This window comes from Salmo salar, chromosome ssa16 (assembly GCF_905237065.1).
Source record: "Salmo salar chromosome ssa16, Ssal_v3.1, whole genome shotgun sequence".
Classification (NCBI taxonomy): domain Eukaryota; kingdom Metazoa; phylum Chordata; class Actinopteri; order Salmoniformes; family Salmonidae; genus Salmo; species Salmo salar.
In genome coordinates, this window is record NC_059457.1 from 5,316,193 (window position 1) to 5,573,855 (window position 257,663).

The 257,663-nt window shown below is 42.9% G+C and overlaps 1 protein-coding gene across 1 annotated transcript; it reads left to right on the top strand.

Annotated features, from left to right (window-relative positions):
• Positions 1-42,699: 42,699 nt before the first annotated feature.
• On the top strand, positions 42,700-174,531 carry LOC106573087 (PDZ domain-containing RING finger protein 4). Its single transcript, XM_014147779.2, has 8 exons — positions 42,700-43,187; positions 94,140-94,408; positions 103,640-103,721; positions 127,935-128,033; positions 153,463-153,525; positions 155,782-155,883; positions 170,122-170,244; positions 171,239-174,531. The coding sequence occupies exons 1-8, from the start codon at positions 43,119-43,121 to the stop codon at positions 172,802-172,804; spliced, it is 2,373 nt and encodes a 790-aa protein (XP_014003254.2). The 5' UTR covers positions 42,700-43,118; the 3' UTR covers positions 172,805-174,531.
• Positions 174,532-257,663: the final 83,132 nt, after the last annotated feature.

The window sequence follows — 257,663 nt, forward strand, 5'->3', positions numbered from 1 at the left end:
TTGAGAGCTCTCAACCTACAGTCCTGTTATAAACTATGGCGTGGAAACCTTGCAAGAGTGATATTCAAATCAGAACCTCTCTGAATGTTGTGTTTAAATTAAGACTAGAGTTATTGAGAGACATTGTAACTCTCTCACTTAAGGTGCTAGCCATTCAAATTCATGTAGATAGTGGCCAGGTTATCAGATAATGTATACGTTTATTCATGATTATGAACAGTCACTCCTCACAGGTTTATTAATGAGAGAGTATTCATTTGCTATTGCAATAGTGCGCCATCCACTTTAGATTCTGTACTTCACAGGTATTGTCACGTCTACCCCTGCTCCACCTCTCTGGCGCTCGTTGTCGCCAGTTTATTCATTATTACGCACACCTGCCACCATCGTTACGCGCACCTGCGCTTCATGAGACTCACCTGGACTCCATCACCTTCCTGATGACCTCCCCTATCTGTCACTCCCTTTGGTTCTTTCCCCAGACGTTATTGTTTCTGTTTATACCTTTCATGTCTGTTACTCTACTAGTGGTTCTTGTTTTGTTCCATGTTCGTTTATTTATTAAATTCACTCCCTGTACTTGGTTCCCGATTATTAGCGTACACGTTATAGGTATGTACTATATGCACTGAATGATTGAAATCATTGTGTTTGTTTTGTGTTGTCGGGGTTTTTGGGGTATTGTGGTATGTTTTGTATTTCTATGTTCGTATTTCTAGTATTTGTATTTCTATGTTAGTTTTGGGAACGACCTCCAATTAGAAGCAGCTGGTTGTCGTTGCTTCTAATTGGAGGCCATATTTATATGGGTTTATTTTCTCTTGTGTTTGTGGGTGATTGTTCCATGTATAGGCAAGGTTACCTTACAGGACTGTCGTGTGGTTTCTTGTTTTGTTTCAGGGTTCACGTATGAATAAAAATATAAGTATGGACACTTACCACGCTGCGTATTGGTCCGATATTTCTTACTCTTCATCAGAAGATGAAACGTACGACAAATATCTTATCATTGATGTTTTGCATTAAAGGCACTAGTAGTGTGCCTAATATAATTGTTCAATTCAGCAATATTTATCACACTTGCGGTACTCAAGCATGTTGGTAACTAATTACATTTTCGGTTTGAAGTATAGCCTATTATATTTAATAGTTTTCCGTCAAATGTCTCTACCTCTATTTTAGCCTTTACATGGTCCTTTGTTCCTTGAAACATGTGGGTTAACAGGCTTTAAATAAGGCCATTGACCAGCAATAAAACCTTGAAATGCCTCAAAAAACAAGATGGATGGCAATCCAATGGCAATGTATTTATTTGAGACTTTTACATGCCTCAATGGGTGGAGTGGCTGGCAATTGATAGATTATTGTACGAATGAAGTCTCTCAGAATTGCCCCACCAAAATACATAGTTTCATTCAATAAATCCAATCAGTCCATTCAAGTTTTAAAGAAAGCAGTGCAGCAAACTGAAGAAAAAATCTCCTTTAGAGTAAAATGTCAGCTGAAAGGTGGGAACGACAGGAGGAGAAAAGGAAGTTTGTCTATGAGTACTGCATGTGCCATTTGAGTCGTTTACGTCTGTGTGTCTCTGGCCGGGGTCATGTGACATGCACACAGGCACGCACACAGTGGGACCGGGTTAAGCGTCACTAGCCTGACGGGGTCATGTGTAGTTTAAGGTAACCCTGTGGAGAGTGTTCCCTATGGAATGTTCTGCCCCCTCCCTGTGTCAATTAGCTGTTATTAACAGTCCAATGACCTAACCAATCAGGATAAGGAACCAATGACGGATGCTTGGCGTTAACGTCCCTCATGGTTCCTCACGGCAAGACCTCCATCCTCTCTAGTCACATGCACAGAAATATAATTGCCCAACATGGAACATTGACTTGAATGCGGATGTCCACTCTAGAAATGATGTCTCTATGGTCACACATGAGGCAATCTGCTGCATGATTCTTCTTCAACAAATACTTGGAGAGGATGTCTTTATGTAAAGATGCTGAAGATATTTTGATTCTTGAGAAGATAGTGTGGTTTATTCAAATCCCCATAGTGAAGATTGAACCACACAGCACATTTGGACCACGGGGCATATCCTTTGTTTCTGGAATTGTTCACTCACTCCCACCTCTTATGGCCATCCCAAAGAGACAGTCATGCAATACATTTGCAGTTACTGCATGGTAAATGTATAATAAGAGCTATTGCTTTTCAGTGACGGGGGGGGGTCACCAATATCAAGCCCACGTCGAGACGTCATCAATAGTAAAAAAAGGCCCTTCAAACCACCTACACGTACCCACCTTATGACCCGTACATCTTTATTGAGTCTACAAATATTATTTACAGTGACAATACACAGCTACACAGTGCTGGCTTTAAACAATATTGATCGGGGGCGTGACAGAAAGGGCCTAGAAAATGACCGTCAAGAGAGGAACCAATCACTGGTAGAAGAAAGAAAAATGGTTCTGGCTTGCGTCCCAAATGGCACCCTATTCCCTACATAGTGCACTACTTTCGACCAGGGCCCATAAGAATAAGGTGCCATTTGGGACACAACCTCAGAATGGGCAGACAACTGTAATCATCTATATTAATCCCTCATAGCTGTGGCTGTTCCCAGAGAAAAAAACACATCTGTCCATGTTGACTTATTGATCTCATAACACCACCACCGCCAGTATAGCAGGAGCTGGTAGAAGCTAGGAGCATTGAGCATGGTTGTAAAAGATCAACCAGGAGCAGCCAGTCTGGTAGGGTTGCATCTCAAATGGCACCCCATTCCCTATATGGTGCGCTACTCTTGACCAGGGCCCATAGGGCTCTGGTCATGGTCCCTGGTCAAAAGTAGTGCATTATACAGGGAATAGGGTGCCATTTGGGACTCAGGCTAGGCCTCTGTCTCGTGACCAAGGCAGTGCATCAAGAAGGATGGGACCTAGGGAGGGAGTGTGAAACCTCTCAACGATTCTCAATCCCCTAATGCGCACGGGAAATCCAATTTCACATGGACGTAATCGAAATGTACTGTATTTTGGCACCACAATGACGAGTCGGCATAATTTATCGACCTCTCTGTCCCTCACACCTTTGCGGTCTCGTTCTTAACTTGTGTTAATAAATGAATATTTGGGGAAAAAGGGTGTTTTATGTCTTGCCATGAAATCAGTTGTTGAATATGCATTCGAGCTATGGATATTTTAATCACTGTTCACATGGTATGTCTAGTATTTTTCATGCAAAAAACTTTGGAGTATGATACAAATGAGTTTCAATTTCAATGAAAGGAATGACTTTCTATTTTATGGATGGAATCAGCATTGGGGGAAACAGCACAACTGTCCGCCCCCGCACCTTTGTTTCTTGTTTTTGTTTTGTGGACGAAACTGAGGTGGGGTGCGTCGAGCAGTGTGTAAAAAATGAATTGCAGTTGTAACATCCCAAACGAACGTGTCAGTTTCACCATTTTGGATTCCAGCTTTAATTACATCCAACATTTGTGGTTTATGTATTTTTGCCAATTGATATGATATGAATGTTTGGGATATTACAGTGCCTTCAGAAATAATTAATACCCCTTGACCTATTCCACGTTTTGTTGTCTTACAGCCTGAATTCAAAATGGATTTAAAAAAAAATGCTCACCCATCTAAACACAATACCCCATAATGACAAAGTGAAAACATGTTTTTAGAAGTATTCAAACCCCTGAGTCAATACTTTGTAGAAGCGCCTTTGTCTCTAAGATCTTTCTACACCTGGATTGTGCAACATTTGTTCATTATTCTTTTCAAAATTCTTAAAGCTCTGTCAAATTGTTTGTTGATCATTGCTAGACAACCATTTTCAGGTCTTGTTGGTAAGCAACTCCTGCGTACATTTGGCCAATAGGATATTGTCCTGCTGAAATTGAATTAATCTCCCAATATCTTGTAGGAAGCAGACTGATTCAGGCTTTCCTATAGGATTTTGCCTGTGCTTAACTCCATTCCGTACGTTTTTTATCCTGAAAAACTCCCCAGTCCTTAACGACCACAAGCATACCCATAACATGATGCAGCCGCTGGAAAATATGGAGAGTGGTAATGTGTTATATTGGATTTGCCCCAAACATAACACTTTGCATTCAGGACAAAAAGTGAATTTTGCAGTACTACTTTGGTGGATTTTTGCCAACAGGATGCATGTATTAGAATATTTTTTATTCTGTACAGTCTTCCTTCGTTTCACTCTGTCAATTCGGTTAGTATTGTGGAGTAACTACAATGTTTTTGATTCATCCTCAGTTTTCTCCTATCACAGCCATTAAACTCTGTAATTGTTTTAAAATCACCATTAGGCTCATGATGAAATCCCTGATCGGTTTCCTTGCTCTCCAGCAACTGAGTTAGGAAGGAAGCCTGTGTCTTTGTAGTCACTGTGTGTATTGATACGCCATCCAAAGTGTAATTAATAACTTCACCATGCTCAAAGGGATATTCAACATAGATCTACATAGATCATCTGTTGAGCTAAATCTCCATGGATCATAAGTTAAATGTAAAGGCAGCCGTAGGATCACCATTCACTCATTTCAACCGTATACATGCTATAGGAGCATACAGTGCATTCGGAAAGTATTCAGACTTTTTCCACATTTTGTTACGTTACTGCCATATTCTAAAATGGATTAAATACATTTTTATCCTCATCAATCTACACACAATACCCCATAATTACAAAGCGAAAACAGGTTTTTAGAATTTTTTGTAGAAAACAGAAATACCATTTTATATAAGTATTCGGACCCTTTGCTATGAGAATCGAAATTGAGCTCATGTGCATCCTGTTTCCATTGATCGTCCTTGAGATGTTTCTACAATTTGATTGGAGTCCACCTGTGGTAAATTCAATTGATTGGACATGGTTTGGAAAGGCACACACCTGTGTATATGAGCCAAGCCATGAGGTCGAAGGAATTGTCCGTAGAGCTCAGAGACAGGATTGTGTCGAGGCACAAATCTGGGGAAGGGTACCAAAACATGTATGTAGGTTTGACGGTCCCCAAGAACACAGGGCCTCCATCATTCTTAAATGGAAGAAGTTTGGAACCACCAATATTCTTCCAAGAGCTGGCCGCTTGGCCAAACTGAGCAGTCAGGGGAGAAGTGCCTTGGTCAGGGAGGTGACCAAGAATGCAATGGTCACTCTGACAGAGCTCCAGAGTTCCTCTGTGGAGATGGGAGAAACTTCCAGAAGGACAACCATCTCTGCAGCACTCCACCTGTAACGCGTGTCATGTGTGGAGGACCAAGACGCAACAGGGAAGTGTATACTCATCTTCTCTTTTTAATATATAAGAAGGAGAAACAAAATAAACACGTATACAATTAACAGAAATGACACTAACAGTTCTGTCAGGTGACAAGCACAAAACAGAATACAACTACCCACAATCCACAATACAAACACACCCCTAATTATAGGACCTTCAATCAGAGGCAACGATAGACAGCTGCCTCCAACTGAAGGCCCCAACACCAATTAACTAAACAAAGAAATACAAATGACTAGACAGAACATAGAAATAAACTAACATAGAACAATAACCAAAACTCTGGACTAATAAATCAAATGCCCCTCTCTACATGGGCACATACACACAACCACCCTGAACCACATAAAACAAATACCCCCTGCCACGTCCTGACCAAACGAAACACTAACAAATAACACCTTAACAGGTCAGAACGCGACACCATCAATCAGGCCTTTATGGTAGAGTGGCCAGCCACTCCTCAGTAAAAGGTACATGACAGCCCGCTTGGAGTTTGCCAAAAGGCACCTAAAGGATTCAGACCATGAGACACAAGATTCTCTGGTCTGATGAAACCAAGATTGAACTCTTTGGGCTGAAAGCCAAGCATCACGTCTGGAGGAAACCTGGCACCATCCCTACAGTGAAGCATGGTGGTGGCAGCATCATGCTGTGGGGAATTTCTTCAGCGACAGGGACTGGGAGACTAGTCATGCATTTTTTTTTTGTACTGGTAGACATGGTAGAGTGGCAGAAACCACTCCTCAGTGAAAGGCACATGACCGCCCGCTTGGAGTTTGCCAAAAGGCACCTAAAGACTCTCAGACCATGAGAAACAAGATTGTCTGGTCTGATGAAACTATTTGTCCTGAATGCCATCCCTACGGAGAAGCATGATGGTGGCAGCATCATGCTGTGGTGATGTTTTCAGAGGCAGGGACTGGGAGACGAGTGAGGATCGAGGCAAAGATGAACGGAGCAAAGTACAGAGAGATCCTCGATGAAAACCTGCTCCAGAGCGCTCAGGACCTCAGACTGGAGCGAAGGTTCACCTTCCAACAGGACAACGACCCCAAGCAAACAGCCAAAACAATGCAGGACAAGTCTCTGAATGTCCTTGAGTGGCCCGGCCAGAGCCCGGATTTGAACCCGATCAAACATCTCTAGAGAGACCTGAAAGTAACTGTGCAGCGATGATCCCCATCCAACCTGACAGAGCTTGAGATGATCTGCAGAGAAGAATGGGAGAAACTCCCCAAATACAGGTGTGCCAAGCTTGTAGGTCATACCCAAGAAGACTCAATGCTGTAATCGCTGCCGAAGGTGCTTCAACAAAGTACTGAGTAAAGGGTCTGAATAGTTATGTAAATGTAATATTTCCGTTTTTATTTTTTATATACATTTGAGGAATTTTCTAAAAACCTGTTTTTGCTTTGACATTATAGAGTATTGTGGGTAGATTGATCAAGGGAAAAAAAAATGTTTAATCCATTTTACCTTTATTGAACTAGACAAGTCAGTTAAAGAACAAATTCTTATTTTCAATGACTGCCTAGGAACAGTGGGTTAACTGCCTTGGTCAGGGGCAGAACAACAGATTTTTTTACCTTGTCGGCTCAGGGATTAGATCTGGCGACCTTTCGGTTACTGGTCCAATGCTCTAACCACTAGGCTACCTGCTGCCCCAGAATAAGGCTGTAACGTAATACAATTTTGAAAATGTCAAGGGGTCTGAATACTTTCCGAATGCACTGTATAAATGCACTGCATTTTCTCCCCAATCCCCTCACTACAGCCCACTGACACAGTTCAGATTTACAACTGCAAAAAATAATATGGATTTTGGGAAACTAGTGCTCCATGACAGCCCTGGTTTGATTCCATTTGTAACAGGGAGGAACAGTACAGTACATTACTGCAACACTTCTTTCTGAATCCTACTAGATTAACGAGTCAATGAAACATATTCCAAGAGCATGGTCGTTAAACTGTGATCAATCAAATTAGAGGTTGAGAGGCTTCAACAGGGTTATTATATATTCTAATACGGCCATTTCCACCGCATAATTGGACAGCTTAGTTAAGAAATATAGCACAACGAAAACCACTTATAAAACCACTTGATGTGTGTGTGTGTGTGTGTGTGTGTGTGTGTGTGTGTGTGTGTGTGTGGCTTGTGTTTCTGCTTGTGCTTGTGTGTGTTCGTGAAGAAATTTGCCTGTGATGTGTGTGAAGGCAGACCTTGTTTATTAAAAAATTGTTGAGCTTTATTCCAGCACTTGAACCTCATCGATGTTTTCACATTTTAACATTTGTATGTCTGATCTATTCGCATCCTTGTGATTAATTAGTGCTAAGCATGCGCTTATCAAGTATTACAACATTAGCTCTCCTTCTTCCTCAAACGAATGGAGAACCATCAACCCAGCGCATGTTTATTGAGGGAAGAGGAACAGGACAGTCTGACAGGCTGGTCCACGATGATGCTTAATCCTTAGGGTATGAAGGACCCAATGTGGTTGGTGCTGTATTTACTCAGGCAGTGAGCTGGCCATCCCTGTCTTTGATGACTACACCTGAGGGTATAAAGGACCAGAGGAGGTGGTGCTGTTTTTACTCAGGCAGTGAGCTGGCCACCTATGTTGCTTGCTCTCAGTGTCCTCAAGACAGAGGGGAGCAGGGACTATCATTAACCTGACGATGAGGCCATTCTATTGTGTGTGATATGATGGTACGTTGCCTTGCTTTATTGGGTGGGGTGAGGTCACTTTACTGGGCTGGGCATTTGATGTGTAAGAACAATAGCTTGCTTTGGTGTGTTTTTGTGTGTGTGTGCCTCTGGATATCCAGAGAGTGGGTAGGTGAGTGCACATAAAGGACAACAATGGCACACAGCTGACCTGGGCAGAAAATTGTTGTATTTTGTCATTTGAAAATTCCAACTTCTGAAATACTAGTTTATATAGAGTTTCAATAAAAAGGCAACTAATTTCATTGATTTTCAAACACAGGTTTCAGAAAACAAAATAATATTTGAAAGTATCTTGAATACCTCACAGAAATAATATTTGAAGGGATTTGAATATATGCAAGTTATTTGAAACTAAACCAAAATAGTTATTTGATGGCTGCCAAATATTGGATGAAGAACCAAAAACTACAACAGTTAGTCGAATTAGTCTAAATATATGACCATTAGTATTATTTGGAGGGCTCTCAAATATCAAATCAAATCAAAGTTTATTTGTCACGTGCGCCGAATACAACAGTGAAATGCTTACTAACCGACAGTGCAATTTTTAAGTAAAATAATTGGTATTAGGTGAACAATAGATAAGTAAATATATATATATTTTTAAAACAGTACAAAGACAGTGAAAAAGAACAGTGGCGAGGCTTTATACAGTAGCGAGGCTATAACAGTGGCAAGGCTATATACAGTAGCGAGGCTATATACAGTAGTGAGGCTATAACAGTGGCGAGGCTATAACAGTGGCGAGGCTATATACAGTAGCGAGGCTATATACAGTAGCAAGGCTATAACAGTGGCAAGGCTATATACAGTAGTGGGGCTATATACAGTAGCGAGGCTATAACAGTGGCGAGGCTATATACAGTAGCGAGGCTATATACAGTAGCGAGGCTATAACAGTGGCGAGGCTATAACAGTGGCGAGGCAATATACAGTAGCGAGGCTATATACAGTAGCGAGGCAATATACAGTAGCGAGGCTATAACAGTGGCAAGGCTATATACAGTAGAGAGGCTATATACAGGCACTGGTTAGTCAGGCTTATTGAGGTAGTATGTAAAGTTACTATCAATATTAGCCAATAGCCAAGAATTAAATACATGAGGGGCATGGACTCGCCTCAACATAAGACTAGACCACTTTTGCAGCTTAAAATGACAAAAATATATATTTTCATAATGAGTGAGACATAAGGTAATTAACACTTGACATGAAGTTCTTATACATGTGTAGTAACTGTGATTATTACAATAGCAATATTGTTGTTACATAGGACTTTGGAAATTGCTTTATAATTGCATAATAATGGAGTTATTACATAAGTGATATAAGGAACAGTCACTATTCTTCTTGTGTACAGTAGTTACACAGTGCTATGCAATTCAAATGCAATTGCCAAAGTATTTTGGGGCAACATGCTAATGAAATGTTGCTCCAAAAGTAATGACAGTTTTCCTACACAGGCACAAGAACAATTTAATGTTAAGTGTTACTGAGAATGCTAACAGTAACAAAACATGGCTATTAAGTCTCGAATGGAAACTAATATCCCAAAATATACCTTGAATAAACTACAGCCCAGGTAGGTGGAAAATCGTGTTAGTTTGTATTTTTGAGTAAACTATCCCTTTAAATATGTCATAGTGTGTGTGTTGGAAACAAGAACATTTACCCTCAGAAGAGCTACTACCCAAATATGATTTTCTATTTCGTTTTCAGCCCACAGCAAGAAGACACCAGAGCCTGGTGGATTGTAGCTCACCACCGCCAAGACTTGGTCTGGAATGTAATTACATGCTAGCATGGCTAGTGGCTAACGTTAGCCAACTTGAGATAGCTACCGAGCTAACATACGAACTTGGTAGCACAGAGTAGATTCTACATATGACAAAGAGAAATAGTGCATTGTGGGTAGTTTAGAAGATATCCGGAAATAAGTTAATAAATATGTAAAAACCCTAAAACATAACTATTTTTGTAGTTATAGGTAACCAGAATGTGACTACAACTAAGTCTTTGACCACACTGTGTTGTTACTTTGGTGAGTAAAAACTCATGCTTCCTATCCTTTAATCGGGGTCAACTATTTGCCATTAACTCAATTAATTATTTTAACCGTTTGACAGCCCTAAATACAATACAATACATTAAAAACAATTACAATAGTTAGTGACATTTTCTTCGATCAGAGATTTAAACTCAGACAGCGATGATCTCTCCTCCAGTTTGAAAGTCTTTTGTAGTTCGTTCCAGGAACAAGGAGCATTATAGGAGAAGGATTGTTTCCCCGTTTCAGTCCTAGGAACTGTGAAAGACAGCCCTGACTGAGAGCGGAGGCTGTAGGATTGTGAAGTTGTTGTTAGTTGAGAGCAAAGAAATTAAAATAAAATAAAAATATATATTAAAAAAAGATACAGTATGTAGGGAGGAGTCCAAGCGCTGCCTTGTACAAAAATATGTACCAATGCTTAAACCTTCTGGTGGAAAGGGAGGACCACTTCACCATGTTGTATACTGTAGTTAACAGTGATGGGTATGTGTGTGTGCACACGTGTGTGTGTGTGTGTGTGTGTGTGTGCATGCATCCGAGCGTGCGTGCACGCATGTGTGTGCGTGTCTGTGTGTGTGTTGCTGCTGCGATGGTAACATCTGGCACTGATGCTGATGGTGTGGTAAACCTTTAGGCCAGTTTCAGGTGATAGATGGCACCTCTCACTACCTACCTTTCAGCAGAGGCCCAGTTAGCCAACCAGCACAGACCTGCGGTACACTCCTTTATAAAGACTACCAAAGTTTTACTGGGGATAGGGAAGGGAGAAAGGGAGGGAAGGAGGGTGGAGGGTGTGGTGGGGGGGGGGGGGAGTGGGAGAGCTAAAGGGAGGGAGCAGAGATGGACTCACTCACTCCCTTTTCATAAATATGAACATGTATGCTTATCCCTCATGTGTTGATATGAAGATATGACACCCCTGCTGTACTGAATGGACATTGATTTATGTGATGTTGTCAAATATAACACTGAATATGAGTATAAGACACACTTAAAGGAAAATTCCACCCAAAAACTATCTTTTGGTATTTGTTTCATTTGTCCATTGTTGACATAGTCCCAAATTGATTAGTGTGTCAGCACTCAAGTTTTCAAGATATGTAACTTTAAAAAATGCAGAAATCATCCCTTTATCATGAATTGTGCATCATATGATGAGTGGCGCAGGGGTCTAAGGCACTGCATCGCACTGCTAGAGGCGTCACTACGGACCCAGGTTTGATCCCAGGCTGTATCACAACCGGCCGTGATCGGGAGTCCCATAGGTTGGCGCACAACTGGCCCAGTGTCATCCGGCTTAGCGGAGGGTTTGGCCGGGGTTTTTTTGTTACTTGGCTCATCGTGCTCTAGCGACTCCTCTCTGCAAGCCGGGCGTCTGCAAATCAAATCAAATGTTATTGGTCACATACACATGGTTAGCAGATGTTAATGCAAGTGTAGCGAAATGCTTGTGCTTCTAGTTCTGACAGTGCAGTAATATCTAACAATTAAGTAATCTAACAATTGTAATCTAAGTAAGTAAGATTACAAGTAATCTAACAATTCCACAACAATTACCTAATACACACAAATGTAAGTAAAGGGATGGAATAAGAATATATACATATAAATATGTCGATGAGCGATGACAGAGCGGCATAGGCAGGATGCAATAGATGGTATAGAATACAGTATATACATATAGAATACAGTAAAAACATGAGATGAGTAATGCAAGATATGTAAACATTATTAATGTGGCCAATGATTTCAACTCTGTATGTAGACAGCAGCCTCTCTGTGTCAGTGATGGCTGTTTAACAGTCTGATGGCCTTGAGATAAAATCTGTTTTTCAGTCTCTCTCAGCTTTAATGCACCTGCACTGACCTCGCCTTCTGGATGATAGCGGGGTGAACAGGCAGTGGCTCGGGTGGTTGTTGTCCTTGATGATCTTTTTGGCCTTCCTGTGACATCGGGTGCTGTAGTTGTCCTGGAGGGCAGGTAGTTTGCCCCCGGTGATGTGTTGTGCAGACCTCACTACCCTCTGGAGAGCCTTGCGGTTGTGAGCGATGCAGTTGCTGTACCAGGCGGCGATACAGCCCGACAGGATGCTCTCAATTGTGCAGAAAGTCCAGGACCCAATTGCACAGAGCGGGGTTCAGACCCAGGGCCTCAAGCTTAATGATAGGCTTGGAGGGTACTATGGTGTTGAATACTGAGCTGTAGTCGATGAACAGCATTCTTACATAGGTATTCCTCTTGTCCAGATGGGATAGGGCTGTATGAAGGCCTCCTAGTAGCCTACCCTGTAGCTTAGTTGGTAGAGCATTGTCACGTCCTGGCCAGTATAAGGGTTAATTGTTATTGTAGTTTGGTCAGGACGTGGCAGAGGGTATTTGTTTTATGTGGTTCAGGGTGGTGTGTTAGTTAGGAGGGCGTTTGATTTATTATTTCCGGGTTTTGAGTTATGGTCTATGTTTATGTATTTCTATGTGTAGTCTAGTGAGTGTGTTTCTATGTTGAGTTAATTGGGGTGGACTTCCAATTGAAGGCAGCTGTTTGGTGTTGCCTTTGATTGGAAGTCCTATATTAGTTGGGTGTGTTTGTCTTGTATTTGTGGGAGATTGTTCTTGGATTGCTGTGTTGCCTTCAAGACTGTATTTTGGAGTTCATCGTTTTGTTTAGTTTTTTGTATACGTGTTTGTTTGGTTTTTTCCTTCTTTTCCCATAAATAAACAAGATGAGTATACACATACCTGCTGCGTTTTGGTCCTCCATTTCTAACGACAAGCGTGACAAGCATGGTGTTTGCAACGCCAGGGTTGTGGGTTCGATTCCCACGGGGGGCCAGCACAGAAAAAAAATGTATGAAATTGTATGAAATGTATGCATTCACTACTGTAAGTCACTCTGGATAAGAGTGTCTGCTAAATGACTAAAATGTAAAAATGGGTGTGTAGGAATCAGGAGAGCAGAGAAGTTCCAGTGTAACACAACGTTAATCAGGCGGTTCCGAAGGCACAATACAAACACATGGGAAAACTGCACAAACGTAGTCGCCACCCACAGGGAATAAATTGCACACACGGAGGAGAAACCTCGACTCCACAAACAAAAGCGCGTAAGCACATGGTAAACATATACCGAATAAATAAATAAACGAAACCCCGTGGTGCAGGCACGCACCCCTTACAAGCAAATCCACAACAAATAATCCTGCACAAAGCCTAGCCTGCAGCGGGGTGTATATAAACCCACCGAAATCAACTAAACTGAACACAGGTGTGAAAAACCAGACAGACACAAAAGGAAAATGGGATCGGTGGCAGCTAGTAGGCCGGCGACAACGACCGCTGAGCACCGCTCGAACAGGGAGAGGAGCCACCTTCGGTGGAAGTCGTGACAAGGGCAGTGTGATGGCGATTGCATCGTCTGTGGACCTATTGGGGCAGTATGCAAATTAAAGTGGGTCTAGGGTGGAGACTGGCCTCGGTCGTTAGGTGAATGGTGTTTCCTCCGCCACATTGGCGCGGCTTGCTTCTGGGTTAAGCGAGCGGTTTTGGGGGACGCATGACTCGACCTTCGCCTCCCAAGCCCGTTGGGGAGTTGCAGCGATGAGACAAGATCGAAATTGGGGAGAAAAAGGAAGAAAAAAAATCTAAATAACAGTATATGGGTGAACTATAGCATCAAACAGTTGCTGCCTTTCAAATGGTGCCTATGTAGTACTGAGTGCCTTTTCCAGACACTAAACCAACAACGACGTGCATGTGAATGAAGGCTCTAGATAAACAACCATCACTCATTGCCAGATGAGTTATTTTAATTTGTGTACAGAAACGAGGCTGTGTTTTAGCTGACAGTTTTAGAAGGCTGCCAACCAGCTTATTGGCTGATTGATTCTATCGCCTTCAGATTCAGAACAACACAAACAAAACAATAATCATAAAGCCATCTAATGTGGATGAAAGGGCATTTCTGATGTAGTCGAAATAAAGGAGAGCCAATCTGTGGGTGGGTGGGTGACTGGCAGATGGTAGCCGGTAGCCATAGAGACAAAGGAGGAAAAGTAGTCCCTGAGTCCAAAGAATAGAACACGTTAGTTTTGTGTTCCATCTCTCAGAGAGGTCTGATGGTGGGATTTTCTGAGCTATGACTGCTGTACACACCCACCCACCCATCCGCATGCACACACACCCACCCACCCACACAGACACACACGCACATTTTAATGGATGAAGCAGGATACTAGGAGGCTGGAATGGGGCTTGACAGAGTGCCTTGCTAAGGGCCGTGGTCGCTCTCCCAGTGCCTGATCATAATTGATGGATGACTGTGGAACCCGGCACTGACAGGCTGGTTGCCTGGCCTTTACCCTCTGCCAGCTCAACCCTTACATGTGTGAAATAGCCAATTACTGACACGCCTATTGATAGTAATAGGCCAATGAGCAAATGGCTACTGTGGGACATCGGTTGCAGAAGTTGTAGCTATATGGAGGAGGCCTAAGATAAAGTTCTGCTTGAAACAGCTGCTGCCCTACCCACACATCCCCGACCTGGCTGAATACTATTGGGGAGGAAGAGAGCGAGGGTCTGCGTCGCAAATGGCACCCTATTCCCTTTATTGCGCACTACTTTTGACAAGAGCTTTAGAAGGCCCTGGTCAAAAGTAGTGCACTATATATATAGGAAATAGGGTGCCATTTGGGATGCAGGGTCAGGGATTTCTCTTTTTCCATAACCACAATGTCTCTCCTATCCGCCCGTCCTGTATTGACTTAAAGTTTATGATCCATGATACAATCACGTTATACAGGAGCTAATTTAAAGGAATAAATTCTCCTTTTAGAGCCTGCTAAATGGATAATGGAAACAGCAGCGCTCGTAGATTCTTGGGCAAGCATTAAATAGTTATTTCTGCCAGGAATGGAGAGTCATACAGCCCGGCCCGCCATGGAGAGCGGGAGAGTGGGTCTGCGTTCAAAATGGCACCCTGTTCACTATATATTGCATTACTTTTGACCAGAGCCCCTATGGGCCCTGATCAAAAGTAGTGCACTATATAGGGAATAGGGTGTCATTTGGTAAATGACTGGGAGAGCTCATGCTAGCCAGCACATAGGATATTGGCATAACGATCTATCTTTATAAGGGACAGTAGGACTGGGAATTGCCAGGGACCTCAAGATACGATATTATCATGATACTTAGGTGCCGATACGATATGTATTGCGATTTGATGTTCCAAACATATTGCTCACTATATGTCTGCTGCAGAGAGACAAGAGAGAGAACGAGAAAATGTGTTTTGATCAATTAGGGAAATAAGTGCTTAAAACTTGTTTGCTAACTATTTAAAAAGAAGATGAAGAACAAGCTATAGTATGAAAAATACTACAGTTTATTTTATAATTTTTCAGAAGCAGGAATCAGAGAAGGAGAGCGAGATGGGGGAGAGAGTGAGATGAGTGAGTGAGTGAGTGAGTGAGTGAGTGAGTGAGTGAGTGAGTGAGTGAGTGAGTGAGTGAGTGAGTGAGTGAGTGAGTGAGTGAGTGAGTGAGTGAGTGAGTGAGTGAGTGAGTGAGTGAGTGAGTGAGTGAGTGAGAGACAGAGAGAGAGAGGGGGGTAGAGTGAAATGGAGAGAGAAGGGAAAATAGGGACAAGGAGAGAGAGGCGAGAGAGAGAGAGATAAAGAGGGGGGAGAGAGAAAGAGGAAGAGTGAGCGAGAGAGAGAGAGAGAGGTTCTAATGAGTAGGTTGTGTTGTAAAGTATGGTGGACAGGGATGGGGAATGGGGGCCACTGACTCTGCCTCTGTAATTGGACATGTTATTTTTACACAATGCAGGCGTCCCATACTGCTCAAAACAGTGAAAAAAGTACAGTATTCATACCCCTTGACTTATTCCATATTTTGTTGTGCTACAGCCTGAGTTCAAAATTGATTAAATTGATTGTTTTTCTCACCCATCTACACACAATACCCCATAATGACAAAGTGAAAACAGGTTTTTAGAATTATTTGCAAATGTATTGAAAATAAAATAACGCTTTGTATTTAGGACAGTTATTTTCTTCAAAATGTTTGCAGTTTTAACTTTAGTGCCTTATTGCAAAAAGCATGCATGTTTTAGAATATTTGTATTCTGTACAGGCTTCCTTCTTTTCACTCTGTCACTTAAGTTAGTATTGTGGAGTAACTACAATGTTATTGATCTGATCCATCCTCAGTTTTCTCCTATCACAAACATTAAACTCAATAACTAATTTAAAGTCACTATTGGCCTCATGGTGAAATCCCTGAGTGGTTTCTTTCCTCTCCAGCAACTGAGTTAGGAAGGACACCTGTATCTTTGTAGTAACTGTGTGTATTGATATACCATCCAAAGTGTAATTAACTTTTTAGGTGCCCTTCTTTGCAAGGCATTGGAAAAACTCCCTGGTTTTTGTTCTTGAATCTGTGTTTTAAATGCACTGCTCGACTGAGGGACCTTACATATAATTGTATGTGTGGGTTAGAGAGATGAAGAAGTCATTCCAAAATCAATGTTTAGCACTCTTATTAAACACAGAGTGAGCTCATGAAAATTATTATGTGACTTGTTAAGCACATTTTTACTCCTGAATGTATTTAGGCATGCCTTAACAAAGAGGTTGAATATTTATTGACTCAAGACATTTCAGCTTTTAATTTGTAATTATTTAGTACAAATGTTTGAAAACATAATTCTCCTTTGACATTATGGGGTATTGTGTGAAGGGCAGTGATACAAAATCTCAGTTTTAATCCATTTTAAATTCAGGCTGTAACACAACAAAATGTTGAAAAAGTAAAGGGGTGTGAATACTTTCTGAAGGGACTCTCTCTCTCAACTCTCTCTCTCTCTCAACTCCTCTCAACTCTCTCTCAACTCTCTTCAGCCAGCTTCCCTAATCTCATTCCGATACTATTTTAATTACATGACTGATGCAGTGAAGCTTCTTATTTGGAAAGAATACATTGATTTGGCACAGCCTGCTCTTGATGTAGCCGGCGCCAAATCATTCCTTTCTAATTTAATTTTAGGTTGGCTCTCCACTCAAATTGGTGTGTCTATTGGATGCAAAGTGTACTCGGCATAGTGTGATGATGTGCACATTGTAGGTTTGCTAATTAACATCGTTCATTTAATAAAGGGAATTCATGAAATACCAAATGAATATCAACTTTGGTCACAGATTGGACACAGATCCTTGGACACAGATTGTACACTGTATTTTTCTCACAAGTTCATTCTTTGAACTCAGCTCTTAAAAATATGACTTCAGATAACAGAAAATATTTGTGTTAAATTGTTCTGCTTTTGCACATCATAGTCATCTGCACCCGTAGTCACTCATTCTTATTAAGCCAATCATCATCTTCCAACTCAACCGAATGGTGAGTGAGTGAGTGATATCTGTGGCTGGGTAGTGTTGTGTCAGTGTGTGGTCAGTCAGTGGACCTCAGACACTGTTGTGTCAGTGTGTGGTCAGTCAGTGGACCTCAGACACTGTTGGGATCTACTTTAGATCCATCATGCAGGGTTTTGATTGGCAGGGGAAATGGGGCATGGGATTGGACAATGTCAGTGATGTGTGAGTGTGGGGGAGGGGTTGTGCATGGTGTGTCTGTACTTGCTTGTGCGCATGTGTGTGTCCCGACCTGCCTGCATGTGTGTGCGTGCATGAGTTTGTGCATCCACAATGTTCGTGCTTGTGTGTGTGTGTGTGTTCTGCTCCGTTCATTAGACAGGGGCAGAGCTGGCAAAATGCCCGCCTGACCTTCCCCTGACCCCTCCAACACAATTACACCTAAAGGCCTCCACTTTGGTTATTGATGCCTGTCCTCACTGACAGACCACAGCGGAGCAGCTCCACCCTCACCCGGTTACCTTACTTGCATCCCAAATGGCACCCTAATCCCTATGTAGTGCACAACTTTTGACCAGGGCTCATAAGGATGGAAGAATGGGAGTTATATGGATTGGCGCCATGGAGAGTGATTGACTGTCAATAGTTGATTGCACCGGGTTGATTGGGTTATAAATAGGTTTTAGAATAGGGTGGAGGGATAAAACTGATACAGTAACAAACTGCATGTTATTGTACTTTCTTGTCAAATTGTCCAGAAATGTGCTTTGCATCGGTCAACTCAAATAGAACAACAGATGCAGTAGCCAACTACACATTATGATGTATAATACACACTCTGGAAATGTCTGAACCTCTTTCTCACTGTCTGAAACTCAAAAATGGGAGTGTGAGTGAAATGAACACCTGCGTGTTATACTGAAGCAGTTTCTCTCTCTATACCAGTGAAGGGGAGAAGGGAGAGTAACGTGCTTAAGGGGTGTCATTTAGTGAACCTTACATTTCTAGTTAGATGGGCCTTTCCTCTACCTCTACCTACATTAATTGCGTACCTGCTGTGTGTGCATGTGTGTGTGTGTGTGTGTGTGTGTGTGTGTGTGTGTGTGTGTGTGTGTGTGTGTGTGTGTGTGTGTGTGTGTGTGTGTGTGTGTGTGTGTGTGTGTGTGTGTTGGCTTGGCACATTGAATCACCCTGCTGTGTTGCAGCAGTTGGGATGTAATCCAGAGTTAGGACTAGGACTCAGAAGTTTGTCCTAAATTGCACCCTTTTCTCTATATAGCGCACTACTTTTGACTAGTACCAAATTGGATTTTGGTCAAAAGTAGTTCACTATGTAGGGAATAGGGTGCAATTTGGAACCCAGAGATCTGGGGAAGAAAACCTGCTGCTTTTTATTATCTTCTTATATTTTTCATTTTTTCCCACAGCAGGCTGGCAATAAGCCCACGTTCAGCCTATTGATTTTTTCCACCTCCTCTTGTAAAATGAAACCTGCAATTGTTTTTTCCTCCTCTCACTTTGGAGGTTACAGCTTTCGGCAAACTTTATATAGTGTGATTTATATAACACTTCTATTCTCCTGTAGTCCAAAGGCCACCCATCAAAAATCTGTTGTTCCGTGAAACAAAACTGCAAAATTCAACAATATTGTGTATATAATGTTATGAACATGAACACTGTCTGATTCAAAACTTGTATCAAAGTTACAATATTTAGTATTTTTGCCAAGCAACGTTCCGACGTTGCTATCTTTCACCTTGGTTACTTTTGTTGCATGCTGCCGCACAGACCACAATAGCTAATTGTGCATCCGGTGTTTGTCCTTGCATAAGCTCAAGCAACACATGTTACTGGTCCTTCACTGATCCAGATGAACTCCGAAATGAGGAAATATTCAGTCCTGTCAGCTACGTACTGTAAAGCGCTGTTCTGGCGTCTGAGAAAAATCTATTTAGCGCGTTTCAATAATAATGAGAAAATGGCGCCGGAGGTGATGAATGCCATTTTACGGGCTCCTAATTAACTGTGCTATTTTGTGTTTTTTTTTAACGGATTGTTTGTAACTTTGTAATGTTGCTGCTACCGTCTCTAATGACCGAAAAGAGCTTCTGGATATAAGAATAACCATATTTTTACCACCACAAACTGATGCTGACACTGAGACCGCATTCAACGAGCTGTATAAGTCCTAAGCAAAGAAGAAAATACTCATCCCGAAGCGGCGCTCCTGGTGGCCAGAGACTTTAATTCAGGTAAATTTAAATCCGTTTTATCTCATTTCTACCAGCATGTTACATGTGCAACCAGAGGGGAAAAAAACTCTTTACTCCACACACAGAGACAAATACAAAGCTCTCCCTTGCCCTCCATTTGGCAAATCTGACCATAATTCTATCCTCCTGATTCCTGCTTATAAGCAAAAACTAAAGCAGGAAGTACCAGTGACTTGCTCAATATGGAAGTGGTCAGATGACGCGGATGCTACGCTACAGGACTTTTTGCTAGCACAGACTGGAATATGTTCCCGGGATTCATCCAATAGCATTGATGAGTATACCCCTTTAGTCACCGGCTTCATTAATAAGTACATCGATGACGTCATCCCCACAGTGACAGTACTATGCCCTCAGACGAACCATCAAACAGGCATAGCGTCAATACAGGACTAAGATTGAATCCTACTACACCGGCTCTGATGCTCGTCAGATGTAGCAGGGCTTGCAAACTATTATGGACTACAAATCTTCCCAGATGGGCTAAATGTCTTTTATGCTCGCTTTGAGGCAAGAAACACGCTCTCCATAGCCGATTTGAGCAAGACCTTTAAACAGGTCAACATTCACAAGGCCGCGGGGCCAGACAGATTACCAGGATGTGTACTCAGAGCAAGTGGCAAGTGTCTTCACTGACATTTTCAACCTCTCCCTGACCGAATCTGTAATACCTACATGTTTCAAGCCGACCACCATAGTCCCTGTGCCCAAGAAAGCGAAGGTAGCCTGCCTAAATGACTACCGCCCTGTAGTACTTAAGTCGGTAGCCATGAAGTGCCTTGAAAGGCTGGTCATGGCTCACATCAACACCATCATCCCAGAAACCCCAGACCCACTTCAATTTGCATACCGCCCCAACAGATCCACAGATGACGCAATCTCAATCGCACTCCACACTGCCCTGTCCCACCTGGACAAAAGGAACATCGATGTGAGAAAGATGTTCATTGACTACAGCTCAGCGTTTAACACCAACGTACCCACAAAGTTCACCACTAAGCTAAGGACCCTGGAACTAAACACCTCCCTCTGCAACTGGATCCTGGACTTCCTGACGGGCCGCACCCAGGTGGTAAAGGTAGGCAACAACACATCTTCCACCCTGATCCTCAACATGGGGGCCCATCAGGGGTGCGTGCTTAGTCCCCTCCTGTACTCCCTGTTCACCCACGACTGCGTGGCCAAGCATGACTCCAACACCATCATTAAATTTGCGGATGACACAACAATGGTAGGCCTGATCACCGGCAACGATGAGAGCCTTTAGGGAGGAGGTCAGAGACCTGTGTGGTGCCAGGACAACAACCTCTCCCTCAACGTGAGCAAGACAAAGGAGCTGATTGTGGATGAGAGGAAAAGGAGGGCCTAACACGCCCCATTCACATCGATGGGACTGTAGTGGAATGAGTTGAGAGTTTCAAGTTCCTTGGTGTCCACATCACCAACAAACTATCATGGTCCAAACACACCAAGACAGTTGTGAAGAGAGCAAGACAACGCCTTTTCCCCACAAAGAAGACTGAAAAGATTTGACATGGGTCCCCAGATCCTCAGAAAGTTTGAGAGCATCCTGACCGGTTCCATCACTGCCTGGTATGGCAACTGCTCAGCCTGCGACCGCAAGTTACTACAGAGGGTCGTGCGAACAGCCCAGTATATCACTGGGGCCAAGCTTCCTGCCATCGAGGGCCTGTGTCAGAGGAAGGCCCAAAAAATTGTCAAAGACTCTAGTCACCCAAATCATAGACTGTTCTCTCCGCTACCAAATGGATAACGGTACCGGAGCGCCAAGTCTAGGTCCAAAAGGCTCCTTAACAGCTTCTACCCCCAAGCCATAAGACTGCTGAACAATTAACCAAATGGCCACCCGGACTACATTGACACACCCCCCCTTTGTTTTTACACTGCTGCTACTCGCTGTTTATTATCTATGCATAGTCACTTTACCCCTACCTACATGTACAAATGACCTTGACTAACCTGTACCCCTGCACATTAACTCGACCGGTACCCCCTGTATATAGCCTCATTGTTATTTTATTGTGTTACTTTTATTTTATTTGTAGTTTATTTAGTAAATATTTTCTTAACTCTATTTCTGGAACTGCATTGTTAGTTAAGGGCTTGTAATTAAGCATTTCACGGTAAGGTCTACACCTTTGTATTCGGCGAATCATACAAATAACATTTGATTTGACTGATTTGATTTCAACAGCTTCTTTCGTTACGGTCCGGAACGTGTGTAACGATTGTAACCACGATGTAACATGGCAACAAAATGTTGCTTGGGAAAATTACCTAAAATACGCTATGATTTCGAAATGAATGTGCAACTTTTACGTTTTGAACCACACAGAGTTTATTCATAAAATTATCTCCATATTGATAGAGACTTTGCAGTTTTATTTCCTGGGTCACGGAATTCCTTTTCTGGTGGGTGCATGACCACAAACACACACACTCACACTACACAAACGCCACTACAAACCCAGCAACTCTGGGCTAACAAGTGGGAGATCCCTGTTAATGGGCTATTGTCCCTGATCACTGATAGAAGATCATACTGACTGGACACACTGAGACACACACACACACACACTTACGTTGTCCCTGCTTACTGATGTAGGGCTTTACAGCCATTGGAAAGTACTTCCGCCATGTGATTACTAAATTGTGGCTAATTACCTCGATGGAAGAGGTCACTGGCAATGACAAAGTCAAGGGAGACACTGAATGATGAGAGTGTCAGCTGGTACCCATAAAGTACGTGCTGGGAGGAAGCCCAGAGTAGCTGGGTTTGTAATGGCCTTTAAAGGGGCAATCTGCAATATTTACAGCTGTTCAATGGTCATTTCAATGAACAATTCCATCCTTGATTTCATAGCTCTATGAATTTGTCAGTAGTCATATACTGTACCTCCAGCCCGATCCCTCAGATGTTATGTAGCAAACAAAGTGGTGGGGATGCCGTTTGTTTGAAAAATGTATTACGGATTGTGCCTTTATTGGAGAGCTATTAAGAGCTATTAACAAGGACCAGACACAGGCAGAAATGCGCTAACTAGGAAAAAAGTTTGTTGACTTGTGGCTTGATTGAATCATATTTTGCGGCAAATGTGCAGTGATTGGTTGAAATTTTGAGCCCTATTTAGGTACAGCGGTTATTGGTCAGTTTTATGCAATATTGCGACGATTTGACCATTTTATGTGGAAATAGTACGAGTGGTTGCTCAAATTTGCAAGCCCTTGCATAATATGTGTGGAATTGTTGATTTTGCGGAATCCTGGAGGGACTGGGATGATAATATCATGAATCAGCAATATGATACAATATGATCCAAGCAGAACTGATTAGATTCATATCATATCAGGAGACACGGAGACATGCTCTTCTGGATCACCACTATCAAACATCTGCTCGCTGCTTATCTAGCTGAGTTTGATTTATGTTCTACTAAAGATACAGTGCAGCAGAAAAATCGGAGAACAACGCACTGTGTTGCATCTAACCGAGCATAACCAAGAAACAAGGAGGCTTAATATGTACTTGCTTACGTACAGAATTTGCCCTCTGTGTGAGGTACACGTGTTTATCTGCAAACAATGGGCTACATACAGTGTTGTATCAAAATAACCAATAAGGCGTATGTAGAAGATAGGAAAGTACAACGTTTAGGAGCTTGTACAGTAATGGCCTTCTCTTAGAACTCTCTGCCTTAAACAGTACTGCAAATAATGTTGTAGCCTATCTGACACAGCCTATTCAAAAGAACCAAGAATACTCCTGTGTACTTTGTTATTTGCAGAGTTCACCCTTTGTGTGAGGTTTCTTGTACAGGAACAGCCGTACTCCCCTAGCGGGAGTACGGCTGTCGTCGGACACGGCTGACCTCTCTACACCAGAGCCGGGCAATTAGTCGAGAAAATGGCCGACACTAAATCTGCTTCGGGGAGAGCTTGGCAGGGCCACCTCGAGGTGAGCTCCACAACAAGGAATTAAACACACAGTATTAGCTGGCAGCAGTTTTATGATGTCAGGTGAATGGCCTCCGGGGTGTGGAAGGGACAAGGGTGCTGCTGTACAGTCTGCATACTGCAAAGGGATTGTAGTGGGTTATGTCGTAGCTATGTTGTTGTCTATATGATAAACAAATGCATTTTATAACTATTTTTTAAATGACTTGTCTTGAATGTCTGTTGCAACTGAAAGATTGGTCTGGGAGATTTTCATTGTATTCATTGGCAGCCCACCACTATTTGCAGCCTTCAATTCTACAGTGCCAAACTTTCTTTCTTACTCGTCAAATGTAGCAGGAGGCTGAGAGACAGATTGCTGACACCAGTCCATAACTTCCCAATAAAAGTAATAAAAAAGCTTCACTTTGACACTACTGTTTGGAATATTGCCAAACTTAATATAGTAAAGCTAACTGTACGCTTGGTATTCACCACAGGTCTCTACTGTCAATGAAGTGAGTGTAGAACAGACAGTAGCAGCACACAATAGAGGCCATTGTAAAATGCCGGACTGAATAATAATAATTGAGTATTGTTGTTGGGCCAAGGCAAATAAACACAAATCACAGCTTTACAAAATGGTGGACTGGAGAGACTATTGTGGCAGTGCACAGCACAGTGATATAAAAAGCTATGCAAATGTAGCTTGCCTGGTGCACTTTGTATACAGCCTCTATTTATGGTTTCATCATATCAGACCCAAATCAGACTTAAGGAGCTTTGTTTATTTAGTCATTTATTTTGTATATCTTCCATTAATGTATAAAAATATTGGTTTTACTATTGGTTTTACTATCAGAGCTCACTGGGTGGTTGGCTCAATGAGGTGGTTTGTGAGGACACTGTGTGGTTTGTGAGGACAGCGTGTGGTTTGTGAGGACAGCGTGTGGTTTGTGAGGACAGCGTGTGGTTTGTGAGGACAGCGTGTGTTTCGTGAGGACAGCGTGTGTTTCGTGAGGACAGCGTGTGTTTCGTGAGGACAGTGTGTGGACAGTGTGTGGTTTGTGAGGACCGGGAAGCAGAGGAAGCCCTCCAGCGAGCATAACGTCGCTACAGTGGAGGAGAGGTCCTTAACGCATTGCCCCTTCCCTCATAACCATTGGCTGATTTCAAAATGATTGCTCACCTTTGGTTTAATCTGCCCTGTGCTCTGAGGCACAACCCATTCTCAGAAAGCCACTGGGTGATGGGGTGGTGGGGGTGTTCATTTATCTCTTGTGTAGCAGGGGAGGGGGCAGTGTCAGCGCCACCCTCTCACAGCAAGCACAGGAAAGCAAACAGGAAATACACACAACAGTGACCTGCACTGACCCTAAACCTTAAAAAAGATGGACTGCGGGATCTCTTCGGTGTTTTATGGTTTACCCCACAGACCTAAAGGACATCCATCGAGCCGGACATACAGTAACTGTTACCTTTGGTGTTCTGCCACAGTGCTCATTGTCAGATCCTCTGTAAGGTCGCCCTTGTGTGTTCGATTCACTGCGACGTATGATTAACAAAAGGTCTGGTTGATGGTTGAGGGTATTTGACCAGACAAAATACATATAGCGGTGGACGTGTGAGGACCTATGGTGGCCTTGTTCAGGGTCACACTAGAATGGTTCCCAGGACATCTAAGTGGTGTGTGTGTGTGTGTGTGTGTGTGTGTGTGTGTGTGTGTGTGTGTGTGTGTGTGTGTGTGTGTGTGTGTGTGTGTGTGTGTGTGTGTGTGTGTGTGTCCATCATCGCAGTTTGTGCCCACTTAGCAGCAGTATGGTGGCTTACTGGGCTACCATTAACCACTTATATATGGTGTTGCCTGGTCGGGCCTGCACTGTGCCTCGAGCAGAACGAACAGGGAACTCATTTTGTAGATTGGTGCTGCAGAAACTAACGCTGTGTCAACAGTGCGGTTGCCTTGGCGACAGCGGAGGGGCAAGATAACCCATTTGAGAGAAATACTTGTAGACCCAAACGCTCCATCATCTGACATATAATAATTTGGTGTGGATAATAACTGGAAAATCAATGTTGTGTGTGTGTGTGTGTGTGTGTGTGTGCGTTGGAGGGACAGATAGTGGCGGCGAGGGGTTTTGCTTATTTGTTTCCGTTTTTGGTGTCAAGGAACACACATCAGAGGCATGCTGGCTCTACAGCGGCACTTGCCTCTTTAACGAGCTGTGTTACACTCCACACTGTGCCTGTATGTGGATGCACTGTGGATGCGCTGTACCCATATGAATGTTCTAACCCTAACCACAACCCTAACCCTAGCTTCATGTCCACATCCCGGTTTAACCCACCCTTAGACTCAACCAGAACCCTAACCATAACACTAGCTTAATGTCCACATCCTGGTTCAACGTCAACCCTAGCCACAACCCTAACCCTAGCTTCATGTCCACATCCTGGTTTCACCCACCCTTAGACTCAACCAGAACCCTAACCATAACACTAGCTTAATGTCCACATCCTGGTTCAACGTCAACCCTAGCCACAACCCTAACCCTAGCTTCATGTCCACATCCTGGTTTAACCCACCCTTAGACTCAACCAGAACCCTAACCATAACACTAGCTTAATGTCCACATCCTGGTTCAACGTCAACCCTAGCCACAACCCTAACCCTAGCTTCATGTCCACATCCTGGTTTCACCCACCCTTAGACTCAACCAGAACCCTAACCATAACACTAGCTTAATGTCCACATCCTGTTTCAACGTCAACCCTAGCCACAACCTTAACCCTAGCTTCATGTCCACATCCTGGTTTAACCCACCCTTAGACTCAACCAGAACCCTAACCATAACACTAGCTTAATGTCCACATCCTGGTTCAACGTCAACTCTTGCCACAACCCTAACCCTAGCTTCATGTCCACATCCTGGTTTAACCCACCCTTAGACTCAACCAGAACCCTAACCATAACACTAGCTTAATGTCCACATCCTGGTTCAACGTCAACCCTAGCCACAACCCTAACCCTAGCTTCATGTCCACATCCTGGTTTAACCCACCCTTAGACTCAACCAGAACCCTAACCATAACACTAGCTTAATGTCCACATCCTGGTTCAACATCAACCCTAGCCACAACCCTAACCCTAGCCCTAACCTGAGCTCCAAATCTATTCCCTCCCCACCCCCATTGTTGAAGACTGTAAAAAACATAAATGTGATGTAGGCCTTATATAAGCATGGCAATCATTTGCTCTCTGTAAAAAGTTGCTTTCTATGTTACTACAAAATCTTGCATTCCATTATGTTATGCAATTGGTGCATGTGAAATATTAAACAAACCTTATTCTTTGATCAAGAAAGATCAGAATCTCCAAGATAGGCATGGCTGAGATGGCTTTGCTTTCATTTTGATTATAACAGTGAGCAAACCTATTCTTTGTTTGCAATCAAATGTTCCAATGGGTTGTAAGAAATGTTTTGCTGGACATTTATTTCAAGTTGATCTGAGAACCGTGTTTGTCTTTCTTAACAACTCACCAAAGAAACACATCGATCAATTTGTTCAGAGCACAAACAATGGGAAGGAGGGAGGAGAGAAGGGATGGAAGAGTGTGTGCATTTGTGAAATTGGATACTTGGAGTCAGTATTAGCATATTAAAGCGATGGGATCATTTCAGCCCCCTTTCTCGCTGACCCCTGTGTCAAACAGCAATGCGGTTGTTTTGTGCTCAACATCAGACAATACTCTGACCTGTGAGTCTCATTCAATAACCTGATTCCTTATTCCTTATATAGCCATCGACCTACTCATACATGCTATCCACTTTCTCTCCAGTTCCCCACCACTTGTGTGATATTCACATAAAGAGCCCTTGAAATACCACCACTTAATTAAATGCAATTAAGTGCAAATTGATCCACAGTCTGTGTACAGCACCACTTGGAAATGCTGCCTGCTGATGTTGTATTTGTTATGCCTGTTTCGATTGAAACATTACACACCAGACTCTAGCTATCTACTCCAGTCTCTTAAATTGGAACGCCAACAACAGTAACATCCGACACAGCGTGCTAAATCACACATCTCTCTCTCCCTCTCTCTCTCTCTCGCTCTCTCTTGCACCCTCTCTCTCTCGCTCTCTTTGTCTCTCTCTCTCTCTTTGTCACAATACAAAAGGTGTCGTAGACCTTACCGTGAAATGCTTACAAGCCCTTAACCGACAATGCAGTTCAAGAAATAGAGTTAAGAAAATAAACTAAAGTAAAAATAATTAAAATAATAATATATATATATATATATATATATATATAATATATATATACAGGGGGTATACGGTACCAAGTCAATGTGCGGGGTTTCAGGTTGGTCTAGGTAATTTGTACATGTAGGTAGGGGTAAAGTGACTATACACAGATAATAAACAGCGAGTAACAGCAGTGTAAAAACATGCTCTGAGTACACGTCCTGGTAATCCGTCTGGTCCCGCGGTCTTGTGAATGTCGACCTGTTTAAAGGTCTTGCCCACCTCGGCTATGGAGAGCATGTTTCTTGCCTCGAAGCGAGCATAAAAGACATTTAGCCCATCTGGGGAGATCGCGGCTGGGTTTCCATTTGCTCAAATTGGCTACTGAGAGCGTGATCACACAGTCGTCTGGAACAGCAGGTGCTCACATGCATGCTTTAGTGTTTCTTGCCTCGAAGCGAGTATAAAAGGCATTTAGCCGTCTGGTAGGCCCGCGTCACTGGGCAGCTCGCGGCTGGGCTGCCCTTTGTAGTCCGTAATAGTTTGCAAGCCCTGCCACATCCGACAAGCGTCAGAGCCGGTGTAGTAGGATTCAATTTAAGTCCTGTAATTACTCTTTACCTGTTGGATGGTTCTTCTGAGGGCATAGAGGGATTTCTTATAAGCGTTCGGATGAGTGTCCCGCTCCTTGAAAGCGGCAGCTCTAGCCTTTAGCTCGGTGCGGATGCTGCCTGAAATCCATGGCTTCTGGTTGGGATATGTACGTACTGTCACTGTGGGGATGACGTCATCGATGCACTTATTGATGAAGCCAGTGACTGAGGTGGTATACTCCTGAATGTCATTGGATGAATCCCGGAACATATTCCAGTCTATGCTAGCAAAACAGTCCTGTAGCATAGCATCCGCATCATCTGACTACTTCTGTATTGAGCGAGTCACTGGTACTTCCTGCTTTCATTTTTTGCTTCGAAGCAGGAATCAGGGGTATTGAATTATGGTTAGATTTGCCAATTGGAGGGTGAGGGAGAGCTTTGTATGCGTCTCTGTGTGTGGGGTAAAGGTGGTCTAGAGTTTAGTTTTTTCTCTGGTTGTACATGTGACATGCTGGTAGAAATTAGGTAAAACGGATTTAAGCTTTGCTCTGGATGAGCATTTTCTTGTTTGCTTATGGCCTTATACTGCTCGTTAAGTGCGGTCTCAGTGCCAGCATCGCATTGTGGTGGTAGATAAATGGCTACGAAAAATATAGACCAGACCTTCGTAGATCTTTTCATGAGGTACTTTTCATGAGGTACTCTAACTCAGGCGAGCAGTACCTCGAGTCTTCCTTAATATTAGACATCACGCACCAGCTGTTATTGACAAATAGACACACACCACCACCCCTCGTCTTACCGGACATAGTTGTTCTGTCCTGCCGATGCACGAAAAATCCAGCCAACTGTATATTATCCGTGTCATTGTTCAGCCACGATTCTGTGAAACATAAGATATTACAGTTTTTAAATGTCCCGTTGGTAGGATAGACTCGAATGGAGCTTATCCAGTTTATTCTCCGGTGATTGCACATTGGCCAATAGAACAGATGGTAGAGGCGGGTTACCCACTCGCCAACGAATTCTCACAATGCACCCCAATCTCCGCCCCCTGTACCTCCGTCTTTTCTTCACGATAATGATGGGGATTTGGGCCTGGTCTCAGAGAAACAGTATATCCTTCGCACCGGACTCCTTTAAGAAATAATCTTCAACCAGTACGAGGTGAGTAATCTCTGTTCTGATGTCCAGAAGCTATTTTCGGTCATAAGTGACGGTGGCATTATTATGTACAAAATAAGTTACAAACAATGCGAAAAAACACAAAATAGCACAGTTGGTTAGGAGCCCGTAATACGTCAGCCATCCCCTTCAGCGCCACTCTTTAGTTTTTTTCTGCTTTTGTTTTCATATCAGGGAGACAGTGAAAATAAGATTCCTGCCTCCTGAGTATGTGGGTATCATCATAATTCCCAACTAATCTCTATATGGTGAAAACAAGGCGAGCCGATCCATCTACACTGCTGTTATTACTACCAGCAGATCTGGACCGCTTTCCTTCTGGAGCGATGTATTTTAGGTTGGAGGTTTTTGAAGCTTATCCTCATGCTTTCGCTGATGGCTTTTTCCCACCCTGCATCATAGCAAGGAGCAGTGAAGGGAAATTAATTTGTGTGTGTGTGTGTGTGTGTGTGTGTGTGTGTGTGTGTGTGTGTGTGTGTGTGTGTGTGTGTGTGTGTGTGTGTGTGTGTGTGTGTGTGTGTGTGTGTGTGTGTGTGTGTGTGTGTGTGTCTGTGTGTGTGTGTGTACTTGTCTGGCTCAAATAGTTTGGAAGAGCACAATGAACTATTCCATCACAACAGAAATTACGGAGTACACAAAAGTGGCCTGTTTCAGCACAGATGGGGAGAGAGACACAAATTGCTACCGCTGCCAACATCTGTCTAGACCCAAGGTTTTACATTTTCAATTTATCTTGGGTTCTGTGGAGACTTGTCTTGAGGAAGTGAAGTCTGTTCACTTTTTCATTTTGAAGTCCTCAGAATCAAGGTCATATAATATCGCCATAGGGATAGGTACTCCACAATGCATTTCAGCTGATATTAGCACCTTAAAACTACTATCTCTTTCTCTATAAATTTAAGTACAAATGTATATGTCAAACTTTTATTGAATTTATTCCATGGACATGTAACTTTTATGAGTCAATCTTGCTACCTCAGGCTTGGAGAGGATACATAACAGGGTTTTCAAATTGTTTCCCACCCCAAGATCAGGGAGAAATGCCCCCTCTGTTGAAATCAATCTGGAGAGCTATTGAGATGACAGACATGCAGGCCGCTACTCCTCTCGGTTCTGCTGCCTGTGAAAATGAAGCCATACAAGTTCACTACATCTCATCTCAGCTGGCTGATTGGAGTTTTGGTGGTTTGTCTTGGCATAGTCCCCTAGTAAACAATATAAAGTGATATATTTGTTTTGTTTTAACGTTGCCATGTTTCTATATTTCAACTAATGATCTGGGCCCCTATTCACAAAGGGTAGTGGAGTCTCAGAGTAGGAGTATTGATATGAGATCAGTTTTGTCTTTTAGATTCTATAATGATATGGACTGGGACAACTTGATCCTAGATCAGCATGCTTTATGAAAACAGGCCCTGCTTTAAGTTGTAAAATGTTCCCTAAGTTCCAACACCAATGACATCCAGCTAGAGTCTCCTTTGTTTTGTGGTCAGCTACTGTACATTGATGACATTGGGACCAGACACGTTTGTCATTGAGGTCTCTCTGGTTGTATAGGTGATATTGCCCAAAAGGCCTTATGCGGGATATTTCTGTGGTTGTCTATGTGTTTGCTATCTGTAGTGCTATAATCAACATAACACTGAATGGTCGGACCTTTTCAGTGACCTCATTCTTTTTCCGTTCGTCCTTGTACACACGCACGCACACACGCACACACACACACACCCACCCCCACTTCCATCGTCCTCTGCGCTGATTGTTCTCCAATAGATCTGCTCTGCCTTTCTCTCTTCAGGAGGAGCAAAACTCACCATCTGGACTTTATTGACTGTATTGACGGCCGCTCAGCCGGGAGCGGACAGAGAGTGTGAAATCGATTTCTGGCCTGTTGTTGTACATGTTCTTTGTCTGACTGCCTGATGCTAGTTGTCAGTGAGACATTAACCTAATGTAGCAGGCATAAAATAAACGCCTGAGCGGGGTCCCCACATCTGGTTTTCAGGGGAAAAAAGGAAGCTAGGTTGAAGATACTGTATCCCTGAAAACCAGATGTTCCTACTGTCCCCCTGAGGGTTGTGAGACTTAGCCACCTTGAGCTTCACTTACCCCCAAAGGGAGCAGAGCGGTGTGTTTACTCACTGTGTTCTCTGTATGTTTGGGGCTCTTCATGGTTCACGAGGAAATGTTGACCCATGGACAAACTGTAATACAAAATCATGTGAAGTGGAGAAATTAGTTTTAACCAAATGATGTTGGAATTCTTGCCTGACATGTTGCTATTTATTTATATGTTGTCTTTCTATCGATACATTCTTAATGGCATGAAATAACATGACAAGATGACTGTTTAATCAGATCATTTACTTGAATTCAAGCTGGTATCAAATCATTGTCCATCCATTGAAATAGTAGAAAGACATTATAATTCAATGCATACTATTCTGTTCAAATGCTTAATGACAGTCAGATACATATAATCAGTGGTTTAACCCTTTTTGGTTCCAGGTAGAACGCTTTCCACAGATGATTCTGCACTACCTGATACCAAAAAGGGGTTCTACCTGATACCAAAAAGGGGTTCTACCTGATACCAAAAAGGGTTCTCCTATGGAGATAGCGGAATAACCCTTTTTTCTAAGAGTGTACAGGGTATGAATTAGATGGCCATTATGTTGACTGCCTGAAATACAAAATTATAAATGTTAACATGCAAGGCTGTGTATCCATGAGCTATTTATATCCATGGCCACGTTCCCACATAAATTAATGATTCAAGGCTTTTTAATTATTTATTGTCATTGAGAAACATGTTTTGGTTGGCTTCCCATGCACGATCTGGACACACACTGGCTTTGAAGCACCCACCTGTGTGTGTGTGTGTGTGTGTGTGTGTGTGTTTGGAAGGAATACCATCAGGACTGTCACAGCTGGTAGTTGGTAGGGCTGTGTTGATGATTCATTCATAAATGAGAGTGCCATTTAATTAATCGTAAATCAGACCACGGTATGCCCCAGAAGAGAGACTGGTACACTGCTGTGACATCTGAGCCACACATATTACGTCTGAGGGCTCTCTGACACACACACACACACACACACACACACACACACACACACACAGGTCACATTTGCGTCACATCTGAAAGCTCCATGGGATATTCAATTCATGTAAATTGAATTCCGTTCTTCAAAGCCAATACACCAAAGAGAAATACCTTCCACACAACTGATACATCAATGTCTTGTATAATAAACATGTTTTTTTTGTCGCAAGTCACTGGAGTATAGAGCAGACGCGGCTTCTCAGAGGAACAAGGGGAGGACCATCCAACTCAGTAACTCAGTTTTTATCAAACGATACTAAATATATTCACATCACCAAATAACTGATTAAAACACACTGTTTTGCAATGAAGGCCTACAGTAGCCTCAACAGCAATCTCTAGGGTAACAACATGGTGTAGCCTGGAGGACAGCTATTTTCCGTCCTCCTCCGTGTACATTGACTTCCTTACAAAACCTAGGAGGCTCATGGTTCTCACCCCTTCCATAGACTTACACAGTAATTATGACAACTTCCAGAGGACATCCTCTAACCTATCAGAGCTCTTGCAGCATGAACTGACATGTTGTCCACCCAATCAAAGGATCAGAGAATGAATCTAGAACTAGCACTGCAGTGCATAAAATGTGGTGAGTAGTTGACTCAGAGAGACAATATTTCATTAGTTAATTAATTAATTTATACATTTATAAAAAATTAAGGAGAAGCAGCAGAGAGAGAGAGAGATTGAGCAATTCTTTTGGTATTTTGTTTTCTTAGTTTACCTTTCACATTCTTAGCTAATGCAGCTGATTTAAGCTTTCAGTTTTATTAATTTATTGCCACCGGGGCCTGCCAGTGTAACTGCGAAACTGACAGTTGGTTCCCCAACTGGTGGCCTGCGAGCCGAATTTGGCCCGGGGTGGTTTTATTTGTCACTCCATGTTTTCTGAGCATTGTCGGACAGCTCAAACTGATTTTAATTTGGAAAATCTGTTCCCAAGTATTCCCACACATAATAAAGAAATGTGATTGTATACAAATGTAAGCAAGGTTTGAAATTATGTTTTAGTCAAATATTAGAAACTCAGCAAAAAAAGAAACAGGACTCTGTCAGGACCCTGTCTTTCAAAGATAATTCGTAAAAATCCAAATAACTTCACAGATCTTCATTGTAAAGGGTTTAAACACTGTTTCCCATGCTTGTTCAATGAACCATAAACAATTAATGAACATGCACCTGTGGAACGGTCGTTAAGACACTAACAGCTTACAGATAGTAGGCAATTAAGGTCACAGTTTTGAAAACTTAGAACACTAAAGAGGCCTTTCTACTGACTCTGAAAAACACCAAACGGAAGATGCCCAGGGTCCCTGCTCATCTGCGTGAACGTGCCTTAGGCATGCTGTAAGGAGGCATGAGGACTGCAGATGTGGCCAGGGCAATACATTTGCAATGTCCATACTGTGAGACGCCTAAGACAGCGCTACAGGGATGCAGGACGGACATATGATCGTCCTCGTAGTGGCAGACCACGTGTAACAACACCTGCACAGGATCGGTACATCCGAACATCACACCTGCGGGACAGGTACAGGATGGCAACAACAACTGCCCGAGGTACACCAGGAATGCACAATCCCTCCATCAGTGCACTTTGCCTATGGGCACAAACCCAGCATCGCTGGACCAGACAGGACTGGCAAAAAGTGCTATTCACTGACGAGTCGCGGTTTTGTCTCACCAGGGGTGATGGTTGGATTTGCGTTTATTGTCGAAGGAATGAGCGTTACACCAAGGCCTGTACTCTGGAGCGGGATCGATTTGGAGGTGGCGGGTCCATCGTGATCTGGGGCGGTGTGTCACAGCATCATCGGATTAGCTTGCTTTCATTGCAGGCAATCTCAACGCTGTGCATTACAGGGAAGACATCCTTCTCCCTCATGTGGTACCCTTCCTGCAGGCTCATCCTGATATGACCCTCCAGGATGACAATGCCACCAGCCATACTGCTCGTTCTGTGCGTGATTTCCTGCAAGACAGGAATGTCAGTGTTCTGCCATGGCCAGCGAAGAGCCTGAATTTCAATCCCATTGAGCACGTCTGGGACCTGTTGGATCGGAGGGTGAGGGCTAGTGCCATTCCCCCCAGAAATGTCTGGGAACTTGCAGGTGCTTTGGTGGAAGAGTGGGGTAACATCTTACAGCAAGAACTGGCAAATCTGGTGCAGTCCATGAGGAGGAGATGCACTGCAGTACTTAATGCAACTGGTGGCCACACCAGATACTGACTGTTACTTTTCATTTTGGCCCCCAGTTGTTAAGGGACACATTATTCCATTTCTGTTAGTCACATGTCTGTGGAACTTGTTCAGTTTATGTCTCAGTTGTTGAATCTTTGTGTTCATACAAATATTTACACTTGTTAAGTTTGCTGAAAATAAACGCAGTTGACAGTGAGAGGACGTTTCTTTTTTTGCTGTTTATCTGTTTGGGATTCTTGCTGTAAATTTACAGTCTACAATTGATCTGTAATTATGTTCTGGCCCCCCGACCAGCCCCAAAAATTGGCCCACGGCTCCATCTAGTTGATCTACTGCGTGATTGTATACATGGATTGGATTGTGGGTTTACTAATGCGTTAGTTCTAGTTTGTTGACTATAATGTTAATATGGTTAGCAGTTATGGTATGAAGGTTTGGCTTGGAAAGGTTATTGCGCCTGGTTACAGACAGCTGTTGTGTTGTGCACTGAATTCCACAAGCTAAAGGAAGCTGCTATGAAAGTGAACTGTGTGTGCGGGTGATCAGGGGTGTATTCATTCCGCCGATTCTGTTGCAAAACATTTCTTAACCTTTCTGGCGCAGGCGTTCCGCTAGCGACCCACCTCAACATCTTCCGGTGAAATTGCAGAGCGCCAAATTCAAAATACAGAAATAGTCATAATAAACATTCATAAAAAATACAAGTGTTATACTGAGGACAGCGCCCCGCTTACAAAAGCATACAAACATTTTACAACCAAGTAAAGGAATTACAAAAGTCCGAAATAATGATAAAATTAATCACTTACCTTTGAAGATCTTCATATGGTTGCAGTCACAAGAGTCCCAGCTACACAATAAATGTTTTTTTTTGTTCGATAAAGTCCCTCTTTATATCCCAAAAACTCAGTTTTGTTGGCATGTTTTGTTCAGTAATCCAGTGGCTCAAAGGCGGTCACGACATGCAGACAAATACATCCTAATAGAACTGGTAACGTTTGTCGAAACATGTCAAACGATGTTTTTAATTAATCCTCAGGTTGTCAATTGTCTATATAATCGATAATATTTAAACTGGACAATAGCGTATTCAATAGAAAGGAAAAACAACGAAGGGCGTGCAATCGGTCACGCACGCAAACCAGCACTGCATGATTCTACAGTCCACTTACAGAAAGGTCTCCTTCTTAATTTTTCAGAAAACAAGCCTGAAACAATTTCTAAAGACTGCTGACATCTAGTGGAAGTCATAGGAACTGCAATCTGGGTCCTAACCCATTAGATACTCTATAGGCATTCAATTGAAAATACCCTCATCATAAAAATCCCACTTCCTGGAAGGATTTTCCTCAGGTTTTCGCCTGCCATATCAGGTCTGTTATATTCACAGACATTATTTTAACAGTTTTGGAAACTTTAGAGTGTTTTCTATCCAAATCTACTAATTATATGCATATCCTAGCTTCTGGGCCTGAGTAACAGGCAGTTTACTTTGGGCACACTTCTCATCCAGATGTCAAAATACTGCCCCCAAGCCATAAGAAGTTAGCAAACGGAATGAAATGGGGGAGGGACCGACTGGAATTTGTCCAACAGAAACTCTTGTTTTAGATGCAAAACGAATGATTACACCCCAGATCAGCTAGATGCAGGCAAGAGTGTGCAAGGCGGTATTGAAGGGCACCTTCTGTCACCTTGATAACTCCAATTTGTCTCTCGACTTGTGCACCTATGTTATAAACTTTAATTCGTATGAGTTGTAGCAACCTCATGATGGGTATAAGGCAAATTTCCAGTATCATGTATTAGCCTAAACCTATCGATGTTACATTGAGCTAAGTGAATGGAATATAAATGACCATCATCCAATATTCTGTAATAGAAATGAGTCCATGCTCATAAAATCTTCCCTAATCTTAAACAGCACCGACCGCCACTGGCATAGAGATACTTGATATTCCTCACAGTAAGTGGCATAGAGAGACAGTACCAACCGTACGACCACTGTTCCTTATGAAATCTTCTCCTGCGATCACATAACACACTACTCATGTGTGTGTGTGTGTGTGTGTGTGTGTGTGTTTGTTTTGTTGTCAAGGTTACCAAAATCTTGAAGTGTTGTTTGGAAACAAACAAACGTCTACGTCTATGTTGCATCTGCATGGAGTGCTCTTAGCAAGTGTGTGTGTGAGCGCATGCGGCGTGCATATGTATGTGTGCGTGCATGAGGCGCACGTACGTATGCAAGTGTATGTGCCTTGCGTAATCCTCACATGTACGTGTGGCTCTCAGATCCTCCTCCCACTGCCCTTCTGACCCTGGTAATTACATGTTTTTAACATATTTAACCTGCGTACTGTCACAGCTGTGCTAAGTGTTGAGTTTAATCAAACTAATCTTATTGATCTCTGCATGTTGGAGTAGGACATTGTCCGGAAACTCAAGAGCTTTGGCTGTTTCTGGAGCTGAGAAGAGGAGAGGCCAAAATGGAGCCTCATATTGAGTAGCTTAGTCACTGAAAAATGTCAGGACATGCGTATCAGAAACGTGAGTGTGGGCGTTTGGTGTGTGTGTGTGTGTGTGTGTGTGTGTGTGTGTGTGTGTGTGTGTGTGTGTGTGTGTGTGTGTGTGTGTGTGTGTGTGTGTGTGTGTGTGTGTGTGTGTGTGTGTTTGCCTGTCTGCCTGTGTGTGTCCTGTAAATGTGTGTGAGAGTTTACACCTCACCCATATGCCTGAATTATACACTTGGCTGAAGGTTGTACCTCAAGGTGTAAGGTGAGGCTCAAATAGCAGTTTGTCAGAAATGGAATTGAAGAAACCTCGAAATAGAAATAGGCCCATCACAGGAAAACGAATGGCTTTCCCATGCCCATGCAGGCATGCCCTATTAACTGGGACTGGGAACACGATGAAAGACCCTTTTTTCTAGTCGGGCAGGCAAAGTGCAGCCCTGTGATAAATGACTACTGGACAGTGGACTGAGAGAAAGGACAAGGATGGAAACCAGACGGAAATACTGTTGTAAATCACTATCATGAGTAACTGCATACTAGATAATTACAAAATGCAGATCCTAATTGTTATTTAGACATTGTAATGAAGATACACACAATTGTATTCACGTATGCAGACGATTTCTCGTAATTTATATTGTTTTAAGCAACACAAACACATATGGGACCATTCACCCCAGGACAGAAATACACTTTTGTGAGAATGTGTTTTAGCTAATGGTTTTTACTAAATGTTAGTATAATGTGCTGAACCTATCCGTAGGCAACACTTGAAATGCCATCTAATGTAGATTCAAAGTGCCAGAATGTAAAACCCAAAGCCATTAAACTAACACTGGAGAACTTGTATCATTCTTAATGTGCTCAATGCACATAATGCGCTCTTTATGGACGTCATCCTTCACTCGACACGTCCCATTGAGAGGTGGCCCGCTGACTGGTTGACCGCAGGCAGAGGTTACTGTATCGGCCTTGGGTTCAGGGCTACTGAGAAGGACCATTAGGCTGACCGATGTGCATCTTAACCTTAACGGGTCACTGACCACAGCATCAAAAAGTGTTGGACAACCAGAACTGGTTGTTTGAAAATACGATTTTGGCCGTTTAAAACTAAACATTTGTGTTAGTACGGTTGTTATGTCAGCACAGTCTGAATGTAATGGAATCCTTCTAAGAGAGGAGACATACCAAACGTACTGGACGATAGTCAACCACTGATGGGTTTTGGGCAAGTCTGTTGATTTGAATTTTCCCTAAAAGACACGCTGGAACACTCTGACCATACTACAGCCGACAGCTTATTTCATGTAGGGAAAGCGCTGACCTTTGGCAGAGGTTACTGTACCGGCCTGGGTTCAGGGTTGATGAGAGAGACCATTAGGCTGACCGATGGGTATCTTATCCTTAACAGGGATGCTGACCAAAACCCCCTTTTCTTCCCAATTTCGTGATATCCAGTCTTGTCCCATCGCTGCAACTCCCGTACTGACTCGGGAGAGGCGAAGATTGAGAGCCGTGTGTGCCGCACTGCTTCTTGACACAATGCCCACTTAACCCGGAAGCCAGCCGTACCAATGTGTCGGAGGAAACACTGTTACACCTGGCGACCGTGTCAGTGTGCATTGCGCCCGGCCCGCCACAGGTGTCGCAAGTGCACGATGGGACACGAACATCCCTGCCAGCCAAACCCTCCCCTAACCCAGACGATCCTGGGACAATTGTGCGCCGCCCCATGGGTCTCCCGGTGGCAGCTGGCTGGACTCGAACCAGGATGGACTCGAACCAGTGGCACAGCTAGCTCTGCGATGCAGTGCCTTAGACCACTGCACTACTCGGGATGCCCGCAAAAAAAAAAAAATGAAAATATGTAAATCATTGTTTGAATATGTTGATAATCCGTTGTATAAAAGTGATAATGGCCTCGAAGCCGGTGTTTGGAGGATATATTGGCATGGTTAGCCAGCCCTCAATTTTGTCCCGTGCCTAACAACACCGTGCCAATATGTCTTCCAAACACCGGTTTCTCGTGCATTATCACTTAAATATCCCAGCCTCTCTTCCTGTGCCTTTCACATCCTCCTTACATCTCATTGTAACAGCTAGTGCACCCAGTCGCCGGTCCTCTCCTCCAAACGCAATATCATTGTATCCCCCTGCTCTGCTCTGCTCTCTCTCACTCTCTGGTCTTTCTTTTTCACAACAAGCCCTTTTGATGTCAAATTGACACTTTAGTGAACAGGTTTTCATGGATTTGGTATTGCCAGGCAACTGCAAAAAGGCTGATGCTTGCACTGTCTATCTCTCTCTCTCTCTCTCTGCCTCTCGGTGTCTTCAGAATGAGGAGGGGATGGTATTGCTGGATTTCTGGATTGTGTAGTGGAGTTTGTGTGTGGGTGTGTGTGTGTGCATGAGCATGTGTGTGTGTTTGGGGGGTGATTTGGAGGAACAAGGGCGATGGTTTGGTAGTATAGTATTAAGCGTGTATCCTAATGGTTATGCATGGTGATACAAACACAACATGCAACAATTTCAAAGATTTGACTGAGTTACAGTTCATACAAGGAAATTAGTCAATTTAAATAAATTCAATAGACCCTAATTTATGGATTTCAAATGATTGGGAATACAGATGCATCTGTTGGTCACAGATACCTTAAAAAAAGTAGGGAGTGGATCAGAAAACCAGTCAGTATCTGGTATGACCACCATTTGCTTCATACAGTGCAACATCTCCTTCACATAAAGTTGATCAGGCTGTTGATTGTGGCCTGTGGAATGATGTCCCACTCCTCTTCAATGACTGTGCGAAGTTTCTGGATATTGGCGAGAACTGGAACACGTTGTTGTACACGTCGATCCAAAGCATCCCAAACATGCTCAATGGGTGACATGCCTGGTGAGTATGCAGGCCATGGAAGAACTGGGACATTTTCAGATTCCAGGAATTGTGTATAGATCCTTGCGACATGGGGCCGTGCATTATCATGCTGAAACATGAGGTGATGGCGGCGGATGAATGGCACAACAATGGGACTCAGGATCTCGTCACGGTATCTTGGTGCATTCAAATTGACATCGATATACATTGTCAGTAGCTTATGCCTACCCATACCATAACCCCACATCCACCATGGGGCATTCTGTTCACAACGTTGACATCAGCAAACCGCTCGCCCACACGACGCATTGTGTTGTGTGACAAAACTGCACATTTTAGAGTGGCTTTTTATTGTCCCCAGCACAAGGTGCACCTGTGTACTGATCATGCTGTTTAATCAGCTTCTTGATATCCCACACCTGTCAGGTAGATGGATTATCTTGGCTAAGGAGAAATGTTCACTAACAGGGATTTTTTATTTTTTATTGTGCGTATGGAACATTTCTGGGATTTTTTATTTCAGCTCATGAAACATGGGACCAACACCAGCTTATGAAACATGTTACATTTATATATTTTTTCAGTGTAGGTAGCTATTTGGCAAGCATATTTGGCAAGCCTCCAGACAAAATTAAAGCCCAGAAAATCGCATTAGGGAGTCCCAGTGGGTGGGATGCACGGTAGCCAACAGATGATGAGCACTACTCATCTACTCTTATAGCCACACAAACACACACGCACTCACACACACCGACGGCTCCGAGGCCCAATTTATTAACAATTACTGCTCGTTAGCTGAGCTTCCTGATAGCGGCAGGGCTACCGTGGCTGATACCCGCGCTAAGGTCTTTTGTCTTGTAATTATCGCAGTTTGAGAGAAACCAGCGATTTATCCATCTTCTTCTTTAAGTCTCCCCGGCCTCCCTTACTGACAATATGTTTTGGGGGTATTTTTCCGCCGGTAGCTATACCATACTATTTATTTGCTCAAGCATCCTATTGTGATATGTATCTAAAACAATAACATAATTTGATATTATTGTCATGTATTTACCCGCTTGTATACCATATAATTGATTTGTTCAATCCGGCTGTTTCTCCATTCCTTTTTATTGCAAAACAATCAGTGCCATCTATAACTGTTTCTGAGACCTGTGATCTATCATTTGGCATATATATACATACTGTAACATGCAATTTATTTTATCACACAACCTTTTAATATATGCTGTTTATTTTTCGTAAAACAACGAGTGCCATCCACAACTGTTTCAGCGGCCTATAATCTGTCATTCATTGTGACTATAATCTGTCATTTAGTGTGACTATAATCTGTCATTTAGTGTGACTATAATCTGTCATTTAGTGTGACTATAATCTGTCATTTAGTGTGGCTCTGTGATGTCAGATGGTCGTGGCTTGTGTGATTTAGGTAAATATGCTGTGTGTTTTATGATGGCTGAGAAATATCCATTACACTGTTGACTGTCTTATCTCCACATTAGGCTCTGCTAACATTGAAATACACACTATTTTCACCCACACGGTGTGTGTACAGTACATATTGATCACATAGTGTCCAGAGCTCCATGAAGTCATTAAAGTTGTTAGCATTTAATTTGGAGTTTTGACCTTTCCTTTTATTACTGGGTTGTTGAAATAGGAAGCTTGTGGTCGAGCATTACACGGGCTACTCTGTGATCAGTTCAGTGGCTCTCCTCTTTCTCTCTCTCTCTGTCTATCCTCGTCGTCATCCTCCACTCTCTGTGTTCTAAGCGGCTCTCCCCCTCTCAATCACTCTCTCCCCTTCTCTCTCTCTCCATGTCTCTCTTTCACCCTCTCACTCTCTCTCTTCCTTTCTCTCTATATATCCTTCTCTCTCTCTCTCCTCCTTTCTGCCTCCCTCTCTCCTCCGCTCTCTCTCTGTTGATGAGGCTACTCTCTGTGATCATTTCGTGAGAGCTCTCCTCTCACTCTCTCTGTATAATTCAGCAGGAATGCAGTGTTGCTCAGCCTCCTCCGAGGTGCTGCTCACACAAAGGAACCTCATTGTGTAAGTGTTCTTCGATCTTAATGAGCCAACACGCTGGGCACCACACGACCCTCCTACCTCACCAGATCCCTCCCCCTGACCACACCCCCTCATGAATATGAGCCCAGGCTACCTCCTTATTCATGAGCAGCTATCTGTGTAGACATGTGCACCAAGGCTAAGTGAACTGATAAGGAAAAGGGGGAGTGTCTTTCTCGGTGAGCGGGAGAGCGGGAGTCACAACTCCAGCGTGTAGTGTGTGAATGTGTGAGACACAGAGAGAGAGACAGAGAGAGAGAGAGAGAGAGAGAGAGAGAGAGAGAGAGAGAGAGAGAGAAAGGCACCGGCTGATGCTGAAACCGCTACCATTACTATCACAGCTGCTCCCTCTGCTGTATCCGTTACAGTGCTTTACATTAGAGCTTGCTTCTGTTCGACCACGCTGGAGCTTTGCATATCCTTGGCTCGGTGTGTATGAGGGTGTGCGTTTGCAAAGTGTGTCAATGTGTGGTGTGTGTGAGATGCCCACTACGGAGTGACTGATGAGAACGGGTGCACCGGTCTGGAGGGTGACCCCCTGTCCGTACGGTTCCACTGCTGCTGCTGTCGCTCGGGGACGATTGGACGCCCGGCGTTGCCACGACGATTAGAATGGGCTGCAATCTGTGCACTTTACAGAAACGAGAGGAACACTATAAGCTGCTGTATGAGATCGCACAGGTGAGTGGAGGATACCGACACCGCTGAGTCTCACTGTCACGGTGCTGCCATTCAGTCAGTGTGTTTGTGTGTACGGTGTGTGTTCTGTGATGGTGTGTGATGTGCGCTGTCTATGATGAGCAGGGCCGGCCCTAGGCGTAAGCGACCGCTTAGGGCCCCTTGCTTTAAAATTGCTACATTTTCTCTATGTCCCATCGCAAGATGTGTCTATTTCAGGAAATTAACTCTAAAACTTCCCCCATCAAGATGGAGGCACATAAAATGTTTTGGGCCCCCAAAAGGCTAGGGCCAGCCCTGATGGTGTTGCTGTGTGCAAAGCATCTCTGTGTATTGAAAAGAGGCATGGAGAGCTTCCTTCGAGCTTACCTGTTAGGAGAACAGGAGATATTTTAGCTGAGACAAATAATAATAATATGAATAACTTTATTTGTATAGCGATTTTCAATACACGTAACAAAGTGCTTCACATCATGAAAGAGAGTGAGAGATAAATACAGAGAGAGAAGAGAGACAGACTTGTGTGTTTCCAGCTATGGAGAGCTTTGACGATGAGTTCAGCACCTCGTCATAAGAGCGCTTTAGATGTGTCAGAGTGGAGTGGAATCCATTCATTCAGTCAGAGAGGCTGAGAGCAGGTAGAACAGTCAGTCGTACTAAAAGCACACTTGAAGTGTTCAGACTGTTGCGATTAAACAGTTTGGTTATATTTATTGTCCAGTCTGTTTTGGGTTGTTAACAATTTGGTGTTGTGTCACACATTGAGGGGTGAAAAGCTGTTTGTTTGGGTACATGTTATTTGGGGTTTGAACAATTTGTGACTGGCTTGTACAAAGTGAGTCGTCTGTCTTTGTGTGATCGGTAGCAGATTGTTTAGGATTTAAGGGACTGTTTGAGTCTTGTGTGTTCATGCTAGGTTGTTTGGGGTTGGGAATGTTTAGAATTGTCCTTGTGTGGGAGTGCTTTGAGCATGTTTGAGTTTATAGTCAATTGGAAAACTGAATCTCATTTTGGAAGACACCTATGTGTTTTCGTTCTCTTCAAGTTGTCTCAATCTCACTGAAGTTCAGCGCCTTAGGCAATTTACACTAGTACTTTACTCTTTCAGCTTTGGTCTTCAAGAAACAATGACTTGTTTACACTTTTTAACTCAGGCATGAAGCAGAAACAAGGAAGTATGTCTCACACCAAAGAGTTGATGGTCTAACTACCCAGTGGATTACTACTAAGCTTTAGTAAGCATGACTCACATACTGTAACATTTTGATTACCGGTATGTGGATCTCGATATTTAAGCAGCTTTTAATTATGTGGCTCAGTGGTAAACGTGTGGTGTTAGTCTCCCTAATCTCCCTCAAACTCCCCCATTCTCCCCTTATTTCCCGCCCAAGTCTCCCCCTCCAGCCCTCATCTCACGACAGGCTAATAAAGGAGGAGCTCAGCCTCTCCTGGAGCTCAACCATTGAACTCCACCAACCCCCCCTCCAACATGCTGTGTCTTCACACAGCCCTCATTAGCTGATTTATAAAACCTTTCTGTGCATCAATTAGATGTGAAATGTCTCTCTTTACCCTTGCGGAGATAGGAGCGGAGAGTGAGGCGAGAGAGTAAGAGGATAAGGAGGTCGGTTAGGGGGAAGGCTGTGTTAACCGCTGCCTGTCGTTTCTCAGCTCGTCCTGTGCAACTGGAGTCTGTGTCATATACTCAAGTGAGGGGCGTTGTCATAGTAATTGGCGTTGTATGAATGAATGAAGGTGATGCTTGCGTCAGATAGTTTTAAGTGTCAGGCAGTTTCTGTACTAGCACGAGTAATGCAGGAGCTATTTGGTAAATAATCTTTGTCTTTAAAGCAAACCTAGTTGAAACTTTCAGAGGAAGGGGAAGACGGAGAAGGAGGGAGGAGAGAGGAAAGGAGAGAACGAGAGAGAAAGAGGCAGAGAGAGAAAATGAAAGAAAGAAAAACAGAGGAAGATTGTTGAAAAAATGGGAACGAGAATCATGGAAACAGCTGAAGAGACAGGAAGGTATTGAGCAAGAAGAGTGTCAGAAGGAACAGCGTGAGAAGGAATGGAGGACTAGGTTAGCTGTTGCAGTGTGTGAGCTCTGTACGCAAGCCTCCCCTGTCATAACAAACGTATCCTCCTGACCACAAAGACACACTGACACACTTCCAACCCGCTGTGTTTGTCTGTGAGAGCTCCGCTGCACAGAGGACACACTCCCCCTCTCTCTGTCTCACGCTCTCTCTTGTTCTCTCTCTGGTTGGAGTGGCAACGCTTCATCTTCACATTCACACTACCTTTCTTGCTCTCTCACTTTCACTCCCCCCCACACACACCCTCTCTCTCACACACTCTCACTCTCTCTCTCTTTCTCTCTCTCTACATGCCACACAGAGAGCTGGAATCCTTTGTTATTATGCAGAGCATCTTCCCGGCGTGAGAGAGACCAGTCTTGCAGCAGGCTGATTTCAGGAGCAGGAGTCAGTCACAGTGGTTGGTCACCCTCACACCTCCCCTCTCCTCTCTTCACATTCAGAAACAATTGTGACACTATCCCTGCTGCACTGACCCCATGAGCTGTGGGAGCTGTATTCACTCTTACCTCTCTTTCACGCTCTCTGTTTGCTGCCCCTCTCGCACTCCAGTTGCTATCTCTCTCCCTCTCCATTCTCTGCCCTCACTCTCTCTCCTCTCAGGGCTGCAGGTGTTTGACATGAGAATGCTCACCTCTCTCAGCTGACCTGAAAATATACTGTCTCTCATTGTGCTTAGGTAAAAATAATGTCTCATTTGGAACAAAAATGTTTTTTATTGGTTTTGCTCAATCTAATTGGGTGGGCCTGGCTCCCCGGGATGAAATGTTTTATTTATTATCGGCTCTGAAGCTGAGCGAAAGGCCACATCATTTATTTTATATTTCTTGTTCGTTCTTGCTCTCGCTTTCTCTCTTTTATTCTCTCTCTCTCTCTCTCTTCATCCTTTCTTTCTCTCCTCCACTGTAGTTAACCTCCCAGTGATTGTCCTGTTGGTGAAGACAGTGTTTCACTGACAAGGATGAAACACATGTGAACCCTATTGGCATGCTTAACAGCTCTTACTTTCCTTCAAATGACACAGTAGGCTACCCAAACCTCCAAAAATACATTCTCCTAGACAATAGCATAGTTTCTTCGCTCTGTGAGCTCGTATAGATTTTTGAAAATCTCATTGTGTCATGTCTGCCCGCTGCTCAGACCCACTGATGTGTGGCTTTTTAGGGCTAATTAGCAGCACCACAGATGTTGATGAGTGGAGCAGCACATGGAGCAGAGTGGAGCTCAGAGACTAATGGCTATGATGGGATTCCAGCAGTCTGCTATAGTAGTTTACAGTAAGCTTCCATTAGCTTAGATGAAAGTGTTCTCCATTGTGCTTTCTTGTTATGGTATATCCATGATTGGAGTGTACAAACTGAATTACCTTAGGATCAAAGTAAAGCACTAGTGTAGTAGTTTGGTCTCGGGGGATTGTGATTCCAATAGCTTGAGTGAATTGAGTGTAAAGTAATGTTAATATGTCACCACTAGGCTACACTAACAGACAGCTGTCACTGTTACTGACGGAATGACCAAAGTTATGAACGCCAGAGCTGAAATGTGTCTCTACCATTATAAACACCTTCTCCGAGTTGATTGTTTGTCATTTTCCAATGACCATTTCTTCCTGCTTTCCAACGAATCCATTTAGAAGAAAGCAGAGCATGATGATGAGTTCTGAAAGATGTGAGTAGATGGGAGCAGAGTCGAGGTCTGCTGCGTTTGGGAATGAAATGGAAAACAGCTTTAAGTCAATGAGGCACAACACCTCCTGATAACTGACCCTGATACAGTACATATGAAAAAAAAGATGTTCACTCTACCCCAAATGCTTAAGGAAATAAATTGATTGTACGAGATTGTTCTTTGCATCCAGAAATTGTATCATGAAAAATACATTATGGATATGGTGTGTCGAGATGTTTGATGAGGAGCTGCTTAAGCAATGGGTTGTAATGCTGCAGTTGTCTTCTTTAGATTTCTGAATGTCGAAATGAAGAACTTTTCAACCAATGTGTTGTAATGTTTAAGCTGTCTTGGCATTTAGGTGTCTGTGGTGCTTAGCGAGCGATTGAGTGGTGTCTCTGGGTGACAGAGCCGAAATGAGGCAGATCCGGAAACCATCTGAGCCTGGGTGAAAAAGTTGATTCCAAAGAGTTCTATGATGTATGGAGTACAGGTTCTCTTCTGGGAAGAGGCAGGAGCGCTACTCGAGGACCACATGTGCTGCAGCCTGTGGACCAGGGTGACATTTCCCCATGACCCTGATCTGGGGTCAGTTTTGCATTTTCCCCACAAATGGTTAAGATCCTGTACCTAGGGGAAACTTTACCTCATAGCGTCCAGTGTTGCAGGATGCTCTATCGCTGCTCTGCTGCTGCTGTACAGCACCACCTCATATCATTTGCTTCATGAATGGTTGGTGGCTCACACAATGCAGGTCAAGAAGTCAAACATAAAAATGGAGTCTGGTATTTATTAGGATCCCCAATAGCCGCTGCAAAAGCATCAGCTACTCTTCTTGGGGTCCACATAAACATGACACAATACATAGTGCAGAACATTATTAGTCAAGGACGGATCTACATACATTTAAAAACGGCACACATAGCCTACATATCAGTACATACACAAAATATCTAATACATAGTGTTGTGTTCAGCAATATTGTGTCGTAGCTCAGTCGAGTATTGAATACTGTTGCTTTAAGGATGTATCAAGCACGTTGTGCGCAAACAGAGGTGTGAGGGTTGGATGAGTGAGTTGTGTAAGAGTTGCTAACATGTTGAAGTAAAGATGTTCAGTGTAACTGCACAACAAGCCTCCGTGCATTTGTAACACCTAATACAGTGCAAATCACAATACAAGATACATAAAATGGCTGTGTCTCTTCACAGTCCCCTTTGTGCAGTAAGGTGTTCTTTTATCTGTTTTTATTACTAGCTTGGGGTGGCAGAGAGTTATGTAGTCATGGCTCTATTTAATACTGTGCACTTCCCAGCCTCTGTTTTGGACCTGGGGACTGTGAAGAGACCTCTGGTTGCTTGTGTTGTGTTGTCTGGATGAGTGTCATAACTGTGTGCCAACTGCTTGAACAGACATTTCGGTAGCTTCAACACGTCAATATATATAAGTCAGTTAGGAACACAATGACGGCCTAGCCCGGCCAAACCCTCCCCTAACCCGGACGACGCTGGGCCAATTGTGCGCCGCCCTATGGGACTCCCGAACACAGCTGGTTGGGATACAGCCTGGGATCGAACCAGGGTCTGTAGTGATGCCTATAGCACTGAGATGCAGTGCCTTAGACTGCTGCGCCACTCGGAAGCCCGAATATCTCACACAAAAACCAATAGTGATGCAGTGTTATCAGTGTGTCTTGTGAGGGACTATTAGATGAAGAGAACCCCCTTTAAAAAGGGATCAGACAGTGTGGGGAAATACTGTAGTTGGTGTGTTTGTGATGGTTTTCACTGGCACTATAAGGACTCTCCGTCCCCCCTCCTCCCTCCCTCCCTCTATCTGAAAACTGTTAGCTACAAATGTTCTCATCCATCTTCTTGTCCCATTACATTTTTTTTGAATGATGTCCCTCAACCATTAAAATTGATAGGAGAGAACAAAAGAGGGGGGGGGAGAAATGTGCAGCTTGATTGATCTTGTGTCCACCAGCCAGAGATTACACTGAAATATAATCTGGCCCTCCTTTTCTTTGTCCACCCATTTACCTGAGAATAACCCAGGCCCATATTTCTATCCCGTATATCCCGTCACCAGCCTAATGCTCCAAATGCAGTTCATCCTCCTGGTTTTAATCAGAATCCTGGTCTATCATTATCCACCTCCACCATGTTTGATTGGCGGCACAAATGGATGTCTCTTCACATCGGAAGGAGTCTCTCTAATTCCCCCACAGGAAATGAGATGTAATACATATGCTGTGTTGCGGAGTTGATCTTTATCCACAGTACCAGTATCGCAATACTCGTTAGTATCGTGGCAAGGAAATCCGGTTCTTTAGGATAACAGCCCTAATGTTGGAAACAAACATCATTATGTTGTCATCCAGAGTCACATTTATTTATTTTCCAAGCTGTCGCACAAATATTTTACATACAGCAGGTTTGTAAAGGACCGACAAGTTTGGTCTGCTTTGTGTTTTCATTTTTGGCAATGGAAAAATATTGAGATAAGTCTAGAGTTGAACATTTTCACGGTATTTTACGAATGTTTCATCCCTAGAATAAGTCACTTTTCTGCCCGGTAACCCAGCATTTCCCGCCAAAACCAGAAGTGTCATTCAAAAGCGTTATAAAGCATTATAAATGTCTGGATTTGATTAGAGCTTTGATCAGCATGACAATTCAAACCCGATGCTACCTGAGCCTGATGAGACATATTAAATAAATGTTATGAGCCCTTCATGAACGACATTTAATGAACCCATCCCCCCAAAGAAACCAAATGATTTTGCCGTTATCCAATACATATATCGGCTACTGCACATAACGCATGACAGAAAAACATAGAAGTTGTATTGTAGCTAGCTACAGTGGGGCAAAAAAGTATTTAGTCAGTCACCAATTGTGCAAGTTCTCCCACTTAAAAAGATGAGAGAGGCCTGTAATTTTCATCATAGGTACACGTCAACTATGACAGACAAAATGAAAAAAAAATCCTGAAAATCACATTGTAGGATTTTTAATGAATTTATTTGCAAATTATGGTGGAAAATAAGTATTTGGTCACCTACAAACAAGCAAGATTTCTGGCTCTCACAGACCTGTAACTTCTTCTTTAAGAGGCTCCTCTGTCCTCCACTCGTTAACTGTATTAATGGCACCTGTTTGAACTTGTTTGAACTTGTTATCAGTATAAAAGACACCTGTCCACAACCTCAAACAGTCACACTCCAAACTCCACTATGGCCAAGACCAAAGAGCTGTCAAAGGACACCAGAAACAAAATTGTAGACCTGCACCAGGCTGGGAAGACTGAATCTGCAATAGGTAAGCAGCTTGGTTTGAAGAAATCAACTGTGGGAGCAATTATTAGGAAATGGAAGACATACAAGACCACTGATAATCTCCCTCGATCTGGGGCTCCACGCAAGATCTTCACCCCGTGGGGTCAAAATGATCACAAGAACCGTGAGCAAAAATCCCAGAACCACACGGGGGGACCTAGTGAATGACCTGCAGAGAGCTGGGACCAAAGTAACAAAGCCTACCATCAGTAACACACTACACTGCCAGGGACTCAAATCCTGCAGTGCCAGACGTGTCCCCCTGCTTAAGCCAGTACATGTCCAGGCCCGTCTCAAGTTTGCAAGAGAGCATTTGGATGATCCAGAAGAGGATTGGGAGAATGTCATATGGTCAGATGAAACCAAAATAGAACATTTTGGTAAAAACTCAACTTGTCGTGTTTGGAGGACAAAGAATGCTGAGTTGCATCCAAAGAACACCATACCTACTGTGAAGCATGGGGGTGGCAACATCATGCTTTGGGGCTGTTTTTCTGCAAAGGGACCAGGACGACTGATCCGTGTAAAGGAAAGAATGAATGGGGCCATGTATCGTGAGATTTTCCATCAGCAAGGGCATTGAAGATGAAACGTGGCTGGGTCTTTCAGCATGACAATGATCCCAAACACACCGCCCGGGCAACGAAGGAGTGGCTTCGTAAGAAGCATTTCAAGGTCCTGGAGTGGCCTAGCCAGTCTTCAGATCTCAACCCCATAGAAAATCTTTGGAGGGAGTTGAAAGTCCGTGTTGCCCAGCGACAGCCCCAAAACATCACTGCTCTAGAGGAGATCTGCATGGAGGAATGGGCCAAAATACCAGCAACAGTGTGTGAAAACCTTGTGAAGACTTACAGAAAACATTTGACCTGTGTCATTGCCAACAAAGGGTGTATAACAAAGTATTGAGATAAACTTTGGTTATTGACCAAATACTTTTTTTCCACCATAATTTGCAAATTAATTCATAAAAAATCCTACAATGTGATTTTCTGGAATTTTTTTTCTATTTTTGTCTGTCATAGTTGAAGTGTACATATGATGAAACTTACAGGCCTCTCATCTTTTTAAGTGGGAGAACTTGCACAATTGGTGGCTGACTAAATACTTTTTTGCCCCACTGTATATGCTCTCTCAGGTAAACAAATGAAACAAGCTCCAGTAGGCTATTTGTTTTTTAACAAAGTTACAAGTATAGGCTAGCGAATTTGGTTTTAATTTTGAAATATAATAGGGTCAATTTGTATAATTAGTAGGCTGACGCATAAATACCTTTCATGATATTTCTCTCTTGTTGCTTCATTCCTTCCTCGCTTTCAACAGTTAAATGAAAAACGTTTCGTTGTCCTTATCATTGTAATGATATACTTGAATGATATAGGACTAGAATTAGATGCAGAAGGCTTTCACTTCTCTTCACGAAGATTGAATGGTTATGGGTCTGAAAAAATAACTGCTATAGCTTACCACCATCACGTGTCCACTCTTCTTTCAAACTACCTGTGAGTTCTGTTGGCTGCTGTATTTAACATTCAGCAAAAAAGAGCTTGCATCCCTCTTCGAATAGTCTATTGGTATAAGAAATGCTAAAACAATTATGTCCAGCAAGCTATTCTAGTCTAGCTTTTCCTGCATGGGACTCCAAGAGAAAGGCCAGTGGGGGGGCACAGGTGTTTGCATATTGCACAAGAGACAGAGGATATCAATGGAGTTGATGGAGAAGGAGAGAAAGACTGCGAGAGAGTGCGCTCGCGTGCACTGATTTAAAGCAATGATATTCGAATGATAGGCTGCTTTAAAACTCTGCAGCTGCAATTAAAACTATTATAATCTTTACAATTAAAAAACAAGGTGACCCCCGAAAGCCAGATGGAGATAAATTAGTAAATTAGATGCACATTCGGTCCTCATATTACTGTAGCATAGACTATGCTGCAGGAAATGTAGGCCTACCTGTCACCAGAAAACAAGTGACCATGATGAGATGATATGTCTACATGCATAGTGAACTGCGGTCCATACTGAGATGGTCTGCCTGTCCATACTGAGATGGTCTGCCTGTCCCCACCCTGAGCGTTGATTCATCATGCAGAGGCCGTAGAGAAGCCATATTTAGACATTGCATATCATTTAACAGTTCCATATCACGCAAATGCTGTTCATATAAATAATGTATTATGATTTATCGGTTTCTCTCAGATATTTATGCCGGAAAAGGGAATGGTTTTGGGCGGTAAATCCCGGTAAATCTCAGTAATCGGGTTCCCACCATTCAACCGTAGTTGCACAGTTGTTTACAAACTAGGAATATTTACCTCTCCCTGTTCCCTGTCTCAGCCTGAAGCGTGTGGTATTATTCACACAGTAGTTCTCTGGTCTCTGCTAGAGGAGAGACTACTGCAGTGGATTACATAACCAAAGAGCTCACACTGAATACAGAACCACAGAGCTCATACAGCATTCCCTTTAAAGTATTTGACATATATTTCACACAGCATTTGTAAATATACAGTGAATGTTCACCGAATGCAGTGGCAGAGCCATTCGTAGGATGATAATACAAATGATACTGTAGTACAATAGCTATACTAGATACAGTAGTTGTCTATAGCAGAAACAATATTTGTTTGTTGTCTACAATAAGCATGGGACATTGAAACAATGCCAAGTTATTTGATATCAGTGATCTCGCCATGAAGGCCTCCAGTCCCCCTCTATATCGATCACAGTTTCAGGACATTCAGAGACAATGATCAGCAATACAATGCTGTTTCTATTCAACACTTTTAGAAATCATGAAACCCGCTTCTCTACTTCGACTCGCACTCTCTCCCTCCCTCTGCATGACCATCTGTCCAGTGAAATATATACACTACCACTCAAAACTTAGAAATGTCCTTGTTTTTTGAAAGAAAAAGTTTGTTGCCAATTTCTTGCATGGAATAGCCTTCATTTCTCAGAACAAGAATAGACTGACGAGTTTTAGAAGAATTCTGAGCCTGTAATCGAACCCACAAAATGCTGATACTTCAGATACTCAAATAGTCTAAAGAAGGCCAGTATTATTGCTTCTTTAATCAGATCAACAGGTTTCAGCTGTGCTAACATAATTAAAATGATAAACTTGGATTAGCTAACACAACGTGTCATTGGAACACAGGAGTGATGGTTGCAGATAATGGGCCTTTGTACACCTATTAGATATTCCATAAACAAAAATCAGCCGTTTCCAGCTACAATAGTCTTTTACAACATTAACAATGTCTGCACTTTATTTCTGATCAATTTTATGTTATTTTAAATGGACCCCAAAAAATTGCTGTTCTTTCAAAAACAAAGACATTTCTAAGTGACCCTAAACTTTTGAATGGTAGTATATATATATATTTCAATTTATGCTCCGATGTGCCAAGTAATAGGCTACAACAACTGACCTATTACCAGTGTTATCATATAGCCTGAGACTCGAGTTTTGAAATGTAAGGGTCTCTACATTATTTATAGTAAGGGGTAGGTCTACATGGAGAAAATTGGACCTCTCTTATTGTATATGAAAAAAGGCAAATGTATGAAACAATATTGATTTCCAGTCAATGTAAATAGCCTATCATTTTGGGGAATTTTATTGAATTGGAAATATAACTTTGCCCTGTGCTTCTCCGCCCATGCGCTATAGTTAGGCCATATAGGTTATTTGTCATTTAACTGATATCACACAATACATTGTAGGTGCACTTGATCTCCCGCACCTAGCAGAGAATTGCACTCGGCTTGCATTTTGACTCATGAAGTGATCTCGACTAAGAAAAGTCTGGTGACCACTGTTCTAGCTTATATAGGCTATGGGCTATTATGTGTATTAGCATATTGTTAGGCTATCATTTAAGTTCCTTTGTTGTTGGTGTTTAATATGTAGCATGTAACCTAATGCAAACCTAACATGCTTTGATTGGCTTCCGTGACAGTGATTAACACTAGAAAAGCCTGGCCTTGTTGAACCCCCTTGAGGCTAATGACGTGTCGTTTGAAAGTCAAAGTCTTATTAATACACGTCATATAGTTGAAGTCGGAGGTTTACACCTTAGCCAAATACATTTCAACTCAGTTTTTCACAATTCCTGACATTTAATCCTAGTAATAATTCCCTGTCTTAGGTCAGTTAGGATCACTAATTTATTTTAAGAATGTGAAATGTCAGAATAATAGTAGAGAGAATGATTTATTTCAGCCTTTTTTTCTTTCATCACATTCCCAATGGCTCAGAAGTTTACATACAGTCAATTAGTATTTGGTAGCATTTCCTTTAAATTGTTTACCTCGGGTCAAACGTTTTGAGTAGCCTTCCACAAGCTTCCCACAATAAGTTGGGTGAATTTTTCTTGACAGAGCTGGTGTAACTGAGTCAGGTTTGTAGACCTCGGTGCTCGCACACACTTTTTCAGTTCTGCCCACAAATTTTCTATAGGATTGAGGTCAGGGCTTTGTGATGGCCACTCCAATACCTTAACTTTGTTGTCCTTAAGCCATTTTGTCACAACTTTGGAAGTATGCTTGGGGTCATTGTCCATTTGGAAGACCCATTTGCGACCAAGCTTTAACTTCCTGACTGATGTCTTGAGATGTTGCTTCAATATATCCACATAATTTTCCTCACAACATGATGCTGCCACCACTGTGCTTCACGGTTGGGAGGGTGTTCTTCGGCTTGCAAGCCTCCCCCTTTTTCCTCCAAACATAACGATGGTCATCATTGCCAAACAGTTCTATTTTTGTTTCATCAGACCAGAGGACATTTCTCCAAAATGTACAATCTTTGTCCCCAAGTGCAGTTGCAAACCGTAGTCTGGCTTTTTTATGGTGGTTTTGGAGCAATGGCTTCTTCCTTGCTGGGCGGCCTTTCAGGTTATGTCGATATAGGACTAGTTTTACTGTGGATATATATAATTTGGTACCCGTTTCCTCCAGCATCTTCGCAGGGTCCTTTGCTGTTGTTCTGGGATTGATTTGCACTTTTCACACCAAAGTACGTTCATCTCTAGGAGACAGAACGCGTCTCCTTCCTGAGCGGTATGACGGCTGCGTGGTCCCATGGTGTTTATACTTGCGTACTATTGTTTGTACAGATGAACGTGGTACCTTCATGCATTTGGAAATTGCTCCCAAGGATGAACCAGACTTGTGAAGGTCTAGAATTTTGGGGGGCTGATTTGGCTGATTTCTTTTGATTTTCCCATGATGTCAAGCAAAGAGGCACTGAGTTTGAAGGTAGGCCTTGAAATACATCCACAGGTACACCTCCAATTGACTCAAATTATGTCAATTAGCCTATCAGTAGCTTCTAAAACCATGGCATAATTTTGGGGAATTTTCCAAGCTGTTTAAAGGCACAGTCAACTTAGTGTATGTAAACTTCTGACCCACTGGAATTGTGATACAGTGAATTATAAGTGAAATAATTTGTCTGTAAACAATTGTTGGAAAAATTACTTCTGTCATGCACAAAGTAGATGTCCTAAACGACTTACCAAAACTATAGTTTGTTAACAAGACATTTGTGGAGTGGTTGAAACTAAGTGTATATGCCATTGGAAGAATAATATTTTTTTTGTATTTCTTCGGTAACATTCAAAAAGAAGATGTATTTCAAACAACACAATTGCATTTTTTTATTAGGGCCTTTATCTACTTCCCCTGAGTCAGATGAACTTGTGGACCCCATTTGTATGTCTCTAGCTGTGTTAGAATACTCATACTAACCACACTAACCATACTATGTGTGATGTAAATTGAGTATATAGTATTATTATTGGTCATAGTATGGATATAGTTAGTATGCCAAAAGTTCCCGGATGTCGTACTACATTCAGTAAATGAGGGTGAATGAACTGTTTCGCTGCCAGACAAGGCTCCGCTGATAGCCAGGTGTAGCAGTGGTAAGGATTCACTCCATGGTGATGTAAAGAAAGCTCTGCTGTTTGTACAGCTTTATGTAGGCCCTAACAGTTTGTGGGCACCGTTTGTCACCGTTACAGTGCAATTAATGTATAATTTAGTGTTGTGTAGTGGCTTTCCTGGCATGCATCCCACCTTCCCCCCCCACCAAGAAGTACATGCTAAAATCGCCACTGAGCATGGTAGCTGTTAATAGCTCAAACAGCTCATATGTTTGTTGTCTAGGATGAGCCTCTCCCCACTGATAATGTAACTATAGATAACATGACTGTCTTATTTTGTCCTGCAACATGGCAAGGATTTCCTCTCTCCCCACTGACGTTGGTCCTGGCAAATTTACGGGGAGATATCAAGTCAATGGGGTTTATCAGTCACTCTACTAAATCTCATTCAGGAGGCGCGGGCAGGAGAGGAGGATTTAAGAGGGAGTTGATGAATTGACCTTTTCCTTTTCTGTCGCTTTCTTATCCCAATAAGAGCGGCGTTGACCTTTTCAGCCGTATATCAAATCCCCGAACCGCCCCTTCCACCATCTTCTCAGCCCCGCTGACCGAACGCGAGGGCTCTTCAAAATGAGTTGTATCCCCTCCACTCACTCGCCCTTCTCTCTCTCTCTCATCTATCTCTATGTGCAGGTAGCTTCAGTGTGTGGGCGTGTGTTGTGACATGTTTATCCGACCTGAGCTTTGATGAGGTCCAGGCCTGCTTGGGTGTTAAATGAACTGTTACAGTGCCTCCCGTCAATGGCAAATAGACTACTGGAACAGTAGCACACCTGGTAATTTGAATGCATACAAAACACAAGACAAAACAAACAAATCTTGATTTGAAACACCTGGCACGGATGTTTGAGGAGTGATTTCAGCACTACACATTATCTGATTAATCATTCAGGTGCCTCTCAAAGTTTCTATAGAACATTTTGTTGAAGTAAATAGCAAGGAGCACGTCGCAAACACTTTAGAGCAATGTTCATTTGTCTGGAAGTATCTTGACTTTACAAGGATGTACACAGCCGAATATGTCCAGGGATGTAGCGAGGCAGTTTGGGTTGTCATGGGAACCTGCAGTGAGTGGGTCTCATGTGGCTGTAGGTTCAATACTATTAAAAACATTTTAAGCACTTTGAGATTGCTTGTTTAAGCATTTGCTTGTGCCAACCTTGAGCGCCATATGGGTGTTGTTTGCACTTTGGGGGCTATCACATTGCTTCCTTTTTTCAAGCCAAGCTCAATAATATAGCACAGATACAAATATTTGAAGACTTAAAATCTGGTGTCTATTGGCTGGTGTGGCTATTGTTCAGTGTTCCCTTTCATCAGGCTCTGGTTCGTCTGTCTAATGGCCATAATGAAGGATTGTTGTTAGTGTGAGACAAGGGTCCGCTCGTTTATTCTCATTCCTGGGAGAGTGTGCTGAGATGCTGTAGCAATCAGCCTCTACTCACTGCCTGTTAATTCCCAGGCACAATTACAACCTGACTGGGTAATAGATGCTGCCTAGCGTGTGTGTGTGTGTGTGTGTGTGTGTGTGTGTGTGTGTGTGTGTGTGTGTGTGTGTGTGTGTGTGTGTGTGTGTGTGTGTGTGTGTGTGTATCGTTAGAATCCCCCCTAGAATGTTAGAATCCCACATTAATCTTTAATCAGCAATTAACCAATCAAGGCCACATTGCCGTGGAGAGATGTATACTGCAGTAAAAGTGTCCCACTCTGATGTACACAGCGAGGCTATATACTGTATCTTGATAAGGCAAACAGAGTGTCAGACATCAGACCCAGATTTGTCATTGAGAGAGAAGGAGAGGAGGTCAATGCTGGCTGTGGATAGATAAGACAGGGGCCTCTGGCCACGCAAGGTGACAGCTGCTCTTGTCTCCTCTCAGGCCCAGGGAGGGTGTGGGGGGAACTGAGCAAGGGCCTGGACACGAGGAGGTGTCCATTGGAGGTGATCTAGTCAGGGTGGGGTCAGTGAAAATAATCCCTTAAGAGCCCTTTTTCTTTCTCGTCATCTCTCTCTTCTTCACTAGCAGACGTTTAATGGTGGCCCCAGACACTGGAGTCATTAACTGGTAGTTTGGGTACCTCTTAAGGAGTTACACTCGTGCCCTTTTGCTCTCAAGAAGCATCTTCTCTCTCTCTCTCTCTCTCTCTAAGTCCCCACGCGAGGAAGACTGTTGTTCTGAGACAGACGACAGGCCAGGTAGTGACAGAACACTGGATCTGATATACGTGGAGCCTGGAGCTCTATGGTTCTTGCCAGGCTGACGGGTGACAGCGGGTGATGGCAGGGGGAGGGAGTGCTGGAGGGGTTGAAAGCGATTAGGTTCATTTATACCATGGCAGCGCTTGGCATGGATGGTAGCACGTTCCACGCTGATCCAATGTAACACTAGAATGAGACCAAATGGCTTCCACGATTAGAAAGCAGAGGGAGGCAGGGGGAGACAGGGTTGGGGGGGTGAGAGGAGGGCATCTGCTCCACATTCACCCAGTGTCTTATAATTAGGTGATCCCAATTGGGAGCAAAGTATCTGTTCCACTGTGATTTTCAGGATAACAATTCTGTGTGTTTGGAAACACGGAAGCAGGTGGAGGGTATGGGCACGCCCGCCCAGCGATGCTAGACAATTAGTGAACTCAATAAAACATAAGCCATATTGAGACAGAAAAGAAAGCTGTGTTTAAAAACATAAAAAGACATCAGCCTCAGTGGAAAGTCACCATGACAATTGCGAATTGTCCCAAAACAGCGGTCAGCCAACCTGTTAACCTCTATGGGCTAGGTGGGACGCAAGCGTCCCACCCGTGGTGCACTCCATCAACAGCAGGTGCATTTCAAGAGCGGCAAATTTGAATCCAAATAAATGTCAAAATTCAAATTTTTCAAACATACAACTATTTTACACCCTTTGAAAGATAAACATCTCCTTAATCTAACCACGTTTTACGATTTCAAAAAGGTTTTACGGCGAAAGCATAAATTTAGAGTATGTTAGGACAGTACATTTACAAGAGTTGTGTGTAATGTTTTGTCAATTCAAAGACAGGGTCACCAAAACCATAAAACCAGCTAAAATGATGCACTAACCTTTTACAATCTCCATCAGATGACACTCCTAGGACATTATGTTAGACAATGCATGCATTTTTAGTTCTATCAAGTTCATATTTATATCCAAAAACAGCGTTTTACTATGGCATTGATGTTGAGGAAATCGTTTCCCTCCAATAACCGGCAGTCAAGTCAGCACCACAAATTAAATAATTAAAATTAGAAAACATTGGTAAAATATTATATTGTCATTTAAAGAATTATAGATTTACATCTCTTGAACGCAATCAACTTGCCAGATTTAAAAATAACCTTACTGGGAAATCACACTTTGCAATAATCTGAGCACTGCGCCCAGAAAAATACGCGTTGCGATACAGACTAGCCGTCATGTTGGGGAGATCGAAAATCGAAAATACTATGTAAATAATCCATTACCTTTGATTCTCTTCATCAGATGTCACTTCCAGGTATCACAGGTCCATAACGAATGTAGTTTTGTTCAAAAAAGCTCATCATTTATGTCCAAAAATCTCCGTCTTGTTAGCACATGATCTAAGCCCGCCGGACTTCACTTCATGAACGAGGGGAAAAAATATATTTACGTTCGTTCAAACATGTCAAACGTTGTATAGCATAAATCATTAGGGCCTTTTTAACCAGAACATGAATAATATTCAAGGTGGACGAATGCATTCTCTTTTATAACGTATTGGAACGAGGGTACCCAACATGAACTCGCGCGCCAGGTGTCTAATGGGCCATCATCGTTCCATGGCTCTTGTTCGGTCAGATCTCCCTCCAGAAGACTCAAAACACTTTGTAAAGGCTGGTGACATCTAGTGGAAGCAATAGGAAGTGCCAAAATATTCCTCAGCCCCTGTGTTTTTCAATGGCATAGGTTTAAAGGTAATACAACACATCAGGTATCCACTTCCTGTCAGAAAATGTCTCAGGGTTTTGCCTGCCAAATGAGTTCTGTTATACTCACAGACACCATTCAAACAGTTTTAGAAACTTTAGGGTGTTTTCTATCCATATATAATAAGTATATGCATATTCTAGTTACTGGGTAGGATTAGTAACCAGATTAAATCGGGTACATTTTTTTATCCAGCCGTGCAAATACTGCCCCCTAGCCCTAACAGGTTAAAAGACTTGCTGCATCTTTTACAGTATATTGGGTTCTCTCTCTTTATCTCAGTCATATTCCCCTGTCCTCATATAGCATCAACATGTCACCACAGAACAGAGGTTCCCAAAACCAGGGTTGGTCGGCCCTCTGGGGGTCCGCAAGACACCCCGTAGTGGTCTGCTGGGAGGCTTTCAACTTAAATCATGGTCTCATAATCCATCATGTCCACATTCATTTTGAAGTGCTACTGGTCCAACAATAGGTAAGAGTGCAATACAGTGAACGCGAGCATTTGCCCTCCTCATTTGCCCTCCTTTGCGAATGCAGATGGGCTGCGTACTGTACTGTGTTACTGTGTTCACCCACTAACGGAGCACGGTAATGCCCTCCCAGTCTAGTTAATGGATTTAGAGACCAGTCTAGCTAAAAGGGACTGAAACACCATGTTGATTTTAATCGAATGTGAAATGAGCCCACCTGTTCACCCAGCAGGTCACACAGCAGTGGTTAATATACACGTGTGGTATACTGCTTTAGGGGTTCAGCAGGCAGACGCTACCCAGGGTTACTCATATTGAAGATAATAAGTTGCATAAGCATCTAGTTCCAAGAATCTCACCTCAAGGTTTACACGTACTGGGGACAACGTGTTACTTTGTGTTCATCTAGAAGTATTTTTCTTTAACTTTACAATTAGCTGCAGTACCTCAGTTTCTTGGCCCTCTGCTAGCTAGACATACAAACAAGCTCTTGTAGCTAAACATAATGCCACATACTCCCAGTCAATGGGTCTGGTGTGAGAGAGGATAGCTCAGATGCTGTGGCTGTGGGGTATAGACAGTAAGCAGTATCTATCTCTCTGCCATAAGCTGACCTATATAACATTCACCTGGAGCTATCACTGAGGTGATGCCTCAAATATTGAGTGTCAGACACAAGGGGAACACATAACTCCCTTAGTTATGGGACAGGAGCTCACTTCTAAACAAAGAACAGAAAACATTGATTTCTCTAAGCAGACTGAATATATTTCAGTGTTCAGGGCCTAAAATACAAATGTCTCCCTGGAGCTGGGGGGTTTCTGGTAGACAGCTGGAAAGGCATGATGTGATGGACTGGTAGGGTCTTCCTCTCTCTTTCTTTTTATATTGTTTCCTCTCTCTCGTTCTCTCTCTCTCACTCCCTCCCTCTGGCTTTCCTTTTCTCTCTCTCTCTTTTTTTTTGTCTCTCGAAAACACACGTGCTGGTTCTTGAGGGAGCTATTTGTTTGCTCCTCTTACAGCTTTTACACAGATCTGCCAGTGCTCTGAAGTATCTCAGCCCTCAGGTGAATGGACAAGTCCAAATCTAAGCCCCCATGCCTTGCTAAAAACAGATTCTCCTATTGAATAAACACAGACTCAAACATCCACACAGACTCTAAAAACAGACTTTCTCATATTGATTATCTCTCTCTGCGTCTCCCTCGGGCTGTACTAGATTTGTACTAGTCCCACAGCAGCCTTCGAGGAAAGCCCTTCTTCAAAATCCACACACCTCTCCCAGCACACAGCAACTGACATATAGACAGACATATATAACAATGGGGATACTCTCTAACTTGTAGCCTGGGACTCCCAAGTGGCGGAGCGGTCTAAGGCTCTGCATCTCAGTGCTAGAGGCATCACTACAGACTCCGGTTTGGTTCCAGGCTGTATCACATCTGGCCGTGATTGGGAGTCCCATAGGGCAGCACATAATTGGCCCAGCGTTGTCCGGGTTTGGCCAGGATATGCCGTTATTGTAAATACGAATGTGTTCTTAACTGACGTGCCTAGTTAAATAAAGGTTGGTTATAATAGCCTCTCTCAATCCACCTCAGTGTTGGAGAACACAAATTCAGTTGTTCTGTCATGAAACACAAACCTGCTCTTGAATCTGCTCTCAATGGACATAGCCCTGCTGGACGAAGCTCCTTACGAGCCGATAGGTCGGTCCAGAGTGTGTGAGTGGCGCCTTAAACCCCCCCCTCCCTAAATGTGCCTGTGCTACCACTACCACCATGGCAGACGATCCCCCTGGTGTTTGACAGGCAGCCCCGGGCGGTGGAGGGGAACTGACATGAGTGATGACACTCAGAGTGTTCGTGATGAGCTGGGAGACACAGCAGTGACACTAATGGACTCCCACTCAGTGTTCTCCTGGCACTGCACATGCTCTCTTTCCAACACACACACACACACACACACACACACACATCTGCTGGTCAGAGCATTGGAACTGACCACAGAGAGAGATTCAAATTAAAAAACAACACGAACTACTGTATGGCACATGTAAACCTAGGATTGTAGCATCTCTATCAGTATAACCAGCGAGTATAAGAGAGATACTTTGGATGAATACTGTATGTGGAAGCGGTATGTGGAAGAGGCATTCAGCTAGGTGAAATATGAAGCATGTCAGCTAGTGTTTCTCCCTGTGTTGAGTCTACGAGGGCTATGAATGCTGAGAAGGCTGAAAGGCACGGTTGTGTGTGAGAGGAGCTCTGGTGTGTAGGAGGAGGTGCTGGCTGGTATACTGCAGCACTATGCTGCCTGCGGGGGAGAGAACAGAACATAGCCACGAGTTAGTTACCCCCCTGAAGTAGTAACTTTTACACACACTCCAGTTACCCCCTGAGGTGCATCACTTCTCGACTGTGAGCTCCTTCTGACAGTGATTCTACTGCTAGAGGAATGTGCGCAGTGGGCTTGTGGAATGGCTTATCTCTAGATTAGAGGACTTCAAAACGGGATACATCTTAAATATTGATATTAATAAGATGATAGTTATGTCTAAGATTGAACGATTTAACAGAAACCTGTTTAACATTTTTGACTAATATACTTTCGGTACATCCAACATAATGAATCATTTACACTACTGATGACCATTTGGCTTATATTACTCTTTTTACGCATTGTCATCTGACTGAAAGTGACATTTCTTTAAAGATTTGCAGTTCAATTAGCTCGTAGGAAGCGTCTCTCGCTCCAGGTACTAACGCTACTGGATTTTCAAATAGATTTTACAGTTGGAATAAATTATCCTTACACTCTATGTGTGTCGACTTGCGACTCCACTGCATTGACGAGGAATTGATTTCATCTGACAAAGACGTGGAGTTTTATAAAAACTTTTGTGGCGATCTCGTTGGCAAATTGACTTGTTAAAAACGCCCGTGGAACTGTGTCAGTGTGTCAGTGTGACTAGAGCCCAAATAATAAACACGCGCCATATCGAGCTAGCTAGCCTCACTGAAATCCAAACAATAAACACCGCACAGCCTCAAGCGCTAGCCAACCACAAACTTCCCACTCACATCAGCTATTATTAGCTGCAATACAATATCTAGTTACCAGTGTCCTGCTAGTCTCTCCGGTCTAGACTCTATTGTGGCAAGGACGGGGACTTTAGCGGTGACTGCTAGAATGCTAATGTGATGCTGTGAGGCTGTATTCATGAAGCTTCTTATCGCTGCCTGCCTCCCTCGGGCCCGGCCATGCGAGCCGCCATGTGTGTGTGTCAGCCACCCCATCAACCGCCTGCTCCTTATCAGAGGAGCTCCAGGGGGTGCCCAGTGACCTGTAGAGTGACACCGAGCACGCTGACTCACCCCTGGGCCTTTGAGTCCGCCTTCCCAGATGATCCCCCTGATCCCATGGGTTTCCTCCCTCAGCAACTCTCACTCTCACGCTCACTCTCTCACACACATATATATATGCCCACCCTCCTCCCCACCCCACACATCGCTAACAGAGCCAGTGCAAAGGTGAGTGTATGCACTGAGGATGGGGATAGAGAAGGATGGAGCCTCCACAGGAAGGCCACGCTGCATCCCAAATGGCACCCTATTCCCTGTATAGTGCACTGCCTTTACCCAGGGCTCAAAAGTAGTGCACCATGTAGGGAATAGGATGCCATTTGGGACACAACCCTTATGACTTTGGTACCACTATCGACTAGTGATCAGATTGGCAGCAGGAGGCTCTGTTCTGTTGACTCTGGCCTATTTCTCAAAATGTCACAAGCGATTGTTGAAACTGATATGTTAAAAGGTAGGTGTGAGGGAAAACAGGACGCTGGCTAGTCTTGTTGTATGTAGTGATAGGGGAAAAATGGATACAGTTGCATATTATTTTGGGACAATATTATATCAATATTTGACTCTAAGTATCGACTTGTAAAAACTGTAGGTAGCGTTAGCTAGCGCCAGTCGGCTGTACCAGCGGCAAGTTTTAGATTTTTGTTATAGTGAGCCAAAATGTTTTCAGCACTTTTATTCCCAAACTAGTTTTCTCATGCTTTCTCTCGTGTCGCTCTGCAGCAGATATACACAGATGTAGGATCTTCAGCATAAGAACACAAACAAAAGTAAACCGTCCCTTTGGATAAAGACCAAAAACACAAGTTGTGTGCCATTATCTTTTGAGCTGTGCTAAAATAAACACAGCTTAGTGCACATCCATAAGGTCACGTAGTCAAATGGTTGCAAAGGTGTTTGTGCGACATATGCAATAGAATAAGCAGTGCAAGTGGCATTGTTTGTAAGTGATATATTTGCTTGAGGCTACTAGTGGCTTAACAGAACCCACTTACAGAAGTCACAACATACAGTTGAAGTCGGGAAGTTTACATACATCTTAGCCAAATACATTTAAACTCAGTTTTTCACAATTCCTGACATTTAATCCTAGTAAAAATACCCTGTCTTAGGTCAGTTAGGATCACCTCTTGATTTTAAGAAATGTCAAAATAATAGTAGAAAGAATGATTTATTTCCACTTTTATTACTTTCATCACATTCCCAGTGGGTCAGAAGTGTACATACACTCAATCAGTATTTGGTAGCATTGCCTTTAAATTGTTTAACTTTGGTCAAACGTTTTGAGTAGCCTTCCACAAGCTTCCCACAAAAGTGAATTTTGGCCCATTTCTCCTGACAGAGCTGGGGTAACTGAGTCAGGTTTGTAGGCCTCCTTGCTCACACATGCTTTTTCAGTTCTGCCCACAAATTGTCTATAGGATTGAGGTCAGGGCTTTGTGATGGCCACTCCAATACCTTGACTTTGTTGTCCTTAAGCCATTTTGCCAGAACTTTGGAAGTATGTTTGGGGTCATTGTCCATTTGGAAGACCCATTTGCGACCAAGCTTTAACTTCCTGACTGATGTCTTGATGTTGCTTCAATATATCCACATCATTTTCCTACCTCATGATGCCATCTATTTTGTGAAGTGCACCAGTCCTTCCTGCAACAAAGCACGCCCACAACATGATGCTGCCATCCCTGTGCTTCATGGTTGGGATGGTGTTCTTTGGCTTGCAAGCCTCAACCTTTTTCCTCCAAATATAGCGATGGTCATTATGGCAAAAAAGTTATATTTTTGTTTCATTAGACCAGAGGACATTTCTCCAAAAAGTACGATCTTTGTCCCCAGGTGCAATTGCAAACCGTAGTCTGGCTTTGGAGCAGTGGCTTCTTCCTTGCTGAGCGGCCTTTCAGGTTATGTCAGTATAGGACTCGTTTTACTGTGGATATAGATACATTTGTACCTGTTTCTTCCAGCATCTTCACAAGGGCCTTTGCTGTTGTTCTGGGATTGATTTGCACTTTTCGCACCAAACTACATTCATCTCTAGGAGACAGAACGCGTCTCCTTCCTGAGCGGTATGATGGCTCCCATGGTGTTTATACTTGCGTACTATTGTTTGTACAGATGAACGTGGTACCTTCAGGCGTTTGGAAATTGCTTCCAAGGATGAACCAGACTTGTGGAGGTCTACAATTTTTTGGGGCTGATTTGGCTGATTTCTTTTGATTTTCCCATGATGTCAAGCAAAGAGGCACTGAGTTTGAAAGTAGGCTTGAAATACATTGAAATTTGTGAAGTGGTTGAAAAATGAGTTTTAGTGACTCCAACCTCAGTGTATGTAAACTTCTGACTTCAACTGTAGATACTAGGTAGAAATAGAATAAGGGTGAGACTTATTGTATGGTAAGTGTGAGGGTCAGGAAGCTCCATCCCCTCTCAGTGAGGTGCGAAAAATAGGTTCCGCTCTCCTCACAAACACTCTGTTTAATTGGTCTGGAAGACGTCTCCTTGAGAATATGCTAATGAATGAATGAGGGTCCTTCTGTCTTGCCAAACACAGCTAATCAACTGAGGGAGCTGTGGATGCAGACTCACAACCTCCTGGGTGTGTCCCAGTCCCATGGCTCTTTGTTTTAGATCACGTTCAAAATAGAAAGCCCAAGCTGTTGGGTCTGGTGTCATTCCATACACCCAAACATGCACATACACCCACAAAAACACACAGTCATGCACAAACAATACACTCAGGCTGGATTTATGCTGCAGTATAAAAGAACGGCGATAGCCGTTTTGAAAGGATAAGTTGTACAGGCTCATGGCCACTGCTATTGATAATGAGTCTCTACCTGATTCAAAGGAGCAGAAAGGTGTTTCTAAAGCCCTTTGATTCGTGCTCATTTGAAGAGATGGATACTAACTACAAAGCAGTCTGCTTCCAGACATGGTATCTATCTTTTCACAACCATACCATGTCATTGTCCAGGTTTCCATATGCACCGACTTATGAGTCATCTTTAAATGCCCAGTGCAGTCAAAAACATATATTTCCACAGAATGAGGTTTGAATAAAACTGTGAAATTGTGGCTCTTTGCTAAGAAGCAATTTTTGTTTGTTTTAAATTAAAATGGTAAAAAAAGAATCACAGTAAGGTACTTAGTTGTTACCCAGAAATGATATGATATTGAGATAGTTTAGTCATGGAAAAAGCCAGCAACCTTCCCCCTTGCTATGATTGGCTGAGATAATGAGTGGACTGGACATGCCGAGAGATGATTTTGGATTGGTCTGCCATGAAGCACGCTTGAAATCAGTGGAATTAGAGCATGATAGCTAAGGAGATGGATAACATTCTGATTTGATTGCAAATATGCAGACAGAGTCGAATAGAGAACACAGAAGGCTCTGTATTACATCTTCAAACTAAGGGAAACCATGGCATCCATGACAAAGAGGGAGACGTGTCCATCCATGTATACAGGTAAGAGAGTCTAGCTAGCAACATTTTCAGATATTACTCATTTCTAATGTTGTCAAAAAGTCATTTTCATTTCAAGTTAAAGTGTACTGTTAGCTAGCTAGCTAGCTAACGCTGGCTAGCTAGCTAACGTTACATGTATGATCTGTGTAGTAATATTATTCGTATCTCAGAGCCATTTGCATTGCTGGTTATAGCCTAATGTTAGGTAGCCAACATTGAACCTGGTTGGTTAGCAACCTACAGATTCATGCAGGGTAGTAATGTTATGAGTTGGGATTATGGTTCATTGCTGAGCTAACTAGCTACATGTCTTAACAAAAGACTCCACTATGCAAGTAACTATTTCAGTAGAATGTTTATGATGTCACTGCGACAATTGTCGATAGACGTAGCTGGTAAATTCACTCTGGCTATCTACTCCGATTTCAGAGCACAGAATAACTGACAAATGTACAAATGCTCAACACCCGTCGAATATGGCTGGTGTCAGTAAACATTGGCAAAAAAGCACACTTAAAAATTGTTGCCAGCAGCACAGTTGCAGTTACCAACACTCTGGATAACATAAGAACAGCCTAACCAGCTCTGCTAGGGCGAGTAAAATGGTCAGAGTGAGATTCTCTCCTTTGTGTCTAGAAGTAGCGAGCAAGCTAGCCAACATTAGCCAGTTAGCTTGGGTGCTTGACTGCTGTTGTTAGGGTCAGAACGCTCAGATCAACCCTACTTTTTGGCCAGAGTGTCCAATGTGGGCTCTGCATGCTCCGAGAGTGAAGCGCTCTGAATTTACGAATGGCCAATCTGACAACTCTCTGAGTTTACAAACGCCCAGAGCATACTCTGGCACTCCAGATTAAATTTCCGAACATACGCGTAGTATAAGCCAGCCTTTAGTCTTGAAATCTTTAGTTGTTTAGTACATAGCCTCACATGTGAATCCTTAAAGAGATGAGTGGGGCTAAAGCTTAAAAGGGTGTGAACGATGCTGAATGGGTGTAGACAAAGAAGAGCTCTCCAGTAGGTACCAAAACATTGAAGGGCCATTTCCAAAAGTGAGGTTGCAAGTTTATCAACTTTCAAAGCAGAATTACTTTCCCATTGATCTTCAATTGTAGTGTATGTTATACCATTTTCTAGCTCCGAGTCTCTACTTTTATCCAATGTAAAAAACACAATTTCAAATTTTGCTACATAAGACCGAATCGAGCCGGTTTGTCACATATGTCAGAAACATTTATTCTAGTGCAGTGGTTCTTAACCTGGGTTCGATCGAACCCCAGGGGTTCGGTGAGTCAGTCTCAGGGGTTCGGCGGAGGTCAAGACACACACCCGACTCATATGATTCGTGATGACACGCCCCGCTTGGCCATCATTGGCTGCAGGTGATCACGCAACATCGCTTGGCCTATCTGTGCTGCAGGGAATTTGGCGCGCTCAGTAGTCGAATTGTGACTGTCGTGATGGTACGTCGTGTGATTTCTTTCTTAATATTTTAATCCCTTCATACTAACTATGTCGAGCAAAAAAAGAAAGTGGTCGGACGAATATGTACAATATGGATTCACATGTATAACGGAACGTGATGAGAGTCAGCGTCCTAACTGCATGATTTGCAATGCCAAGTTGAGCAATTCTAGTCTAGCACCGGCAAAACTAAGAGAACACTTCCTTAAGCTGCATGGAGATGGACAATACAAGAACACAACGCTCGCTGAATTCAAGGTGAAGAGAGCCAGATTCGATGAAAAGGCTACTCTGCCTGTTCTCGGCTTTGTACCCATCAACAAACCGATCCTCACAGCATCGTACGAAGTTGCTTACCTGATCGCAAAGCAGGGCAAACCACACACCATTGGTGAAACACTCATAAAACCAGCTGTGTTGAAGATGGCGAATATCATGCTGGGAAAAGCGGCTGAAGTTAAGTTATCCCAAATTCCTCTTTCAAATGACACCATTAGCGACAGAATAGAGGACATGAGCAAAGACATCTTGGCTCAAGTAGTTGCAGATCTGATTTCAAGCCCGGCAAAATTCAGCCTTCAACTCGACGAGACCACAGACGTTTCCAATCTAAGCCAGCTTGCTGTATTTGTGCACTATGTGAAAGACGACGTGATAAAGGAAGATTTTTTATTTTGTAAACCTCTTACGACAACAACTAAGGCAGCCGATGTGAAGAAACTTGTGGATGACTTCTTCAAAGACAACAATCTTTCGTTGGATATGGTTTCTGCAGTTTGTTCGGACGGAGCTCCAGTCATGATTTTTTATTTTGTAAGCCTCTTACGACAACAACTAAGGCAGCCGATGTGAAGAAACTTGTGGATGACTTCTTCAAAGACAACAATCTTTCGTGGGATATGGTTTCTGCAGTTTGTTCGGACGGAGCTCCAGTCATGCTGGGAAGAAAGTCTGGTTTTGCACCAGTAAAATATATACCTATGTTTTGAATTTTATTTTTCCAATGAATGCGCATATGAAACTGGTGGGGGTCAGTACCTCCAACAAGGTTAAGAACCACTGTTCTAGTGTCAAAATTGACTACAAAGTGCAAATAGGATAATGATGGTCATAAAGTCAGTCTCATCCAATACTGAGATTTGTGAGATGATAGGAAAAACATTTATGTCATGAAATGAAGGGTACCATAACAGTTTTCCTTGGGTTGGGTTTATTGCAATCCTGCCCACAGCTGGCAGCACCCATGGTCGATTTGGTTTGACATTCGATATCCCTATGGGGCTAGTTAAGGACCATCAGTACAATGTACATGGGACAATAAAAGGTTAATAAGGCCAAATTTCAATGACTTAAAAACCTCAAACCAACTATAAATTGTAAACATTAATATACAAATATTGAAAGCATTTAATGAGACAACTAAAAGATTTCTAATTTATTGACCGTCCTTAACTAGCCCCATAGATAGGCTATCCAATGTCAAACCAAATTTGAACTAGCTAGCTAGCACTAGCTAGCCTAGGCGACTTCAAGACACAAGACCTAGAAGGGTGAGTAACTGTAACTGTGCACTGTTTTGACATAGTGAATACACAAATGCTTGCCACGTGCGAACACACACACAAGAGACACCATCATTAAACCACGCCCCCAAGACAACTCTTGTTTGGCTTTAGTCATGAACCCTGAATTTCTTAATGACCAAGCCGAAATATCAAATCAGGAAGTTCAGCCCCCCTTTAACTAACCAGGTTCATTAGATAGATACACTCACCGTCCATTTTTTTTTTTTAGGTACACCACCCTGTTCATGAAAATAGATTGCTCCTACAGACAGTGATTCACGTGGCCATGGCTTGCTATATAAAGCAGGCAGACAGGCATCGACGCATTCAGTTACTGGGCAAAACGAGTGACCTGAGTGACTTTGAGCATGGTATGATCATCAGTGCCAGGCGTGCCAGATCCAGTATCTCAGAAATGGCCGCCCTCCTGGGATTCTTTTGCACGACAGTGTCTACGATTTACCGAGAATGGTGTGACAAACAAAAAACATCCAGTCAGCAGCAGGCCTGTGGTCAAAAATAGCTCATTGATGAGAGGTCGAAGGAGAATGGCAAGAATCGTGCAAGCTAACAGGCGGGCCACATACAGACAAATAAAGACAAATAACAGACAAATAACAGCAGTGGGCACGAGATTACTAAACTGGACAATTGAGGAGTGGAAAAACATTGCGTGGTCCGACGAATCCCGGTTACTCTTGCGTCATGCTGATGGCAGAGTCAGGATTTGGCGTAAGCAGCATGAGTCCATGGACCAGTCCTGCCTTGTGTCAACGATACAAGCTAGTGGCGGTGGTGTACCTCCGTACAATCTGCAGCAACTGCATTATACCATCGCGTCCACATGGACCAACGTTCCTGTGGAACATTTTCGACTTGTAGAATCCATTCCCCAGAGAATTCAGGCTGTTCTGGAGGCAAAGGGGGTGGGGGGTCTGACCTAGTACTAAATGGGTGTACCTAATAAACTGGCCAGTGAGTATAGATACTTAGATAGGTGCTCCCCTCCAATTTGTCAGGGACTGTCTGCTATTGAAAACCGTCACTTGTAGGTATAGACGATCTTCTTTGTGGCTCCTCCACTGTGATTGAATTTGAGGGGCTTTGATCTTGAGGTGCGTATGGAGCCAACATAAGCGTGAAGAGAAGCAGCTGTATTACTCACTCCTACGAATGAATGATGCAATGGTAATGTCATCCATATCAACTGGGGCAAAAATAGTCTTCACACCAGAATATACTGTATACTGACCAAAAATCTAAACATGCAACAATTTCAATGGTGTTACTGAGTTACAGTTCATATAAGGAAATCAGTCAATTGAAATAAATTCATTAGGCCCTAATCTATGGATTTCACATGACTGGGCAGGGGGCGCAGCCAGGCCCAGCTAATCAGAATGATTTTTTTCCCACAAAAGGGCTTTATTACAGACATAAATACTCCTCAGCTGTCCGGGTTGCTGGTCTCAGACGATCCCGCAGGTGAAGAAGTAATGGTTATGAGGCCGGTTGGGTGTACTGCCAAATTCTCTAAAATTACGTTGGAGGCGGCTTATGGTAGAGAAATTAACATTCAATTCTCTGGCAACAGCTCTGGTGGACATTCCTGCAGTCAGCATGTCAATTGCACGCTCCCTCAACTTGAGACATCTGTGGCATTGTGTTGTGTGACAAAACTGCACATTTTAGTGGTCTTTTATTGTCCCTACCACAAGATGCACCTTTGTAATGATCATGCAGATTAATCAGCTTCTTGATATGTCACACCTGTCAGGTGGATGGATTAGCAAAGGAGAAATGCTCACTAACAGGGATGTAAACAAATGTGTGCACAAAATTTGAGAGAAATAAGCTTTTTGTGTATATGGAACATTTCTGGGATATTTTGCCTTTTGGTAGGCCGTCATTGTAAATAAAAATGTGTTCTTAACTCACTTGCCTAGTTAAATGAAGGTAAAAAATAAAAAAACATTAAATATATATTTCAGCTCATGAAACAATGGACCAACACTTTACATGTTGCGTTTATATTTTTGTTCAGTATATTAATGAAGTGATATCATTAGAGGGAAGAGATATGTAAAGGTTGTGATTAGGGTTGAATGGCAGGATCCGTTTGCCGAGATTTACAGCCCAAAACCACTCCCTTTTCCCAGGATAAATAACTAAACCGGAAAATTATAATACATTATTTACATCAACAGCATGACGTGAAATGGAACTGTTAAGTTATATGCAATGTCTAGATCTTGCTTCTCTGTAGTCTTCTCACTGCTCTCTGCATGATCAATCGTCAATGCTCATGTTGGGGACAGGCAGACCATCTCAGTATGGAGCGCAGTTCACTATGCATGTAGACATATCATCTCATCATGGTAACTTGTTTTCTGGTGACAGGTAGGCCTACATTTGCTGCAGCATAGCCTATGCTACAGTAATATGAAGACCGAATGGGCGTCTAATTTACTCCATCTGGCTTTCGGGGGTCACCTTATTCTTTTATTGTAAAGATATACACTACCGGTCAAAGGTTTTAGAACACCTACTCATTCAAGGGTTTTTCTTAATTTTTTATATTTTCTACATTGTAGAATAATAGTGAAGACATCAAAACTATGAAATAACACATTTAGATTCATGTAGTAACCAAAAAGTGTTAAACAAATCAAAATATATTTTATATTTGAGATTCTTCAAATAGCCACCCTTTGCCTTGATGACATCTTTGCACACTCTTGGCATTCTCTCAACCAGCTATACCTGGAATGTTTTCCCAACAGTCTTGAAGGAGTTCCCACATATGCTGAGCACTTGTTGGCTGCTTTTCCTTCACTCTGCGGTCCAACTCATCCCACTCTCCTTGGTCGAACAGCCCTTACACAGCCTGGAGGTGTGTTGGGTCATTGTCCTGTTGAAAAACAAATGATAGTCCCACTAAGCGCAAACCACATTGGATGGCGTATCACTGCACAATGCTGTGGTAGCCATGCTGGTTAAGTGTGCATTGAATTCTAAATAAATCACTTACAGTGTCACCAGCAAAGCACCCCCACACCATCACACCTCCTCCTCCATGCTTCACGGTGGGAACCACACATGCGGAGATCATCCGTTCACCTACTCTGCGTCTCACAAAGACATGGCAGTTGGAACCAAAAATCTCACATTTGGACTCATTAGACCAAAGGACAGATTTCCACCAGTCTAATGTCCATTGCTCGTGTTTCTTGGCCCAAGCAAGTCTCTTCTTCTTATTGGTGTCCTTTAGTAGTGGTTTCTTTGCAGCAATTCGACCATGAAGGCCTGATTCACGCAGTCTCCTCTGAACAGTTGATGTTGAGATATGTCTGTTACTTAAACTCTGTGAAGCATTTATTTGGGCTGCAATCTGAGGTGCGGTTAACTCGAATGAACGTATCCTCTGCAGCAGAGGTAACTCTGGGTCTTCCTTTCTTGTGGCGGTCCTCATGAGAACCAGTTTCATCATAGCGCTTGATGGTTTTTGCGACTGTACTTGAAGCAACTTTCAAAGTTCTTGACATTTTCCGGATTGACTGACCTTCATGTCTTAAAGTAATGATGGACTATCGTTTCTCTTTGCTTATTTGAGCTGTTCTTGCCATAATATGGACTTGGTCTTTTACCAAATAGGGCTATCTTCTGTATACCACCCCTACCTTGTCACAACACAACTGATTGGCTCAAACACATTAAGAAGTACAGAAATTCCACTTTTTTAACAAGGTTAATTGAATGCATTCCAGTTGACAACCTCATGAAGCTGGTTGAGAGAATGCCAAGAGTGTGAAAAAATGTCATCAAGGCAAAGGGTGGCTACGTTGAAGAATCTCAAATATAAAATATATTTTGATTTGTTTAACACTTTTTTGGTTACTACATGATTCCATATGTGTTATTTCATAGTTTTGATGTTTAACTATTATTCTACAATGTAGAAAATAGCAACAAAAAAAAGAAAAGCTTTGGAATGAGTATGTGTATCCCAAATTTTGACTAGTACTGTCTATATATTTTATTATGCTTGACAAAAAAAATGTTGGTTGACCAACAGCCTATCTACCAAAAATTCTTTATGTAGGACTCACAAAAATGTAATGTAACATTTTGATCTAATCAAATCCAGATATAAACCAATTGATATGCTTTATATGCTTCTGGATGACACTTCCGGTTTTATCTGGAAATACCGGGTTACCCGGGAGAAAAGTGATGTATTCTCAGGATGGAACATTTGTAAAATACCGTGGAAATATTCAGCCCTAGGTGTGACCTCAAGGAGTGTCTGCTTTTATCGTGTTGTAGATATGGATCTTAATTTGATCACTCTTTTGTTACTGGGAATGTTCCTGCAGAGCAGGAAATGGCAATTTTTTGAGTTTTAAAAAGGATTCTAAAGTTTGTAATTTCATTACACTTAGAATGAACCTGGTGACATCAGTTTGCTATTCATTTATTTGTGGCTAATTCCATTAACTGCGGATACATACAATGCCTTCAGAAAGTATTCACATCCCTTGACATTTTCCACATTTTGCTGTGTTACAGCCTGAATTTAAAATGTATTAAATTGAGAATTAGTGTGACTGGCCTACACACAATGCCCCATAATGTTAAAGTGGAATTATGTTTTTCAAAATGTTTACAAATGAATAAAAAATGTAAAGCTGAAATGTCTTGAGTCAATATGTATTCAACCACTTTGTTATGGTAAGCCTAAATAAGTTCAGGAGTAAAACTGTGCTTAACAAGTCACATAAGGTGCATTGCATCTCCGAGCCTGTGAATCATATTCAATCTTCTCTTCACTTACTTTGTTTAATTGACTGAATAACCTGAAGAGGACAGCAGTGAGATGAGGGTAGGAGGAGAAAAGAGAAGATGTGAGTGGGGAGGAGAGGAGAGAGGGATGAGGAAAGGAAAAGGGGATTAGACTCCAGAGAAAGACAGATTTTGCCTGGCTCCATCTCCACCCTAACTCTCTTCACTATGCAGAGAACGAATAAAAGCAAAGGGAATCTGCCTGTGAAGAAGATTGATTACATTTGTGATCATTCTTCAGAGATAATGTCCCCTCTTTTTAATCGTGTTTATTGCAATGTGTTCCCCAGTCTGTGCATGTTAAAGATTATCACAGGGGACTCCGTCATTGTCTCATTGTAAATGCCGTCCTAATTGTGAACAGCTCGACTATTCATTGGGAGTTGGACGCTTGATCATTGATCTTGTTCACTCCTTTGATTCCGTCGTTTGGAAGTAAATTGGCCCTGCAACATGCTGTTTTCTTCACATCAAGTTTAAAGGGCTTCATTAACTACATTTTAAAATTATAATCAGAATACCAAATACAGGTATCGGCCATCCCCGACTCACTGTTGACATTCTGGGACTCTTTCAACTCCCCATTGCATCTATTGAAAAGTGGAGGAAGATGCGTTTGGACCAGCACAGTAGTTCAGTCCCTATATCCCCCTCAGCCTTTGCTCTGGAGCAGTTGTGATTTTAGCATGTAAATCTTGTTGGGGCAAACCCCCCCCAACATTTTTTTTAGATGCATGCCAGCAAAGCCACTACACAACACAACACAACACATTAATTGCACTATAACGGTGACAAACGGTGCCCACAAAACGTTAGGGCCTACATAAAGCTGTCACAACAGCAGAGCTTTCTTTACATCACCATGGAGTGAATCCTTACCACTGCTACACCTGGCTATCAGTGGAGCCTTGTCTGGCAGCATAACAGTTCATTCTGCCTCATTTACTGCCTTTTAAAAAAACATAGCTGATATGACTGATTTGCTTAAACAAATGTGGTTTCTACTGACAATTGAGATGTACAAACTATGGCATAAGGGGACGACAAGAGGCAATCCATAATTTCGATTAAGATATTAATGAGCGAGCTAGGACGGACGTAGTCAATATAACTATTTGTTCAGCACTTTTGAAATGTACAGCGACAGAATTCAGAACATGGGCCGTTCTTACAGTATTCTCCCTGTACACCAATTCAGAACCCTGAATGATGGGTCGCCACTGCTCTGTAGTGTCTAACTTGTTATTTACACATTGAACAAGTGCGCTGGCACTCTGACACGAAATCAGACCAAGACGATTTTCCTGTCACACACTCCACTTCCGCTCCCTCCCTCCTTCAGTCATTACCTGGACCTGAATTAAGATCAGGAGATGAGTTTTGAGCGCTGGGTCACACACACATACACACAGGGTCATGCCTGGACTGCCTGTGAATGAGGTATCAGAACCCTCTAGCCACTCTCTACCATCAGTATCATGGCCTATTGTTCTCTGTGGCTTGGGCAGGTTGGACCAGGGCTGTTGGCTGTCCGTTGGCTATCAGTTACTGATCTTTCCTCTTGTCATGTCTATGGTGGTTGTTGACATTGGCATTGTGAGGTGGCACTAACTGCACTTGGTGGATGTGTATAAAAGGGGTTAACCCTTTAGACCCCAATTGAATTCTAGAATGCTGCTGTAAATTACTGCGAATTTTCAAGATATAGCACATTTTTGCAGACATTTCAAACATACAGACATAGCTCAAAAACAAAGAACAAATGACAATTACAAGTTAACTTAGTTTTAGAGCACAACCACAAATATCCAAAATGTGACCCGAGGACAATATTCAGAAAGTATTCATTGAATGCAACAAGTATTAGATAGAGACAGATAAAGAAGATATAAAACACAACTGTTGATACAATAAAAGATTTGTCGGACAAATTCATATTTCACACTGTCACTTTAGTGCAAAGTGGCAGAGAAAATGTAGAGCAACCAAAGGAGGTTTCTACACATCTCCCACTCCGGATGCACCCCACACACCCTCTCTTGCACCCTTCAAACTTCACCTACTTTCAAATGAGTTACAACTCGGTCCACACTCCCTGGTGCCACACTCTTGGCTCCCCTCTTCCTGCCATTGTAGATATATCACAAAGTGAATGCACAAGCTGCATTTTGAATGCCTTCAGGGACCAGAGCCTGCAGTTTCTGGGGAGGGGCCTTTGCAGGGTCCCCTCACGCAATGTACGCATTTATGATGGAATTGTTGAGCATTCCCCAAAACACATACTTCCACCATTTTCTGCCTGTGTGTCCAATATTTGAATAGCTCCTCAGCTGGTCAAGATGGCCAACCCTGCCCATTTTCTTGTTGTAATCCATTACAACCTCTGGAACAGATATAAGTTCCTACCACTTTTCAAAACAACTCCAAAACCCCTGCCACTGTAACTTTAGGTCCAGGCTGTGTGGTACAAGGGTGAATGGTGGGACTTAGGGCAGACACATGCCATGGAAACGTAGGCTCCCCTCTCGGGTGTGCTCTCCCTCTTCCCCTCTCTCTCTTCATCCTCCTCTTTCTCTGCTTCCTCTTCTCCCTCTGCTTCCTCCTCCTCTCCTTCTACATGTTCCTCTCCCTCCACTCTCCTCCTCTTCACTCTCCTCTTCCCCTCTACTCTCCTCTCATTCACTCTCCTCTTCCTCTCTCCCTCCTCCTCACTCTCCTCTTCCTCTCTCCCTCCACTTTCCTCTCGCTCCACTCCTCCCTCCTCATCTTTATCCCTCCAATCATCTCTAACTCATCTTCCTCCCTGCCTTTTGCTGCTGAGCCCTGACTCTCCACATCACTCCCTTCACTTTCCCTGACCGAGAGGAACAGAGTAACAGAGTGAGAGGAGCAACAAATAGGATACAAGGAACATAATCTCTCTCTCTCCCTTTCACACTGTCTCTCTCTTCCTTCCTCTCTTTCTTTTTCTCAACCATACAATACTCTCTTCATAATAACGGGTTTCCATAATACATTGTGTGATACAGTTACATGCCTCCCAAATGTATCGCTACACACACATTTTCTTGCCTGACAGACTAGCTAGTTAGCTAGCTAGCTATAGCAAGAAGCTTGGGCCGTTTCCATATAAATTATATCGGTAGAAATAAGACAAAACAACCAACTACTTTGCTGACTACATACAGCTAAACACTGCAACTATTTCTATGAGACAGAGAGCAATCATTCGAGCTCCACCGCTGATGTGCTCACCTGTACCAACCAAGTTATCATGACATGACAGGACTTGCTAATCTGTGAGCTATTCCCCAAGTGTTACAGCGTCAAACATCGACAACCCCAAACATATATCTGCTGTTTACTTATTTCACTCACCTAAACTTCATCGCTTTTCAAAGTGCAAGGACTTGTGCGAATCCGTATCACCAACCAACATAGATAAAGCCTCTTCACAGTGAAACGTCATGTTTGCTTCGGTGCTGTCCTTTTGAGTAATGAAGTTAAAACAACTTTGAAAAGTTAAGTGACAGCATACCCTGTTTCCGGCTTCTGCTTGATGACAACAGCCACCCGAATATCACAACAGGTTGTTAGCAAGTTAATTTTGCGATATTGACACAGATATTATTAATAAAAACAAGGCCGTTCACGGCCACTATAGTAATTTAAAGAAAAGCCATTGACAGCCACTATGGGTTCTAAAGGGTGTTAAAACAGCAGCCTGAAGCACAAGACAACCACAATTGCATGCTGTATGTATATCGTGACGTAAAGAGATCGGTATCGTGAGAATACTTATTTTTTCAAGTTTCAGCAGGTGGACGAGGATTGGAATCAAAGTTGATGTCTCCTTTCTTCCCCGAGACGGTTTCTGACAGTTTGTGCAATAATTCAGTTGTGCAAACCCACAGTTTCGTCAGTTGTCCGGTGGCTGGTCTCAGGCGATTCCGCAGGTAAAGAAGCCAGATGTGGAGGTCCTAAGCTGGCGTGGTTACGCGTTGTCTGCGGTTGTGAGGCTGGTTGGACGTACTGCCAAATTCGCCAAAGCGATGTTGGAGGCAGCTTATGGTAGAGAAATTAACATTACATTCTCTGGCAACAGGTCTGGTGGACATTCCTGCAGTCAGCATGCCAATTGCATGCTCCCTCAAAACTTGAGACATCTGAGGCTTTGTGTTGTGTGACAAAACTGCACATTTTAGAGTGACCTTTTATTGTCCCCAGCACAAGGTGCACCTGTGTAATGATCATGCTTTTTATCAGCTTCTTGATATGCCACACCTGTCAGGTGGATGGGTTATCTTGGCAAAGGATTGTGTGTGTGAGAGTGTGTTTGTTAGGATTACGTGTGTGTGTTTGTGTGAGTCAGTGTGCATCACCTGGTCGATGGCTAGTGATGGCTGTAATAGAAGCGTTTTTTTTAGTCTCTCCGTCTTGGCACTGATGCACCGGTGCTGACTCCGTCTGCTAGATGGTTCCCGAGTAAACAGTCTGTTGCCTGGGTGACTGAGGTCCTTAATGATCTTCCTGGCTTTCCTTTGACACCGAGTGCGGTAAATGTCCTGGAGGGCAGGCAGTGTAACCCCGATGATGGGCTGACCGCACCACCCTCTGGAGAGCCATGCTGTTGAGGGCGATGCAGTTGGCGTACCAGGCGGTGATGCATCCCGATAGAATGATCTCAATAGTGCATCTGTAGAAGTTTGTAAGGGGCTTAGGGGCCATGCCGAATTTCTTCAGCCACCTAAGTTTGTAGAGGTGCTTTTGTGCCTTCTTCACTACGGTGTCGGTGTGGCGAGATCATTTAGGGTCCTCTGTGATGTGCACGCCGAGCGTTTCAAATCAAATCAAATTGTATTTGTCACATGCGCCGAACACAACAGATGTAGACCTTACAGTGAAGTGCTTACTTACAAGCCCTTAACCAACAATGCAGTTCTAAGAAAATACCCCCCCAAAAAGTAAGAGATAAGAATAACAAATAATTAAAGAGCAGCAGTAAATAACAGTAGCGGGACTATATACATGGGGTACCGGTGCAGAGTCAATGTGTGTGGGCACCGGTGTCGAGGTAATGTAGGTAATATGTACATGTAGGTAGAGTTATTAAAGTGACTATGTATAGATAATAACAGAGAGTAGCAGCAGCGTAGAAGGGGGGGGGGATGCAAATAGTCTGGGTAGCCATTTGATTAGATGTTCAGGAGTCTTATGGCTTGGGGGTAGAAGCTGTTTAGAAGCCTCTTGGACCTAGACTTGGCGCTCCGGTACCGCTTGCCGTGCGGTAGCAGAGAGAACAGTCTATGACTAGGGGTGGCTGGAGTCTTTGACAATTTTTAGGGCCTTCCTCTGACACCGCCTGGTAAAGAGGTCCTGGATGGCAGGAAGCTTGGCCCCGGTGATGTACTGGGCCGTACGCGCTACCCTCTGTAGTGACTTGCGGTCCACCCTATCCACTGCAGCCCCATTGATGAGGATGTCGGGGGGCGTGCTCCTTCTTCTGTCTCCTGTAGTCCACCATCAGCTCCTTCGGTTTGGTGACATTGAGGGAGAGGTTATTTTCCTGGCACCACTCCACCAGGGCTCTGACCTCCTCCCTGTAGGCTGTCTCATCATTGTTGGTAATCAGGCCTACCGTTGTCCTGTCATCAGCAAACTTGATGATTGAGTTGGAGTTGTGCGTGGCCACGCAGTCATGGGTGAACAGGGAGTACAGGATGGGGCTGACCACAAAGCCTTATGGGGCCCCAGTGTTGAGGATCAGTGTGAAGGAGCTATTGCATACCCTCACCACCAAATGAGGTGAAAAGGAGACTGGAGTGCCACTTTAAGTATAACAATATAGAGGAAAATGCTTGTCACTACTAGATAGTATTTCTCTTTACTCCGTAAGAACATGTCGAAAAGAGGCACGTCTGAGAAATAACTGATCCTAGTCTGGCATTCCCTTTCTCCCTCCAATACACAGGAACAGTAGTGCAGTTACAGGATTAATGTCTACCTCAGCGTCAATGAGTATTAGTTCTGTTTCCTTTGTTTCCACTATGCAATCAGCAACATTTAAACCCAGCAGGAGATGCATCTCCGAGCCCGTGAATCAGATCCAATCTTCTCTGTGCTCCCTTTGTTTCATTGACTGGGTAACCTGAAGAGGAGAGCGGTGAGGTGAGAGTAGGAGGAGAAGAGAGAAGAGGTGAGTTGGGAGGAGAGAAGAGTAGGAGAGAGGGATGAGTAGAGCAAAGGAAAGGAAAAGGGGATTAGACTCCAGAGAAAGACAGATTTTGCCTGGCTCCATCTCCACCCTAACTCTCTTCACTATGCAGAGAACGAATAAAAGCAAAGGGAATCTGCCTGTGAAGAAGATTGATTACATTTGTGATCATTCTTCAGAGATAATGTCCCCTTTTTTTAATCGTGTTCATTGCAATGTGTTCCCCAGTCTGTGCATGTTAAAGATTATCACAGGGGACTCCATCATTGTCTCATTGTAAATGCCGTCCTAATTGTGAACAGCTCGACTATTCATTGGGAGTTGGACGCTTGATCATTGATCTTGTTCACTCCTTTGATTCCGTCGTTTGGAAGTAAAGTGGCTCTGCAACATGCTGTTTTCTTCACATCAAGTTTAAAGGGCTTCATTAACTACATTTTAAAATTATAATCAGATTACCAAATACAGGTATCGGCCATCCCCGACTCACTGTTGACATTCTGGGACTCTTTCAACTCCCCATTGCATCTATTGAAAAGTGGAGGAAGATGCGTTTGGACCAGCACAGTAGTTCAGTCCCCATATCCTCTTATTTACTCATTGAACAAGTGAGAGTCTTCTTTGCTCTGGAACTCTGACACTAAATCAGACCAAGATGGTTTTCCTATCACACATTCCACCTCCTCTCCCTCCCTCCTTCAGTCATTGCCTGTCCCTGAATTAAGATCAGGAGATGAGTTTGGAGCGCTGGTACACACACATACACACAGGGTCATCAAGGAGAACAACCACCCGAGCCACTGCCTGTTCACCCCGCTATCATCCAGAAGGCAAGGTCAGGACAGGTGCATCAAAGCTGGGACTGAGAGACTGAAAAACAGCTTCTATCTCAAGGCCATCAGACTGTTAAACTGCCATCACTAACACAGAGAGGCTGCTGCCTACAGACTTCAAATCATTAAAAAAAGTTTTTACTTAAAAATTTTTCTTCACCTTTATCTAACTAGGCAAGTCAGTTAAGAACAAATTCTTATTTACAATGACGGCCTATCGGGGAACAGTGGGTTTACTGCCTTGTTCAGGGGCAGAACGACAGATTTTGACCTTCTCAGCTCGGGGATTCAAGTGGACCTTTCGGTTACTGGCCCAACACTCTAACCACTGGGCTACCTCCGACTTTAATAAATGGATCACTAGTCACTTTAATAATGCCACTTTAATAATGTTTACATATCTTGCATTACTCATCTCATATGTACAGTATATACTGTATTTTATACCATCTATTGCATCCTGCCTATGCCGCTCTGTCATCGCTCATCCATATATTTATATTTATATGTATATATTCTTATTCCATTCCTTTACTTAGATTTGTGTGGATTAGGTAGTTGTTGTGGAATTGTTTGATTACATGTTAGATATTGCTGCACTGCCGGAACTAGAAGCACAAGCATTTCGCTACACTCGCAATAACATCTGCTAACCATGTGTATGTGACCAATAACATTTGATTTGGTCATGCCTGGCTGTGAATGGGGTATCAGAACCCTCTAGCCGCTGAGCTACCATCAGTAATCATGGCCTACTGTTCTCTATGGCGTGGGCAGGATTGACCAGGGCTGTTGGCTGTCAGTCCTCAGGGCAATCTGGTTTTTACTGCTCTTTCCTCTTGTCATGTCTATCGTGGTTGTTGACATTGACATTGTAAGGGGACACTAATTGGACTATGTGTAGAAAGGGGTTAAAACAGCAGCCTGAAGCACAGGATGACCACAATTGCATGCCGTGAAGAGAGATCGGTATCGTGAGAATACTTAATTTTTCAGCAGGTGGACGAGGATTGGAAACAAAGTTGATGTCCTCTCTCTCTCTCTCTCTCTCTCTCTCTCTCTCTCTCTCTCTCTCTCTCTCTCTCTCTCTCTCTCTCTCTCTCTTTCTCTCTCCCCTTTGGTTCTACCATAAAGACAGAGTCCCTTAGCTCTCTGCTTCACACAGCTCCCAATTACCCACCTAACAGGCAGATCAATGGGCAACTGCAGGGGTCCTGAGTGACCCGTCAAACTCCCCCCGTTTATTATGTTGAATCTTAAAACTCACGTGCCACCCTTATGACCCCCTTCCTCATTACCCCCCTTCCCCCCCCCGTTCCTTGATGAGTGGTGGGCTGCAGTGGCAACCATGTGACAACAACAGAGACGAGGGGATGTGTGTGTGTGTGTGGTGGGGCTGGCGAGGAGTCGGACGAGACGTTGTTATGAGCTGCATTGCGTTGTGGCGTCTGGCATTATGTAAATAATGCTCGTCCCATGCTAATTGCCTCCAGTGTGTTGTGATGCGCTGCTTTAAGTGCCAAGAAGGAAGGAAGTGCATGTTAATAATGTTGAGGAAGGAAGCTTTAGAATCCTACCTGGTTGGTTTCTGAATGACATGCATGCGATTGGCATCCCATTGCGACAGCAGGTGCTCTCTGTCTGCTACCTGGCTGTATGCTGTCCAAATATTGTCTTCACTCAGTGTGTTGGAAAGGGGAGAGAGTTTATTGGGCAACAATACAGATTTGAATGGAAACATGTTGGTGCCAATTGTTAACTGTGCCTTATACTGTACAAACACAGCTCTGGGACTATAGCCTAAATCTCCCTTCAGTGTTGGAGAGGGAAGAGAGTTTCTGGGCAGTAGCACAGAATTGAACACAAACATGTTGGTGCCATCTTTTGCCACAGCGACATAGGACAACAACAATTTACTACGCAGGCCACTCCTTTCTTTTCTAATTTCTCCTCTCTTTTCTCCTCCCTCCTCTCTTTTCTCCTCCCTCCTCTCTTCGAAGATGCAGCATGAAGAGAAGAGGTGTTCCATGACAGTACCCTCTCCTCCTAGTTTTACACAGTCAGCAAATGGGTGCCACCATTACTTCCTTACATCTTTCTACACCAAGCTGCCTGGCTGTTTTGCTGATTTGTACAACATATAGCTACAGCCATTATCACTCATCACCAAGGAGGCTGTATAGCCATTATTTAGTCATTTAGGCAAGTGGTGTAATTCTCTGTAATTTGACATCCTCACTATCTTTTAGATTAAAACTAATTTGAAGATAGTAAGACGTGGCATTGAAAGCAGAGAAGTTAACTATGCATCTCTAAATAATTTTACACTATCTACATACTGTACGTGTGTCATTAACCTTGAAAAAGCTGACTAACATACACACCCACACACACACACACACACTCTCTCCACAGACGCACTCTTTGGAATCCACAGCAGTAGAAATTCATAACTCAGCCGAAATAGCATAAGTGTAATTATGCTCCTCGTATTTGCCGGTAATCTGTTAGTGATGAAGATTAAATAGTTTATTGATCTAATTTCATGCTAAAGTGGCAATAAGCTGCTGAACATGGGAGATATTATGGCTGCATCCCAATTGGCACCCCATTTCCTATATAGTGCACTACTTTTGACTAGGGCACTATGTAGGAAATAGGGTGCCATTTGGGATGCAGTCTTTTTGCTTCAGGTGCACCTTAGAAGCGTTAAGCCCAAGCAACAATACAATATCCAGTTACACCTATGTGGACTATAATTGAAAAAATGTGTTCAATGCTTAACGATCTTTCCTATGCATGACGTACTATTAACTCAGCTGTGTGTGCCTGCATACTGTGTGGCTACTGTATGTGTTTGATTACATGTGATTTTTCTTGGGTAGAATGCTTATCTTTCCAGACCCGGAGGCTGGTGCTCTTCAGGCTCTCTGTATTACATTAACCCAGCAGAAAATGACCCCGAAGCAGCCTGCCAGAGACTAGCAGTGGGCCTCCCTCCATCACCCCCAGCCTAGAGCAGAGGAGATATAATGGTTGGTTGTTGTGGATGGTTTCTTTATAAAGATCATTGCACAATCCATTCAAATTCAAGGGGCTGTCTTTGCCTATTGTTAAATGTAACGTCTTTGAAATTGAACATAGGTCAGGGCTGGAATAGATTGCCACGCTTTGTAATAGTTATCTTTGCATAGGAATTACTGCAACGTCTTCAAATTAGATAACACAAACCACTTGCTAAAAGACATGCTCCGGAACTTTGGCGACTAGTAAGTCTTTCTTAAACCTCTCACTTTGGGTCGAATGTGTCAATGTGTTGTTCATACATGCATAATCTAGGAGCAGAATTACTATTTTACCTCAATTAGCCACGAAATCACTAGTTTAAAAGTGACTGTTCACTGGAAGCTGTGCAGCGCCGTTTTCTCTACATTTTCCCCCACGTCGGGGGGAAACACAATGAGGTTCAGCCCCTCGCTATTTGAGTGAAAGCCAGCAAGATGCACACGCAGCCGAGCGAGAGAAAGAGAGAGCAATGAAATGGTGCACATAAGTGACACAATTTTTGGGGACCACTTTTGACCCGTTAGCGCTACTTTCAGAACTACCAGCTAAAACGTATTCAAAAGTACAGAAGAATCTATTTAAGGACGCCCATGGATCACAGTGCAAGTGGACAACAGATATGGGGATTTAGGGTGCGAGGGTGTTATGCAACAAAGTGAGCATCACTCTATCGGTTATAAGGCTGAGTTTAGAGAGAGAAAATAGGTGGAATTGATCAAATGTTTCACGGACATAAAACTCCAGACAGAAAGACCAAACGAGTAGTTATTTTAATGTGAAACACAGCCCGGGAGTCACTTATGCAGTGTATTTTGTGTTGGCTGACTCCCAAATAGAACCCTATTTCCCATATAGTGCACTACTTTTGACCAGGGCCCACTATATGGGGAATAGGGTGCACTATTTAGGGAATAGGGTGCCGTTTGGGACTTACCATAGGCGAAGGGTTAAAGGAGGGATGTTAGTTGGTTCATGTTGAGATGTTGGGGTGGATTGTCAGATTTCCCCAGTGGGCTGCTGGTCTTTTTTTACTGCAGTTCCATGTCACTGGAGCAGCAAGGATAGTGGTTAGAGATGTAGCTTGGGGAATCGCTCATAGAGTCTCTCTCTCTCTCTCTCTCTCTCTCTTTCACTTTCTCTCTCGCTTTCTCTCTTGCTTTCTCTCTCTCGCGTTCTCTCTCGCTTTCTCTCTCGCTCTCTCTCTCTCGATTATGCAGTCATAACGTCTTAACTGTAGTGAACCGCAGCTCCTGTTTTACTTATTATTGAAATGAGACATTTTGGCGTTGCGATTAGGAATCCCAACCTTGTTCTGCGTGCACACACACACACACACACACACACACACACACACACACACACACACACACACACACACACACACACACACACACACACACACACTTCTTTCTTCGCCGAGATGGGGTAGAGAGCAGGGCAGCAGTCACATTCACTTGACAATCACAGACCACAATAGGGAATTACCTCTGAGGAAACAGGAGGGGGAATTTTATGCCACTTCTCAATTGCTCAATTTTTCACCTGCATATTATAGCTCAAAGACGGCAGTTGACAGTGCATTTGCTATTCATTAATGAACTTGGAGCATCACACAGTAGCTGGCAGCACTGAGGCTGAGTACCCTCCCTCCTCATTGTGTTGTGAATCCTATTGTTGTCTAGCCCAGTTGGGGAAAACTGTGGCTGACGTAATGCTGTTCTCACACACACACACACACACACACACACACACACACACACACACACACACACACACACACACACACACACACACCATTTTTTCTATTAGCAATGCGTGACTTCAAGCCACTGTCCTGTGGTTGCAGTAGCCATATCTATGGAGCACAGCTGTACAGACCAAGGCTCCTTATCTTCCCTCTTCATCTTCTCTGGCGGGTGGGTAAACTCCTCCGTCCTCCATCCTGTACAGCTCCAGCTTTATCTGCTGTCTCCACACAGCTGGCCTTGTCCTATCGCTCTGGGGCCGTCTCACCTGTCCCCACAGGGGGTTGATGGAACAGCCGTGTAATCAACGGCTGTAAGCGCTATGCTCCAGAGGCTGAATGACCTACATGTTACTCTCTCTCTCTCTCCATCTCTTTCTCTCTCTCTCCGTCTGTCTGGGTGCCTGCATATGCTTAATAAAGCCCACAAGGCTGCCACTCAAACTGAACCAGTATGATAAAGGAGACATTTCACAGCAGAGATATGCATCTACTGCCCTGAAGAAATTAGTCTTTCCAATTCAATACACGTAATGGTAATCCTTTACCTGCATGTCAGTGATTCAAAAGACATAAAAGGGCATTTAAAGTCTCTATAATTACAAATAGCATGTGCTCTATCTACTGCAGAAGAAAGCAGTCTTTTAGAAATGGACCTGCTTGTGATCCGATATACAAGAGAACCTCATCTAAACTATCTTAAATTACAAATAAAAACACTTCATTAACACACCGTGTGGAGCGCTGAGGCAGTTCAACTATGTATGTGGTTTATTGTAAACCATAAAAAGCTAATAGTATATTAGAGTCTATGGCCCCGAGCTGCTATTGCCTTTCACAGAGCAGAAGTACATCAATCACTCCGGTCCCTGTCAGTAATCCATGCTAGCTGAGAGGAGCTTTACGCCTGCTGCCGTTACCCACTGACTGAAACACTCTGGCACACAGCAACACACACACACACACAGAGGCATCAGACACGGCTGAAGTTGACATCTTAGTGGATAAAGCCCTGTCTGCTTCCCCACCTGTCTGTCAGTAGAGTCTGCTCTGTCCCCTAGAGACTTAGCCTTTGGAGGGGGGGGTCTGCTAAGCTAACATATGGAATTGTTTTAAGATGGTCATACCATGGAACATTTAGCTGTTTGATTTTCCATTTTGGGACCCCTGTACAGTAGGTATCAAATAAATATTTGATGAAACATTGAATTTGGCCTTAGCGCTATTACCCCATAACAACACATTGAGTAAGCCATTCATACATGGCAAAACAGATAGTCCAAAAATATAAACCAAAAGGATGTATGTTTTGAAGTGTCTCTCCTATATCTGTGAGGTATAAGAAAGCTCAGGAAAGCTCTGACAAACACCGCTATAGCTCTGCCACCTTCCAGCGCAGATGCGGAAGGCCGGCATCGGCGGATGTGGTGGATTGAGATGCAGCCCATGCAGAGAAACAGAAATCTCTAGCTTAAAGAGACGTATTTTGACGGGGATTTTTTTATTATGCTAATTTTATTTCATAGTGGGCGCGGACATTGACTTTGTGAAGATAATGATGGGGAGTCTGTGAGACAAAACATTGAGAGTGAAGCAGAGCCGACTAAGGAGGCAAAGCCTCTAGTCAAAGCCTGTACTCTCCCTCCCTTGTACCTTCATCTGAGGTTTGATTCTAGATAGCTCTATGAGGGGAGATGAGATACTTTGCCTCTTCAGCTACGTTTCATAGAACCATGGGGCAAATATCTGTTTAAAGTCTTCAACAAATGGCAGTGATTTGGTCTAAATCTTGCTTCCCTAAATCGCACCTATTAAATTTTTTTATGGTTGGACAGGAAGTATTTTCGGGTTTTTTTCCGCACTCTCTGTCAATAGAGAGAGTGAGAGCGAAAACAGGTTTCATCTTGCCATTTCACTCCAGTAAGCCAGTGCATTGCGTTTGTTGTGAGAGGCGATGGTCGTCCTCTCGTGGGCTTTGAAGGAAAACACCGTTGTGTATCCATCGGCAAACACAAAACAGATCTGGCACGCTCCATACATTCAATTGTTCCAGCCCTTCATCCCTCCGTCCCTGAATACCACGGTGTCCCTTTTTTCTCTCCAAGTCCATTGATATTTCAAATTGCCATTGGCCTTGGAAGCATACAGTCATTGCTATGAACCAACAAAGTTGCTGTCTGTTGCTACAGCTTAATAATTCATATTGACTCTTTATGAATGAATGGAGCTGTTGTGGACATGTGGCGCTTCTTGGAGCTACGGTTTGAAACTATCAACACTAGAGTTCTGCTAAATAATTTGTTGCGAACAGCTTTTGTTTACCAGTGTGTGTTTTTGAATGAATATGGATTTGCATGCTTTGTATGCACGCTGGAGAGTAGAGGTTGACACGCCTAGCTATCTCAAGATGAATGCACTAACTGTAAGTCGCTCTGGATAAGAGCATCTGCTAAGTGACTCAAATGTAAATGTAGAGATTATGATAGTTGAACTGTGATGAAATCTGTGTGATGAAATCATAAAAGGCTGTATGAATATCTAACTATAGTTACAAATTGAATAGATGGACAGATCCACACTAACCAGGGCAGTGAGTATAAACAGGAGATACAACTCGTACACTGACACACTCCAATGCGCAAAAACTGGTTGAATCAACGTTGTTGCCACGTCACTTCAACAACAAATATTAAATGTGGTGATGTTGAATCATAGAGGAAAACTGTGATGAAATAAATAAAAAAAAATCACCCCACTTTTAACCTAAATCCAATGTCATGGTGAAATGTTTTGTTGATTTCATGTTGAATTCACGTTAGTTGACAACTCAACCAAATGTAAATCCTAAATTAATGTCTGTGCCCAGTGGGACAGCCTGAGTTAGTTAATATTCAGTTTGTTGATTGGAGATTAATTGTTCCATCTGGACCATCCTGGTGAAAATCTACTAAAGAGAAAATCCCTCCATTCTCCTCTCTGGTGTTGACGTGTGTGTGTGTGTGTGTGTGTGTGTGTGTGTGTGTGTGTGTGTGTGTGTGTGTGTGTGTGTGTGTGTGTGTGTGTGTGTGTGTGTGTGTGTGTGTGTGTGTGTGTGTGTGTGTGTGTGTGTGTGTGTGTGTGTATATGTTTCCTTTTCTTCGATAGGGCTCTGGTCAAAAGTATTGCACTATATAGGGAATAGTGTGCTATTTGGAACGCAGTCGAGAGCCCAGGCAGGACAGACTGGACCAGAGACCAAAGGGAGAGCTGGTTGGTTGGAAATGTGATCAGTTTTCTCCAGGACTGTCATATGCCATCGGCATCCTCATTTATCTGGCGCAACTCCTTTGTTTCATTCTTCAGGCTGTTCTGTTCCAAGATTAGTTAGCTAGGCTCCTCAGACTGATAGAGAGAGAGAGCGAGAGAGAGAGACAGAGCGAGAGAGAGAGGCAGAGAGAGAGAGACAGAGAGAGAGACAGAGAGAGAGACAGAGCGAGAGAGAGGGGCAGAGAGAGAGACTTGGTTCAGACCAAAATTAGCTACTATATGGGATAGCCTAATTATTCAAAGTCCTAGTTTTTTTAGCACACTATATGAGGTCTGTAGCAGTATATAGCAACTGCTGACTGGCCACAAAGAAAAGCACATTTTGGGGGGAAGAGAGTGTAGGAGAGAGGAGGGATGGTGGGAAGGAGGAGAGCGATCGCTACAGTCTTCTACAGTCGCCGTACTGCTCCATGGGAGCTCTATGTGTTGACCCAGTTTATCTCTCAGGTGATTAATGCATCGTCACATCACACAAAGGTCACTCCAGATAACAGAGGAACGGACCACTTCATTTATCGCCTCCGGTTGTGGCTGGAAATACGTTGTGTGTTTGTAGGACATTCTCTGATTAGAAGACCTGATCATGGAAACAAGGTGAAAGCTCCCTCGGATACACCTGTCCTTAGAGATGAGGGAATGCAGACATCGGAGACAGACGTGTCACTGACATACTGTGATTCTGTGCAGTTCAGTTGGTGCAGTAGGAGCATGGCCAAGGTCGTGGGTTCAGTTACCCACGATGCTGTAGTCACTTTGGAGAGAAGTGTCCGCTACGTGGCACATCAAGATAAACCGTTGGTAGCGAGCCTGAGGTGTGTTGTTGCGTGTTCTACTGACTTGTAATGCAGATGAGAAAGTTATCTTTTCAAACTTTCCCAGTTTATCGTTTCATTCCAACGTATTCCATGAACGGTCTGCCCTGCAGGCAAAATGCTACAACTGAATGCCATAATTTGATTACAACTGCAGGAGAATTGTGCTGCGTGTACCGTTTTGGGAGAGGCTATCTAAATTATAATCTCTGTTTTCTGCCTTATACCAAAATACATTCTCTGAGGTATTTCGGCATGCTTACCTTTCCAGTCCAATTACTGGGCTAAATGAACCGGTGATTTTCTCCATAGATGCCAGCTGCAGTGTAAACGTTTTTTCACTCTGACAGAAAACAGTTTACTCTGTTTGGTAGGTCTATTGTCTGACTCTCATGACGACGCATAGAGTCAGTGATGTAGAACTACTGGATCGTCAATGTGTATAACCGAGGGCTTTACTCAAACATTTGTTTCTCAAAGTCTTCTCTTGACTGATGTCGTCAGTTTATCCTATTGTTCTTGTACGCATTGTTTATTGAGTTTGTTTTATTAGGAATCAATAAGATGTCTGTGGTTGTGGTGATCAGCTTATTAGTCATGTTGCAATGGTCTCAGCACCGCTGCGGGGTAAAGTTTCCCCTAGGTACAGATATAGGATCAGTCTTAACCCAAACCAGTGTAGTGGGGAAATGCGTAACTGACCCAAGATCAGCCTCTATGTGCAACTTTACCCTACACCCTCAGCACCATAAGAATGTTAGTTGGGTATCTACTGTGTTTCGAGGAACATGACATCAAGCTTGTTCAAGTGAATCAGGGAGTGGCCATTGGGTACCCAGGTGCTATCCCTCTCATGTCATGTTTATGGCCACTGAACGGAACCTGCTTTAACCCACAAATCTCAACAACTCCCAAAAGATCCCCCTCAATTCCCAGCAACTCTTTGGCCCTTCTTTGGACACTGTGTTAACAAACCTCCAAATGAGCTTCAATGCCATACAACACTCCTTCCGTGGCCTCCAACTGCTCTCTTCAACCGATTGTTGCCTGCACCCGCCTGCCCGACTAGCATCACTACTCTGGACGGTTCTGACTTAGAATATATGGACAACTATAAATACCTAGGTGTCTGGCTAGACTGTAAACCCTCTTCTAGACTCATATTAAGCATCTCCAATCCAAAATTAAATCTAGAATCGGCTTCCTATTTTGCAACAAAGCCTCCTTCCCTCATGCTGCCAAACATACCCTTGTAAAACTGACTATCCTACCAATCCTTGACTTCGGCGATGTCATTTACAAAATAGCCTCCAGCAATCTACTCAGCAAATTGGATGCAGTCTGTCACAGTGCCATCCGTTATGTCACCAAATCCCCATATACTACCTACCACTACGACCTGTGTGCTCTCGTTGGCCCTCGCTACATATTTGTCGCCAAACCCACTGGCTTCAGGTCATCTATAAGTCTTTGCTAGGTAAAGCTCCGCCTTATCTCAGCTCACTGGTGCGGCAGGGTAGCTTAGTGGTTAGAGCGTTGGACTAGTAACCAGAAAGTTGCAAGATCAAATCCCTGAGCTGATGAGTTAAAAATCTGTCATTCTGCCCCTGAATAAAGCAGCACTGTTCCTAGGCTGTCATTGAAAATAAGAATTTGTTCTTTACTGACTTGCCAAGTTAAATAAAGGAAAGACTGGTCACCTTAGCAACACCCACCCGTAGCACGGACTCCAGCATGTATATTTCACTGGTCTTCCCCAAAGCCAACACCTCCTTTGGCCGCTTTTCCTTCCAGGTTAAGAATCAGCTTTCAGAGCAGTTTACCGATCGCTTCAGCTGTACACAGCCCATCTGTAAATAGCCCATCCAACCAACTACCTACCTCATCCCCATATTAGTTTTTGTTTTTCTGCTCTTTTGCATACCAGTATTTCTACTTGCACATCCTCATCTGCACATCTATCACCCCAGTGTTAATTGCTAAATTGTGATTACTTCGCCACTATGGCCTATTTATTGCCTTACCTCCTTAGATCACTTGCACACACTGTATACAGCTTTTTCTATTGTGTTATTGACGTTTGTACGTTTGTTGATCCCATGTGTAACTCTGTGTTGTTGTTTTTGTCACACTGCTTTGATTTATCCTGGCCAGGTCGCAGTCATAAATGAGAACTTGTTCTCAACTGGCCTACCTGGTTAAATAAAGGTGAAAATAAAAATAAAATCAATAAAACTCAGAGGAAAGACCTCACATACTGCAGGCAGCCCATTAACTCATAACCACTGACATCATCCATTCCTTAACAGTTTTCCTATTTCTTTCCCCTTATTGCTTATGTGAAATATTGAAATGAGATTGGCATGACGCACATAATAAACTAATAGACATAAATCCTCTTAGACATGGCTTTACACCAATGAGTCAATGGCTTTGGTCATCTAGTAATATGTTCTAATGACACACAACACTTGTAGTATAATACCGCCCTGCTTACAGTGAGGTATTATCTGATTAACCACATGACAAAACTGACAAGCCAACTGCCTAATGGTTCTGTGTCTGACAAACCTCTCCTGTCCTCTGTAGCTTTTGTCTTTACATGACTTCAGTAAACAGTGTTACAGTAACTTTAACTTCCCCTGTTTTTTTTACACGTGAGTGGGAAGGAAAAGCCCTACATCAACAGTAGTCACAAAGTACTTTACAGTAACTGTAATCTTTCAGTATCTTTACAGTAACTTTATTTCTAACTGTATTATCTCCTGTTCTGTACAGGTGAATGGAAAGGACCTCTCCAAGGCCAGTCATGACGAGGCAGTGGAGGCGTTCCGCTCTGCTAAGGACCCCATTGTGGTGCAGGTCCTCAGGAGGAACACTGCTGGCCGCGGCAGCCATGTTAGCTCCACTCAGGAAGTGGACGTGGTGGACGTGGTGGACATGTGCACGCAGACAGACATCACCTTTGAACATATCATGGCCCTGGCCAAGCTCCGAGCCACCACTCCTCCCGTGCCTGACATCTGCCCCTTTCTGCTGTCTGACAGGTAAGATCTGATCTGGGCCTTTATTCATAAAGCGTCTCAAAGTAGGAATGGTGATCTAGGATCAGGTCTCCCGTGTCCATGTTATCTTATTCTTTATGACAAAAAAGCTCAACGGATCCTAGATCAGCTCACATATGGCCCTTCTGTGTGACAGGTAGGCTAGCTCTGATCAGAGCGACTATAAATAAATAATGTACTACTTTACTAAGAAGACTACAAACATAAATCCACCTGTGATTGGGTTTCATTGTTTATTCACACAGTACAATAACATTTCAAGGCTTGAAGCTTAATATCAATGCCAAAGAGACCAACCTCTTGTTGGCTGTCAGAAAATCCAGTCTTACAACATCTATACTCGAGGTAGACCCTCACAATTTAGAGGGTTTCATGTATCAACTGGGGGTTTCCTTGAAGAAAACAAAATAAAAAGGTTTCAGTCTTTTCTCTTTCCTTTTGTTTTTCTTCATATTGTATTCATCTCTAAGGGGAGGAAAACTAAGATCAAGATAAAGTTTAGCATGAAGAATGTCTGGATTTCTTCTTTAGGGACTGAGACAGTGAAATATAAGGGGGCTTCTCTACACGAAGCTGAGAAGTTAATTGCGACTCTGTGAACGAGCGATACAGTATATTAAGTTGATCATTAATTCCAACAACATCCCATGGACAATTCATTGTCTTGGATTCAAGTATCCAATGGCTGTTAAAGGTACATTACATTAACCAAGTATCCAATGTCAGGTGGAGAGTTGGAGTTACATGTAGCGCTGTTTCGGTGACTGTATTCCCGCCACACAAGTCATGAAGGCAGTCAAATTCCACGTGACCGTTTAGTCACGGTAACTAGGGTTCTCCAAGCTCTGATCCTGGTGATGGTCATTAGTAGCCTACCAAACTTACTAACTGCCTGCTACTCAGCTCTCTATTGTCCCTTTAATCACTCTGACATCAATGCAAATGTGATGAAAAATCCAATCAAACACTTCATGAACGCCCATGAGCTGATGTTGCGCAACATTTCTATAGGCTATGCTAATGCATGAGAAAACAGAGTGATGGCCTCTACTAAATATAGGAGGATCCCATCAGCTTTCTACAGGCTAAGCCTACTATATTTATTTCTCAACATTCCTAATATTAAGCACATTGCTCATCTTTATAACAGGAGTTAGCCTAGCTGGCTGGCATGAAAAATGAATCACGGGAAAAGCGTCCTCCATTCGCTATTTAAGTGCATAGATTAAATGTATTCTTTCCCGCTGCCCCTGCGTCGCATTGGATTTTTTTAGGGTGCATTACGGCCACAAAGGGGATGCCGCCGTGAAGACAAGATTAAATCAAAAATAGGCTGATGGGTGACAATATTAGCCTATCACTTATATACACTGCTCAAAAAAATAAAGGGAACACTAACACATCTGTCACGGTTGTCGTCGGTAATGGAGGACCAAAATGCCGCAGGTATGTGTAAACTCATCTTCTTTATTATATTGAAAGAAGGAAAACCCAAAATAAACACGTATACAAACGAAACACACCGACAATAAACAGTCCTGTAGGCCTGATGCTATACACGGAACAATCTCCCACAATAAACAGACAAACACACCCAACTAATATAGGACTTCCAATCAAAGGCAACACCACACAGCTGCCTTCAATTGGAAGTCCACCCCAATTAACCAAACATAGACATACAACTAACTAGATCAACATAGAAATACGTAAACAAGGAACAGTGCCCAAAACCCCCGGAATAATAAATCAAACGCCCTCCTAACTAACACACCACCCTGAACCACCTAAATCAAATACCCTCTGCCACGTCCTGACCAAACTAAAATGAAAATTAATCCTTATACTGGCCAGGACGTGACAGTACCCCCCCCCTTAAAGGTGATAACCCCGGAAGCACCTTAAGAAAAACAACCCCAAACAACAACAAAACAAAAAAATCCCCTCTACTAAAGGGAGGGAAGGGAGGGTGGCTGCCGTCAACGACGGCACTGTGCTACACCCCCCCTCCCCAACCCACCTATATCTGGAGGTGGCTCCGGTTCTGGCCGTTCCAGGCAGTCGGGCCACTCTGGCAGCTCGGGGTAGTCATGCAGCTCGGGGCAGTCTGGCCACTCTGGCAGCTCGGGGCAGTCTGGCCACTCTGGCAGCTCCTGACTAGTGGGTGGCTCTGGCGACTCTTCACTGACGGGCGGCTCTGGAGATTCCTCACTGACGGGCAGCTCGGGCGACTCTTGACTTACGGGCAGCTCGGGCGACTCTTGACTGACGGGCAGCTCGGGCGACTCTTGACTGACGGGCAGCTCGGGCGACTCTTGACTGACGGGCAGCTCGGGCAACTCTTGACTGACGGGCAGCTCGGGCGACTCTTGACTGACGGGCAGCTCGGGCGACGTCGGACTGGGATGACACACTTGAAGCCTGGTGCGTGGTGCTGGTACTGGACGTACCAGATTGGGAACACGCACCTCCAGGCTAGTGCGGGGAGCGGGAACAGGACGAGTCGGACTGGGCTGACGCACTTCCGGGTCCGCACGAGAGACAGGAGCTGGAAACCCAGGGCTATGGAGGCGCACAGGCGGTCTTGATCTTACCTCCTGCACAACCCGTCCTGGCTGGATGGAACTAGTAGCCCTGCACGAGCGGGGTGCTTGTACAGGGCGGACTGGGTTGTGCAGGGGCCTGATGGTAGCCGTGCGTAGAGCGGGAGTTGGGTAGCCTGGTCCTCGGAGGCGTACCGGCGACCAGATGCGCTGCGCAGGCATCCTCCTACCAGGCTGGATGCCCGCTCTAGCACGGCACCTGCGAGGGGCTGGAATAACGCGCACCGGACTGTGCGTGCGTATGGGTGAGAGTGCGCTCCTCAGCGAAACATGGCGCTCTCCACCTCATACGCTCCTCCATATAACCACGGGTAGCTGACTTCCGGCTCTTCCTAGGCCTAGCCAAACTACCCGTGTGCCCCCCCCAATTTTTTTATTGGGGGTGCCTCTCGTGCTTCTCCCTCAGCGCGTCCAAGGCCTCGTACCTCCACCTCTCTGCCTTGGCTGCCTCAATTTCCTCCCGTGGGCGACGGTACTCCCCAGCCTGGTGCCAAGGTCCAGCCCCGTCCAGAACTTCCTCCCAGGTCCATCTCTCCCGCCAGTCCAACTCAAAATCCCTTTTCTTCTGCTGCTTGGTCCTTAGTTGGTGGGAGATTCTGTCACGGTTGTCGTCGGTAATGGAGGACCAAAATGCCGCAGGTATGTGTAAACTCATCTTCTTTATTATATTGAAAGAAGGAAAACCCAAAATAAACACGTATACAAACGAAACACACCGACAATAAACAGTCCTGTAGGCCTGATGCTATACACGGAACAATCTCCCACAATAAACAGCCAAACACACCCAACTAATATAGGACTTCCAATCAAAGGCAACACCACACAGCTGCCTTCAATTGGAAGTCCACCCCAATTAACCAAACATAGATACAACTAACTAGATCAACATAGAAATACGTAAACAAGGAACAGTGCCCAAAAACCCCGGAATAATAAATCAAACGCCCTCCTAACTAACACACCACCCTGAACCACCTAAAACAAATACCCTCTGCCAAGTCCTGACCAAACTAAAATGACAATTAACCCTTATACTGGCCAGGACGTGACAACATCCTAGATCTGAATGAATGAAATAATCTTATTAAATACTTTTATCTTTACATAGTTGAATGTGCTAACAACAAAATCACACAAAAATAATCAATGGAAATCCAATTTATCAACCCATGGAGGTCTGGATTTGGAGTCACACTCAAAATTAAAGTGGAAAACCACACTACAGGCTGATCCAACTTTGATGTAATGTCCTTAAAACAAGTCAATATGAGGCTCAGTAGTGTGTGTGGCCTCCACGTGCCTGTATGACCTCCCTACAACGCCTGGGCATGCTCCTGATGAGGTGGCAGATGGTCTCCTGAGGGATCTCCTTCCAGACCTGGACTAAAGCATCCGCCAACTCCTGGACAGTCTGTGGTGCAACGTGGCGTTGGTGGATGGAGCGAGACATGATGTCCCAGATGTGCTCAATTGGATTCAGGTCTGGGGAACGGGCGGGCCAGTCCATAGCATCAATGCCTTCCTCTTGCAGGAACTGCTGACACACTCCAGCCACATGAGGTCTAGCATTGTCTTGCATTAGGAGGAACCCAGGGCCAACCGCACCAGCATATGGTCTCACAAGGGGTCTGAGGATCTCATCTCGGTACCTAATGGCAGTCAGGCTACCTCTGGCGAGCACATGGAGGGCTGTGCGGCCCCCCAAAGAAATGCCACCCCACACCATGACTGACCCACCGCCAAACCGGTCATGCTGGAGGATGTTGCAGGCAGCAGAACGTTCTCCACAGCGTCTCCAGACTGTCACGTCTGTCACATGTGCTCAGTGTGAACCTGCTTTCATCTGTGAAGAGCACAGGGCGCCAGTGGCGAATTTGCCAATCTTGGTGTTCCCTGGCAAATGCCAAACGTCCTGCACGGTGTTGGGCTGTAAGCACAACCCCCACCTGTGGACGTCGGGCCCTCATACCACCCTCATGGAGTCTGTTTCTGACCGTTTGAGCAGACATATGCACATTTGTGGCCTGCTGGAGGTCATTTTGCAGGGCTTTGGCAGTGCTCCTCCTTGCACAAAGGCGGAGGTAGCGGTCCTGCTGCTGGGTTGTTGCCCTCCTACGGCCTCCTCCACGACTCCTGATGTACTGGCCTGTCTCCTTGTAGCGCCTCCATGCTCTGGACACTACGCTGACAGACACAGCAAACCTTCTTGCCACAGCTCGCATTGATGTGCCAACCTGGATGAGCTGCACTACCTGAGCCACTTCTGTGGGTTGTAGACTTCATCTCATGCTACCACTAGAGTGAAAGCACCACCAGCATTCAAAAGTGACCAAAACATCAGCCAGGAAGCATAGGAACTGAAAAGTGGTCTGTGGTTACCACCTGCAGAACCACTCCTTTATTGGGGGTGTCTTGCTAATTGCCTATAATTTCCACCTGTTGTCTATTCCATTTGCACAACAGCATGTGACATTTATTGTCAATCAGTGTTGCTTCTTAAGTGGACAGTTTGATTTCACAGAAGTGTGTTTGACTTGGAGTTACATTGTGTTGTTTAAGTGTTCCCTTAATTTTTTTGAGCAGTATATTATCGCTTGAGAATGATGCCCAGCATAAGAAACATACATTTTTTTGCGACTTTTTCGAATCATAGTCGCACACTTCATGTAGACTAGCCCATAGGCCTATATGTTTTGTTAAGGTTTGTATCACAACTAAAGTGGCCAAGAACCTTTTTAAAGTGAAGCACATTAATCCGCTTTACAAGGGATTTAGAGCCTAACAGGTACACATAAGCAGTGCATGAGTTTCAAGTTTGGGGAAGATAATTATTGCCATAAAAATGCACCTTTATAATAAAAGCATTACATGTATAATCGCAGTTGTGGTCACTTTTGATAATGGTGTTTTCCCGCTAATGGACATTCTGTAACGTTCGTCGTCGGGTGATGAGGAAGAGGACCAAAGCGCAGCTGGGAGCGAACACATGTTTATTCTTAACACTGAAATAAACACGTACACAAAACCAGGAAAATGCCGATACGTTAACTGCTCAAAACAAGGAGGCAACACCCCACAAACAGCGTGGGGGAAAAAGGAACTTAAATGTGATCCCAATCAGAGACAACTAGCGACAGCTGTCTCTGATTGGGAATCGACAGAACCCAACATAGAAATAAACCACATAGAGCTCACACAAGGCTATAACGCAAACATAGAAAACAAACCAAGGAAAAATACCCAACATGACACACCCTGACCAAAATACCCGAGTTCACCTGGTCAGGGCGTGACACATTCCCGCTTATATCCTACTGCCATGTGTGCATTGCTGTGATTATAATGTGAAGAAATGACCTAATAGTTTATCAACATTTTAAGCTAAACGTTCTGATCTGTTGTGTCAGCCACATTGCGTAAAAAATATTTTTGGGATGCTAGTGGTTGTATTAATTTCGGATTTATTGCATCCCACAACTGTCCCAGACTATGTTTGGAATATTTATTTCTCACTCCGAATAGAATAGGTCGACTTTTGTACTATGGGGGACAGTAGATTGACATAGGCTAGTGCTTTTGCTGTTCGTTAGGCCTAATCATCTTGTTGGCTGGTGAAAAGTAATTGTGGACAGTTCTTCCAATATCTTCAGTATGCATCTTGGAATTAGATAAGGACGCACGCAGTTGCATCCCCAATGTGTCTGTCTTCACTTGTAGCCTGTGATTAAGACACGATCATGTTATGTAGAGGGCGCAGCATTCAGGGAAAAGGGCACAACAAAGGCATGGATTTTTTTAATGGTGCATTATGGCCACAAAGGGGATGCCGCTGTTAAATTTGAGGCATTATCAAGCGCTTGTAAAATTGTGAATGAGAGACTAATGAAGTGTGTGCAGCCTAAGCAAAAAAAAAAAAACTGAGCTCATGCCTTTCAAGCAACTTTTTTCAAATCATCATTAGAGTCACATCATGCAGCTTGTAGAACAACAAAAGATACATTAATAACTCAAAATTAACCATATAGGAATATCTCTTTCTTTGTTAACCGCTCAACACAGAATAACCGCATGTGCGCACACCCTCAAATCGTTAGAAGAAAATATTTATATTTTATTCAGCTTTGTTCAATTGTATTCTTCCTAGTAGGAAACAATATAAAATAATGCCACGGAATTCTTAGAAAAACTTGTCTGCTACATGAACTAGTGTAGCCCACAGCCATATGGCATAGCCAAAACAGGACCTAACTTAAGGATAACTCTGAGTATGCTATTCTGTTCTTCTGAAATAGACTACATTTTCTTCAGATCATGCTTCTTTAGACCTGCCTAAAATAAATAATGGATTTATTGTGGCTATATTACACATATTTTTTTATATAAATGTAGATGTTCCAAAGGTCTGCAATAGTGTGGAAGCCAGGAGATGCTAAATGTGTTTATGTTAATTAACGGTCAATAACCGTGAGACCAACAGCTTTTTGCTTGACAATTACCGTCTGACGAAATTTTGTGACCGCCACAGCCCTAGTTACATGAAGAGCTTAGTCTTTAGAGATTACATTTTTTTTATACTAGTCTGTAATAAAAGACTATCACATGTTTCAGAAAGAAACATGGTCTGTGTCAAATTGAGACTAACCATGTTATGCTATGACCAATCTACATGTGTCACTGCTGAACATCAACCCACAACATGACCAGACCCAACCCTTTAAACCTGACGAGATCCAACCCTTTGTTCCTTCATAATATAAGATATTTTCTCCATAACTCAGTAGCACCACTACCCACAGGGCCTGCTTGTAATAATTGGTGCTGCTTGGCATAGCCATTTGGTTTCATGGAAGGTTTACAAGGTGATTAAACAGAATGGGCTAATAAAACCAGGCAATACAGTGCAACATTCATTCACAGCCTAGTTATAGCCCTGGGCTAGACTCCTAAATGTAATCAATGTGACCCATAAAAGAGACATTTTCTCATCTTCATCTGCGATCAGGTGCAGACGCCAAGATTACGGCACATTTTATAGATACAACAAATGTTTGTTTCCCTGGGTTTTAAACATGGGCAGTAAAGCTGTGTAATTGTGTTCAATGTACACACACACACACAAACAAACACACACGGCCAACAATGTTACGATGTGCTGCAATATTGTAGTGCCAGAGGATAAAACATTTTGACGTTTACAAGGCTCATTTTGTCACCAGAAGATTGTTTTGGGACAGAATAGCACGTGTTTGTATGTACTCACAGACGTAATGAAATGTCATTTATAATGGAAATAAATTCAATATGTTCAATGTTCAACAGTGTGCAAAAGTGAATGCTTCATGTCAAAAATAGTGTGTGTGGTATTTGATAGCACTTTCCATATACACTGTACAAAATTCATGGGACTTTGTCCAAAGTTTACTCAAGGAGGGAGGGAGAGAGGGAGAGAGGGAGAGAGGGGGAGAGAGAGGGAGAGAGAGAGAGAGAGAGAGAGAGATTTTGTAAGTGTAGGATAATTTAATTGAAATGCCTGGGTATGCAACAGCACGCAACATCATCCTAGACAGCACTGTCACTTCCAGTCAGTGTATGTAAGAGAGTGATTGTGTGAGAGAGAGAAACTCCCTCTCAGTAGCAGTGCATGGATAAAATCACTGGGGAAGCCAAGCCAGGAAAAAAGCCATATTAAAACCTATGTTGTGATCAATGCGTTGTTTGACCTATAACCCATTTGTTCATACGCCACCTTGATATACAATAAGGAAATGTTTTATTTACCTAGGCAAGTCAGTTAAGAACAAATTCTTATTTACAATGACGGCCAAACCCGGACCAATTGTGCGCCGCCCTATGAGACTCCCAATCACGGCCGGTTGTGATACAGCCTGGATTTGAACCAGGGTGTCTGTAGTGACACCTCTAGCACTGAGATGCAGTGCCTTAGACCACTGAACCACTCAGGAGCCAGACAACAGTCACGCAGTGAATAAATTCAACCACACATACATCTGTTTCATCACAAAACCAGAGAGAAACATTTGTCTGGTGAAGTCCACAAAGCATATATTGCGTAACAAACAGTTACATGACCTACGACATGGTTAAGCAAGTTAACGCTTTTGACAGTTTACTAAACAACTACTGATGTAGAACCACAGAGAGTTACAGCAAGTCAGCACAAAGAAAACAGGTGACTACCTCATGAAGTTGATTGAGACAATGCCAAGAGTGTGCAAAGCTGTCATCAAGGCAAAGGGTGGCTACTTTGAAGAATCTAAAATACAAAATATATTTGGATTTGATTAACACTTTCTTTATTACTACATGATTCCATATGTGTTACTATAGTTTTAATGTATTCACTATTATTGTACAATGTAGAAAATAGTTTAAAAAATAAATAAATAAATAAATAAGAAAAACCCTTGAATGACTAGGTGTGTCTAAACGTTTGACTGGTACTGTATATACACATTATTCTGGGGAAGCCTTCCCTTGGCATCCATGATACATGCAACTGCTCCCTCTTAACTAATTTCGTTCTCTCGTTCTCTTTCTGTCTCCTTCCTATTTCTCTCTCTCCTTCTCTCTTTTTTTTTCCTAACAGCTGTCACTCTCTCCACACCATGGAACAGGATTACTATGAGGGGACAGCTGACGGAGGGAGGACAGAGGAGTTTGAGTATGAGGTAAGACTTGATTACACCTCCCGTCATAGTTGTGAACAACGTTTGACAAACAACCCCCCCCTCCCCCCCAAACACACACACCACATCTCATAACGGGGCTTTATCAATAAGGGAAGGGCTCAGTTATAATTGACTCCACAGCCCTGTCCCTTGGGGAATGTGGTGACAGATAGATGATAGGTCACACTACACACTACAGACAGCTCAGGATATCTACAGGACCTTTTACAGCCACAGCCGCTGCCAATAATGATGTCCTATGAGGTCTTCATGAGGGAATATTTGTAATATGTCATTGGTTATAACTCACTGAAAGTGTAGCAACCTCACACCCTTAACTTTGTCCTATTTGAGGCATCTGAGAAAAAAAAAAGGTATCTGTCCTGTAAAATACTGAGGGCTCTATTTTTGGCTGGCGTTAAGGCGGCGCTAGTGTCAAAGGTACGGTCTTTGGCAATTTCAACTTGTAAAAGCCAGCGCTCTGATATTTTCAATTTACCTGTCTTATGCCGTCTTGTTTGCCTTGAGGTGTGGAAATATTTGACGTGTGTCCTTAAAAACATGCGACAACATGCCAATTTCAAATTTCTTAGAACGATTCAACATCCATGGGTTTATGGTAGGAACGTGCATGGCTCAAATGCAATGCAATTTTGTCTGCTATTTCTGGAGAAGTGCAAATATTATCTGTAAGATAGTTCCATGATGTTTATAAAATATTACATTTGTAAGCAGTGTAACGGTGAGTGGACATTCTACCTTTCTCTGTATATTGAATCTTTATCCAGCTCCTTTGAAAAGTGTGGATGTCCGTAAAACCCTCCATAGTCTAAAATGCCTTGTCTGTGTTATACATCAGCAGGAAGCAGTTATGGTGCCTGTAACTGTATTTACACATAGCCATGGTTGGGGAGTAATGGATTGCATGTAATCTGTTACATGTAAGGGATTACAAAACAAAACGGTAACTGTAATCCGTTACAATACCAGCAAAAATATTGTAATCAGATTATAGATACTTTTGAAAAACTAGATCATTACTTAGAGGATTATTTTAAAATTCCTAAAGGATGTTGCGAAAAAAATGTTTTACACTTCTGTTTTCTCAATGACATTCAAATCAGCATTGAAAAAAGGTGCAAGTTTAAATTGGTTCCACCTGAGCGAGTCTGACCACAAGTCAGAGACTACAATGATGACACACCAAATGTTTTTGATGGATCACAGGAAAAGAGCAGAAATAGGCTTTTGTAGGCTACAGTCCAAGCTATGTCTTCAAATGGTGCGACTGCTGTTGACATCCAAAGATTATCCAACTTGAGTAAACGCTTGGAGGTAAGGATGACAGCAGTGGTGTAGTCTACGGCCATACGGATATCACTTATTATTGATGTGAATTTCACTGCTGCTCTCTCATCACTATTTGCACCTTACAGATTGTGGTTGTTGTGGATGGCTGTTCACAAATCTAAATGTGTATTTGAACCCAATAATGGTTGAATTCAAGAAGTTTAAGCTGCCTATCAATCATTGTTTTTTAAACCAATGGACAGCCAGTGAAAAATGCACTCTTGCAACAGCTGCATAGTGCGGATCCCAGCCTCTGGAATAAAAGTGGGGCTTTTATTGCTCAATCTAATTTAAAAAATCCATAGGCCTAATGGACACATTCTCAAACTCGCACACTTTTGATAGACTTAAAAGGGGAAATCTGTAGTTGCTTGATCCATTTATATATATATATATATTTCAGACCCCTTGACTTTTTCCACATTTTGTTACATTACAGCCTTATCTAAAATTGATTAAATAAAAATAATTCCTCAGCAATCTACACCCAATACCCCATAATGACAAAGCGAAAACAGGTTTTTAGAAATTTTTGTAAAAATATTCAGACCCTTTGCTATGAGACACGAAATTGAGCATCCTGTTTCCATTGATCATCCTTGAGAATTTCTACAACTTGATTGGTGTCCACCTGTGGTAAATTCAATTGATTGGACACGATTTGGAAAGGCACACACCTGTCTATATAAGGTCCCACAGTTGACAGTGCATGTCAGAGCAAAAACCAAGCCATGAGGTCGAAAGAATTGCCTGTATACCTCCGAGACAGGATTATGTCAAGGCACAGATCTGGGGAAGGGTACCAAAACATTCCTTTAGTATTGAAGGTCCCCAAGAATGCAGTGGCTCCATCATTCTTAAATGGAAGAAGTTTGGAACCACCAAGACTCTTCCTAGAGCTGGCCGCCCAGCCAAACTGAGCAATCGGGGGAGAAGGGCCTTGGTCACTCTGACAGACCTCTATAGTTCCTCTGTGGCGATGGGAGAACCTTACAGAAGGACAACCATCTCTGCAGCATTCCACCAATCAGGCCTTTATTTACATTTACATTTTAGTCATTTAGCAGACGCTCTTATCCAGAGCGACTTACAGTAGTGAGTGCATACATTTCATTTCATGCATTTTTTTTTTTTTGTACTGGTAGACATGGTAGAGTGGCAGAAACCACTCCTCAGTAAAAGACATATGAACGCCCGCTTGTAGTTTGCCAAAAGGCACCTAAAGACTCTCAGACCATGAGAAACAAGATTGTCTGGTCTGATGAAACTTTGTCCTGAATGCCAAGCGTCATGTCTTGGGTAACCCTAGCACCATCCCTACGGAGAAGCATGATGGTGGCAGCATCATGCTGTGGTGATGTTTTCAGAGGCAGGGACTGGGAGACGAGTGAGGATCGAGGCAAAGATGAACGGAGCAAAGTACAGAGAGATTCTTGATGAAAACCTGCTCCAGATAGCTCATGACCTCAGACTGGGGGTGAAGGTTCACATTCCAACAGGACAACGATCCTTAGCACACAGCAAAGACTTCGCAGGAGTGGCTTCGGGACTAGTCCCTGAATGTCTTTGAGTGCCCCAGCTAGAGCCCGGACTTGAACCCATCAAATATCTCTGGAGAGACTTGAAAATAGCTGTGCAGCAACGCTCCCCATCCAACCTGACAGAGCTTGAGAGGATCTGCAGAGAAGAATGCGAGGAACTCCACAAATACAGGTGTGCCAAGCTTGTAGTGTCATACCCAAGAAGACTCGAGGCTGTAATCGCTGCCAAAAGGGCTTCAACAAAGTACTGAGTAAAGGGACTGAATACTTATGTAAATGTGATATTTCTGGTTTTTGTCTTAAATAAATTAGCAAAAATATCTAAAAACCTATTTTTACTTTATCATTATGGGGTATTGTGTGTAGACTGATGAGGGAAAATCATTTTTAGAATAAGGCTGTAACGTTAAAAAAAATGTGGAAAAAGTCAAGGGGTCTGAATACTTTCCGAATCCATTAATTCTTGAAGATTATAAACTGGGTGGTTCAAGCACTGAATGCTGATTGGCTGACAGCCAAGGTATATCAGACCGTAAACAACAGGTATGACAAAACATTTATTTTTACTGCTCTAATTACATTGGTAACCAGTTTATAATAGCAACAGCAATACCACACCTCCTCAGGCCTTATTGCTTAAGTATAAGTTATAAATGCCTCATGAGCTTACTGTCACACTCAACTGTCACACTCCATGAGAACCCAAAATATAAGCTATATATTTTTATATCATGGATGGTCAGTCCTTGCGTCCAAAGCTCTGTCTATTAATCTGAGAGTGGTTACATTTCTCCAGGCACATCCCTCAGCTATTACCAAAACAGAGGCGGGGTACCTGTTTTGTTATTGTTTAATCTGTAGATTTGCCCTTTAAACAACTGCATATTATCACGATATCAAAGTGTCAGCAACAAAAGGTAAACAATAGGCCTATAGCAAATGCAGCATATGGCATTCATTTTTCACATGTAAATAGTACTTTTCAGCAGTGCTCAAAGCATGCCCTTCCATGAGCGCAGGATTTATTTTCAACTTGAATCAATGAGCCCAAACAGTCCTCCATGACAACAAAATCATAAAAAATCAGGTATAACAATTTGGCTAATCTAAACTTCCATATTTCCAAGTCATATTCTTGAAGATCAAGGGGTAGTACATTTATTGGAATGACTGGAATTTGCATAGACTTTGTTTTTAATGTAAAGATATAATTTAGTCATATAATTATATGTAGTAGAAAGCGAAGCCTACATAACCAACCCATAAAGTAAAATGTAACATCCATATATGGCCAGCTATGTAAACTTTAGCATTGATTTATCCTGCAATAGATGTCGTTCAATTGGTAACATACATTTTTCGAATGCCTCTTAAAGGGAAAGTCATCTAAAAGTAACAGAATGTAATCAGATTACATTACTGAGTTTGGGAAATCCAAAATTACGTTACCGATTACAATTTTGGACAGGTAACTAGTAACTGTAACGGATTACATTTAGAAAGTAACCTACCCAACCCTGCACATAGCCTATTTAAAACAAGTTGTTGTTTTGTTTTTATTATAATTATACACTGTCTTTTTAGGCCTTATCAATAGCCTAGTGAATGTAATCTTGCTTATTGACTACGTTTGGCATGTCCATGTCCAGACTACAATTAACAGTAGGCCTAGTCCCTATATCAGTGTGAATGCTATAGCCTATGTTTAACAATGTTTTTCCATATTAAAGCAACTAGAACAATGGGAATTGTAAATATGTTAAAACATATTGAGCAAATAGGGGGCAGGCTATTTAAAGGGATACTTCAGGATTTTGGCAATGACGTTTTTAAAGGACGTTGCTAACTAGCGTCAGTGCAATTACTAACTAGCGTTAGTGCAATGACTGGAAGTGTATGTTAACTGCTAGCATGCTAGTAGATACAATAGACTTCCAGTCATTGTGCTAACGCTAGTTAGCATTGGCTCGCGAAACGACGTTTGAACTTCTGGCGTACTGAATGCAGACATAAAACATTTATCCATGAGTTCATCTGACTCTGTGGAAGTAGATAAAGGACTTCATTGCCAAAACCCTGAAGTATTCCTTTAACGAACCAGGCTATAATGGACTAACATTGTAATTGGAGTTGATGAGAACACAATATACAAAAGACCGTAAATACACAACTTGAAGCAACCACATATTTAGCCAAGGAGCACGTTCTGATTGGCCAGTGAGGGGCCAAGCCTCGACTCACCCACAACTTATTTATTCATCAAAACCCTGCCCTTTCCCGGTTGTGAAAATAGCTAAAATATTTTGGACTCACCCCTGAACCTATAACACTACCGCGAGCACTAAGATTTACCACTGCGTTAGGTTTGTTAAAATAAAGCGTAAAAAGCTTCTGTTTTTTTTTCTCCATAAATACAGCAAGGTGTCAAGTCAAACCAATCCTCCTCTTCCGTCTTTGTTTGTGCTGAACTAACCCACAGGTGCATGGGCAGATTCCTGAGTTAGTTTGACAGATGCTGATTTAAGCCTATAATTTAGACACACACACAGATACACGCACACACACGCACACAGACACTGATCTAGATGCAGATGAGACAGGAGGCGATGATAAACTGGCTTCATGTCGACACTTGGCTGTCTCAATCCACCAGGCCCCCACTCCTCCTCTCATCTTCCTCCTGTACTAATATTCTTTATTCCACATCATTGAAGACCAGGTAAACTGTGCTGCCAGTCTGGCTTTGCTTTGAGTGATGTATGATGATTACATTTTCTCTTTTGTTTCATTTGATATTGTTTCGAAAGCTTCCTTCCTTCCATTCACTAAGCTCGAGTTATTTCTCACCCTTCTTCTCTAAAGTGATTTGCTCATCCACTTGTGTCGCCTCTGCTTCAGCCTTGGCATTAGAGGCAACGCAAGTATAATATATTAAGCCTCTTTTCTTTATGCCTCATTTCTATTAACAAATCCTATTATATTGTGTGTGCTTTGCAGCCTGCCTGCACCCTTTTTTATTTGATGCTTTGGGAGCAGGTATATTCCACGCTAACCCACCTTCACTTAACGTACGTCAATAGTTCACAGCTGAATGCCTCTATTTCAGAGTGAGGTTTATTCCTTCATTTATCAAAATGAGAGAGAGATTTCTGAAATTACCTCAGTCTGATGAAAAATCATAATGTGGGCACCCTGCCATTACATCACAGCGGAAATATAATACAGATAATGAAATGTTGGCTCACCATTTCATCAAGCAAGTATGTTGATGATTTCCTTTAGGACAATGGCTTGAGTAGTGAGAGACAAGGTGTTGGGTTAGGGAGGAAAAGAGCCATCAAAAGATTCATTATTAAAAACTCTTGTGCAGTATGTCTGTCTTGTTTAGCCTCCATGTTTTCTTTACACTGTATACAATCTGTATACTGTTTATAACCCAAGATAAGGACTTAATGGGAACAGGTGATGATGCCTTCTCAGAGAGTGGACATCTTAAAATTGTGCTGCTTTTAAAATGTAATCTAAAAAGCGATTACATAGATTTTTTTTCCCCTGCCAATCTATACAACTTACTCCACATTTCAGAATGAAAGAAAAATAATAAATGAATAACTATTGGTCTGGTTCAATCCAATACAACACAACATCGAGGGAAACTCTCTGTATTTTCAAGTATTGTGGTTGCAGCATGATGTTAGAGGAAAACTCACCCTAGAAATCTGAAGCGGGACAATTACAAAAAATAAATACACCAGAGTGGCTTTCCTGTAGAGTGTTCCTGAGTGGTCCAGTCTCAATCCTGACTTAAATTTGTTTGTAAATCAGAGACAAGGTTTGAATATTGACCCAGTCTGAAATACGTATATGTTTTAAGCAGGCCCCTCATAGTCCCTGTGCCCAAGAACGCCAAGGTAACCTGTCTAAATGACTATCACCCCATAGCACTCACATCTGTAGCCACGAAATGCTCTGAAAGGCTGTTCATGGCTCACATCAACACCATCATCTCAGACACCCTGGACCCACTCCAATTCGCATACCGCCCCAACAGATCCACAAATTACGCAATCTCTGTTTCACTCCACACTGCCCTCTCCCACCTGGACAAGAGGAACACCTACATGAGAATGCTGTTCCTTGACTACAACTTAGCATTCAACGCCATAGTACCCACAAAGCTAATCACTAGGCTCAGGACCCTGGGACTGAGCACCTCCCTCTGCAACTGGATCCTAGACTTCCTGAAGAGCCGGTGGTGAGGGTAGGCAACAACACATCCACCTCGCTGACCCTCAACATGGGGGCCCCTCAGGGGTGCGTGCTTAGTACCCTCCCGTACTCCCTGTTCACCCACAACGGCATGGCCGTGCAAGACTCTAACATCATCATTAAGTTTGCTGACGACACGACGGTGGTAGGCCAGATCACCAACAACGATGAGACCGCCTATAGTGAGGAGGTCAGTGACCTGGCAGTGTGGTGAGGGGACACCAACATCTCCCTCAACGTCAGAAGGACAAAGTAGCTGATCATGGACCGCCCACATCAAGGGGGCTATAGTGGAGCGGGTCGAGAGCTTGAAGTTCCTTCGTGTCCACATCACTAAGGAATTAACATGGTCTACACACCAACACGGTAGTAAAGGCACGACAACATCTCTTCCCCCTCAGGAGTCTGAAAATATTTGGCATGGACCCTCATATCCTCCAAAGTTCTGATTGTATAGGTAGGCCTGATACAATATACACGGTAGACCATAGGGCCATTTCTTCACCAGATGTATTAGGCTATATCTTAAGCTTTTAGCAGGAAAGTGTTTTGCCGCGTTCCTCTCCAGTATGAGAGGAGCACTTCGTCATCTTCCCTCTCTTTCTCCCTGATAGGAGAGGAGCTCTCCCCTCTCTGCTCTGCCTGTACCGGTGGCAGCCATCCACAGACAACTTTTTCAATTACTGGTAATCAAAGGCAGTGATTATTATGACAGCATCCAATGCAGCCTGACGGTGGGCGGCAGTTCCTTCTAATCACGCCATCGCAGTCATTAATTTACTGTCAGGCCATCGTCCCCCGTCCCCGCTCTGCAGCCACTACATCGCAATCTCCCGCCTGAGAGGCTGAGAGCTCGCCCGGAAAATGGAAAAACGGAAAGGAAAAGAGGGAGAGACAGGGAACACAGAGTGTATGTGATGGATCAGGAGAAGGGGCCCTTTGCCTTATCAAGGATTTACACACCAGTGTGTGTGTGTGTGTAGGGGGGGGGACATATGAGAAAGGAAACAGGGCTGCCAGAACACTTCTCATTCCACACACACACTCCACAATGTTTTATCCAACTTCTTCTAATCACGTCTATCTGTTTTTCCTGTTTATTTAGCCACGGGTCCTCTCCACTCTACCACCACATAGTCATTAATTATACTAACTTGTTCAGGCTTTTTCCACTCAACGAGATGGGGAAAGACGTTAAAACATCACACACTTTCACTTGTGCCTTCGGTTTCATTTGATCAGTTGTGTGGTATATTTTTAGCGAGAATGTCTTCGAGACAACCCCATGGATCAGGCAGATATTTGACATCAAAAACTCTTCCTATTGAACATCCATCACGTCATCTAGACATTCCTCTAGATTTTCTTATACTGTTTTTCGAGGATATTTTACAGAAAAAAAAAACGTCTGTTACCAATTAATTCCTCTCATCTACATTGACACCACACAGAATCTCTATTTCCTTCATGACTCCTTTATTGCGTCATGAAACCCTCAGTAGTCTCAGTCACTGTGTCTAACGCTTCCAATGATGATGTCAAACGATATACCATTAGTAGTAGTTATAATATCACTGTTTGACTGATATTTTTATTTTCCTTTTCATATCTCTTTAGCTGTAAATCCTTTCATCCCTTTTCCTTTCATATCCTCTTTCATTCAGTGATGGGGATTTTTAAGTTGTCATAGGTTGCATCCCCAAAGGCAATAATTTCACTATATAGTGATTTGCTTTTGCCCAGGGCCTATAGGGAATAGGGTGCTATTTGGGACACATTAATTTCAATAAGAAACAGTCAGTCAGAGATCTGAGGTGTCAGCAGGTGGAGTCTGTCAAAAGAAATGAAGACCAGAGAGCTCTGACAATAGATACTGAGTATACAAAACAAGCTAAACACCTTCTTTGCGTGCTTTGAAGGTAACACAGTGCCACCGACGTGGCCCGCTCCCAAGGACTGTGGGCTCTCCTTCTCCGTGGCAGACGTGAGTAAGACATTTAAACGTGTTAACCCTCGCAAGGCTGCCGGCCCAGACGGCATCCCTAGCCGCGTCCTCAAAGCACTTGATGATGACAGAAGTGAGTGCTACGGAGCAATAGTCATTTAGTTCAAGTACCTTTGCTTTCTTGGGTACAGGAACAATTGTGGACATATTCAATCTCTCCCTATCCCAGTCTGCTGTCTCCACTTGCTTCAAGATGTCCACCATTGTTCCTGTTCCCAAGAAAGCTAAGGTAACGGAACTAAATGACTATCGCCCCGTAGCACTCTCTTCTGTCATCATCAAGTGCTTTGAGAGGCTAGTTAAATCACCTCTACCTTGCCTGACACCCTAGACCCACTTCAATTTGCTTACCCCAATAGATCCACAGACGATGCAATCACAATCGCACTGCACACTGCCCTATCCCATCTGGACAAGAGGAATACTTATGTAAGAATGCTGTTCATTGACTATAGCTCAGCATCCACCACTGAGCCCCGCCCTGTGCAACTGGGTCCTGGACTTCCTGACGGGCTAACCCCAGGTGGTGAAGGTAGGATACAACTCCTCCGCTACGTTGATCATCAACACAGGGGCCCCACAAGGGTGCGTGCTCAGCCCCCTTCTGTTCTCCCTGTACCCCCATGACTGCTTGGCCACGCACGCCTCCAACTCAATCATCAACTTTGCAGACAACACAACAGTTGTAGGCCTGATTACCAACAATGATGAGACAGCCTACAGGGAGGAGGTGAGGGCCCTTGTGGAGTGGTGCCAGGAAAATAACCTCTCCCTCAACGTCAACAAAACAAAGGAGCTGATCATGGAGAGGGCACGCAGCAGAGGGAGCACGACCCTATCCACATCGACGGGACCGCAGTGGAGAAGGTGAAAATCTTCAAGTTCCTCCGCATAGACATCATCGACGATCTGAAATGGTCCACCCACACAGACAGTGTGATGAAGAAGGCGCAACAGCGTCTCTTTAACCTCAGGAGGCTGAATAAATATATCACCGCCTGGTACATCAACTGCACTGCTCGCAACCGAAGGTTAATAATGGAACTGTGGTCACTTTAATAATGTAGACATAACACATTACTCATTTCATATGTATATACTGTATTCTATTCTACTGTATTTTAGTCAATGCCACTCCGACATTGCTTGTCCTAATATTTATATATTTCTTAACTCCATTATTTTACTTTTAGATTTGTGTGTATTGTTGTGAATTGTTAGATACTACTGCACTGTTGGAGCTAGGAACATAAACATTTCACTACACCTGCAATAACATCTGCTAAATATGTGTATGTGACCAATACATTTCCCCTAACGTTAACCCTAACCATGACCCTGACTTCAACCCTAACTAAGGCTGTGGTGGTCATGAAAATTTGTCAGCTGGTTATTGTCATGCAAAAGACTGACAGTGTCACGGTAATTGCCCACTAATTTGCATAAACATGTTTAGCATCTCCAGGCATCCACACATACTAGCCGCTGATCCGCACCTTTGGAACATCTACAGTAGAAGTCGGAAGTTTACATACACTTAGGTTGGAATCATTAATACTCGTTTTTCAACCACTCCACAAATTTCTTGCTAACAAACTATAGTTTTGGCAAGTCGGTTAGGACATCTACTTTGTGCATGACAAGTCATTTTCTCAACAATTGTTTACAGACGGATTATTTCACTTATAAATCACTGTATCCCAATTCCAGTGGGTCAGAAGTTTACATACACTAAGTTGACTGTGCCTTTAAACAGCTTGGAAAACGTTTGACCCAAGTTAAACAATTTAAAGGCAATGAAACCAAATACTAATTGAGTGTATGTAAACTTATTTTAGGTAGGTTTAAAGAAACATTATGATATGAAGAAAATGGATTTCAGAAGAACAGAATATAAATTGGCCTATTGTACGTTATCTGTCTATGCATCATACCATAGGGTGTAGGCTTAGCAGACAAGATACGCTTAAGTCCCATGCCATTATTTTATGCAACATGCAACAATTTAAACATTTTTACTGAGTTACAGTTCATATAAGGAAATCAGTCAATTGAAATACATTCATTAGGCCCTAATCTATGGATTTCAAATGACTGGGAAAACATATATGCATCTGTTGGTCACAGATACATAGGGGCGGGATCAGGAAACCAGTCAGTATCTGGTGTGACCACCATTTGCTCATGCAGCACAACACATCTCCTTCACATAGAGTTGATCAGGCTGTTGATTGTGGCCCATGGAATGTTGTCCCACTCCTCTTCAATGGCTGTGCGAATTTGCTGTATATTGGTGGGAACTGGAACACGCTGTCGTACACGTCGATCCAGAGCATCCCAAATGGGCGACGTCTGGTGAGTATGCAGGCCATGGAAGAACTGTGGCATTTTCAGCTTCCAGGAATTGTATACAGATCCTTGCGACATGGGGCAGTGCATTATTATGCTGAAACATGAGGTGATGGCGACAGATGAATGGCATGACAATAGGCCTCAGGATCTCTTCACGATATCTCAGTGCATTTAAATTTCCATCAATAAAATGAAATTGTGTTTGTTGTCCGTAGCTTATGTCTACCCATACCATAACCCCACTGCCACCATGGGGCAATTCGTTCATAACGTTGACATCAGCAAACCACTCGCCCACACGACACCATGCACGCTGTCTGCCATCTGCCCGGTACAGTTCATACTGGGATTCATCCATGAAGAATAGACTTCTCCGAACTGCAGTCAGGTCAAGACCCTGGTTAGGACGATGAGCACGCAGATGCACACGCTGGTCACTCTTTCTACCGTCATACTATTCTAAATGTAATCTCGTCTTTACGATGTAAAATTAGTTTTGCACACTGTATGCACTCGAATAGCGAATGGAAGCCACTTTCCCGCTGGTTCGTAGGTTATTCCGGTGATTTCACTCCACACATCAACCACTGTTTGAGGAGCATGCAGCCTCTAGCTGTGTGACAGATCAAAACTCTGTATGCCATAGGCTCTCCAACCCTGGTACTGTAGCTACCCAGTTCTTAATTTGGGAACCAAGTATAATCTGTTCGGGAACATAGATAGTATGTTTTCACAACTAAACATATTTCATTAAACTGTTGACAGCCCCTCTCTCTGCATGCTCGAGAAAGGAATGAAAGAGAGTCGAGGAGATGGAAAAGCATGGTGGTAAGATATGCTGTAGCTAAAAGGTAATGTGTCAGCCTATTAATTCAAAATCAAATACAAATTCACTATAATTGTAGGCTAACTCTGAATTTGTTTAATTTTGGAGTATACAGAAGGCTAGACCATTTAGGTCAGTTTTTCTGCCATGCATGATATGTGGTAGGCTATGTATTGTATAACAGCACAATCAATATTTTAATTCATGTTTATTTTGCGCTTGGCTCACATATATGTCACGTTGTGTGAAGGATCGGGAGACAGGCGCAGGATCCTTCATTTACAAAACAGCCTCCAACACTCTACTCAGCAAATTGGATGCAGTCTATCACAGTGCCATCCGTTTTGTCACCAAAGCCCCATATACTACCCACCACTGCGACCTGTATGCTCTCGTTGGCTGGCCCTCATTTCATATTCATCGCCAAATCCAATGGCTCCAGGTCATCTATAAGTCTTTGCTAGGTAAAGCCCCGCCTTATCTCAGCTCACTGGTCACCATACCAGCATCCACCCGTAGCACGCACTCCAGCGGGTATATTTCACTGGTCAACCCCAAAGCCAATTCCTCCTTCGGCCGCCTTTCCTTCCAGTTCTCTGCTGCCAATGACTGGAACGAGCTGCAAAAATCACTGAAGCTGGAGACTCATATCTCCCTCACTAACTTTAAGCACCAGCTGTACATAGCCCATCTGTAAATAGCCCATCCAACTACCCCATCCCCATACTGTTATTTATTTTTTGCTACTTTGCACCCCAGTATCTCTGCTTGCACATTAATCTTCTGCATCTATCACTCCAGTGTTTAATTGCTAAATTGTAATTATTTCGCCACTATGGCCTATTTATTTCCTTTCCTCCCTTATCTTAACTCATTTGCACACACTGAATATAGACTTTTTTTTCTATTGTGTTATTGACTGTATGTTTGTTTATTCCATGTGTAACTCTGTGTTGTTGTTTGTGTCGCACTACTTTGCTTTATCTTGGCCAGGTCGCAGTTGTAAATGAGAACTTGTTCTCAACTAGCCTACCTGGTTAAATAAATATTTTTTTAAATGTCAATGGACACCGGGTCTCTTTGATGGTCTGTCACAGTGGGAAGGCTGGGGATAAAGGGGGAGGAGGAGGGGGAGAGCCTTGGGGGAGTCAGTGGCTAGAAGGGGATGGGGGCATATACAGTATGGCCAGGGTGGAGCAGGGGAGGATGGGAAGGAGGCGGAGGGCTGTGATGGGAGAGTAAATGGGGTGGACGGGGGCTGTGGTAGATTAGGAAGCCTTAGGGAGAGAGTGTCTCAATGAGGGGATGTACAGTATTGCTGGAGTGGAGAGGCACCAGGTGGCTGTCTGTGGCAGCTCTATTTGCTCCCACTTTCCGCTCTCTCGTCTTCCAGCCTTTGGTCTCTGATCCCCCTCTTCTCCCCTCCTCCCAAAGTGTCTGACACGTGTAACCAGCCAACCTACAGATGTCACGGAGAAAATGAATCTCTCAATTTCTTTTATTTCTTCTTCCCAAACCCATTTGAGCCCCCTTTGCCCCTTTGCCCCTTTTCTACACACACACACACACACACGCACACACACACACGCACACTCACACACAACCACACACATGCAAGCACACACGCACACATACACAATGTCTAGAGGAGTCTGTGGCGCGCTAATGAAGGCCTTGTGGAGAGGCCATTTCACACTCGATTCCCTTCAACACCCCTGACGTGTTATAACATTGGGACACAACCAGCTGGACTATTTGTTGTTTTTCTAGTAGTATGTGTTGTTGGTACTGTAGCCTACCCTACTGTATGTGTGTAATGTATTTTGAAAGTGATGATTGAGATGTAATTTCCTTCCGTTATCAATGTCCTGCTGTTTATGTACATTAGGTCCAGAAAATAGCTATTAATCTAAAAGTGTATGGTATACAAGGCCAATTGTGTTTTGTTTCATATGATTATATGGTATTGATATATTTTTTTATTTTTTTTATTTCACCTTTATTTAACCAGGTAGGCAAGTTGAGAACAAGTTCTCATTTACAATTGCGACCTGGCCAAGATAAAGCAAAGCAGTTCGACAACATACAAAAACACAGAGTTACACATGGAGTAAAACAACATACAATCAATGATACAGTAGAAAAAAATAAGACTATATACAATGTGAGCAAATGATGTGAGATAAGGGAGGTAAAGGCAAAAAAGGCCATGGTGGCAAAGTAAATAAAGTATAGCAAGTAAAACACTGGAATGGTAGATTTGTTATTTGAAGAAAGTTCAAAGTTAAAATATAAATAATATGGTGCAAAGGAGCAAAATAAATAAAATAAATAAATACAGTAGGTGGAAGAGGTAGTAGTTTGGGCTAAATTATAGATGGGCTATGTACAGTGCAGTGATCTGGGAGCTGCTCTGATAGCTGGTGCTTAAAGCTAGTGAGGGAGATAAGTGTTTCCAGTTTCAGAGATTTTTGTAGTTCGTTCCAGTCATTGGCAGCAGAGAACTGGAAGGAGAGACGACCAAAGGAGGAGTTGGCTTTAGGGGTGACCAGAGAGATATACCTGCTGGAGCGCGTGCTACAGGTGGGTGCTGCTATGGTGACCAGTGAGCGGAGATAAGGGGGGACTTTACCTAGCAGGGTCTTGTAGATGACCTGGAGCCAATGTGTTTGGCGACGATTATGAAGCGAAGGCCAGCCAACGAGAGCGTACAGGTCGCAGTGGTGGGTAGTATATGGGGCTTTGGTGACAAAACGGATGGCACTGTGATAGACTGCATCCAGCTTGTTGAGTAGGGTATTGGAGGCTATTTTGTAAATGACATCGCCGAAGTCGAGGATTGGTAGGATGGTCAGTTTTACGAGGGTATGTTTGGCAGCATGAGTGAAGGATGCTTTGTTGCGAAATAGGAAGCCAATTCTAGATTTAACTTTGGATTGGAGATGATTGATGTGAGTCTGGAAGGAGAGTTTACAGTCTAACCAGACACCTAGGTATTTGTAGTTGTCCACAAATTCTAAGTCATATGATTGATATGGCTTTGGCCCCCTTTCATGCAAAAAGTTCCCAAAATGTTAGGTTGTTAGAACAGTCTAGTGGGAGCATTGTGGGGACATCACAAAATACATTTTCACAAACTCTAAAACTGTCCAGTTGTGCTGACATTCAGATAATGTTTGTATCAGGGTGCACAAAGCATTCCTTTGATGTTGCAAGAATGTTGACAGAACAGCCTTTATTAGTTCTTTAAAGGTTCCCAGAACATTTAATTAGGTTGGCCATCAATGGAATATTATGTTAAACCTAAAACAAATATCCTATGAATGTCATAAATATCACACACCCCCGTGAAGAAAATGAGAATTAAAAACAGGTTCAGCCCCTGGTTCGAGGGTGATCTTGTTGAGTTACTCCACCTCAAGAATTGCATATGGCAAAAGGCTCAGCACACGCATACTCAAGCTGACTGGCTATCGTTCAGGGAAATGAGAAACAAGTGCACTCAGGCTATCCGGAAGGCCAAAGTTAGTTACTTTAAGGAGCAGTTCTCTCTCTGTGGGTCTAACCCCAAGAAGTTCTGGAGAAACGGTTAAAGACATGGAGAATAAACCCTCCTCCTCACAGCTGCCCATGTCCCTTAATGTTGATGATGTGGTTGTTACTGACAAGAAGCACATGGCTGAGCTCTTTAATTACCACTTCATTAATTCAGGATTCCTTTTTGACTCAGCCATGCCTCCTTGCCCGTCCAACATTTCCTCATCTCCCACCCCTTCTAATACGATTATCCCTGATGCTTCTCCCTCTTTTTCCCCTGTACCGCAACAAAGTTTCTCCCTGCAGGCAGTCACTGAGTCTGAGGTGCTAAACGAGCTCCTTAAACTTGACCCCAAAACACATCTAGGTCAGATGGTTAAGACCCTTTCTTCTTTAAGGTTGCTGCCCCTATCATCGCCCAGCCTGTCTCTCCTTTCTCCGGAGGTTCCCATTGCTTGGAAGGCAGCCACAGTTCGTCCTATATTTAAAGGGGGAGATCAAGCTGATCCTAACTGTTATAGGCCTATTTCTATTTTGCCCTGTTTATCAAAAGTGTTGGAAAAACTTGTCAATAATCAACTGACTGGCTTTCTTGACGTCTATGGTATTCTCTCTGGTATGCAATCTGGTTTTCGCTCAGGTTATAGATGTGTCAATGCAACCTTAAAGGTCCTCAATGATGTCACCATTGCCCTTGATTCTAAGCAATGTTGTGCTGCTATTTTTATTTACTTGGCCAAAGCTTTTGATACGGTAGACCATTCCATTCTGGTGGGCCAGCTAAGGAGTATTGGTGTCTCTGAGGGGTCTTTGCCCTGGTTTGCTAACTACCTCTCTCAAAGAGTGCAGTGTATAAAGTCAGAAAATCTGCTGTCACAGCCACTGCCTGTCACCAAGGGAGTACCCCAAGGCTCGATCCTAGGTCCCACGCTCTTCTCAATTTACATCAACAACATAGCTCAGGCAGTAGGAAGCTCTCTCATCCATTTATTTGCAGATGGTAGTCTTATACTCAGCTGGCCCCTCCCTGGATTTTGTGTTAAATGCTCTACAACAAATCTTTCTTAGTGTCCAACAAGATTTCTCTACCCTTAACCTTGTTTTGAACACCTCCAAAACAAAGGTCATGTGGTTTGGTAAGAAGAATACCCCTCTTCCCACAGGTGTTATTACTACCTCTGAGGGTTTAGAGCTTGAAGTAGTCACCTAATACAAGTACTTTGGAGTATGGCTAGACGGTGCACTGTCCTTCTCTCAGCACATGGCTGCAGGCTAAAGTTAAATCTAGACTTGGTTTCCTCTATCGTAATCGCTCATCTTTCACCCCGGCTGCCAAACTAACCCTGATTCCGATGACCATCCTACCCATGCTAGATTATGGAGACATAATATATATAGATCGGCAGGTAAGGGTGCTCTCGAGCGGTAGATGTTCTTTACCATTCGGCCATCAGATTTGCCACCAATGCTACTTAGCCTGTTAGGGCTAGGGGGCAGTATTGACACGGTCGGATAAAAAACGTACCCGATTTAATCTGGTTACTACTCCTGCCCAGTAACTAGAATATGCATATAAATATTGGCTTTGGATAGAAAACACCCTAAAGTTTCTAAAACTGTTTGAATGGTGTCTGTGAGTATAACAGAACTCATATGGCAGGCAAAAACCTGAGAAGATTCCTTACAGGAAGTGCCCTCTCTGACAAGATCTTGTTCTTCTTGTCTCTGTTTATTGAAGACTGAGGATCTTTGCTGTAACGTGACACTTCCTACGGCTCCCATAGGCTCTCAGAGCCCGGGAAAAAGCTGAATGATATCGAGGCAGCCCCAGGCTGAAACACATTATCGCGTTTGGATAGTGGCCGGTCAGAGTACTCTGAGACTCAGACTCGTGCACGAGGGCACGAGATGTTTTTATTTTCTCTCTCTTTGTACGTATACACGCTTTCCCGGTCGGAATATTATTGCTTTTTTACAAGAAAAATTGCATAAAAATTGATTCTAAACAGCGGTTGACATGCTTCGAAGTACGGTAATGTAATATTTAGAATATTTTTGTCACGAAATGCGCCGTGCTCGTCACCCTTATTTACCCTTTCGGATAGTGTCTTGAACGCACGAACAAAACGCCGCTATTTGGATATAACAATGGATTATTTGGGACCAAACCAACATTTGTTATTGAAGTAGAAGTCCTGGGAGTGCATTCTGACGAAGAACAGCAAAGGTAATAACATTTTTCTTATAGTAAATCTGACTTTGGTGAGTGCTAAACTTGCTGGGTGTCTAAATAGCTAGCCCTGTGATGCCGGGGTATCTACTGAGAATATTGCAAAATGTGCTTTCACCAAAAAGCTATTTTAAAATCGGACATAGCGAGTGCATAGAGGAGTTCTGTATCTATAATTCTTAAAATAATTGTTATGTTTTTTGTGAACGTTTATCGTGAGTAATTTAGTAAATTCACCGGCAGTGTTCGGTGGGAATGCTAGTCACATGCTAGTCACATGCTAATGTAAAAAGCTGGTTTGTGATATAAATATGAACTTGATTGAACAAAACATGCATGTATTGTATAACATAATGTCCTAGGGTTGTCATCTGATGAAGATCATCAAAGGTTAGTGCTGCATTTAGTTGTGGTTTGGGTTTATGTGACATTATATGCTAGCGTTAAAAATGGGTGTCTGATTATTTCTGGCTGGGTACTCTGCTGACATTACATTACATTACATTTTAGTCATTTAGCAGACGCTCTTATCCAGAGCGACTTACAAATTGGTGCATTCACCTTATGATATCCAGTGGAACAACCACTTTACAATAGTGCATCTAAATCTTTTAAGGGGGGGGTTAGAAGGATTACTTTATCCTATCCTAGGTATTCCTTAAAGAGGTGGGGTTTCAGGTGTCTCCGGAAGGTGGTGATTGACTCCGCTGTCCTGGCGTCGTGAGGGAGCTTGTTCCACCATTGGGGTGCCAGAGCAGCGAACAGTTTTGACTGGGCTGAGCGGGAACTGTGCTTCCTCAGAGGTAGGGGGCCAGCAGGCCAGAGGTGGATGAACGCAGTGCCCTTGTTTGGGTGTAGGGCCTGATCAGAGCCTGAAGGTATGGAGGTGCCGTTCCCTTCACAGCTCCGTAGGCAATCACCATGGTCTTGTAGCGGATGCGAGCTTCAACTGGAAGCCAGTGGAGAGAGCGGAGGAGCGGGGTGACGTGAGAGAACTTGGGAAGGTTGAACACCAGACGGGCTGCGGCGTTCTGGATGAGTTGTAGGGGTTTAATGGCACAGGCAGGGAGCCCAGCCAACAGCGAGTTGCAGTAATCCAGACGGGAGATGACAAGTGCCTGGATTAGGACCTGCGCCGCTTCCTGTGTGAGGCAGGGTCGTACTCTGCGAATGTTGTAGAGCATGAACCTACAGGATCGGGTCACCGCCTTGATGTTAGTGGAGAACGACAGGGTGTTGTCCAGGATCACGCCAAGGTTCTTAGCACTCTGGGAGGAGGACACAAGGGAGTTGTCAACCGTGATGGCGAGATCATGGAACGGGCAGTCCTTCCCCGGGAGGAAGAGCAGCTCCGTCTTGCCGAGGTTCAGCTTGAGGTGGTGATCCGTCATCCACACTGATATGTCTGACAGACATGCAGAGATGCGATTCGCCGCCTGGTTATCAGAAGGGGGAAAGGAGAAGATTAATTGTGTGTCGTCTGCATAGCAATGATAGGAGAGACCATGTGAGGATATGACAGAGCCAAGTGACTTGGTGTATAGCGAGAATAGGAGAGGGCCTAGAACAGAGCCCTGGGGGACACCAGTGGTGAGAGCGCATGGTGCGGAGACAGATTCTCGCCACGCCACCTGGTAGGAGCGACCTGTCAGGTAGGACGCAATCCAAGCGTGGGCCGCGCTGGAGATGCCCAACTTGGAGAGGGTGGAGAGGAGGATCTGATGGTTCACAGTATCAAAGGCAGCAGATAGGTCTAGAAGGATGAGAGCAGAGGAGAGAGAGTTAGCTTTAGCAGTGCGGAGAGCCTCCGTGACACAGAGAAGAGCAGTCTCAGTTGAATGCCCAGTCTTGAAACCTGACTGATTAGGATCAAGAAGGTAATTCTGAGAGAGATAGCAGGAGAGCTGGCCAAGGACGGCACGTTCAAGAGTTTTGGAGAGAAAAGAAAGAAGGGATACTGGTCTGTAGTTGTTGACATCGGAGGGATCGAGTGTAGGTTTTTTCAGAAGGGGTGCAACTCTCGCTCTCTTGAAGACGGAAGGGACGTAGCCAGCGGTCAAGGATGAGTTGATGAGCGAGGTGAGGTAGGGGAGAAGGTCTCCGGAAATGGTCTGGAGAAGAGAGGAGGGGATAGGGTCAAGTGGGCAGGTTGTTGGGCGGCCGGCCGTCACAAGACGCGAGATTTCATCTGGAGAGAGAGGGGAGAAAGAGGTCAAAGCACAGGGTAGGGCAGTGTGAGCAGGACCAGCGGTGTCGTTTGACTTAGCAAACGAGGATCGGATATCGTCAACCTTCTTTTCAAAATGGTTGACGAAGTCATCCGCAGAGAGGGAGGAGGGGGGGAGGGGGAGGAGGATTCAGGAGGGAGGAGAAGGTAGCAAAGAGCTTCCTAGGGTTAGAGGCAGATGCTTGGAATTTAGAGTGGTAGAAAGTGGCTTTAGCAGCAGAGAGAAGAGGAGAATGTAGAGAGGAGGGAGTGAAAGGATGCCAGGTCCGCAGGGAGGCGAGTTTTCCTCCATTTCCGCTCGGCTGCCCGGAGCCCTGTTCTGTGAGCTCGTAGTGAGTCGTCGAGCCACGGAGCAGGAGGGGAGGACCGAGCCGGCCTGGAGGATAGGGGACAGAGAAAATCAAAGGATGCAGAAAGGGAGGAGAGGAGGGTTGAGGAGGCAGAATCAGGAGATAGGTTGGAGAAGGTTTGAGCAGAGGGAAGAGATGATAGGATGGAAGAGGAGAGAGTAGCGGGAGAGAGAGAGCGAAGGTTGGGACGGCGCAATACCATCCGAGTAGGGGCAGAGTGAGAAGTGTTGGATGAGAGCAAGAGGGAAAAGGATACAAGGTAGTGGTCGGAGATTTGGAGGGGAGTTGCAATGAGATTAGTGGAAGAACAGCATCTAGTAAAGATGAGGTCAAGCGTATTGCCTGCCTTGTGAGTAGGGGGGGAAGGTGACATAATCTAATGTTTTGCTTTCGTTGTAAAGCCTTTTTGAAATCGGACAGTGTGGTTAGATTAACGAGAGTCTTGTCTTTAAAATGGTGTAAAATAGTCATATGTTTGAAAAATTTATGTTTTTGCATTTTTGAGGTATTTGAATATCGCGCCACGATTTTACACTGGCTGTTGAGTAGGTGGGACACAAGCGTCCCACCTAGCCCAGAGAGGTTAAAGGACACATCCCTGCACTCTACACTCCTCTGTAAACTGCTCATCTCTGTATACCCATCGCAAGACCCACTGGTTGATGCTTATTTATAAAACCCTCTCAGGCCTCACTCCCCCTATCTGAGATATCTACTGCAGCCCTCATCTTCCACATACAACACCCATTCTGTTAGTCACATTCTGTTAAAGGTCCCCAAAGACCACACATCCCTAGGTCGCTCCTCTTTTCAGTTTGCTGCAGCTAGCGACTGGAACGAGCTGCAACAAACACTCAAACTGGACAGTTTCTCAATCTTTTCATTCAAAGACTCAATCATGGCTACTCTTGCTGACAGTTGTGGCTGCTTAGTGTGATGTTTTGTTGTCTCTTCCTTCTTGACCTTGGTGCTGTTGACTGCGCCCAATAATGTTTGTACCATGTTTTGTGCTGCTACCATGTTGTGCTGCTGCCATGTTGTGTTGCTACCATGTTGTCATGTTGTGTTGCTACCATGTGTCACGTCCTGACCAGTAAAGGGGTTATTTGTTCTTATAGTTTGTTCAGAACGTGGCAGGGGGTATTTGTTTTATGTGGTTCAGGGTGTGTTTGTGTATGTGTTCATGTAGAGGGGATATTTGGTTTATATGGTTCGGGGTGGTTGTGTATGTAGCGGGGTATTTGATTTATTAGTCCAGGGTTTTGGTTATTGTTCTATGTTAGTTTATTTCTATGTTCAGTCTGGTCATTTGTATTTCTATGTTTAGCTATTGGTGTTGGGGCCTTCAGTTGGAGGCAGCTGTCTATCGTTGCCTCTGATTGAAGGTCCTATAAATAGGAATGTGTTTGTCATGGGATTTTGTGGGAGATTGTTTATTGTTTAGCTGTGTGCCTGACGAGACTGTCTAGTTCGTTTGTTTTTGTATACGTTGTTTGTGTTTTTCCTTCTTCACTAAATAAAAAGAAGATGAGTATACATTTTCCCGCTGCGTTTTGGTCTACACCCGACGACACCCGTGACCCCATGCTGTGTTGTCATGTGTTGCTGCCTAGCTATGTTGTTGTCTTAGGTCTCGTTATGTAGTGTTGTGTTGTCTCTTTTGTTGTGATGTGTGTTTTGTCCTATATTTACATTGTATTTATGAAAATGTTTTAAATCCTGTCCCCGCAGAGGCCTTTTTGCCTTTTGGTAGGCCGTCATTGTAAATAAGAATTTGTTCTTAAATGACTTGCCTGGTTAAATAAAGGTGAAATAAATACAATTAAAACAGACTTATTTGGAAATTGTGGAACATTGTAGGAATGTTCTGTGCAAACTCTTAAAGATTTCCAGAACATTTTATTAAGTTTTGGGAGTCTGGGATGTTACAAGAATATTCTTGTCAACATTCTTACAACATTAAAGGAATGTCCTGTGCATCCTAACTTAAACATTGTATGAATGTCATGACAACTGAACATATTTAGTGCTTTTGGAACATATGTCTTGTAATGTGTCCACACGGTTACCACAACCTAATTACATGTTTTGGGAACCTTTAAATAACTCAGAAAGGCTGTTCTGTCAACATTCTTGCATCATCCAATGAATGTGTTGTGCAACATGATACAAACATTCTCTGAATGTCTGCACAACTGGACAGTTCTAGTGTTTTATGAACCTATCTCTTGTCATATCCCAACAATGTTCCCACAACCTAAAGAAATGTTTTAGGAACTTTTAAAGAACATAAAAAATGTGTTCTGGGAATGTTCTTCTAGCATCAGGTGAATGTTTTTTCATTGTAAGATATACATTGTATAATCATCTGCACAACTGGATAGTTCGTCTTTTGTGATGTCCCAACAATGATCCCACCATACTGTTTCGACAAACATTTGGGAACCTTTAAAGAACAGACAAAATGTGTTATCGGAACATTCCTACAACATCAGGCAAATGTTTTATACAATCATCAGCATGACTAGACAGTTTTTGTGTTATGAGAACATTTGCAGCAACCTAACAATTGTTCTGTGAACTTTCACCAATTTTGGTTTGCTGGAAACATTATTAAAAAAAAAAAATTTGAAAAAAACTAAAACATATTGTTATCAAAAACATTCTTTGAATGTTTTGGGGATGTTCTCATCCTAATGTTTGATAAAACCAGAACTTAATGGGAATATTAGCTAATGTTCTGGGAATGTTCCTGGTTTGTGGGTTGTCTCTCCATGAGGACTCTTCAGAGATGAGGAATACTTCAGTGGCGGGTCGTGCAACTCTGAATATATTCACTATATTAGCATAATTATATGAGTTTATTTACCAACTAATAATCTAATATTAGGCTGTAACTGCTTGGTAAAAACACTTGAGAGCTTCTGACAGTTATCAAAGACATGACTGATCAAGCCGTTCACTGAACGTTTAGAGAACAGCTTTAATCAAACACACTCAAACAGTTAAGACAAGCTCCTCTACCCAGCCAAAGTCAATATGCAGTTTGATAACAAGTAGGGTATGATGTATGTGGCTACAGCTTCAATAACTGCATTTTTTATACATTGATGTACTTGGCACACCTACAACTTAATTTTTATGTGGTCACCGTTGCTCTTTTGTATCTAATTATGCTATTGAATGTAATGGATTGCATTCATTAGGACTCATGGCACTTTATATTGCATCTGCATCTCTCAATATAAATCTCAATATACTTTTGAAGCCAAGGTCAAACTCTCAAAAGCAACATGTGGATGTTGATGTTGTCTCAAAGTAGACTAATATTCTTTACCCCAAAAAATGTGCAATCTCTCAATTTATTGCCACCGTATCTGCTCTAATGACACAACACAGGTGGTGTGTTCTTGTCCCTTCTGTGTGTATAGGTGATAGAGCTGTGTCGACTCAACAGCCAAGAGAAGCTGGTTAGTGTTGTTATCCATGTGCGGTTTGTTGACCTCCGTTCTCTGTATGTCTGCAGGAGGTGGAGCTGTGTCGACTGAACAGTCAGGAGAAGCTGGGCCTGACGTTGTGCTACAGGACAGACGAGGAGGAGGACATGGCTATCTATGTCAGTGAGGTGAGACAGCAGGAGTGGGACTGAGGGTAGCTAGGGAACTGCTGCTGTTCTTCTTCTCGTTCTTCTTCTTCTCTCTCTCCATCCTTACAGTTTTCACTTTAGAAAACGCTATTATATGCGCCACACTTATTCAGAAATCGGTATTTTTGAAGCTCTCACTTCACCTACACGTCTAATGTCACAACACTCAGCAGTGTACAAATGCTTTCCTTTCCTCAGAGTTCTTGAACAAACACCAAAATAACAGCTACTATTTATAGTTGTTGATAAAAGAAAATGTAAATCAACTTGATAAAAAATGTATGCATGCATTTCCACCAGTCCTGTGTGTTTATCGGTTCTTTGAGGTTTCATGTGCATTTTATGTAAAATAGGTTAACATAATTGTACTACCATATTACTATGGACTACAATCACTGTGGATCATAGTAAATACAGTGCATTCCCGAAAGTATTCAGAACCCATTACTTTTCCACATTTTGTTACGTTACAGCCTTTATTCTAAAAACTATTCAATTGTTTTTTCCCCTCATCAATCTACACACAATACCCCATAATGACAAAGCAAAAACAGGTTTTTAGAAAAGTTAGCAAATATATATATATATATATATATATATACATTTACATAAGTATTCAGACCCTTTACTCAGTACTTTGTTGAAGCACCTTTGGCAGTGATTACAGCCTCGATTCTTCTTGGGTATGACACTACAAGTTTGGCACACCTGTATTTGGGGAGTTTCTTCCATTCTTCTCTGCAGATCCTCTCAAGCTCTGTCAGGTTGGAGGGGAAGCGTTGCTGCACAGCTATCTTTAGGTCTCTCCAGAGATTTTCAATCAAGTTCAAGTCCGTGTTCTGCTTAGGCCACTCAAGTCATTCAGAGATTTGTGCTGAAGCCACTCCTGCATTGTCTTGGCTGTGTACTTCGGGTCGTTGTCCTGTTGGAAGGTGAACCTTCGCCCCAGTCTGAGGTCCTGAGTGCTCTGGAGCAGGTTTTCATCAAGAATCTCTCTTTACTTTGCTCTGTTCATCTTTCCCTCAAACTTGACTAGTCTCCCAGTCCCTGCTGCTGAAAAACATCCCACACAGCATGATACTGCCTCAACCGTACTTCACCATAGGGAAGATGCCAGGTTTCCTCCAGACGTGACGCTTGGCATTCAGGCCAAAGATTTCAATCTTTGTTTCATTAGACCAGAGAATCTTGTTTCTCATGGTCAGAGAGTCCTTTAGGTGCCTTTTGGCAAACTCCAAGCGGGTTGTAATGTACTGAGGAGTGGCTTCCATCTGGCCGCAACCATAAAGGCCTGATTGGTGGAGTGCTGCAAAGATGGTTGTCCTTCTGGAAGGTTCTCCCATCTCTACAGAGGACCTCTGGAGCTCTGTCAGAGTGACCATCGGGTTCTTGGTCACCTCCCTGACTAAGACCCTTCTCATCCAATTGCTCAGTTTGTCCGGGCAGCCAGCTCTAGGAAGAGTCTTGGTGGTTCCAAACTTCTTCCATTTAAAAATGGTGCAGGCCACTGTCTTCTTGGGGAACTTCGACGCTGCAGAATTTTTTCGGTAGCCTTCCCCAGATCTGTGCCTCGACACAATCCTGTGTCGGAGCTCTACAGACAATTCCTTCGACCTCATGGCTTGGTTTTTGCTCAGACATGCACTGTCAACTGTGGGACCTTTATATAGACAGGTGTGTGCCTTTCCAAGTCATGTCCAATCAATGTAATTTATCACAGGTGGACTCCAATCAAGTTGTAGAAACATTTCAGGGATGATCAATGGAAACAGGATGCACCTGAGCTTAATTTTTTCTTTATTTTTAATACATTTGTAAAGATTTCTAAAAACCTGTGGTGTATGTGTTTAGATTGATGAGGGAAAAAATTATTTAATGCATTTTAGAATAAGGCTGTAACATAACAAATTGTGGAAAAATTCAAGGGGTATGAATACTTTCCGAATGAACTGTAAATACACTGATATAACTGTGAAAAGAATACAGCATTCTAAACTTTCAGGACTAAATCAGTTGTGACGTTAATATGATTCCTCTGTGTCTTCTTTTACAGAGCTTAGTTAATATTGAATATGTAGACAGTCTGTAATTTAATATGATTACACAGACTAAAAATACATGAATCTTGGACTGGCACTTCATCATTTTTATATTTGCAATAATATAGATTAAACCAACTCATAATAAAAAGGCACTATAGTCTTTTTTTGAGTGTATATCCCTGTTCTTCAAATATAACTGACATGTTTTGCAAGCTGAGGTTACACTATTTGTGCCACAGTCAAGGCTTTTTTCTCTGTTTCTCCCACTTATTGGCAGCACTTACAAAGCACTGTTCTCTCTCTCTCTCTCTCTCTCTCTCTCTCTCTCTCTCTCTCTCTCTCTCTCTCTCTCTCTCTCTCTCTCTCTCTCTCTCTCTCTCTCTCTCTCTCTCTCTCTCTCTCTCTCTCTCTCTCTCTCTCTCTCTCTCTCATATATATATTGGTTTGAAGTTAGCTCAGACCCGCAAGGTATATGCAGCTGAACATGAGTTGAATACAGATCGCTGTAGTCATTGGGCTGCTTCTCCTCTCAAGTGTTCAGTCTATAAAAAGTCAAACCAAGGAGAGCGTGCTGCATTCAGATGAGCTTCTACTGAATGTCACTCCGTATTTCAGCTGTGTTTGAGATACTGAATTGTGTTTCTGATCTCACATAAATACCAATGAACTATACAGTATCATGCATACTATTTGGCAAAGCACAAGCTGTAGTGTATAAAAGGACATTTTATATCACGCTTTGTGTAGTATGACGTTGCTTAAAAATGGTTTGAGAATAAGCTATGTAGTGTTTATGAAGTCTTTATGAATGCTCTATAAAGCCTTTATGTTGTAGGGTCCTGCTTTAAATGGCGTGCAGCTTATAAAGGCTTCATAAAGCCTTCATAAACTCTACATAAATGTGTTATGAATCAATATAACCGAATGTCCTGCTTTATAAAAGGTTCATAAATGTGGCTTAACTGTGTGACATAACCACCAATGTCAAATCTGACATAACCCACTATGTAAAATATGACTTTTTTTTATTTAACTAGGCAAGTCAGTTAAGGACAAATTCTTATTTACAACGACGGCCTAGGAACAGTGGGTTAACTGGCTTGTTCAGGGGCAGAACAACACATTTTTATCTTGTCAGCTCGGGGATTCGATCTAGTAACCTTTCTGTTACTGGCCCAAGGCTCTAACCATTAGGCTACCTGCCGCCCCATAAACCTGGGCTTTATAAAGGGTGGCATAAGCACCTCTTAATAAAGGCCTTATAAATCATATTAAATGAAGGCTTCACAAAGCATTTATAACCCTGTCGTGCATCCAGGATATTGGGTTCGATTCCAGGGACCACCCAATATGTAAAAATGTATTCACACATGACTATAAGTCGCTTCGGATAAAATCGTTGGCAAAATTGTATATATTATATTACACTAAAACATTGCTAGAATGGCCCAACCTCTTTCCCTCCTGGGTGCATATAGTCAATATTGGACCTGACCTCAACTTCCCTTAAAATGCTGTGTTGCAGGATGACATACATTCTAAAGTTCAGTCATGCACAGCTAAAAAAACATTGGTAGAGCCTTTTAAAAATCAGTTAAATTTTTTTTCTCCCAAATTCCATTTTCTTGGTTTTTGTTTTTCCAGGTTTTGGATGTCTCCATTTGTTCTGGTTTACTCCAGTTTTTTTTACACTTTTTTTAAATAGAAAACAACTAAATTGGATTTTGAGTGTTCACAACAATGCTTAAACTAAATCAGGGGATGACGTACATTTTTTGTGTGGTTGCCCTTTAATTAATTCAGTGAGCATGCACTGTACTTTTGTTTGGTTAGCGGGTTTTCTGTAGTGCAAGGCACACGTGATGTGATTTGGCTGCCAATGGAATGGGTGGAGTAAAAGTCCAAGAATCCAAGATGGCGTAGCAGTCAGGCGTCTTTGTCCTCATCTTGTCGTGTCCCGTGTATATATATTTTTATATCTTTTTTCTTCGCATATATTTTTTTTACCTTTTTCTTAACCTCAACCTCAACATACTCCCCTGCAACCCGCCTCACTCAATGTGGTATGGATCTGCTATTTTCTTTACTTTAGAACCGGAACCCCCAACATAAGCTAGCCAGCTAACTAGCTACTAGCTAGTAGTCAGCTAGCCACTGCTAGCGGTCATCAGCTAACCTTTAGCCTGGACAACTCCTGCCAGTCTGCACAGTGTGATTCAACCCAGAGCATATCGGACTTCTTCTTCTCCATATCTCCGGATTCCTACCGCAAGCTCTGAACCTTTTCACCTGGATCATCACAGCTAGCTAGCTGCTATCCGAGTAGGAAAACTGAATGCGCACAACAGTAAACAGATAATCTCATAGATAACCTCACCTGAATACCATATTCATAATGTATCAAATATTTTAGCAAAAGCTCAGGTTGCCCAGGCCGGCGGAGATACAATCTTCGGCAAAATCATTCGCAAGGAGATTCCTGCAAAAATATTATTTGAAGATGAACTCTTAAATAATTATGAATAGATCCACCATTGAGCACAAAAACAACACTTGTTACAGAACGTCTCTGTCCCGAAGCAAGCACCAATTAGCCTGGAGCTAGCCTATGCTAGACCCATCTCCCGGCAAGCTGAAGAGGTCCATCAGCCACTCCTTGGGCTACAATACCTATTTTGCTAATTGGCCTGGACCCCTTTTACTGTCGATACAGAGCCCCGCCAATTCATCATGACTGGACTACCGACGTAACTCGCCGAGGGGGTTTTTCAACAGGCTCCTCTGTCGCGACGTCGCCTGAATGCCCATCTGCTAGCCTGATAGCCGCGGCCCGCTAGCTGTCTAGAGCATATCGGACTGTTAGCTGAAGAGGTCCATCAGCCAATTTCTTAGGCTTCTATACCTATTTTGCCAATTGGCCTGGAGCCTTTTACAACACGGAGCCCTGCTGATCCATCACGACTGGTCTGCCGACGTAACCGCACGAGGGGGCGACAACAGACTTCTTCCGTCGCGACGTCCCTCTAAGGCCCTTCTGCTAGCCTGCTAGCCCCGGCCCACTAGCTGTCTGAATCGCTGTGTCTCCAGCCCGCCTAGCTACTCACTGGACCATATGATCACTCGGCTACGCATGCCTCTCCCTAATGTCAATATGCCTTGTCCATTGCTGTTTTGGTTAGTGATTACTGTCTTATTTCACTGTAGAGCCTCCAGCCCTGCTCAATATGCCTTAACCTCTCTAGGGTCGGCGGGACGAAATTGTCCCACCTACTCAACAGCCAGTTGAATCCCGTGGCGCGTTATTCAAATACCTTAGAAATGCTATTACTTCAATTTCTCAAACATATGACTATTTTACAGCATTTTAAAGACAAGACTCTTGTTAACCTGTTAGGGCTAGGGGGCAGCATTGACACGGCTGGATAAAAAACATACCCGATTTAATCTGGTTACCACTCCTACTCAGTAACTAGAATATGCATATACTTATTACATATGGATAGAAAACACCCTACATTTTCTAAAACTGTTTGAATGGTGTCTGTGAGTATAACAGAACTCAAATGGCAGGTCAAAACCTGAGAGATTCCTTTACAGGAAGTGGCCTGTCTGACCATTTCTGGAACTTCTTTGCCATCTCTATCATTTACTAAGGATCTCTGCTCTAACGTGACACTTCCCACGTCTTCCATAGGCTCTCAGAGCCCGGGAAAAAACAGAATGTCGTCATTCCAGCCCCAGGCTGAAACACATTATCGCCTTTCTCAAGTGGCCCATCAAGAGACACTAGCTTATGCGCGTGACCCCGACCGCCCCCGCCTTTGGGATTTTTTCCTCTGTTTGCCGAAAAGGAGATTCTCTGTCGGAATATTATCGCTTTTCTACGAGAAAAATGACGTAAAAATTGATTTTAAACAGCGGTTGACATGCTTCGACGTACGGCAATGGAATACTTTGAATTTTATTGTCAGGAATTGCGCCAAGCGCGTGACACTTCTTTACTATTTCGGATAGTGTCTGGAACGCACGAACAAAACGCCGCTATTCGGATATAACGATGGATTATTTTGGACCAAACCAACATTTGTTATTGAAGTAGCTGTCCTGGGTGTGCATTCTGACGAAGACAACAAAAGGTAATGACATTTTTATAATAGTAAATATGATTATGGTGAGTGCTAAACTTGCCGGGTGTCTAAATAGCGAGCCCGTGATGCCTGGGCTATGTACTTAGAATATTGCAAAATGTGCTTTCACCAAAAAGCTATTTTAAAATTGGACATATCGAGTGCATAGAGGAGGTCTGTATCTATAATTCTTAAAATAATTGTTATGCTTTTTGTGAACGTTTATCGTGAGTAATTTAGTAAAATGTTAGCGAATTCCCCGGAAGTTTGCGGGGGTATGCTAGTTCTGAACGTCACATGCTAATGTAAAAAGCTGGTTTTTGATATAAATATGAACTTGATTGAACAAAACATGCATGTATTGTATAACATAATGTCCTAGGGTTGTCATCTGATGAAGATCATCAAAGGTGAGTGCTGCATTTAGCTGTCTTCTGGGTTTTGGTGACATTATATGCTGGCTTGAAAAATGGGTGTCTGATTATTTCTGGCTTGGTACTCTGCTGACATAATCTAATGTTTTGCTTTCGTTGTAAAGCCTTTTTGAAATCGGACAGTGTGGTTAGATTAACGAGAGTCTTATCTTTAAATGGCTGTAAAATAGTCATATGTTTGAGAAATTGAAGTAATAGGATTTTGAAGATTTTGAAAATCGCGCCACAGGCTGGCAGTGGCTGTTACGTAGGTGGGACGAATTCGTCCCGCCGGTCCCATAGAGGTTAATCGAAACACACTGTCCGATTTCAAAAAGGCTTTACAACGAAAGCAAAACATTAGATTATGTCAGCAGAGTACCCAGCCAGAAATAATCAGACACCCATTTTTCAAGCTAGCATATAATGTCACATAAACCCAAAACACAGCTAAATGCAGCACTAACCTTTGATGATCTTCATCAGATGACAACCCTAGGACATTATGTTACACAATACATGCATGTTGTTCAATCAAGTTCATATTTATATCAAAAACCAGCTTTTTACATTAGCATGTGACGTTCAGAACTAGCATACCCCCCCGCAAACTTCCGGTGAATTTACTAAATTACTCATGATAAACGTTCACAAAAAACATAACAATTATTTTAAGAATTATAGATACAGAACTCCTCTATGCACTCGCTATGTCCGATTTTAAAATAGCTTTTCGGTGAAAGCACATTTTGCAATATTCTCAGTAGATAGCCCACCATCACAGGGCTAGCTATTTAGACACCCACCAAGTTTAGCACTCACCAAAATCAGATTTACTATAAGAAACATTTTATTACCTTTGCTGTCTTCGTCAGAATGCACTCCCAGGACGTCTACTTCAATAACAAATGTTGGTTTGGTTCAAAATAATCCATAGTTATGTTAAAATATCCTCTGTTTTGTTTGTGCGTTCAAGACACTATCCGAATGGTAAAGAAGGGTGACGCGCACGACGCATTTCGTGACAAAAAAATTCTAAATATTCCATTACCGTATTTAGAAGCATGTCAACCGCTGTTTAAAATCAATTTTTATGCCATTTTTCTCGTAAAAAAGTGATAATATTCCGACCGGGAATCTGTGTTTAGGTTCAAAGACGATAGAAAATAAAAACATGGGGTCGACTCATGCACGCGCCTCAGCCCATTGTCCTCTGATAGAGCACTTGCCAAAAGCGCTAATGTGTTTCAGCCTGGGGCTGGAATTACATCATTCAGCTTTTTCCCGCCTTCTGAGAGCCTATGGGAGCCGTAGGAAGTGTCACGTTACAGCAAAGATCCTCAGTCTTCAATAAACAGAGTCAAGAAGCTCAAGGAATGGTCAGAGAGGGCACTTCCTGTAAGGAATCTTCTCAGGTTTTTGCCTGCCATATGAGTTCTGTTATACTCACAGACACCATTCAAACAGTTTTAGAAACTTTAGGGTGTTTTCTATCCAAAGCCAATAATTATATGCATATTCTAGTTACTGGGCAGTAGTAATAACCAGATTAAATCGGGTACGTGTTTTATCCGGCCGTGTAAATACTGCCCCCTACCCCCAACAGGTTAACTAACCCTTTTGTTCTACTTCCCACACATGCGGTGACCTCACCTGGTTTAAATGGTGTCTCTAGAGACAATACCTCTCTCATCGTCACTCAATGCCTAGGTTTACCTGCACTGTATTCACATCCTACCATACCTTTGTCTGTACATTATTCCTTGAATCTATTCTACCGCACCCAGAAACCTGCTCCTTTTACTCTCTGTTCCAAACGTACTAGACGACCAGTTCTTATAGCCTTTAGCTGTTCCCTTATCCTAATCCTCCTCTGTTCCTCTGGTGATGTAGAGGTTAATCCAGTGCCTAGCTCCACTCCCATTCCCCAGGCGCTCTCATTTGTTGACTTCTGTAACTGTAAAAGCCTTGGTTTCATGCATGTTAACATTAGAAGCCTCCTCCCTAAGTTTGTTTTATTCACTGCTTTAGCAGACTCTGCCAACCCGGATGTCCTAGCCGAGTCTGAATCCTGGCTTAGAAAGGCCACCAAAAACCCTGAAATTTCCATCCCTAACTATAACATTTTCCGACAAGATAGAACTGCCAAAGGGGGCGGAGTTTCAATCTGCTGCAGAGATAGCCTGCAGAGTTCTGTCTTACTATCCAGGTCTGTGCCCAAATAATTTGAGCTTCTACTTTTAAAAATCCCCCTTTCCAGAAAAAAGTCTCTCACCGTTGCCGCTTGCTATAGACCACCTTCTGCCCCCAGCTGTGCCCTGGACACCATATGTGAATTGATTGCCCCCCATCTATCTTCAGAGCTCGTGCTGTTAGGTGACCTAAACCGGGACATGCTTAACACCCCGGCCATCCTACAATCAAGCTTGATGCCCTCAATCTCACACAAATTATCAATGAACCCACCCGGTACAACCCCAAATCCGTAAACATGGGCACCCTCATAGATATCATCCTAACCAACCTGCCCTCCAAATACAGCTCTGCTGTCTTCAACCAGGATCTCAGCGACCACTGCCTCATTGCCTGCGTGTGTAATGGGTCTGTGACCACTCCTCATCACTGTCAAACGCTCCCTAAAACACTTCAGCGAGCAGGCCTTTCTAATCGACCTGGCCCGGGTATCCTGGAAGGATATTGACCTCATTCCGTAAGTAGAGGATGCCTGGTTATTCTGTAACAGTGCTTTTCTCACCATCTTAAATAAGCATGCCCCATTAAAAAAATGTTGAACTAGGAACAGATATAGCCCTTTGTTTACTCCAGACCTGACTGCCCTTGACCAGCACAAAAACATCCTGTGGCGTACTGCATTAGCATCCAATAGCCCCTGCGATATGCAACTTTTCAGGGAAGTCAGGAACCAATATACTCAGTCAGTTAGGAAAGCAAAGGCTAGCTTTTTAAAACAGAAATGTGCATCCTGTAGCACAAACTCCAAAAAGTTCTGGTACACTGTAAAGTCCATGGAGAACAAGAGCACCTCCTCCCAGCTGCCCACTGCAATGAGGCTAGGAAACACTGTCACCACTGATAAATCCACGATAATTGAGAATTTCAATAAGCATTTTTCTACGGCTGGCCATGTTTTCCACCTGGCTACCTCTACCCCGGTCAACAGCCCTGCACCCCCCACAGCAACTTGCCCAAGCCTCCCCCATTTCTCCTTCACCCAAATCCAGATAGCTGATGTTCTGAAAGAGCTGCAAAATCTGGACCCCTACAAATCAGCAGTACTAGATAATCTGGACCCTCTCTTTCTAAAATTATCACCCGAAATTGTTGCAACCCCTATTAGAGATCCCCACAGATTGGAAAGCTGCCGCGGTCATCCCCCTCTTCAAAGAGGGAGACACTCTAGACCCAAACTGCTACAGACCTATATCTATCCTACCCTGCCTTTCTAAGGTCTTCGAAAGCCAAGTTAACAAACAGATCGCTGACCATTTCGGATCCCACGGTACATTCTCCGCTATGCAATCTGGTTTCCGAGCTGGTCATGGGTGCACCTTAGCCACGCTCAAGGTCCTAAACGATATCATAACCGCCATCGATAAGAGACAATACTGTGCAGCTGTATTGATTGACCTGGCCAAGGCTTTTGACTCTGTCAATCACCACATTCTTATCGGCAGACTCAAACAGCCTTGGTTTCTCAAATGACTGAGTTCAGAGTGTCAAATCGGAGGGCCTGTTGTCCGGACCTCTGGCAGTGTCTATGGGGGTGCCACAGGGTTCAATTCTCGGGCTGACTCTTTTCTCTGTATACATTAATGATGTCGCTCTTGCTGCTGGTGATTCTCTGATCCACCTCTACGCAGACGACACCATTCTTTATACTTCTGGCCCTTCTTTGGACACTGCGTTAACTAACCTCCAGACGAGCTTCAATGCCATACAACTCTCCTTCCGTGGCCTCCAACTGCTCTTAAATGCAAGTAAAACTAAATGCATGCTCTTCAACCGATCGCTGCCTGCACCTGCCTGCCCGTCCAGCATCACTACTCTTGACGGTTCTGACTTAGAATATGTGGACAACTATACCTAGGTGTCAGGTTAGACTGTAAACTCTCCTTCCAGACTCACATTAAGCATCTCCAATCCAAAATTACATCTAGAATCGGCTTCCTATTTCGCAACAAAGCATCCTTCACTCATGCTGCCAAACATACCCTCGTAAAACTGACTATCCTGCCAATCCTTGACTTCGGCGATGTCATTTACAAAATAGCCTCCAACACTCTACTCAGCAAATTGGATGCAGTTTATCACAGTGCCATCTGTTTTGTCACCAAAGCCCCATATACTACCCACCACTGCGACCTGTATGCTCTCATTGGCTGGCCCTTGCTTCATATTCGTCGCCAAACCCAATGGCTACAGGTCATCTATAAGTCTTTGCTAGGTAAATCCCCGCCTTATCTCAGCTCACTGGTCACCATAGCAGCATCCACCCGTAGCACGCGCTCCAGCAGGTATATTTCACTGGTCACCCCCAAAGCCAATTCCTACTTTGGCCGCCTTTCCTTCCAGTTCTCTGCTGCCAATGACTGGAACGAATTGCAAAAATCACTGAAGCTATAGACTCATATCTCCCTCACTAACTTTAAGCACCAGCTGTCAGAGCAGCTCACAGATCACTGCACCTGTACATAGCCCATCTGTAAACAGCCCATCCAACTACCTCATCACCATACTGTTATTTATTTATTTTATTTTTTTGCTCCTTTGCACCCCAGTATCTCTACTTGCACATTCAACTCCCTTATCTTACCTCATTTGCACACACTGTACATAGACTTTTTCTATTGTGTTATTGACTGTATGTTTGTTTATTCCATGTGTAACTCTGTGTTGTTGTTTGTGTCGGACAGCTTTGCTTTATCTTGGCCAGGTCGCAGTTGTAAATGAGAACTTGTTCTCAACTGGCCTACCTGGTTAAATAAAGGTGAAGAGAAAAAAAAAAAGGCCAGCAACACTCCGTATTATTCAGAACGCCATGAAATGACAAAGTACTTAAGTAAAAATACTTTAAAGTACTACTTAAGTCGTTTTTTGGGGTATCTTTACTTTACTATTTACATTTTTGGCAACTTTTGCTTTTACTTCACTACATGCCTAAAGAAAATCATTTACTTCTTACTCTTACTCTTACATTTTCACAGACACCCAAAAGTACAATTTTGACACCCAAAAGTTACATTTTGACAGGAAAATAGTCCAATTCACACACTTATCAAGAGAACATCCCTGTTCATCCCTACGGCCTCTGATTTGGCAGACTAAATTATGTCTGAGTGTTGGAGCATTCCCCCAGCTATCCGTCAATAAAAACAAACAAGAAAATGTTGCCGTCTGGTTTGCTTAATATAAGGAATTTGAAACTATTTATACTTTTACTTTTGATACTTACAGTTGAAGTTGGAAGTTTACATACACTTAGGTTGGAGTCATTAAAACTCGTATTTCAACCACTCCACAAATTTCTTGTTAACAAACTATAGTTTTGGCATGTCGGTTAGGACATCTACTTTGTGCATGACTGTCACGTCCTGACCAGTATAAGGGTTATTTGTTATTCTAGTTTGGTCAGGACGTGGCAGAGGGTATTTGTTTTATGTGGTTCGGGGTGGTGGTTTTGTAGAAGGGTATTTGATTTATGTATTCCGGGGTTTTGGGGCACTGTTCTATGTTAATGTATTTCTATGTTTAGGTTAATGGGGGTTTGGACTCTTAATTGGAGGCAGGTGCTTTCTCGTTGCCTCTGATTGAGAGTCCTATATATGGGTATGTGTTTGGTTTAGTGTTTGTGGGAGATTGTCTCTTGTTTTGCGTGTCTATGCATGACAAGACTGTTGTGTTGATCGTTAGTTGTTTGTTATTTTGGTGTTCACTTTATTTTTAAATAAATCAAGATGAGCATCCACATTCCTGCTGCGTTTTGGTCCTCCATTCCAGACGACAACTGTGACAGAATCTTCCACCACAAATGGACCAAGCAGCAGAGTAAGGAGCAAAGGGATTTCGAGATGGACTGGCGGGTGAAATGGACCTGGGAGGAAATTCTGGACGGGGCTGGACCTTGGCACCAGGCTGGGGAATACCGTCGCCCACGTGAGGAAATCGAGGCAGCCAAGGCGGAGAGGCGGAGGTACGAGGCCTTGTACGCGCCGATAAAGCACGCGAGGCATCCCCAATAATTTTTTTGGGGGGGGCACACGGGTAGTTTGGCTGGGCCAATGGTGAGCCCTAAGCCAGCTACCCGTGCTTATAGGAAGGATCGTATGGAGTGGAGAGCGCCATGTTTTGCTGAAGTGCGCACAATCTCGCCCATACGCACGCATAGTCCAGTCCGAGTTATTCCAGCCCCTCGCAGATGCCGTGCTAGAGTGGGCATCCAGCCTGGTAGGAGGATGCCTGCACAGCGCGGCTGGTCGCCGGTACGCCTCCTGGGACCAGGCTACCCTACTCCCGCTCTACGCACGGCAACCATCAGGCCCCTGCTCAGCCCAGTTCACCCTGTACTAGCACCCCGCTTGTACAGGGCTGCTAGTTCCATCCAGCCAGGATGGGTTGTGCAGGAGGTGCGTTCAAGACCGCCTGTGCGCCTTCATGGCCCAGTTTTTCCAATTCCTGCCTCTCGTGCTGACCCGGAAGTTCGAACCCCTAGTCTGGCACGTCCAGTACCAGCACCACGCACCAGGCTTCCAGTGCGTCAACTCAGTCCGACTCGGCCTGTTCCCGCTCCCCGCACTAGCCCTGAGGTGCGTGTCTCCAGACTGGCACATCCAGTACCACGCATCAGGCTTCCAGTGTGTCAGCCCAGCCTCGAGAGTTCGGCAATAGTGTGCAGTCCAGAGTATCCGGCAACAGTCTGCAGTCCAGAGTATCCGGCAACAGTCTGCAGTCCAGAGTATCCGGCAACAGTCTGCAGTCCAGAGTATCCGGCAACAGTCTGCAGCCCAGAGTATCCGGCAACAGTCTGCAGCCCAGAGTATCCGGCAACAGTCTGCAGCCCAGAGTATCCGGCAACAGTCTGCAGCCCAGAGTATCCGGCACCAGGGTGCAGCCCAGAGTATCCGGCACCAGGGTGCAGCCCAGAGTATCCGGCACCTGTGTCTAGTCCGGAACCGAGGGAGACTGCCTGCGACCCGGAACAAAAGGGGTCTGCCTGCGACCCGGGACCGAGGGGGTCGGCCCGGGACCGTGCGACCCGGGACCGAGGGGGTCGGCCTGTCACCCGGAACGAAGGGGTCTGCCTGTGACCCAGAACCGGGTTAGTCTGCCTATGACCCGGAACCAAGGGAGTCTATCAGCAACCCAGAACTGAGTAAGTCTATTGATGATCCAGAACTAAATATAAGTAACTGTGTTTCAAATGAGTCTGCCTACAGTGTGGAATGGAAGAGTTCTGCCTACGATCCGGAACGAGGGGAGTCTGCCTACGGCCCGAAACTGATTAAGTCTGTCTACATTCTGGAGGACAGTAGGCCGGAGCCTGAACCACCACCTGTATAGGTGGGTTTGGGAGGGGGGGTGTAGCACAAGTGCCGTCGGTGACGGCAGCCACCCTCCCTTCCCTCCCTTTAGTTTAGGAGGATTTTTTTTTTGGGGGGGGGGTTTGTTTATTTATGAGGTGCATCCGGGGTCTGCACCTTTAGGGGGGGTACTGTCACATCCTTACCAGTATAAGGGTTATTTGTTATTGTAGTTTGGTCAGGACGTGGCAGAGGGTATTTGTTTTATGTGGTTCGGGGTGGTGGTTTTGTAGAAGGGTATTTGATTTATGTATTCCGGGGTTTTTGGGCGCAGTTCTATGTTAATGTAGTTCTATGTCTAGTTAGTTGTATTTCTATGTTTAGGTTAATGGGGGTTTGGACTCTCAATTGGAGGCAGGTGCTTTCTCGTTGCCTCTGATTGAGAGTCCTATATATGGGTATGTGTTTGGTTTAGTGTTTGTGGGAGATTGTCTCTTGTTTTGCGTGTCTATGCATGACAAGACTGTGATCGTTAGTTCTTTGTTGTTTGTTATTTTGGTGTTCACTTTATTTTAAAATAAATCAAGATGAGCATCCACATTCCTGCTGCGTTTTGGTCCTCCATTCCAGACGACAACCGTGACAATGACACAAGTAATTTTTCCAACAATTGTTTACAGACAGATTATTTCACTTATAATTCACTGTATCACAATTCCAGTGGGTCAGAAGTTCACATACACTAAGTTGACTGTGCCTTTAAACAGCTTGGAAAATTCCAGAAAATTATGTCATGGCTTTAGAAGCTTCTGATAGGCTAATTCACTTCATTTGAGTCAGTTGGATGTGTACCTGTGGATGTATTTCAAGGCCTACCTTCAAACTCAGTACCTCTTTGCTTGACATCATGGGAAAATCAAAAGAAATCAGCTTTGTGAAAGTATTGTAGGGAATACACAGTAGGGTCTGTAGAATGTTTCACGCCTGCTCCCGCTCTCCTCCCCCCCTCCCCGGTGCTCGAGGTCGACAGGCTGCCCTGCATTACGCACTCCTGCCACCATCATTTACGTACACCTGCCTTCCCTCGTCACGCGCTTCAGCGATATTGGACTCACCTGGACTCACTCAATCACCTGTTTATTACCTCCCCTATATTTGTCAGTTCCCTAGCTCTGATCCCTGCTGCTGCATTGTTTGTCATATGTCTGTGTTACCCGTGTGCTGACGCTGCTCCTGTCTTGTTCTATGTCTGTTCCCGAATAAATGTCTGACTCCCCGTACCTGCTCTCCTGTCCGGCGTTGGCTATATGCAGTGGTGTAAAAAGTACTCAATTGTCATACTTGAGTAAAAGTAAAGATACCTTAACAGAAAATGACAAGTAAAAGTGAAAGTCACCCAGTAAAATACTACTTGAGTAAAAGTATTTGGTTTTAAATAAACTTAAGTACCAAAAGTAAATGGAATTGCTGTCACGTCCTGACCCTAGTAAGATGTCATTTTCTATAGTAGAGTAGGTCAGGGTGTGACAGGGGGGTGTTTTGGGTTGTTCTATGTTTTGTATTTCTATGTTTTAGTTCTATTTTTCTGTTTCTATGTTGGGATTGTTTGGGTTGATCTCTAGTTGGAGGCAGCTGATCCTCGTTGCCTCTGATTGGAGATCATATCTAAATAGGGGTTTTTCTTCCTGGGTTTTCTGGGTGGTTGTTTTCTGTTTAGTGTATGTCACCTGACGGAACTGTTGTCGGTCGTTTTGTTAAAAAGTATATTCATAAAAGTAAATATGAGCACTCTACACGCTGCGCCTTGGTCCCCTTTATACGACCCACGTTATAATTGCTCAAATGTACTGACAGTTGAAGTCGGAAGTTTACGTACACCTTAGCCAAATACATTTAAACTCAGTTTTTCACAATTCCTGACATTTAATCCAAGTAAAAATTCCCTGTCTTAGGTCAGTTAGGATCACCACTTTATTTTAAGAATATGAAATGTCATAATAATAGAGAGAATGATTTATTTCAGCTGTTATTTCTTTCATCACATTCCCAGTGGGTCAGAAGTTTACATACACTCAATTAGTATCTGGTAGCAAATAGTTTAACTTGGGTCAAATATTTCAGGTAGCCTTGCACAAGCTTCCCATAATAATTTGGGTGAATTTTGGCCGATTCCTCCTGACAAAGCTGGTGTAACTGAGTCAGGTTTGTAGGCCTCCACACACGCTTTTTCAGTTCTGCCCACAAATGTTCTGTAGGATTGAGGTCAGGGCTTTGTGATGGCCACTCCAATACCTTGACTTTGTTGTGTTTAAGCCATTTTTCCAGAACTTTGGAAGTATGCTTGGGGTCATTGTCCATTTGGAAGATCCATTTGCGACCAAGCTTTAACTTCCTGACTGATGTCTTGAGATGTTGCTTCAATATATCCTCATATTTTCCTACCTTATGATGCCATCTATTTTGTGAAGTGCACCAGTCCCTCCTGCAGCAAAGCACCCCCACAACATGATGCTGCCACCCCCGTACTTCACGGTTGGGATGGTGTTCTTCGACTTGCAAGTATCCCCCTTTTTCCTCCAAACATAACGATGGGCATTATGACCAAAAAGTTATATTTTTGTTTCATCATACCAGAGGACATTTCTCAAAAAAGTACAATCTTTGTCCCCATGTGCAATTGCAAACCGTAGTCTGGCTTTTTTTATGGCGGTTTTGGAGAAGTGGCTTCTTCCTTGCTGAGCGGCCTTTCAGGTTATGTCATTATAGGACTCGTTTTACTGTGGATATAGATACTTTTGTACCTGTTTCCTCCAGCATCTTCACAAGGTCCTTTGTTGTTGTTCTGGGATTGATATTCACTTTTCACACCAAAGTACGTTCATCTGTAGGAGACAGAGCGCGTCTCCTGCCTGAGCGGTATGACAGCTGCGTGGTCCCATGGTGTTTATTCTTGCGTACTATTGTTTGTACAGATGAACGTGGTACCTTCAGGCGTTTGGAAATTGCTCCCAAGGATGAACCAGACTTGTGAAGGTCTACAATTATTTTTCTGAGGTTTTGGCTGATTTCTTTAGATTTTCCCATGATGTCAAGAAAAGAGGCACTGAGTTTGAAGGCAGGCCTTGAAATACATCCACAGGTACACCTCCAATTGACTCAAATTATGTCAATTAGCCTATCAGAAGCTTCTCAAGCCATTACATAATTTTCTGGAATTTTCCAAGCTGTTTAAAGGCACAGTCAACTTAGTGTACAAGCATTTCGCTACACTCGCATTAACATCTGCTAACCATGGGTATGTGACCAATAAAATTTGATTTGATTTGTAAACTTCTGACCCACTGGAATTGTGATACAGTGAATTATAAGTGAAATAATCTGTCTGTAAACAATTATTGGAACAATTACTTGTGTCATGCACAAAGTAGATGTCCTAACCGACTTGCCAAAACTATAGTTTGTTAACAAGAAATTTGTGGAGTGGTTGAAAAACGAGTTTTAATGACTCCAACCTAAGTGTATGTAAACTTCCGACTTCAACTGTATATAGGCTTGAAATCACTGGCCACTTTAATAAATGGAACACTAGTCACTTTAATAATGTTACATATCTTGCATTACTCATCTCATATGTAAATACTGTATCTGTACTATTCCACTGTATCTTAGTCTATGCTGCTCTGACATTTCTCGTCCATATATTTATACATTCTTAATTACATTCCTTTACTTAGATTTGTGTGTAATCGGTATATGTTGTGAAATTGTTAGATATTTCTTGTTAGATATTACTGCACTGTCGGAGCTAGAAACACAAGAATTTCGCTACACCCGCAATAACATCTGCTAAACACGTGTATGTGACCAATACGATTTTTTTATGTCATTTTTGACATTGGTGATTGTCACACAGTTGCCACATTTATGAACCCTTTATAAAGCATGACATACGGTTATAGATGCCTTGCAACAAATTTATGTAGTGCTTTTGAAGGCATTATGAAGGCTTTATGAAGCTTTTATATGTTGAAAGTCATTTACAGCGGGACCAGTTGTAGTGTGTTCATTGTGGGATCAATATTAGTTATCAGCGTCATTATAAAACACAATGACAACTGGAATTGTGTGATCACGCTCTCCGTAGCCGATGTCAGTAAGACCTTTAAACAGGTCAACATTCACAAGGCCGCAGGGCCAGACGGATTACCAGGACGTGTACTCCGATCATGCGCTGACCAACTGGCAAGTGTATTCACTGACATTTTCAACCTCTCCCTGTCTGAGTCTGTAATACCAACATGTTTGAAGCAGACCACCATGTCTCTGTGCCCAAGAACACTAAGGTAACCTGCCTAAATGACTACCCATCCGTAGCACCCACGTCTGTAGCCATGAAATGCTTTGAAAGGCTGGTAATGGCTCACATCAACACCATTATTCCAGAAACCCTAGACCCACTCCAATTTGCATACCACACCAACAGATCCACAGATGATGCAATCTCTAGTGCCATTTCACACCTGGACAAAAGGAACATCTATGTGAGAATGCTATTCATTGACTATAGCTCAGCGTTCAACACCTTAGTGCCCTCAAAGCTCATCACTAAGCAAAGGACCCTGGGACTAAACACCTCCCACTGCAACTGGATCCTGGACTTCCTGATGGGCCTCCCCCAGGTGGTAAGGGTAGGTAACAACAAATCCGCCACACTGATCCTCAACACGGGGGCCACTCAGGGGTGCGTGCTCAGTCCCCTCCTTTACTCCCTGTTCACTCATAACTGCACGGCTAGGCACGACACCAACACCATCATTAAGTGTGCTAATGACACAACAGTGGTACGCCAGGATCATCAACCACCGTGTGGTGCAAGTACAACAACCTCTCCCTCAACGTGATCAAAACAAAGGAGATGATTGTGGACTACAGGAAAAGGAGGACCAAGCACACCCCCATTCTCATTGACGGGGCTACAGTGGAGCAGGTTGAGAGCTTCAAGTTCCTTGGCGTCCATATCACCAACAAACTAACATGGTCCAAGCACACCAAGACAGTCGAGAAGAGGACACGACAAAACCTATTCCCCCTCAGGAGACTGAAAACATTTGGCATGGGTCCTCAGATCCTCAAAAGGTTTTACGCTGCACCATCGAGAGCATTCTGACGGGTTGCATCACTGCCTGGTATGGTAACTGCTCGGCCTCCGACCGCAAGTTACTACAGAGGGTAGTGCGTACGGCCCAGTACATCGCCGGGGCCAAGCTTCCTGCCATCCAGGACCTCTATACCCAGCAGTGTCAGAGGAAGGCTCTAAAAATTGTCAAAGACTCCAGCCACCCTATTCATAGACTGTTCTCTCTGCTACCGCACGGCAAGCGGTACCGGAGCGCCAAATCTAGGTCCAAGAGGCTCCTAAATAGCTTCTACCCCCAAGCCATAAGACTCCTGAACATCTGATCAAATGGCAACCCAGACTGTTTGCATAACATTTGATTTGAATTTATTTTCTTACTAGAATAATATGTGTTAGTTAAACACACTCTGAACACTATAAACCTACAGTTCTGTGTAATACACTATCACTATAGATTTGCCTATAGATTAGTTTCATTATATATTGCATCTATTACAACACCCTCAGGCAAAATACAAGCTAAACTTCCATGAGAGTTCAGGTTCTTCAAATCAAATTGTATTTGTCACATGCGCCGAATACAATAGGTGTATGTATACCTTATCGTGAAATGCTTACTTACAAGTTCTTAACGAACAATGCAGTTCAAGAAATAGAGTTAAGAAAATATTTACTAAATAAACTAAAGTAAAAAAATCTAAAAATAACACAACAAAATTACATAGCAATAACGGGGCTATATACAGGGGGTCCCAGTAGCGAGTCAATGTGCGGGGGTACAGTAATTTGTAAAGTGACTATGCATAGATAATAAACAGCGAGTAGCAGCAGTGTATAAACAAATTGGGGGGGGGGGCACTTGTAAATAGTTTGGGTGGCCATTTGATTAATTGTTCAGCAGTCTTTTGGCTTGGGTTGGAAGCTGTTAAGGAGCCTTTTGGTCCTAGACTTGGCACTCCGGTACCGCTTGTGGTAGCACAGAGAATAGTCTATGACATGGGTGACTGTATATAGTATATAGGTCCTGGATGTCAGGAAGCTTTGTCCCAGTGATGTAGTGGGCCATACGCACTACCCTCTGTAGCGCCTTACGGTCAGATGCCGAGCAGTTGCCATACCAGGCAGTGATGCAACCAGGCAGGATGCTCTCGATGGTGCAGCTGTCAAACTTTTTGAGGATCTGGGGACCCATGACAAATCTTTTCAGTCTCCTGAGGAAGAAAAGGTGTTGTTGTGCCCTCTTCACAACTGTCTTGGGGTGTTTTAACCATGATAGTTCGTTGGTGATGTGGACACAAAGAAACTTGAAACTCAATCCATTCCACTTCAGTCCCGTCGATGTTAATGGGAGCCTGTTCGGCCATCCTTTTCCTATAGTCCATGATCAGCTCCTTTGTCTTGCTCACATTGAGGGAGAGGTTGTTGTCCTGGCACCACACAGCCAGGTCTCTGACCTCCTCCCTATAGGCTGTCTCATTGTTGTCGGTGATCAGGCCTACCACTTTTGTGTTGTTAGCAAACTTAATGATGGTGTTGGAGTTTAAGCACACACCCCTGAGAGGCCTCAGTGTTGAGGATCAGCGTGGCAGATGTGTTGTTGCCTACCCTTACCACCTGGGGGCAGCCAGTCAGGAAGTCCAGGATTCAGTTGCAGTGGGAGGTGTTTAGTCCCAGGGTCCTTAGCTTAGTGATAAGCTTTGTGGGTACCATGGAATTGAATGCTGAGCTGTAGTCAATGAACAGCATTCTCACATACTTTAGGTGTTCCTTTTGTCCAGGTGGGAAAGGGCAGTGTGGAGTGCGATTGAGATTGCGTCATCTGTGGATCTGTTGGGGCGGTATGTCATTTGGAGCGGGTCTACGGTTTCCAGCATGATGGTGGTGATGTGAGCCATGACCAGCCTTTCAAAGCACTTCATGGCTACCAACATGAGTGCTACGGGGTGGTAATAATTTAGGCAGGTTACCTTTGCTTTCTTGGTCACAGGAAATATGGCAGTCTGTTTGAAACATGTTGGTATTACAGACTCAGTCAGGGAGGTTGAAAATATCAGTAGAAACACTTGCCCATTGGTCCGCGCATGCTTTGAGTACACGTCCTGCTAATCCGTCTGGCCACACGGCTTTGTGAACCTTTGTTGACCTGTTTAAAGGTCTTGCTCACATCGGCTACGGAGAATGTGATCACACAGTCATCTGGAACAGCTGGTGCGCTCTTGCATGTTTCAGAGTTGCTTGCCTCGAAGTGAGCATAAAAGGCATTTTGCTCGTCTGGTAGGCTCACGTCACTGGGCAGTTCGCTGCTGGGTTTCCCTTTGTAGTCCGTAATAGTTTTCAAGCGCTGTCACATCCGACGAGCGTCAGAGCCGGTGTAGTAGGATTCAATCTTTGTCCTGTATTGACCATTTGCCTGTTTGATGGTTCGTCGGAGGACACAGCAAGATTTCTTATAAGCATCCGGATTAATGTCCCGCTCCTTGAAAGCGGCAGCTCTAGGCTTTAGCTCGGTGCGGATGTTGTATGTACGTATGTTCACTGTGGGGACGACGTCGTCGATGCACTTATTAATGAAGCCGGTGACTGAGGTGGTATACTCCTCAATGCCATTGGATGAATCCCGGAACATATTCCAGTCTGTGCTAGCAAAACAGTCCTGTAGTGTAGCATCCGCATCATCTGACCACTTCCATATTGAGCGAGTCACTGGTACTTCCTGCTTTAGTTTTTGCTTGTAAGCAGGAATTAGGAGGATAGAATTCTGGTCAGATTTGCCAAATGGAGGGCGAGAGAGAGCTTTGTATGCGTCTCTGTGTGTGGTGTAAAGGTGGTCCAGAGTTTTTTTACCTCTGGTTGCACAGAAATTAGGTAAAACAGATTTAAGTTTGACTGAATTAAAGTCCCCGGCCACTAGGAGCGCCGCTTATGGATGAGTATTTTCTGGTTTACTTTTGGCCTTACACAGCTCGTTGAGTGCGGTTTTAGTGGCAGCATCGGTTTGTGGTGGTAAATAGACGGCCACGAATAATATAGACTGTGTGGCTTACAGTTTACTGCATGAGGTATTTTACCTATTCTACCTCAGGCGAGCAATACCTCGAGACTTCTTTAATATTAGACATCGCGCACCAGCAGTTATTGACAAATAGACACACAACCCTGCCCCACGTTGTCACGCCCTGACCTGAGAGAGCCGTTTTTCTCTGTTTGGTTAGGTCAGGGTGTGACGTGGGGTGGGCATTCTATGTGTTGTATGTCTATGTTGTCTTTTTCTTTGATTGGCCGAGTATGGTTTCCAATCAGAGGCAGCTGTCATTCGTTGTCTCTGATTGGGAATCATACTTAGGCAGCCCTTTTTTCCCACAGTCAGTTGTGGGATCTTGTCTTTGTGTTGCATGTGTTTGCACACCTAGCTTTTCATTCGTTGTATTGTTTATTGGTTTTGCTGGTTCACATTTAAATAAATATGATGAACCCAACTCACGCTGCGCCTTGGTCTACTCCTAACGACGAACGTCACACACATCTTACCAGACATACCTGCTCTGTCCTGCCGATGTTTGTCAGTTTGTTTTCCAATGATTGCACGTTGGCCAATTATACAGAGGGTAGTGGTGGTTGACCTACTCATCGGTGAATACTTACAAGGCACATCGGCCTCCTCCCCCTTTTTCTACGTCTTTTCTTCACACGAATGACAGGGATTTGGGCCTTGTCTCGACAAAGCAGTATATCCTTTGTGTTGGACTCAAATAAAAAAATCTTTGTCCAGTTCGAGGTGAGTAATTGCTGTTCTGATGTCCAGAAGTTCTTTTCAGTCATAAGAGACAGTAGCAGCAACATTATGTACAAAACAAGTTACAAACATTGCAAAAAAAATGAAGAAAATAGCACAGTTGGTTAAGAGCCCGTGAAACGGCAGCCATCGCCTCCGGCACCATTATCATTCTGGGTATCACTCCACATGTTGTGACAGTGGGTGAATCGCAAAAGTCCTTTCCTCCGTTCCTCGGTCCTTTCTACTCCTCTCCTTAAAACATTTTCAAGAGGGACGAAAGGAGAGAAGGCGTGACACGAGAAATCAAGGACAGGCCGGAGCTGAGAGCAGAGTCCCTCCCCATCCCCAGTAACCTCAGAGCAGCCCTTTTTAAGGAATGTTCCTTTGTGACACACATACACACACACACCGGACCATCATGAAGATGGAACATTCAGGCCGGCAGAGCCATCTCAGGAGATCCCGTCTGATTGGATAGAGTAAAACAAATGGCCCCAGACGGCAGTAATTGATTGGCCGTTGAAAGAGTGGCCTGCCCTCTTCGCTCAGTATCATTAGTCAGGGAGAATCATGGGAAGGAAGAGGCATGGATGGGCCTTGTATGGATACTATGTCTCTCTGTGTCTGGTATGTTACATCTACCAATCACAACAGGAGGGTGCAGGTTAGGCCAACAGGGAAATCAACAGATAAAGAAGCAGAGCACACACACACACACACACACACACACACACACACACACACACACACACACACACACACACACACACACACACACACACACACACACACACACACACACACACACACACACACAGTATTCCCTGATTGTGATACTTTATTGTACTTTCCCCAGACACATGTCCTGACAGGTTTGTAGCGCTGTTCATTTAGCTGCTTCAGCAGTAGGGTAAAGTGGCCTTGATATCTGGACTGGACAAATGCTATAACACATTCTGACAGCTAAGGCCTTCCTCTGGCAGCAGGTGCTTCAAACAATCACCAGATGGGGTTGAAAGAGGTCCTTTGTCTAGAACTGTTGTATAACAGTTGTTACTTCAAACCTACAGAGGTGTTCAAGACTTATATTGGGGACTAAATGATTATTGGATGTCATAAAACAATTTGACAATGCTTTTATAGGTCAGTGGTCTCTGTAAAGTTGTATAGGTACACTACATGACCAAAAGTTTGTGAACACCTGCTCGTCGAAAATCTCATTCCAAAATCACGGGCATTAATATGGAGTTGGTCACCCCTTTGCTGCTATAACAGCCTCCACTCTTCTGAGAAGGCTTTCCACTAGATGTAGGAATATTGTTGCGGGGACTTGCTTCCATTCAGCCACAAGAGCATTAGTGAGGTCGGGCACTGATGTTGGGCGATTAGGCCTGGCTCGCAGTCGGCGTTCCAATTAATCTCAAAGGTGTTCGATGGGGTTGCAGTCAGGGCTCTGTGCTGGCCAGTCAAGTTCTTCCACACAGATCTCGACAAGTGATTTCTGTATGGACCTCACTTTGTGCACGGGGGCATTGTCATGCTGAAACAGGAAAGGACCTTCCCCAAGCTGTTGCCACAAAGTTGGAAGCACAGAATCGTCTAGAATGTGATTGGGGCCTAGCTCGAACCATGAAAAACAGCCTCAGACCATTATTCCTCCTGCACCAAACTTTAGAATTGGCACTATGTATTTGGACTGGTAGTGTTCTCCTGGCATCCGCCAAACTCAAATTTGTCCGTCGGACTGCCAGATGGTGAAGCGTGACGCATTGCGTATGGTGATCTTAGGTTTGTGTGCGGCTGCTCAGCAATGAAAACCCATTTCATGAAGCTGCCGACAAACAGTTATTGTGCTGACGTTGCTTCCAGAGGCAGTTTGTAACTCGAGGATAGATTATATTTACGTGCTACGCGTTTTAGCACTCGGTGGTCCCGTTCTGTGAGCTTGTGTGGCCTACCACCTTGACGTTGCGCCGCTGTTGCTCCTAGGCGTTACCACTTCACAAGAACAGCACTTACAGTTGACCGGGGCAGCTCTAGCAGAGCAGAAATTTGACAAACTGACTTGTTAGAAAGGTGGCATCCTATGACGGTGCCACATTGAAAGTCTGTGAGCTTTTCAGTCAGGCCATTCTATTGCCAATGTTTGTCTATGGAGATTGCATGGCTATGTGATCGATTTTATACACCTGTCAGCAATGAGTGTGGTTGAAATTGCCGAATCCAATAATTTGAAGGGGTGTCCATATACTTTTGTATATATAGTGTATTTTCAAAAGGTTATATATTTTGTGATGTTGAGATATTTTGGCAAACTTCCAAAAGGCAATTTTGTGTTCCCTTTGTGCATTGATTCAAACAGTCTCTCCCCATCAGGTTGGGCCAAACAGCATCGCTGCAAGGGACGGCCGCATCAGAGAAGGAGACCACATTTTACAGGTAGGAAACTATTTATTTCTATCTTGACCCTCAGCCCCTCTTTTCTCTCTCTCGTTTTCTCTTGCTCGCTCTCTCTCTCTCCTCTCTCTCTCTCTCTTGTCTCCTCTCTCTCTCATTTCTCATCAGAGGTGACATAAACACTTTTTTATTTCACCTCCCTCTGCCATTGTCTCCCAACACGAGAACCCATTCATTTTTAATGGTGCCATAGTAAGAGAGAAACTCACCCCCTCTGTGACGGTTAGCGGGGAGGAAATGTCCCTCTGGCTGTTTTAGTTACCGACTCAGCATCCGACTGGGCTTTTTAACAGCCGTAAGAGCAGTTTAAGGATGCACCGTGCTCCAGATATACCCCCCACCTGCTTCTGTGTAACACACTCACACAGCCACAAGAATGCACACACACACACACCAGATCTCTTCCCTTTCTACACACACGCACACGCACACCCCTGAGTTAGACTGAGAGGCTCTCCATGTTATTACCCCTCAGCTCCATCTCTGGGCCAGGGAGGGTTGGTGGACCCTGGAGGCTACTAGTACTCCCTCCAAAGACAGTCTTCTGGTGGGGTTAGAGACACAAACAGCAGAGTCAGTGGAGCTGTATGGACCATTATGATGTTATTGGAGAGGGAGGGGGGTTGTGAGCTTTGCTCTCTTGTAAGGTGAAGGGTGGAAAAGGGGGATGTTTTAAGGTGTAATCGAGTGCAGGATCCTAGAGAGGTTGGTGTTTTGGGAGGTAGGGATAAAGTAAGGTCATATATTTGGGGAGAGGCAGATTGAGGGCTTCGTGGAGAGAGAGGGATAGTCATGTTTTGGGAGGTTAAGGTTGTATAGGCTTACGTTTTTTAAGTCATGTTTAAAAATCAAAATCTGAGCGGTAGATCTCAGAATGGGATCTCGGCTCGGGAAGATTGGTGATCACTGGTATTAAGTGTAAGTGTTCTGTAGAGACTGAGAGCAGTAATGGTTTTGGGAGGCAGAGGCACAAGGTTGTTACAGTAATGTGAGTGAGAGTGCTGGAGAGAGTGGAGAAATGCTTTTGAGGAGAATGGCAGTAGACGGTAATGTCTTTTAGAGAGTGGTCTGTTTTCAGTCAGAGTGAACTCTCAGAACAACAGAGTGATGTGTTTCTGAATAAGGTTTAATGAGTCCGAGAGAGAGAGCGCGAGAGAGAGCGAGAGAGAGACAGACAGACAGACAGACAGACAGACAGACAGACAGACAGACAGACAGACAGACAGACAGTGCAGTCATGAGAGGAAGAAAGCATAGGGTAAGCACAGTTTTTGTTGTTGTTGCACGGTTTGGTGAGAGATAATGTACGGCCGGGGCTAGCTGCTTCCCTAATTGTCTGCCGCATGGCGCCTTGTCCATGTGTGTGCACGTGTCTTTCGTGCGGTGCAGGTCATAATGCGTTGTGTGATTGTATTGAGCTACGAGGCAAAGCGAGGGGTTCGGGTTAGTGGTTGTGATCCATGCCTCCACCCCAAGCACCCTTTACTATTATCCCATGCTGACAAGGCCATTACTCTGGTCAGAGGAAGACGGATGCCCCCCTGGCACGGCTCAGTTAATTGTGTGGGGCGTCTGTATGTATGAATGTGTGTTGCTTTCAGGAGCAGAGCATTTCTAGTGCAGACGATCGGTCCATAGACCACTGTCCCATTCACGATCAATCCAGCCAGCCTGACCTGCTATGAAATACTGATTGGACCCATAGGGTGCAGATCCACAGGAAGGAGGAGACTGTCTTGTGTTGCAGTGCCTTTAGTTGTCTGCCAGCTGGGCTCTTTCTACAGTGTTCGACTGAGATAAAAAAAGAAAACAAAAAGGAAAGTGGCCCTTCCCTATGTGTGTGTGTGTGTGTTCTAGCGCGTGTATTTGCGCGTGCGAGTTATAACAGGACAGTGTGTGATATACTGTATATTGTGACTCCTGCCTCCACTTCAGGTTGTAACTGCTCTCTCTCTCTCTCTCTCTCTCTCTCTCTCTCTCTCTCTCTCTCTCTCTCTCTCTCTCTCTCTCTCTCTCTCTCTCTCTCTCTCTCTCTCTCTCTCTCTCTCTCTCTCTCTCTCTCTCTCTCTCTCTCTCTCTCTCTTCTCTCTCTCTCTCTCTCTCTCTCTCTCTCTCTCTCTCTCTCTCTCTCTCTCTCTCTCTCTCTCTCTCTCTCTCTCTCTCTCTCTCTCTCTCTCTCTCCGGCAGTGTCTCTCCAGTGTGTTTGTGTATGAATAACAGTGTGTGTTGTTTCCACAGATCAATGGTCAGGATGTGCAGGACAGAGAGGAGGCTGTAGCTGTGCTCTCCAGTGAAGACACAAGGAACATCGTACTGCTGGTCGCCAGGCCCGAGATACAGGTGAGCTCTCACACGTGCACACACACACACACACACACACACACACACACGCACTACTGTAGGAACATCGTGCTGGTCGCCAGACCTGAGATACAGTTGAGCTTACATCCACTGATGGGATTGTTTTCATTTTTTTTTTTTACCCCAATCCTAATAGTTTACTAATCCGGAGAAATGTATCGTAAACTATTCCTTTAACGGTAAGCACAGGTCCATACTGTAGGTCCATAGGATCAATACACCAGTCATTAGAGGTCTTTTTATTCATGACATCCTGAGTTAACATACGTAACACCCAAAAACACAGCCCTAAGGCTGAAAATATACCACTTAGGTTTCTTAGATGAAACATTGCAAGGCTGCTACATGTCCCTGTATAAACACCACCTCACATCATGTGTTATTTTTATATAGTGCCGGCCGCTGTAATTGACTTCCAACAGTACGCCATAAAAACTAATGGCATGCTAATATGCAGTGAGTTCAGGCCCAAGGCCATGGCGAATGGTGTGTGTGCGTGCACGTGCGTGCGTAGGGCTGTGGCGGTCATGAAGTTTTTGTCAGCTGGTAACTGTCAAGTGAATAACTCCAGGTCTCACAGTAATTGACCGTTACTTAACATAAACTTGTTTAGCATCTCTGGGCTTCCACGCATGGCCTACAAGCCACTGATGCGGACCTTTGAAACGTCTACATTTTAAGAAGTCGGATAAATCTATTTATATAGCCTACACCATCACTACAAATCCATTGTTTATTTGATTTGATATCTAACACATTCTAAGGCAGCATGATGTGACTCAAAGGATGATTTGAAAAAAGTTGCATGGAAGGCATGTGCTCTGCTCTGTTTCTTACGCAGGCTGCACCCGCTTCATTAGTCTGTCGTTCACAATTTGACAAGCACTTGATAATATTCTCACCCATCAGACTATTCTCAATTTAATTTGGGCTTCACGTATAGCCTACTAATATACTATATGTGTGTAATAATATTTTATTTTAAAAAACATGTTATCCGTAGCCTGCAGTCAAATAGCGAATGGAGGAAGCGCTTCCTGTGCCAGGTAGGCTACACCGGTTGTAAAGTGGATTAAAGTGCTTCATTTTTTGAATTTAGAATTAAGAATTTAAGAACAACAACATGAGAAAGCTGGGGTCCTCTTTTAAATACTGTAGTGGCCAGTCAAAACCCTGTTTTCACATGCGATTGCGCAATGACTAGGCTTGTAAGAACATATGTTTCACTAGGCTCTGCAGGCTATGGGCTCTCCAACCCTGTTCCAGGGATCCTAAGCCTATAGGCTAAGTTTAGAGTGATTTGGCCACTTTAGTTGTGCTACAAACCTTATCAAAACATATAGGCCTATGGGCTAGGCTACATGATGCTTGTGACTATGATTTAAAAAAGTCGCAAAACAATGCAAACGCTGTTTTTTGCCGTAGACAGCACATGCTGGGCATCATTCATGATAAACCCATCAGACTAGTGCTTGGCAATATGGCCAAAATATCATATCACGATATACAAATTTAAAAAATACAGTGTAGTGATATTTGACAGTATTTTATGTTTTTGATTAATAAAAGTTATATATATGCTTTATGAGTAGTTCATGACCCTAGGGTGGCAACACATAAATAAGTGATTTCAATAGGGCTTTCTACATTCTGACTGTTTTATACTGTTCAATCCAACTTCAAACAAAAATCATTTTCATAATTTTATACAATTTCTGTAGTTCTGGGAATTGTGTCATCATTTCCACACTGTGGCATGCATTCATCGACCTGGCCAAGGCTTTCGACTCTGTCAATCACCGTATTCTTATTGGCAGACTCAATAACCTTGGTTTCTCAAATGACTGCCTCGCCTGGTTCACCAACTACTTCTCAGACAGAGTTCAGTGTGTAAAATCGGAGGGCCTGTTGTCCGGACCTCTGGCCCGGACCTCTGGCAGTCTCTATGGGGGTGCCACAGGGTTCAATTCTCGGGCCGACTCTTTTCTCTGTATATATCAACGATGTCGCTCTTGCTGCGGGTGATTCCCTGATCCACCTCTACGCAGACGACACCATTCTGTATACATCTGGCCCTTCTTTGGACACTGTGTTAACTAACCTCCAAACAAGCTTCAATGCTATACAACACTCCTTCTGTGGCCTCCAACTGCTCTTAAATGCTAGCAAAACCAAATGCATGCTTTTCAACCGTTCGCTGCCCGCACCCGCCCGCCCGACTAGCATCACTACTCTTGACGGTTCTGACCTAGAATATGTGGACAACTACAAATACCTAGGTGTCTGGCTAGACTATAAACTCTCCTTCCAGACTCATATCAAACATCTCCAATCCAAAATCAAATCTAGAATTGGCTTTCTATTTCGCAACAAAGCCTCCTTCACTCATGCCGCCAAACTTATCCTAGTAAAACTGACTATCCTACCGATCCTCGACTTCGGCGATGTCATCTACAAAATAGCTTCCAATACTCTACTCAGCAAATTGGATGCAGTCTATCACAGTGCCATTGTTACCAAAGCGCCTTATACCACCCACCACTGCGACCTGTATGCTCTAGTCGGCTGGCCTTCGCTACATATTTGTCGCCAGACCCACTGGCTCCAGGTCATCTATAAGTCTATGCTAGGTGAGGCTCCACCTTATCTCAGCTCACTGGTCACGATAACAACACCCACCCATAGCACGCGCTCCAGCAGGTATATCTCACTGGTCATCCCCAAAGCCAACACCTACTTTGGCCGCCTTTCCTTCCAGTTCTCTGCTGCCAGTGACTGGAACGAATTGCAAAAATTGCTGAAGCTGGAGACTTACATTTCCCTCACTAACTTTAAACATCAGCTATCTGAGCAGCTTACCGATCGCTGCAGCTGTACATAGTCCATCTGTAAATAGCCCACCCAATCTACCTACCTCATCCCCATATTATTTTTATTTACTTTGCTGCTCTTTTGCACACCAGTATTTCTACTTGCACATCATCATCTGCTCATCATCATCTGCTCATCTATCACTCCAGTGTTAATCTGCTAAATTGTAATTACTTGCTACTATGGCCTATTTATTGCCATACCTCCTCATGCCATTTGCACACACTGTATATAGACTTTATTTTTCTTCTATTGTGTTATTGACTGTACGCATGTTTATTCCATGTGTAACTCTGTGTTGTTGTTTCTGTCACACTGCTTTGCTTTATCTTGGCCAGGTCGCAGTTGTAAATGAGAACCTACCTGGTTAAATAAAGGTGAAATAAAAAAATAATAATACTGGTCCCCCTGTGGCAGTCAAACCCACAACCCTGGCATTGGAAGCGCAATGCTCTACCAACTGAGATACACGGGACTATTCTAATTTCATAGTTGTAATATAGTGGGCAGCACCTTGAATGTTTATGACAATGAATGAAAAAGCCAAGGAGGAATTATTGACAGGGTTGGAACCAAAGTGTTGGTCAATGTTTCCAGGGGACCCTAATTAGATGTTACATCCCATGTTGTTTTCTTACCTCATGTATCTAGCCAGCTAGCAAAAATATTCATGTTTCACCTATTCCTCTCTCATTTAAGATACCGTTGCACAAACAATATGCTTATCTAGGCCTACACCAGCACTGTTACCAGGCTATATTACAGGGGTTCCCAAACCTTTTGTCCCACAAGCGCATTTTGATATCTGAAAACCCAAACCATGTGAAAAAAATTAGGATGTAATTAACAGCCAATGTTTATCTTTTAATTTGGGTCTATGGCAGTCATTGCAAATTAGTCTAACATAATGTATCTTATCTAACCAACACTAATGAGATGGGTGTGCTTGATGCATGTCGCGTCAGAGCTTCTCAAAGTCAGGGGGCTTGGTCATGCGCACCTCATCTCTGCGGTCACATCGTACCTTGATCGATATTTGGTTTTAATGTAGACAAGATCACTGAATCCAGCTTTACACAGATATGAGCTGGCGAAGGGTATGATGAATTTTATGGTGATTTCAAGACAACTGGGAAGTCTGAAAAATACAAGGTAAAATCATGACGTCAGTGGATCTTCAGGTCAGAATGTCGGAGCTCTAGAAAGAGACATGAGTTCCCCAGTCAGATCTCATTTTTTTCTCAGAGTTCCCAGTTGTCTTGAACGCACTGAAGTCGGAAGTAGGAGATTTCAGAATTCCCAGTTCCGAGTTCCCAGTTGTTTTGAACGGAGCATTAATGCTCAGAGGGAGACGGCAGGGTATTCCCTTTGAGTCTAAGAATCAAAACTCCTCCGTAGTGACCCGTGAATACATTCGTTCACATGACAGCTCAATCAGCTGTTCGATTTCACTTACCGGCATGTCAACTGAGCCAGGATCACATTCAGTAGGTCACAAAGTGCTCTTCCAAGCGTTGGAGGTGAGCAGTCATCACTGGTGTGGGACAGTTACTGATGCTGTTTTCTGTTAGAAACATGCACAGCCGAGGGATGGGGGCATGGTTCACTTTTGAAAGACTCTCTCTCCAATAACGGTTCTCTGTTATACAACGTTTTTGTATTTCCCCTGCATGCTTGAGTTCAGTTCTTTCAGTTTCCCAAATATGTCTGTTACATAGGCAAGGAGGCACATTTTCTTTTCATTACACAGAAAGTCAACCAATTCTGTCTTTTTTTACATCCATTTTACATTCAAAGTTACCTGCTGCAGTATATCTCTGTGTTCTGTGCTCAGCTCTTTTGCAGCCAGTTGGTCTCGGTGTATCATACAATGTGTCCATATGGCAGAGGGAGACACATTCATAAATAGAGTGCAGAGGCCTGCCCGCTGTCCCGCTTTAGATGGAGCCCCATCGATGCAAAAGCCCACCATTCAATCCCATGGAATCGGATTTTCTTCATTATAGCCACGCAGCGCACTGAACATCCCCTGTGCCCTTTCATGCTCGGGAATCGTGAGATTGAACAATGTGTGGCTCACCACCCGGATTCGGTCTTACGTAGCAAAATTTGAAATTGTGTTTTTTACATTGGATAAAAGTAGAGACTCAGCGCTACAAATGGTATTTCATACACTGCATTTTTTTTGGAACAATGAGAAAGTAATTCTGCTTTGAAAGTTGATAAACTTGCAACCTCACTTTTGGAAAATGGCCCTTGAATGTTTTGGTATCTAGTGAAGAGTCTACACCCATTCACCATCGTTCTTAAGCTTTAGCCCCACCAATCTCATTTCGCTCTCGGAGCATTCAGAACGCACACTTGACGCTCTGGCCGATGATTTTTTTACCTCTGGATAACAAGAAAACAGCCTAACCTGTTGGGGATAGGGGGCAGTATTGACACGGCTGGATAAAAAACGTACCCGATTTAATCTGGTTACTACTCCTGCCCAGTAACTAGAATATGCATATAATTATTGGCTTTGGATAGAAAACACCCTAAAGTTTCTAAAACTGTTTGAATGGTGTCTGTGAGTATAACAGAACTCCTATGGCAGGCCAAAACCTGAGAAGATTTCAAGCAGGAAGTGGCCTGTCTGAGAAGTAGTGTTTCATCTTGGCTCTTTTTATTGAAGACTCAGGATCTGTGCAATAACGTGACACTTCCTACGTCTTCCATAGGGTCTCAGAGCCCGGGAAAACGTTGAACGATATCGAGGCAGGCTCTGGCTGAAACACTTTATCGCTTTTGGCAAGTGGCCACTCAGAGTACTATGGGCTTAGGCGCGTGCCCGCTTCGACCGAATGCTTTGTTTTCCTTTGTCTGTTTATCTAAACGCAGATTCCCGGTCGGAATATTATCGTTTTTTTATGAGAAAAATGGCATAAAAATTGATTTTAAACAGCGGTTGACATGCTTCGAAGTACGGTAATGGAATATTTAGAATTCTTTTGTCACGAATTGCGCCATGCTCGTAACCCTGATTTAGCCTTTAGGATAGTGTCTAGAACGCATCGAACAAAACGCCGCTGTTTGGATATAACGATGGATTATTTTGGACCAAACCAACATTTGTTATTGAAGTAGAAGTCCTGGGAGTGCATACTGACGAAGACAACAAAGGTAAGAACATTTTTCTTATAGTAAATCTGACTTTGATGAGTGCTAAACCTGCTGGGTGTCTAAATAGCTAGCCCTGTGATGCCGGGCTATCTACTGAGAATATTGCAAAATGTGCTTTCACCGAAAAGCTATTTTAAAATCGGACATATCGAGTGCATAGAGGAGTTCTGTATCTATAATTCTTAAAATAATTGTTATGCTTTTTGTGAACGTTTATCGTGAGTAATTTAGTAAATTCACCGGCAGTGTTCGGTGGGAATGCTAGTCACATGCTAATGTAAAAAGCTGGTTTTTGATATAAATATGAACTTGATTGAACAAAACATGCATGTATTGTATAACATAATGTCCTAGGGTTGTCATCTGATGAAGATCATCAAAGGTTAGTGCTGCATTTAGCTGTGGTTTGGGTTTATGTGACATTATATGCTAGCTTGAAAAATGGGTGTCTGATTATTTCTGGCTCGGTACTCTGCTGACATAATCTAATGTTTTGCTTTCGTTGTAAAGCCTTTTTGAAATCGGACAGTGTGGTTAGATTAACGTGAGTCTTATCTTTAAAATGGTGTAAAATAGTCATATTTTTGAAAAATTGAAGTAATATCATATCTAAGGTATTTGAATAACGCGCCACAGGATTCAACTGGCTGTTGAGTAGGTGGGACGCAAGCGTCCCACCTAGCCCATAGAGGTTAAAATAGCTTTTCAGTGAAAGCACATTTTGCAATATTCTGAGTAGATAGCCCGGCCATCACAGGCTAGCTATTTTGACACCCACCAAGTGTGGTACTCACCAAACTCTGATTTACTATTAGAAAAGTTTGATTACCTTTGCTGTTCTTCGTCAGAATGCACTCCCAGGACTTCTACTTCAATAACAAATGTTGGTTTGGTTCAAAATAATCCATAGTTATATCCAAATAGCGGCGTTTTGTTCGTGCGTTCAAGACACTATCCGAAGGGTAAAGAAGGGTGACGCGCCCGACGTGTTTCGTGACAAAAAAATTCAAAATATTCCATTACCGTACTTCGAAGCATGTCAACCGCTGTTTAAAATCAATTTTTATGCTATTTTTCTCGTAAAAAAGCGAAAATATTCCATCCGGGAGTCGTTGTTTTCGTTCAAAGAGAGAGAAAGTAAACATGGTGTCGGCTCGTGCACGCGCCTCCAGTCTCGTTGTCCTCAGATCGACCATTATCCAAATGCGCTAATGTTTTTCAGCCAGGGCCTGCAAAGCCACCATTCATCGTTCTGGCGCCTTCTGAGAGCCTATGGGAGCATTAGAAAATGTCACGTTATGCCAGAGTTCCCCTGTTTTGGTTAGAGATGATCAAGAAGGCCATGAAATGGTCAGAGAGAGCGCTTCCTGTTTGGAATCTTCTCAGGTTTTGGCCTGCCAAATGAGTTCTGTTATACTCACAGACACCATTCAAACAGTTTTAGAAACTTTAGGGTGTTTTCTATCCAAATCAAACAATTATATGCATATTCTAGTTACTGGGCAGGAGTAGTAACCAGATTAAATTGGGTACGTTTTTTATCCGGCCGTGCAAATACTGCCCCCTATCCCCAACAGGTTAACTAGCTAACGTTAGCTGACTGGCTTGTTAGCTAACGTTACAGGACGTGTGTGATCTTACATGTTGTTTACCTAGCTAGCTAGGTACATGTCTTAAGCTAAAGTGTACAACACCTGTTGAATACGGCCAGTGTCAGTGAACGTCGTCAAAAAAGTGTAATGCAATTGTTGTCAGCAGAGCTGGTTAGCCTCTATGGGCTAGGTGGGACGCGTCCCACCTACTCAACAGCCAGTTGAATCCTGTGGCGCGTTATTCAAATCCCTAGATATGCTATTACTTCAATTTTTCAAAAATATGACTATTTTACACCATTTTAAAGATAAGACTCTCGTTAATCTAACCACACTGTCCGATTTCAAAAAGGCTTTACGATGAAAGCAAAACATTAGATTATGTCAGCAGAGTACCGAGCCAGAAATAATCATACACCCATTTTTCAAGCTAGCATATAATGTCACATAAACCCAAACCACAGCTAAATGTAGCACTAACCTTTGATGATCTTCATCAGATGACAACCCTAGGACATTATGTTATACAATACATGCATGTTTTGTTCAATCAAGTTCATATTTATATCAAAAAACAGCTTTTTACATTAGCATGTGATTAGCATGTTACTAGCATTCCCACCGAACACTGCCGGTGAATTTACTAAATTACTCACGATAAACGTTCACAAAAAGCATAACAATTATTTTAAGAATTATAGATACAGAACTCCTCTATGCACTCGATATGTCCGATTTTAAAATAGCTTTTCGGTGAAAGCACATTTTGCAATATTCTCAGTAGATAGCCCGGCATCACAGGGCTAGCTATTTAGACACCCAGCAGGTTTAGCACTCATCAAAGTCAGATTTACTATAAGAAAAATGTTCTTACCTTTGTTGTCTTTGTCAGAATGCACTCCCAGGACTTCTACTTCAATAACAAATGTTGGTTTGGTTCAAAATAATCCATCGTTATATCCAAACAGCGGCGTTTTGTTTGTGCGTTCTAGACATTATCCTAAAGGGTAAATAAGGGTGACGAGCATGGCGCAATTCGTGACAAAAGAATTCTAAATATTCCATTACCGTACTTCGAAGCATGTCAACCGCTGTTTAAAATCAATTTTTATGCCATTTTTCTCATAAAAAAAGCGATAATATTCCGACCGGGAATCTGCGTTTAGATAAACAGACAGAGGAAAAGAAAGCATTCGGTCGAAGCGGGCGCGCGCCTAAGCCCATAGTACTCTGAGTGGCCACTTGCCAAAAGCGATAAAGTGTTTCAGCCAGAGCCTGCCTCGATATCGTTCAACTTTTTCCCGGGCTCTGAGACCCTATGGAAGACGTAGGAAGTGTCACGTTATTGCACAGATCCTCACTCTTCAATAAAAAGAGCCAAGATGAAACACAACTTCTCAGACAGGCCACTTCCTGCTTGAAATCTTCTCAGGTTTTGGCCTGCCATAGGAGTTCTGTTATACTCACAGACACCATTCAAACAGTTTTAGAAACTTTAGGGTGTTTTCTATCCAAAGCCAATAATTATATGCATATTCTAGTTACTGGGCAGGAGTAGTAACCAGATTAAATCGGGTACGTTTTTTATCCAGCCGTGTCAATATTGCCCCCTAGCCCTAACAGGTTAAAATCGGACATAGCGAGTGCATAAAGGAGTTCTGTATCTATAATTCTTAAAATAATTGTTATGTTTTTTGTGAACGTTTATCGTGAGTAATTTAGTAAATTCACCGGAAGTTTGCGGGGGGGTATGCTAGTTCTGAACGTCACATGCTAATGTAAAAAGCTGGTTTTTGATATAAATATGAACTTGATTGAACAAAACATGCATGTATTGTATAACATAATGTCCTAGGGTTGTCATTTGATGAAGATCATCAAAGGTTAGTGCTGCATTTAGCTGTGGTTTGGGTTTATGTGACATTATATGCTAGCTTGAAAAATGGGTGTCTGATTATTTCTGGCTCGGTACTCTGCTGACATAATCTAATGTTTTGCTTTCGTTGTAAAGCCTTTTTTGAAATCGGACAGTGTGGTTAGATTAACGAGAGTCTTGTCTTTAAAATGCTGTAAAATAGTCATATGTTTGAGAAATTGAAGTAATAGCATTTCTAAGGTATGTGAATATCTATATTTACTTATTATATATTATATATATATATATATATATTTACTTTATATTTGCTATATTTACATTAGCATGTGACTAGCATTCCCACCGAACACTGCCGGTGAATTTACTAAATTACTCACGATAAACGTTCACAAAAAACATACCAATTATTTTAAGAATTATAGATACAGAACTCCTCTATGCACTCGATATGTCCAATTTTAAAATAGCTTTTCGGTGAAAGCACATTTTGCAATATTCTAAGTAGATAGCCCGGCATCACAGGGCTAACTATTTAGACACCCAGCAAGTTTAGCATTCACCAAAGTCAGATTTACTATAAGAAAAATGTTATTACCTTTGCTGTCTTCGTCAGAATGCACTCCCAGGACTTCTACTTCAATAACAAATGTTGGTTTGGTCCCAAATAATCCATTGTTATATCCAAATAGCGGCGTTTTGTTCGTGCGTTCAAGACACTATCCGAAAGGGTAAATAAGGGTTATGAGCACGGCGCATTTCGTGACAAAAAAATTCTAAATATTCCATTAGCGTACTTCGAAGCATGTCAACCGCTGTTTAAAATCAATTTTTAGGCCATTTTTCTCGTAAAAAAAGCGATAATATTCCGACCGGGAAATCGTTTTTTATTACAAAGAGAGTGAAAGTAAAAACATGCTATCCCCTCATGCACGAGCCTCAGTCTAATGGCCCTCTGATAGAGCACTCGCCAAACGCGCTAATGTGTTTCAGCCTGGGGATGGAATTACATCGTTCAGCTTTTTCCCGCCTTCTGAGAGCCCATGGGAGCCGTAGGAAGTGTCACGTCATGCCAGAGATCCCCTGTATTTGTTAGAGATGATCAAGGAGGGCAAGAAATGGTCAGACAGGCCACTTCCTGTAAGGAATCTTCTCAGGTTTTGGCCTGCCAAATGAGTTCTGTTATACTCACAGACACCATTCAAACAGTTTTAGAAACTTTAGGGTGTTTTCTATCCAAAGCCAATAATTATATGCATATTCTAGTTACTGGGCAGGAGTAGTAACCAGATTAAATCGGGTACGTTTTTTATCCGGCCGTGCAAATACTGCCCCCTAGCCCCAACAGGTTAAGAACTTAGGTCAAACATTTCGGGTAGCCTTCCACAAGCTTCCCATAATAAGTTGGGTGAAATTTGGCCCATTCCTCCTGACAGAGCTGGTGTAACTGAGTCAGGTTTGTAGGCCTCCTTGCTCGCACATGCTTTTTCAGTTCTGCCCACACATTTTCTGTAGGGTTGAGGTCAGGGCTTTGTGATGGCCACTCCAATACCTTGACTTTGTTGTCCTTAAGCCATTTTGCCTCAACTTTGGAAGTATGCTTGGTGTCATTGTCCTTCTGGAAGACCCATTTGCGACTAAGCTTTGACTTCCTGACTGATGTCTTGAGATGTTGCTTCAATATATCCCCATCATTTTCATACCTCATGATGCCATCTATCTTGTGAAGTGCACCAGTCCCTCCTGCAACAAAGCACCCCCACAACATGATGCTGCCACCCCCGTGCTTCACGGTTGGGATGGTGTTCTTCGGCTTGCAAGCCTCCCCCTTTTTCCTCCAAACATAACGATGGTCATTATGGACAAACAGTTCTATTTTTGTTTCATCACACGAGAGGACATTTCTCCAAAAAGTACAATCTTTGTCCCCATGCGCAAACTGTAGTCTGGCTTTTTTATGGCGGTTTTGGAGCAGTGGCTTCTTCCTTGCTGAGCGGCCTTTCAGGATATGTCGATATAGGACTCGTTTTACTGTGGATATAGATACTTTTGTACCTATTTCCTCTAGCATCTTCCCAAGGTCCTTTGCTGTTGTTCTGGGATTGATTTGCACTTTTCGCACCAAAGTACGTTCATCTCTAGGAGACAGAACGTGTCTCCTTCCTGAGCGGTATGACAGCTGCATGGTCCCATGGTGTTTATACTTACGTACTGTTGTTTGTACAGATGAACGTTGTACCTTCAGGTGTTTGGAAATTGCTCCCAAGGATGAACCAGACTTGTGGAGGTCTACAATTTCTTTTCTGAGGTCTTGGCTGATTTCTTTTGATTTCCCCATGATGTCAAGCAAAGAGGCACTGAGTTTGAAGGTAGGCCTTGAAATACATTCACAGGTACACCTCCAATTGACTCAAATTATGTCAATTAGCCTATCAGAAGCTTCTAAAGCCATGACATCATTTTCTGGAATTTTCCAAGCTGTTTAAAGGCACAGTCAACTTAGTGTATGTAAACTTCTGACCCACTGGAATTGTGATACAGTGAATTATAAGTGAAATAATCTGTCTGTAAACAATTGTTGGAAAAATTACTTGTGTCATGCACAAAGTAGATATCCTAACCGACTTGCCCAAACTATAGTTTGTTTAACTAGAAATTTGTGGAGTGGTTGAAAAACAAGTTTTACTGACTCCAACCTAAGTGTATGTAAACTTCCGACAATTTTTTTTTGTATGTATATTTTTCATTATCCAGGATTTCGGAGAGTGTCCCACGACCCCATTTCATATCAGGCGAACCCACATGGGGTCGCAACCTCTAGTATGGGAAGCGCTGCTGTATTAGCTATCTACATTTGCTATGACTCTTAGTACATTTAGCTGACAGGAAGATACACAAAACTATAGTGTAATTGTAGAACGCTTGTAGAAAGCAGCATTGTTGTTAAGGGGTGTACTGGAGGCGAAGTCAGGTGCGGGAGAGCAGAGTGTAGTAACAGGCACTTTTTATTCCTTTCCAAAAAGAAGCACTTAAACAATCAAACGTACCCAAAACACGGAACATAGCAAAAAAAAAGTAAAGCGCGTAACAACAACGACATAACAATCAAACTATTATACACAAAGACATGATGGGGAACAGAGGACTAAATACATGTAGATTGTTTGGGGAATGAAAACCAGGTGTGTATGGAACAAGACAAAACAAATGGACATATGAGAAATGGAGTGGCGATGGCTAGAAAGCCAGTGACGTCGATCACCGAACGCCGCCAGAACAAGGAGAGGAGCCGACTTCGCTGGAAGTCGTGACAATTGTATTCAACATCTTGTTGCATCCATCTGACAATGCAGACTGCAGAGTGAATGACAAGAAAGTGTTTGTGACTCCGTGGTCGAGCAACTGCTCTCTCCTTGAGTGACGGGGCAGGGCTTGGAGTTGGAAGTGGTATGCAGTAGGAGGAGGAAGAAAGGCAACTCAAGTAGCAAACAGAGTAAACTATAAAAACAAACATTACACCCGAATGAATTGCGTATCACATTTAACAAACCAAACATTGAAATACCATTATAGAAGGTGAAGTAAAAACCCAAACTGGTCCATGCGTCAACACCGGTATATACTAAAATACGTTATACTGCCCAGCCCTACATCAGACTATTCTCAATTTAATCTAGTCTTTACATAAATAATATATACTGTATGTGAAATTAGTTTTGATTTAGAATTCCATTATCATGCACCTGTCGGGAACGGGTGCAACCTGGACTCAGGGGTAGTTATAACATAGTAAAAGTAAATCAGGGACACTCCTATTATGTTACGTTTCGTAAGGTATAGTGTATTCGGAAAGTATTCAGACCCCTTCCCTTTTTCCACATTTTGTTACATTACAGGCTTATTCTAAAATGTATTAAATACAGTTGATGTCAGAATTTTACACACTTAGGTTGGAGTCATTAAAACTCATTTTTCAACCACTCCACAAATTTCTTGTTAACAAACTATAGTTTTGGCAAGTCAGTTCGGACATCTGCTTTGTGCATGTCACAAGTAATTTTTCCAACACTTGTTTACAGACAGACTATTTCACTTATAATTCACTGTATCACAATTCCAGAAGTTTACATACATCAGCGGCATCAGAGCGCAGTTCTGGAAAAGCCTAGTTACCGTGACTGCCTTGTGACTACCGGTGTGGCGATAATTCGGTCACCGTAACAGCCCTATGCGTGCGTGCACACTTATGGGTATGAGCCACTAAGTACGGCAGATGAGCAATGAGCCATAATAGACTCTCTACCTTCCCCTTTTGGTAATTTAATACGCCTCTCATAATACATCTAAAGTCTTGGCTGTGATATGGATCCCATTTGGTTTGAGACAAGCAGACAAAGAGCTGATGAATGACATTGAGGAACCAGATCAGAGGTCAAGATCCTCTGTTCATTGAAATATATTGACTTCATCTATATGTAAGGTCAGGAAGGGATACTTGATGGGGACGTTGTTAATGATCTATCAACAGTTTTATAATGCTTTCAGCTATTGCAACACAAACTCCATGACGTGTGTCTTATTGTGGATCTCGATTGGCCAGTTGGTGTAAGCCAGGGCTTCTCATATTCTGGTTTTAATCCTTCTCTCTCTTTTCTCTCCATCTTTATTTCACTCTCCCTTGCTCTATCCCCCCCATCTCTCCCTTTCTATCTCTAGCTAGAGGAGGCGTGGTTGGATGATGAACACAGTGAGTTCCTGGAGCAGTTGAAGATGGAGATGTTGGAGGAGCAGCAGAGAGAAGAGATGGAGCTGGAAGCACTACAGGAGGAACAGGAGCAGGTGAGACCCACAGGGACAGACCAAAGGGTTTATTCTCTCATTTTGTATACAGAGCTTTTACCTGAGGAACAGGTAAGGTCCCACAACCATAGGGTCAAACATAGGGTCAAACCAAAGAGTAGACCATGGTAACCAACAATCTCAGAGTGTATACTTAAGGCATAAGGCTGCTACATGACTATGAAAAGACTGACTGTATGACGGTCATTACTGGTTATAAGAGAAAGGCTGTTGTAGCTTGAGATAATCAGTAACGTTAGGTGGAGCGGATGAGATTATACCAAACTGTGTATTGAGGTTCTTTCAAATCTGATGGCAATATCTAATAATATAGTTTGAAAGCTGTATTAATAAGGAAGAGGGTGAGGAGCATTTTGAACCCCAAAGATTGGTGACCACAATTTAAAATCTTAGGTTTTGTTTTGAGATTAGCAAATATGTAAATGTGTAGATAGGGAAGTTCAAAAGACTGCAAAGCATGGGGAAGAAACAACAATTCCCAGCGTAGCAGAGTAGTGGTACAGAACTCCACAAGAATGGAGGGAATCCCAGTGGAGAACCCAAAGCACTGACTTTTTCAAAACTATTTCAGACTTCAGAAATTTCAGAAACTGCCAAATAGTTACGAATATCATTTCCTTTGTTCTAAAATTCCCAGTTTCCACAAAGTTGTACACAAGAGACCTATGCACTTCAAGTTGTTTTTTTACAGATATTTTTTTACAGACACAGTAGTATGTTAATTTTATCACACTGTTGACACAGATAGTTTTCCTGCAGTCAACTCTGGACCTCGAAGTCAGTTTCACTGCTTTTTAAAATCTAATCAAGGACCAATTTAGACCTGGCACACCAGGTGTGTACAATTAATTATCAGGTAGAACAGAAAACCAGCAGGCTTCGGACCTCGTAGGGTAAGAGTTGAATACCCCTGATGTAGACCGTCTTTTAGCTTTTTTTACTGAAAAACTTGTGATATACATTTTTCTTTCAGCCCAGAGGAACAGAAGAGGATGACATCACTGCCACCTGTTCCTCCCTAACTCAGGACAAGGACAGTGAACTGGGGATGTCTGACCACAATGCCCTTCTAACCCACATCCAGAGACGACTGTCCCAGTGCCTGAGGGATAGACAGGACACTGGACATCATCGTCTGGATGAAGAAGATGAGGAAGAGGAGTTGGAGGTGGAGGAGGGTGACCGCTTCCAGCAGCTCCTGGAGCTGAAGTGTCAAATCCGTAACAGCGGGGAGTACGACCTGTTCTACAGCAGACACAGCACCATCGAGTGTAGTCTGGGAGAGCCGGCTGGCGGTGTGCAGCATGAGCTCCGCATGCTCAACGAGGAGCTCTGCAGCATTGAGCTTGAGTGCCAGAACATCATGCAGGCCCACAAGCTCCGCAAGGGACCGGGGGGGACCCAGAGAGACCAGGTGCCGCAGGTGTCTCCCATAACCGGCCGCCCCGTGCCCAAGGACCAAAGCTTCCTCCGAGGCAGCAGGGACTCGCCCAGCAGGGGCAAGCTGGCTGACATCAACGAGCGCCAAGAGAAACCGGAGAAGTCAGACAAGGACAGCTCGAGCGCCTACAACACGGCAGAGAGCTCGCGCAGCACGCCGCTGGCCATGGACCGCTCCCCCGAGCACTCCCTCCAGAGGAGGATGGTCACCATCACCAACCAGAGGAACCTCCACAGCAGCCTGGCAAGCCTTCATGCCACAGCCAGCCCCAGTCCTAGCCCCAGCCCAACACAACGGTCACTCCACCGAGCCCCCATCCCAGGCAAGGCCAGTAGCCCCGACCACAGCCCCAACCGCTACGAGTCGGACCAGACTGCCCTGGCAGACGATGAAAGGAGTGGGAATGGGAAAGTGAAGCCTCAGCATCCTCCCAGGGCTTCCCAGATCCCTTACCTCTCCCCGTCCCGTAGCTCCCAGCATAGGCAGCCCAACACCAACATCCCGGCACACGCCCACCACTACCAGAGCTACATGCAGCTGATCCAGCAGCGCTCGGCCGTGGAGTACGCTCAGAGCCAGCTCAGCCTGCTCAGCGTGGTCAAGGAGCCCCAGTTGATCCCCGCCAACGAGCCCAAGATGGAGTGGAAGGTCAAGATCCGTTCAGATGGCACACGCTACATCACAAAGAGACCCATCAGGGACAAGATCCTGCGGGAACGCGCCCTCAAGATCAAGGAGGAGCGCAGCGGCGGGATGACCACGGACGACGACGCTATGTCTGAGATGAAGATGGGGCGGTACTGGAGTAAAGAGGAGAGGAAGCAGCATCTGGTCAGGGCTAAAGAACAGCGGAGGAGACGGGAGTTCATGCAGCGGAGCAGGCTGGAAAGCCTGAGGGAGAGTCCTCAGAGCAGCAGCGAAGGACGCAAGGAGGTCAGCATCATCGAACTGAGCCACAGGAAGATGATGAAGAAGCGCAACAAGAAGATCCTGGACAACTGGATGACCATTCAGGAACTGATGACTCATGGGGCCAAAACCCCTGATGACCCCAGGGCCAAAGTACATAACGCCTTCCTGTCGGTCACCACTGTATAATATACAACTAACACAATCTACAGCAGTGTTTCTCAACCTTATTCATACCAGGGGCCAGCAAGCTATGGTTCTTACCTTGTTGGAAGGCAGCTTACATTAAAAGTGACTAAAATGAGAACTGACTAAAATGAGTTTCAGTTATTAAACATCAAAGGGACCGGTCAGCAACATCCCAGGGACTGTTCCTGGCCCTTAGACCAGAGGTTGAGAAATACTGATCTAGCTACAGTACCCCATGTGGTATAATATACTTGCCTCGTTCAATGTGGCATTTTTATGAGGACGATAGGAATATTTTTCACAACTTTGTTACCCGAACAAATAGCATTTTGTAAAGAATTTTAACCAATGTCAATTTTGTTTATATTTTTTTCATCTGTTTTTCATGATGTCACCCTCTTCCAGATCCAGAAGCACTTTTGTATGAGATTACTGTGCAATTATCTTTCTTAGTTCCTAGTTTTCTTAGTTCACCCTGTGAAAATGTTCAATTATTTTCATATTTCTGTTCTGTTATGCAGTGATTCCAACCCATGCAGATCAGGATACTTGGACTCCCTCAGGGGAAGACATGTTGAATTGAATGTACAGTACAGAAATGTATTGTAATCCTACTTCTTGCCGGTCTAGATTTGATAAACCAGCCATTAGATTTATCGTTCAGGACTTTCTACAAATGTCACAGATACATTCAGAACTTACGGCAAATTCCACACATGCACATACGACTTCAACTACAACCACTGATTTACCAAATATAATGACACATTCCTTCAAAACAAGATGGTGAAGTGGCATTTGATAAAGATAACTTGGACTGAATGCATACATCTTCTACCTGCATATTCTAAGGGAACCAATGTTGAGATAGATCGATACATTAGCTAAGGACTGGACTACCTGACCTATACCGTTTACAGTATGGATCATCTAAGCTTTTAAAGCCAAGATTGTATCACCATTCCAAAACAAAGGACCATTTGCAGTTTCCTTTGCCATCATTTTAGTTGCAAAGGATTATTTTATTCCAAGAGGCTATGAAGACAAGCTGTGATATGTTGCAGCCAACATTTACTCTGCAATGCATCAGGAGTTCTTCCAATGTAATACTGGTAAACCCTTTTTCATAAGATTTTGCATATTTATGTTTACATAATCCTTTATTTTCCACACATTAGGTATTGTACAATGTTAACGTTTCTCAACAAAAGCCTTAAACAGTTTCCAATTAGATTCATGTAACTTTGTTGTGGCAAGAAATTTGTTATGAGCTGTCTATAGTTCTCTGTTGCAGCTCAAAATTGTTCAAACTTGAGCTCAGGCTTCATTTCATGTTTTAACAATGCCGGCTCATTTCAGTGCCCACACATACTCTGTATGCTTGTACTTAACTAGTTATGGATTGGATGATTGCCAGTGAGCAGGACTCATAACTTGGCAGTACATTTTCCAATTGTGAAATCAGGTTTTACATATGTATAACTGCATACTTTTCAGTCTGGTTCTGTGTACAGTAGAATACATACTTGTTTCAAACACATCATTTTCAGTTTAAATATTGTAAATGTGAACTTTGAAACCAACTCCTGTATTTGTTTCAAGTCAATGTCAATGGTCTTATTTCAAGTAATATGTAGTTGGCACACTTGTAGCCAGGTAAATGTGTGGTATAATTGTGATCATTGAAAAATGACATGAGAATAAATTATAGTTTTTTTTCTTCTTTATGGAACGTTTGCAGTAATGTTTTGACTGTGTCCTTCACTCTGGTTTTCTATTCACAACACATCACAGTGCTTGGAAGCCAATTATGTGTGAAATGACTGTTAAAGTATAGGGTTTCAAACAGCAACAGTATATGTGATTGAGCTCTAACAAGCAGAAAATCCAGACTTTAGACTTTAAAATTGCTTTTAGTTTTCTTGGTTAACTCAAATTGAAACGTTATGTCACATTCATAAATTAAGTTGAGAATCTTCAAGCATCATTATCTCTTGCAGTTTTACTGAGATATTCAGTTTATAATGAAAATAGAGTATCTTCATGCATCTTGCATTTCTTGGGAAGTCATTGTCAAGAGATTATTTCACATGAGAACAGTCTGACAAATTGTTTTTGGAAAAGAACAGGCTTGTTCATTGGACTCATTTACACCTCAAATTCCCCCCCTGAAATAGATCTCTCCTTTTGTTTAATATTAACAATTAAAAAAATCACCTTCCACTCAGATGGCTCAGAGTGCATTGAAATATATCAACCACTAAATCATTTCAATGGCCTGTCATGAAGTATAAGGGGAACGCATTGGGATACTCCAACATTCCTCAAATTATCTTTTTTGCCGTTTGTCGTCTGTGGTTGAAATTGAAGTGTCACGCATACCCGCCTCAAGACTTACTTTATACTCATGGGTTTTGCAGTTAATTGAAACCCTCTATCGTTTTTAGAGACTGAGCTATCCATATTGGTACAATAAAGACATAAGTCTCCCCTGAAGTTAAATGACTGTCTAGAGGAAAGGAGTTTCATTTACTCACAAGCATATAAGTCTAAACTCTCCCTTATTTCTCTACGGACATTTACCCTGACACTCGTTTTTCTTCCCTCCTTCCATTACTTTCTTCATTAGTGGCACTTGTCCTGGACATACGTCTTCCTGTTGACACTTTCTCAACACTTGTCACTAATATCGAAGACTTGAACCAAGAAGATTACCAATTAATGAACATTGCGTTCTTACAAAAAAAAGACGGCAATAGTGCACAGCCTTGTCTATCAACTCTAACAGGCTACATGTTTCTCTTTCCAGGTGATCAACAAACAAAAAGACAACACTATCCACACATAGATATTCAATAAATAAATGTGCTTCTCATAAACAGTTTTGCAAAACATTGGTCGTTTATGGTAATACGCAAGGCTTTTGATAAAGTGACGGAGGACATAGGACAACCAACACATTTTCTCGACCTTCTCGTTGACGCAAGCAGTGTGGAGGAGTAATATGTAGTTGGCACACTTGTAGCCAGGTAAACTTGTGGTTTAATTGTGATCATTGAAAAATGACATGAGAAAAAAACTTTTTTTTTTCTAAATGGAACGTTTGCAGTAATGTTTTGACTGTGTCCTTCACTCTGGTTTTCTATTCACAACACATCACAGTGCTTGGAAGCCAATTATGTGTGAAATGACTGTTCAAGTATAGGGTTTCAAACAGCAACAGTATATGTGATGGAAGTGCAGAGGAAAAGCACTTCACAGTTCTAGGTTTACCACCTTCCTTGAAGCGTAGGCTATCAAAAGTATTTAAACACAAATACAGAGGTTTTGCATCAGTATAACCTCAGGGGCGGAAATCCCGGGGGGGACGGTGGGGACACAACTCCCCCATCCTTGGAAAAATATGATTTGTCCCCCCCAATATATCACTGAAACATAACTATGTAATTTAAATAATATTAATAATACGCAATGAAAGCAATTGTGCTGATTATAGACACTTAATAGCGCGTTTTTAAGTTTCAAAAGATTGCGACCCCCCCCGCCCTTTGACTTACAATGGTTTGATCCACTGCCAGTTCCTTAGTTTGCACGTAACTGCCGTGAGGTTCATCCAGTCAATCGCGCACACACACACTAGCTGAATATGCAGAGCTAGCGCGCAAATATTAACTATTAAGCTAGCTAGTACCTATTCCATTTATGTGGCGTCGTCAAAGATGGAATCAACATGCAGATGATGTAAGTTAGTGCTTCAAAGTCCCTGTGATAAGGTTAGCAATAAACTGAAGTCCAAACTGAACAGAACTACACTCTCTTCTACCATTGTCTTAAATATATTTAATGGTCTCGTTGCAAAAGCTAAATTGTCGCAAGGGAACTTTTATTTATTTATTTTATTTCACCTTTATTTAACCCGGGTAGCAAAGATTATAGCAAACACCACTGAAACTGAATTGGTGCTCGCTAGCTTTGCAAATTCAGCTATTGTTGGAAGCCAGCCAATATGAAACAAACTATTAAAATTACAAAAGGTTGCAGCATATGTTGTGTAAATGGTGAACTCATACAGCTGTCAACTCTTGTCATTTTAATCCGTTTCACATTTGCTAGCTACCTTTTAGATCGAAGCCCAAATAGAATGATTGAAGATGATAGAAGCCCATCTCCTACTGTAAATATCCTACACACTGTGTGTGTAGCCAGCCAGGTAGAAAAATGGCAGAAAAATAAAAGACGGACATCAGAGTATTTTTCAATACACCAAAACGCATAGTAAGAACCCTAGTAGCCTAATATCTCAAAGACTAGTTGATAAAATGTTCATAAGAAAGAAATGAAATTCTAATGGAAATGTTTCACAATGATGTCATTAGGCAGAGCAGGCAACAGATGGCACACAGACAGCAGAGTTGGGGACAGATATGCAGGGACAGACTGGCAGAGACAGGGAGTCTCAGGTAAGTTTGTTGAGTCTTTGTTTGGCAACATTATGAAAGGTTCTCCATTTTTTTGACTTGTAAAATAGGAACATAATTGGAAAATGCCATGGATACCCCCACTCTCAACTTAAACTGGTGACTGAACTAAGATTTGTTAAAGGCAATGGTATTGCTGTTGTGATTAGTTGTGTAGTTTTGGGTACCGGTAGTTAGGAGTACGGCAAACACCTTATTTCTTTGGTTCCTCAATATACATTTACCATATTACAATGTAGGCTATGTGTTACAGCACTACTTTTGGTGTCCCCCTCAGGAATTTCTCTTGAGAAAATTTAATGTAATTGTCCCCTCCAAAGTGGATATCAGATTTTCGCCCCTGTATAACCTGGCTGAAGGTACTTTAATCAGCACAGGACCTTGCTGGCATTTTACCTGACCAGAGTGAAGTTGCATAGAAGTAGGCCTACACCAATAGAACACAATAATAAGCAACCTGAAACCTGAAACAAAGAATTTACAGGGTTTTCATTACCCAGAATGCAATTAACCAATAGGAAGAAGACTTGTCTATAAAGGAACAATTAACATTAAACCGGCTGGAATTCCAGTCGACAGATCTTCAGCTCATCAACATACCTCCATTACAGTACTCATATCAATAAATGTGCTTACCATGCTTTCAGCATAAATACACATAGGGCTTCCAACATGAACTTCCCCCCCGGAAATGATCAACTTTAGCTATACCCATACTACTGATTAACCCAGGCGCTTTGGAAAACGCACCCTCTGTCCATTTACCATAAAACCCAAATCAGGAAATGAACAAAACCCTCTTCGATCAACGAGGAAATAACAAGGTAAGCATGTACATTTATTTTGATTAGCATACACATTGTAATTAATTATCTTGATGACATTGTAGTTGTAACCTCTGATCGATGAAAACGTGAACATAAAGAGCTATATACTGGGCCAAGTACAACAACAGGTTTTGCATGCCCGAACTAATTGTCGGCATGCGACCACAACTCTAATAGGCTAGATGTTTATCTTTCCAGGTGATTAACAATCAAAAGGACAACGCTATCCATACATAAATATTCAATACATGTTCTTCTCTTAAACAGTTTCGTGAACATTGTGTGTTTACTATAGTAATAGGCAAGGCTTTAGATAAAGTGACGGTGGACATAGGACCACCATTATAACGCCCAATACACTGCTTCATTTTAAGTAGTACACTAGCCACAGTATGATGCTGAGCTGAGAGCACATCACACCATCACATTCAGGGTGACTTTGAGATGAAGTCTGTCCTCCCTCATAATGAATACCGGCCATTCCAACCCACACCGGTCCGTCCGGGCACACACACAAAAACCATTTACACAATGACTGAACGTTAAGCTCCAGACCCTGGGTTGAAATTTACACTCCCTCGCACCAACCCTAAAGCCCATTTCCCATTCCCCATCTCTCATTTGTTAATTCACATTGTCTATACAGACAGAGACCATTAAAATGCCATCGAAACACCACTGAAAAGCCGTGTGGGTTGCACCAACTGGCAAGGGCCGCCGAAATCGGTCCTTTGGAAACCTGCTAATTAACTTCATGGGCGAAGAAGCCTCCTGAAAGACCCGGTCCGCATTCTAAATGGCACCCTATCCCTATGAAGTGCACTACTATTGACCAAAGCTCTGGTCAAAAGGAGTGCACTATAAAGGGAATAGGGTGCCCTTTGGGACGTACTAACATTCAGGTGTAATTAAAACTTGAGTCTAGTGACAGCACTGGCATTTGTCAGAGCCCATCCAGCGGTTCAAATACCAGAAATGTCAAACAGATAGCAGCGCCACCGACACGGCCTCACTGCCATCTCCTCAGCTATAATACATACACACACGGACTGGGAATGAAATTAGGCTCTGGTATTTCAGCCAGACCGGCCCCAGCCACACTGCTTTATAGATAATGATGTCCTGAGTTCATGTTAATATTCCATGTCGTATTTGAAACTTGTGCAAATGAATGAATTCTAGTGAGTTGAATAGGCCTACATTTAGCTAATGAATGTTGCAGCCTAAATAGACACCATATAGTATTGCAAATAAGTGCCTGATATGTATTTTCTTTTCATTTTTTACTGGTCATTTTGGCAACTTCAGTAGGAATATCGGCTGGCTCACTGATGGCAGGTTTGACTTTGAACTTAACCGGGCCAGCCCATCGAGTAGGGGGGCTGTTCCCACCGCAAAGGCCCAATAGAGAAAGCTGATAGATTATGTTAACAGAGAAAAAGGTATAGCCTAGGCTACAAAAAAAACATATTAAAAAGAACAGGCCAAATAAACAATATCATTTTTTCAATTTCGACCAGCCCACTCACCTGAAAAATTGTCCAGCCCATCTGGAATCAGCCATATTTGCCAGATGGCCAATCCGTCCCTACTTGGCACACAGCCTCCTGGATCTATTATGAATGATTGCTGATAACCTTTAGGATTACCTGAACAGAAAAAACTACAAATTCCCCCTCATTATCCCATGGAGAAAGACTTGGATTTCTAGATGTTGATGCAGATCCTGACATGTGAGACAATAGGATAGACCAGAGGTATTCAACTCTTACCCTACAAGGTCCAAAGCCTGCTGGTTTTCGGTTCTAGCTGATAATGAATCAGGTAGAAGGTCTAAATCAGTCCCTGATTAGATAAGAACAATGAAAAATGCAGTGGAACTGTCTTTGAGATCCAGAGTTGAGTTTGAGGGGGATAGATCATTTGCTCTGCAGTGTTTCCCAGGCATTCCTGGGTTAAAAAAACAAACAAGCAAGTTCAGGGCATCTGATAATCCCCAGGCTAAGGACAAATCTCCTCAAATATTCAGTTTTATACAGAGCCATCACTGAATGGAATTATTTACCAACTGACATTTCTCAGGCAAAAATGAAATTCACCTTCAATAAAATATAAAAATAAATAAAAGATGAACCATGTGACTGGAACAGTCAGGTATTTTAAATGTTTGTAATGTCTTCTTGTTAAATGTTTGAAATCATTTCAAATACTTTATCTGTGCTTGATTGACCAATAGAAAGTGTCAAACTGCAAACCCCACCCATCTGGCACTCTAGGCGGGCTTTAGCAAACGCTCAAAGTGTTTGAAGGATTTCAAACAGTATTTAAACCCAGGTCTGCTTCACGCGGCCTCACTCCGGGTAAGACTATACTGGGACGAATGACGCATGTAACCAGCTGGTAATTTGTCGCAGATGATGTGCCTATTGATGTCACTTTGAAAAATGTATGGCCGGTTTGATCTGTGATATCCCAGCTGTAGTATCATTGTGTGCCAATTGCTCGATAGAGGATTTGGAATATGTGAAGTCTTGTATAATAAAGAGGTCTAATTCTACTGTATTTAAATCACAGCAGTAGGATGGTTTTATTAATCGCAGCAGCAACATTAATCATATTATGCGGTAGAATATGGGTGGTCTTTTATGGCGTTGTCACTACTTTCGCCGAAGTCGGTCCCTCTCCTAGTTCGGGCGGCGTTCGGCGGTCGACGTCACCGGTCTTCTAGCCATCGCCGATCCACTTTTCATTTTCCATTTGTTTTGTCTTTGTTTTCTACACACCTAGTTTCTATTCCCCAATTACATGTTCATTATTTAACCCTCTGTTTCCCACATGTTAGTGTGCGTGTTTATTGATTGTCCATGTCGGTACTTGTCGGCTGGTTATGTTTGCCGGGTTATGTATTTACGCCTGTTATTTTCGAGTGACCGGTATTTCTCCGCACCTTGAGTATTGTCTGTATACTGGTTCTGTCGTGGAATGAAATACCTTGTACACTCATTTCTGCTCTCCTGCGCCTGATTCACTGCACCAGTTACCCACCGCCTGACAGGCGTCTGGAAAGTCTCTCAGTGTAAGCAGAGATGGGGTATATCCAACGGTCAAGAACTAGACTGTTTCAATTGTTGGACAACAAACAGCAACACCCATCTCACCAACCTTCCTTAAGATGATCATGTTAACGCCTGTATAGAAATGTATCCCATGTCCTATATTACCTCTTTTGCTTACCTCATGTACACACACTATCCAGCTGTACACACACTGTAACCACAGGAGGTTGGTGGCACCTTAATTGGGGAGGATGGGCTCGTGGTAATGGCTGGAGCAGAATTGGTGGAATGGTATCAAATACAACAAACACATGGTTTCCATGTGTTTGCTGCCATTCCATTTACTCCGTTCCAGTCATTATTGTGAGCCATTTCCCCCTCAGCAGCCTCCACTGACTGTAACAGTTGTCAATACTGAGTATTGAACAACTACTAGCCACTAGCCAGTGTGTTGCATTAAGGTCATTCAAGAAGTTCAGTTACAGTTCTCTGGGCATTGGTTTTGTCTATTTCCGATGTGATGGTCTGGGATCCCGCCAAGAAGACTATCATAACTTTCTAAATACACAAACTGTTTCAGAAATAATTGTTCTGTTACTGTTGTTCTTATGATTCATTATTGGTAGAACGCTGTTATCCTTTTTTGTAATATTCAGCTTCTTATTTATTTTTATTTTTTTTGCTCTCAATGCTTCATGTGGCATTTGTTGTTTTGATTTCACCCTGAACGAACGAAAGCGTTAAGACTCCAATTAGGGAGAAACATGTCAATATTTTAGAATGTAATTAAGGTCGTAATTACAATGAATTATTTATAAAATGTGTTGAACCTCCATTCCAAAGTGCAGTGGTAAAAAATATCGCCCATGTATTATTTATTTGGATTTTAATTAGAATACTTAGTTACCTTGAATACGTGCATTTTGTGAAAAGTTTAAGATAGCTCCAAATGTCAATTGTATTAATGTGTCTAGAGTGTTCAAAGGATGTGAGACCAACAAGTACCAGTAAAAAGGTCCAGTATTTCATCTCCATTTACATTATTATAGAATACTAGTCAAAGCTTGGCGCATTAAGTTGCTGGACATAGTGTACCCTACTCATGACATGCCTTAATGAAGACAGCAAATATAATGTCTGCATACTGATGCAATTTAATGCTGAGAATCTGTACAATATAAACCACTGTTATTCTCACAGCGGAAATCAAATAATCAACATGCTTGGTAGCCAAGTTGTTCACGTACATACTTCTTTGCGCTCTCTGTATTTGTCTCCTATATTCATTTCACTGACATTCTTGTAAAGTTTGCTTATTTCCTTATTCATGAGATCTAGGTCAGATTCCACGAATACATCCCAAATGGCACTCTATCCCTTACATAGTGCACTACTTTTGATCAGAGGCCTGTGGGCACCTAAGAATAGGGTGCCATTTGGGACACAGTCCATGTCCAATAAGAACAAGCCGTCTCATTCCGCCTGCATCTGCCTCACTGAACACTGGAATTAATAAATTATGTCTGTCACTGACACTGATACCCTGTGTGCACATAGGGTTGGTTTTACATTTATTGCACAGTGTAAACACTGTCTACCCTTCCTCATTATATCGTTGGCAGTATCATAGTCAGTGCTGAGTGAACTGAGTGAGTTCCATTTCATTAGTCATAGCGGGTTAGTCTATAATTGTTTTATGTTGCGTCCCAGATGGCACTCTATTCCCTGCATACACAAAGGTGCTATCTAAAACCTTAAAGGGTGTAAGAGTGTAGTGAACTACTTTTTGACCAGAGCCCTATGGGGAATAGGGTGCCATTTGGGACGAAGACTTAGGGGTCTGTCCGATCTGTATCGCCGAAGCGTTACAGATTGCACAATAGAAATTGAAAGGTAATTTCCGATTGAACCGGCATATGCAGTGTTTACCGTGAATGCAGTCTCTAACGCTAACGTGGGAACATTTCAATCACACTGGATCTAGACTTGCACGGTCATAATTGCCTCGTTCATGCTTCCTAATGAAATCTAGCAAGAGCAGTGAGTCTGTGTCTGTTTGTGTGTGTGCGTGTGTGTGTGTGTGCATCTGTGTACTAAAGCTGTTGCTTTTTCAGGTGCATTGATTTTGAGCTGATGATACAAACACCTGTGCTATGTAAGGAGAATCTAGCCAGGTGTCCTGGGTTCTGAAAGCTCAGCAGCTCACATCACAGGCCTGAGATACCAAACACCGCTAGGGGATGATACTTCTGAAATTTCTAGGGTACTATAGTTCACTAAAAAGTGCTCTTGGTCACCTTGGTACACATCCTGTGTTCATTTTGTTTATTTTACATCTTTTACACTACTAAGAAGGGTAGGACCAAAATAATAGTGCATTTGTCCATGTGAAAGTTGTCCTTTCTCTGCCTGAGAGAAAAATGAACTGTGAAAGACCAAAGTTATAGTAATTTGCAATTACCGATGAAACGAAAGCTGTGAAAATGAGAACTTGGTTCAAATAATTGTTATGTCAACCTGTAGCCCTTAGGTGGTTAGTGTCACTTCAATAACCTCTCAAGTGGAAAGAATGAATTTCCTCACAATAACAGCCAAACTAAACGTTGCTTCAAGGATTCTCACAATCCTAAGGGAGCGTACGGTGATTGTATCTTGACACCATAATAGCACCGTTTTGGCTAGGTAGGTACTCATATCTCTGCACTAATGTACTATCAGTTTTTGACTTTCAGTCAATAAACATGGGATACTCATGCCCACAACCACATTTCTATTATGTCATGCACACAAATCATTCGCTTTCAAGTCCTTTCAAGTCTTGTATTAGACCAAAAGAGAACTGAATTCCTCTGATGAGCTCTTTGACTATTATCTTTCAATCCCTCTTTGTCTTTTTTCTCTTTCTCTCTCCCTCTCTTAGTTTTCTTAAAGTGAATAGACCAAGGTGAGATGTACCACACAGCCTGTACATGCAAGGATGATGGTTGAACAACAGAATGATGAACAGAATGCAGAGCTGGAAAGTAGGACGACCCAGTCCACTGAACACAGTGACTACAGAACATGGGCTGGCTGAGTCCCAAATGGCACCCTATTCTTTATGTTGTGCAATACTTCAGACCAGGGCCAAAGGTAGCAGTGGAGAAAGCAGTGCAATACATAGGGAAGAGGGTGCCATTTGGGACTCAGGCCTGGACACGTTCTCTGATGACCTTGAAGATTTTATGGCCATTATTCTTTATTAGGTGACAGATCTCTGACTCGGTTCATTTTTATGATTCATAGCCACTGGTTTCACAGGGTCCTACAGACCATTAGGGTCGATCAAGCCAGTGAAAAAATTGCCTGGTTAAACCAGACTGAATACTGTGCTCCTCATGAAACAATGTTGATCACAGCGTTCAGTCTGGTTCAACCAGGCTAGGGATATAAGGCCCAATACAGAATAGCTATACAAGTACTGTATTTGTATATAGAATAAGGCTGGCTTTTCTTTTATTCCATTGAGCTTATTTTATTATTATTTTTATTATTCGTATTATGTTGCATTGTTGACAGGGAACTTGCAAGTAAGAATTTAATTGCACCGTGTACCACAAATAAACTTGAGTTGACCCCAATTATTTAAAAAAGGAATAGTTTCACCGTATTAAAACGAGAGTTCAGTCCACAGAACAGGGTTGACCTCAAAATGAGGCCAAGTGTTTTTTTCTTCCTTAAAACGAATCACTAATCACAATTACGCACAATTTCTACTTAAAATATCAGGGACATAAAAGGGACTCATTTTGTGGAACGATCCTGTTACAAACACACGCTATAACTTTGTGTCCTTCCTTCGTATCTCGCTAATGGTGTAGAATCTATATTCAAAAAGTAGAGCAGTTAAGAATCTCCCTCTCCCTCGCAGAGAGTAGCATGCACCACAAATCTAAACACACTAAGGCCTACATCTGCACACAGGCTATACATCACTGTCATAACAATCATCCTCATTTCTGTATTTTCATACGGTACCGCCACGCGCCACCGGTCCACACGTGGTATAATGTTTGTCTCCTGCAGATTGCAATAACTGTCAGTAGACATTCATCAACGTAGACGTGTAAATGTGACTTTCCAGGTAATTGTGTTCATTTGTTAGTAAACTAGGTGAAGGAGACAAGTTCTACCGCTAACTTTGATAACTCAAGACTCTTGTTATCTGTTGTTCACCAATGCCATCATAGATACGTTTCCATTTCTGCTATGAGGAGTTGTGTTTACGTTTTTTTTGGGGACAAAATAACGTGCTCATCACAATTTGAAACTGGAAGGCATGCGTCTCGACAAACATGCAAATGAAATGGATATCATAGATGCAAAAATGTAAAATCTAATCTAGAATCTGCGGCGTTGCTTTGCAGATTTTGGTGCTGTATGTTTTATGCAGCAGAAAGATAATTAGCTTGTCTATGATACCCTTGAGCACTGTATTCCTCAGGTGTGCCCTCTGCTCCCAATCTACCTAAGGACATGAACACAGACACAGAAAGAACAAAGGAATCTCATAAAGTATGTAAAGTTATGAACATTATATTCTAGAATGAAGGGTTAGTATTGAAATCTGCTTATGGAAGCAACATAGCATTATTTACAATCCAAGCACTAAGCAGGCAGTGGATTTGTCCTACGATGACAAAAGGACAGAATAGGATTATTGTCATTAGCCTAAGTGCAAGTGATTTCATTTGGGTGAGCATTATCAGGGCAGCAATCTGATATTGAGAGGGTGGAAAGCTAGAGAGATGGAGGGATGGGAGAAGAGGCAGGAAACATCTGGAAAGGGCAGATGTTTATCTGTTTACTGGCATTCGAGGATTAGCTGTGGGTGGGCTGCTTTGCTTCGGTATGGTGGCATTATAGGGAGGTGAGTGAAGGCTTGCCTCCAGCACCCAGTGTAGTTACGCCGCAAACATGTTCACGTTAAACTGGAACGACATTCTCAGTAGCGGCTTTGAAGCTTCGAACCCTCCTTGGTTTGAATGGTGTCAGCAATTTTTGATCTTGTATTATTTTTTTACTTAACAACATGAATTGGGGTATTTGCAAACCACGCCCGCAAATCTTCGAAAGAGCCCCTTCCTGTACATTATGACATAACTGGTCTTGGTGTGGGCTAGCCCATGTTTGGCTGGTGTGGGCTTGATATGAGCTTGGTGTGGGCTAGCCATATGGATAAGGTAGCCAATGTCAATCAGCCAGACGGAGAGTATATGTTCCCAAAATGTAGCTACAGTATGTCAAATGTGTAATTCTGTCAGAACAAAAGGCCTGGTAGTCATATCAGTGAAAGAAGGAAGTGACAGATAAAAACAAAAACAATGAAGGCGCTGAGAATGTCTGGCTTTTATAAGGCTAGTGATCTCTCTTAGTTTAACATTTAGACAAACACTATAGACAACACATTTAGACATCATGTCAAAGGGCGAAGTCAAAGTGCAAGCCAGCTACAATACGTCCATTGTCCTTCTATAGTTACCACTTCCTGATAACGCACCACCTAGAACAAATGTCAAGAAGAAAGACTTGTTGTGGCATCAAGCGGAGCTTTTTACACATCTTTCAATGGCTGTCACATAAGAGAGCGCTGGAGAGACACAGCGTCCTAACAAAGCAGCGGTAGTTACCAGGCAGCATTTAAAATGTGACATTGTCTTTTTCAAGAACTTCTAAAAAGTGGATGCTCAGGTTCAACGTCAAGAAGTTAGACCATATCAAAGATGCCATCCATAACAATAGCAACAACCCCTTACATGTGTTAGTGATTCTTCTTAGACCTTGTTTCACCTTGTTTGTCAAATATATACAGCTTGTTTGCCACCAACGGTTATCTTATTCTGTGTCATGTTTGACATTGTTTGACATCAAACTATTGACTTGGTTATATGAGAGAGAGACGGGGGGGAGACGTTAAAATCCTTAGAGTAAAAATCCATGTCCATGCATTATCCTTAATGAAGTTGTATTATTTCCATCTTCTGGTCTGTCTCAGCTTTACAGAGATTATTTAACACAGAACCCCTAAGAAACAATTATATTCCAAGAGAGATGGAAGACCTTAATGCTGGTGTATATAGCCTGCAGACAAAACCCAAATGAGAGGTGCCATCGTCACAGACTTCACGACACAGTTTGTCTTTGTCTATCACTGTCATTTCTTAGAGCAGCATCCTATTATTATAGAAGGAATGATGCACTCTGCACAGAACCATCCGTATGAATGGCACTCCTCTCCAATATTCCCTCTCTCTCATCCCCCTTCTCTCTATCTCTCTCATGTGTACACACACTCCGCTTACCCACATACAAAGGGGTCCTGTAAAAGGAAAAGGCAGGCATAATGTAAATTAGATTCCATTCAACAAAGGGAGGAAGCAGAATGGGTGGGTTAATATTTCTTCTTTTAATAAGAAACGGACCGGGACCTGAATCAACTGATAGACGTTCATCCCATGCTGTGCTGCCAGGAGAAAGATGCAAATAACTGCTTCATCAAAGAAGACAATACCACATCCTTTTCCCACAGGTCAACTTCAGGGTCCTAAAACTTATATTGGGAGCAATATATCACCCATTATATTAGGCATGAACTGCCTGTTCCCTTTCAGACCTTGATAATAAATAATAATAATATACGCCATTTAGCAGATGCTTTTATCCAATATTGCCGTTGCAAGCGCCATGCTTCACCAACTGAGAGGTACATATGACGTTCTGCTGTTTAATGCCGCTGCTCATAAGATTATATGGTACTTTTTAATGAGGGCATCACTCGTAAATGGCATCAATTTACTCAAAAAGCAGGACTAGCCACCATCGTTAACTTTTCTGCAAGGGTGGGACATTTTGATCAGGATTGTTTATATTATATGGTGCTAACCATGCTGGTGCATGCAATGCCTATGTTTATTTAAAGAGTATCAACACATAACCTGGACGTTATGTAATGACCTTCATACAGTTTACAGCAGTGGTCAGCAAACCAATTGATCGCGATCGACTGGTCGATCTTCAAGGTATTCCAAATCGATCACAAAACATTTCAGCAGAAAAGCCAACGATAGAAGCTTGCGCTGTTTTTTTGATTCGTGTTACGCTGTTGTGTTAGGTGCACTTTATGCAGAAGCCATGCGGACCGGACCGGGAGATCTGTGGCTAAATCTAGTGCGGCTACTGAGCTGGCCAACCGGATACCACAAATCACCGTGCCTACAGCTTCCAAGACCTAAGCCACAGCAAAGTTTGATACTAGCCTACGTGAGATTTCATAACTTTTAAAACCATGACCAGTACGAGACTGTCAAAGAATACAGCAAAGAGCTGTTGTTTTTATGAGTGAGTTCAGTGCTTTTATTTAGCACAGTCAACAGTTTTTATTCAACACTATTAGAAAACATCAAACGCATTTCTCCCTACTTCTAATCGCGTTGCCGCTGCAATGGATGAGTAGTCATGTGTATCAATAGGCCTGCGTTTTTATTATTATTAGCAGTTCGTCGTGTATATTTTAATTTAGAGGAATATTTCACTTTCTCTGGTCACAGGAACAACATGAATTTGAGCATGACTGAGGCGGATACGGTGCGACTCCAGTTTCGCCATCAGGTGGAAGACGGTGTCCCCTCTCTCTGGTCAGTCTCAACTGAGGAAAGGAAGGAAAGAGTAGGGACCATGAGAGGCGGACCGTCTGCTGCTCTCTCCCTCTTTCCGCTTAGACTAATGCCATGTTCAAAACAACTGGGAACTCGGAAATCTCCCACTTCTGACTTCAGTGCGTTGTTGAAGACAACCGGGACTCTGAAAAAAAGTAGATCCGACTGGGAATAATAGTTTTGAACGGTCATCCAACTCGGATTTCCAAGTTAGAAACTCTGGTATCTTTCTAGACTTTCCGACCTGAAGATCACTGACGTTATGATTTGACCTAGTTTTTTTCCCAGAGTTCTTAGTTGTCTTAAAAGCACCGTGACCATCAGATGCAGGTAGCCTACAAATCAGTCCAGTAAAATAATAAAGCTACTTAGTGCATATTATTTAAATTTATGCTCAGCTATTTTTTGTTTCAATATACACTGAACAAAAATATAAACACAACATGCAACAAATTCAAAGATTTTACAGAGTCACGGTTGACATAAGAAAATCAATCAATTTAAATAAATTCATTAGGCCCTAATCTATGGGATTTCACATGACTGGGAATACAGATATGCATCTGTTGGTCACAGATATCTTACAAAAAGGTAGGGGCGTGGATCAGAAAACCAGTCAGTATCTGGTGTGACCACCATTTGCCTCATGCAGTGCAACACATCTCCTTCACATAGAGTTGATTAGGCTGCTGATTGTGCTTGTGGAATATTGTCCCACTCCTCTTCAATGGCTATACAAAGTTGCTAGATATTGGTGGTAACTGGAACACGCTGTCATACATGTCGATCCAGAGCATTCCAAACATGCTCAATCTGTACCATGTCTGGTGAGTGAGTATGCAGGCCATGAAACTACTGTGACATTTTCAGCCCCGGGAATTGTGTACAGATACTTGTGACATAGGGCTGTGCATTATCCTGCTGAAACATGAGGTGATGGCGGCGGATGAATGGCACGACAATGGGCCTCAGGATCTCGTCACGGTATCTCTGTGCTTTCAAATGGACATTGATAAAATGCAATTGCGTTCGTTGTCCGTAGCTTATGCCTGCCCATAAGATAACCCCACCGCCATCATGGTGCTCTCTGTTCACAACGTTGACATCAGCAAACCCCTCGCCGACACAACACCATACATGCTGTCTGCTATCTGCACGCTACAGTTGAAACCAGGATTCATCAGTTAAGAGCACACTTCTCCAGCATTCCAGTGGCCATCGAAGGTAAGCATTTGCCCACTGAAGTTGGTTACGACGCCAAACTGCAGTCAGGTCAAGACCCTGGTTAGGATGACGAGCAAGCAGATGAGCTTCCCGGTTTCTAACAGTTTGTGAAGAAATTCTTTGGCTGTGCAAACCCACAGTTTCATCAGCTGGCCAGGTGGCTTGTCTCAGACGATCCCGCAGGTGAAGAAGCCGGATGTGGTGGTCCTGGGCTGGTGTGGTTACAAGTGGTCTACGGTTGTGAGGCAAGATGGACGAACTGCCAAATTCTCTAAAACGACATTGGAGGCAGCTTATGGTAAAGAAATTAACATTAAATGATCTGGCAACAGCTCCTGCAGATAGCATGTCAATTGCACGTTTCCTCAAAACTTGAGACATCTGTGGCATTGTGTTCTGTGACAAAACTGCACATTTTAAAATGACCTTTTATTGTCCCCCACACAAGGTGCACCTGTGTAATGATCATGCTGTTTAATCCGCTTCTTGATATACCCCACCTGTCAGGTGGATGGATTATCTTGGAAAATGAGAAATGCTCACTAACAGGGATGTAAACACATTTGTGCAGAACATTTGAAGGAAATAAGCTTTTTGTGCGTATGGAACATTTCTGGGATCTTTCATTTCAGCTCATGAAAGATGGGACCAACACTTTACATGTTGCATTTATAGTTTTTGTTCAGTGTAATATGGTCTGAGAAGAACGATATTGGCAGGCCAGGCATATAGCCAATATGCTGTGATAATGTATTAGTCCTACTGCACAAACCTCATTCCTACGTAACTGTTTTTATTAGGTTAATGTTTAAAATAAAATATGAGCTGTAGATCTAGGCATGCTTTTTGACTGCGAAGTGATCACCACTCAGAAAAGGTTGGTGACCACTGCCTTACACTGTCAAGTGTAAATACATTTGTTTCAAACATCAAAGTATCAAATATACCAATATACTAATATAACCTCTGTTATACCTTTCATATCTATAATACAGCTCGTGTTATCATTATCTTTCCAGAGATGTTTGAATCATTCTCATCCTGTTAATGTAAAAGTTTTTCTGAGCCGCCGCTCTGCCTGAAACTTGCCCTCTCTTTCTCTCTGCTCCCTCTCTTTATCTCTTTGCCCTCTCTCTCTCTCTCTCTCTGACCCATTTGATGCCAGTCAATCTGTACTCTCTTAAACTCCCTCCTCTGGGCTCCTCTGGGCTCACTGCTAACTCGTTTTGTCCGCGAGACCTTGATCAAATCTCCAGCCATTTAGTTTCCTCATTAAATATGACGGCTCCTCTTGATCCTCAGCTTTCTGAAGAGATAAAAGGAGGGGTTCTTTTTCGGCAAGCTGCCTCTGATCTTCACACACACAGGTAGAGAGAGGGAAACCTTTCCGACATGTTGATAAGAATAAACGTAAATCGGTGTCAGCGGTAAACTTCCTGGAATTCTTCCAAGAGAAGTATTCCTCGACCAGCTTAGATAAAGGTAATTTAGCAGGAAAACTGTTATGTTTGTTGTCGATTGCATTGCTTTATCTTAGTAACGTGTAAACATACCTCTCGTTGCAGTTTGATGTCATTATAGTGGAGATTTCTGTGCCCTCTTTGTTAAAGTTTCGTTCACATTCAGTCACAAGTGTCAGTATCCATTCCATAGACTTCCATACAGAACCAATTCCTCATGCCTCGATGGCAATTGGATGTCAAATTTGAATAATCCAAATATGTAAACTGTCAAAAACATATTGTGGACAAGGCATGACAGATTGATAACACATTGGTTGGAATCATCCAAACCAGGTCATGAAAAAATACTGAATTTGAATGTAAATGTATGTAAATAGGTAATAACACTTCAAGAACTATCGGAGTGAAACGGATATAATAAGATGGACAATAAAAGGTGTGATAAGATCTATGGAGAAGGAAGGAGACATTATGTTATTGAGGCTCTCTGGGGGAACCCAAGCGTATACAAGCAGTTGACTCCCACCTCTCAACCAGTCTTTTCTAGCATAAATGTTGGCAATTGGGGCTCCATCCATGAAGCGAAAGTCCACTCATGGATGACATGAATCTGCCTTGATGTGTGCACTCCAGATTACCATACATACTATCATATTTTAAGATGTTACAATTAGAAATCTGTATTTTCTCTCATTGTGTTAGATATTAATTCACGGAATCAAAAAGCATCACGATCAGCCTCATCTAAGACCAGGAAGTCCATCCAGGTTTTCCCTATTTTCAGAGTCAACGGGGACAAACATAGACATACATTCAAATATATATTCATACATATATTCATTCAGTGCTTGTATACATTAGGGACAACAGCTGTATAATCTTAGTTGAGATCTAATGAAGAACTCATATTATATTGGACTGTTCCTATTAAACATTGATGCTCCCTGTGCGGTATTATAATACTTCTAAACCTCCTACACCATTCCCATCTGCGGTATGTTGTATTGCTGCCCAGGATGCCACAACACCGTGTGGGGGTTAGTCTAGGCTAATGAAATGCATCCAGCAAAATAAAAGTAATGAATCCTATTTCCCAGTGTGACAATCTGAACATGAGGGGTGATATAGGACAGCCCTGGCCTATCTCCATATCTGCATCCCAAATGGCACCTTAATCCCTATGTAGTGCACTACTTTCGAATGGCACCCTATGGTCCGTGGTCAAAAGAAGTGCGCTCAAATAGAGAATAGGGTGCCATTTGGGACACAGGCCTCACTGCACGGTGACCTTCTGCTACACTGAGGTTGTGTATGACATGGCTATACATCACGAAGCAGTCAGGAGCTATTTGCATGTGGCCTCTCCGCTACTCCAACACATGGGTATGCATCCCAAATTGCATCCCCTGGTCAAAAGTAGTGCACTATATAGAGGATAGGGTGCCATTTGGGCTGCAGATATGGTGATGTGTTAACTGCAACCGCTAACTCAAAAAAATGGCTTACACATTTCAGCTGGCTGTCGCGTACTATTAACATTACCACCACAGCCTCAGAGAATGGAGCGTTTATTTATTTATTTTTTTCAGCCGTGGTGTCTATTTCCACTGGTTAGGATAGGGATGGGGTTGTCAAACACAGCTCATCCCCCAAGGGAGCAGAAAACAAACATGTTAACACTGCTCCTCCTGTCCTCTGTGACACCTTTTGGGGTTTCTCTTAAACACTGGCGTGCTATGTTTGTCTGCGAGAGACATTCTTCAAGATTAAACAGGGTCAGATACTCTCAGCTGGAGCTCCCCGTCTGTTTTGGGGACGCAGGGGAGACAGCGAGTGCTGTCATGTCGCTCCGAAAATCAAAACACATTTGGAGCTAAACGAGCAAAGCTTGCAAATGATATTCACCTGCCCATCCAGTTGTGTTTGATCCTATGTCACTGTCAACCTGAATAACAGTGCTTGTCATAATAATTAGGGTCCTGCTGTTTTTGGTGTATCTCGGGAGGCTGGCTACTGTGTTTGAGTTGTGCCCTTAGCTTTTTACCGATACTAGTAATGTATTTATTTATTGCCTTTATTTAACCAGGTAAGTTACAATAATGAGCTTACCAGAAGGGATGATGGTGAACTATCATTTTGGGTTAAAAGCCAAATCCGTGGCTCAGTATTCTCATTTGGCCCACTTGTACTTGGGAAGTCAATCAAGCATACTGAAGTCAAATCATTGAAAACATAAAAGTCTCCTCATCGACTGTCCTTTACACACAGAATACCACGAAGAGCCATTCTCAACCTTCAATTACTGTACGGTGTTCCCCTGGCTTCTTGGCTTCTCGCGTGATAGGCTATCATCTTTCCATGTCTGGAAAATGAAAGGAACAGAGTTTCGGTGACAAACACGGTTCAGCGTTTGGTTCAAAATATAGAAAAATCGGTTCAGATGGGGAAGAACGTCAAATGCAGAAAGTAATATAGGTCATTGTATCTCCACATCAATAGTTATGTTTCCCCTCTCTCCATAGGGGGTTTTCTCGCTCATTATCTGGTGAAATAGATCCTGGCACATGCCTACCATACACAACACAGTTTTGTCTATACTTTATAAAGTCAAGCACGTCATGAAAAGAAAAGATTCCTTCTTGTGGCTCTTTGATGGAAGGACATAAAATATGAATTTCACAACAGCTGCCTGCATTGGCCCTCTTTGGTATTTGGCGTGGGTTGCTTCCCTGTCTGTCTGCCGGTCTTCTAATAATCTTCCTGGGTTGGTCTCATTTGTGACACACACGCACACTCACACACATCCCTGTCGAGGTGTCTGTGTAATCTCCTTCATTATTAATCTCACACAGCGGAAATGTCATGTCGTCGTCTCGGCTCCGGCAGCCTCCTCCACGGCATCATTTAATTCTTGTTTACCATCTTCCTCTTTTGGCCTGGTTAAGCTGCCGCACAGCACACGCTTTCCCCTAAAGAATAGTATTTTCATTCTGTCAGGAGATAGAGGAAAATTTGCATTGAGATCTACAGGCTTCCCTCTACCAGACATTCCTCTCATCATTCCCCTAATGGATCACAACACGCTTTGTGTATGTGTGTGTGTGTGTGTGTGTGTGTGTGTGTGTGTGTGTGTGTGTACAGTACAGTACAGTACAGTACAGTACAGTACAGTACAGTACAGTACAAAGCAGCCCTTGAGAAAATCCACTAAGCTGATTTTTCTCTCTTGCCCTACTTCCCTACTGACCCTCTGTATCTGTGTTTTGTCCTGTCAATCAGGCCCTTTAATGTGATATCACAGGGATTTCAAATAAAAATGTAATGACATTTTATTTTTCACATGGTTCGCAAACAGTGAAATGCTTACTTATGGGCCCTTCCCAACAATGCAGAGAGAAACAAATAGAAATAATAGAAAAATAATAACACAAGGCATAAATACACAATGAGTAAAGATAACATGGCTATATACAGTAAACAGGGAACCAATATAGAGTCGATGTGCAGGGTTACGAGGTAATTGAGTTAGATATGTATGTACATATAGGTAGGGATAAAGTGACGAGGCAACAGGATAGATAATAAACAGTAACAGCAGCGTATGTGATGACTCAAAAGAGTTAGTACAAAAAAGGTCAATGCAGATACAGTGCATTCGGAAATTATTCAGACCCCTTGACTTTTTCAACAACAAAAAAATACTTTACAGCCTTATTCTAAAATGGATTAAAGTGTTTCTTCCCCCCTCATCAAACTACACACAATATCCCGTAATAACAAATCAAAAACACGTTTTTAGAAATGTTAGCAAAAAAAACTGGCAATATAACATTTACATAAGTATTCAGACCCTTTACTCAGTATTTAGTTGAAGCACCTTTGGCAGCGATTCCAGCCTCGAGTCTTCTTGGGTATGATGCTTGGCACACCTGTATTTTGGGAGTTTCTCCCATTCTTCTCTGAAGATCCTCTAAAGCTCTGTCAGGTTGGATGGGGAGCGTCACTGCACATTGTTTTTTTTTAGGTCTCTCCAGAGATGTTCGATCGGGTTCAAGTCCGAGCTCTGGCTGGGCCCCTAAAGGACAATACTCCTGCATTGTATTGGCTGTGTGCTTAGGGTCATTGTCCTGTTGGAAGGTGAACCTTCACCCCAGTCTGAGGTCCTGAGCACTCTGGGGCAGATTTTCATCAAGGATCTCTCTGTACTTTACTCCATTCATCTTTCCCTCGATCCTGACTAGTCTCCCAGTCCCTGCCACTGAAAAAAATCCCCACAGCATGATGCTGCTACCACCATGCTTCACCATAGGGATGGTGTCAGGTTTCCTCCAGACATGACACTTGGCATTCAGACCAAGAGTTCAATCTTGGTTTCATCAGACCAGAGAATCTTGTCTCTCACGATCTGAGAGTCCTTACCTTTTTGCAACTCCAAGCGGGCTGTCGTGCCTTTTACTGAGGAGTGGCATCCATCTGGCGACGCTATCATAAAGGCCTGATTGGTGGAGTGCTGAAGTAATGGTTGTCCTTCTGGAAGGTTCTCAAATCTCCACAGAGGAACTCTGGAGCTCTGTTAGAGTGATCATCGGGTTCTTGGTCACCTCCCTGACCAAGGCCCTTCTCCCCCGATTGCTCAGTTTGGACAGGCGGCCAGCTTAAAGAAGAGTCTTGGTGGTTCCAAACTTCTCCCATTTAAGAATGATGGAGGCCACTGTGTTCTTGGGGACCTTCAATGCTGCAGACATTTTTTGGTACCTTTCCTCAGATCTGTGCCTCGACAAAATCCTGTCTCAGAGCTCTACTGACAATTCCTTTGACCTCATGGCTTGATTTTTGCTCTGACATGCACTGTCAACTGTGAGGCATTATATGAACAGGTGTGTGCCTATCCAAATCATGTCCAATCAATTGAATTTACCACAGCCGGCTCCAATCAAGTTGTAGAAACATCTCAAGGATGATCAATGGAAACAGGATGCACCTGAGCTCAATTTCAAGTCTCATAGCAAAGGATCTCAATACTTATGTAAATGCGGTTTTTATTTTTAATACACTGCTCAAAAAAATAAAGGGAACACTTAAACAACACAATGTAACTCCAAGTCAATCACACTTCTGTGAAATCAAACTGTCCACTTAGGAAGCAACACTGATTGACAATAAATTTCACATGCTGTTGTGCAAATGGAATGGACAACAGGTGGAAATTATAGGCAATTAGCAAGACACCCCCAATAAAGGAGTGGTTCTACAGGTGGGACCACAGACCACTTCTCAGTTCCTATGCTTCCTGGCTGATGTTTTGGTCACTTTTGAATGCTGGCGGGCGGGGCTTTCATTCTAGTGGTAGCATGAGACGGAGTCTACAACCCACACAAGTGGCTCAGGTAGTGCAGCTCATCCAGGATGGCACATCAATGCGAGCTGTGGCAAGAAGGTTTTCTGTGTCTGTCAGCGTAGTGTCCAGAGCATGGAGGCGCTACCAGGAGACAGGCCAGTACATCAGGAGACGTGGAGGAGGCCGTAGGAGGGCAACAACCCAGCAGCAGAACTGCTACCTCCGCCTTTGTGCAAGGAGGAGCAGGAAGATCACTGCCAGAGCCCTGTAAAATGACCTCCAGCAGGCCACAAATGTGCATGTGTCTGCTCAAACGGTCAGAAACAGACTCCATGAGGGTGGTATGAGGGCCCGACGTCCACAGGTGTGCTTATAGCCCAACACCGTGCAGGACGTTTGGCATTTGCCAGAGAACACCAAGATTGGCAAATTCGCCACTGGTGCCCTGTGCTCTTCACAGATGAAAGCAGGTTCACACTGAGCACGTGACAGACATGACAGAGTCTGGAGACGCCGTGGAGAACGTTCTGCTGCCTGCAACATCCTCCAGCATGACCGGTTTGGCGGTGGGTCAGTCATGGTGTGGGGTGGCATTTCTTTGGGGGGCCGCACAGCCCTCCATGTGCTCGCCAGAGGTAGCCTGACTGCCATTAGGTACCGAGATGAGATCCTCAGACCCCTTGTGAGACCATATGCTGGTGCGGTTGGCCCTGGGTTCCTCCTAATGCAAGACAATGCTAGACCACATGTGGCTGGAGTGTGTCAGCAGTTCCTGCAAGAGGAAGGCGTTGTAGGGACGTCCTACAGGCACGTGGAGGCCACACACACACTACTGAGCCTCATTTTGACTTGTTTTAAGGACATTACATCAAAGTTGGATCAGCCTGTAGTGTGGTTTTCCACTTTAATTTTGAGTGTGACTCCAAATCCAGACCTCCATGGGTTGATAAATTGGATTTCCATTGATTATTTTTGTGTGATTTTGTTGTCAGCACATTCAACTATGTAAAGAAAAAAGTATTTAATAAGATTATTTCATTCATTCAGATCTAGGATGTGTTATTTTAGTGTTCCCTTTATTTTTTTGAGCAGTATACATTTGCAAAAATGTCTAAAAACAGTTTTTGATTTGTCAATATGCGGTATTATGTGTAGATTGCTGAGGAAAAATAATAATGCAATCCATTTTAGAATAAGGCTGTAATGTAACAAAATGTGGAAAAAGGGAAGGGGTCTGAATACTTTCCAAATGCATTGTAGTCCAGTTAGCTATTTGGTTAATTATTTAACTAACTATTTAGCAGTCTTATGGCTTGGGGGTATAAGCTGTTCAGGGTCCTGTTGGTTCCAGACTTGGTGCATCGGTACTGCTTGCCATGTGACAGCAGATAGAACAGTCTATGACTTGGGTGCCTGAAGTCTGACAGGTTTTAGGGCCTTCCTCTGTCACAGCCTGGTATAGAGGTCCTGGATTGCAGGGAGCTCGGCCCCAGTGATGTGTTGGCCCGTGCGCACTACCATCTGTAGCCGCCATGCAGTCGGATGTCAAGCAGTTGCCATACCAAGCGGTGATGCAGCCAGTCAAGATGCTCTCAGTCAAGATACTCTCAACGGTGCAGCTGTAAAACTTTCTGAGGATCTGAGGGCCCATGACAAATCTTTTCAACCTCCCGAGGGGGAAGAAGCATTGTTGTGCCCTCTTCACGACTGTGTTTGTGTGTGTGGACCATGATACATTCTTAGTGATGTGGACACCGAGGAACTTGAAGCTCTCGACCTGCTGCACTACAGCCCCGTCGATGTGGATGGGGGCATGCTTGGCCCTCCATTTCCTGTAGTCTACGATCAGCTCCTTTGTCTTGCTGATATTAAGGGAGAGGTTGTTGCCCTGGCACCACACTGCCAGGTATCTGACCTCCTCCCTGTAGGCGTTCTCATTGTCATTGATGATCAGGCCTATCACCGTCGTGTAGTCGGCAACGTTAATGATGTTGTTGGAGTCGTGCACAGCCTCACAATCGTGGGTGAACAAGTAGTATAGGAGTGGACTAAGCACGCACACCTGAAGGGCCCCCATGTTGAGGGTCAGCATGGCGGATGTGTTGTTGCCTACCCTCACCACCTGGGGTTGTTTTTTCAAAGCATTTAATGGCTACAGATGTGAGTGCTACAGGGCTATAGTCATTTAGACAGGTTACCTTGGTGTTCTTGGGCACAGGGTGTCACGATCGTCGTATGAAGGAGACCAAGGCGCAGCGTGCGTATCGTTCCACATCTTTATTATTATGTGAAACTAGACATACAAATAAACTATAAACAAAAACAACAAACCGTGACGAAGAGGTGCAACATACACTAACTCAAAATAATCTCCCACAAACACTAGTGGGAAAAACAACTACTTAAATATGATCCCCAATTAGAGACAACGATGACCAGCTGCCTCTAATTGGGAATCATACGAAAACCCCAACATAGAAAAAAGAACCTAGAACACAACATAGAAAAATTAAACTAGACACAACCCGGACTGTGGGCCTTCTCATGAGGTTCCGGACTGTGGGCCTTCTCAGGAGGTTCCGGACTGTGGGCCTTCTCAGGAGGTTCCGGACTGTGGGCCTTCTCAGGAGGTTCCGGACTGTGGGCTTTCTCAGGAGGTTCCGGACTGTGGGCCTTCTCAGGAGGTTCCAGACTGTGGGCCTTCTCAGGAGGTTCCGGTCTGTGGGCCTTCTCAGGAGGTTCCGGACTGTGGGCCTTCTCAGGAGGTTCCGGACTGTGGGCTTTCTCAGGAGGTTCCGGACTGTGGGCCTTCTCAGGAGGTTCCGGACTGTGGGCCATCTCATGAGGTTCCGGACTGTGGGCCTTCTCAGGAGGTTCCGGACTGTGGGCTTTCTCAGGAGGTTCCGGACTGTGGGCTTTCTCAGGAGGTTCCAGACTGTGGACCGTCTCAGGAGGCTCTGGGCTACAGACCATCTCAGGAGGTTCTGGACTGTGGACCGTCGTTGGAGGTTCCGGACTGTGGACCGTCGTTGGAGGTTCCGGACTGTGAAATGTCGCCGGAAGCTCTGGACTGGGAACTGTCGCCGGAAGCTCTGGACTGGGAACTGTCGCCGGAAGCTCTGGACTGGGAACTGTCGCCAGAAGCTCTGGACTGGGAACTGTCGCCGGAAGCTCTGGACTGGGGACTGTCGACGGAAGCTCTGGACTGGAGTCCAGAGTCTCCAGTGAAACTAGACCCAACCCCCCAGTCACGCCCTGACCTACTCTACCATAGAAAAATACGAGGTCTCTATGGTCAGGACGTGACACAGGGACTATGGCGGTCTGCTTGAAACATCTAGGTATTAACAACTGAGCCAGGGAGAGGTTGAAAATGTAATTGAAGACATGCTCTGTGCATGCGTCCTGGTAATACTTCTGGCCCTGTGGCCTTGTGAATGTTAATCTGTTTAAAGGTCTTACTCACATCGGCCATGGAGAGTGTGATCACAGTCGTTTGGACAGCTGATGCTCTCATGCATGGTTCAGTGTTGGTGGCCTCGAAACGAGCCTAGAAGGTATTTAGCTCGTCTGGTAGGCTTGTGTCATTGTACAGCATACAGCTGGGTTTCCCTTTGTAATCCGTGGTAGTTTGCATCCCTACCACATCCGACCAGCGTCAGAGCTGGTGTAGTAGGATTCGATCTTAATCCTGTATTGATGCTTTGCCTGTTTGATGGTTTGACAGAGGGCATAGCAGGATTTCTTTTAAGCATCCAGATGAAAGCGACAGCTGTAGCCTTTACCTCAGTGCAGATATTGCCTGTAATCCATGGCTTCTGGTTGGGATATGTACGTATTGTCGCCGTAGGGACGATGACGTCAATGCACTTATAAATGAAGCAGGTGACAGATGTGGTACACTCCTCAATGTCATCTGATGAATCCCGGAACATATTCCAGTCTGTCTTAGTGAAATAGTCCTGCAGCTTAGCATCCGCTTCATTGGATCACTTTCGTAATGAGCGTGTCACTGGTACTTCATGTTTGAGTTTTTGCTTGTAAGCAGGAATCAGGAGAATAGAGTTATGATCAGATTTGCCAAATGGAGGGCGAGGGAGAGCTTTGTATGCGTCTCTGTGTGTGGAGTAAAGATGATCTAGAGTTTCTTTGCCTCCAGTTGCACAGGTGATATGCTGGCAGTGGTGTAAAGTACCTAATTAGTTTTTTGGGCTATCTGTACTTTACTTTACTATTCATATTTTTTACACCTTTTTCTTTTACTTCACTACATTCCTAAAGAATATAATGTGCTTTTTACTCCATACATTTTCCTTGACACCCAAATGTACTCATTACACTTTGAATGCTTAGCAGGACAGGAAAATGGTCCAATTCACACACTTATCAAGTGAACATCCCTGATCATCCCTACTGCCTCTGATCTGGCAGACTCACTAAACACACATGCTTTGTTTATAAATTATAGTGTTGGAGAGTGCCCCTGGCTATTCGTAAACAAATAAGAAAACTGTTCCGTCTGGCTTGCTTAATATAAGGAATTTAAAATGATTTACACTTTTACTTTTGATACTCCAGTATATTTTGGCAATTACATTTACTTACTTAAGTATATTTGAAACCAAATACTTTTAGAATTTTACTCAAGTAGTATTTTACTGGGTGATTTTCTTTTTTTATAACTAGCCCAAGATAGGCCAGAGCCTGTCACTTACAATGGGAGCAAATTAATCAGTGGGCAGAGCCAAGCACGAGCTGGTGAGATCCTATTGGCGCGTTCTAGTATTTATTTGCATATTTCCATTAGGGAACACCTACACTGTGAAGTGCACGTGTGCAATAACTCAATTCACCCTTGCACTCTAATTTTTTAAAACTTTGGCAAAGAGTAAAGTCTACAAAACGTAGTCCACTCTGTTACAGATTCTAGTTTTGGAAACAGAAAACTGTATGGAGATCGAATGTTTAAATCGAAATGTGTAGAATGTTTCCAAAATCCGTCTCAATCCATCTTCTCCCACTGCCGACCACTGGGCTTCCTATCATCACCATATTTGGTAGTGAGTGGAAACGCCAACCGGATGCTTCACATTTATACATCCGGTGAAATATCTGTCTCATTGTTCTTTAACAGCTGCTATTCCCTCCAGCGCCATCATAATTTTTTACCTGGTTTCTACCTGGACTGGTCACCAATGGTGTTGGCTGCAGGTCTGAGATGTTGGGGGGGGGGGGATGTCTGAAGCTGTGTCTGTGGATGAGGCAGAGAAAGAAGCAGAGGCAGTGGCTGTGGTGATGGCTGTGTCTCTGCCTCTGTGTCTATGGCAGAGGTTGTGGCATGTTCCATCGGGATCTGGGTGGGCTGTTCTGTGGGCCTGTAATTCGGCACATGCCAGCTGTGCTGTACGCTGCTCCTGTGTTTACTCTGTTTACTGACAGGGCCCTCTGCAGCTGGGGCACAGGGACAGGGAACGGCACCAGTCAGAATTATACATGTGACTACACAGCTCTGCAAACAACCTGGAGACAGATGGAGCCTGCTGGAATACATGAATTGGGTTCTTTCACTGCTACACTGGGTAGCACTTTGCCCTTTGTTCCTTTGTTCACCTTGAGGCAAAATACTTTGGGTAAGACTTTCCATGACACCCATAATAGTACATTTAATGCATTTTTTTAAAAACATATGAGGGCATGAATGTGTGAAAGTTAGCCTCAGGTAAATGGGCCTCTTCAGAAGATAAATGATTGAAAGCATGAGGACGGAAGTGTAAACTTAGTTCTCTCTCATAATTGACAGTGTAGATCATGTGTCAAACTCATTTCATGGAGGGCCGAGTGCCTTCGCTCCTCCCTTGTACTTAATGGATGAGTTAAGGTCACTGATTATTAAAGAACTCCCCTCACCTGGTTGTATAGTTCTTAATTGAAAACAAAAAAACAAAAATCTGCAGACACTAGGCTCGCTCTGGATAAGAGCGTCTGCTAAATGACGTAAATGTAAATGGAAATGGAATGAGTTTGACAGCCCTGGTGTAGATAATACTTTAGACATAATATATTCCTCTGCTGGTGAAAACTGGAAAACACCCATCACTCAACGCCACATCCACTGACTAACAAGTAAACATTTATTTACATCAGGGATAAATTATTCACTTTCATTACGGTTTTACAATATGTATTTCTGACACCTTTTCCACCGCATCAGCCTCTGCGTTGTTACATTAAAGCATATCGAGACCAATGTGTGTTTTTACTCACAAAAGTGCCTTTATGTACCATTTATAACAAGTTCCTCAATAGATCTCCTGTTCGGCGGTCTGTCTGAGTGATGCGCAGCCAGTGTTAGTACAGTGTGTAAGGCCCATTACAACCTCATTATCCCATTAACAATCTCTCTGAACTGGATTTACCAACTGGAAAATGAAAGAGAAATATTAAAACTCTCATGAATAGGCCTACATGTTCCACTAATTTAAGTGACTGTCAGACAGCCAAAATATACATTCTGAATAAGGAATAAGCAGGGAGAGATGAAGAAAAGTAAAGCATGTGGTAAATAATGAGCCCATTGTGAGCCTATTGAAATTCCGACGAGACATGAGCTTTCATTTGTTGTCAGCTGAGGCCCAGTGAAGGAGAATGAGGCAGGATCCAGAGATATCATCATTTCATTCAACCAGTGTATTCTTATTCAGAAAACCTCAGGAGGGGAAGAAAGGATACGTACATGTGTCGGAGGAGGGAAATTACAGAAGCCTCGTCCAGAGAAAGTGACGAGAATAAACCATATTGGTATTTTCTGTCAAATTACATTTATACCACAATAAGATCGATACAGTGCCTTCAGAAAGTATTCACACCCCTTGACTTTTTCCTCATTTTGTTGTGTTACAGCCAGAATTTAAAAAATGATTACGTTTAGATTTTGTGTCACTGCCCTACACACAACACCCACAACATCAAAGTATATATATTCTTTTCACATTTTTTACTGATGAACTAAAAATGAAAAGCTGAACTGTCTTGAGTCAATAAGTAGTCAAATCCTTTGTCATAGCAACCCTAAATAAGTTCAGGAGTAAAAATGTGCTTAACAAGACACATAATAAGTTGCATGGACTCACTCTGTGTGCAATAACATAGTTTATCATGATTTTTGAATGACTACCTCATGTCTGTACTCCACACATACAATTATCTGTAAGGTCCCTCAGTCGAGCAGTGGAAACACAGATTCAACCACAAAGACCAGGGAGGTTTTCCAATGCTTCGCAAAGAGCACCTATTGATAGATGGATAAAAATAAAACAGACAATGAATATCCCTTTGAGCATGGAAAAGTTATTAATTACACTTTGGATGGTGTATCAATACACCCAGTCACTACAAATATTCAGGCGGCCTTCCTAACTCAGCTGCCGGAGGGGATGAAGCCAATAGTATCTTTTAAACTGTTTCAGAGTTTAACGACTTATAGGAAAAAACATTGTAGTTACTCCATAATACTAATCTAAATGACAGAGTGAAAAGAAGGAAGCCTGTACAGAATAAAAGCATTCCAAAACATGCATCCTGTTTGCAAAAAGGCACTGAAGTAAAACTGCAAAAAAATGTGGCAAAGAAATGATCTTTATGTCCTGAATACTTTGGGGCAAATCCAACACAACACATCACTGAGTACCACTCTTCATACTTTCAAGCATGGTGGTAGCGGCATCATGTTATGGGTAGGCTTGTAATTAGTGGCAAGGAATAGAGAGGGTTTTTTTTAGGATAAAAATAAATGGAATAGAGCTAAGCACAGGCAGAATCCTAGAGGAAAACCTGGTTCAGTCTGCTTTCCAAAAGACAAATTCACCTTTCAGCAGGACAATAACATAAAACAAAAGGCCAAATATACACTGGAGTCTCTTACAAATACATGGAATGTTCCTGAGTGGCCTAGTTACAGTTTTGACTTAAATCAGCTTGAAAATCTATGGCAAGACTTGAAAATGGCGGTCTAGCAATGATTAACAATCAACTTGACAGAGCTTGAAGAATTTAAAAAAGATTAATGTGCAAATATTGTACAATCCAGGTGTGGAATGCTCTTAGAGACTTACCCAGACTCACAGCTGTAATCGCTGCCAATGGTGATTCTAACATGTAATGACTCAGGGGTGTGAATACTTATGTAAATGTGAATTTTTATTTACAGGGTATTGTGTGTAGATGGGTGAGAAAAAAAAATCTAATCCATTTTGAATTCAGCTGTAACACAATAAAATGTGGAATAAGTGAAGGGGTATGAATCCTTTCTGAAGGCACTGTATTACCTGTGACTGAAATGGTTTACTATGTTTTAATTAAGATACAAGTTATTCCATGTGATTCATGTGTGTTGGTGTTTACATTTCACAGCAATATCAACAACACCCTTCAAAATGTTAAGCACATTTTTTTTTTTATGTTGATGCATTTAATGAATTGGTCTTAGATTCAGTTGGGTTTGCTCATACATAAGCCAAGCCCTAAGCTCTGGAGAGAGGGGTTACTGATGATCTCACAGAGCCTCACAGATGGTCTGTTGCTCCCCTCAATCACCATGAAGCCATAAGACGTGAGTTGCTAATGAAAATGAATGGCTGAGTCCACTCGCCCTGATTGACCAACCGTTTCTCATCAATAGTTATAATCAAGGAGAAAAACCTCCAGGAAGAAGGCCAGAATGGAATGAAGGCCCCATGGTGCCAGCAGAATACAGCAGGCAGAGCTAAACTACAATAAAATATTGAATACAGGGGTGGAATTAAGAAAAGGTAATTTTCCTAAGTGATGCAATTGAATAAGCGATGTGATTGGAAGGTAAAAACCACCTGGGAACACACCAATGTAAAATCCTAGAATTCACCAAAATGATTTTCTCTCTAACATGTTCTGAAGACACAATGAAAGTCAAGGAGCTGCACCACACAGTAAAAAATAGGATGGCAGTTGCAACCCCACTGGAATAAACTCATCAACTTCAGACAGATGATATGACTCAGAGCAGACCTTTGCTTTTTTTTAAAGATTTTCCATTTTTATTCTCACCAACACTCCTTTTGATTGTGTGGAATAACAAAAATATACATCTGCACTAACGTACAGTAACACTTCTATTGCAATGAGATACCTAGCACTAAAACACATTTGATCCATGAGAGAACACTGGAATATACATTTCCTGAAGCCTTTTGAAGCTAAAAGTGTGCAATTAAGTACAGAACATCCAGCTATGTAGGTTGAGTCTTTGGAGAATACTCCATACATTTCATGCCTATAAGCCTGCGGCATTCCCCACTATTGTCTCTCTTTCCTTGTGAGATAGTCTAAAAGCCAGTAGAAATGTAGGTATTACCATGAATACAATCATCCACTTTGACATGAACCTAACAGAAAAACACCAAAGAAGTCCATTCATGTGTCAGTGTAAAGAGGTATAATCTAAATGCAAATGGTGAATTATCATCCATCCTCGTTTTAGGCTGAGTCCCAAATGGCACCGTGTTCCGTAGAAAGTTATCGACTAGAGCCCTATGGGGCAATACATAGGGAATAGTGTGCCATGTGGGTTGCTAGTGCTGTCCTTTGGCACTATTCCTTTCAGCATAATAGCTTGCATGTTGTTATTAGGCATTGGGAATGAGATAATGATGAGCCATAATCAAATAGTATAAATTGCATTACATCCACCAAGCCTGTTATTATTGTCACTTAGTGCCTCTGGGGTTGGTGGGACTGGGAGGTAGGATCATCCTGTCGTGTCTGGCTTGAATATAGGTGAAGTCTGGGAATGAACGAAGCCGTTGACTCTGCTTACGTCCCAAATGGCACTCAATTCCATACATAGGGCTCCGGTCAAAAGTAGTGCACTATGGGCCCTGGTCAAAAGTAGTGCACCATATAGGGATTAGGGTGCCACGTGGGATGTAGCCACTGTCAACACTGTGACCATGTTCTTGTTTGATTGGACAGATCAGTCCTGTGATTTTATTAAAGTCCTTCACTGAAAAACAAATTCTAGTTGTTTCAACAAATTATTATGAAGTAACTGGTTGCACAGGCTTTCTTTTTTTATGGCTTACTCAACATTTCTGTCAAAGTGTTACTTGAACTTAACATTTTAAGTTGGCCCAAATTTAGCTACAACTTGAAAGGTTAGGCAAAAATTCTGTCAACTTAAAATGATGTGTTGGCTCAAATTGTCTAATATGTTCATTCAACTAGAAATTACTATTTGTTTTACACACAAAAAAAAGGTGTTGGAACTAGTTACACACACACACACACATGGTGCTTTTGTTTTCAACTTACATATTTGACACATGTTGACATACATGATTACATTGTTCTAGGGTTTTCTGTATAGTTGTCTAATGTTGGTGGGGCATAATACTCTTTTTCATTTTACTCCTTAATCACAATGATAAATAAAAGTACACTCAAGTAAAACTATTTTAACAGAGCTGAGCTGAGTGCAAAGTGAAGCAAAAGAGGCCAAATCAGTCATTGACACAGACATGGTAGCGTAGCAGAAAGATCGCTATGCCCTGAACCAGATTATTTTGTGTCCAATAGAAATGAATGGTAAATAGGGTATTGTGTCATTTTGGAGTAACTTTTACTGTAAATAAGGATAGAATATGTTTCTAAACACTTCTACATGAATGTGGATGCTAACATGATTACAGATCACCCTGAATGAATCATGAATAATGAGTGAGAACGTTAGCTGCACAAATATCATACCCCCAAAATAATTCTAACCTCCCGTTATGGGTTTTCTTTTATTTGTTTTTATTTAACCTTTGTTTAACTAGGCAAGTCTGTTAAGAACAATTCTTATTTACAATGATGGCCTACCGGAGGAACAGTAGGTTAACTGCCTTGTTCAGGGGCAGAAAGACAGATTTTTACCTTCTCAGCTAAGGGATTAGAAACCAGCATTCTTTAGGTTTAGGTTACTAGCCCAACGCTCTAACCACTAGGCTACCTGCCACCATTGTAATGGAGAGGTTACCATGTCTTGGGGGTATGATATTTGCTTATCTGTAACGTTCCCACTCATTATAATTCCTTATAATTCAATTCATTCAGGATTATCTGACAGTGTGCACTTGTCATTGTTTGATTTTAAATCCAAACTTTTGGAATATAGAGCCAAAAGAAGATAAAATGCTTCACTGTCCCAATAATTAAGGAGAACACTGTATAAAGACAAGTTGAGCAAACACATCATTTTAAGTTGACTGAACTTTTCTCAAGTTGAAGCTAAGTCTGGGCCAACTAAACATGTTATATTCAGTTAACACTTTGATCGAAAAGTTCAGTTCATTAAAAAATGCTGTGGAACCAGTTACTTAAAAGTGCAATATGGAGAACATAGTTTACCTAATTTAAGTTTGCGAGACAAAACAAGCACTCAGAGTGTAGAGAATCATAGTACCGTCTAAACCATTGTGAAATATCTTTACAACCAAAAATATTGTATTTCAGCTGTTTCAAGACATACATTTTAAAGCTACTTTGCCCCTTAGGGCATCTGTATGTAGTTGATATCCACCAAGCAGCAGAGCAGAACCCATGTGGGAGGATGATCATGTACCACAGTTCCCATAATCCCATTGGTGATGTAAAAGTTCAGAACTAGCGGCTGGCCCAGTTATCAAAGTGCCTGAAAACTTCACTACTGTTCTGATTTAACTTGTTCTTGACAGGAACAGGAATTCATGTTCAGTACAGACTGGTCATGGAAGTACACAATTAGTTAGAGACAAAACTTCCCTTCACATGATAATTTACATACCATCAGAGATCCTTAGCAACAGAGACCAGTCAGGTTGACTTTTAATCCGTTTTTTATTAAAAAAACCTCAAGATCTCTGCTCAGAGCCGGTAGGGTTTTAATGACAATACCCCTGTGCTAAAATGTAAGGCATTTACCAAGTCAGAGTGCCTTTCATAATGATCAAAGTGCTCTAAAAAAAAAAAAGGGTCCTTGAAGAGTAGATCTTTTTTTCAAGTTGAGAGAGGTAAGAAAAATGATAATTATCAGTTATTTTAAGGGTTCCAACATCCATTAGTTGGTCCTATCGCATAGTAGAAATACCGATGAGAGAAATGGTTTTCTGACATTGTTATGGGCCTTGTGCTTATTTTCAATAAGTGCTACATTTTCCCCAAAGTCAATATATATTCCACTTTCTTCTCTCAAGCAGTATTTTGCCCCACATAAGAATTTAACCAATATAACATTCTGCGTAACAATGCCTTGAGTGGATCCAAAACACACTATATGTTGTAGAGCTATTAGGACATTGGCTGAATACAGTTCTTCTAAGATAATATAGAATTTGAATTGAACATTTCCTTTTCTGAGTATCATTCTCAGAATTACCTTATTGAGGCGGCAAGCTGGGAACGTGTTTGTGCCTAAGATAATGTATGTGTGATTGGGAAAAAAAAGGTGTACCTTTATAGGATAGGACTAATCCACACCAACATACTGTATATATTGTACAGTAGCCCCTTAATTCTTAGGGTGCTGATTCTGGGCATTGTTTCTCAGCGTTGGAGTGCTGATGTAGGATATAGCTTTATGAATACAGGCCCTGGTCTCAGGATTGCTCTTGGTTGGATCAGGCTTGCTCTTTACAGAACCTAGCACTCAGACAGCAAATTGGCCAATGTTGATTTTTCAATGTAACATTTGGAGTGTTGATTCAGGAGTTCAATTCACTCTGTAAGAGTGAAAATAACACTCAATGGTGTAAAACAACCTCCACTGTTGGTGTTAATAACCAGAGTTATTGTTTTATAAACAGCAAATCATCCAGTGTTGACTCAACACTGAGTGTTACATTTAACACTCATCCAGTGTCTATACAGGAATTAACAAACTGCTTAGTGTAAAGGCTTATTTGAATATTTCCCAGAGTGCCTTGCCTTTCGAGTGAATTGTAGATTTTCCACCCATGACTGTATTTGTTAGTGACAGAGACATGGTTGTTGCATTCATCCATTTTCAGCTCTCTGGCTTTCATCAAGTGAGATCCTAAGCAAATACATTTTCTATTAAATATTGTTATCATTTCAGGCCTTATTCTGAGTGCCTAGCTTTACCCTAATACAGTGGCCTTAAACTCGTGGTTTACAGGCCACATATGGCCTGCAAGTCATATTAAGCTAGCTTGAAACAGTATGTGTAATTCCAATCAGAATCTTTCCAGAGTGGGGATAACAAACATTTTAAATTTGTATTCACCCACAACATGCATTCAGAATGACTGCCGGTTTGAGAAGACTGGTGTGAACACTATCCGCTCTCAGGAGCGCACTAAACAATGCACTGTAGTTCGCTCTAAAAGGGTGGTCTCGGTCCTATTCAATTCGTACCATGGTGTGGTTCACTGCAGGTGAGAACGCAGTCCGGGCCAAACACAGGAAAATAACCAGTCACACATTATTATTGGTGGTTTGACTGTGAGCCTTTGATGAATTGCACAAAGCATCATATCATTTGAGTTCTCTGAAACTTCCTGTGAGTAGCAGCACATTTATTAGCGCATGTTGTTGGAATACCAAAGCAAAATGAATATGAAGATTGGGACACACAAGTGATGCTTCATGATAATAGTAAAGGGATTTAATGTGCAAATTCTGGTCCAATTAACAAATGACTTGCATGGACACATGGTTTTGTTTAGTAATTTATTTAGTTTGACATTTGGCAATGTGAAACCAACCAGACAAATTGAAAAAAATACAATGCAACAACATCAAACTGATTTGAACTATAGCTCAGAACTGTGTGTAAAACAACCCAAAAATATGAGATTAACTAAACCATCTAAACTGGAACAACAATGTCAGTAACAGGTGCAATAAGTAACATATGGATTAGTTTAGAAAAATGTATGTTATTTATATTTGAGCAGCATAAGATGAATTAATAAATCAATGTACATGCAAAAACATAGATATTGAAACAAACAATTCGAAAAATCAATCTGCAATAGAGCATGCTGGGAAATATAATGATGGGCGTGGTTTTGGTTTAACACTAGTTATTAACACCAACACCAGGGATCTTTTACACCAATGAGTGTTAATGTAACACCTGAATCTACACTAGAAGTGTCACATTGAAAAATCTACACTAAGTAACACGGGCAACTTTGCTGTGCCATCAAGACCATGCCCATGATTTTCATATTTTCCAGCATGCTCTACTGTAAATAGATATTTTAGAATTTTTTATCTGTGTTTTTGCATGTATAGTGGCAAGAAAAAGTAAGTATACTGCCCTTGAATTGCGTTCCCATGCAAAACTAGACAGATAGCTAACTACTAAGTCTTCAATAAAACTCCCAAGGCGTGACTTTTCTTGAATGAATATTGAAAACGTTGATGTTGTGAAACTGCAAAATACAGAAAAGAATATACTTTAGTATTCAACTCAAATCGACATACTGTAGCTGTACATTATACATTTCAAGTTGAAGTTGCATGAAAAAACAAAACACGTGCCGAGGGTACCATGCATCTGGCATGACGTCAAACCATGTAGCTAATTGTTACTCATATGGTAATTGGCTAACTCCTTTCATTACTCTAATAATGTACAACCATCTCTGTAGAATAACAAAGCATATTACACTAGAAACAGTAACAAAACTTCAGTATTGTATGTTTTACAATTCGTTTGCATGACGCACGAGCAAAGTAATACAGCTGACGACATACATGAAAGGCATTGCAATTTGTGTGAGTAAATACAACCAACCAACATTGATATGTAAGCAACTCTATCAATAACAAGATTATCATCACTAGCTAAATGCTTGAATCGAACTTACAAACAAATATTTTCCGAGGCTGAAGCGTGACAAGAAATAGCTACACTGAAAGACCTGCACCGTAGCGTTGTTTTTAGCTGCTTCTATGCGTGCAGAGCGAATTCTCTCCTTCCTGTTTGCGTACAGTCTAAGTACCAGAAAGCTCCACGAGGGGGAAAATAACACCATGGAACACAATGAAAATCCATCTTATTAACCATTGTAATAAAATGATTTGTTACCTTCTAACAGGATGGCAGCACAGTAAGTGAACCCTTTGGAATTACCTGGATTTCTGCATAAATTGGTCATCAAATTTGATCTGATCTTCATCTCTTCATCTCAATCACAACAATAGACAAACAGTGCACTTAAACTAATGACACACAAATTATTGTATTTTTCTCGTCTATATTGAATACATCATTTAAACATTCACAGTGTAGGTCGGAAAAATAATGTGAACCCCTAGGCTAATGACTTCTTCAAAAGCTAATTGGAGTCAGGAGTCAGCTAACCTGGAGATGTTGGTTAGAGCTGCCTGGCCCTATAAAAAACGATCGCAAAATTTGAGTTTGCTATTCACAAGAAGCATTGCCTGATGTGAACCATGCCTCAAACAAAAGAGATCTCAGAAGACCTAAGATTAAGAATTGTTTACTTGTATAAAGCTGGAAAGGGTTACAAAAGTATCTCTAAAAGCCTTGATGTTCATCAGTCCACAGTAAGACAAATTGTCTATAAATGGAGAAAGTTCTGCACTGTTGCTACTCTCCCTAGGAGTGGCCGTCCTGCAAAGACGACTGCAAGAGCACAGCGTGGAATGCTCAATGAGGTTAAGAAGAATTCTAAAGACTTACAGAAATCTCTGGAACATGCTAACATCTCTGTTGACAAGTATACGATACGTAAAACCCTTAACAAGAATGGTGTTCATGGGAGGACACCACGGAAGAAGCCACTGCTGTCCAAAAAAAAACTGTCACGTCCTGACCATGGTAAGCTGTTATTTTATATGGTAGAGTAGGTCAGGGCGTGACAGGGGGGTTTATTCTATGTGTTCTATTTCTATGTTCTTAGGTTCTAGTTTTTGTATTTCTATGTTGGTTTGTTTGGGATGATCTCCAATGAGAGGCAGCTGGTCCTCGTTGTCTCTAATTGGAGATCAAACTTAAGTAGGGGTTTTTCTTCCTGGGTTTTGTGGGTGATTATTTTTGAGTAGTGTTTGTTTCTCCTTTGCGTCACGGTTTGTTGTTTTGTCTATGCCGTTATTTGATGTATTGCATAGTTTCACAGAGTAAATAAAAATGTGGAACTACACACACGCTGCACCTTGGTCCTCTCCTTTTGACAGCCTTGACAAAAACATTGCGGCATATCTGAAGTTTGCAAAAGTGAACCTGGATGTTCCATAGTGCTACTGGCAAAATATACCTTGGACAGATGAAACTACAGTTGAGTTGTTTGAAAGGAACACACAACACTATGTGTGGAGAAAAAAAGGCCACCACACCAACATCAAAACTTTGTGACATTGGCTGATGTAAAAAGGGCTTTATAAATACATTTTATTGATTAAATTTGATTGATCCCAACTGTAAAGTATGGTGGAGGGAGCATCAAGGTTTGGGGCTGCTTTGCTGCCTCAGGGCCTGGGCAGCTTGCTATCATCGACAGAAAAATGAATTCCCAAGTTTATCAAAAAATGTTGCAGGAGAATGTTAGGCTATATGTCCACCAATTGAAGCTCAACAGAAGTTGGCTGATGCAACAGGACAAAGACCCAAAACACAGAAGTAAATCAACAACAGAATGGCTTCAACAGAAGAAAATACAGTGGCTTGCGAAGGTAATTACCCCTCTTGGCATTTTTCCTATTTTGTTGCCTTACAACCTGGAATTAAAATGGATGTTGGGGGGGGTTATATCATTTGATTTACACAACATGCCTACCACTTTGAAGATGCAAAATATGTTTTATTGCAAAACAAACAAGAAATAAGACCAACAAAAAAAACAGAACTTGAGTGTGCATAACTATTCATCCCCCCCAAAGTCAATAGTTTGTAGAGCCACCTTTTGCAGCAATTACAGCTGCAAGTCTCTTGGGGTATGTCTCTATGAGCTTGGCACATCTAGCCACTGGGATTTTTGCCCATTCTTCAAGGCAAAACTGCTCCAGCTCCTTTGATACACAGCAATCTTTAAGTCATACCACAGATTCTCAGTTGGATTGAGGTCTGGGCTTTGACTGGGCTATTCCAAGCCATTTAAATGTCTCCCCTTAAACCACGAGTATTGCTTTAGCAGTATGCTTAGGGTCATTGTCCTGCTGGAAGGTGAAGACAACATCCCCACAGCATGATGCTGCCATCACCATGCTTCGCTGTGGGGATGGTGTTCTCGGGGTGATGAGAGATGTTGGGTTTGCGCCAGACATAGCGTTTTCCTTGATTGCCAAGAAGCTCAATTTGTCTCATCTGACTAGAGTACCTTCTTCCATATGTTTGGGGAGTCTCCCACATGCCTTTTGGTGAACACCAAACGTGTTTGCTTATTTTTTTCTTCAAGCAATTTTTTTTTCTGGCCACTCTTCCGTAAAGCCCAGCTCTGTGGAGTGTACGGCTTAAAGTGGTCCCATGGACAGATACTCCAATCTCTGATGTGGAGCTGTGCAGCTCCTTCAGGGTTGTCTTTGGTCTCTTTGTTGCCTCTCTGATTAATGCCCTCCTTGCCTGGTCCATAAGTTTTGTTGGGCGGCCCTCTCTTGGCAGGTTTGTTGTGGTGCCATATTCTTTACATTTTTTAATAATGGATTTAATGGTGCTCCGTGAAATGTTCAAAGTTTCTGATATTTTTTTATAACCCAACCCTGATCTGTACTTCTCAACAACTTTGTCCCAGACCTGTTTGGAGAGCTCCTTGGTCTTCATGGTGTTGCAGACTCTGGGGCCTTTCAGAACAGGTGGTTATATACTGAGATCATGTGACACTTATATTGCACACAGGTGGGCTTTATTTAACTAATTATGTGACTTCTGAAGGTAATTGGTTGCACTAGATCTTATTTAGGGGCTTCGTAGCAATGGCTGTGAATACATACGCACGCACCACTTTCCATTTATTTACATTTTTTTTATTTTTCGAAAATAAGTAATTGTTTTCATTTCACTTCACCAAATTTGGACTATTATGTGCATGCCCATTACATGAAATCCAAATAAAAATCAATTTAAATTACAGGTTGTAATCAACAAAATAGGAAAAACTCCAAGGGGGATGAATACTTTTACAAGGCACTGTATGCCTTCTGGTGTGGCCCAGTCTGATCCTGACCTCAACCCGATTGAGATGCTGTGGCATGACCTCAAGAGAGCAGTTCACACCAGACATCCCAAGAATATTGGTTATTTCTTCCAAAAGGATGGTCAACCAGTTATTAAGTCCAAGGGTTCACATACTTTTTCCACCCTGCACTGTGAATGTTTACACAGTGTGTTCAATAAAGGCATGGAAATGTATAATTGTTTGTGTGTTATTAGTTTAAGCAGACTGTGTTTGTCTATTGTTGTGACCTAGATGAAGATCAGAACAAATTTGATTACCAATTTATGCAGATATCCAGGTATTTCCAAAGGGTTCAAATACTTTTTCTTGCCACTGTACATTGATAACTAACATATATTTTTCTAAACTGATCCAACCAGTTAGTTAGATTTACTGCACCATTACTGAAATGGTTGTTCCAGTTTAGCTTCGGAAATTGGATAGGAAGACTAAGCTTGACAATCATTCTGAATGCAGGTTGCGGGTGAATACAAATTCCAAATGTTGGATATCCTAAATCTGTCTGGATTCCAATAGGTATAGGTAGTGATGTTAGATACCGGAGCTCCGAGGCAGGAGTCGAAATCGCTAAGCAGCTAACTTTCAAAGCGGTTTGCTGATGTGTGTATCACTTTATCAGAAGTACGTCATCAATGATATCCGAAGCCTTGTTTGATCATGTGCTTTTTCAAACCGTGTGTTGCAAAATGAGATCCCACTGATTTCGGCATGGTTCCGGTGCTTTCTTTGATTCCAAGCTCCTTTCAAACTCTGACCTCTACTGGACACTGTACTTACAAATATAGTTAGGTGAAACTACATGTTCGATATCCTTACTGGTAGTTTAGCAGGTCGAGTATCCCATTGAAGACACAATCATTTGAAAATAGTTCTGTGAAACCACACTTTCTGCACTCCTGTTCAAACAATTTGTTTTATTTTGTATTGTATAAGCTTCTGTCTTAAGCATCCTAATTAATGCCATAGATTGTTTTTAAAAAATGGTAAACTTGAAGGCAAAAAAAGGTAAGGATGATGCAAACATGGTATTCCAACTGATTATAAATTTAAAGTCAACGACTTATCATTGCGCCACAGAGTTTTGATGAAACAGTGGAGAGAAAAAAAAAAACTCAATCACACGCTGCTATTTATTGCTGACCAGCAAATGTCACTAATGTGCATTGTGAGCAGATAATTAAGCGCCGAGTAATGAACCGGTTTTAGGCACAATTTGGTGAAAGCACCAAAGCCTTCAGAAAGCCTTGGTTTCCCGTCACTACCAATAGGAATTACATATCACTTTGCAAGCCAGCATAATGTCACTTGCAGGCCTGATGCGGCCTGTAAACCAGGAGTTTCCTGACACCACTGCGTTAAGGTAAAACTAGACCATCAAAGTAAGGCCTTATGATAAATGTATAGTATTTTCAGAGTTAATTTCAGTGATAGCATTTGCCTAGGTACTCACTTGGTTAAATCCACAGACCTTTAAGATGAAAGAATTTAATAACCAGGTCTCTGTCACTCACAAATACAGCCATGGGTGGTAAATCTACAATTAACTCTAAAAGAAAGGGCACCCTGGGAAATATGCAAATTACGCTTTACATCATACATTGTTAAAACAAGACCCTAAAATGATTTATTGTAACACTACAGGTGTTATTTACAGTACTGTAACACTACAGCATTAGCACTAAGCAAAGTGAGTTCCGTTTACTTTAAGTCAAGTGTTATGTTTTACACTGCAGGTGTTGCGTATTACTCTACAGTAGAGCTATGCAAACACCACAATCGTGTTAACTTGAACACTTTAAGAGTTGAATGGGGAACACTGCAACATAGTTAAACACTTTTATGTGTTATGTTAACACCAGTACAGTGGGACTCATATGTTCACTGAAAATAGTGTACATTTTACACTTCCCGAGTTAAATGTACACCATTGATTTGCCTGTGCAGTGATCAACTTGCATCTTGTCTATCTGGTGGACAACTTTAAAAGACATGAATGTAAGATGTCAGCTATGTCTGGTACCTTATTTTAAATCTACTGACTCAGAACTATGTTAGCTAAGCTTAGAACTAGCATTTAACCCTTTGGTAAGCTGCTGGTCTGTGGACAAAAAGATAACTTTAATGATCACATACTGTTGCGCTGAACAAAAATAGCATGGATAAGATGTTGAGTGTGCAGTGTGTCTATGACGTTGTATATAAGACTTCCTGGTAAGATGAAAGAGTTGGCTTCCTACTGGGAATGCTTTTTCTGCACATTTTTGGGAGTCCAGTGGAGAATTGGGTTAGGGGATTTGGGAATGGGAATTGGGCGGGGAAAGCCGCTTTGGTTAAGATGCTGAGGAGAGGAGACATGGGATAAGTGGTGCGATTGGGAGGTCCAGAGGTACAGACCACCTAGTGAAAGAGATGACATTGTGAGTTGGTGTGTTTGGCAGATATTGGGACAACCAGTAACCCTTAACTCTCAATTATACAATTTTAAGATGTTTAAGGGAGTTTTTTTTGTTAGCGCTTTCAAGGTTTTACCAAAAACACCAATACTGTACAATGAGAGATTATGTTTTTGGTGATAATGTGTTATTTGGGAGCATATCGGTAAAACTTTTGAATATGATTTCATCAGGTTTTTACTTTATTTTAATGTATGCAAAAATGCCCAGAACCTTGTTCCCTTAACTGCATAATATATGTATTTTATTAGTACTTAAACACCTGCCTGGTGGTATACATCCTTCCTTTAAATGATCTAGAACTATAAATATTAATATGTCTGCCCCGGGTCGGGGAGGGAATAGGAAAGAGGAGGGAAATCGGAGAGTGGGTGGTTGATGGGGTTCAATGTTGAATTGAATCCAATCTGAAAATAAAAATATTATAAATATATCTTGCAAAAATAAAAGTTGTAACTCACACTTTGCAAAAGTATTGTATCTAATAACAATTCGTTTTTTTGAGTTGGATCAAAATCAAATCAAAGTTTATTTGTCACAGAAGAAGAAACAAGAGAAGAAATAACAGAACGAAGCAATATCAGACCGAGCAATGTCAGAGTCCGGGATATACAGTGTCTTCGGAAAGTATTCAGACCCCTTGACTTTTTCCACATTTTGTTACATTACAGCCTTATACTAAAACTGATTAAATAAAAAGAAATCCTCAGCAAATCTACACACAATACCCCATAATGACAGTGAGAACAGGTTTTTAGATATTTTTGCACGTCTTAAAAATAAAAAAGATACCTTATTTACACAGGTATTCAGACCCTTTGCTATGAGACTAGAAATGGAGCTCAGATGCATCCTGTTTCCATTGATCATCCTTGAGATGTTTCTACAACTTGATTGGAGTCCACCTGTGGTAAATTCAACTGATTGGTCCTGATTTGAAAAGGCACACGTCTTTCTATATAAGGTCCCACAGTGGACAGTGCATGTCAGAGCAAAAACCAAGGAAGGAATTGTCCGTAGAGCCCCGAGACAGGATTGTATCGAGGCATAGATCTGGGGAAGGGTACCCAGATCTATGAAACCAAAATGAAACCAAAATTGAACTCTTTGGTCTGAATGCCAAGTGTCACGTCTGGAGGTGGCGCTCCCAGTGGCCGGGGGACTTTACTGCAGGGAAACTTAAATCAGTTTTACCTAATTTCTATCAGCATGTTAAACATGCAACCAGAGGGAAAACAATTCTAGATCACTTTTACTGCATACACAGATGCGTACAAAGCTCTCCCTTGCTCTCCATTTGGCAAATCTGACCATAATTCTATCCTCATGATTCCTTCTGACAAGTGAAAATTAAAGCAGGAAGCACCAGTGACTCGGTCTATAAAAAAGTGGTCAGATGAAGCAGATGCTAAACTACAGGACTGTTTTGCTAGCACAGACTGGAATTTGTTCCCGGGATTCTTCCGATGGCATTGAGGAGTACACCACATCAGTCGCTGGTTTTGTCAATAAGTGCATCGAGGTCGTCATCCCCACAGTGACCGTACGTACATACCCCAATCAAAAGCCATGTATTACAGGCAACATTCGCAATGAGCTAAAGGGTAGAGCTGCCGCTTTCAAGAAGCGGGACTCTAACCTGGAAGCTTATAAGAAATCCCGCTATGCCCTCCAACAAACCATCAAACAGGCAATGCGTCAATACAGGACTAAGACTGAATCGTACTACACCGGCTCCAACGCTCGTCGGATGTGGCAGGGCTTGCAAACTATTACAGACTACAAAGGGAAGCACAGCCGAGAGCTGCCCAGTGACACAAGCCTTCCAGATGAGCTAAATAACTTCTACGCTCGCCCCCATAGACCACCATAGTCCCTGTGCCCAAGAACATTAAGGTAAACTGCCTAAATGACTACCGACCTGCAGCACTCACATCTGTAGGCATGAAGTGCTTTGAAAGGCTGGTCATGGCTCACAACAGCATTATCCCAGAAACCCTAGACCCACTCCAATTTGCATACCGCACCAACAAATCCACAGATGATGCAATCTCTATTGCACTCCACACTGCCCTTTCACACCTGGACAAAAGGAACACTTATATGAGAATGCTATTCATTGACTACAGCTCAGCGTTCAACACCATAGTGCCCTCAAAGCTCCTCACTAAGCTAAGGGCCCTGGGACTAAACACCTCCCTCCGCAACTGGATCCTAGACTTCCTGATGGCCCGCCCCCAGGTGGTAAGGGTAGGTAACAACACATCTGCCACGCTGATCCTCAACACAGTGGCCACTCCGGGGTGCGTGCTCAGTCCCCTCCTGTACTCTCTGTTCACCCAAGACTGCATGTCCAAGCATGACTCCAACACCATCAGTAAGTTTGCTGATGACACAACAGTGGTAGGCCTGATCACCGAACAATGATGAGACAGCCTATAGGGAGGAGGTCAGAGACCTGACCATGTGTTGCAAGGACAACAACCTCTCCCTCAACATGATCAAGACAAAGGAGATGATTGTGGACTACAGGAAATGGAGGACCGAGCACACCCCTATTGATGGGGCTGTAGTGGAGCAGGTTGAGAGCTTCAAGTTCCTTGGCACACCAAGACAGTCGTGAAGAGGGCACGACAAAACCTATTCCCCCTTTTCAGGAGACTGAAAAGATTTGGCATGGGTCCTCAAGATTTTACAGCTGCACCATTGAAAGCATCCTGACGGATTTCATCACCGCCTGGTATGGCAACTGCTCGGCCTCCAACCGCAAGGCACTACAGAGGGTAGTGCGTACGGCCCAGTACATCGCCAGGGCCAAGCTTCCTGCCATCCAGGACCTCTATACCAGGCGGTGTCAGAGGAAGGCTCTAAAAATTGGAAGGTCTACACCTGTTGTATTCGGCGCATGTGACAAATACAATTTGATTTGATGAAACCTGGCACCATCCCTACGGTGAAGCATGGTGGTGGCAGTATCATGCTGTGGGGATGTTTCAGCGGCAGGGACTGGGAGACTAGTCATGACCGAGGCAAAGATGAACGGAGCAAAGTACAGAAATATCCTTGATGAAAATCTGCTCCAGAGCACTCAGGACCTCAGACTGGGGCGTAGGTTCACCTTCCAACAGGACAACGACCCTAAGCACACAGCCAAGACAATGCATGAGTGGCTTTGGGACAAGTCTTTGAATGTCCTTGAGTGGCCCAGCCAGAGCCCGGAGAGACCTAACATCTCTGGAGAGACCTGAAAATAGCTGTGCAGCAATGCTCCCTATCCAACCTGAGGATCTGCAGAGAAGAATAGGAGAAACTCCCCAAATACAGGTGTGCCAGCCTGTAGCGTCGTACCCAAGAAGACCCGATGCTGTAATCGCTGCCAAAGGTGCTTCAACAAAGTACTGAATAAAGGGTCTGAATACTTATGTAAATGTGATATTTCCGTTTTTTTCTAAAAACCTATTTTTGCTTTGTCATTATGGTGTGTAGGTTAATGAGGGGGAAAACAATTTCAGAGTAAGGCTGTAACTTAACAAAATGTGGAAAAAGTCAAGGAGTCTGAATACTTTCCGAATGCACTGTAAATATGTGGTGTGTATAGACAGTATGGACAATATATACTGTAAGTAGGAAAAAGGTATGTAACGCAATAGTTAAATAGCATGAGCTATTTCGAGAATACCGTATAGATAAAGTGAGTAATCAAAGTTTAATCCTTCAAAGATCAACCTACATTTAAAAATAACAATGTTGCAGGAATGGTAATCTTATCTGTTCCCAACAATAGAAATGACTTCAGAACAATAAACATTATTAAAGTGACCAGTGTTCAATGACTATCTATATAGGGCAGCAGTCTAAGCTGCAGGGTAGAGCACTGGGTGTTAGCCGGCTAGTGATAGTGTCTAAGGTGCAGGGCAGGGTACCAGCTTTGATGCACCTATATTTTCTCCACCTGCTAGATGGTAGCAGGATGATTAGGCCGTGGCTCAGGTGGCTGATGTCCTTGATGATCTTCATGGCCTTCCTGTGACACCGGATGCTGTAGATGTCCTGAGACGGGAGACATTGTGCCCTCAGTTATGCGTTGGGCTGACCGCGCCACCCACTGGAGCCCTGTGGTTGCGGGCAGTGCAGTTGCCGTACCAGGCAGTGAATAGCCCAGCAGAATGCTCTCGATAGTACATTTGTAGAGGTTTGTGAGGATCTGACGGGTGAAGCCAAAATGCTTTAGCCTCCTGAGGTTGAAGAGGCGCTGTTGCGCCTTCTTCACAGGTCCTCAGTGATGTACGCGCCGAGGAGCTTTTATCCTCTCCACTGCAGCCCCGTCTATGTGGATGGGGGCTTTCTCTTTATGCATTCTCCTGTCATCCACAAACAGCTCTATCGTTTTGCTGACGTTGAGGGAGAGGTTATTTTGCTGGCACCAATCTGCCAATGCTCTCACCTCCTCCCTGTAGGCTGTCTAGTTGTTGTTGATGATTGAGTTGGAGACGTGCATAGCCACGCAGTCATGGATGAATAGGGAGTACAGGAGGGGGCTGAGCACGCACCCGTGGGGCCCCATGTTGCCTTCCTTCACCATCTGGGGTTGGCCTGCCAGGAAGTCGAGGACCCAGTTTCACAGGGAGGGGTTCAGAGCCAGGGTCCTGAGCTTAGAGTGGTGAGCTCGGAGGGCACTACGGTGTTGAAGGCTTGGCTGTAGTCGATGACCAGCATTCTCACATAGGTATTCCTCTTGTCCAGGTGGGATAGGGCAGTGTGCAGTGCAAAGGCGATTGCGTCGTCTGTGGATCTGTTGGGGCGGTATACAAATTGTAGTGGATCTAGGGTGTTGGGTAAGGTGGAGGTGATATGGTCCTTAACCAGCCTCTCAAAGCACTTCATGATGATAGTAATTTAGTTCAGTTACCTTCGCTTTCTTGGGTACAGGAACAATGGTGAACATCTTGAAGCAAGTGGGGATAACAGACTGGGATAGGGAGAGATTGAATATGTCCGTAAACATTCCAGTCAGATGGTCTGCATATGCTCTGAGGACGCAGCTTGGGATGTTGTCTGGGCCAGCAGCCTTGAGAGGGTTAACACGCTTGAATGTCTTACGTTGGCCACGGAGATCGGGAGGACACAGTTCTCATAAACGGCGGGGCCCAATTTGGTGGCTCAGTGTTGTTTTCCTCGAAGCGGGCAAAGGAATTTAGCTTGTGCGGGAGTGAGGCGTTGGTGTGCGCGACGTGGCCATCTTTTCCTTTATTATCAGTGATTGTTTGGAGTCCCTGCCACATGCGTCTCCAGTTTGTTCCTGTACTGTTGTTTTTGCCTCTGATTGCCTTGCGGAAGTCAAAGCTGGTCTGTTTGTACACGTCCATGTTCCCAGTCACCTTGCCGTGGTTAAATGCGATGGCTTGTGCTTTCAGTTTTGCGTGAATGCCGCCATCTATCCACGGTTTTTGGTTTGGGTAAGTTGTAATCATCACAGTAGGAACAACATCTTCTATGTACTTCCTGATGAACCCAGTCACTGACTCAATGTATACGTCGATACTATTCCAAAAGACAACCCGGAACATTTCCCAGTCCGCGTGATCAAAACAATCCTGAAGCATGAATTCCAATTGGTCAGATCAACGTTGAACAGTCCTCACTACCTATAGGCGGTGGATTCATGCTTATAAAAGTGTTTCTAAAGATTTATACAAGTTAATTACTTTCAAATCAATAAGAGACTTTAACCTTTTGTGACCTCCAAGTTGTTGATTCCATTTAAGACCAACTCCAGGGAATAAAACCTACTCATAAAGAGGAAGAGTAATTCTTTTCTTAATAAGGAGGAAATTGATTTCTTAAGTCACCATTAAATGGAACTAATGTAAATAAATTACTTATAGCAGGACATTTCAATGTGTTTTTCAAGACTACATCGACAGTCATTACTTGACTGATGTATTGAGTTGGCTCACTTCCTGTATCTCTGACCTTTCTACACCCACTCAAACAAACGTAGAATTGAATTTGTTGAGAAAACCACAACTGCATTACAGAAAAATATCCTATGACAGAAGTTGTGTCTTAAGTTGCTGTTATAAAGGCATTATGAATGCATAAACAGGGGGACTACAGTACCCAAAAAATGAAGGCATTGTATGGTAAGGTACTAAATTCTGTCAAAGGAGGATTAAATGTTTTCATCACAGAACAAAGATTAGAAGGTGGCTTGATAATAAATTATTCGGATTGTTTAATGCCAAGTCTTGTGATATTAGATTGTGAATTACTCTTCATGCTGGAAGGGAAAAGCTCAAGAGGTAATTATTATTAATCCTAATTAATCAGTTGGAGGTGCAGAACAAATTAATGTGATTTTGGAGAAGAGGCACCATGCAGCATCAGGGCCCATATTCATAAAGAGTCTCAGAGTAGTAGGAGTGCTGATCTAGGATCAGGTCCCCACTGTCCATATAATCCTGTTCATTATGATCTAAATGGCAAAAAAATGAATCTAGATCAGCAGTCCTACTCTGAGATGCTTTATGAATATGAGCCCAGACTTTTGGTCAACGTGAAAAGGTTTCTTTGCCGAGGCTCTTTTCTGCTGCTACTCTTCCTACCAACACCCTTTAGTAATAATTATTTTGGACGCACTTGTAAGTGAGATTATAGTTAATAATTTAAGGTCTGGGCAGTTAGCAAAACAAATCAGAAAACATCAACAGGTCAAACGCTGAATATGATTTTTACTTGTTAGGTCAAGTTTTGCTATTCAATAAAACACCTTTTTGATATAATATAAACCAAGCATAGGTATACATTATTTCCACAATATGCACTTCCGTTGAGTCAATTCCAATAAATAGTCAACAGGGGAAAGGCAAGGCAATAAAGTATAAATTCCATGTAGGCATACTATATATTTAGTTGGGTTATTGATTTGACTTACATGCTTATTTTCAGGTGTCACTCATTCCACTCCAAATGTATCGGCCAGGCAGCTTACTCAAGCATAGAAACTCTGTACTTGGCAACTCAGTCGCGAGTCAAGTTCATGTGCATAGCATGACTTCATGGTAAACAAAATCAGCCAAAGTGTGACATGCACAAGCAGTGGGAATTACAAACCTGATGATGTGTGCAGTCGCTCAAAACCAAACCGTCATGATCTCCAGGCTCCAAAATATTGGATTTGGAAGATTTGTGCTATCCTATGCTAGGCCTATATGTTCTGTTGTACTCTGTCTGGAGATTTCCCCAGTACAGGGGTTTAATGACTAAACGAGGCATTGCGGTAAAGTCACTGCGTGTGTGGTCCTGGTAGTGGCTCTGTCTAAATCTAAATGAATGGTTGTCAACATAACGGTTGGTGTTTGTTTACACGCCAACAGCCATTCAAACGCCATTGTTACGTAGCCCAGACACTTTTTGGCAAACGGTCATCTTTTGGCATGACAGTCGCTCTGTCTAACTCAGAGGTTGTCAAAATAGAACTTATTTTTTTGTTAATGTTGTTTGTTTAATTGTAGCCCAGTGTACAGACTGAGGGTGCTCTGAACTCCACTGAATGGCTGAGGCAATGATGGAGCGATCCAGCGATTGATTAAATAATCAATGTTATTGAAACGTGGCTGTCTAGTTTATGCAGCTCTTTACAATTAATTAGCCTCTGCTGTGCTCTTGAAATATGACGATGGGGTAGTCCATTTTTCATCGCTCCAAAACTTTATGGTTATATCATTAAAATGTATTCTGAAGGGGATCTAATTAACACACATTTGCAAGTACATTTTAAGAAAAATCATATGGGCACACAAACAAAAGAGGCACTGTATCGGTATGCATTTATTTGGCGAGGAAGGAATACACATTAGTGGCAGAGAAAATATGCTATGTAAGTCTAATAATAATAATTTATTCAATTTAAATAGCGTTTTTCATAAATAATCTAAAAGTTCAGTATCTGGTTTATTGTGTGCTATTGATGCTGAGAATGTTGCATTTCTGCATTTCATTGCCTTCCCATGTTTTCAACTAAAATAGCCTATGGGCTGAAAAGCTGAAGATAACTATTTCAGTAAAGAACACATTGATGAAACAGGATCTACCTTGAGTATTGCAGTCTAGTCTAGCAACCTAGTGCAGAGTGGGGTTCTCTCTTTGTGCATTTCATGTTTAATAGGCACTCTCCCCAGATAACCTACAGTACATTCCAGAAGTCTGTTTGTCTAAAATATCAGTTGTCTTTTGTTAGGGATTTTTCCAAATGTATCCTCCACACTCCTATCCCCAATGGAGCATCAAAGTCTGAGAGACGAAACACTAAAGACCTCATGGCTTGCAGGCATCTTTACAGGAATAACTATTTCCTTTCAAATCTTCAAGTGCTTGTAACACTTTCTGGTTAAACTATTGTAAAGAGGGGCTTTTGAGGAGGAAGTCAGAAGTGTAAGTGTTGTACTTTACGCTGCAAGGTGTTAGTCATTGATGATCACCAAACTAACTGGCCAGGGAGGGGAGAAAGGATTCTCTTGGATCAAAACATCTGCTGCCAAAGATGCAGATCAGTATTGGTTCCTCATGGGACCTTGTCTGAGCACAAAGAAACTCATGTCCCATTGCCGGTGCTCTACAGTTTTGAAATGATACATCATTTAAGAGCACTAAAAGTGTTGTTTTTGCTTCGCTTATTTTATGTGCATCCTCCACTAGATAGGAGTCATAAACATGATATAGAGCAGAAACAAACCAAAACATTGAGCCAGAATACATGAGCCGCAGCCTCGACAGCAGGCAAAACAATGTACTATACAGTAGCTTCAGGTAGGCGGGGAGTTGAGCTATTCGCTTACCACTCTTCTCCCAACGGAGAACTGTAATACATCCACTGTTCTCGTCTCTCAGTGAAGTCCCCAGTGACAACAAGACTGTAAAGCTGAGAAAGACCTTTCATTTTTACCCAACAACTACACAGTCTGAGACATCAGCACATGCAACCAGACAGAACGAGAGCATTACAGCAGACAGCGCTTGTTATTCTTTGTCATCAAAAATACAATTGGGGGAAAATCAGTGTTGCAAAGAACTGCGAGAGATTTGTCAACATATTGTGACGTAGAATCAACATGGAAAACACAGCCATCAATCAGTACTGTTTTCATCTAATTTCAACCAACGCTGTAAACGTTATCATGTGTAAAAATGTCAACTGAAACACATTGATTTAACCTGACTAACAGGTTGTTACGTCAAATTTTAACAATCACCACAACTATGTGTACGTTGACATATCATTTTTCAACCCTATGTTCAATTGGGTGGCGAAAATTACGTTGAATTTTAGCCATATTTATTTGACATTGTTTCAATGTTGATAGTAAAATGGTATGTTTTCCAAGTACATCGTTTCAACGTCATGCTATCAACCTAAATAAGAGGTATATTAAAATAAAATATGAAGCCACAGTCCAGTGTTTTCTGCCTGAATAGTGTCTCCTATTGGTATATGAGGGGTAATGCACTTCAGTAAGAACAAGTCCACCATCCAGATGCCTACCTCTGCGGTACCCTGCTTAGCTTTGGAAACATGCTGTGTATCATGTCAACACATTTAGACACTGACCAGCTTCCATACTAATTTCCATAGACTACGTAAATAACATTAAATACACTACATGACCAAAAGTATGTGGACACCTGCTCGTCGAACATCTCATTCCAAATTCATGGGCATTATATGGAGTTGGTCCTCCCTTTGCTCCTATAACAGCCTCCACTCCTCTGGGAAGGCTTTCCCCTTTCCACTAGATGTTGGAACATTGCCGCGGGGTCTTGCATCCATTCAGCCAAAAGAGCATTAGTGAGGTCGAGCATTGACGTTGAGTGATTAGGCCTGGCTCGCAGTCGGCGTTCTAACTCATCCCAAAGGTGTTCGATGGGGTTGAGGTCAGGGCTCTGTGCAGGCCAGTCAAGTTCTTCCACACCTGTCTCGACAAACGATTTCTGTATGGACCTCACTTTGTGCACAGGGAAACAGGAAAGGGGCTTCACCAAACTGTTTCCACAAAGTTGGAAGCACAGAAACATCTAGAACGTCATTGTATGCTGTAGCATTAAGATTTCCCTTCACTGGAACTAAGGGGCCTAGCCCGAACCATGAAAAACAGCCCAGACCATTATTCCTCCTCCACCAAACTTTACAGTTGGCACTATGTATTGGGGCAGGTAGCGTTCTCCTGGCACCCGCCAAACCCAGATGACGGTGCCAAATTGAAAGTCACTGAGCTCTTCAGTAAGGCCATTCTACTGCCAATGTTTATCTATGGAGATTGCATGGTTGTGTGCTCAATTTTAAACACCCGTCAGTAACGGTGTGGCTGAAATAGCTGAATATACTAATTTGAAGGGGTGTCCACATACTTTTGTATATATAGTGTAGCTGAAAGGACCTAACTAACATTTCTTACACAAGCTGTATATGAAAGTAAATTTGGCATGAGATTGGGATTATGTAGGCTACATTGACATGTGATTTTCCCAACAAAGGAAACCATAATTTCAATGTGTAGCTAGGTATACTATCAATTATCCATAGTTGATTGGATCTTTGGAAGTTTAGAAGTAGTTACCTTTAGCCCTAGAAATAGGATACGAAATTCATGATATTAATAATACACTTTTACCTTTGGATAGTATTTTTTATGTTATTAATATTATTCATAATATGTAGTACAGTATATATTCTATCCAAGCAGAACATACCTCTCCTTCAAATGTTGTCATTTGTTTGCATTCACAGTTCAATATCTAGTTTGTCTACAAATGAATGATTGATATGTTGGATTCACGTCTCCATCGCAACCCAAAATCTAGGTTATAGAATTGCAAGAAATGAACTTTACTAAATAAAGTTTGATTTGATTTAGTCTTATTCAACTTAGATTTTTGGTTACAATGGAGATGTGAATTTGACATATCTTGTAGATTAAATTTGAAATCAACCAACCATCTTTCATATACAAGACAATATCCAAAGCTAAAAGTGTGTTATTAGTATCATGAATTTGGCATCATATTTATAGGGCTAAAAGGTACAGTAACTACTTCTAAACTTCCAAAGATTCAATCAACCATGGTCGAATGATAGCATACCTTGGGCAAATCAGATGCCAATGTAGCCTACATAAACCCAAACTCACTCCAAATTAACATGACACTTCTGTAAGAAAAGTTAGGTGGTCCTTTCAACTATTCAATGTTATTTATGTAGTCTACACAAATGAGTATGGAAGCTGATAAATGTCTGAATGTGTTGACATGATAGCTCAGCTGAAAAATGAACACATTGTTTCCATGGCTAAGCAGGGTACACACAACAAAAGGTTTCCATTGTGGTTATAGGCTACAACCAAGGTTTCCATTGTGGTTATAGGCTACAACCAAGGTTTCCATTGTGGTTATAAGCTACAACCAAGATTTCCATTGTGGTTATAGGCTACAACCAAGGTTTCCATTGTGGTTATAGGCTACAACCAAGGTTTCCATTGTGGTTATAGGCTACAACCAAGGTTTCCATTGTGGTTATAGGCTACAACCAAGGTTTCCATTGTGGTTATAGGCTACAACCAAGGTTTCCATTGTGGTTATAAGCTACAACCAAGATTTCCATTGTGGTTATAGGCTACAACCAAGGTTTCCATTGTGGTTATAGGCTACAACCAAGGTTTCCATTGTGGTTATAAGCTACAACCAAGATTTCCATTGTGGTTATCAAATCAAACTTCATTTGTGACGTGCGCCAAATACAACAAGTGTAGACCTTACCGTGAAATGCTTACTTAACCAACAGTGCAGTTCAAGAAGAGTTAAGAAAATATTGACCAAATAAACTAAAGTAAAAAATAATAAAAGTAACACAATAACGAGGTTATATACAGGGGGTACTGGTACCGAGTCATTGTGCGGGGGTACAAGTTAGTTGAGGTAATTTGTACATGTAGGTAGGGGTGAAGTGACTATGCATGGATAATAAACAGCGAGTAGCAGCAGTGTACAAAACAAATCAATGTCAATGTAATAGTCTGGTGGTCATTTGATGAAATGTTCAGCAGTCTTATGGCTTGGGGGTAGAAGATGTTAAGGAGCCTTTTGGTCCTAGACTTGGTGCTCCGGTACCTCTTGCCGTGCAGTAGCAGAGAAAACAGTCTTTGACTTGGGTGACTGGAGTCTCTGACAATTTTATGGGCTTTCCACTGACACTGCCTATTATATAGGTCCTGGATTGTAGGAAGCTTGGCCCCAGTGATGCACTGGGCCGTACGCACTACCCTCTGTAGCGCCTTACGATCGGATGCCGAGCAGATGCCATACCAGGCGGTGATGCAACCAGTCAGGATGCTCTCGATGGTGCAGCTATAGAACTTTTTGAGGATCTGGGGACCCATGACAAATCTTTTCAGTCTCCTGAGGAGGAAAAGGTTTTGTCGTGCCCTCTTCACGACTGTCTTGGTGTGTTTGGACCGTGATAGTTCGTTGGTGATGTGGACACAAAGGAACTGAAAACTCTCGACCCGCTCCACTATAGCCCCGTTGATGTTAATAGGGGCCTGTTCGGCCCGCCTTTTCCTGTAGTCCACGATCAGCTCCTTTGTCTTGCTCACATTGGGGGAGAGGTTGTTGTCCTGGCACCACACTGCCAGTTCTCTGACCTCCTCCCTATAGGCTGTCACATCGTTGTCGGTGATCAGGCCTACCACTTTTGTGTCATCAGCCAACCTAATGATGGTGTTGGAGTCGTGTTTTTTGCCATGCAGTCGTGGGTGAACAGGGAGTACAGGAGGGGACTAAGTACACACCCCGGAGGGCCCCCGCGTTGAGGATCAGCGTGGCAGACGTGTTGTTGCCTACTCTTACCACCTGGGGGCGGCCCGTCAGGAAGTCCAGGATCCAGTTGCAGACGGGGGTGTTTAGTCCCAGGGTCCTTAGCTTAGTGATGAGCTTTGTGGGCACTACGGTGTTGAACGCTGAGCTATAGTCAATGAATAGCATTCTCACATAGGTTTTCCTTTTGTCCATGTGAGAAAGGGCAGTGTGGAGTGCGATTGAGATTGCATCATCTGTGGATCTGTTGGGAATTGGAGTGGGTCGAGGGTATCCGGGAGGATGCTGTTGATGTGAGCCATGACCAGCCTTTCAAAGCACTTCATGGCTACCGATGTGAGTGCTACTGGGTGGTAATCATTTAGGCAAGTTACCTTCACTTCCTTGGGCCCAGGGACTATGGTGGTCTGCTTGAAACATGTAGGTATTACAGACTCAGTCAGGGAGAGGTTGAAAATGTCAGTGAAGACACTTGCCAGTTGGTCCGTGCATGCTTTGAGTACACGTCCTGGTAATCCATCTGGCCCCGCGGCTTGGTGAATGTTGACCTGTTTAAAAGGTCTTGCTCACATCGGTTACCGAGAGCGTTATCACACAGTCATCCAGAACAGCTGGTGCTCTCGTGCATGCTTCAGTGTTGGTTATAGGCTACAACCAAGGTGTCCATTGTGGTTATAGGCTACAACCAAGGTTTCCATTGTGGTTATAGGCTACAACCAAGGTTTCCATTGTGGTGCTCCAATTAAACTGAAGTACTTGAGGAAAGGAAAGAATTTAGATTCAGTAAAGACACTTTTGACCACAGATATAGGTCTGATTTAACACACTTTATAGTGAAGAATCACAAAATGGTTGCATGTATCTCATTACTAAATGCTCTAAATGTTGAGGAATACAATTTATAAGTGGGGGTCACCAGCTTAGGGTCCCATTGACCCTAAGTTACATCACATGTAGCTCAATGTGTCCCTCCTCAACTGACAATTTAACTGGTACACTGAAATGACCGCTAATTATTGCCATCAGTTTGTCTTCCCATGTATAGTTCTGAGCCTATTTATTTTTTACTGTCCTGTAGTAGCAACATTAGAGAGAGCTAGGATTTCACATGGAACTGAACCTCTGATAAGTGACAGTCATTATCTAATGCTCTCCTTCTATCAGCTCTGTACCACTCAACCTGACCGCTGGGAGTTACACCTTTAATCCTGCTGATAGAGAGAAGAATCACACTCCATCCCCTTTAACTTCACACTCAATCAGACATATCCCCTTTAAACTGTTCCCGAAGCACTTTCATAAGCCTGCTGTACAGCTGCCGATTAAACTGGGCATTGAACTTTACAGCTATGCCATGATACCCTTGTAACTGCCAGGTTCTATAATCATGGTGAGGGAGGAAGCTACTTTCCCTTAAATGTTAATTGAATTCGAAAATTTGTCTGGAGTCATGATAAACTCTATGCTAAATGGGTGTGGTGGTTTGGTGTATGACTATGAGGAGGGAGGACATGGTGGTTTTAATTTGATTTGAATGTGAAGAACATTAAGTCGATGGCTCTGTTGAGTTACTCTATTTCCTTTTGCCATCCCCATTTCTAAATTAAATTAAGAGGATGAACACCATCGATGAGGGCTATTCAAACTGGAAACAAATTCCAAATGATGCTTTTATGACTTTCATCTGTGATGCTTGAAATGCTCTCCTGTTCATTAGGGGTCTTTGACCAGACAGCGTGAGTAGGACTGGAAACTAAAGGACGATCAACTGTTGCTGCATTGTAATGCGTAATTAGGGAATGTGTATTAACTTTACACACATGCACACCACTGCTGGAATCCTGATTAGTGCAACACGTCTGTCGAAACCAATCTTCAAAACAAACACACGCAAGTTGAAAATTTTTCTTCAATTTGCCACAAAATGAAAAACAGTTTTGTGCTGAAACAGCACATAGAGGTCAGGCAGCAATTTAAACTCTTGTGAATACCCTTCTCAGTGAGAATAATGAGATGAGAGTGGCCCCAACATTATAATTGGTTTTCCTTTGGCAGCCATCAGTGTCCCCATGACGATGCTATCTGTCAACAGGTATCACATCTCACTCCGTCTTATAGATCCTTCAACTCTTCAAAAGATCACATCTCTTTACTTCAAAACATGGTTCTCCCAGACTACAGAGCCTTATACACTGCTCCAAAAAATAAAGGGAACACTTAAACAACACAATGTAACTCCAAGTCAATCACACTTCTGTGAAATCAAACTGTCCACTTAGGAAGCAACACTGATTGACAATAAATTTCACATGCTGTTGTGCAAATGCAATAGACAACAGGTGGAAATTATAGGCAATTAGCAAGACACCCCCAATAAAGGAGTGGTTCTGCAGGTGGGGACCACAGACCACTTCTCAGTTCCTATGCTTCCTGGCTGATGTTTTGGTCACTTTTGAATGCTGGCGGTGCTTTCACTCTAGTGGTAGCATGAGACGGAGTCTACAACCCACACAAGTTGCTCAGGTAGTGCAGCTCATCCAGGATGGCACATCAATGCGAGCTGTGGCAAGAAGGTTTGCTGTGTCTGTCAGCGTAGTGTCCAGAGCATGGAGGCGCTACCAGGAGACAGGCCAGTACATCAGGAGATGTGGAGGAGGCCGTAGGAGGGCAACAACCCAGCAGCAGGACCGCTACCTCCGCCTTTGGGCAAGGAGGAGCAGGAGGAGCACTGCCAGAGCCCTGCAAAATGACCTCCAGCAGGCCACAAATGTGCATGTGTCTGCTCAAACGGTCAGAAACAGACTCCATGAGGGTGGTATGAGGGCCCGAAGTCCACAGGTGGGGGTTGTGCTTACAGCCCAACACCGTGCAGGACGTTTGGCATTTGCCAGAGAACACCAAGATTGGCAAATTCACCACTGGCGCCCTGTGCTCTTCACAGATGAAAGCAGGTTCACACTGAGCACATGTGACAGACGTGACAGAGTCTGGAGACGCCGTGGAGAATGTTCTGCTGCCTGCAACATCCTCCAGCATGACCGGTTTGGCGGTGGGTCAGTCATGGTGTGGGGTGGCATTTCTTTGGGGGGCCGCACAGCCCTCCATGTGCTCGCCAGAGGTAGCCTGACTGCCATTAGGTACCGAGATGAGATCCTCAGACCCCTTGTGAGACCATATGCTGGTGCGGTTGGCCCTGGGTTCCTCCTAATGCAAGACAATGCTAGACCACATGTGGCTGGAGTGTGTCAGCAGTTCCTACAAGAGGAAGGCGTTGTAGGGACGTCCTACAGGCACGTGGAGGCCACACACACACTACTGAGCCTCATTTTGACTTGTTTTAAGGACATTACATCAAAGTTGGATCAGCCTGTAGTGTGGTTTTCCACTTTAATTTTGAGTGTGACTCCAAATCCAGACCTCCATGTGTTGATAAATTGGATTTCCATTGATTCTTTTTGTGTGATTTTGTTGTCAGCACATTCAACTATGTAAAGAAAAAAGTATTTAATAAGATTATTTCATTCATTCAGATCTTGGATGTGTTATTTTAGTGTTCCCTTTATTTTTTTGAGCAGTATACATTTGCAAAAATGTCTAAAAACAGTTTTTGATTTGTCAATATGCGGTATTATGTGTAGATTGCTGAGGAAAAATAATAATGCAATCCATTTTAGAATAAGGCTGTAATGTAACAAAATGTGGAAAAAGGGAAGGGGTCTGAATACTTTCCAAATGCATTGTAGTCCAGTTAGCTATTTGGTTAATTATTTAACTAACTATTTAGCAGTCTTATGGCTTGGGGGTATAAGCTGTTTAGGGTCCTGTTGGTTCCAGACTTGGTGCATCGGTACTGCTTGCCATGTGACAGCAGATAGAACAGTCTATGACTTGGGTGGCTGAAGTCTGACAGGTTTTAGGGCCTTCCTCTGTCACAGCCTGGTATAGAGGTCCTGGATTGCAGGGAGCTCGGCCCCAGTGATGTGTTGGCCCGTGCGCACTACCATCTGTAGCCGCCATGCAGTCGGATGTCAAGCAGTTGCCATACCAAGCGGTGATGCAGCCAGTCAAGATGCTCTCAGTCAAGATACTCTCAACGGTGCAGCTGTAAAACTTTCTGAGGATCTGAGGGCCCATGACAAATCTTTTCAACCTCCCGAGGGGGAAGAAGCATTGTTGTGCCCTCTTCACGACTGTGTTTGTGTGTGTGGACCATGATACATTCTTAGTGATGTGGACACCGAGGAACTTGAAGCTCTCGACCTGCTGCACTACAGCCCCGTCGATGTGGATGGGGGCATGCTCGGCCCTCCATTTCCGGTAGTCTACGATCAGCTCCTTTGTCTTGCTGATATTAAGGGAGAGGTTGTTGCCCTGGCACCACGCTGCCAGGTATCTGACCTCCTCCCTGTAGGCGTTCTCATTGTCATTGATGATCAGGCCTATCACCGTCGTGTAGTCGGCAACGTTAATGATGTTGTTGGAGTCGTGCACAGCCTCACAATCGTGGGTGAACAAGTAGTATAGGAGTGGACTAAGCACGCACACCTGAAGGGCCCCCATGTTGAGGGTCAGCATGGCGGATGTGTTGTTGCCTACCCTCACCACCTGGGGTTGTTTTTTCAAAGCATTTAATGGCTACAGATGTGAGTGCTACAGGGCTATAGTCATTTAGACAGGTTACCTTGGTGTTCTTGGGCACAGGGTGTCACGATCGTTGTATGAAGGAGACCAAGGCGCAGCGTGCGTATCGTTCCACATCTTTATTATTATGTGAAACTAGACATACAAATAAACTATAAACAAAAACAACAAACCGTGACGAAGAGGTGCAACATACACTAACTCAAAATAATCTCCCACAAACACTAGTGGGAAAAACAACTACTTAAATATGATCCCCAATTAGAGACAACGATGACCAGCTGCCTCTAATTGGGAATCATACGAAAACCCCAACATAGAAAAAAGAACCTAGAACACAACATAGAAAAATTAAACTAGACACAACCCCCCCAGTCACGCCCTGACCTACTCTACTATAGAAAAATACGAGCTCTCTATGGTCAGGACGTGACAGTACCCCCCCCAAAGGTGCAGACTCTGGCCGCAAAACCTGAAACCAAAAGGGAGGGTTGGGGGGGGTGTCTAGTGTTGGTGGCGGCTGAGGTGCAGGACGAAGAACCTTCTCATACCGCGGATCCTCCTGCATCGGAGGCAGTTCTGGTGCGGGACGAAGAACCCTCTCATCCTGCTGACCCTCCAGCATAGGAGGTGGCTCTGGTGCAGGACGACGAACCCTCTCATCCTGCGAATCCGCCATCATCGGTGGAAGCTCTGGACCGCCGACCGTCGCTGGAGACTCTGGACCGCAGACTGTCGCTGGAGACTCTGGACCGTGGACCGTCGGTGGAGACTCTGGACCGCGGACCGTCGCTGGAGACTCCGGACTGTGGGCCCTCTCAGGAGGCTCCGGACTGTGGGCCTTCTCAGGAGGTTCTGGACTGTGGGCCTTCTCAGGAGGTTCCGGACTGTGGGCCTTCTCAGGAGGTTCCGGACTGTGGGCCTTCTCAGGAGGTTCCGGACTGTGGGCTTTCTCAGGAGGTTCCGGACTGTGGGCCTTCTCAGGAGGTTCCGGACTGTGGGCCTTCTCAGGAGGTTCCGGACTGTGGGCCTTCTCAGGAGGTTCCGGACTGTGGGCCTTCTCAGGAGGTTCCGGACTGTGGGCTTTCTCAGGAGGTTCCGGACTGTGGGCCTTCTCAGGAGGTTCCGGACTGTGGGCCTTCTCATGAGGTTCCGGACTGTGGGCCTTCTCAGGAGGTTCCGGACTGTGGGCCTTCTCAGGAGGTTCCGGACTGTGGGCCTTCTCAGGAGGTTCCGGACTGTGGGCCTTCTCAGGAGGTTCCGGACTGTGGGCCTTCTCATGAGGTTCCGGACTGTGGGCCTTCTCAGGAGGTTCCGGACTGTGGGCCTTCTCAGGAGGTTCCGGACTGTGGGCCTTCTCAGGAGGTTCCGGACTGTGGGCTTTCTCAGGAGGTTCCGGACTGTGGGCCTTCTCAGGAGGCTGGAGTGTGTCAGCAGTTCCTGCAAGAGGAAGGCATTGATGCTATGGACTGGCCCGCCCGTTCCCCAGACCTGAATCCAATTGAGTACATCTGGGACATCATGTCTCGCTCCATCCACCAACGCCACGTTGCACCACAGACTGTCCAGGAGTTGGCGGATGCTTTAGTCCAGGTCTGGAAGGAGATCCCTCAGGAGACCATCCGCCACCTCATCAGGAGCATGCCCAGGCGTTGTAGGGAGGTCATACAGGCACGTGGAGGCCACACACACTACTGAGCCTCATTTTGACTTGTTTTAAGGACATTACATCAAAGTTGGATCAGCCTGTAGTGTGGTTTTCCACTTTAATTTTGAGTGTGACTCCAAATCCAGACCTCCATGGGTTGATAAATTGGATTTCCATTGATTATTTTTGTGTGATTTTGTTGTCAGCACATTCAACTATGTAAAGAAAAAAGTATTTAATAAGATTATTTATTTCATTCAGATCTAGGATGTGTTGTTTAAGTGTTCCCTTTATTTTTTTTGAGCAGTATATTTAGATATCAATATATTATTTGTCTATGCCGGACTACATTCCTTAGGACTGTGTAATTTGAGCAAGATCTACATAAGATGTCAGGACTGGGGATTTGGTTTACTTACAGATCAAAGTTCAGCTAGACTAAAGGAGGCTATAAGGAGATCTCCTCTGAAGTGCGGAGGGACCTTTAATCAACTTCATTGAAATGACGTGGAAACAACGTTGATTCAACCAGTGTGTGCCAAGTGGGATGTAGGTCTTCTCACATACGAAATGTGTAGCTTCACATGTCCTTTAATAACTGTTTGAGGACATCAATCATAAGATCTTAAAAGGTCAACTGTTTATTTGCACTTATTCCATTTTCACCAGTTTTGTGAAAATAGAGAGGAGTTTTTCGACTTTGTGTTTAAACTCAGGATAATTAAATTATGAGATCTTGGTAACAAACATTTTTCATAGTGTTTATTAGGGATGCACGATATATCGGTGAGCATATCGAAATCGGACGATATCAGCTAAAAATGCCAACATCGGAATCATGTCTAGTTTAACAGCGATGTGCAAAACCAATGTCAAAGCTGACGTGCATACGTGTATCACGTAGTGACGCCACGAAAAATACAGTGCTACACAAAACAAAAGCAGAAAAATACTAAGCGCACACTTCCAACTTTTGTATATATAATGTATTATACCTGAGCTTTAAAGAAATACTGTTTGAGATATTGCAAAGTAGCTCAAAGATCATTTGACTTCAGACCAGGAGCATGGATGGATCCTTCAAAGGTTGATTAAATACCCTAGCGTTATGAACACTGAATTGTCTGGTGAAGTCATGCATGACTTACCGCTTTACCCTAACGCACAATCCATGAATAAAAATGAGGATAGGTAAAAAAGCATCAGAAATGTCCTTGAAAGCAGTTGAGATATTAAGTGAAAAGAGGTGCATCAGCATCTCTATAGAGAATCTATGAATGACAATTTTGGAAAGTCAGAAGGTCCATGTTTTAATCCAGTTTATGGATTGATGAGAACTGGATGGATGAGACTGGAGGACAATTAGGTCAACATTTATAAAAGGAGTCAGGTATTTGTTGTATTTCTTGTTTATGTTCCTGGATAAAATGGTTTTCAAGGAAAACAGTGGGCAAAACGGTTTGTCCAACCTGGAAGGCTTTGGATTGGCTAATTCCGGCCGACAGTGATTTGTGCCAGCGCAGTGGCGTGTATTCATGGATGCCATGGGAAGCCAGGCTTCCCAAATATTTGACCAATAAAAGTATTTAAATGTGTTTTCATAATTTTCAGTCAATTCGCAAGTGGCTGAAACTCACCGGAGAAATCATCAGAGCGAGTAGGCAAAGCTGTCATCAAGGCAAAGGGTGGCTACTTTGAAGAATCTCAAATATATATAGATTTGTTTAACAGTTTGTTACTATAGGATTCCATAGGTGTTATTTCATAGTTTTGATGTCTTCATTCTACAATGTAAAAATATAGTAAAAATAAAGAAAAACCCTGGAATGAGTAGGTATGTCCAAACTTTGGACTGGTACTGTGTGTGTATGTGTATGTGTATGTGTGTGTGTACATACAGTTGAAGTCGGAAGTTTACATACACCTTAGCCAAATACATTTAAACTCCGTTTTTCACAATTCCTGACATTTAATCCTAGTAAAAAATCCCTGTTTTAGGTCAGTTAGGATCACCACTTTATTTTAAGATTGTGAAATGTCAGAATAATAGTATAGATTGATTCATTTCAGTTTTTATTTCTTTCATCACATTCCCAGTGGGTCAGAAGTTTGCATGCACTCAATTAGTGTTTGGTAGCATTGCCTATGAATTGTTTAACTTGGGTCAAACATTTCCGGTAGCATTCCACAAGCTTCCCACAATAAGTTGGGTCAATTTTGTCCCACTCCTCCTGACAGAGCTGGTGTAACTGAGTCAGGTTTGTAGGTCTCCTTGCTCACACATGCTTTTCCAGTTCTGCCCACGGATTTCCTATGGGATTGAGGTCAGGGCTTTGTGATGGCCACTCCAATACCTTGACTTTGTTGTCCTAAAGCCATTTTGTCACAGCTTCGGAAGTATGCTTGGTGTCATTGTCCATTTGGAAGACCCATTTGCGTCCAAGCTTTAACTTCCTGACTGATATCTTGAGATGTTGCTTCAATATATCGCCCATAATTTTCATACCTCATGATGCCATCTATTTTGTAAAGAGCACCAGTCCCTCCTGCAACATGATGCTGCCACCCCCCATGGTTCACGGTTGGGATGGTGTTCTTCGGCTTGCAATCCTCCCCCCTTTTTCCTCCAAACATAACAATGGTCATTATGGCCAAACAGTTCTATTTTTGTTTCATCAGACCAAAGGACATTTCTCCAAAAAGTACGATCTTTGTCCCCATGTGCAGTTGCAAACGGTAGTCTGGGTTTTTTATGGCGGTTTTGGAGCAATGGCTTCTTCCTTGCTCAGCGGCCTTTCAGGTTATGTCGATATAGGACTCGTTTTACTGTGGATTTCGATACTTTTGTACCTAGGTCAAACTTTTGTACCTCCAGCATCTTCACAATGTCCTTTGCTGTTGTTCTGAGATTGATTTGCACTTTTCACAGCAAAGTACGTTCATCTCTAGGAGACAGTATGCGTATTCCTCCTGAACGGTATGACGCCTGCGTGGTCACATGGTGTTTATATTTGCGTACTATTGTTTGTACAGATGAACATGGTACCTTCAGGCGTTTAGAAATTGCTCTCAAGGATGAACCAGAGTTGTGGAGGTCTACAAAAAAAAATTGAGGTCTTGGCTGATTTCTTTTGATTTTCCCATGATGTCAAGCAAAGAGGCACTGAGTTTGAAGGTAGTCCTTGAAATACATCCCCAGGTACACCTCCAATTGAGTCAAATTATGTCAATTAGCCTATCAGAAGCTTCTAAAGCCATGACATCATTTTCTGGAATTTTCCAAGCTGTTTAAAGGCACAGTCAACTTAGTGTATGTAAACTTCTGACCCACTGGAATTGTGATAATAAGTAAAACAATCTGTCTGGAAACAATTGTTGGAAAAATTACTTGTGTCATGCACAAAGTAGATGTCGTAACCGACTTGCCAAAACCATAGTTTGTTAACAAGAAATGTGAAGTGGTTGAAAACCGAGTTTTAATTTAATTTATTTTACCAGGTAAGTTAACTGAGAATACATTCTCATTTACAGCAACGACCTGGGGAATGGTTTCAGGGGAGAGGAGGGGGATGAATGAGCCAATTGTAAGCTGGGGATGATTAGGTGGCCGTGATGGTATGAGGGCCAGATTGGGAATTTAGCCAGGACACCGGGGTTAACACCCCTACTCTTACGATAAGTGCAATGGGATCTTTAATGACCTCAGAGTGTCAGGACACCCGTTTAACATCCCATCCGAAAGACGGCACCCTACACAGGGCAGTGCCCAATCACTGCCCTGGGGAATTGGGATATTTTTTAGACCAGAGGAAAGAGTGCCTCCTACTGGCCCTCCAACACCACTTCCAGAAGCATCTGGTCTCCCATCCAGGACTGACCAGGACCAACCCTACTTAGCTTCAGAAGCAAGCCAGCAGTGGGATGCAGGGTGGTATGCTGCTGGCAATGACTCCAACCTAAGTGTATGTAAACTTCCGACTTCAACTGTATATAAACTTAGCAAAAAAAGAAACGTCCTCGCACTGTCAACTGCGTTTATTTTCAGCAAAATTAACATGTGTAAATATTTGTATGAACATAAGATTCAACAACTGAGACAAACTGAACAAGTTCCACAGACATCTGATTAACAGAAATTGAATAATGTGTCCCTGAACAAAGGGGGGGGGTCAAAATCAAAAGTAACAGTCAGTATCTGGTGTGGCCACCAGCTGCATTAAGTACTGCAGTGCATCTCCTCCTCATGGACTGCACCAGATTTGTCAGTTCTTGCTGTGAGATGTTACCCCACGCTTCCACCAAGGCACCTGCAAGTTCCCGGACATTTCTGGGTGGAATGGCCCTAGCCCTCACCCTCCGATCCAACAAGTCCCAGACATGCTCAATGGGATTGACATCCGGGCTCTTCGCTGGCCATGGCAGAACACTGACATTCCTGTCTTGCATGAAATCACATACAGAACGAGCAGTATGGCTGGTGGCATTGTCATGCTGGAGGGTCATGTCAGAATGAGCCTGCAGGAAGGGTACCACATGAGGGAGGAGGTTGTCTTCCCTGTAACGCACAGTGTTGAGATTGCCTGCAATGACAACAAGCTCAGTCCGATGATGCTGTGACACACCGCCCCAGACCATGACGGAACCTCCACCTCCAAATCAATCCTGCTCCAGAGTACAGGCCTCGGTGTAACGCTCATTCCTTCGACAATAAATGCGAATCTGACCATCACCCCTGGTGAGACAAAACCACGACTTGTCAGTGAAGACCACTTTTTGCCAGTCCTGTCTGGTCCAGCGACAGTGGGTTTGTGCTCATAGGCGACGTTGTTGCCGGTGATGTCTGGTGAGGACCTGCCTTACAACAGGCCTACAAGCCCTCAGTACAGCATCTTTCTTTCTGTGTTTTTCAGAGTCAGTAGAAAGGCCTCTTTAGTGTCCTAAATTTTCATAACTGTGACCTTAGTTGCCTACCGTCTGTAAGCTGTTAGTGTCTTAACGACCGTTCCACAGGTGCAAGTTCATTAATTGTCTATGGCTCAATGAACAAGCATGGGAAACCATGTTTAAACCCTTTACAATAAAGATCTGTGAAGTTATTTGGCTTTTACGAATTGTCTTTGAAAAACAGGACCCTGAAAAAGGGACTTTTTTTAATGAGTTTATATCTCTCTTATATATATATATATATGATGGGATGTATAGACATTATGGACAGTATGTGGATAGAATATGTAGTATATCTGAAGAATACATACTGTAGGATAGAATAGTATATGTACAGCAATAGTTAAATAGGATGGCCTTGACTACAACAGTTTGTACATATGAAATGGGGGGGGGGGGGAAACTATGTAAACATTATTCAAGTGACCAGTGGTCCACCAGATGTATGTACTTGAGACGATTATTTTTAAATCGCACACAGAAAAAGTTAAGTATGAGTTAGCTGCTAACGGCAGCATGCAGTACCCTGGTCGGCCTTCAAATTGAGTTACTCAATGACAGAGGGCAGCTAGCCTGCCAAGTCACTTCCTGGAGTAGCTCAAACTGAGCATGTTATGTCTCCATGAGAGGCCATCTTAACCAACTTAATTTGGCTTCTATGTACTATTGAGTCTTCACATAGGAATGCATGGTGTCACGTGATCAATGTCCATTCATATATGCAGTCATTGCGTAGACCACAGGACCCCGGGAGACTGTAAAGAGTTCATCCAGCGCCTTGCCTGTTTCCTGTACAGAGCCCGAGAACAGCTCTCTCTCTGTGTGTGTGTGTGTGTCTCTGCCTATTGTAGAGGATGCCATGCCACCCGGTAGACTGCCATAATGACTGTGGGGTGATTATGCTACCAGTTCAGGAGGTCAGCTACAGAGCACTGCAGGGGTTTCACTGAAATCGCTTAAATGGTCTCGGACTCTCTGTTCCTCCAGCCATAATAGAACAAGCAGATGGCATTCATTAGGTCACACAGTAAAAACAGTTTTCAACGGTACAGGAAAACAGATTTATATACGATGATTAAGGTAAAATATCGATAAAAATATCTTGAAATAAGATAAATCACTGGTATTAAGTCTTTTTTAGGTTAAAATAAGCAAAATGATCTGCCAGTGACTTCAGATAATTTAGCTTGGTACGGAAAAACAAGAAAAAAATCTAGTTAAGTGAATCGTCACTCAATCAGATATTTACACTTGCTTAGATTTCACTTTTTGCAGTGTACTGACCTCACTCACAGCGACCACCACTCATGCATCCCGAAATGTCTCATTTTAATGTAAATATTGTTCTAGGTATCCAGGAGATTGTCCTATCGGAGCATCGGAGATGAGTATTGAGGCCAATCCATCATGTTCAGACAGCTGTCAGGCTCACAGGAAAAACAATTAAAGGTTCCCCTTACAGGTCGAGCTCCACGGATAGTCAATGAAGCAACAGTTGGTTGAGTGCGTCCTAAATGGCACCCTATTGCCTATGTAGTACACTACTTTTGACCAGAGCCCTATGGGCACTGGTCAAAAGTAGTGCCCAATATAGGCAATAGGGTGCCATTTGGAAAGCAGTGTCTGTGTGCGGTGCTGTGAACAATGGATTCATTAAGAGTTGCCAGGGATGAAGGAGAGGGATGGATGTGTGGTAGACTAGACACAATTAAAATGACCTATATGAGAAGGTTAGGGACTCACGGGACTATGTTGGAAGAGCAGGGAGATATTGAGCTGTATCTAATATGTTTCCAATTTGGATTGGCAAAACAAATATGGTGAAGGTGGTATGCTGGGTTTACCTTCCTATCTCCACAGATAATAGACACAAAAGAGTGTCTCAGAATTGATGAAATCATTATATGGTAAGGAACCTGTGTGCTCAGATAATAGGGAGAGTCTCCACTCTAGGTAGCCCATGTCTGCACTGGCCAGTCATAGTCCAGTCTGGCTTGCCCATGGTCAGACATAGGGAGAGGGTCTTTCTGGCTCGAGGGAGAGTGTTCACATTCATGGTCCAGACCTATAAGATTCTGCACTCTGGCTAGCCATATAGTCTGCACTCTGGCTAGCCATATAGTCTGCACTCTGGCTAGCCATATAGTCTGCACTCTGGCTAGCCATATAGTCTGCACTCTGGCTAGCCATATAGTCTGCACTCTGGCTTGCCATATAGTCTGCACTCTGGCTTGCCATATAGTCTGCACTCTGGCTTGCCATATAGTCTGCACTCTGGCTTGCCATATAGTGTGCACTCTGGCTTGCCATATAGTCTGCACTCTGGCTTGCCATATAGTCTGCACTCTGGCTTGCCATATAGTCTGCACTCTGGCTTGCCATATAGTCTGCACTCTGGCTTGCCATATAGTCTGCACTCTGGCTTGCCATATAGTCTACACTCTGGCTAGCCATATAGTCTACACTCTGGCTTGCCCATGGTGAATCTTCACTCCTGGTCAGCCCAACCACAGCACCCATCATCCAAAGCCACCAGCCGCCACGTTTGGCTAAAAATGGCGAGCAAACTAAACAGGCATGTGGGCCAAAACTTCCACAGCTCAAAACACAGATACACATGGTCACATGTATGCATGCAGTACACACACACACGCACACATTCTGTAAAATCACAGTGCTATAGCCTAATAAACCCAGTTGGAATTTTGACAAGTCAATGCAATTTTATCTCCTTCTGTTGCCAACTCTGCTAGACACTGGGGTATAAAACACACCAGGTTATCTAACATGTGAGAGGCATACATCACACACAGTCATTTCAAGTTATTCATATATTTGCGTTGTATTTCAGTACAAGTCTACAATGACAAAGCAATCAAGACAGTAGCAAGTGTTAAATCATGGAGCATATTGTTCTCTAACAGCACTTGACAAGCCATTGATTCCAGTCAATAGTCTCTACCCCACAGGCTCTGGGACTGGGGGTGGCTTATTGACAAGCCACTTCGTCAGTAAAAAAAAAAGAAAAAAAAAGGTCAATTGAAGTGATTGATAACCCCTTACGTGTGGTAATAGACAGCGCATTACTTGGTGCATTCTGTATGATGAATCAGGCTGACATGTGGTACAATTGGACCATAAAACCCAAAGTGTGAGAGTGCAGTTATGTCCCCAATGGCACCCTATTCCCTATATAGTGTGCTGCTTTTGACCCGGGCCCATTGGGCTGCGGTCAAAAGTAGTGCACTGTATAGGGTATAGAGCAGGGGTACTCAAGTACAATTTGAGAAGGTCCGGTAACACAAAATTCCTAGGTGGCAAAGGTCCGGATGGATATTGTCATTTATCGTCGTAGTAACAAAGGCCTACCTTGCAACCCCAAACTGTTCACAACCTCTTGTTTTGCTGTTTTAAAGCTAATTACCTGCAATTCCACAACATTTTCCATGTCTTGTGTGTGTTTAAATGAAACCAGGGGCCAACCAAAGCAAGGGAGAGAGACTGGTGCCCCCAGGTAGCCCATGGATAGATTATTTGTTGCTGTTGAACAATTTGTCATTAATCTATCCCACCAATGTTCTTTCAGGAATAAATTAATAGAACTTGCACATTGATGAAAACATTGAATGCAAGGACACCAGTCGATAGGTGACAACTTGTGTTAAGTGAAAAAGACTGGCCATTAACCCTTATGAAGAACAATTGAACACGCCAGGACAAGAGGTGAGGTAAAACTAAACTCAATACAAATACAACATCCACTCCATTTTAAATAACATACAAAGATGGGTAGGGGATGTGAATGGGCAGGGGATCCCGGTTTTGTTCACAAACCAGTGCTCATGGTGAGATGAGATCTGCACGGCCTCCATGCTTGTCACTGAACTGGCCATTTCATCTCATTTGCATTATGCATATTTCACACATTTCCTTACTTACTGTAGCAGATTCCCAGATCAACATTACAGAAGAATAAGCCATGCTTAACGGTAAATAACCGATATGTCCTAAATGGCTACTATTTCCTATGTAATGCACTACTTTTGACCAGGGCCCAGTTTCCCAAAAGCATCTTATGGCTAAGATCCTCATTAGAACCTTCGTAGGAGCATCATTAAATCTTGGAGCTGTTTCCAAAAACCATCCTTACTAAAGTCGCACTTGAAAACGCTCATTATTTACCGAATGCCTGAGACCACTAGAACAGCTACAGTGCCTTCAGAAAGTATTCACACCCTTTGACTTGAACATTTTTGTTGCGTTACAGCCTGAATTAAAAATGTGAAAACATGTTCTTAGAAATGTTAGCAAATTTATTGAAAATGAAATACAGAAATCTAATTTACATAAGTATTCACACCCCTTTGCTATGACACTCCAAATTGAGCTCAGGTGCATCCGATTTCCTTTTATCAACTTTGAGATGTCACTACAACTTCAACTGAGTCCACCTGTGACCAATTCAATTGTTTGGACATGATTTAGAAAGACACACAAATAAAGAGTTGCACACTATGTCTAAACTCCCAGTCATTTATTGGGTAAACCACCACCATTTCGGCATCACTGTGCCTTCTTCTGCTCTATACCATAAAGTCCAAGGAACTGTCCGTAGATCTCCGAGAATGGGATGAGGCATGCAGTTGAAGTCGTAAGTTTTACATACACCGTAGACAAATACATTTCAACTCAGTTTTTCACAATTGCTGACATTTCAATCCTAGTAAAAATTCCCTGTCTTAGGTCAGTTAGGATCACCACTTTATTTTAAGAATGTGAAATGTCAGAATAATAGAGAGAATGGTTTATTTCAGCTTTTATTTCTTTCATCACATTCCCAGTGGGTCAGAAGTTTACATACACTCAATTAGTATTTGGTAGCATTGCCTTTAAATTGTTTAACTGGGGTCAAACATTTTGGGTAGCCTTACACAAGCTTCCCAAAATAAGTTGGGTGAATTCTGGCCCATTCCTCCTGACAGAGCTGGTGTAACTGAGTCAGGTTTGTAGGTTTCCTTGCTCGCACACACTTTTTCTGTTCTGCCCACAAATTGTCTATAGGATTGAGGTCAGGGCTTTGTGATGGCCACTCCAATACCTTGACTTTGTTGTTCTTAAGCCATTTTGCCACAACTTTGGAAGTATGCTTGGGGTCATTGTCCATTTGGAAGACCCATTTGCGACCAAGATTTAACTTCCTGACTGATGTCTTGATGTTGCTTCAATATATCCACAATTTTCCTACCTCATGATACCATCTATTTTGTGAAGTGCACCAGTCCCTCCGGCAGCAAAGCACCCCCACAACATGATGCTGCCACCCTGTGCTTCACGGTTGGGATGGTGTTCATCGGCTTGCAAACCTCCCCCTTTTTCCTCCAAACATAACAATGGTCATTATGGCCAAACAGTTCTATTTTTGTTTCATCAGACCAGAGGACATTTCTCCAAAAAGTACGATCTTTGTCCCCACGTGCAGTTGCAAACCGTAGTCTGGCTTTTTTATGACGGTTTTTGAGCAGTGGCTTCTTCCTTGCTGAGCGACATCTTCACAAGGTCTTTTGCTGCTGTTCTGAGATTGATTTGCACTTTTCGCACCAAAGTACGTTCATCTCTAGGAGACAGAATGCGTCTCCTTCCTGAGCAGTATGACGGCTACGTGGTACCATGGTGTTTATACTTGCGCACTATTGTTTGTACAGATGAATGTGGTACCTTCAGGCATTTGGAAATTGCTCCCAAGGATAAACCAGACTTGGAGGTCTACACATTTGTTTTCTGAGGTCTTGGCTGAGGTCACCCCCAATTGACTCAAATGATGTCAATTAGCCTATCAGAAGCTTCTAAAGCCATGACATCATTTTCTGGAATTTTCCAAGCTGTTTAAAGGCACAGTCAACTTAGTGTATGTAAACTTCTGACCCACTGGAATTGTGATAGTGAATTATTAGTGAAATAATCTGTAAACAATTGTTGGAAAAATTACTTGTGTCATGCACAAAGTAGATGTCCTAACCGACTTGCCAAAATCATAGTTTGTTAACAATACATTTGTGGAGTGGTTGAAAAACGAGTTTTAATGACTCCAACCTAAGTGTATGTAAACCTCCGACCTCAACTGTATATTTGGGGAAGGGTATAAAACAACATTTCTAGAATGTTTAACGTATCTAAGATCACAGTGATCTCCATCATTTGGAAATTGAAAAAAATTCGGAACCACCGAGACTCTGCCTAGAGCTGGCCGTCCGACCAAAGTGAGCAACCGGGCAAGAAGGACCTTGGTCAGGGAGGTGACCAAGAACCCAATGACCACTCTGACAGAACTACAGAGTTTCTTGGCTGAGATGGGAGAACCTGCCAAAAGGACAACAATCTGGGCTTTATGGGAGAGTGGCAAGATGGAAGCCACTCTTGAGAAAAAGGCACATGACAGCACGTCTAGAGTTTGCAAAAAGGCACGTGAAAGTCTCAGATCATAAGGCAAAATATTAGGTGGTCTAATGAGACAAAAATGCTACATTTGGACTGAATGCAAAGCGCTATGTCTTCAGAAAACCAGGCACAGCTCATCACCCATCTAATGCCATCCCTACCGTGAAGCATGGTGGTGGCAGCATCATGCTATGGGGATGCTTTTCAGCGGCATGGACTGGGAGACTAGTACGTATAGTGGGAACAATGAATGAAGCCAAATACAGGCAAATACATCATGAGAACCTGTTTCAGAGTACAAACGACAGACTAGGACGAAGATTTACATTCCAACAGGACAATGAACCCAAGCATACAGCCAAAGCAACATTAGAATGGCTTCAGAACAAGAATGCCAAAGCCCAGACTTGAATCCCATTGAAAATCTGTGGAAAGACTAAGATTATTGTTCACCGTCGCTCCCCATTTAACTTAGCCCCCTATTAGTCAATGTCCGTGCCCCCGTGGAAATATAATTAGCATTATGAAAGAATCCCCATCAAAATCTGTTTGTTTAATAACCTCTTGAAGATAGGACCGTTGATCTCAATTTCTGCCTAAAATGACATACCAAAATCTAACTGCCTGTAGCTCAGGGACTGAAGCAAGGATTCGCATATTCTTCATACTATTTCAAAGGAAACACTTTGAAGTTTGTGGATATGTGAAATTAATGTATGATAACATAATAGATCTGGTAAAAGATTCAAAAAAATATGCGTTTGATTTTTATTGCATCATCTTTGAAATGCAAAAAAAGGCCATCGAGATGGGAAGCTGGGGTTAATTTAGATGATGTCCACTAGAGGGCAAGTGTGTGTGCAAAGTTTCAGACTGATACATTCAAGAATGCGAGAGCTACATAATATTTTGTATGAAGTCTCCCAGGTGTCCCTCACAAGTTTTCCCAAATTCGGCCAAGTGGCCGAATTGGTCAGTCGATACATTTTCAAGTACATAACTACAGAGAACATACAAAATAATAAAATGTCAGTTTACACACTCCCAGGAATGCCATACATGACAGATCATTAGCTTCCCTACATAAATTGTACTAACCTTCACACCTCTAGATGGCTGGGCGGAGGTGGGTGTGGAGCCAGAGACGGCAGAGGGGTTAGACTGGAGGAACCCGTTCCGACGTTTGAATGAGTGGGGGTTGGAGGACTTGAAAGTAGTCTCTTTGGAGCTCCCAGATGTCATCTGTCTCTATGACTATTGAGGATTTTTTTTTTTTAATTCAGTTAGAACAAGTACTTTTTACTTATTTTATTTCATCTTTATTTTAGGAGGGGATGAGCCCTGCATCAGTACATCAAATATCTATAAACATACAGTACCAGTCAAAAGTTTGGACACACCGACTCATTCAAAGGTTTTTCTTTATTTTTACTATTTTCGACATTGTACAATAAAGGCGAAGACATTAAAACTATGAAATAACACATATGGAATCATGTAGTAACCAAAAAAGTGTTAAACAAATCAGATTCTTCAAAGTAGCCACCCTTTGCCTTAATGACAGCTTTGCACACTTCGTCATTCTCTCAACCAGCTTCACCTGGAATGCTTTTCCAACAGTCTTGAAGGAGTTCCCACATATGCTGAGCACTTGTTGGCTGCTTTTCCTTCACTCTGCAGTCCAACTTACCCAAAACCATCTCAATTGGGTTGAGGTCGGGTGATTGTGGAGGCCAGGTCATCTGATGCAGCACTCCATTACTCTCCTTCTTGGTCAAATAGCTCTTAACACACCTCCAGGCTAGTCCAGGTGTTGAGTCATTGTCCTGTTGAAAATCAAATGATAGTCCCACTAAGCACAAACCAGATGGAATGGCGTATCGCTGAAGAATGCTGTGGTAGTCATGCTGGTTAAGTGTGCCTTGAATTCTAAATAAATCAGTGTCATCAGCAAAGCATCTCCACACCATCACACCACCTCCTCCATGCTTCACAGTGGGAACCACACATGCGGAGATCATCCGTTCACCTACTCTGGATCTCAAAGACATTGCAGTTGGAACCAAAAATCTCAAATTCGGATTCATTAGACCAAAGGACAGATTTCAACCGCTCTAATGTCCATTTCTCGTGTTTCTTGGCCCAAGCAAGTTTCTTCATCTTACTGGTTTCCTTTAGTAGTGGTTTCTTTGCAGAAATTCGAAAATGAAGGCCTGATTCACGCAGTCTCCTCTGAACAGTTGATGTTGAGATGTGTCTGTTACTTAAACTCTGTGAAGCGAACCACTGCTTAACGCAAACATCCCTGCGTCCTGTCGATTTTCAATTGAGAATTAAATGTCTTATGCAGAGCTCCAGCATAACAGCCGTTTCTCCTACAAAGGGCGATCACATACTCTTGGAAAGCCCAGCTCATTGGCCATCTAGCTAGCTACGTTTCAAAACATTGGACCAAGACACTGTCAATCAAGTGAACAATGCTCGTCTCATTGGTGCGTAATGATAGCTGACCTTCATGGGCTAATTGACGTGATGTGTAACGTAGAATAATGAAACAAGGTTTGGTTGCCTTCTAGAGTGTCTGAGGATTGCATAGAAACTGAACTTGACCTGGTAAAACAAGGTTTAGCAGATTAGATTTCATAAATTGTTTTGTTGCAAATTGAAAGAGTCGGATTGTGTTAGGATATAAAAATAGATTTTATGAAACAAAACTATGCAACATTTTATCTCTGGGACCCAGAGATAAAATGTTTACAATGCCATTCTAGTCAAATATCACATATTAGCAGCAACTGTCCGGATTTTGGGACACTGATCCAGTAGAGATTTTAAGCTAGGCGGCCTTCCGCATCTGCCGTGGAAGGGGGCCGTGCTACAGCGGTGTTTGTCAGACCATGAGACATCACGAAAAATGGTCTTCTAACGAAAAGGTCTGTGGCATCCGAAAGGTTTGGCCTACAAAGTAATATGACCACTCTATGGAAAGGTGAGACTCTCACGAACACGTCAGCTTTGCTCTAGGATGGCCACAAGACTAGTCTGAAGGTAGCCCAGTACCAGTCTAAAAAAATTAAGTGTATAGAAGTAGTTTAGTGGCAAAAAAAATGTTAAAAATGGGTCAAACAAATGATATCTCTCAGATATAGGACAGACACTTTAAAACAAATTTCTTTGGTGTATTTTTTGACTGTGTTTCTATGGGCTAATAAGCAGTAAGGTCAAATTCAATGTTTCAAATCATTTTTCTATATATATTTTTTTAGACCTAAAGGGGTCCTAAAATTTAAACTCAAATAGCTAAATGATCCTTGGTATGACCATCTTAATAACAATTCCATATGTTAGTTTAGTAGAACCCCCCCTCCTGGCTTAGACTCAGAGCTTGAGAAAAGCTGCAAGGAAGAAAATCCCTGAATCCAGATGTGAAAAGCTGATACAGACATACCCAAGAGAACTCAAAAGCTCTATTCGCCGCCAAAGGTGCTTTATAAAGTATTGACTCAGGAGTGTGAATACTTATGTAAATTAGACATTTCTGTATTTCATTTTTAATACATTTGCAAAAATGTATAAAAACATTTTCACTTTGTCATTATGAGGTATTTTGTGTAGATGTGTAAATATTTGGTCAATTTTGAATTCAGGCTGTAACACAACTCAATACTAGGAAGCTGTTCCTAACGTTTGATATACTCAGTGTATTTGAATAATATTAAAATAAATGTATTGTTGAATCAATTGAGATCTATTTAGCTAATTGCAGGCTAGCGTACTGTAATTTTTGCCTCAACAAATGTCATTATGTTTAAAGTGTGCATTGCTGTGCCAAATCTGTGACTATTCCTGGGTTAGCTTTGGAATAAGCCGCCTCAATATAGGTGGTAATATCTCTCTAGGAGCTGATCCATCGTCAGTATTGTGTAATAATTATAATGTTAAAAGTAAGATTTGAATGGAGAAAGCTGAGCTGACAGCAGCGATAGCTTTCTTTCGATCGTATCAGTATGCTCCAACGACACACTTAGTGAACGTTATCTATGCATGGTGTTTTGGGAAACGCACTAAGCTTATTAAGTTCCATCGCTATCGGGAAACCGGGCCCAGGGCTATTGTCAAAAGTAGTGCTCTACATAGGAAATAGGTAGCCATTTGGGACGCAACCCATGCATAGCTAATGTACATGGTAAATTATATTAATTGTTCTAAGCCCTGACATATCAGCACAATTATACCTGTCTCAGCAGCGCTATAGTAATGTATTATTGATCAAACGTCTGGCTCTTCAAAAAATATCCTACTTCGCCTGGAGCGAGAAGGAAAGAAGGGAAAGAGGGAGACGGATGTGCTGCTGAGAAAACAAATGTCCTCTTCCCAGGCCTGGCTGTGACAAAGTTTCTGTGTTTCCTCATCTCCAGTTTGTCACTTCAGCTAGTTGACACCGCAACAAGACACATGGCTGGCAGGGAGCTCTCTCTCTCAGCTAACAAGACTCATCCTCCTCCTAGAAAGAAAAGTGTTGTTGGGTAGATGGGGGAAGGTGTTTTCACATTACAGAAGCCTTGCTCTATTTGACTCTCAAAGATAAAAAATTAAATAAAAAACTGACATTACCGAATTACATCCACATTTCATCAACACTTTCTTGACCTTACTATTTGATCCTAAAAGATTCAAAGATCCTTTCAGTCTTTTCTTGTAAAGGTAAAGGTAAAATGAACAACAGTCATTGTTGTGTACCCAATTGGTAACTAATAGCATGCATGAGGATTCATTATTATATCCTTCTGATAGATTCTGGGCGGCAGGTAGAGCGTTGGGCCAGTAACCGAAAGGTTGCTAGATCGAATCCCGAAGCTGACAAGGTAAAAATCTGTCGTTCTGCCACTGAACAAGGCAGTTAAACCCACTGTTCCTAGGCAGTCTTTGTAAATAATAATTTGTTCTTAACTGACTTGTCTAGTTAAATATAAATTGAGAGATCCCATACAACTGCGAATGATAGCTATAGGTTATTATATACCAGCTGACATTGAGGCCCCAGTATACTTACCACCCGTGTTAGGCCATTTACTGCATACTGACTTAATGTCTGGGATTTTAAAGTGCTATTGAGCAGAAGGGAGGCAGGCAGGGGGCGGACCACAACGTGTCGTCTCTGGGCAATTGTGCCTCATTGGCAAAAGCTATCCATACCCAACAATCCAGTAAGTCGTGACGAACTCATTTACAAAACTCTGTTTTGGAAGAGACTGACATTACAATGAAAATGATCCTATTTACACTTTGTAGTCAATTATGACACTAGAATTCATGTTTCAGGAATCATATCGATGCAACAGTCTTTTTAAAACCAGAGAAGTCGGTTCTAAAGGGGCAGTTGACCTTTAAACCCTTTATACTGGTACTCGTATACGGGATGAAGATTGCAGATTTGGGCACTGATAAGCGCCTAAAATTGGAACGTAGTGGATATACATGACGTCAGAGCTCTGGCTCTGCATTTCAAAGCGGCAGTAATTGGAAAACTCTTCCACATTTGTTATTGTCTTGAGTGAGGAAAATGCTGTAAATGAAGAAGACTCACTATATTTTGAGAGATGAAACTTTGAGGATTATAATAAATACCGCTTTGATGTCATACAAGCAAGCCAAACACCCGTAAGTCTTTAAACATAAATTATCTTTTTCATATTCACATAATTTTTCCCACAGTTGTGTCAAGTTGGCTGGATGTCCTTTGGCTGGTGGACCATTCTTGATGCACACGGGAAACCTTTCAGCATGAAAAACCCAGCAGCGTAGCAGTTTGTGACACAAACTGGTGCGCCTGACACCTACTACCACACCCCATTCAAAGGCACTAAAACTTTTGTCTTGCCCATTCACCTTCTGAATGGCACGCACACACACACACACACACACACACACACATCCAGGTCTCAATTGTCTGAAGGCTTAAAAACCTTGTTTAACCCATCGCCTCCCCTTCATCTACACTGATTGACATCAACAAGGGATTATAGCTTTCACCTGGTAAGAAAAAGTATATGTGAACCCTTTGGAATTACCTGGAGTTCTGCATAAATTGGTCATCAAATTTGATCTGATCTTCATCTAAGTCACAACAATAGACAAACGGTGTGCTTAAACTAATAACACACAAGTTACTGTATTTTTCTCGTCTATATTGAATACATAATTTAAAAATTCACAGTGTAGGTTGGAAAAAGTATGTGACCCCCTACGCTAATGACTTCTCCAAAAGCTAATTGGAGTCAGCTAATCTGGAGTCCAATCAACGACACAAGATTGGAGATGTTGGTTAGAGCTGCATTGCCCAATAATAAAAAATAAAAAACTAAATTTGAGAGTTTGCTATTCACAAGAAGCATTGCCTGATGTGAACCATGTCTCGAACAAAAGAGAGCTCAGAAGACTGAAGATTACCAATTGTTGACTTGCATAAAGCTGGAAAGGGTAACAAAAGTATCGCTAAAAACCTTGATGATCATCAGTCCACGGTAAGACCTCCGATAAATCCACTATAATTGAGAATTTCAATAAGCATTTTTCTACGGCTGGCCATGCTTTCCACCTGGCTACCCCTACCGCGGTCAACAGCACTGCAACCCCCACAGCTACTCGCCCAAGCCTTCCCCATTTCTCCTTCTCCCAAATCCAGTCAGCTGATGTTCTGAAAGAGCTGCAAAATCTGGACCCCTACAAATCAGCCGGGATTGACAATCTGGACCCTTTCTTTCTAAAATTATCTGCCGAAATTGTTGCAACCCCTATTACTAGCCTGTTCAACCTCTCTTTCGTGTTGTCTGAGATTCCAAAAGATTGGAAAGCAGCTGCTGTCATCCCCCTCTTCAAAGGAGGGGACACTCTAGACCCAAACTGCTACAGACCTATATCTATCCTACCCTGCCTTTCTAAGGTCTTCGAAAGCCAAGTTAACAAACAGATCACCGACCATTTCGAATCCCACCGCACCTTCTCCGCTATGCAATCTGGTTTCAGAGCTGGTCATGGGTGCACCTCAGCCACACTCAAGGTCCTAAACGATATCGTAACCGCCATCGATAAGAAACAATACTGTGCTGCCGTATTCATTGACCTGGCCAAGGCTTTCGACTCTGTCAATCACCGCATTCTTATCGGCAGACTCAATAGCCTTGGTTTCTCAAATGATTGCCTCGCCTGTTTCACCAACTACTTCTCTGATAGAGTTCAATGTGTCAAATCAGATGGCCTGTTGTCCGGGCCTCTGGTAGTCTCTATAGGGGTGCCACAGGGTTAAATTCTCGGGCCAACTCTTTTCTCTGTATACATCAATGATGTCGCTCTTGCTGCTGGTGAGTCTCTGATCCACCTCTACGCAGACACCATTCTGTATACTTCTGGCCCTTCTTTGGACACTGTGTTAACAACCCTCCAGACGAGCTTCAATGCCATACAACTCTCCTTCCGTGGCCTCCAACTGCTCTTAAATACTAGTAAAACTAAATGCATGCTCTTCAACCGATCGCTGCCCGTACCTGCCCGCCCATCCAGCATCACTACTCTGGACGGTTCTGACTTAGAATATGTGGACAACTACAAATACCTAGGTGTCTGGTTAGACTGTAAGCTCTCCTTCCAGACTCACATCAAACATCTCCAATCCAAAGTTAAATCTAGAATTGGCTTCCTATTTCGCAACAAAGCATCCTTCACTCATGCTGCCAAACATACCCTCGTAAAACTGAGCATCCTACCAATCCTCGACTTTGGCGATGTCATTTACAAAATAGCCTCCAATACCCTATTCAATAAACTGGATGCAGTCTATCACAGTGCCATCCATTTTGTCACCAAAGCCCCATATACTACCCACCACTGCGACCTGTACGCTCTCGTTGGCTAGCCCTCGCTTCATACTCATTGCCAAACCCACTGGCTCCAGGTCATCTACAAGACCCTGCTAGGTAAAGTCCCCCCTTATCTCAGCTCACTGGTCACCATAGCAGCACCCACCTGTAGCACGCGCTCCAGCAGGTATATCTCTCTGGTCACCCCCACAGCCAATTCCTCCTTTGGGCGTCTCTCCTTCCAGTTCTCTGCTGCCAATGACTGGAACGAACTACAAAAATCTCTGAAACTGGAAACACATCTCCCTCACTAGCTTTAAGTACCAGCTGTCAGAGCACTTCACAGATCACTGCACCTGTACATAGCCCATCTATTATTTAGTCCAAACAACTACCTCTTGCCCTACTGCATTTATTTATTTATTTAGCTCGTTTACACCCCATTATTTCTACTTTGCACTTTCTTCCACTACAAATCTACCATTCCAGTGTTTTACTTGCTATATTGTATTTACTTTGCCACCATGGCCTTTTTTGCCTTTACCTCCCGTATTAAAAAAAGACAAACTGCGTATAAATCGAGAAAGTTCAGCACTGTTGCTACTCTTCCTAGGAGTGGCCGTCCTGCAAAGATGACTGCAAGAGCACAGCGCAGAATGCTCAATGAGGTTAAGAAGAATTCTAGAGTGTCAGCTAAAGACTTACAGAAATCTCTGGAACATGCTAACATCTCTGTTGACGAGTGTACGATACGCAAAACAAGAATGTTGTTCATGGGAGGACACCACGGAAGAACCCATTGCTGTCCAAAAAAAACATTGTTGCACGTCTGTAGTTCGCAAAAGAGCACCTGGATGTTATTCTGTGGACAGATTAAACTAAAGTTGAGTTGTTTGGAAGGAACACACAGCACTATGTGTGGAGAAAAAAAAGCACAGCATAGCAACAACAAAACCTCATCCCAACTGTAAAGTATGGTGGAGGGAGAGTCATGGTTTGGAGCTGCTTTTCTGCCTCAGGGCCTGGACAGCTTGCTATTGTCGACAGAAAAATGAATTCCCAAGTTCATCAAGACATTTTGCTGGAGAATGTAAGGCTATCTATCCATCAATTAAAGCTCAACAGAAGTTGGGTGATGCAAAAGGACAACGACCCACAACAGAACGGCTTCAACAGAAGAAAATACACCTTCTGGAGTGGCCCAGTCTGATCCTGACCTCAACCTGATTGAGATGCTGTGGCATGACCTTAAGAGAGCAGTTCACACCAGACATCCCAAGAATATTGTTGAACTGAAACAGTTTTGTAAAGAGGAATGGTCCAAAATTCCTCATGACCGTTGTGCAGGTCTGATCCGCAACTACAGAAAACATTTGGTTGAGGTTATTGCTGCCAAAGGAGGGTCAACCAGTTATTAAACCCAAGGGTTCACATACTTTTTCCACCCTGTACTGTGAATGTTTAAGGTGTGTTCAATAAAAATACATGAAAACCTATAATTGTTAGTGTGTTATTAGTTTAAGCAGACTGTTTGTCTATTGTTGTGACTTAAATGAAGATCAGATCAAGTTACATGACCAATTTTTGCAGAAATCCAGGTAATTCCAAAGGTTTCACATACTTTTTCTTGCCACTGTATATACTCCATATAATGACTGTAGCCTATACACATGATATCAACTTTGAGGTAGACTTAATTAACAAAAATACCATGTCTATACCA

Excerpts from the sequence above, each read along its gene's own strand:
- LOC106573087 (XM_014147779.2), top strand. The coding sequence starts at position 43,119 with ATGGGCTGCAATCTGTGCACTTTACAGAAACGAGAGGAACACTATAAG. Across the intron at positions 103,722-127,934 it reads CAGAGGAGTTTGAGTATGAG|GAGGTGGAGCTGTGTCGACT; the intron begins GTAAGACTTGAT and ends GTATGTCTGCAG. Across the intron at positions 155,884-170,121 it reads TCGCCAGGCCCGAGATACAG|CTAGAGGAGGCGTGGTTGGA; the intron begins GTGAGCTCTCAC and ends TTCTATCTCTAG.